The sequence below is a fragment of the Porites lutea genome, chromosome 5, assembly GCF_958299795.1.
Source record: "Porites lutea chromosome 5, jaPorLute2.1, whole genome shotgun sequence".
NCBI lineage: Eukaryota > Metazoa > Cnidaria > Anthozoa > Scleractinia > Poritidae > Porites > Porites lutea.
The window spans coordinates 38,135,335-38,405,512 of NC_133205.1; the positions used below are offsets into that span (position 1 = coordinate 38,135,335).

Here is a 270,178-nt window from a genome sequence, read left to right on the forward strand (position 1 = left end):
GCGCTGCTAGTTGGCTCATTAATATCAATTCACCAATAGTCGCCTTGTTACCTTTTAATTTTTTACATTTTTTCAATTATTTATGATTATATACGGCACTGACATAATTTAACAGTTTTAGTGTTTACAGTGGTCTAGTTATTCCAATATCCATTTCCCTTCTGTACTTCCTTTTCAGCACCAAGTGGAGGGGAACTTGAAATTCACGACTCTGCCCACAGTCTTAATAACTTATTAACAAGAAACATGACTAGTTTTGTAAGTGCTGACGTTTGAATTTTTGGTCTTTTTTCCCTATCACCCGATTTGCGCGTCACTTCAAATGTAGCTGATTACTAGCGTTCTTGACTTGACAAGTGTTTTTTTTCTTCTTCACAGAGACATAGAAAGATGTTCAGAAATAATCTAATTGACGACGATGAAGAATTCTTCACGGGAAGAAGATATCTTATGCCCATGTAAGTTACGATTGCTCTTTCGGAACATTTTTCTGTTCATTTTACAATTCAATTCGGGACAAACACTCAACATTTGTTGAGAACCAATATTGCCACAGTCAAAAGTTCTCTTTGAACTTTGAGTGATCACAAGGAAAAGGTTAAAAATAAATTTGGAACGTCATAAGTATTGCAAAATAGAAACAACCGTCAATATCGTGACTGTTCGGTAGGGGCTTATATGTAGAGGACAAAGGAGAATGCTTAAGGATATGTGGCAAAAAGTCATAGAAGAATTCAGCTCGTGCACGAAGTTAACAAGCTACTGATCCGCGTAGAACACGTACTAGAATTCAAAGCAAAGACGGACATCTGGTAAAACGGACACGTAAAGTTGGTCCCTGCATTTAGCTTTTCCTTTTATTTGACTCTCAATAAGACAGTCTCCTAGTGCAGGTCCCAGACATGTCCGTCTTTGAAGAAGTTGACTGGACCCCCAGTGGAGGCTCACAAGCGTTTGCCCCGGATGAACTTTCGTATTATCTTTCCATCAGAAACTTCTGTTAAGGGTGCATCTCTGATAAGGAGAAGGAAACAGTTGTTTTTTGTGTCCCAATATGCTAATCTCTCCGTCAAGGAGAATTAATCCACTCTTATGCATTTAATAGACGATGATTTCCTGCTTTTTGTAAAAGAAGTTAACAGGCCCTTTGCAGCTAGTAATGGAGAGCCAGGGGCAAACGGGGACGAGACAAACAAAGAGCTCACATCATTATTTTAAACTGGTAATTTCCTTTCTACGTCTCCTGCTCTCCAATATGGCGGTTTTGTACCACGTAGATGACTAGCTGTAAAGAGCCTATTTTAAACAATGCGGGCCTCATTTCTGTCACAGGACGTTTTCAGTAAATGGAAACTTCTTTGTCCCACGGTAATCTGGTTATCTAAATGGAGATTCGCTGTACTTGATATTCCGTATAATTTTACAGTTAGACTACGAGTAGTCCCTCATTTTCCCTCAGGGATAGCCGAGCGAGCGAAACGCGGGAACTGGAAAAAGAAACTGAAAGACAGAACTGTTTTTGACCGGTTCAGAAGAGGGTGGCCGGAGAAAGACAGTCTGCATGTGATAATCATGAAAGCCAAACAGCAGATTAAGCGGAGACAACGCGACGAAAGCGCGTGCAGTTAACCGACCAATGAGAAGACGGCAGATTGAGAACCGGAAGTTGGGTTCAGTCCTTTCCGCGCTTTTTTTTGTTCTCATTTGACTTATGCCTTGACTTTACTAGATCTGCCTTATAATGAATTAAAACGCTATATTTTCAGGCAACCGCGGCCGACAGCGTATCAAAATCAGATCATGGTGAATTCCAAGCCTGTCCACATTTACCCTCATAAACGCAAGCCAAGACGTCACAAGCACAAACACAAACACCGCAAACGGCGCGACGAACCAATGAAAAAAAAGTTGTCTGCAATATTTGAAGAAACGGATGCTGGAGAACAGGTAGGACCCTACATCATTTCCTCGCGAAGTCAAAAGTATCGTACGTGCCTCTCCTTCCTCGCCGGGAAATACGCTTGAACTTCCATTAAGCGGCCACCCTCGGGGTACTGGCAAGTGGCCTTTCAGTTGGAGGATCGTCATAAATCAGGATAATCTTAAGCAGAAACGTCGCTTTATTTTAAAAGTGCGGCAAAAAAACATTACTGGTCCACAATCGCTTGTCACTTTATCTCGGACTGTATTTTTCTTCATCATGTTCTTGAAATGGAGCCAAACCTAGTGAAGATCAGTATAGCCGCTTAATAGAGATAACAACAATGGTGTAACTCTCGTTAGGATGGCCTAAAGGTGGCCGTGGCGGTTTAATAGAGGTTTCATCCCCCCTTCTCTTCTACAATAGTTTCGGGACTTTGATTACTGGTCGCTTAACAAGGGGTGACCGCTTGATAGGGGGTCGCTCAATGGAGGTTCGACTGTAATAACCTAGTGAAGGCACGTATTCGTCCATTCTGTGCATTTAAACCTCGTTTATCTCCGTCTAATACGATGTAGTTTCCCGTGTAACTCCGACTTTTGTTGTTTGATAAGAGAACATGGGACCTACATCACAGCTACATCGCTAAATGACTTAAAGATTTACTCTGTCCTTCCATCTTTAAAAAAATGGCTAAAGAATAAATTTAAATGTTCGTTAAGAGAGAGTAGACTGTATTCGACACGGGATACGAATCGGGAACTGTTGTCGTCGTTGTTGTTATCTCACCAACAAAGGTCGTCTCCTTGAAATTCTCTAGAGTCCACTCTCTCTTAACGGACACCCCTATAGGACGGACAACTCAGTAAAACAGATACCTAGAGTTGATCCCTGCCTTTCTTTGTTCCCTTTATTTGACTCTATATAAGAAAGACACCACTCTTAGACGGACATTTAGAAGTACCAGTCCCAAAGATGTCCGTCTTAGAAGGAGTCCACTGTGTGTATTCAGTAATCATCCTTGGTCTTTGTTTCAGGATGGAAACAGGTCTCCTACACTGGAGCCTCAAGTTGGACCTATCCCCAGTAGCGAAGACGATGAACCTGGTATCACATTTGAGGCATCACGTAAACATGGAAAAATGGGTCGGTATCCATCCTTTGAAGAGAATGAAGCAAAACAGCAGGAGACGTAAGTGCGAAGCATGTATCACCTATAAGACAGGGGTTTTTTTGTAGTATAAAGGGAAGGGGGGTAAGGGATTGGCAGGAGGCAGCGGCGGGCCGAGCGTGTCCGTGGACTTAAGGGCTCCATTCGATTCTGCTAGGCCAGGTGTAAAAGATATTTTGCACTGAAAGTACATCCATACTTTGGAGCCGTTTACATGGAACATAAAAAAGTGTTTACTTAAGAAAATGTTATTATCATTCGATGCAAATTTTTCTTCCTTTTTATTGGCCGAGAGCCCACCACGTGACCTGCAAAGAACTGCCTACAAATGATGGTCTGCTAAGGCGCAATGTCGTCTTTCAACTGTGTTTGGCTGCAAATAATATTCTGCTCATGCGTAAACGAAACTACGCTTTTCTCCTTCTTGCGATCGCTCCTGCGTGAAAATGGCAGATGGCTTCCATTCTATGAGTTTATTCATTGAAAAGAAACTCGCATTCGAATGATAAAACAATGTTGAACTCGACTAACGCAAAATATTGTGATTTTTCATTGTCTCGCAGGTCAATTATTGCTGGAAACAATTGATGTGCTCGCCACTGACAAATCACGGGTATTTTGCCCAACTTCGTCCAAAAATTGTTGATTATCATGAGGTTGCGCAGGAAACTGGGTCAAAATTTGTGCGCCAAAAAAGTCCCATAGTGCAATTCGACACAATACCGATTAAGTCTCGCGACTCTCAAAGTGGTCAATTTACTCTCTAAAGCCTCGCGCAAAGGGACGCAACATTTTTGGCCAACAACTCCCAACATTAAACACTTAATGGCTGGTCCAGAGGGAACAGTTTTTGTTTCGAGGGGGAACGTTAAACATAAAACTCTATTGTATTGTTGATGTGTTCCTAATAAAGTTGTTGTTGTTTTTGTTGTCCCGAGGGACCAGTCTTGAAGTGGTTTGTTATATAGCTAGAAATTCATTATACCTCGCTGTAATGGCGGTCTTCGGTCAACATTTTCGGGTGACAGTGCACTGTTACCCTCTGTCGTCATAGATTTTGCAATGTTGCCCGCTCAGAGATTTTGGCGGGGAACAGTTTTATTGTTAGATGTCATGTGACCGCGAAGTAACCAATGAGAGCGCACGCTGTTGGGAAAAAAGTTTCCAGTTATATAACATTGTTGGATGTTACATGTTTTTGTGTGTTGTTGGGAGTTGTTGCTCAAAGTTTTAAACCGGTCAAACTTCTGACTCAACAACTTCCAGCATTTCTTTTGTTCAACGGATCGCCGAACGTAGCACAACAATGATGGATCCGTTAGCACAGCTCTTCCAACGTTAATGGGGCCACGCACGCGCATTGCACATGGTCTCCTTGGAGACAGCAACGCAATTACTTCGTCTGATAGACCAATAAGCCAACGTCGGGCCAACATTGTTGGGAGTTGGTGCATCCGTTTGCACATCACTGCCAAGACGGACGAAACAACTTCCAACATCGTTGGCTCAACAATGTTGGGAGTTGTTGGGTCCGTTTGCACTTAGCTTGATATCCAAGTAAAAGGGTTAAGAATAACAGTCTTTATTCCTTCAACAGAGCTGCATCTCCAAGCGAATCGTCTTCGAGTGACTCATCATCTGATGAAGATGACAGCAAACCAGCGGACGATTCAAAAAAGAAGAATAACATTCCTCTAGATTCTTTCGTCGTCAATATTGAAGATGAAAAGAAGGAAGGGAAAGATGCAGAAAGTGTTATGTAATAAACTTTTCTAAGATTGTTTAGTTAGGTTGTAAAGTAAATTGAAACGGCCAGTCAGAATAGGCCATTTTACAGTTATAGATGTAAACGAGGGTGGAGTTGACCTTGTTTTGATATAACCGTAGCTTCCAATTTTATTATGTAAATCATGATGTTCTTATGCTAACTAGTATTTTTCAAGCATAATTTCCATAAGGAAAGGAAAGAGTTATTTCCATCAAAACAACGTCAACCTCAGCCTCTCATTCACTCAAAACCTAAGGCCCCGTCCACACGAATCCCGATGTTTTTTCAATCTGAAACTTGTTCTTTCCGAATTCAAAAATTTCCACGACCACACGTATCAATATTCAAATCGAATTTGCCCGTCCAAACGAATCCGACACGTATCCGGGTATCCGGGTGCACTCTAGTACTCAGAACTCCTCTGGGAATATTGCCAACAGAGCATGCGTCGTCGAGCGCGGGAAATTTGCATCTTTCTCTGCCTTTCACGGTAAAGAACTGGGCTCGGTCTTGTTTCATCACCGGATAAAAAATATCTGGATTTAGCGTCCACACGATTCCGGATTCATAGCGTATTCAAAATTGTCACTGTGGAGAGCGGATTCAAAAAGTTGCGGATTCGTATGTTGGATTCACCGGATACGTGTTGACGGAAGCCGTGTCCAGAAAGAAAAATTTGCGGATTCCAAAATATCCGGATACGTGTGGACGGAACCTAAGGTAGTAAGCCCACACCTGTAAAATGGTCTATTCAGTTTTCGAAAAATCGTTGATGGCCCCATTGAAAAAATTATATCTTATTTAAGAACTCGATACAGAGCCTTCAACGAAGCAACATTGCAGCGATATTCCATGATTTTTTTTTTTTACTTTGAAATAATTATCCGAGGACGGTGTAAGAAAAAGTAATGCGAATAGGTAGGGTTTTATTAATTTTTTTGTTTAAAATTTCGACATTTTTCCGCATAGTGAACAGGTGTTTATGCTATCCGGTAAACTGTAGGCATAGCCTGATACATTATTTTGTTATGAATATTTAGTGGAATGTCATGTTCGCGTACTTTATGCTGTCAATTAATGAGATTGCTTTTTGTCCTAGCTGGACTAGAAAACAATTTTGCAATGGCATTGCGGCGAAGTTCCCGCCAAAGAAATGAATGTCTAGGAAGCTAATTGTGCATGTTGGACGCTGTTAAACGTCACTGAGTTGACTCCCAGGGTTTTTCCTCCTCCAAGAAAGAAATTTTTCCCTCCAGTACAAACGTTTCCTAGCGTCATTAGAAAAAAATTAATGTACCTTGATACAGTGTACTCTGAAGAAAATTGAAAATGTTTATTTGTAAATGTTTCGATTTACGTGAGTTTTTTTTATAAGTTGCCGAAGGTACATACGCGATAAAAAATACTGGCTACAAAGTAGCTTGTTAATTTGTACTATGGATACGTCATAAATGAGATGTAAATGTTGTCAGTAATGATAAGTTTATAAGCCACTTTTACAGGCAAAATTTAGATACCTTATTGTTTCTGGGAGTAATTAGGAGATGTAATTTTCTTGTCAAAGTGGCAGGTACTTTATTAACTTCCAGACATCTAATTATTTAATGCATATTTTTCATTTTGGCTATTAGACAGAAATGCTGAATGCTGCATTTTCCTGTAAAAATAAGTGCAGTAGTTTAGGAGATTCAATTAAATTAAGGACACGGTGAGCAAGCTGTGATGCAACCGCTGCTTCTAAAATCATTGGTACCCACTCCATTAACCTTCTCCTTTAAAAAAATTTCAAAGAAATTTGCCCACTGCTAGAATAGCCCACGTTCCCACGTTCAATATATTAAAATTCTAACAGGACTCCGAGGCGTTAGGGACAAAATTGCAAATTTTTCATGATTCTATTGTCTTGCAATTCCCAGAAGAGACTTGAGCACAGAGAAAACCAAACCTCGGAACCTTGGACTCAAATTAAGATTTTAATTTATCAAATGGAATGTTGCCCACTTCAGAAACTCTGGGGAGAATGGGTACAAGCTTCGGGTGCAGTGATTTCTGGGATTGTTTTGGAAGACAAGCGTTAGTTATGATTGGTCGAGGCAACCATTAACGAAACATAACTAACGCTTGTCTACCCAAACAATCCCAGAAATCGTTGCGCCAAAAGCTCCATTCCCTTAAAGCCCCGTGCAAACGGACGCAACATTGTTGGGTGGTTACATTCGTCCGTTTGCACACCCTGTCGGGTGTTGTTGCGCAAAGTTTGAAACCGGTCAAACGTTTAGCTACGTGCGAATGGACGCAACAACGATCAAAATTGTTGGCTCAACAATGTCTTATTTCTTCTTTTGACCGTGGACTGTAGACTGCGAGCAGTCTCTCTTTTTCTTCAGATTTAGTAAGAGGAGTGCACGCGCGCGCGATCTTTGAGTGGCAAAGCCGCGAGACGCGAGAAACGAGGGCGGCTCGTGCCTCTCCCGTCTCGCGCCTTTAGTCACCCGCGTGATCATTTGCGTGTCTCGAGCGTTTTGCTCGACGGACCAAGAAAAAAGAGAGACTGCTCGTAGTCTAGTGGACTGATACGAAGCATAAGAATTTGATTCCGGGAGATTTCGCACCTACTTGACAAAGAGAGCAAGTTAAGGACCGTTTTTTTGGCGTCCCCGTCGTGGTTGCTTAAGCTCTCTGATATACCTATCAGGTGATAATATACCTTACTAGTGTACGTCCACTCAAATCAGAGACATTTCATAGAGTGAACTAATACAACTTGTGGTGCTGTTTCTCTTCTCAAGTGAAACTTTTTCTTTGATTACTGTGACCAACGCCTTGCAGAAGCCCTGTGTAGCCACTAGACACTTGCTAGAAACGTCTGTCCGCTTTCGTGCTGAAAAAAGAGCAAAAAATTAAAAGAGCAAAGTAACCCTTTTCACGAAAAAAATCTGGCAGATGACTTAACTTATCCAATGGCCGTGCGCAATTATAGTTGAACTTATTAAAACTAAAAACTATTAAAGATTAAATTGGCATTATTATTGTTGTCTCTTAAGACAAATTGAAATTTCAAAAGTAAACTCAATTCCGTCGGTCTCCATCCATCATCGGAGACCCAGGGGCTGTCAGTTAGGTCGGCAAAAAGGCGGCGAAAGATTTTAAGGACAGGCGGGAGAGCCCACGGGATGCTACTCTTAGCGAACCAGTTCCACGACTCATTCGAATGCTTGTCTCTGATTGAGAACAAAAAATGTGTTTGTGCCCAATCGGAGGCCAGAATCTGTCGCGCTGGTTTCGTGATCTTCTTATAAAAAAGAGTTCTCATGCACATGCAAACTCGACTGCTTGCCGTACGGCTAGTGTTGAAAATGGGCCCCTCAAAAAACAAGAAATTACATACTTAGCAGCATGTAGCAAAACAAAAAAAAAAACGAAAAATGCACCAACCGATGAAATGGGACTGTGAACTGATCGACACCTGAGTACTTCTAGGCTTGTTTATGCAACTCTGCAAGTGTACTTTTCCAGTTTCGTTAGATACTGTTGTGTCACTGAGGAGAAATAACTAACAGCAAACTTGCATAAATAACTTTAAAGTCTCCTGCACGTGCCTGACAAGTAGGCCGAACAGGCGTAACGTAAACTGAACAGCCAGGCTCACGGTTTCGCATGAACATGCCTAGAAGTATTCTGGTGTTTATGAATTTACCTTCGATCAGTCCACAGTCTGATTTCTTCAATTGGTGCATTTTTCACTGAAAACTGAAAACTCCTCTCGAAAAAATCACTCCTACAGGAGCCAGACAGGTACGGCGAAAAGTCGAGTTTGCAGCTGAACTCCTTCGCGCAAAAAGATGATGACAGCAGCGCGAGAGATTCTGGCCTCCGATTAGGCACAAATAAATTTTTTGTGCCCAATAAAAGACAAGAATTCAAATGAGTCGTGGAACTGGTTCGTTAAGAGTACCATCCCAGGGGCTCTCTCGCCTGTTCTTGAAAACTTTCTCCGCCTTTAATTTTTTTCCCGACTTAACGTCCATACAACACCCGTGGAAACCAAGAAGGTGGATAAACCGCAAAACTCGTCAAAACATGTAGCCTGCGTAGCAGGCGCTTGGAAGTAATGGGCACAAGAAAAAACGGGCGCGGGAGAAGGAGACACGCGAGGGGACACCCCTCTGGTGTCTCCCTCGCGCGCGCCCGTTGTCTCTTTCGCCCACTACTTCCAAGCGCCTGCTACGCAGGCTACAAAACATGTTACCTTGTTAACATTAATAACGCTACTTCATTCTCGGAGGTTCTGTTTTACAACTACAAAAACCTAACTCACATAATACTGATTTTCAAGCAGAGACTTATTCTTTACCAATTATTTCTTGAAAAGGACAAGTAAAATTGACAACACAATTTCCCCCACGTCATAAGAAGATATCTAATCTTAGCTTTAGAGACCGAACCGTCCTCCTGTCAGAGTCGGCAGTGAATTCTGAAGTGGAAAATGATGCCTTGCGATCAGACGGGTAACTTGAACGAATTGTGAAATTTCGTCGTGTATTTATTACATCAGATAATCTGCTTACATGCATTTCTTGATTAGAATCTTTTCACTCCAACTGTTTTGTCAAATAACGTGGGCTGCAAAAATTCCCCCTCTTTGTCAACAAGGAAGAAAAAACTGTGGCCTTTCAACTTCAATGTCACTTGTGGCTTTGTACCTTCAAAGACAGGCAAAGATGAGCATGTTACACGAAGCCTGAGAGTTAACTCTTGTATCATTCACTCAAAATATTTTCCTGTTTCTGATTGGCTCAAATTCCCCGGCTAATTCTTCAAAACCACACCGGGTTGACCAGATTTGGAGGACGTTGGCGATCGTCAATGGTACAGGATAAACGCCAGAAAAAGGGACGGTAATTGAGACAGACTGGCAACCAGGGTGCGTTGTTTTGGTAGCGATGGAGAAAACGGCGAATAATTTGACATATTTGTCAAAAAAGAAATCGTCAAACTACTGGCTAAAAACAGCACTAGCAAAATTGACGGATGACAACTGCTGTTTGAAGAATTTCTGCTGGTTAAATCTTCCCTTTATCTGTTTATATCCTGGATTTACTGCGTAACAGTCAAACGAAGACAGGAACTTAACATCGATCAAGTTAAGCATATTATTTTGAATGAATAATAAAAAAAAATTCCTGGATACGGCTTTCTTAGGATCTGAAGAATTTTGCAAATCTAGGGGATTGTTATCCAATTTGCATAATTCTTTAGATCATATTTAGCCTCATCCAATAATTGTTAAGTATTGTGTGAAGTCCGTTTTCATTTATCACAGCAGCAAGTCAGACACTCAGACACCAACCCACGACCTGGCCAGTATCATTTGCATGTGTACAGCCATATCACCTGGCCCATGGCAACCATGGACAGCTGTTTCTCTCTAATTTGGCCATGTGCCACATAAGTTGTCTGTGTGAGTGTTCTTATTACTCACTGAATAAGCTATGGTCACAGAAATTTTGCCACATAAAACAAAGAGTGGTAATTTGTATGTCACGAACATGCATGGGACATGAGTCTCCAACAGAATTCAAACATATGACTCTTAAACACTGGGGGTTGCTCTATTAAGAGCTAAGAAGAGGACAAATAATGCCACATGAAGTCGAACCTGTAAAAAGTGCATGGTCACCATTAGGGATGGCTTACTGAAGGCTAAATACAGGCTGACTGTTTCATATAGGTTTGTTTATGCATTTTATGTATTTTCCCTCAAAGATATTAGCTCCTGTAAGCTACTCTAAAAATCGGGACTAATAGAGATGTAAGAGTTCATCTTCATCATCAAGAATAACTTGTAGGTTTCTCAAAGCTGTGCACTAACTTTACGTTTCATTGTAATTACCAATTCTGGAACCTGAGCAGGACACCTCTGAGATGGGAACCGTTAAAGATCGTGTTCCACCCAGAGGTGTATGAGTCACCACCCGTACATTGTTCCCCTGAAGCACCAGTCGGTTTACACTCCTGAAAAGAAGTTGAGAACATCAGACATGTTATTTTGAACTCATTCTTATCTCAGTCTTGCCTTGCACTTCAAATGCTGAATATTATGCCCTGGGCTGTACTCTAGCAGCGCCCAGTGGTTTATGGTGTCTTACTTTTGTCTTGTGCAACTAGAAAATCTACCTTTTTTCATACAAATCATATGCTGGGCACCCTGGATTTCACAAGGTCAGAGCACAGCCTTGATGCAGTTCAATCAGACATGCCTTACCCGTTTTTTTTTTTTTCTTAAAAGATTCTTTTTACATAAACAACCTCTATTCAGTAGCATTATTGTAAGTATCTTTATCTCTCACTATTCTCCGCTTTCACAAAGAAAAGTCACTGGAAAAAAGCACAGACAAAATCTGAGTGTTGCAAGGAAAGAAACAATACTTAATTGAAATGACATTTGCTCTGAGGCTAAGCACTTGAAACCTCAGCTTTTGAATCTCTTATTGATGGTCAATTTTCCTTTAATCATAACCTTAGGTTTGGAATTTCAAGCCAGGGATGATAAAAGGAATTAAGACAAAAATGTTCAGTTGAGGTTCGTGCAATTTGTATGCATATGTTATTTCAAGTCAAAAACAATTCAGTAATATGCAAATAGCATACGGCCTTGAAGTTATGTTGAACACTTGCAGGAAAAAACAATATAATGACTTTTACCAAGTGGAGTAGGAGGGAGTCAACAATTGGCAAAGGAGGAAACATAGCTTTTCCTCCCCCACCCCCTCCATGCACTGTTGTGTCGATGTTCGAGCTACCTACAGAAAACAACAAACACCCCAACTTTGAATGGAGGTGACAGGGGAGGGGTGTGGATTGTTTTGTTCTCTGAAGTTACCCTACTTAAGTACAATGTCTCAACAATTTTGTCTCCGATTGTAGAACTAAATAAAGTGGATCATTTTTTTGGTAACTTTTTCGCCAAACTGTTTTATTATTTACACCTTGACCTTAAAAGCAATAACAAAAATTGCCCTCCTTGATTTCCTTCACCCTTAAATGTTCCAGAGAGGCACAACAGAGAAAATACATGTAATGTTTCTGTTTAATACAATACAATTTGATCATGAAAGCAATCTTATATCCTAACCCTTAATCCTTCTTGTATGCTATTTGCTTTGATAATCTGGCCCTAATCACTGGGTACCTGAGACTGTAAATCCATCCTGAGGTAGTAAAAAACAACCCCACAGCAATAGCGACACTGGCCAGCAAAACAGGTCGCTCCTGTGGATAAATTATTATATTAAGTAACTATTAAGAAAATGTATCCATCCTGCTGCCATATAATGTTTTATTCTGTCTAAAAATTCCATCCGATTTCTGTGGTTTAACAAAAACAAGAAAACTACAGAGTAGTATGTGTGATAATGCTATTTCAATCCAAGGCTAAATTCAGTGAAACGTTTACCAGTGTAATTACAGGTGAAGCTATTGCTTTCAGACAGTAAAACAATAGTTCCCCCCATAAATAACACTAAAAAAGCTTTCTTGATTGACACCAGGTCTGGACATCTATTTGAGGCTTTGACAAAACCTGGATGGGACTGGACTGGATTAATTCCAGTGACTCATTGAAAGACAAAAGGTTAGAGAAAGGGTTACAAGGGTTAATTCCTCATGGTCTGTCCAGGTATTTTGTCAAAGGCCCATTTTGAGCCAGAATGGCTTCAGTCTGTAGCATGACTGGGGGGTGGGGGGTACAATATTATATGGCTTCATCTGCATCCTCCCCAACACTACAGTTGTTTGCATCATTCTCACATAGCCCATCCCCCCTGGTGGAATCCCCCTTTCCCCACACTAAAGGGATGACTGGTGGTAAGTAATTTATAACTTTGCATACTATTAGCAAAGATTTGGCTACTCACCTCTACAAATCTGACGACTTTCCACGAGACTCCTGGTTTTGATGAGACATCAAGAATCTTTTCCTGGCTCTTTTTGCTTTCAAGATTTAGTAGATCTGCAAACTGCACCCTACTCAACTGAAAATAAGCCATCCATGCCCAAAATACAAACTGACTGGCACAAGCAAGGCCCACCAGACGAAAGAATTTTTGGCGATTGTAATAGTACAGTGTTACTTCTTTTACAGGGGTGTCCTTTTTCCTGAGGTGCGATGAAAGCTTTGCTTTATGTAAGAGCTTAAAATACAGTGAAAATGAGTCAGCCTGCGGCAAAATCACTCCATTTATGTATATTATACCACCAACATGTACAAGAAGCCTCTCTAGCTAGTAGAAGCAGAATAAATACCTTATAAAACCTTAAACGGCTAAATAGCAGCACAAATGTTTTCCTCTGATGGCCACAAGTCGAGAAGACAAACATAATTGCAGCGAATTACAGAAATACTGGCTATCTCCGATCCAACATCATACTTCTCGGAGACCATCCGCCATCTTGACTGTACTCGTACCAGCCTCCACGCGGCTAACGAGAGGGTCAGGCGTTGGCTTTGTTTGTATCTTTTTACAGTTTTGGTGCACATCTGAAAGTCATGGAAAGCCCTTAAGTGATTTTTCAAAGCGTCTTTAGAATGCAGGAAACCATCGTGAAGAACACCAGCAGGGAAGGCTAATTTTGTTATTTCAGTGTAGCTCTGGTCCTGAGGAGGGCGACTTTTGTTAGCCTCAATACTGTATTGCCTCCAGTAAATCAGCTCTTTGCCTTAGTGCCAGCTCAAGCTCATCTACATTTGAAAGGTAGCAAGAGGGAACCAGTCAGTTTTATTTACGCGTTGTGTTGGCCCCTGTATTTAAAGGTTTTTACGAAGAGCTAGAGATAAACGTCTGACTCATGTACAAGTCTCGAAGCTTATCTAACCATACTAACAAATTCCCAACGATGGCTAAAGTTTAATTTTCCAGGTTAAGTTTTTTTTCGTAGAAAAACGAAACCTAAAATTTTCGGATTCGAAAATGCGACGGAGAGAGGAATAGAAAAACTTCTTACTTTCGTAATACTTTAAAATGCGTCAAAAATTTTTGGGAAAATAATACTGAAGCCCTTGTATAAATTTCGGAAAGACTCAAGTTCCCTTAGAATGACCGAACAGATACAATTTTTTTATGGCCGTTTAGAATGCATTTCTAAAGATTTAAAAGTGCTCTGGATAACCTAAGAAGTGTTTTCAATGCATTTAGGAGGAAAATGTCGTTGGGTTCCCCTGTTAGGCCAAGGCCAAAAGTCTAACTTTTGATGAAAAGAACCCAACTCTAATTTGGGACGACCTAAATTAACTCTTAAAACGCGTCGAACCAATAAACTCGGTGAGTCAGGCCAAAAAGCAATCTTGAAATATTTTCTCCGGAACGAGGATAAATATACATTATCATAAAAATTTTTAATTTATTAGTTTAGTTCGTCCCATGCGAAGATCGACGTTTGTCCTATAGACGATCTTCAGACGTTGTATCCGTCTAAAGCAGATGGATAGAATGTCTTGCATCGAAAGAAAGCGGTCTGACTCCATTTTGTCAGTAAGGCTCAAATTTGTAGCACAAGAAAAAATTACCATGATATATACATATAAGCGTTCAGAGAGGAAAAATAATCATGTTAACACGTACCTTGATAAAAAACAAATAGGATCGGAAACAAGATGTCCTGTCCTGTGGGCTTGCCTGGAAGTAAACTCTTACTAGTAGGGAAGCGCCTCAGTAAAATCTGGCACGAAAACACAAATCGAGGACCTGCTCGCAGAGTAGTGGTGTTGAGCTTGCTCGGCAATTAGTTTATTTTTTCTTTGTACTGAGTTGTACAAGGTAAAGGAGGTCGTAATGGCTGAGAAGGAAAAGCAAGCTTTACTGAGAAGAAAACAAACTCTTTAGGTTCAGTGCATTCTGGAACATCTGAGAAACTGCTTTTCGTACATTAAAATTCAATAACAACATCAGTGATTCAATTTATTTCATATTATTCCGACCTAGCAATCGACCTAACCCTTCTCTATTTATTCAGCGAAAAAAAAATTGATTCGATTCTGTTAATTTTAAATTTTGACTTTGTATCATTTGTAATTAACAAAACCTGAGGCTTGGGAAAATCAAGATTATTGTAGAGAACTGAGAAGACTGAGGAGACATCCCGTATCCTCTTTCAACATTAGGTATATATATATATGTAAGTTAAACCAAAGCTTTGTTCCCTTCATATCTTAAAATAAAAACCCTTGAAAATGATCAAAATTGAACTCTTTAAGACTACTTGAAGGTAGGTAATGACTGTTCAGTTTAAGAAAAGTTTTGGTTAGTCTTTTTCACAGGGACGAAAAAAATCATTGCCTTATAAATTAACTGAATTTTCTAGAATCAAAATGATTTATTTGTTGGTTTTTCCTGTTAAAAATTAAAAAGCTACTTCAATCGGAAGTCTTTTCCAAGGGGGAGAGACGGAGAGTTTTTTTAAAGAAAGTAAACGACAAATTGTCACTTAGAATAAATAGAATTTTCTTGTTCGAAACCGATGTAGTTGTTAGTTTATCGTGGAGTTTTCAATTTCTCATTTGTTATGGAGATTTGCGAGTCAAGTTGCCGTTAATCTCTTTTTTATGAAACCTTTATACATAGCGGACATTGAAAAAGAAATTTATTGATTTTTTGTAACCTGCATGTCATGTTTCAGTAAAACAAAAACCGTCTTTCTAGAACTCGCGTTTCTATTAACACAATTACTTTTTATGTTCACATTTGTCTCTAGGAATAGTTTCGTCTTTCTAATTTTTTTCATTCATAGTAACCCTGTCAGTACAGCATTCAGTTGACAGCTCTTAGATCGACTTTTAATAAAAAGAACTTGTAGAACTTACGATCGGAAAACTGTTACATTCAGTTTAGCTTTCATTTGACGTGGATTTATTAGCTTTCAAAAAGAGACCTTCATGAATTTTGCTAATACCATGTTTAAATATTAGGATCTGAAGTACATCTATCTTTTGATGGGAAATGACAGGTAATAAAAAATAACTTCTTTTGGTCGTCAAAATTCCTCACATGAAGCTACTAAGAATACTGCGAAGAATAATACCTAGCCAAACAAAGACCTCTCACCAAGATTTAGCTAATTGCCTTCAATTTTAGAAGTGCCAAAAAGCCTTAAACCCGGGTATCAGAGTAAAGTATGTTTGCAGTAACACTCGCCTTCTGTAACATTTTGAATGCGACAATTTCCTTCGGACCCCATATTTATTGCCTCCGGTCGTGGGTGGGAAAATTAGACTGATCACGAGTGTATAAATAAAACCCTTTATCATTCTTTTCTCTTTGGCGTTGATTCTCAAAACGTCTCAGCTCGAACACTCTCAGGACCACAGTATGATTTTGCCCTCCAGGAAAATTATTTGAAAGATTTGAAATCTCAAAGCTCCACGATTTAATCACAAATCACTTAGCTTTTCAAAGTTTTTTTTCCGGTCGGACTAAGAGCTTTTTTGTCATAAGTTAATTTGGTTTCGGTGAATCTTTCAGAAAAGCTAAGAGGTAAAACAATACGGTTTTGAGTTTTGAAGTTTTGTCGCAGAAGCGACAACAAGCTTGCAGGCTATTGAGCGCGGTAGAAATTAGTATTTTAAAGCCAATAACTACAGAGGTATTAATACTGGTGGTTTCAACCTCTTGGAAGGAAAGAAGAAGGTATTTATATAAGCGCAACAAGTTTTTATTCAACATGCAAATTGTGTCGCCATAAAGGCTGAAACGTGGGTCATGAATGGTAGCAACAGTAGTGTTGTAACCTACGAAACAAACTTTAACACCCACAGCTCAACAGCACCTTCGCGAACTTTTCTCCTGGTCACAGCATGTATACTAATTATTATCATCATAGCTGCAATTATTGGAAATTTATTGGTATGTGTCGCCATTCTTGCTAACAAGCAGCTTCGTTCTTCACCCACCATGTTGTTTATTTTCTCGTTGGCAATCAGCGATCTGTTGACAGCATCTCTCTCCATGCCTTTTGATGTGGATCAACAACTTGTCGGCCACAAATGGACTCATAGCGAGGGCCTCTGCGTGGCATGGACGACTACGTACCTTGTTACTGTACCGTCTTCTATTTGGAACCTTTTAGTAGTGAGCGTTGACCGGTATAAGAGCCTAAAGGATCCACTGAATCGATACCGACAATGCCCTTTTATGACGCGCACAAGAGCGTTTGCGGTGATAGTTTTCGTATGGGTGTATTCCGTACTCTTTGCGCTGATCCCGGTGATGGGGTGGAAATTTCGATCCTATAGCGTGGAAGAAAACATTTGCTATTTCAACATTACAGAGCAATACTCCATACTCAGCTCGGTCGTGAATTTTATCTTTCCACTCTTGGTCATGTGCTTTCTTTATTTCAAGATTTTCATGATTGCGCGAAATATTCAGCACTCAAAGTTTGAAGGTTGTACTTCTGAGCTGATGTCTGCGGATGGAAATTTGGAGAGCGCATTGAAGAGATCAAAGCGACAGAAAAGATATAAGAAAAGATTTAAACGTAACATGAAAGCAGCCAAGAACATTTTAACCATAGTGTGCGCTTTCTTCTTCTGCTGGATGCCTCACACTCTCCTTAGTTTGGCGGTTATTTTTCATGGAGAAGAACAGCCTCAAAAAATCCCACCTGAATTACCTTTTATGTTCTTACTACTGGGCTATCTTAACTCCGCTCTAAATCCTCCACTGTACACTTTTCACAACAAACGCTTTAGGGAAACTTACGTGAAATGTCTTGGGCTAAGACGGAAGGTATTGCAACCGAAACGAAGCTCGAACAACACGGCCATGACCCATTTGGAACAGGGTTCTACAATGAGACATACAAGGGACAACCGGGCGGTTAGGTAAAGCAGCTGGCCGAGAGATCAATGGAAGTAAACTGTCTTGTACTAAGTTACAACAAAAGCAACTGCTTTTTTCTCCAGTATATTATCAAATTAGTCCATGAAAATTGAAAGGCAAGTGGGTATGAAAACGCTAGATCACTTTAAGTGTGGCCAATAGTTACTTGCCAGTGTAGATTCAGTGTCTCACGCGTGAAAGCAGCTGGCTTAGATCAATCTGCTCGGCATGCACCTCTTTATGACTCTAGCCTGTAAAATTTGCCTTTTTTACATCCTTTAGAGTAAACCATCAAAACTGAGCTTAAAATCATTTAATAACTGGCTTTAGGGTAATTTTTGAAATTAATTAGTAATTTTTTTTACTGAGAAACGTTTTCACCTTGTCAAGTGACATTTTGAAATATAAAAGTTTTAGTTTACGTTTAAATATTACAATTTTTGTGGCTTAAAACCTAAACATAAAGTCATCTTGCGATTTTTCACAATGCATGGAAATTACTTAGTAATTATTTCTTTAATTTTCTTTCAGCTGAAATCAGCGACATTTCTTATGAAACTTAAACGAGATTCTAGATTCAGAATCAAGATTTTTAGCTGGCATTTTTGCTTTTTCTTACGTCATTCTGTCTTTTAAATATTATACCTTTGAGTACATACTCAGGAGACATCAAGGTTGCTTTTGAAGTTTGTGTAAATATATTAAAATGCAATACAGATGACATCGAATTGGGAGCAAGCAAGAGGAGAAAATCTGTACAAATGTTCATCGATCACTTTCATTCGTTCATTTAATTTCTTGTCAAAGTAATATTGTAAAACGGGTAAAGTATATTTGCGACCCCTCCGGCAGTTCATATAAGGGATTGAAAACGCATAAAGAAAAACAAATTTCATTCATGCTGCCGGTTTAGATAAGCACAATAAAGCAACTGAATTTTGACGACATTTTTGACTGACCAGTATGCAATGTATGACTGAGGTGAACTCCAGTTTTTATTAAAGCTTACAACTGAATCAGAGTGGGAATTACGACTAACTTCAAATACAGATTTCACGTACAGTCGACTCCCTATAATTCGAACCTTGAAGGGAAATAGGAAAAGTTTGAGTTATCGGGAGTTTGAGTTTTCGAGGGTAAGATTATTAAATGAAAATTGCTTCGAGTTAGCGGGGGGTTCGACTTATAGAGGGTTCGAGTCGACTGTATTTATCTATGTCATATTCTCTAGTTTATGTATATGTTGCAATTTCCTGAAGATGGCTCGGTGTTATTAAATATCTCCCTTCAACCAGTCAAACGTGATTCATGTGACGTGATTTCAAATTTTAAATCACCAGCTTCACCATTTTAGGGGCGATGCTGAGTTTGCAAATTATGGCAGTGATAGACAAGCGCTTAATTTTGACATTGTAAATGTAACTCTGCATGTTAAATCAACTGAAACATTTCTATTCAAAAACACACGCGCGAAAACAGTTCGAAAAACATGGGTCTCCCTAAAAATAAGACTGCTACAATGACACTGTTTACTGTCGGGGGAGAAACCTCTTATTTTGCAATCATCTTTAACCCTTTAAGCCCCAATATCCACATACAAATTCTCCAAACTGATCTCTATACATTTCCTTAAAGAATGAGTTGAGAGAATTTGATAAAAGATCAAAGCATTTTCTCTTTGGTGATCATTTAATTAATTCTCATAACCTCATCTCATGATAATGTATGGGTATTGTTAGGAGAAAATTGCTGTTTGTCACTATTGGGACTTAAAGGGTTAAGGGAAATTATTGAAAAAGAAAAATTATTTCTAACGCAATGATATCTTCAACAGTGTCTTTAAATGAAATAAAATAACAACGCTATATGTTATGCTATATGCTTGATACGAGAAGTTTTCTCCGGGTACTCCGATTTCCCCTTCACCTCAAAAAATAAAATTTCCAAATGCCAAGTCGAACTGTATGGAACTTACGCACACGTCTAAACGATTTCTTAAGAACTCCTTAATGGGCAAGCAAATTACGTACGATTTAATTTTTTTTATTAGTTTACGTGCGATTCAGATCCGAGCAAATTTATCGCTGTAAGGTTCACGATGAAACTACGATGGAATATCAATAGAAACGAACCTTTATAAAGCGAGATCCACGGTATAAAGAAAAATATTCTACGCCCTAGAAATAGTAATATAAATTATATGGAAAAGAGCCTATGAAAGTCGAATGTGCATGTTGAAATTTCTCTCCTTGAACCCGAGAAAAATTCTAGTAGTCATGGGAGGACAATTTTGGGAATGACGGGCAACAACTTACACATACTAATTAAATGATATTCTGTATAATGAAACATGAAATTAGTTTCCTTGTTTTATAACTTATCTTTTTTTAGGGGCATTTAGTAAATGGGAAATTTGCAATAAAATGTATTATTGGCTAACCGTGTGGATAACACCTCGTGCTAAATTTAACTTAAATCGCACGCTACTGGTAATTTTTACCTAATGAAAATATAACCGGCCAATTTGTAAGACTACCTCTAGCGCCGGATGTAGTTAACATTCTCCTTCCATAGCTTTCCAATTATAATGCGTAAACATTGTAGCTTTTTTTTTGTTGTTTGACTAGCAAATAGATGAGCACAGGAAACTAATGCAAGGTATTGCGCTCTAAAAAAAAGGCGTCCATTAAAAAACGGTGATTTTTTTTTTATCTGGCTGGATTTTTGAAAAACAGGCGACTGCGTTTTTTCTCTCCTTCCCTCCATTTCTTTACTCTAGTATGATTTCCGTGGTTTTCTCGCGAAAGCAAGAAACTTGCCTTTTTGGCCTTATATTTCAGTCAAATGGCTGCAACTAGTGATAGATAATAGACGTTTGACAGAGTAACAGACCGTATGATTGTAAGCTATTTCATTCGAATTTCAAAAAACTTTTGTGTGGTGTTTAGTTCGTTCGGGAATTGGTGAGACTAAAAGAGAAGACTGCGGTCTGGTCAAGTGAAGTTCTTCGTCAATTTTAGATCAGTGGGCGATGAAGAATCGAGCCGAGGAGGAGGGTATGTGGGGTGAGTATTGGAGAAAAAAAATTGAGCAAACCCTGGATGGTTAGTAGCCTGACGAACAACAACAAGTAAAATTGAACTAAGGCCCCGCCACATGTATCCGGATATTTCTGAATCCGAAAATTTTCCTTTGTGGATTCAAAAATTTCCACGTCCACATGTATGCGGATTCACTATCAGTTCGTCAGCTAATTTGTAAAGCGATCTCCGCCTCATGCGAACATTTTCTCTTCATGCTTCAAAAAATATGTTTTTCTGAGAATATTGTACACCAGCACTTTTTCGCTCGTTTAACTTGTTTACGGCGTCCAATTCGTCCGTACGACATAGAAAGAAGACTCAGAATGTCGAGCCGTCGTTTGGAATAGGGTCGCCTACCGGAGTCCAAGAGCCGAATAAGTGATATTGCGCTCGGCACCATCTTGAATATTCACGGTAAAGGACTGGACTCGATCTTGTTACGTCACTGGTTAAAACGATATCCGGAACCTTTACGGAGAAGAGAGACTCAGTCGTGCTGTGAACAATCTTCTGGTTGCATGTTTATACACAGGTGAGCAGTGTCTAAACCCTTGGCGGTGAAGTGGGGGCGGGGGGGCCTTTGAGCTCATCCCGATTTCATTGACGAGGACGATCAAAGGATCTTGGGGTTTGAAATTTTCCAATCTGGAATTTTTTTGGGTAGGAAAATTTCGAAAATATTTTTTGGCGTGCCTTCATTTGGGCAGGGATTTTTTGGGTATTCGAAACAATCTGAAGATTGCCGTTATAGTACCACGCGCGTTTGCTGTTCGCGTAGTTCCAGCTCGATAAAGTACAGCAAACTTGTTTTGCGGTGGTTTGAATATTTAATGCATTTCAGTTATGGAGTGTGGGCATGTCACTATTCGGCGAGGGTAAACGTTTCGTGTAGGGATTTTTGAAGGTCCCGTTGGAAGTCCTAGGGATCTTTTTCGCTGTAGATAACATAGAGTTCTCTCTATTAGAACACTGTCAGGTCAGATTATGTTATAGAGCTCAAATTAATCCCGCTGAGACTTCGTAGAAGACAACGACACCAAGTAACAATATTAATGCTTTGTTAATAATACATTTCTTTCGTGTTATTCTCGAAGCCAAAAATGAATTTAAATCATCTAAATTGCTCCTTTGTTCGCGTTTTCTCCAATGTCAAATGATAGAAATTGTCAGTTACTTTCCTGCCTTTCTTTCAGATAAAAGATGATTGCTTTTTCTCTTAAAGATCTTCTGTCTATCTACCTCTTTATATAAACCGTCATATATGTATCCGGCTTCCTATTGTTTTGTCTGAAATAGGCGTATTGTATATTCTTCCTTCTTTTGGCATGTATAGTTTTTACTCAGTAAAAACTACATTTTCTTTACGGAACGTTTCCAAGCGAATGTGAAAGGAAAAAAAGTAAACAAAGACAAAAAACTGAGATAACTTGGGAAAATTTTAACCAGAATACATTTTCCAAAGGCAGTTATTGAAGGGGAACCAGTGTCAATATCTTAATTGCTCCACAATATTGGTCTTATGCCATGAAAACCAAGAAACTGCAAACAACTATTTTGTTTTTATTCACTTCATTTGGAGAACTTCTTACGAAGAAAAAAAAAAACTCGACCTCAATCTGCTGTCATCACCACTGGAGTCTAAATAAAGTTACAAGTTCGCTTGCAATGTAAACCTAATTAGTAGAGAAGAGTGATTTACACAAAACGGATAGTAAATAGTAAAATTAAATGCTGTTAAGATTACAAGTACATTAGCGGAAAATATGTCATCATCTTACTTTCACGAAAATTTGCCTTGTTGGGTTCCTACCAAAGGAAAAAAATAAGAATGAGAATTAAATCCGTTGTATGAATTTTATCTCTGTTGTCGTGTTTCACATTCAAACATTAAGACATACTTCTTTTTTTTTTCAGTTTTATCATATGTTAATGAATTTGGCTGAATTTTAATTAACGATAGACGGTATTTTCTTTGATCATTTCCTTTGTCTGTACTAAATTTCATCACCTTGTAGCAATCTTAGGCAAACCGATCTGTGATCCTGAACGGGTGATAAATTTTTGGTCTTCGCTCCAGCCCGCTTTCTTCGCCAGGCGGATAAATTTCATCACCGCGCCATTTAGACGATATTCAATTGTGGCATCGAACTGTGTTTGAGCTCAAGCAGCCCCCCCCCGGTTTCCTGTTAAGGCGTTAACATCAGGTTAGATCGGTATAAAACTGATTCTATATGTACTTTACAAGTGAGGGGATATGGTATGTAGACTATCATAATAAGGAAAACTCGAATCAGATTCAAATTTGGATTCCAGTTAAACTTCATGCGCTTATGCGAAACGTCCAACCATCGGTTCAAATTCTTATTACTTATTAATTATTATTGCTAAGAGGCGAATATAAAGCTCGTTACAAAAGAAGAATTACTATTTTTAAGTGTAAATGCATAAGCACAAAGTACTAAGTTTAACCTGCCTACTGGAGATGGGACCGCACCAAAAGCCGATTGCTATATGTAGCTACGCAAGAGCTTAGTCGTTTTCAGGAATCACTTTTTCCTTTAATTTTCAACTAATTGTAATATGTTAACGTTGTTATAGGGAAATGACAAAAAAGCGAATTGAAAAAAGCAAAAAACGAATAAATTGACAGTTTTACCACCTTTGTACTCAAACATAATGATTTTAGAAGAAGAAATTAAGGATGCAAAAATGAGCAGTTTTTCATCTGATTTCCAAACACTCATTAAACATTTATTTCCTTTGTATTTTCTTTATGAATTATTAATAAGTTTGAGAAGTCAAATTGAAGTATTATATAACATACTGAGAAAGTGTTTTCAGGATTACCAAAATATCAAAACGTAAATTGCAGGGAAATAGTAAATAACCTGATTGAAGATCAACCTCGCGACCTCGCGCTCAAAAGAGCAGGACTCTCTTACCAGCTAAGCTAACCCTTCTCTGGTTGAAAGACTCCGATCAGTTTGCATTCAAGCGACTCTAAACGTGAGAAAAACTAGGGAAAGTTGTTTTTTCTAAGTAAATAAGGTAGACAAAAATTATTTTGTAGGAATTTTTTAAAAAACTTATTCCATTCGTTTTTCTCACGTACGGAAAGCAAAATTTTGAGTCCATAACTTATGGATGCAAATCTTACGTTGCTGTCAATGTGCTGTGAGATTCGTTTCTTACGCGGCAAAAATGGCGAAAATTTACGTCGCACTGGGTTTCAGTTCTACAGAAAACAAACGCCAAAAAGTTTATTGTAACACACACCGCAAAAGAAGAGAATAAAATTGTAGGCGTATAACGCATTTGTCCTTAGCGATATCGTGTTTTTTGTACGGCCGAGAGGAAACATAATTTACGTCTTAGCTATTAATTATTGACCCTTTTTTTTACTGTTTTTTTTTTTGCAAACAACAATTTTACACGTGCATTATCGCTTTTTGTACATTTCTTTGTCGTCACTGCAAGACTATGACGTCATTTCACATTTTGTAGAGGACGTGAACACAAAACAACGACGTTTTTTTTTCTTTTCATGAATTTCGATACAGTCTTTTAGAATACAACTCTAAAAGAATTGCCAACATTTGACGAATTGAACCAGGTGGAATAAGCGCGTTAGCAAAGTTTGAAGCAGCGCGAATTCACTTTCTAAGGATCTTCAAGAGACCTTTTGGTAGCCCGGCGCCGCCGTAGTTGTTGCTTGGCTAGTGTGCTAAACCATTACCTCAACCGTCAAAGATAATGCGAATGGTAGAAAGTACGGTCATTACGTATATCCCAATATTTTGAAAGCCTTTGAAAACAAGTGATATGACAGAATATGAAAGGCGTTGTAGAATCCACTAGGTAATGAATAAATGGAAAAAGCTTCGCTTGTGCTCTAATTTCTGAAACAATTTGTCTATTTAAATATGTTTTTATCCGTTTTAGCTTTTTAAACATTTTTTGTAACGAAAATAATCTTATTTTTACTTAGCTGTTAGGCTAAGAGCTAGCTGAGTAAAATTAAAAATCATCCAAAAATTTTCTAATTGAGTAAATAATAATAGCAGCCGCCATCTATCTTGGGACGTCAAGTCTTATGTCAAATTAGGATCCGGTCATCAGGACTTGACTGTCTGTTAACCGAAATGTTTCAAAATCAACTGGGACTTGGCGATCTCAGTTATCGTTTATAAAGGGATCCATGGCAAGTTGGTTTGGCGCAATAATATAAGCAATTAAAAAAAAAAAAAAAACTTATATAATCTTTCAGTTAACTTAAAATGTTGTGGCCTCACCAGTTAGGCAATTTTGTTCACCATTAAAAAAAAAACCGTTATTCGTGTATATTTATTGTTAATGGCTGTCAGAGCCATCTGAGCTAATTTTTGGGTTTGGCTGCAGTTGTTAAATAAAACACCGTTGAAGCTAGAATTTGTTCATTGTCGTGAATGTTCCCCTGGCAAGCGATGTTATAATCGCGCTTTGTACAAGGTTAGTAACCTGGTATCAGCAGTTTGTTATTTTAATTATCTTGCCCAAGCAAAAAAGTCATGCCATAGGATAAAGTACTTAAAGTATCTCAAACAGTACAGGATAAGAAAAGTAGAAATATTTCCTCCTTGTACCAATGCGATAACATAACAGTGAAATAATCTCCATTTAATAGAACATTCACACTTTTTATAAGAAGTTATTTTTTTATAGTTAGCTGAACTCGGTAACATGCTTCGTGAATTCTGCCCCTTTTTCATTGTCTGAGCCATGTTGTTTGAAATTTGACTGTTGATTCAAACATTTTATTGAGCCCAACTCAATAAGTAGATGAACACAAAGAAAATTTCAACGCACAGTTGAAAACGCCAAAGAACGTTGTTTAAAATAACTAGAGATCTCTTTAGCATATTTCGAATGCAACAGAATTCTTATTTGCGAATTAACCAAGAGCTAACAAAGATTCACGTTTTTTTTTTTTGCGTCATATTTTCCGGTTCTGTACCACGTTAAAAAATTGCTGAACCCATGTTATTCAAACGCATCGAAAACGAAACGGCTTTTTATCAACCGAACTGGTGACAAAAAATAATTGTTTTCATGTTTTTTTCGCTCGGTTTAACTTTCTGACTTGAGCTTCACTTGAATTTATAGTGTGTTAGCCTGCTTAACATTTTAGCGAATGGACATCTGATACTTATCGTATTGCATTAATCATATTGTAAATTTGCAACAATGAAGTCGTATTTTGGCTGTTGAATTCTGTATATTATGTCTTTCAAGTAATTGCTAGAACGGTTGAAGTCTTTTTGGTGAAAAATGTAATAAAGGTCGGGTCGGTTATTTTTTTCAATACAGTCGAACTTCTCACTATGGACCTGCCTTTATTACGGACAGTTCTCTTGGTTCCAAAAATGCTAAACTTCACATTTTAGCTTTATAGTACAGAAAGCTATATAATGTGGACACCTGGCCTAGTCGCATTTATTTAAATAAAGTTGAAGTTGAAGTTAAAGTGAGTACGTAGGAGCACCAAACCACACCAATTTCTCCCCAAAAAACTTCAGAAACCTTTTAAGGTCATCTAAAGTGCTTTTAAACGCATTCCAAGCGTTGCCACTAACCTTTTTGTCTGTTTGGTCGTTCCCTAGGCCATGCGAGCCACTTGGAATTTATCAGGGTCGAATTGCCCTTTTCTCGAAAATATTGGTTGACATATTCATACGTTTACGAAAACGGTAGATTTCCTGTTACCTCTTTCCATCACTCTTTTCGAAAAAGAAAAAATTGCTGGTCCTTTCTTTCACAAGTAATAGCCAAATCAGTGAAGTGAAACATAAAAAACTAGCTCTTTAAATCGAAGAAAAGAGAGAAAAATAGAAAACACGAAGATCTTAGATTAGTAGAACAACCGTTTGGAAATTTTCGGGGTTTTTACAAAGTACAAAACCTTTACTGTGGGACTAGCCCGATTTTGCAAACTATAAATGTTTTTTTTTTTTTTACGGGAAAGACCTTTCCAGAGCGTATAGAGACCTTCCTTTCAATAAAGATACAGAATTTAACCAAAATATATATGTTTGCCACTAAACTAGGTGCAACGTAACGATTAGGATCTCCACCTGCTACAGTGCACCCTTAAAACAAAGCTTGGACACGCGATCAACCTGAACATGTGTGCCGTTTGTAAGCACGAGGCGCTACCCCCACTTAGGGGACTGGAACTAGTCGATCAATAAATTTCTGCAGACACTTACAGCAGTTCAGAATGAAAAACACCTCAAGTTTGACATAACTTGTTGGCAACTTGCAAAACATTGTGAGAACGTTGAAGACCTTGAGGCAGATTTTCGATCAGCAGCTAACATGCAGCAGATTGTTACAATAACATTAATAAATATATTATTAATTGGGTTATTAGCTTTTTAGATCAGAGAAAGCAGAGAGTTGTTGTTGATGGTTACCGTACTAAACATGTTTCTATAAATAGCGGTGTTCCTTAAGGTACAGTCCCGGGCCCGATCTTTTTTTTCTATTTTTATTAACGATCTCAAAGCTGTTAATACTAATAAGAATCTTCTAGTCAAGATTGCAGACGGCATAACTGTCACCTTGCCAACTGAGGCAAACGTAGGCTTAGATGAGTCTCAAACGTAAGTTCTATCGTTTATTGAGTGGTCTGAGAACAACTGCATGAAAGTATATCCGAAAGTATATCCCAATATTTTGAAAACCTTTGAAAACAAGCGATATGACAAAATATGAAAAGGACCTTTTATTAGAGAGGTTAGTTATTATTTTCTGCGACCAATGAGGAAACACCATACGAGTAGCCCCTACATTACTGCAAAAAAGCAAAGGGTCTGATCAGCAAAACAAATTCCGTTTTGCGCGTGCTTCACGCTTTTTTGTAACGTTACTGCGCGAAAATATGTCCTAATTTTAATTTTCATGGAGGACGTTAAAAAAAAAGCTCCCTAATAATTTTCTTTTCAATCTTTTCCTAGCCCTGGGTACTGTACTGTAAATTCAGGAAAATTCACCAACATTTTTCAAAATTCAGTTTCGAGATGGTATAATAGCGATGAAGTTTGAAACAGCGCGAATTCACTTTTTTTAAGTGACGCTGTTGCCTTGGCGGCGACGGTACGGAAACGTGATAGGGAAGGACAATACGCTTAATGAGCAAAACTACAACTCTGCACTTACCGTGTGAATCACTCTTTTCGGTTAATTTTCTTCGTCCCTGCTTAACCACGACGTGAAATTATGTTTTTCCAGTTTCCTAAGAACGTAAACGCGGTTCCCGAGGGGGGCATTGGGGTATTATTAGAAACCGCAAAACCGAAGAAAAAAATCATCCAAAACCGCAAAACCGCAAAAAAATTTCGGTTAAAACCGAAAACCGCATACAAAACCGTCAAAAACCGATACAATGGTGACAAGTGGGGCATACAGAGCAAACTAAACTAACACTAATTTCACCAAAGTATTTGTGAATGTCATGGACTTTGTCTGAAGCCTTCGTATCTTTTTGTGTCTGCTTAAATCATAGGCTTTGTTTCTGTCGTTCTCTCGAGCCCAGACTTTGCAGCTTAATTTCCGAAAAGCCGCTAGTTATGGAGCCTAGTTAACTTAGGAGAATTTGCACACAAGTCCTCTTTAGAATTGCAATTTTGCAGTCGCAAAAAGCTATAGCTCTGGAAACTTCAATCGAAAATCTCTAATCGAACATTACCATTTGATAACTCCCCTCCTCGTAAAAAAACGCAACACAATCCACAATTGCTCCTTCCGTTGCTGGCGCGGGAGGCACATAGAGTACTAAAGTGTGACGTCATAAAAATGAAATTTCTGAAATTATGGGATTTATCAGGATATTCTGAAAGAACAATGCCCAAGAGGCCTATCTGCCAAAAATGAGCATTTCTGGGCAAATTGTCCCTGAGATCGTAGCCCAGTTATGTAGAAAACTCCATACAAACCCTTCTAAATTTTTTTTGGGTCGACCCAAAAAAAAATTAGAAGGGTTTGTATGGAGTTTTCTGAGTTTAACCGGCTAATATCTCAGAGACAATTTGCCCCGAAATGCTCATTTTTGGTAAGTAGGCCTCTTGGACATTGTTCTTTCAGAATATCCTGACAAATCCCATAATTTCAGAAATTTCGTTTTTATGACGTCATCACTTTAGTACTCTATTGGAAGCCATAGCTCGCAAACTAACCAAATGGTCGCCCTGGTCTGCGAGGTCAAAGGCTCGCCGGGCGTCAAGGGAGACGCTTGATCCCCTTCCATGACATTTATTTTGTCACGCATTCCTCTAAATAACTTTGGCGTTTCGCGGCTCTTCGAGATTAAGTGCTGCTCAAATCGAACAGAAACCGGAACCCAAAATAGGACAAAATAGGAAAGACCAAAAACCACATCGGGTACCAAAACCGAAAAACTGCTAGTATTTTTCACGAAAACCGAAAACCAAATCCAAAAAAACGAAAAATCCGCAAACCGCAATGACCACCAAAACCGAAAAACCGAAGTCTTTTGCAACAAAAACCGAAAAACCGATCTAAAAATAGCCAAAACCGCAAAACCGAAAATCCCAATGCCCCCCTCGTTCCCGTTTCTCAGCTCCAACTTAATTTCCGATCAACTTCTAAATTTCCGATAACTTACTGAACATGTTCGACACATAAAAGAATTCAGAGTCAGCTTCGTTGTCGGATCGTACGGTCGCTGATTTCAAGCGTTAAAAAACAAACAAAACAAAAACAAATCAAACCGTACTGTAAAGATAAAACAGACAAGAAATAAGCGATTGTTAACAAAAGCACAATCGCCACAGTCCATGAAATTGCGCTTATTTATACAGGTCTATACAGAGGCCCTGTAATCGGTGGACTTTATGTCAATGTTAGTGTAGGCTAAAAGCGGGAAATTAAGCAACGAAGGATGACTATGGCTTCGTGCGTTTTGGCGCAAAACCTCTCATTAACGGAACTTAATTAGAATTCAGGTCTACTCAAGATTTCAATCGTAAAACAATCTGTTATTCATCCGTTTTTCGCCCCCAACGCACGAACGAGATATTGTCTCACCAAAGAGCCGGCTTTTTGGACCAAGTTGGTTCATCGATATCAACGCTACTGAGGCTATAATTTCAATCCATCTTCACAAAGAACAAACTGGAGGCTTACTGTAAATAACCAAATGGTACTCGATTTCACATGGAAAAAAAGGCAAAAACCTCAAACCTTTTGGCAAAAGCGAATAGCGCTATGTTGAAGGTAAGAACCTTTTGTAAGATATCTCTGACTGCGCGCCAGTAGTTTTGTCGATTAGAACTGGCTCAAACTATACCATGGCTGTCTCAACCGTGAATGAGACTTTTTGGTTGAGGAAGAAGTGTCTGAGACCGTTATGTAAACCATGTAGGCACATCTAACTGTACATTTGGAAAAAGGAACCGTAAAAGCAGTGTTAACTTTATTTAATGGCCAAACAAAATCTTTCGATTGAAAGCAAAAACTGCTAAAACAATCCGTGCTCTATCCGCAAACACTAACTCTTTCTTACTTTTAAGTAGAGTCCCATTCTTGTTTACTTTACCATGGTTAATGTGTTTTTCTTAATAGTTTTAATGCATAAGGTCCAATTATGATTAACGCAGAGCGGCTTAAAAACGGAAAGCTTAAGTCGACATAAATCTTATGGTAGTCATTAAGTTTCCTAAGTTTGATTATCAAAGGGAATAAATGGATATTAGAAGGATAAAACATTTCATAGAGAACGAACTACCTACGTCAAGTAGAGGGATAGGATGTCGCGTCCTTAAGAACTGTCCGCTCACTTTACTCTTCAGGTCACGAAAGAAAATTTCATAACTCCTAAGTGTTCTGGATCTAATAAAGTTAGTGGAACACAATACGAAGAAATTCTAGTACAGAAATAGGTGTTTTACTCGTTCGGAACTTTTTAACTATAAATGCGTGCAGTTTCGATGGCACGTGATGTACAAACGCTCCTTTTTTCATTCTTTTAAGTATTTATCTTTTTAAGTTTAAATGCGTGCAGTTTCATATCCTGGCACGTGATGCACCCTACGCTCTTTTTTTAAAAGTCTTTTAAGTATTCATCTTTTTAAGTTTAAAGCTTAAGTTTCAGTTCTAGCTAAAAGCTTCCAACAATGTTCTCAAACTCACTTATAGTTCATAGAGAAAATATAAAGGAAATTAATGTTTAATGAGTGATCATGAGTGTTTGGAAATTAGATGAAAAACTGCCTCCCCTTCCAAGATCAATTTGTTTGAGAAGTTATGTCAGGCATTCGACGTAGGGACTGATCTTATTAAAACTTTACAAAGCGTATATTTTACTTTAATTTTATTAGTTGCTTCTCTGTCTGGCATTTTTGTGGAGCGCGCTACGCGGATAAGCTACCGCCAAGCGATAGATAACCCTTATATTGTTAGGTAAGAGTTTGTTTTTCACTCATTTTCCTGCTTCTATGTAAAATATGTTTTCACTCCGGTCCTCTTCCTATGATCTTGACCTCTTGGCAACTACATTCTATCAGTCGGTAGACCTAAAACAACTACCTATGGTCTTAACTCCTTTTCCTAGTTTTCAGCTAAACAGTGGAATGCACTGCCTGACCTTTTTTCGAACTAGTTGTTTTGCAGATTTTTAGAGTAAAATACAGTTTGTTTCCTTAAAGTCGATTCTTTTTCTTTTTATATACATATACTTAAAATTGTAAATATTAGTTTCTTTCATGTGTAGACTTTGTTCAATTAGCTTAAAAGAATACAATTAGTCTTTAAAATCACGAAAAGAACATAATTTATTATCACTGCACATCGATCTTGATCAGTTTATCAGCCCCTGTCAGGTCAATAGAATTGACGCGTGACTATGACTTCATTGCTAATCTACCTTGTAAAATGAATTTTGCTTTTTTTAAATTAACCAAAATAACCAATGCTTATATTCGAAATACAATGTCACATACCGTCATTAACTCACGTTGTTCAGATGAGCATCTCGTATAATTTTACGCTAGCCGGTTGAAGATTTTCCCTACAGCAAGGAACTTTTAGGGAAAAAAATATAGCGCTTTAGGTAAGGTAAACTATTAAACAGCAAGGTACTGACCCGGACGTTAGGACATTTTCAGGTAGAATAAATTTCTTTATTCACCTTTCGCAAATAACTATCTCTAGTAAAAAAACCATTACCTTCAAAGTTAACGAGGATGTGAGAAGTAGCAGACGTCTTTCATAGAAACATTTAGATTTGAGGACGAGGACGACTAGGCGAACAAGATCTAATTCATAGTTTTTTTTTCTCGTATTCTCAAAAAATGTAAACCACGGAAAACGTCATTGTACTTTTACAAAAATGTTTACACGGTTATCTTTATTGAAGGAATTTAAGGTGGCTCAACACAGTTTGGTAGGTTGTGGATCGTTACCTTTCGTTGGGGTGCTGTTTAAGACTCACTGCAGTTTTTAAGCTCAACTTTGGCACGGACAAAATATACGCATGAGAAATTACATTTAGTAGGTTAAAAATGAGCTTTAGATCGTTGCCATGGCAACATGGATCACTGATAACTGGTCCATAATTTTAAATTTATCACGCTTACGCAAAATCCACTGAATCATCAATCATGAATTTGCACACATCTTAGCATTAGAAATCGTCGTTTTTTAAAAACAATTTAATCAAATTGTAACAAACAGTTTTTGAAATTTTTAAGGAAATAGCTTCATGAGAAACAAACTCCTTTGTTCAATATTCATTTTGAGGCTTTTATTGGCTGAAGTACTATATGAACAGGACTTCTGCCAAATTTTGGACATTAAATTTAAGATATCTTCGTTTGTTTGCATTGCCTATGAAAGTCAACAGAACAACGGCTCTTGCGTTGCTCCCTACGTACGCATGCTCATAGCCTTCTCCGATTTTACTGAGGAGAGGGGTTCTGTACACAGGCTAGCATGCTCAGCACTTGTACACGCCGAAACCTCTATCCCCTGTTTGGTTCCACAGCTTTCGCTTCTTATGTCGGTAAGATGGAATCGATCAATTGTGCAATAGTATATTCGGAAATTCCAGAAACGTTTAGTACTGGCTAGAAAACGGAATGGACAAATAGAAGGCAAATTTTATATACGATTGGTGAGAAACGCGGCTGGGCAAATCGTTTTTCTTGAAGCTTTTCGGGAATGCTGGGGAGGTGGACAGATCTTGTGAGATTCCCAGATCTGCCCCAGGAGCAACTGCAGGACGGCTCTTTAAAAAGAGCAGATTTGTAACGATTTATTTAATTTCGCTGCTACAGACTAGTAATTTTCGAACAATATAAAGCTCTTTGCTTCGAGAACAATGATGCTGTGTTTGCACTATTTATAGTAGAAAGACTGTCAAAAGCTAAGGTAAATAGGATATCTTTCTTTTGCTGTGCTAAACATGTTTTATTATTTGTGAATCTATGAGCTTCCAGTTGCAATTATATTTTAGACAGTCAATTATTTCTGTCCACAGGGCAATTGCTGAAATTCGGTTGGATTTGAAGGATCTTTCTGGCATAAGAATAACACGTCATAACTCTCAAAAGAATATCTTTGTCATATTTTTTGTAAGATTAAGACTACTTTAACGTTACCGCAGTTTGCTAAAATATTTTGTTTGTCGGCAGGAAGTTTTAATGAAGATTACAGCGCTTGAATACAGCTTACATTAAATTAATCAGATATAATGTCAAATTCATAACGGGCTATTCAGGCTGAACTAGAGCTAGAGTAACTTTTAATTAACTGTCCTGCCACGGCCTTTTCCTGTAGGCTATTTTCACATTCATAAAATGTTACTGTTGAATAAGAATAAGGCCCTCGCTGCGATCACCAAGATTGTTTTACAACACATGGTCAGATATCTGTACTTTTCACACAGAGCTCAGCAGGCCTGGTATGTCATGTTGGAAAATAAATCTCAGCTCTTGAAGATGAATTCAACAAATTTTCCCTCAAAAAGTCCTTAACATCCAACCGTAGTTTGAAAATGAATGGAGAAAACGGAGTAATGGAAAAATTGAGCTTGAAATTTCTACTTAATTGCAACAGTTGTTACAAATCAAAATTCAACAAAATTCAACAAAATTCAGTTTCACAGGGCATTTTTTTTTTTAAAAAGTTCATTAACAATGATAAATTTTCTGTAAAAGGATAAACAAGATGAACTTGATTTAATGTTATCCTATTCTGCCTCCGTACAGAAGGCAACTGAATGGCAAAAAGTGCAAACAGTGCATGACGGAATTATTTTTGATTGCTGCTACGACGAGCGATTTTTAATTTTTCACAGCATGATTTAAAACCATGTAGTTAGTTCAATTGTTTTGCCAAATTATGCGGTCGGCAACTGTTCAAATTAAAATAGAGTTTTGTTCGCAAAGTGACTAAAATTAAAATTGCCTGAGGTTATTTTAGGACGGCGTTTTTAGTGCAAAGTATGTTTTTCGACATAACCTTATTTTAACTGATTGATTTCTTAATTACTCGCTAAGATAGCTCGAAAGCTGCTATGAATTCTTGTGTCTCTAACACTTAAATGGGGTTTTGAAACTACAATGTGACCAAAAGTCGAAACGACTGTGAATCATTCAGAACGTACAGGACTCGAATGAACAGAAGGTAAACTAAGGTGTAGCGTGAATTTTGCCTTCTTATCGCCTTGAGGTAACGCAAAGAGTGATTGTATCAACCAAAATGGCAAAAGTTGGGATTTTTATTGCTACTTTTAGTTTGATAATTTTCAATCGAAAAGCGTTAACTTGACTTTTTTTGCCATAGCACGGACAAATATCAGCTCACAGAATCAGATCACTTATATTTGATTCGTCGATTGTCAGTTTTGCCTCTAAAATATAATTAAACCTATGAACTAATCAATAACAGTAAATTGATTGTATCTTCGAATTCCTTCCTCTCACTAGATTATCTGTCGAGATGAACTCTTGGATTCTGGATGGACGTTTCGCTGAATAGGTATTGAAAATTCCAGCATCACTCGACAAGAAATAAGAAGGGACTTTTCAGATAGCGGTGAGAGGAATTAAAAATCATTCTAACGGGTGAAGTTTGGCTGAATAGAACGGCCAGAGGGCAATGCGTCTGGCGATCCTATCATTTTGTACAGTTGAGGAATTATTTTAGCTTAGCACCTGCATTTTCTGGACCATTCTAAGTATTTTTGCGGGAGCGCAAAAGCTCGTATGTGTTGGAGTTGACCAACAACGATTTCACCTCTTCGGGGATTTTAGGCCTCAGTGTTCATCGCATTTTTCCAAAATCTGCGATCTGGGCGGCACCGAAAAAAGAGTTTGGGTTCCTTGTAGACTATCATTGGAAAGACTTAAAGATAAAACTGCAGCTTCTTTCTTTCAAGCTTATTACAACGAACCTTTGTACAGAAACTTCGGTGGCGGTAAATTTCTGGAAGTTTACGCTTCGTCCGACCGTCTTGGTATGAATCTCTCTGAAACGACTGAGCCATCGTCAAGGCAAGGCTTCAAGTACTTCAGCGTGTCAATTTACGCTTTAATAATCGCTGCAGCGTTTATTGGAAATCTATTGGTCTGCGCCGCGTTCTTCTGGAACCCGATCCTTCGCCGCTCACCAACGAATCATTTCATATTTTCATTGGCCATCAGCGACCTACTCACTGCCTGTCTTACGGTGCCATTTGATTTGGAACAAGTTTTAACTAACCGGTTTTGGCCCCATGGAGAAGCTCTCTGTGTTTTATGGACCACATCGTACCTGATCAATGTACCTTCGTCAATTTGGAATCTACTGGCAGTGAGTGTGGACCGATACAAAGGGCTACAAGATCCACTCAACCGCTTTCGTCAAACGCCATTTATGACTAGAAAGCGAGCAGGGCTGGTTATATTGACGCTGTGGATCTATTCAGCGCTTTTTGCTCTTATTCCTGTAATGGGGTGGAAGCTAATTCCTCGTAGCGTCGAAAACAACGTTTGCCAGTTCAACATCACTCAAGCGTACTCCCTCTTGAGCTCGTTCATCAATTTTGTCTTGCCGACCCTCATTATGTGCGCGCTGTATTGGAGAATTTATAAAATCGCCAGCAGCGTGACCCGAAACAATGCTTTGAATCAGGCGGATAGCTTTCCTATGACCAGCGAATATGCAGAAAAGAGGCTGAAAAAGCGAATCAAAACAACGAAGAACATTGTAGTGGTGGTCTGCGCTTTCTTGCTGTGTTGGATGCCTCATACCGTTATCAGCATTGTATCCGCGTTTCTATTCAACTCATGCCCAGAGTGTTTATCAGCTATTCCCACTGAACTTTTCACGCTTCTGCTCATGCTTGGATACGCAAGTTCGGCTATGAATCCTTATTTGTACGCGCTCAGGAACAAGCAGTTCAAGAATACCTTAAGCTTTCTAGTGCCTGCACTCCGAAACAAGTTCGCTCAGCGGCCTCGCACTTCCTCGCATTTTGATAAAAGCTCCTGCGGAAATCCAGCACGCACTAGTTTGTCGCGAAGTCAAAGTGAAGGATGCACTGGTGTTTAAACTTGTTTATATTAGTCAAGTTGCCTGGGATATAACTTGGCATTTATGCTCACATTTAGTGCCTATTTGATTAAACTTCTACTGATCAGCTTTCATAACAAGTGCAGAACGCACAAATTTAGTTTCAAAATTTGCATTTTGGTACACGCCGCAAAGTATAGAGTGTTTTCACATGACGTCACTGCGGCCATATTGGTGTCCCAAAACAATGAAACGGCGGCCATGCTGGCGTCCCAAACTAGTCCTGTGGGCGTTGAACACTTTTTTTATGCAAACGCTTTCTTTTGTTCCAATAAATTTGTATAGATGCTGGTCACGTGAGAGAAAACACTCTGTTGAGTAAAGTAGATTTTACTTCTTCCAAAATGTACTTCTTCAACTCTGTCTGCAAGTAGCCCTCATTTCTTTCAACTACCGGCCATATTTGCAGTCACGTCTTCCAAATACGGATTCGTGCTATCTGCTTAGCCTACGACACTCTGCTACATGTGAAAGTTGGCTACCATTTACAGTTGCAAAAAAGAAGACGCTATACAATGAATCATAGAAGTGTGAATATATACAGTACATATATTAGATATATATACAAGAAAAGATTTCTCAAAGTAAAACAGAGGAAGGAGCTGATGATTTACATATTTGTTACATAATATTCAAAAGGATTAATTGAAGTTGCTCTTCAAGGTTCCGGCTTAGGAAGTATCCATTCATTTAGAACGCATGTACGAAGCGTTTGGCGACTTTTATAAACAGGTCTGCGAGAAATTGATGGACTACTTAAACCGAATTTTGATATTCTGTTTGTGCAAGAGAATAATTCTGGACGGTGATTTAAAGTTATTTAACTTCAATGAACAAAAAAACACATGAATAAAAAGCTCATGATTTAGGATGGTGTATTTGCATTCAATTCACTAATTCTTTGGTTGTTGCTGCTGTTTTGTTTCACAATATTATGTTTGTGCAACAACACTAGCCTGTGATTTAACTGAAAAAAAAAAAAAGGAAGATTACAATGGAACAATTAAAACATGAATAAAAACCAGTATTTAGAATGGTGTATATGCATTTCACTCTTTATTAGTTGGGGTTGCCAGTTCGTTCACATTGTGTTTATCCAAGGGTGAATTGAAACACTGCCATATCAAAGTGTAACCTCAACACAAAGGGCCAATGGACACGCAAAATCTATTCGCTATAACGGGGTCTATCGTTATATCGAGGTTGTTTTCCATATATCTTACTATTACTAGCGCGAAAACTATCGTTCATTACACCAAGTCCTTCCTTATCTAGAGGTTCGTTATATCGAAGTACCTCTGTATTCCTCTTTTTGCAGTTTTTAAAGGAATTAACGTAAAATCTGGATGAATGAATTTTTTCTTTAAAATGTCTCACTAATCTAACTTGTAGATGTTTCCGGGTTTTTGGATTAATAGCCCTTTCCGTAAAAATAAAGAAATATTGCTCTTACAGGGGGAATTGGTTACCCACAGGCTCACAAAACCTTACGTTTCGTCAAGGCAAATCAAGAAATCGCGTGGGTTTTGTTAATCAATCAAACAAATAATCGATAAATCAACCAGCCAATCATCAATCAGCAAATCAATTAAATAAAAAAGTAACTCATCCATCCATCCAACAAAAGACAAATCATTGAAAACGAAAAAAATTACCCTGGCTAAAATTATAAAGAAAACTGCACTGAACTTGCTTACTGATATGGAGAACTACTACAATCAAGGTATACTCAAAAACCTTTAAAAATGATTACCGATCTATGAATGAATGAGTGACTTGGCAGTTAATTCCCCACCGCCAAAGCAAGAACAACAACAACAATAAAAGTCAAACTAGGAACCTACGTGGATTGCCTTGATAAACTTATTTAATAAAATTCATGAAAATTCACCCTCCCCCGTCATGGTAACACCTCCACTACAGAAAGATTATGCACCAGCCGAAGCAAAGTATGGCGGTGGAGAGAAATATGTCAGTGCTTATTCAATCCTTTATACTGGTAAATTCATCTGTTAACTAAGCATGGCCAGATGAAAACTTAAAAATTGGAGTATTACGCGCACATCCCAACTAGACAACCAGAAACAGAAACAGATACAGTAGATTCAGTATTATTGTTAATTCAAAATATTTCGCCGTTTCTGATTGGTTCGGCTAGTTCTCCATAACTAGCTGGCGCTGACCAAATTTGGAAGATGCAAGCAACATGCTATCGATTCGATGAATTCTTGTTCCACTACCCACTTAAACTTCCTTCCTATGTAATCCTTTGATCCTTAAAGCTTCCCCAAACCCTTTTCCCATCAATATTGAAGTCCCAGCAAAGAGAAAATGGGGCAAGAAAAGTGAAAGGAGAGGGGAACCGGAGAGAAAGCGGAAAGTAAAACTCGAAAAAACGAAAGCAAATTTGCCGTATCTGCTCATGGGCCTAACTTCGGAATCTGAAATTTTGCATCTGGAACAGAAGCCCGCGAAGTGTTCGAACTATAGACGGCGTTTCGACCAGTTTGGTCTCTTTACATAGCCAATCAATGACCAAAAAAGTAGATCGACAATAAGCTTCAAAAGGTTTTTTGCAGTAAAATTCCCGGGAAAGAATGGGTTCTTAATATTCCTTTGATGCGACGACGTCCATAAATGCTGTCATTTGAATGAGAAAAAAAAAGAAGCCTGAAGGGTTCTCGTAGTAGAAAACAAATAGAAGAAATAAGGTTAAGGAAACTGAAGGTTCCTGCTTTCCAAGAGGATGGACAATTTGCAACTTCTCTGGAGGCGCACGCTTGATGGTGTAGGTTTTTCGTCAGTTGCTCTTTGTACCGTGTGACTAACCAGTTACAAAGGGGCCATCCATGGCGTTTTTTTCGGTAGGTAAATTGTTCTTCAGGTCAAAGAACAATCGCATTACCGTAGAAAACAGGTGGCGTAAGGTCAATAAATCTGAACAATTGTCGTAACTAAAAAAATATCGGCACGTTTGTCATGGCCACAAGAAACAAATAAAAGGCGATATCTACTTCTATTTAGCTGCTAACAATTTTTCAATACGTCCGTATTGACTTAAGTCGAGTGATGACGACACATCTCTCAGCTCAACGTCCGATCTCGAAGCTAATGCTTAAGATCTTATCGGCGTTGATTCTGTTCTCTAAGACATTTCACGTCAGGGGAGTATGATACTGCCTAAGTGTTTTTTGAGGGTGCGTTGGACTGAGGTTGTCCATCTTCCCCCAGATCTCAGTGAAGTCCGCTCACGTTTTTATAAGTTTTGGTTAAATATTATTATCGATTAAGTTCTTTTATTCCTTTTTGTCATTATCATAAGTTATTGTACCCTCAAAACAAAGTAAAACAATCGGGATAAAATTAAACCACATCTGGATATGGCCCAGAAAAACTGATGGTAACAGTGAAATTTTTTCTGGAAAAAGAAGATTATAGAATTTATTCCATAAAATATATACGTTTGTGTTCTCGATCCATCGAAGGGCTCAAAGGCTCAGGCTAAAAACTGAGCGATCTTTGTCCTATCGCCCTCGATTTACTATTCTTTATTACCTATTGTCCTAATTTCGCTTTAAATTATAATAATTTAACCTTAGATCATAAAATAGAACATTTCAACTTGCAAAATCTTCGCCCGCTATATTTGCTCTTAAAGAATTTGCTTTAAGTATTTTTGAATTATTGATGAAAATAGTAAATGCAATATTGGTAAAAGAATAATCTAAGAGCAATATTACTCTTTTAACATATATGTATTCAAGACTCACTGTGCTGAGTAAGCCGTCGGGGATAGATCCGGATCCTGACTTCATTTCAAAAACACTTTGTATGGTATTTTTAAGAAAAAATTTAAGAAAAGATGTTAGATCGACTCCAGTTTATTCTAAATCTGGAGCACTTAAATTCCATATTATGAACTTTTTTCCAAGACTGAAAGAAATATATTCTTTTAATTCGTGACTACAGCAGATATTGCTTTTGTATGAATTGCGGATTGAATAAGTGGTTTCGGAAATAGTAACAAAAAAATCCATCAAAACGCCGACTGAATTTTTAAAATTTATGTGGTAAAAATATACTTCAACGGGTTCCTCCATCCTGATTTTTATAAATGCTTACCTCTTTTAAAGCGGGTAGACAAAAAGGGAGTGATCGGAAATCATTAAGCTATTAACGGTGTTTAAGTGCATGCTAACGTAATAGGCCGAAATTGACGGTTAATAGGCATTGTAATGCTTTAACAAGAGCGGACGGTTGTTCACTTATAAGACTTGCACTTTAGAAGTGGTCGTTCTAAGTGCAGCAAGTTCTGGGTGCGTTTTGTTTGCTTGGTGAAGTTATTCAACATGATTAATCTTACAAAACCTTCGGATAGCGAAGGCAGCAACGACACGCAATCCTTTGAGGATAAGGGAATTCTGTTTTTCTCTCCAGCGTTTAATGTGTTTATAATAACCGCTCTTGTAGCCGTCATAGTGGTCGCGATACTAGGAAACATCTTGGTTTGCATTGCAATGTGTTGGAACCCAAATCTTCGCAAAGCAACTACAAGCCTGTTCCTCTTATCTTTGGCGGTTTCTGATCTTCTCACAGCAAGCCTGGTGATTCCATTCGACGTCAACATAATCCAGAAAAATGGGCTTTGGTTTCACGGCGAGGACGCCTGTAAAATTTGGACTACTGCCTACCTTCTTACCGTTCCTACCTCCAATTTAACATTGATGTTTTTGAGCATCGATCGGTATCTGACATTGCGTAGGCCCCATAGTCAATTTCGTGCGGACCAGACTATGACCAGAAAGACCATCTTCGTTTACATGGTACTTTTATGGATCTATCTACTGGTTTGGGCCCTATTACCGTTGACAGGTTGGGAGTTATGGCGTTTATTTCCTCTTAGCGTCAACAACGAAGTTTGCTTTTTCAACATCTCGACTCTCTACAGCATCTTAGTGTCTGCGCTGCATTTCATCCTTCCAGCCTTGGTCATGTGCTTTATTTACGTCATGATATACCGACTGATCTGGAAGCACACGCGCACCATTCACCCCATGGATGCCCCAGTTCCCACCCAAAGTCCTCAAGCAAGACTCACACTACAGAGAAACATCAGGGCAGCGAAGAGAATCGCGGTGATTGTGAGCGTGTTTCTACTCTGTTGGGTCCCATACAGTGTTCTGAGCATTACATCACAATTTTGTTTTGATTGCTTCCTTAAAATCCCTCAAGAAGTGTTGTATTTTACTCTTATGATGGGTTATTCAAATTCTGCGCTCAATCCAATACTCTACTCATTCAATAACAGGAATTTCATTGACTCGTACAAAAGACTCTACCAAGGAGTAAGAAAGACACTTACTAGGCGACTGGGAGGTATGAAGTAAGCTGAGTTATCTGGTCTTAAACTGTAAAGTTCAGGGATGTTTAAGTCACCAGGGCCACGAATCCATCATTTCTCTACGTAAGACTGTAAAGGATGAATGCAATACAAGTAAAACTTCCAATATAACAAACCACTCAAAAAACGGGCAAATCAGTGAACTTCTCTAAACTTGAGGAATTTGCCTCAAAAATAGCATTTTATGGCATAACACTAACTAAAGGTCGGAACTAACTTACTTAAACCCTTCTATCAACTAATGAAGCAAATTTCGTATTCTGTTTGGCTGACTTACTTTATTTTTACATCCTCTCGTGAATAGCGAGCAGAGAAAATCCGGGGTCGCTATAATTAAAAGGGAATGAAAAGAAAAAAAACGTGATGAAAGCCAGCTGAAAGTGTGTTTAAGAAAATAAAAGCAGATTCTTTCTTCTAAGATAAGAAAATGCCAGCAGATTCTCACTTCTCACTTTGATAGCTAGTCAATGCTAGGCCGTTGCCAAAGAGCATAATTAACGACCTGAACCGTAGCGACTCCTCTAACTGGTTGTGCTCATAAAGCAATAATGGAAATAATATTTGACATGAATTTGATGAGTGCTCATAAATTGAAAGACAATTTAGTTTCGGAAATTGTGGAAACTTTGAACTTGCGCATGGGGAAAAAGATACACAGACTAATATATAAAGATATATTGTATTCAGCATACTAGGTCATTTGTCAGTAAAATAAATGCTTATTATCATCCCGTCTTAGCCAGTATAATTACCTGTATGCTGTTAATATCACACCACTTGTTTTTCGGATCACTCTGACAGAGCACTATTAAATCGCCACAATGAAGATACAGGGATATATTGGACCCACATGCTAGCATATTCCCAATGGCTTTGAAAAACGCATTTTGAAGTCATGAAACGAAAAGACGTTCTTAAATTGTCCGCTTTACACAGATTGTTTCAAAGGGCCGGGTAGAATGTTCCCTGGTTCGACCGCCTTTTATCGAGATTTTTTTGTGATCCTTTAGGAAGAGCACAACTCAGCAAGTGAAATTGGGTCTCGTAGTTAAGGTCTGTAACTTGAAACAATTAAACGAGAAAGAAACGCTACACAAAGGGAGTTAAGATTTACACAGAAGGCTTCTCTTTGGTATCTTAAATGTCATAAATAGGCAAAGAGGTGAAGCCTCCTACTCAGTAATACTGCTAATCGTGGGAAAGTAAGCCCTGTAAGGTATTTATTAAAACACTAGTCAAGCATCGCGCTTTTAATTTGGGCATGTTCATATGGGCTCTTTTGAACGGGCCAGTCTGCCATGTATTTCTATGAGAGCCCTCAGCTAACAGTACGTGATAGCGTGTTCCACAGTACAAAATCTCAGTCATAAACTAAATTTTATTCGTAAGTGGTTGAAAAAGATTCATGCCCAGTACACGCGGTTGAATTGCTCATTTGGGAAAATTCCAGCCCGGATAACCGAGATTTCAGTAGTAACTGGGCTGATTTGTTTTCTTATGAACGCATCCACGTAGATTTGACAAATGAGGAAATGGGGTGCCTCGAGATTATGCGTCAAGCGCACACACATACGACTAGGTCCATCGTGTCTTAAAAAAACTTAGTTTATTAAAAGCCCTGTTAAAGTTTTTTTAGTCGCAAAAATCTCAAAATTAATCTTTCATTTGCATAATATATTTGGGATTTGTTTGCGGTGAATCTTGCTTCCTTGAACGCATCACCAGTAATTTATGGGCGGGAGACATAAATAGCGGACTATTTTTGTCGTTTTAGTTGCGGAAACGGTTTAATTACCCGGTTGAATCTTAGAATCAATTCCACCAAGAAACCACCTATTTTAGAAAAAGAAATGTCATGGCTAAAATAGGTGAAATCGAAAACAATGTCTTATTAAAGGAATCCGCTGCTTTTATATACAAGACGGAAAAACGTCAACGGAAATTTGTGGGTTTCCCTAGTCAAAAGGATAGGTAGAATATGTACGGAAAAAGGCTGCGCTCATTACCCTTGCAAATTGCCCTTGTTCCTCCTTGCATATCTCCTTGGTCTTCAGACCTCAGTCCCCATTAATCCGTTTTTCGTTTAGTTATTTTGATAAAGCCGTACACTTCGATGTTTGTCTTGGTTCACACTAATACCATAAGAAACGCTGAACGTTTCATCGAAGACAACATCAACGATCCTCGACTGCTTTGGAATATATTGCGTTCTATGGATGAGGAAACGTACGGCTTTCCGAAATATTGCCTTCACTCGTGAGAGGAGTTCGTTGCTACCCGTTCTTTTGAGTGAAAGTTTTAAAATAGTGTAGTGAATTATGTAGTTTTACTTTTCATTTAGATTTTTATTTTTTAAAAACAGTTTTTGACATAGCCTGCGATCAGGCTCTATTTTCCTCAGCTCTCGCTTGGTAAATAAACTTCCGCGATAACATAAGAAAAATTGTGGTAATAAGAGCTGGTTAGATTGAGCCTGATACCAGGGCTTTTTAACACACGTACGCCAGCTGGATTTTGCCAGCTTCTGCAGGTTGTGAAAGTGATTAGGTCGGTGTTGTGTTGAATTGTACCATGGGACGGTTTTGGGCACGCTGTCGCTTTTTCCATTCGCCACTTAAGAAACGATAGGGGAACTGGAGACTAAGTGTGTCCCGCAAACCACGGCGGTCAAACGTCTAAATCGCTATTTTTGTTTTTTATTGCTGGGATTTCATTTACCAGTTAGAGAAAAATGGGCAAAGATGTATAAATCAGTTAGTCAACATAACTATCTTTCCATTTTTCTAAAAATTTTGAGCTTTTTTCGCTGAAAACGCTTCGCGCTAAAAGAGAATCATGTTTGAAAATGGCGCCGATAATAACGTCAGCATCGGTTTTCAATCACTTAGAACTTTTTTAGTAAACTTTTAAAAAGTTTAGTAAACTAACAGGATGTTGGTAATACCCTAAACTTTCGATAGTGAAAGTAGCAACCTTAACTTTGAAGTATTTCGCTTAACTTTTGCAAATTTCACTCGTTTGACCGCTGTGAAGTCCCGCAATTGTTTCTGGAATCGTTACTGGGCATGCGCCGGTCAGCTATTGGCCAATTTTTTTCCCAGTCCCTAGTAACGGTCCCAGAAGTCTTTGAGAAAGTTAACTCGACCGAGTTTCCCTGCCGTTTCTAGAGTGGCGAATAGCCCGCGTTCGATATATTAAAATTCTAACATGCCCTCCCATAACTCCGATTCTTTCTGGTCATTTTTTTCTTTATTTAGTTTGGTTTTCTTTGTGCTCAAGTCTCTTCCGAGAATTGCAAGACAATAGAGTCGTGAAAAATTTGCACTTTTGTCCCTAAAATCTCGGAGCCGTTAGGATTTTAATATATCGTACGAAGGCTATTGGCCCAAATGGGTCAAAATTCGTCCTCCAAAACAATCCCACAATGCAGTTTCGACACAAGTCAGTCTCATGTGAAAAGTCAGAATGGAGCATAAAATTCTAGTGGTTTTTTCCTTGATTCCATGACTAATACTAACTGTGATATCAAGAGAAAGAAAACAAACAAACGAGATATAGCGTTGGTGAGCGACTGAATGCGGACGGAGGCGAGATCTCATTGCTGAAATGGATAAAATGTATACAGCTATTTCGAGAAAGGTTGTCGGAAAAAATGTGCATGCGACAATCCCGAAAGGTAATATGGGATATGATCAATACACTGTTCCTGACGACTGTAGCTGTCGAACCTACTTTTGTTGCTTTCTCTTAGCACTCGCAAGCACATTTCCATGGCCTTTCGTGCCAATTCTTTCAAATTTCTTTGAAAAAAAGAGAACTCAAAGCTGCCCACAATGCCTTTCAGGATTGTCGCGTGCACTTTTCCCGACAACCTTTCTCGAAATAGCCGTAGACGAGAAGAAATAAAACGTTTTCGACAAGATGAAAATGTAGGGTACGGAAATCATCAACGTAAACAACAACCCTTAACTGTAACAAACCTAAAACACCCATTATTCAAAACCGCAACAATCAAAGAAAGAAATCCTCTCAATTAAGAACAAAGAAGTCGGGGTACGACGCAAACTCGTTGTTTTAGTTTTAAAAACGAGTAAAACTACAAAGAAAGGAACGCTTTTACTCTCCAAGAGGCCTAGGGACTGCTAGTCAACTTGTTTGGGTGCTCGAATTGTCAAAGTTTCAAGACATAAAATTTCTCATGAGTTCAGCCAAAGGAATATGGTCTTATTACCTAGCGTGGTTACAGCGTGGTCGCATGGCGGATAAAATGTATAAAAGATGAAACTTTTTTTAAAATCTTGAATATGTATTTACATGTCATTAGCAGGAGCCCATCACCCTGGAGTCTCTATCTGCTTCTTATAAATATCTCAGCCAATTAGACTCAGTCTATTTTTGGTACTTTTTTCCACGACCATTTGCTCTGTTCATAACTACTGAAATCGCTTCCTTCGTTGAACTCTGCTGACCCTGACCTCAAAAATGAAGTTGGAAAACTATGCGATGCATTGGATTGACAACCTCACTATTCGCCACTGATCTCAGCTTCTTTTGCTGGAAATCATCCTCTGCTGTAATTCGCTGAGAGATTGTAGGCGTGAAAGGCGAATCTGCAAATAACCTGTCTAAAACGCTGTGACCAAGAAATTTCTCAGAGAAATGGCCAAAGTTCCGGGGTGAATGTGATCAACTCGATCGTGTCATTAGTTGAAGAATGTCTCAGACAGGGTCTCAAAGCTTACAATGTTGTGGAACATGATATTTGCAGAAGTGAAGATACAACAGCGCAAATGTAAAGCTGAGTTTTCCAGATATTGTATGACGGCCGTACAAGTTTGCCATACAGTCACCTATAATTACACAATCCGCGTGTCGAAAGTATAAGTCATCTTTTCCGTCGAGTCCTGTTGGTGCTCGTAACAGACTCTGGACCAGTGAAGGTGACAGGAAGTGAGAACAGATGGTCTCCAAAATATTTGGTCGCCAGATCGCGTTTAGGTAAATTTGTGTTGATGTTACTAGAATTGGTCCCACGCCTCTTCGAAGAATGGGACGGGCGAACCTGTTGCACTTCGGAGATCCTACAACAAGATCAGTCACAGACCAGATAATAAGAACCGTGACCATAAATGGAGCGGCGGTAATTTATATTAGGCGTATAGCAACAGGGCCCAGCTGTAATGACGACAACATAAAATAAAACACGAGGGGAGACTGTCATTCTAGGCTTAAGGTCAAGTCGCCCGAAAACCCGAGTTATGTCGCCCAAAACTTTACCCGCATGCACAACAGTCTTGGTTCGTCTCAACGTGGCTTGAATAAAGAAAGAGATATATTTCACACAATGCTTCATTCAAATTTATTTCTCTCTGTATAACACCTGATAAAATTTCGGGAGAACTAACTTCAGGCGAGATGACTTTCGGGCGACTTGACTGGTTACCTCAGTATGTGACGAGTAGTCCCTCATTTTTCTCAGGGATAGAAGAGCTAGTGAGGTATAAGAGCGCTCATGAAACTCTTGTCTTATCCTCTTCGTGCGTGGCGATCATCATGCTTACTCATGCATTCCACTAGTTCTTATACCCCAAGTAGTCTAGAGATGTCTTCCACTATGGCAAGCAGTATAAGACAGAGGGCCTAGATTAAGTTACTGTACCTGACGTTAGAGCCGTGTGATGTTTCAAATATCTCAGATTCCTGTTGAATAATTTTTCTTTCCACAGGCGTCGGTTGGTGTGCTAAGTCAAAATCAATTTTCCGCTGTTTGGAGATGCAGAATTTGCAGGGAACCTCACCATTTACTGAAAAGGGAGATGAGGACCGGTTCATACACCGAACTTTTGATGAGCCAAACTAAGTACATAAAAAGTTCGATGTCTGAATCAATATAGGAACGTCTCATTCAATTTGGAACGGCTCAGCCGTTTTTCCCGCCTAGCCCGGCCGGGAATTTCGACTTTGGAGCGACTTTGGAAGGGCTTTGATTTAGACGCCGTTTTTTTCATGTGCACATAACGCATTTTGAAAGCAGCTTGGCGGAAATGAGCATTTTTCATCTCTTGAATTTAGTGCAGCTGGAATTAAGATCGGCGTCTGAATCAGTTCTGCCGGTCAAAATAATTTGGGTCGGCCTTAATAATTCGAATTACAAGGTTCGGCTCATGAAAAGTTCGGGGTCTGAACCGGGTCTAATAAGAAGAAAAAAAAAACGACACAGAAATGCCTTCAGTTTACCCAAAAGGGTAATCCTCCAAGCTACCCTAAAGCCAGAACATCACAATGTTTCCATAAAATGATTCATTTTAGACATGTTTTTACATTACTTTTTGCAGTGACAACATTATGCTGGCCAGGTCACTGGCCAGCAAGTAATGCATTCTTACACTTGACACACTTGCAACAGTCCTTTTCAAGTTGTTTTTGTTTCAATGTTTCTGTTATCAGAGTTATGTTCAGCCCAAGTACACCAAGTAAGTTGACAGAAACATTAGAAATTACTCGATTACGGTAATGTTGTTACCTAAAAAGTATTGGTTTGCTTAAATTGTGACTGTGTTTGCTGATAATATTGTTATATCGGGAAAGATTGTATGTTCGGGCCGCTAAATTCTCATCGTTATATGGGGAATATCGTCACTTCGAAGATCGTTAAATCGGGGTTCTTTCCCCTTCTACTGTAACTTTTGCCGGGACAAACAAAGAATAATTATTCATCTTTATACCGGGAACATCGTAATACACGTATCGAGGATCGCTATATCGGGGTTCCTCTGTACTAATTTAGCTACTTTTCAAGTTTGTGGCATTAGGTTAAACTGCAAAAAAGAACGCGCCAGAGGAGAAGCGAAAGTCCTCAAGCGTGGGTGAAAATAGCGCGTGAAAGTGAAAAACGCGCCTTGAAAAACCGACTTTGACGAAAACCTGACCGAGCAGGAGCCTTTTCAAGTGTAAGCTGACATACTGAAATAATACTGGAACCTTTTGTTGAAGCGCAATCAGTTATAATAAAACACTCCTGCATTAATTGTTAATACAGGGTAAGTTGTACCTGCTTTCAGATATGAATTAGGATTGCCAGTACGCTTGGCAAAGTCTAGTGGTAAATCGCCACTGGCTGTCTGTGCATCTGTGTCAGCGCCATATTTGATAAGACAGCTTACACTCTGTAGGTGAGCTCCTGAGGCAGCTGAATGAAGAGGAGTTGCTCCTGAGCCTAATAGTAACGAAAAGAAACAACAACTATCGCTCTTAAATGCGTACAAGATCAATGTACTTGCTTTACAGTTTTAATAGTTTTTCTAAAATCTGGCTGGTTATACTATTTGTGATGTACTTTTTGTTGCACTTTTAATGCAGTTTCTCTAAGAAGTTTATACTACATGTACTTATACAATGTGATGTAGTGGCAGTACAAAATTAACGTGATTTCTGTGCAATCAAGTTACAATAACCGTCAAAACTCCCTAACAAAGCAGGCACCCTAGGGAAGCATAAAACACGTCTGCAACTAAAGCTGACCGCCTATCGGAATCGCTTTCAAAAGCAGATATTTCAAAGGATCGATGTTTTGTCGCGCCACAGACGAAACCAAAATCTGGATAAGTCTGTCTGCGAAACAGCACCGAAATCCTTGTAGTGGGCCCACACCTGTGTACCAGGATTTGAGTATGAGTCATGATTAGCCTGTTAAAAATGCCATTTTGGACTTGCTATTCAGGATGAAAGGAATTTCGAAACGCTCTTCAGGTGTAATTCGTTGAATCCGTTGGGGGCTCAGAACGAGTTTCTCGTCGCTGGCTCACAGATGTTACTAACCGAGGTTAAATTAAGTCTGCGATGTAGGCTAAGGCAGTCTTAACTAGTTTATAGAGCTGTCTACAGCTTGACAGAAGGCTGGGTCGCTACTCTCTCGGGTCCGGTCTGAGCGTGGGCTCATTTCCCATGGAGTGGCTGGTAATAGACAAATTACAAAGCATATTTTTTTCAGAACAGCCGTTCTACGGAAGTTATTCGACATTAGATTCTCATACAAACACTGTAATTTCTCACGCGTTTGCCTACTCGTCAAGATGGCGACGAAAACCGTGACAAGGTCTATTGAGCCTTGGATTGGAGTGTTCATTTGGAAAGCTCTGACTGTCAGTATTTCACTCGTCAATAATCAATATTCCTAACAACGCAGCAAGTTGTGCAACGACCTGTAAGTCTAAATGGGCATAAACTTTTTTAACAATTCAGTTCTCTGGCTGTTTACATTAGCAAGATATTAGTCCACATATAAAACTGAGAAGTTACTGTTTAGTAAGTAAAGATCTTTACCATCTCTGATGTTGGGACTAGCACCACATTCAAGCAGCCAGTGAACACATTCTGTGGCACCATGTTGTGCAGCCTAAAATGACAGTTATCAGTTGACAAGTTATTACAACTGAAGAAACCTCAATTGTACAAGGAATGTACAGTCAAAAAATGACACATCAGAGTATTTTGTAGTGCTATGGGTGCAGGGCTGTTTTTAATACTAACGGCCAGAGGTTTGGCCCAGTTATCCAGTATGACTAATCTGGCTACCTTCATTGGAATTATTGAACTTCCAAGATGTTTTAACATTTAAAAATTCCCCGTGAACTAATTTCATTTACGCAGCAACTTGACATTTTAGTGACAGCCCTAAGGAGTGAAGAGGAATGATGGTGTCCAACTGTCCATCCTAATTTCATTACTCCTGCTCCAAAAATGTAATCATTCCATTACGCCATTTAAAAAAAACAACAAAAACAAAACAAAAAAGAAAAAAACATTTATCTGTTCAAAATATCTACTTGTTCCAGAAAAAGGAAACAGTTGTTCCATTTCCTTCCGCGGAAAGGCATTTTTCTATTAATCCAAAGACACAATTTCTGCTATTCCTTTTCCAACATTTCTTGTCTAAAGAGGAATTTTATGAAAGGTGTTATGCACAAGGCAACAGTAATACACATAGAAGTGCATCCTAATTATTTTTTAAAGCAGTGAAAAATAAAATGAATAAATAAATTGGCAGTTCACTATCAACCTTACCATGTGCAGCAAGGATCGTCCAGTTCTGTCCCTCACATCCCGTTTAGCCAGACCAGAACCCAGCAGAAAACCTAAACAAGAGCAGTGATTATTTGCAGCGGCATAATGAGCTGGGACACATCCAGCAGTATCTCTGGAGTTTACATCAATATCATTGTGAGCGAGTGCCTTTATTGCTTCTAATCCACCTGCGGTGGCTGCATGATGGGCAGGTGTCTGTCCTTGGTCATCAACGTGACTCAGTTCCCCATCACTCTCATTCAAACACCTAATGACAGAAGAGCTCATGACCTCAGAAAAGGAAGTCAGGAATTTTGCCCCATAATGAGTTCACCCCCAGCTGCCGTAAGAATTCAATTGAGTACAATTCATAGTAGCTCATAGTGAATTAGCCTTGTAAAGAGTTAGCCCCATAAAATGTTCACAATAATATTATTAACACCATGATCCATCAAACATTTCGATTTTAACTACCGTACTCACCTTGTACCAAAGCTTGCTAAGCTTTGATATAAAGCGTGATCTGGCTGAAGCGTTCTGTACTTGACATACTTTGCCAACTTTTTGCATGTGCAGTGTGGTAGAGTTCAGCTTTTCCAAATGGATAAAATTGATCCAGTTTGACTTTACTTTAATTCACTCTTTGATTACAAAAGCAACTTAAGCAACTTGTAAGGAGATTCAAATGTACCGTTTTCAAGCAGTTTTCTGAAGGTCTGAGGTCTTAGATTTCGAGACACCATGCATTTGCCGCCAAATTAACCTACCAAAAACTTTCCCAACTTTGATTACAAAACATTTCCTACGATAAGCTCATGACCCAAGCCAATTCATCAGTATGTTTTAAATAAATGTCTTAATGAGTGATTTGACTATAATTTGGGGTTATACCAAGTCTGGGTGTTGATCTTAGAAAGTAGGGGGCAAACTTGTTGGGTCAAAGCTAATTCACTCAAGGGGGCAAACTCACTGACATTCTCAGAATAAACCGTTTAACATTTTTTCTTCAAATTTTGTTATGGACCAGTCAGGAAATGTCTTAAGAGTGCCTTAGAATTAGTAAACTTGCCAAGCTTGATACATTTGAAGCAAGTGAAGATAGGCTTTTGCAAAAATGGCAAAATTTGGGGGGCAAAAATTTACCCTCCATCATAATGTCTATTATATTTTACCGCTTTGCTTCGCTATATCTTTGTTATTTTTCAACAAATTACTATTAAAATTTTCAGCTTTACTAGTTTCAATGCCTTTTTTGCAGCAGTGGCATTGATGATTCTAGTAGAAAAGCAGCCTTTGTTTCAAATTTTTTTCTTTTATAAACATGAATACTAAATAGGCACACACTCCTAGCCAACCTGCGTGCTTCATAAGCTGACGGAGATAAGCATGTATAAAATTATCTTTAATGGAAAGAATATAAATATCCAATTCCAAGACTTCAAATTTCAAACTATTTAAACACTACATAAGGTAAAGTATCATGATGAAGCTTACATGGAATTTCTCAAGGGATAGGTTAGGTGTTTGAACAAAGAATCCAATATTGGGGAGATAAATGGATTTGATTCCTAGGACAACAATAATTTTATTATTTTTTCCTCAGCATTTTTATACAACCTACCCTTTTTGTAGGTCTATGAAGGGAGATTTTCTTTCAAGACCCCTCTTTCTTACATGTAATTCCTAGAAAGGCTTTTTTTTATAGGAATAATCACCAACATTATAACAACTTTGAGGCTGTATCACTGGCACACCTTAAAAAAAAAAAAAAACAGTCTAGGACTGTCATTCTCACCTTAACACAGAAGGATGATTTTTCATAGCTGCTAAGTGTGCTGGGGATCGTCCCAATTTGTCCTCAAGTGTAACATTACTCCCACTTGATATTAAAACCTTCAAGCATTGACTTTCCCCATGATAGGCAGCCAGATGAGCTGCTGTTTGGCCATTGGAATCTGCAATATCTATATCTGTCATATGTTGCAGTAATTTTTCTACTACTTGAGTATGACCCCCGGTGCATGCTTCATGTAGTGGTGTCCTGTGAACACTGCTGAACTTCATCGGATCTGCACCTGCCTGAAGTGAAACTTCGCATAAGTCTTTTTCCATAATCCTGACCCCTCATCTAGGAAGATCCTGGTACTAGGTAGCCTGCGAGCAATTTGGGGCGTTCTGGAGGCGGGGTGGGAAAAGGAAGGAGAGCTTGCAACTTCGTCTCTAGAATTTGATTACCTTATCTGCATCAAAGAATTGGAAGTCAGTGCAAAATGCTGATTGGTGAAGATGACATTAGTAATGATGTCATTACCCTTGGCACATGTTTTTTTTTTCAATGTTTGTTTATGTTCACGCTTGTTTCCACTTCAGGCTGATTGGTGGAAATGTGATATCTCAGTCGACGGGAAGCCACAGGGGAATTGGAGATGGAATTCAAATTCCTGAGATGTAGTTGCAAGCTCTCCTTCCTTTTCCTGCCCCGCCGCCGGAGTGCTCTGTAGGGCTTGCTCGCAGGCTTAGTACTAGGAAGGGATCCTAGTGCCAGGGACAAGTACAACCCTTTGCATGTAAACTGAAAACAGAAAACATATGGCGCTCGCCTTCTAGGATCTTCCTTCTTCCATGTAAACAGCCCCTAAAATCATTTATCAGTTTGACTATAAAAAAGGTGGGCTAGTTCACAAAGCTAAAGCTCACCTTAAGAAGTAATTTCACAACAGCAAGGTGTCCATAACCGGCTGCTCTGTGAAGCGCAGTTCTCATGGCTCGATGACCGCCAGCTTTCTTGTTTACATCAACGCTGTTGTCTAAAAGAAGCCTTGCAACGGCCTGTGGATCACCACGCTCAGCTGCTTCGTGCAACGGAGGCAACTGGAAAGCGACAAAACTCGACGAAAGTGCAGGGATATCGGTCTCGCTTGCATTGCTTTCTGGTAGATCATCTTCACCAAGTTCGAAATCTTTGCCTCTGCTTGCTGTTAGCGATGTATATAGACTCAGATTCTCGGTCCGAGCGCTATCTGCTTCCCTGAATGACATTATTATTTCTATCTTACAGGAAATGTCAACTTTACAGCTTGTCGGTTGTCTTTGAACGTCAACCTGCTCGCCATTTTTTTGTGTACACGGTTTCCTAGGACCTAGTCCCCGCTCAAGTCTCCACTCCTCCAGCCCAGCTTAGCCTTCCTTAGCGAGTAGGGGAGAGGACATAACCGAACGTTGACAAAGTTGGGTGTGGAGGAGAGAGAAGATGGCTCTTCTTTCATTCCACTTTCCTGCAATCTCTAATCATTGTACTTAAACACTCATAGTAATCGAGTTAACTAGTGGCTACCTTTTAGTGAAAAACTTGTCTATGATGGGTCGAGAAAAAATAGCGCTAACCGGCGGCAACAGGAGGTATTACCTCGCGGGGATCGGAAGGGTAGAAGAGGTTGGTCTAAAGGCGATGTTACACGAGACGATTCGCAACGAAGGTTGTTAGCGCAACACAGCCTTGCAACATTGTTGCGACATTGTTTGAAATAGTTACAACATTGTTCCAACATTGCAATGCTGTGTCGCGTTAGAAACCGTCGTTGCGAACATCACCTCAAGCGACGCGGCGCTTTTTTTAATAACATTTTTTCTTTTATACTTAAAAACTGCCATTGGTTGAAGCGTTCTGCAAACATGCTTGGCGAAAAATCAATAGGTAAAAGCGGCTTGTTGCCTTGGCCATTTAATTGCTGTATACTCCGATTTCGTGAAGAGATAAGCTGAGCGAGCCGTGTTCTGTTTCGTGACAGCTGGTTTGTGGTTTCGTGATACGGATTCAAATCAAATCTAGCTGTGCTGGCTTTATACTGGCTGAGCTCCATCTTCAACGGGTGTTTTACAGCCCTTCACATATTAACTTGTAGGGAAACATAGAATCACTTGCTCACAGCAATGTACATGTGGATTTTAGCTTTACTGCTTTTTGCGAAAAGTGTCCAATGTGCCACGAATTCGAATGAGAAATTGCAGTTCGTCCCTTCATTACCGGTGGGAAAACCTTACAGCTTGACGAACGAAGAAGATGCATGGAGCTTAAAGGGGCTTTCTGAAATCGCGAATGGTATAGCGCTGACATTGAGAAGTCATCCTCCATACGGTGAGATTTTTGTATTTTTACTGACGTTTAAGAAATGGAAATACAGTCGAACCGGCCTCTTTTAAGCGGCCTCCTATTAATGGTGCGGTGACGAACTCATGTACGGTCCGCGGTCCCGGTGAACAAAGTTTGTTGTTCGTAATATAAACAGAATCTTATCAAGCAGCCAATATTTATGAAGATGTCTCTTATTGTCCCTTAATAGATCTTCGACCGTATGTAATCGTTGCCGGTACCCCCGCTTTTGCATAGTGTCTTATCGAGCGTTTTATAATTTTGTGGTCGTGTTAGGTCTATTGTGTTCAAGTAGCAAATAATTGCTTAGTTGAAAATTTGCATGTTCGCTTTTTAAAACAATAGAACAAACGATCGCCTTTTTTTCATTAGAATATTTTGGGTGGATTCATTTTCAACATACGCGTATCGCTGTCGCATTTTTTTAATTGTTTTTAAGCCTAAAAAGCATCAAAACACTCCAACATGCAAATGCAAAATCTACATGCGTATGTTGCAAATCAATCCATCACATAGTTATTTTAAATAAAGGAAAACTGTTTTGCTCTTTCCAAGCTATCTTCAACCAGCTTTCGGCCTTCTATAAAGAGCTATATGTGCTATGAAATTGAAGAAAAAGGACTGATTACTTCATACCAAAAGAGAGAATGACAAGGTTTATTCTGTATTTCCGTTGCGGGTAATCTTGCATTTAAGGTTAACCCAATAAATAATGGGCCTTTTGCAAAAGTTTGTCATGTGATCAACTTTCTGTAAGCACAAAAACTATTCATAATTAAAAAAATCTATTTTAGTAGAAACTGAAAGGGACATATTAAAATAAGGTAACTTTTATATAACTTTCGTGTGTACATATCTTAAGTAGCAATTGCAATGAATGCTGCTCTTGCCACCCAGTCAGGGTTGTAAATTTTGAAATTTTCAATGTGTCATGGAATCTTTCCCTTATGCATTTAAGGGCTAAAATTTTCTGTTATGAATAAGAGAAAGTTTTAGCTGTGACGGTGGAAGTGGCAGCGATTAACAGGTGTTTTGCCCTTACAGCATGGCATATAACTGTCAGACACTGTATTCAAGGGCCCCCTTCCACCTTGGCGAGTTTAATGCAATCCTTTAAGCACCAGCTCCACACAACACATGTGGGAGCTGTTGGCTGGGAACACTCGGTAGTTCTACCACAGGATGCACTGGGAAGGGGTTGAATGAGCATTAATGCTGATCAGTATGTCAGTAAATTCAAATTTACAAGAAACCAACCCTAAAGCAAATGACACACAGTGACCAGCCCCAAGAAGCCCCAAACTTTTCCTCCCACAATGTTTGGTTAACATACCTTTGTTTTTCTACGGGACAGTACATACCTTGCATTAAGCAAGGGTCCTGTGGTTGATTTATACATTTAGTTTCCAGCTGCATTAAAAATTTTGACCATTAAATGTTAAAAGGTCCCCCCCCCCCCTGTCACTGCCAGCATGTGGTCATGGGTGAGATTTTTGTGAAAAACAATCTTCTTAACCTTTACAGTGCATTTACTTGAACTGGGGCACATAGAAGAAGATTGTCCAATCAAAATGATTTCTGTTAACAAATGATTCTCAAGTTTTTGGGCAAATGGACCAATAATGTTCATAAAATTTGAGGGCTATTTCTTGAGAGGACAGGAAGTTCAAATTCAAACGGTTGCATTGCTGACCCTTGAATTTAATTGGTCCATTGCCAAAACACTTGGGAATCCTTTGTTTTCAGAAATCGTTGTGATTGGACAATCTTCTTCCAAGTGCCCCGGTTCAAGTAGTTGCACTGCAACTTTTATGAAATTTGTTTGGCTGTTTCTATTTTTTTAACTTGTTAAACTTAACTGATATAACCTGTTTCTGCTTTTATTTGCCAGATATTATTGGAAACATTTTGGATAAATCATTTGGCAAAGGTGGTAAATCACCTAGCATCTCAGAGGTAAACCCCTTTACTCTCTGGATTGGATCAATTCCTGTAACTCACTCATGATTGATGGCAATATATCTTCATAACACCATGACAACAAAAAAATCAGAAGTAAAATCATCAGAAATCTAAAATTTTGACCTTGGGGGTGGGTCTTTAACTGTGTTAAAAAGGTGTTGTTAGTCATGTCATCTGTCATTTGCTCCAAAAGAATCTTGTATAGGGCACTTTATTAAGCGTGCACACTATAAGTCTATGGATATATGCTTCAGAGAAGTGCTCCTTCACTGTAGTGGTGTCTTAGTGTCTATCTACCATTAAAGATTTTCCTTATACCCTTAACAGAGATGTTTTAGTGGCAGGTCATCCATATCCGTACCTTTTGCAGATTTCAGAGGCTTCTTTGAGGTTTTTTCACCCGTCACCCTAAAAATTGTCTAAGAATGAGATGATTTGTCTGTGTATATGTACAAGACCTTTCTGAGGTTTTTGAGCTTTTCTTTGGAAAAATGCGCCCTGCAAGGTCATCTGCTGTACAAGGCCTGAGGGGTGTACTTGTATGTAGTCTGCGACTCAGCGACAGAAATTACATACTGATGATGTAAATCAATGTTTACACAATAAATCCTGAAGTCATACGGTTTCAGATGCAAATTTGTTCAATTTTATGTTTCTCCTGGTCGATTTTGGGAAAGTGTAGTGTCCATCTGCCGGCAAGGATCCAGCAAAACACAAAGGCTTCTTCTACCGAAGAATATGTTTTACAAATATTCACTGTTTTGTTTTAGATTCATTGGGTTTACATTTGACCTTTGTAGCCTTTTGTCTTTTTTCTGTCATTCGTAAACAAAGCTAAAACAATTTAACTACTCTGTCGTCCAATCAGTGTTTATGACCAGATTCCAGACAGATTTTACGTCATCAGTATGGACTTTCTGTTGCTGAGTTGCAGATGTTCCTCCTTGCGAAACGTCCCCAGTGGCGAGAAGCGAGGAGGTAAAGAAAATTTAAAATTTGAATTTTGGTGATGCGATTGAAAACCCTACTAAGGACACTCCGTAAGTTTTATTGTAAAATAATGTGAATTTTGCTCCTCCCCCAAGGTTGTCTATCTTATTTTGCAGAAAAACATTTGACAATGCAAGTCTCTGCTTAGAAATTCTAAGACACAAATTGGCCTGTCCGTAGATGTATGTGTTTATAATTAGATGTCGAGGCCCCACTGCATGTCTCACCTACAAGGCAAAATTTTGCCGTAAGTGGGGTGTACGTTGGTTTAAAAAAAATAAACAAGTGTGTTCAGAAAGAAGAATTTTGTAGTTAATTTGATGAGGTTTATTTTATCTTTGCAGGTTATTGACTATGAAGTTCCTCTGATAGTTATGGCCTCCCTTGCACTCTCTGCTGCTATTATCATTCCCATTGTTGGCCTTATATTCTGCTGTTGTCGTTGCGGAGGAAAGTGTGGTGGAAACGTAGATGATAGAAAACTTAAACTGCACCCCACTAAGGAAAGAATAGCATACTCTGTTGGCATTCTTCTTTGTGCGTTCTTTCTAATGTAAGTGTGACATTTCGTGTTGGATTAGACAAAATGGGCAGATTATTGGTTGGTTGTACATAATACAATTACATGACAATTGCTGGAACCTACATATTATTTGATTTGCCAATCTTAGTCTTGCAGGGAGTTTTATTCTAGCATCAAGTGTCAGAATGAATGATAGTATCCCTAGAGCCAGAACTGTTTGGAAAGATTCCTTTGGTGATATCCAGCTTTATTCTGACAACACACTTGAGGTAACAATTCGTTATGAAACGTCTCACCAGTTATTGATAAGTTTGGCAATTAGTGCCTGAAAGGTTGTTTGTGGACGTTGATGTCAGCAATTCAGACACAGCAGGGTTATGGTAGCTATGGGAGCTAGATAAGCTGGTGGGGCCTGGGCTTGGGTTAAGAATTAGATACTATATGAAAGACAGGAGTTCTTTGAAGATCTGCAGGACAACAGCACAAAGTAAATTGCAGTAAAATACCACAGGACATGTTTGCATGTCCTACAGGTCACGAAGGGACTGCTGTCTACATTGACGTGGAGTGATATTAACTGAGTTTGCCTTTTGCAATTAGCATATTGTAGGTTTATGCGATTACCTGCGGTACCGCTCTAACTATATATTGTAAGTCACGTGATATATGGTGCAATAACTGTGTGAGAGCTAAGTTGCCAAGATTTTGTATATTACAGCGGTGATTGAAATGTGTTTTGTTACCACCGTGTTTTACTGAAACTTAACATTCGGACATAACATTGGTGGCAGCATTAAAACAAACACGAACTTTCCGGATACCTGTGTTCAGTGGTAATATTTTAATAGTTAGCGCATTTGAATTCCAATGTTTTTCTTTGTTTTCTGTCAAAAGTCTCCTCATATGTTTGCTATCATGTTTTCGCTTGTCTGCAATGGTGGAAAACTCAACTGTGGAATCAGGATTCAAGGGAATGACTTGTTGGACGCCAGTAAATCCTTTTAAACTAGGGAAACTATTTACATCAGTCTGATTTGTCTGTTGACCCGTCACTAAAAATGGACCCTCCAAGTCGTAGATTTCAATGCCCAAACCCGTTTGCTTCGCTAGATCCATCGGTAAATATCGGCAGTGCAGGTCACCCATTTCAAGAAATCAGCATATGTCACCTGGAGCAGTTGACACGACTCTACTGAAGGCCTTGCAGAAACTTCTTGAAGAATGTACTGATTACTTGACTAACGTGAGGCTGAGAGCCCTTTCAGAAGGGGACTTAGGCACCACACATATGGTCCCGCACAGAATCGAAATGGACAATGTGTTTCCAATCAAACAACAGCCGCGACGAACCCCACCACTGAAATATGATGAGTTTGAACGACAAGTAACCAACCTCATACAGCAAGGAAAGGTGAAAGAATTTGTCAAGCCCCTGGTCTTTTTCAGTTGTGGTGGCAACCCCAAAAAACGTCAGTCCAAGGCTGTGTGTGGACTGTCGCCAGCTGAATACATTGAGGGTAAGGGATGCCCTCTGCTTACCGCGAGGTGATTATTCTCTTGCCACTTTAAGTGGCTCATGATGGTTTTCAACTTTGGATCTTGCTATGGGTTACTGGCAAGTGGCAATGGACGCGGACACCCAGGAGAAGGCAGCATTCGTACTTTCAAGTGGCTTTCACGGATGGAATGTGATGCCTTTCGGGCTTTGCAAAGCACCCAGAGCATTTACCAGATTGATGGATCTTGTTTTGAAGGACCTGCATTGGCAAATTTGTTTGATCTACCTTGATGAAGTAGTAGTTATGGGGCGTACGTTTGGAAAAGAATTAGAGCATTGGAAACAGGTGTTTGAGCGACTATCCAGGGCAGGACTGAAGCTTAAGCCGATGAAAACTTTTGTCTTCCAAAAACAGAAATGGGTTTTGTTTCTCAAACATGTGGTCACAGAGGGTAGTCACAGAGGAAGGCATCGCTGCAGATCCTGTAAAGGTAGAGCAGGTTTGCATGTGGCCCACTCTGAGAAACAGCGTGGAGGTCAAAAGCTTTCTTGGACTTGCCTCTTACCACCTCTGATTCGTCCTTGATTTCCTAACCGTAGCTGTACTAGCTAACAGTAGCCAACACCCATAAGTTTTCCACACCCTTAAGTGAGTGGCTCCTTACTAAGAGACTGTTTAAAATGCTTTTTTGGTTTTCAACTGCAGGAACTTTATCATATCGCAGTCAAAGAGGCCATTCCTACAATAGGCAAACTGTTGAATGATGTCATTGGTAAGTATTGGCGAGAAGAGTGCAAAGGGGAAGGAAAGTGAGTTAAATTTCTCTTTTCATTTGATATCTCTTAACCTTCAATTCCTATCTTCAATTCCAGTTCGTGCTACTTTTAAAACTTCAAGGAAATAAATTTTTTTCTGCTATCCACCCTTGCAGACCCAAGGGCCGCAAGGAAGTAGGGTAGATGGGATTTTCATGTTCAAGAAACTCCTGTCTAGCTTCTTGGGCCTTCTTTAGCTAAATTCCATTGTTGATGAATATCTATTTGAATGATTGTGAATTCGGATGTGTGTCAATTTACCTAATTGGTTCTTTGGTATGAGGTATGGGGTGAAGATTAACCATCTACACGGAGAATATACCGTTAATCCTCAAGCAGGCTACCTTAAAGAACAAGGAATTATACATGTCCAGTTTTTTGTGGGACAGTTGACAGCAGGTCGTTAAAATACAGTTTATTTTAGCAGGCAAAACTACTCTTTATTCAAAACAACAAGCACTTTATTGTAAATTAACAATAAAATGAATTTTTCAGTCGTTTTTTGTGTGGTTTTCCGTTTACGTAAGGTGCTGATCACGCAACAATAGGTTTGCTTTCTTTACCTGTTTCTTCGTCATTTAAACGTAAAAATGTAGTTTTCTACAAAACATTTGGAACTTATTAGAGGTACAAAACTTTGTGTCAACACTTTGTGACTAGTAACAATATTTCTATTTTTATCAGCACTTGTGCCGCCAAGCTTTGCTTTGTGTTGTCTGGAAAAGCAGTTAAATCACTATAGAGAAATAAATTTGTCTGTGGGACAACCTTACGAGTTTATAATGACGGCGTTGGCAGAAATTGTTCATGTAAAGGAATATGTTTTCTCTCAACTTTCTATTGTTATAAAGCTGTAATTATGTTGTCAGTAAAACGTTTCTGAGATACATGTTTTATACAGGCACAAAATTGACAGATGGTTTAGAGAGGGAACTTGTTATGAAACTTTTATTTCTAGGGAATAAACTTGTACGCAAGAGAGGTTATTAAAAATTCATTCATTCCCATTTGATTTTTTCAGCAATGGCTGAAGATATTGTTGTACCTGTGCTTAATCAAGGAGCACCTTTGTTTGAAAGTGTTTTCAACTCTGTTTTGGATTGTTCCCAGGGTAGGTATTTGGTCTGTGTAGTACAGTATTCATGTAACAATTTTATTTATTCAGAGATGCCAACCTCTTGAGATCTGAAATCTGAAAACAGGGTTCGCACAGCCTTGAAAAGTCCTTGAATTTTAGGGGAAGTCCTTGAATTCTATTTTTCCTTGAGAAGTCCTTAAATTTCTGTGCAAGTGCTTGAAAAGTCCTTATATTTTCTTCAACTTTTAATAAAGTGGCATGGAAAGTGTTTTTTGATGCTTTTTGGTTGTCCAAAACAGAGTATAAATCAAAGCTCAGGGAAGTTACATTTGTAAAGGTGATCTACATGAAGCCCTTTTTTGTTTTATGCAATTATTAACAATCAATTTTAGACAAGTGAACCGAAAAATGTAGCGAACTTGGTGGAGCAAACAGTTCAAGCCTTAAAGTCCTTTTCGAAAGGACTGGGAATGGAAATATTTGTACAATCAGTGAAATTAGTTTCCTGTTAGGTAGTCCTTGAAAATCGAATGTGGTCCTTGAAAAGTCCTTAAAAACCGGTGGAAATTTTTGTATGAACCCTGGAAGACTTTCACTTTTGCAGCCCCCTTCCCCCCACCACTCTTATTATGTAACCCACCACAAGCCCCATAAAACCCAACTTGTATCCATCCCCAAAATAATTTTTGTCAAGATCCACGATCTAAATCAACAGTCGCTTTCTTAGCTGTAATGTGATAAGCGGTAAACATAACTATGTGCTGCCTATGCTATGCAGAAACAGCGTGTCCAAAAACGGTTTGGGATTGTGGGAAAAATTTGGGCTAAACTCATGACTATAGTACAGAAACGTATCCTGCTCCTATAGTACAGAAACGTTAAAAAGACATTTTTATCTGGGAGATAAAGTGATCTGTACGGGAGAGAGGGAGATTTCCCAGGTATCTTGAAGACTTAATGGGAGAGTTGGCCTTACTGTACAAAAACTCTTTGTTTTATCACCCTCAGGTATAACTCAGTCTTTAGTTCTGTTGAGTGAGGTTGAAAGTGCTGTGCCATCCTTGGTGTCAGTGAGCAGCAACATCCAACGTGAGCTACAGATGGCGCAGAAAAACCTTTCTGATGCTGTCGCCCAGTGCAAAAAAGACTCAGGAGGAGGTGCATGTGACTCATTACCTGAAGGGAATGATCTTCAAACTGAAGCAAATTTCACCAAGGTATTGTAGTTTCCAGCGATTCTTCTAGCAAGTCTCCCCATGGGTTCTCTCAGATCAAAACTAACAAGATAGACGACTGCTCAAATACAATCCAGCATCTAAATGAGTCATTAAGAGTCATGCATAACATAATGTGTAACACAATCCTGCATGAAAGATGCGACACCATACTAAACAAGACCGTGTCATGCCAGGAGTGGAATGTACAGTTATAAATAAAAATAGCCTATATGAGTGTGTATTGCTGTGAAGGTTACAAAGTTCTCTTTAGTCTGGGTTAGATACAGAAATCAGAAGGGTTTGCTCCAGATTAAGGTATCATTATTTTATGGGAAATTGAATGTGATATTAGGAACAAAAAGGTTGAAATTTCTAGTTAGCGGTAAGTTTGGGAGTGTGGATTGTCTTGTTGCCTTGTTTAGAATAGGGTTTGTAAATTCAGCCTGACATTGTCTAGTGCAAATTCATCAGTTTCTGGAATGCGGCAGAGCCTTCTTCGCCCGTATTGGATTGATCAGCCACAGCCGGACACACTGCACTAAATCCCTCTCCTCATGATGTACTTGGTCATGGTCGAAAACGAATAATACAGCAAGACCAGCATTTCAAAATTATTTAGAGGCTCATTTCTCTTTTTGTGTTAGGTCCCTAATGTTACTGATACACACAAGAAGGTTGAGGATGTATCAAAGACAAATCTAACAGATGAAGTTGTTAAGGTGTGTGTTACATTTTCTCCTGATAAGGCTCCCTTATAGTCATATTTTGATTAAGGGTCGCTGTAGATCTATACGCCATAAAATCAAACAGTTTCCCTCAATCTAAAAAAAAACATTTTGGATGTTGATTACGACTCGGGGACCCGTGTGGTTCTGTTCATTCATCTTTGGGACTGTGATATCTACCCCCTGACTTTTGGAGTGTGACCCGTGTACAAAATCGTACAGAAGATACCGGAAAACTCCAACGTTAGAAGTTAACGTAGTAAAAATAGTACCATGAAAAAATACTGCTCAAGAAGCTTCATTTGAATGGATATTATCCCACTGACGCAAAAGTTGGGACTGCATACTAAGCAGCATGTACCTTGTTAATGAACTGTTGAAGAGTTTTCATTTGAATGATTTCGCAAAGGGGGTTCTTTCCGACAATCAAAATTAAGAACTGGATTATACCATTAGAGTTAATGTGGGTGTGAGTGAGCCTTAATTCGCAAAATGTAAGTTCATCGTATTCCTCAAATTCCAGTCACATTAAGCCACATTCCGTCCCCGGCCACTATCGATTGAAAATTTGATAAATTTATAGTGAAAAAGTTAGGGTTTTATTAGTTATTGATAGAGGTACCTGCTTTAAACAGGCTTTTTTTACATGGACACACAATTGGGGAAGAAACCTTTGGGACTCGCAGACGTTCGTGCCTGCTTAATGCAGCTTTCATTTTATACAGAGCAGAGATCATCAATGATAAAGCATCTTTGTAGTCAGAAGTTAATGGGACTCTTCTTTAGGTCATGCATTTCAATGAATGTTTCAGTTTTGTTTATCGACATAATTTAATTCGTTTTCAAGGTAGAGGGTCGGTCGCAACGTAGTGTGGTTTTATCCAGCTTTCATTCTTGACAATCGTTTAAGCAAGAGTTTATTGGGACCCAAAGTAACTCACACATGTACTTTCAGTGAATTGGTTTTAATTTTGTTAACACTATAGCGTGGTTTATATTTTCAGGGCAACGAGTCTGTACACAACATCCTTCACAAAGTTCAGAACTTAACAACAAATTTGACAAAAGGTATGATTTGCCAGTATACTCCTACTTATATGAACATATCAGTTGCTTTTATACGGTAACTCCGTGATCAAAAACCCTGAAACTCCTGAGTTTCCTAAATGATTTTCTTTGTTTTATGACTTCAGACTTTCAGAAATTTTCTGAAAAAATACAAAATGTTGACGCTGATGTATTGAAGCCTTTAAAAAATGACATTAATAAGGTAAGAATACCTTACAATTACCTAGGTATCAACAAATCAATATTTTTAACAACAAAGTGAAGTATATTCACTGTTGAAACCTCATCTTCTTTAGCATTAAAGCTTTTAACAAAGTAAGGAGATCGTCTAATGTGGAGCATGTCGAATTTCCTACATATACATCTTGCATACATTCAGGTCTGTTTTCATCTCCTCTTTTGTATTTTGAGCTTTTATAATTTTGTAGGTTCTGTTTGTTCTTATTAGATGTCGAAATTTAATTTTTTTAGGCGACTTTTTTTTCTCTTGAAACTAAGCTTACAATTTGGGTCCTATTCCTTACTTTACTTGGAAAGCGATTCATTCTCTGCCATCAGCGATGTTTGTAAGAAAACCTTTCAAACCGGTCTTTTGGAATAGGAATATCGACGTGAGATATTTGTACCTGTTTAGAGCGTAATATTATTTGTACTCTACTGAGTGTAGTTAAATAATATCTGAGCTGTGACTGATTTTGCGGGCCCTAATCTATTGTATGGCGCGCTAAATTAATTTTCCGCACGCCCGATTGAGAGATAATTATTACCATGCAAACATCGTTCTCTCTGTCTGTAATGTAAGTTTTGGATCCTGGTGTTTTCCACTGATTTATGGCCTGGGTGCGATACTCCATCCAAAACTCACAGAACACTCCCTTACAACTTAGCTCTTCTTTGTATATACGCAGTTTGATTATTCACAACTCATTCCATGGAGTTTCCTTATCTTTTGACAGTATTTACAAAATTCGCTATACCCATTAAGAGACAATGTGGATGACAAGTATCTTGGGCCTAATGGAATGCTCTCCAAATATGACAAGTACAGGTACGACTTTAATTTGCTGCAAGTTGTGTAGGAAGTTATACTAGTTATGTCACTGCTCATAGGGGGGTCAGAGTGAATTTAGCGTTATGCCTTTTGGATTATGCAATGCTCCTTCAACCTTTTAGAGGCTCATGGGACCTTTGCCAGGTGGAACACCATTGGAGGTGTGTGAAAACGCGTGCGTGAAACCAAAATATATTTTTTTGTATTTTGGAACGCGTGGACAGCGTTAAAGGTGAAGTCTCAATGAATCAGAGCGATCAATGCAGGCTTTGTACATTTGTCTTTTCCTTTTTATAAAAGGAAGGACCGCAAGGGTGAAGTTTTAGCTCAAAACTTCCAGAAAGTTGGATTTGAAATGGTAAAATGTGACAAGCATTCAAGAAAACAGAGAAGAGTATTTTCGATCCGCGACGCGTATTTGTACAAGGTCAAAGTTCAGCTAGACAGAGAGGTTAACCGTTCTCGCCACGGCACAGACAACTAGAGTTGCTCTTGTAAAAGCATTTAAGAACAAAGCTGACCCGGCAACTGATGAATTTCGCGTGGAGAACCGAAACCATGGTCTTGCATGATCAGAAAGTAGCAATAACAGAACAATCGAAATTCAAAAGTTATTACCAAGTAATCATTGCTTAATCAGCCATCTCGATTGAGTCAAAATGTAGTTCTCCATAGCTGTTGTGGCTTCTGTTTAAAGTGAAATCCATTCTTCGAAATTTGGATGTGTAAATCACTATCCGAGAGAATTTGTAAACATCCCATCAAACAAAAAGACAACACCAACGAGCTGGGCCCAGCATGACAAAACATTGAAGTAAACCATCGCATTCCCTGACCAAAGAAAATCGTTTTTTAGTTATTTTAAGGTTGTCAGATCCAGGAGGCACTTTGGAGAATAAATTAAACGACTTTAAACCCCTTTTTTTAGTCACAAGAAGAGCTTTGCATTTCAAAAGAAGTCAAAGAAAATGCTCTTGCATTGGAGGGCAAATCTTGCCGACCAGAATAAACAACAACTACAGAAAATTAATATGAGTGTCACGCACCATACAAACCTCTCAATATGAAACAAACCTTTAATCGTCACATGTCAATATTGTTCGACTAGCCGAGCCAATCAGGCGCTGCGTTCGCTGGCGAACGTAGTTTTTCAAAATCGAGGGGTTTGTCAAGCGTTTCCTTCCTTCTTCTCCCCCTCCCCCCTCTTTCATTTTTGGCTCTCGTTTCATTTCTCGCGCGGCCAAAACCGAAAAGTCCTTTCCTCGGTCTTTCCTTGCTCCGAAACCAAACGGAAACGCTTGCTACGCAGGCCAGACGATTCATTGAAACTCCGTTTCCCATGGAGACGATCTATCTGTGGGACCGATTGAGTTTCACACGTCTGGTCAATAGGTTCAGTTGAAGGGAATACAAGCACTGCGTTTGAAAGGCCAGGAACTTAAGTATTTTGGGTTTGTTTTGGTTGTATGGGTTATCTGTCCGAATGGCCTCGCACGTAAACTAAACAAAGTAAGAAGTGTTCGAAAAAGGGGAAATTTAAGACCCACAGGAAAAGAATGCCAGACTTCTCATGGTAATGAAAAGTATTGAAGTGCAACAGTGAAGAAAGCTGATGTAACCAAGATTGAGGTACCAGCCAAAGTTCTTGGCTTCCAGCCTCCCTCTCACGAAAATCCCCACCTAAAGAGCCACCATGCTGAGGAGATTATCGCAGAAGACGACATTCAGCTACGGAAATAGGTTGGAAACTTGTACTTCTCGAGAATGTCATGTTGTATTGTTGCCACCTGCACCAGAATGATTAGTCTTGTTGCATCATATGCAACATCTCTGTGTCTCAACAGTGAAGCCGTAAACCTTGTCAAGAGGGAATTGCTGTTGTGTAGGTGACGCCAAGTACTTTGGTTCTGCACACCGGAATAACATCAACCACTTCTAACACATTGGCAACTCAGCAGCCAAGCTAAAGGAAGATCGTGTTTTTTATAGGGCATCCTAAACTTGCTCTCTGACTCTTATTTAAAACATTGAATTCGATAATTAAAGGACCAAAGGTTAGGGGAAAATAACGTCTGGTAGAAATAAGGATTGAAGGGAAACACCCTGATACACAACTGGAATGATGAAAAGTATGAGTTAGAGTTAGAGGTCAATGAAGACGTCTTATAATGAGCAAGAATAGACGAAATGATCAGCCCCGAAATTGCAAAAAATGTAGCTACTCTAAGAGTAAAGATACTGCCTGCTATCAGGGTACTAAGTATACTTAGGTCAAATTACTACAACTTTCAATTTCTTTACTGCAGGCTTTGGCTGCCCACACCCTTCGTACCCCGAAAAGAAAAGAACAAGTAGATCCATTATGTGCAACATATCCCCAGATAACGGTTAAATCACATGTTCTTTTTAATTTATTTTTTCTTGAGGCATGTGGCCTTCATTGTGTTGGGTACATTGACTCTGCTGGATGCTTTGCTGTTGATTGTTGCTGTGATACTTGGCCAGATTGGCTCAACCACATATGACACGCCCAGCAGCAGGAGCAACTGTACAGACTGGGGCGGAAGGCTTATGATTGGGTAAGTGTCTCGTTTATTGCTGAAAGATTTGAACTCAGGAGTCAGTTCAGGTGGAATATGATCGCCCGGGTGTGCGTAGTCCTGAATAGCACTGTTGTTGAGAGTGCCTGACGTTTCGACAACCTGTGCAGTAGTCATCGTCAAGGTGATACAACTCACTTTGACTCTGAAGATGACTAAGGAACAGGTTGTCGAAACATCAGTCACTGTCAACGACAGTCCTATTCAGCACTTCGTTCACCCGGGCGATCACATTCCACTTATGTAGGTCTTGCTAGAACCTACACAGTTCTTAAGATACTGAAAGGAAGGTCAAACTACGTGTGAATGTACTATTGTCCTGGAATAAAGGTTCTGCAACTTGATTTGACCGAAGATTAATTTTTATTCTTTCAGAGCTGCTGGACTGTTTTTCTTCTCCGCGTTTCTCATAAATCTCCTGCTTGGAATTCTCTTTCTTTTGGGGTCAAATATTGCGATTGTCTGTGACGATTTACCTGATTATAAGTTCCTTCAAAAGGTCAGCCCATCCTCGATTGACTATGTTACTGTCTCATATATTACCCATAGCAAGAAAGTAGTTGTTGCTATAGAGATAAGTAAACGTTGCATTGGAAGCAAAGAAAGTATGTAATTGATAGAGGATATTACATGGCCGCTGCGCTCACTCGTGAGATATTTTTTCAACACGAGAAGAGAAATTTCGTATCTCCAAGCGGCCATGTAATGTTCTACTTATTACATAAACACCAATGAACTGCTAAACCATTTCACTTTAACAGTTTTTTGGTGTGAAAGGGGCGATCTATTATGTAGCCATAGCAACGGTGATATTTTCACATGTGAAGGTAACATGTTATTTTCACACGTGAAGATATCAAGTTTTCGCGCTAAAGCTCACCTGGTATTTCATTGGTGTTTATTTAATAAATAGTTATAATACCAGATTATCTAGCTAAATGACTTATGCTTTTCCGAAAGCCAGGACAACTTATGGAATCGTCAACATAGGATTTCAGTGTGCTTTAATCTGGAATGACATGACTGATGACATAGAGCTTCTTCCTCTCAAACATTTTCAGAAAAATCTAAAACTAATTCTTCTTAAAAACCACTGAAAATTGTAATATTTAACACCATGATTTTTCTGGCCTTCCGTCGTTTTGACATTGATATCCTTAGCTTTTTTTGTTTTCTTCATTTTGTGTCCCTCTACAGTATTAGTTGTTTGGACATTGTTGTCAAATTGACTTATAATGGGATGGTACGTGGATGTGAGTGTCAAATGAAAAACTAATATCAAGCTTTGTGCTTCCTGATCGTTTTAGCATTGATGGCAGCTTTGAAGCTTCTTTCTAGCCTTTGTCTTTCCTGGAACTTTGTGAAACCAGACTTGCCATGCTGGCTGCTGTTGCTGCTGCTGGTTCAATTAAAAGGAACCTCTTGTAGATTAAACCAGACTTGCATCCGGGCTTACCCGGGAGGTCACTTAATTAATTGCCTTTTTTTTCAGACCATAGATGACCCCAAAATAATGGGAGAGTATATATTGTCTAAAGCGCTATTCAAAGATGGAAATATTCCGTTGACTACGTCTGGAATCCTTAGGTACGTTTTCCTTTTTTTAAAACAGCTTTACAGTGATCTTCGTGTGACCGTGCTTAGGTGTAGTTGCATTCAATCAAACCTCTTCTAACGGAAACGTTTCCCATACTTCCCATACGACTGTCAATTAAAGGAAAAAAAGTAAAACTTCATAGTTATACAGGACTGAAAATACCTTTTCTTTCAAGAAAGGATGTGTGTCCGATATATCTGACCATTGTAGTGGGAAAGACCCGAAAAGACCCGCATCTGTTTGTCTGACGCATTAGGTTACGCTCCATCTTCATTTCATGTCGCACGCAAATTACGTCGTTTTTTCGACGCAACAGGTGACACTTCACCATCATGTCATGTAGCACTCCGATGACCACAACTACCACTTTTTGCAAAAATTTTTTTTTCAGTAGAAAAGAATAAATTGATAAAATGACAAACAGCGACTAGAGCGTAATAGATTCTCATTGTTTGCCAACTGAATCACACAGTGTTTTGTCTGGTTTTCAGAATTATCGCTTTTCTTACTGACGGACATTATGGACATACGACATGACTGCATAGTGTTACAGTTTCCTATAGTAACTGTAAACACAAGAAATTCGGAAAGCTGAAATAATGCAGGCAGTAAACTCTGTCCCTTTAATTGTTGCCGCAAATTTTGATTGTTAGTTCCCCTTGAGGCAGTTGAAAAAACGCTTTCAGTCATGCTGTAGCTGTGTTCTTTTTATCGTTCTAGTGATTGCTCTAAAAACGATGCTCCATGGGATGCTTTTAAGATGGATAATCTGTACAATCTTTCAGATGTGCTAAGTTACAAAGATGTAAGTCATTGTTTACAGCTCTTTCGAGAAAAGTTGTCAGAAAAAATGTGCACGCGACAATCCTGAAAGCTAATTTGGGATATGTTCAATACACTGTTCCCAACGACTGTAGCTGTCGAACCTACTTTTGCTACTTTCCTTTAGCACCCGCAAACATATGTCCGTGGCCTCCCATGCCATTCTTTCAAATGTCTCTAAGAAAAGTGCACTCAAAACCACCCATAATGCCTTTCGGGATTGTCGCGTGCACTTCTTCCGACCAGCTTTCTACGCCTAGCTTGTCAGTTCACGCGGGAGCAAGGGCAACATGTTGAGCGGTGTTTACATGAGAAAAACTGGCAACGGCTTATACCAGAGTAACGGGTTGTTTACACGAGAATTTCCCTCCGGTGCGAAATCTCGCAACGCCACTCGTGTAAACGAATACAGAGGCATGAGGGGATCGAAGTGAACACGCATCCAGTGATATGGCCGCCCTTGCATCAAGTAAATATCCTCGTTAAAAAAGAAAATGCTATGCTATGGCTTTGGTCATGTGGATTATTTTCAGTTCTTTTTATTTTCAGAAAATTCCAGGAATAGATAAAGTGTTTGCGGAACTAAACAGCACAATCACCGACACCAATGTTTTGTCTGGAGAAGCTAAGACAACAGTCAATGATTCTTTGAATGCTGGGGTCCATGAAATTAACTACACTCAGTTCGAAGAACAGGTCAGGTCATCTTGATCTTTTAAACTACGTGCAAACGGACGCAACAACTCCTAACATTGTTTGTTGGGCCAACATTGCTTGGAGTTGCGTCCGTATTGGCAGTGGTGTGCAAACAGATGTAGCAACTCCCAACACTGTTGGGACATGCGGTGCATCGTGGGAAGGATACAACCTATAAGACTTTGGAGACCATGTGTAATGCGCGTGCGTAGTCCCAACAATGCCGACAAAGTTTGAAGACCTGTGCAAACAGATCCAACATTGTTGCGCTGCTCTTCGGTAATTACGGAACAAAAGAAATGTTGGGAGTTGTTAGCCCAAAAATTTGACCGGTTTCAAACTTTGCGCAACAACTCCCAACAACACACAACAAAATGCACCAGGCTATGCAAACGGACGCAACTTGTAACATCCAACCGTGTTATATTCTTAGACTTACACTCAACTAAACAGGGACTGCTATTGGTTGATTCTTGGTCACATGGCCTTGAATAAAATAAAATGTATCCCGATCGTGATACATCTGAGCAATTGTACCCCGCTCGGGATACATTACGATGAACATTAAAGCATGGTAGAAAGTGGCGTGACAGAAGGAGGGAAAAACACTCCCAGTTTTCTTTTTCGTGAATGAACGCAACAACACAAACATGAAGCCTCAACCTATATATAAGAAAACTAACTGTTTCCCTCGGGACCTGACATTAAGTGTATAATGTTGCGTCCGTTTGTACAGGGCTTTAGCCCCAGCGGTAATGATCATCAATTTCCAATGACAAGTACAAGTACAAGTACAAGTAACTTAAAAAATGCTTAATACGGTCTTGAAGCCGTAAGTGATTAGAAACTGGGGCCTGCTTCTCGAAAATCCAGTTAACTTTTCTAAAGGATAACAGCGCGGGTTTTCGATTACAAACTGGTCCATTTGGTTTTGTTAAGGGATAGTTTTGTCCTACTATCTGCAAATTGAACTGTTGAAACCATGATCTTGAATGGTAACAGAACAGTTTTCCGTGTCTGTTAATTTCTCGAGAAATGGAGCCCTGGTTGCTCAAGAGATTTTCTCTTGATACTTTTAGACACTTACCTTTACTTTTTACTGTTAAAACATACTTTGATGACTTGGTTACCAGAGTCTTTTTGGTAATTGTACGGTGTATTGTGCGTTTTTAAAGTAAAATTTGAATTCCGCTATGCCCAAGGAAAAGCGAAAAGTATGTTTAACCTTCAAGCTCTTTCATTTTGCTATCCAAACTCCCTTCAATTTATTTTGACCCGTAAAGAACTCAGCACGTATGGCATTTGGCGAAGTATGACTGTTGAAGTCTCACGCTTTTTTTTTTAGTGTTCCAGCAATGTTCCGAAAAACACCCTTGCACATAGTGACAGATGCAATGACACATTTTTTCCACAGGTCAACAAACCCATTGTCAAAGTTTCGTTACAGGAATTTGTATCAAACCTTACTAAGGCAGCTAAAGAGATGAAAACTGTTAGTCAGGTAAAGTCCACTTGTGTTCAGTATGATATTCTGGTAAATTGCATACTCACCCCTCCCCTGACCCAACCGTAAAACTTACTTCTCACTTGGGGGAAAACGTTGGGTTTAGGGAGGGGTAGGTGGTACTGACTAGTAAGTTCATAAAGCTACTTTAATTTAAATCTTTTATTCAGACAACCAGATCAAGGATTTGTGTGTACGTTTTGTTGCAGCAAGCAAGTGATCTCTTGAGTAAAACTGCGAGCAGACTTCAGCATTTAGACACGACGGAGGTCAACCCAGCCAAACAGCAAGCCGTAAGTATTGCGCGTGAGGAGGAGGTTTTTAGTGCAACTGCGGATCAGTACACCTACATACGTTACCTACCCTTTCCTAACTCAAAAGTCTTCTGGAAATGAGAAGGTAGTGTTAAGTATTGTTATAGAGATTGTTGGGCATTGTAGTAGTAAAGTACTCTTTCTAATGCAAAGCGAAATCAACGTCACAGAAAACGGCGTTTTATCTAAGAATGAAAATGGTTTTTGTTTTCCAGACTAAAACATAGTGAGTCTCTATAATTTTTTTTCTTTTATGGGAGGGGGACAAGATATTTGCATGGATTCTGTTTTAATATGTTTTGCGAAAGGGAATATCCAACACATTCTTTTTGTGATCAAGATCTTTGTCCTAGAATCCGATTTTAATGATAAAAGTTTGTCCTTTGTTTCAGAAAAGTCTGGGTCAACTTACCAGGCAGCTCAAAGAACAGGGGAATGTTATAGTGGTAAGGCAATACGCTTTTTTTTCTTTTGCTAAACGGCTGTATTAAATCGCGTTGAAGAGATTTTAACGGAAAATATTGATTATTAGGTTTTTTTCATGGCACCGCCAGTCGGCAAATGTGAAATATTTTTAAGGGCGAATGTTACGAACAAATGTAACAGTGATTTTTGGCCATGTTTTAGTTTTGTTTAAGGTCAAGTGGGACTCTCTCACGGCAAGAGAAAAATGGCTGAAAGGAGAGAGACTTCTGCCGGACTCCAATGTTTTCTATCACGCACGCACCGTTGTTTCCTCAACAGCTGGTGACGTTTTAGTCACGTGCGACGCAACTTACAGAACAGGTTTGCGCGATAACAACTGTCCGAGGGCTCAGAAATTTCTAGCGTGCAGTCTCGACATGGCACGTGCATTCCACGTTGAACGAAACCGGGTTTGCAAAACAGTTAAGTAAGTTTCAGCCACAAATGTGGTTGGTGGCTACATAAAAGAACGCGCCAGAGACCGGCAGTGGTCTCTCTTTTTCTTCTTCTCCTGTCGGTAGAGATCTCTGCTAGCCTACATGTAGCAGCACCCTTCAAGGGGGGAAGCATATTCTGTTAGAGGTATTTATCCTTTACCATTCCAATGTTTGGCTCCTAGGATTCTGCACAACGAGTGGTGGAAGATGGAAATAAAGTGGCACATTTTTTTAAAAATGACGCATTAGCCATTGCTGCTAGAGTAAGTGTTTGTAATTATCGCTAATCAACAATTATTGGATGAGGTAAAAAGTGATATGGCGAATTATCAAAGTCGAGGTTGAAACCGAAGATAAAACCGTAGAACTTACCGAAACCTTGATAATTCGGTCCACAGAGCGTTTTCACTCACGTGGCCAGCTCATCTATGCAGTTTCATTGGAACAAAAGAAAGTGTTTACGTATGAAAAGAGTTCAACTCCAAGAAGACCGGCTTGGAACACCAATATGGCCGCCTTGACGTCGTGTAAAAAGGCTCTATTACGCGAAAATTGAATTTAATGATAATTGTTTTTTTAATGACACAAGCGCCGATGAAATACCAGGCAAGCTTTCGCGCAAAAACGTGATATTTTCACAAGTGAAGATTTCGCCGTTGCTTTAAATCTTAATAACCTGTGCCTTTCGCTGAAAAAAAAAAAGAATCTGAAATAGTTGCAATTTCAGTGGTGAAACACCAAACTCTGCGCTTACTCGTGAATATTATTCATTAATCGAAAAGAAATTTTGTATCTCCGCGCGGCTAGTGGTATCCTCGATGTAATCTGGTAATGCATTACATTAGCGAACAAGCGAACAAGAACTTGAAACAAACACTCAAGTACAAATCAACTTGCCTGCAACATTTAAAAGCCGTCAACCTTTTTCCCGCAGCTTCAAAGAAAGTCACTAAACACAGCCCGCAAAGTTGTCTCTCGTTTTTTGAAGATCGCCAAAAATCATTTAATATAAAGTCCTTATGTACACTCTTTGTTTTCTATAAGAGTATATTTTCTAAGAATATCTTGGCTGAAATTTGCAAAATTTTAAGAATATTTTAAGAATAAACCTGAGGCTGAGATTTCGAAAAGGGTGATTATTTTGAGTGATGAAAATCTAAAAAATATGTTTTTAACTTAACCGTATCAAATTATTACTTCCTCCCACGGCAAAACTACCCAGCAAAACGAAGAAACCAGCATTGATTATAGCCAAATGTTCAGTCCCATGAACGGTACATGAAATACATATCATTCTCTAGTATACTGCCAAAAAAAAAAGAAAAGAAAAATGAACAAACCGCAAAAAGGATATAATAAATTCTTTATTTTTCAATTATACTACTACACGAGAAATTTTTGCAGTTTGATTGGCTTAGATCAGTAGTATTTCAGCTTAATTTGAAATACCTACGTGTAAAAATTACAAACCTTTTGTGGGTAGTTGTAAACAAATATTAAATACCACTTGTAGTATTTCAAAATTGTCTCAAATTTCACTCGCCTAACGGCTCGTGAACTTTCGTATTAATAACAATTGTGAAATATCACTCGTGGTATTTAAGCCAAATATCATTACAAATCATGCTATTACCTATACTAGTTCAAGAATAATACAAGAATATTTTCAGGCTAAAATCGGCCTGGCCCGAAAAAACAATATTCTTATATATAATTAAGAGTGTATACTTTACCTGATTCTGCCAGTTTATTTTCTTTTTGACTCATGTTTAAACGTCGGAATAATTGATTGTAAATTAGCTAACTTATTATCCACTTGTTTTGATTTCTGCTTTCTTAGGGTGTTACGAAGCACTGGAACACTGTTTTTGGCGATGTGGATTATTTCTTAGCCTTTGCTATAAATCAGGTGAACACTTAATTCGGTGTCAACTTTACCTGGGGAGCGGAAAGTACTTTATATGAGTGTCAATGTATTGAGCATTAAAGTACTACTTGAAGACACCATTTTAACGCCTCCTTCCGGAGATGGGACCATTATTTTATCAATTGTTCATGTAGGGGTGTAACGATTCGTATTCCTTGCGGTTCGATTCGATTTCGATTTCGATTATTTCGATTGATTATGTAAATGTTTCATAATTCTTATAACACAACGCGTAATGTACACAAGATGCAACCCTAAACCCTCAATTTGAGAATAGTAGCAGGGAAAGGAGGATTCACAGTCGCTTGGTTCGTCGCCATGTTTGAGAACCTGACAAAGAGCGTGTCGTACATAGTTTGCCTTATTTGGAAATCCTCAAGGGGTGGTTGATAGACAGCATTTTTACCAGGCAACACAAAATGGCGCACGAAATGCTATCGTCTTAGCTCGTGAATCATAAAAGCGTAATTTAAAGCGTTCTGGATTCCGATTTTACAATCTAATAACTCACTAAGGGCGGCCTGGAAAAGGTGTGCAATAATCGAACCAAATTCGAAACATGGAAGCAAACAATCGTGAATCGAACCGAACGGTCATAATCGCGATTAATCGAGAATTCGATTAATCGTTACACCACTATGTACATGGTCATCCGAGCCACGTGAAGGTCTAACCGTTTGCAGGGAAAAGGAGGTACCCTCATTTCTCAGTTATTTTAAGACCCTGAGTATTGGTCCGGTCCCGGAAATCGAACCCTCGATCCCCTCCCGACACATTCAGTTTTCAAAATGCCGACCTCATTGATGATTTAAAAGCCGGATTCGATATCCAACCACGGTTGAGCCGGTTTTTATCTGATATAGACAAATTTTGGGTCGGTGACCGACTGTTATTTGCAGGTTTGGTTACTGATATTAACGAAGTTTCTTGTACAAGGTAAAACGCACTAGGCCTTACCTTTACTCGTTCACAAGCGCTCTGTATGTGATTGTAAAACTTGTCAATAGACCTCTTTAGACTTGTAGGTTTTCTGTTTCCAAGTTAGGTATTATTGAGTTCTCTTTCGACCTGTTTCTGCCCAACTTAAGTATATGCATACGGCAATGTGCCTATAAGGCCCTGTCCACGTCGTTGTCATCGAAAACGCATCGATTGATTCACGTCCACACTACCGTTTTTGTGTGTGTTTTCGACTGTCCACACTAATACGATATGTATGCGTTTTCGTTTTGATCCGTTTTCAAGAGCGTTTTAAAATCTGTGTGTTTTCAATGAAAACGCTCAGCGTATTAGTGTGGACGGAAGGCCGAAGCGTATCGAAATGCATGCGTTTTCAAAGGAAAAAGCATTAGGGTGGACGGAGCCTAAATTATGAAAAGAAAAAAGAAAAATCCTCTGTGGACATTGCAAGACCTGCATTGGGAACTAACAACCACACAAGTTAATAAAGAGGCCCCCATTCACGAGTAATCAGAAGCCAATGTCATCGTGAAAAAGGCCAGTTTTTTTGAAGATGTATTGATGCAGTCATTTACATGAAGGGTCCAGTAGAATAAATTTGAACAAAGTACTCACAATGCATCTCCTATACTTATTCTAATCCCCCCTATAGATAGTTTAATTTGGCAGTCTACTGTCCCTATAGTCACCCGTCCCTTGGCTAATACCAAGAAACAGCCAACCATAACTTCAACTACCATTTAGTTTCTGGGAAAATAAAAACCCTGTGTGGTTATGTCGTTGGGGGCGTGGGATTGGTGGGGTGAAATTCAAAGATTAGAAAAATGTTAAATTTCATGGGCCGTTTCATGTTTTTTTTATAGGTCAAGTTTGACGTCGGACGATGTAAACCTCTGTCCAGCATATATCATGGGCTCACTAACACAGTGTGCCATCACTATACGGCAGGATTGGTAAGAATCAGTGCACTGTGTTGGTAGAACATTCATGGAACCATTGACTGAAGACAGAATGTTAATGAATAAAAAGCAAGAATCGTTCCCTCTTAAAGGAAATGCAATCTTTGACCATGGTTTATTTGCAATTTATTCGGGGCTGGAAGGAGGAAGATGCGGAGTGAGGAGGGAAGGGGGGGGGGGGGGGTGGTAATTTTTAGGATCGCTTTTGTGTGAGGCACATGATTACATGTACATAATAACGTATGCGCACCATTTACTAGCTTATTTTGCACACCGAGATCCTAATGCTTGTTTCTGTTTCTTGGTATAAGGGCTTAGCACATGTAGTGATTATTTCCAGAATTTTCCGTATGAGAGGAAATCCCTATCTTCTGTTTTGCCAATTCGTATGGGTGAATAATTGTGTGAAGAAACTTTGGACATCCCATTCTAAATTATTCTAATGTTATCTTTTTGTCCTCCCTTGTAGAATGCTTCTTGGGTAGCATTTGGTCTGTGTGCTCTTGTTCTTCTGATCTCCATCATTCTTTGTGTAAGGGCCTCAAAGCATTTTCGCCGGACAAGAACGATCAGTGGAAACGAAGACGATCCAGGTGAGGCGTTAATCCTGTTTCAACTATGAATTGTCTTTTTCCGAGATCCAAAACCTTTCACTTCCAAAACGAGGCTTATTGCAAATCCTTTCTTATAAACGTGAGTTTTTATATTGCTATACATGAGAATAAAAACTGATTTTCATGTCAATAGCTTCGCACTTATCTTCACAGTTTGAAACTGAGGCTTAAGGCATAGCCTATGTACGCCATTTATAGATTAACAAATTTACACCGCAACCGCCCGTTAGTGCCCGTGTGGAACCACCTTGTTCCACTTTTGACGTCATCAATTTTAAAGGTCATAGACAACTTTAGGCCTCACTTGTGCAGAGGAATGAGATGTTTCAAACAGGACGGATAAAAAACGTTGAAAAAAAATGTAACTTTTACTAGCCAGTGAAAATTCTGTTCCAATATCAACCTGTACTTCTTTCAAAATAATAAACCATCTTAAAATGAGGGAAGAAAAGGAAAAGAAGCGGGAAAGCGAAGCTCCGCCTGGTTGACCGTAACTTGCAAACGTCCAATCAAATTTTGCCAAGAAACGGAAGACGAAAGCGTGTCATGCCCCTAGGTAACCCGCAGTTTCATTTCTTTGCCTTAAGAGTGATCTAGACTCTAACCGCACCGTTCAGTTAATGTCTAGTCGGTGTTTTACTGCGTCAAAACGTTTTAAAACATTTGGCTGAGTTGCTTTTTTCAGGAATTTCGATATCCCATCTCGCAAGATTTACTCTAGTCAGTTTATTTAACTCCTTTACCAGGTCTTGAACCGTCTGTCTTGACTGGGTGTCTTTTTTAGAAAATGTGTCCTCAAGGCGGGTGTTGACTGTAGATATTTTTATTTTACCTTTTTTGCTGCGTTGTTAGTGAAGCGACCTTCCAAGGGAGTGTCCAAATACATCGAATTCAACCCAGGTTAAATGCCATGGTTCGTTCAGCATTGTGATTTTCTGAGACTGACTTCAAGAACTAATCTGGATAATCACTTTGTTTTTTCAGCACCCGCTGGAGAAATAGAAATGCCCTGGATGGACAGTGCTGCTGACAAGCAAAACTTAATTCACACTTAAACTTTTTCGTGCCGATAATTCTGTAGGTTAAACCGTGGAAAAAATCTCAAATTTCATTCATCACAAGGAAGGAGAGTTTGGAAACACCTTGATTAAAATGGATCAGTTTTATGATTTCAAGAACAATACTACAGTGCTTACTGTTAATAGTGAATTCTAAGTTCTAATCAGCTTTTTTTGCCGTTCTTAAGGGTCAGACTCATGAACCAAATAGAAATTGATTCATGTGTGATTCGAGGAAAACGGATTTAAAGGTTTTGATAGATTCGACCTCTTCGCGATAAAAATTTATTGGAAATACTCTCGTGATATTGTAAAATTAATAACAACTAAACAAGAAAAAGGGAAAAAAACACCCGGCTTTCGGACACAATCTCTCTAACTCACACCCAGTTAACAAAAGACTGTTCACAATAAGAGCGATTTCACATGATGTCACGGCTATCATATCGGTATTCCGAAACAATGAAACATAGGCCCATTTGGTGTACCAATAAAATCTTCTGGAGTTGAACTCTTTTCTTATTTACACGCTTTCTGTTGTTCCAGAAAGTTAACATAGATGATGGCCACGCGAGTGAAAACGCTCTATACCCTATATTTTTATTGTGGAGATCGAGCGCTTTATTAGGGAGCTTAAGCAACTACGACGACGACCACAACGACAACTTCAAAAAAACAATAGGTTTAATGATCAAAACAACAGCTCTGCACGTGCATCACGCTTTTTAGTACATTTCTTTGACGTCCACTGAGCGACTAAGACGTGAAGCCTCCTAATTTGAAGTTTTATAGAGGACGTGGACATACGACGACGAATTTTCCTTTATCTTTTCGAACCTGAATAAAATCCTTAAGAATTCTACTCCAGGAAAAGTCGCCCGCATTTGACATATTGAGCGGGTCCAAATACACGAGATTAAGTTTGAAAGAACGCAAATTCATTTTTTTACCGACGTTTTCACTGCCGTCGTCGTCGTCCTTGCTTAAGGGTCCCTATTACTTAAATTGGTGGTCATCAGCACATGTACCGATCAAGGAGGCGTGCGTCGGGATTTGTAGTTTAAGGTTATGTTTGGTATATTTAAAGCCAAGATGGCGTCCGTGATATCGAGCGCTCGATCTTGACGATGTTACGGTAAATAAGTGGCCTGTTTATAAACAGTCTTAGTCAATATGGACACAAGTCTAGTATCGAGAAACAACGACTGAAAAAAGAATTTCTCAGAGAAATGTTTTTGGAGTCTCTATTGCGAATACATGGTTGTGGTCCTGAAGGTGTCTGTTATGGCACGAGTTGACTGCAAGTATTTAAAATATGTGTGGGAGAGAAAAATGTAATTTCTGTCGTTTGACTGAGCAACATGGAGCTGACACGGAAGATGGAGTTGGGTGTTAAAATTTCAAAGCCAATTTTTAAGCTGGCAAACAAATTCGTCTTCCTATGTTCATGTCCTCCATAAAACGTCACATGAGAAAGTTTCATGTGATAGTCGAATAAGAAAGGCAAAGAAATATACTGACAAGTGTGATGCACGAGCGGAATTGCAGTCCACGTTTGCGTAATCTCCCTATTGTACAATAGTGAGAAAATATTGGCAGAACAAGAACGTTATATAATACAATGACGTCAGTTTTTAATCAGTTATAGTAAATAATAGAAGAGGTAGATAGAAAAAAGATGTCAAGTTTCATTGCACGGTAGAAATAAAATGAAAAGTCTTTCTGGAGTTTTCAGTGAGTTAATTCTAACCTATAAGTGATGAGACACTATTTTAAAACAGTATTTGAGGCTTTGTTTAAGTTTGCTTTCGTTCCTCTTTTTTGGGTTACCATGGCTCATTATTGGTTTCTTGGGGACAAAAACACATAAGTTCACTATTCTCGGGGTTCCCATCACGATCAATCACGATATCCACGTTATTTCCCTGGAACAACTCGAATTTCGCGCGAAAAAGGGCTTTATGAGTACGGGAAGCCGATGTTCTAAGGTGCTGATCAATGTTCTTTCGTTCTTAGCATTGATGCACATTTATATTCTGTCAGAGCAGCCAAATCCCAGAGCGTGTTTGACTCAGTCAATCCTGGACTCTACCGTGAGCCGTGACGTCACCGAGAGAGGTCCGCCGTCCCTTTCCCAGACTTCACGCGGACAACGAGGCAAGAGAGAACGCCCAGGGATAAGGCTGTTCTCAGAGCATAGCAACAGGACTGTGTGAAAACAAAGTAAAGAGTATTATTGTGTTGTTCTATCACAGATATATTTTACGACGATCCTTTAGAACTTGGTTGGCTGGAAGATCTAGGATTGGAGAATAATCAAGTGAACTTGGTTGGTGCCAAATCACTCAGTAAAATGTAACGTCAAAGTCAACTGAACACACCCAGGGGCCCGTTTCTCAAAAGTCCCGGTAACGTTTCTGGCCCGAAAAGCTGTTTTATGTTTGCTCTGTTCGTAGTCAAGATCAAAGTTTTAACATTTTTGAAAATAATACAATAAAACTATCAGTTAACGAAACAAATTAACTGGTTTGTGAGGCAGGCCCTGTGCTACCATTAAACAGGTTTTGATTTTAAAATTTTTCTTCGGGCCCGAAAAGTTACCGGGCTTTTCGAGAAACGGGACACTGAACATGAAAAAACAAGTTGTTGAGTAAGATTTTAGGCTCCAAATTTCGTAGGGAAGAAACTTCTGACAAGTAAGGATCAGGACTCATCATTTCATGAGACAAACGGCTGACTTAATTGTGTTTGCTTGTACGAATTCTTTCTCTCTTCCGTTTGACGCTGTTAAAACCATTACTGTCGTGTGTCGCTTGAACGTCTTTAACTATTTAGAATCAATTTACGGTAGTAACGTACACTTGCAGAGAAAATATTTTTATGAAACTATAACAGAGAAACTATTTTATTTATTATCCAAAATGAGAAGAATTAGAAATTTTCCTCATAAGCAAAATTTCCACCTCACCGATACATGACTTTTATAGCTACTCAAAAAACCCTGAAACATAGTTTTGGCAAAGTTCGTACAGCTAAGAGAATTCGTTTCTTAATTAACATTTTTAAACGTCTTGAATAGTCCTTATGCATGACCACGTCGGACGAACAAATTTCACCAGACCAAGTCTTTTAAGAACTAAAAGGGTATTTCATAGGGAATACATTAATGTAAACTTTGCAAATTTACAATTTCAAAACGTTGCTTGGTGTTGAAATTTGCTCGTGAGACGTAAACATGCATAAGGGTTATTTGATTTAGAAGCTTTTATTAATTTCTCCGTGGTGTTATTCTGCTAAAAACTGGAGCAAGTCACCTCGAATACGTTAAATAATCGGTCTAAAGGTGCAACGTATGATATTATCATTGGTCACTTTAGAAACTTAAGGGACTAGAAGTGAGTTAAAATTGCCGTGGAAACCAATCCATAGGAAGGAAGATGGACAAATGAAAGGGAATATGAGAAGAATATTATTTCTAGTATAAACTCTTGAAAATGACGGGTCTCTCTTTGACGAAAACTGTGTCCCAAATAGGCAAATGAACATTGTAACGTTCCAGCTATTCAGCTTGAAAAAACAAATTGTTCAAATCCCACTCAGAAGCTCAGCTAGCGAACCTGATAAGGGTGATTAAAGGGGTGATAGACATTTAACACTTTAATTCGGCCGATTAATTGTCTCCACCTGTTGCTAAAGTGGTCGATGGTTCTGGTGCCTTTGTGATCAAAAAAGACCCGCGATCACTTTTTTTGAATTGTAAAAAAAAAGAAAATGAAAAATGACAGGGCCGTAAAAGGATTTGATGAAAAAAGGAAGCACAAGAATTTTTATCCTCTAAGCTGATTTTTTAAGATACATTTTTTGTATTTTTTCTATTACTATTGATCAATTTTGTGACAATTTAAAAGTTTGATGAAAGAAAAATTGAGTCGATTTAGGTATGTATAGCTATATAAAGTTGTTTTCTTTTCAATAAATATTATTTTCCAAATGAGCCTTTATATTATAATGCCCTAGCAGGAGCATAAAGAGAGGCTCCTCGCTCAATCTCGTGTTACACATGAGCTATTCAACTTCACCAAGTGAAGGCACAAACACCACCATGCCAGCAGGCCTTTCTTTCACTTGCTCGATTTTGGCGCACACTTGAGAAAAGACTGCATGATTGGAGTAACATCTTTGCTGGGCATGCGCTACATATAGCTAGGATACTGTTTCAGCCGTAGGCCTAATAGCCGTGCACTTGGTATAGCGTGTACAGTTTGACCAGAGAAAACAAGGTTGACTAGTCTAGAAGTTCGGGCTGCGGCGACTTCAAAGGCTTGACGCAATTCAGGCAGAGACAAAAAGAGGCTTTGCTCGCGGGGTGCGCAAAAACCTGAAATCGTAAAATCAGTGCTAGGGCCTTTAAGAGAGGATCCTTCCACTGGTCTCATACAGACGCCCTTCGTCTGCAATGCCCGTCAGGTTGAAGCTCCACTCGAACCGAGGTTTGCCCATCCCGTCGGGCAGTGAAGGAATGGAAATGAAGTCGAATGTGGTGACGGAGTGCAGATGTTCGAAGGCTCAGTTGTTGTGCTGTGGCCGCGAAAGGGGAAAAAGTATTACTGATACCAGTCCTTAGTCTTGAGTGGAAAGAACGCATTTCCTTCTTAAATTGCCTATGTCTGAATGGGTACAGGAAGGGATTCACCAGTGAATTCAAGCTGAAACACGTGACCGGAAGCCATCCGCCAACAATAAAAAAGGAGCGCATGCTTGAGAAGGATTTAATCATATCAAGTAACACATCAGAGAATGAGTAAACGTACACTAGAAGCAATACAGTCGGGAGAGTGAATAGTATGAAATTTGAGGACACCAACGTGGCGATTTTTCTGGCTAGTCTTGCCTCGCGTTTGATGCCAAACTGTACACTTGACTTCCTTGCGTAGCAGAAGATCAACACATACAGTCCAAGACTGATCAAGTAGAAAATTACAAACATGGCGGAAATGCTGAGTGTGACGTCTGTTGTCTGCGTGATTCCTTCACCGGTGTGAAATGGCATTGTGCACTGGAACCATTTATGGTATTTTAGCCTTTTTACTCCTAGCAGAGGCAGGCTTGCAAAGATAACAGCTCCAATCCATGCGAAAGTCACAACGACGAGCATTGTCCTCTTATTTATTTTCCCTCGACATCCCTGGAAGTGCACTATGACAAGATATCTCTCCAGAGTTAACAACAGGGAGTTGATAACAGCTGTAACTTGACCAGTTGTAAAGATCATTCCAATATAACTGCAAATCTTTGGGTCATTTTCCAAAATAACTCCTAGTATAACTTCATCTAAATTGCTGAATAAGTTGTACTTGGCGATCGCTATGCAGTATACGCCAATCAGTAAGTCACTCATTGACATACTGCCAACTAAGATAAAAGAAACATTTTTCCTGAGTATCCTTGAACGCAAAATCACGGCAAGAACGACAACATTCAGCAAGATTATCAACGCACCCAGTCCATACTGAGACAAAAACAATTTTCGCGGAAGATAATATAGTTGTCGTAGAAAGGTAATTATTACCTCGTTTTTATAACAATCCGAGTGAGGATTGCAGAGACACTGTGGTGAGAAGCCTTGTTTTACAAACTGTGACGACATCCCATATTTGACCTCATCAGGGTAAAAATAAAACTCTTTAATCGTCACGTGACAAGCATCGTCGTCGCCATCGCCTTCGCCGCTCACAATTTCTCCACTTCCCATGTCCTCCTCGTCGCCTATTTCCTGGTCACTGAAAAGGAGTGGTTCATTTACATGGGTCTTAATGAGATCACACTCGAAGCAGTGCTGACTCCATGTGACTCCAAGCACCTCTTTGAGCATGGGCAATTTTAAAGTCCGCTGACTTGGTATCCAATTCTTGTTTCCGTTTACTTTGAGAACTTGGAGTGAAGGTACATCACTGGAAGGATCACCCTTCCATTTCCTTAAATTGTTGAATTGAAGATCTCTTATTTAAGAAAGAAAAATATCTGTGTTAGTAAAATACTATTCAAAGCCAAAAAAAGCATTAAAACAAAGATCAAAATAGATGACAAGGAAGCAAGCCAAACCTACACTTGTTATTTCATTTCATAACAGCTGTTTTTCAAAGACGACGAAGTTTAAACTTTATAAACGGAACGAAAGGGCGCAATACTTTTTAATCAGAGGTAACTTTATATTCTAAGTTGGAGGAGGTAGGGATATTTGGTACATTCCATTCTTAAAAAGGCCTGCTGTTGGCGACGGCGATTTTAGTCACTGAAAACCTACTCTCTGTCGTGACGCTATCCTTTCCCTTAGTTCTACCATTTAAAGAGGCCATGTTACAGTATCTATTTGCTATCCTGTTAAAAAGCTAAAAAGTGTGTTCACATCAATTGAATTCGAAGAATAACAAGAAAAGAATATGTTCAGGCACTGAACGTGTTTCCAGTAACATGTTGGTACGGATGGCAAGGATGGACATGGATTGAAACTTGAAAAATATTGGGCCATTTTTTTTCGAGTTTTAATGCTCTGCCTGCAAAAATCACCAATCATTATTTAAGCAGTAGAAAACGTTTTCCGTGTTTGCATAGCCTGATATAAACACGAGAGGGGTTGGGAGAATTCGAGACAGTCATGCAAACCCTCGACTTCGTCTCGGGTTTGCATAACTGTCAAGAATTCTCCCAACGCCTCCAGTGTTTATATCAGGCTATGCAAACACAGGAAAAAAGTTTTCTATTGCTTTTATAAAATAAATTTGCCGAGAAAAAACGCAAAACTCTTTGTATGGCACTGATTAAAAAGGAAATTCTTACCAGTCGCAAGTCTTGTCCACGAAGTCTTGCACGCGTAATTGGTTCTTGTTTTGCAAAAAGATACTTTCCAAAATACGGACTTTTCTTGCTTAAAATGTCAGCTTAGGCGAAAAAAATTGACACACTTTCATGGTAACGATTTTCCAAGTTTCAGTCGACGAAGGAATGGGTAAATAAAGTAAACTTGTCGAGTTTTGAACTTGAAAACTTTTTCAAATTCGTGCTTGCGTGATTTGCGCGCGAAAAGCAAAACATCTTGACGCCACAACCATGTTTACATACTCTCATGCAAACACTCCTCTCAGCCAATCAGAGCGCGCGTACTATCTTAGTTATTTTATAATTAAGCAATAGAAAAAGTTTTCCGTGTTTGCATAGCCTGATATAAACACGAGAGGGGTTTGGGAGAATTCGAGACAGTTATGCAAACCCGAGACGAAGTCGAGGGTTTGTATAACTGTCGAGAATTCTCCCAAACCCCTCTCGTGTTTATATCAGGCTATGCAAACACAGGAAAAAAGTTTTCTATTGCTTTTATAAAATAAATTTCCCGAGAAACTCTTTGCATGGCACTGATTAAAAGAGAAATTCTTACCAGTCGTAAAGTCTTGTCCACGAAGTCTTGCACGCGTAATCAGTTCTTGTTTTGCAAAAAGATGCTTTCCAAAATACGGACTTTTCGCCCTTAAAATGTCAGCTTAAGCGAAAAAAAATTGACACGCTTTCTTTGAAACGATTTTCCAAGTTTCAGCCGACGAAGGAATGGCTAAATAAGGTAAACTTGTCGAGTTTTGAACTTGAAAACTTTTGATTGACTTTTGATTGCGTGATTAGCGCGCGAACCGTGAAGCAACAACCATGTTTACATACTCTCATGCAAACACTCCCCTCAGCCAATCAGAGCGCGCGTACTATCTTAGTTATTTTATAATAAATTATGGTTACTGTTCCCTGATGAAATCTGTTTGGTATCCTCTCAGTCTGTTTGGTATGCTTAGCTGTGTATGTGTTAAGGCTCTAATTTATGACTTAAGCGCAGAATTCACCTAAAATAGCAATATCCCCTTGACATAGCCCCTTTAAAGTCAAGCAGCAATTGAAGAGATGTACATACTTACAAAATACGAAGATGCTTCAAGCCGTGAAATGCACCTTCGTTAATTGTTTCAATGCTGTTATTTGATAAAGATCTGAAGGAAAACAACGCGTATGGTTATACTGAGAAAATCAGATTGAATGTTCTCTCGCTTTAACAGAATGATGTTACTATAAGCAATGATTTTACTTACAAGATCTCGAGATTTTCGAAATTACTGAAGACGCCACTTGGGATCTTTCTAATTCCGTTATTAGCAAGAGATCTGAAAAAAATGCAAAAAAAAAAAAAAAAATCAGGTGTCGTAGAAGAATACCTGTTTGGCTTAAGTGGACGTAATGCATCTTTAGAATCATGTAAAACTAAGCCAAAATATGTGGACCATACATTGCATCTACATGACTCCAGATTGACTCAATGATTCGAAAAATGGCATTAATTTCTTATTACGGTCCCATTTGCAGTTTATTTGGAGACGATTTTTTTGTCAAAGGTTTTGAAAATCTCAAAGAACATTTTAAATTTTTCCAAACTGATGGAATAAAGGGTCAAATGCTACAACGAAGTTTGAAAAATGATGCTGGTCAAAAAAGGTTTGTGTGCCTAGCCGTTGCAATCAAACTGTTTACCACTTAGCGGATTTTTTTCCACAACGTCGTCATGCCCCGGGCTGACTTGTGTTCGTCACTGTCGTTTTAATGTCTAGACCGTGCCGTGAATCTCAAGTTTTAAAATCTTTCTATAATTATCTTAGACTTTCTCAAGCCCGTTTCCGGTTCTTCATTCGATTTTGGAGAGTGACTGACCCCGGAAACGGTTTTGTTTTGAAGTCAAGTCATCTCCGTCTTGGAGTTGAGATTATCCAGTCATACGAGAACATTTAATTTTAGTTGGCTGTCAAACAGCTGTCAAACTTACGTCAAGAACCATTTTTTTTCGCGCCAACATTATGCAAATTAAATTCAATCTTATGCAGACGGAACAAGTGGACTTACGACTTAAGTCGCTCGCATTTGCTCTCTTCGGGAGCGTCCCTCAAGCCTTCGGCGCTTTCGCAATCGACTTGTGGCAAGACTACTATTATCTATGAAAGCTCATGGGTCCTAAACTTACAACGAGTAAAGGTTTCTAGACAAGTTAACGTCTATTGATTCATCCAAATGTGTTACAAAACATCGCCCATAAGTACGGCTGTAGTTGTCTGAGGTACACCAACAAATTGAGGAACAATGCACCCAGCTGGATAAATTTGTAATGTCCACCAGTTGATCACGTGAATGACATCTTCTGATAGTTAGGGCAGCGCAAACGAGTAAGATTGTTCTCATCCTGTGGTGGGGAAAAAGTAAACTCAAACAATAGTAAATATAGTATTTATTTAATAATTAACTTAATGGTTAGTGCAAACATGCGGGCGGGCGAACATGATGCTATACAGGTCTCTATACAGTTCTTAAAGTGCCGCTGACCACCCACACCATGACTACGTCAGCGGGCTCACATTTGTTCGCCCGCAAAAATATTGCTGTTATTTGAAAATAACAATTACGAATACTTACTAACGGCATTATCTGTTCACAGAGCTATGCATTTTTCTGGTACATTTTGGCGTTTTCTTTTTTTTTTTTTTCAGTGGCCGTATATCTACATTTAAAATACTTAGGAATTTTGATCCTATGATGTCTATTCGGTATTTGAAAGAACCAGCGAATAGATCTACTGACGAGCTTTAAAGTCAGGAAAAGTACTCGGTAACTAGCACAAAATATAATCACTGGAAGATGACTTCTTTTCGTGCTTCTAATCTGAGGAATTAATATTAGATGCTCCTCAATCCTTATCGGATGAATATGTTCAAACATCTCTTAATTCGCTGATTTTGCCCTGCTCAGTTCTCACTGCGCATAACAAGATGAAGAAGATGAACCAAAACTTCATAAGGAAGATAAGGCCCGTTTCAGACGCCGTGCTACTGCCGTGCCGAACTCAATTGATCGAATTAAAATTGACTTTTAATTTAGCACGGCAGTAGCGCGATGTTTCAAACCAAGTCGTACTACTGCCGTGTAGCACGGCAAGCCTTGCGGTGCTACACTGCAGCAGCTTGACTTGGTTTCAAACGTCGTGCTACCGCCGTGTCGAACTCAATTCATAAATTATAAATACATTTAATAGTTTGCTCTACTCTACCAAGTGGTGCTAGTGTCGCGTTGCAGTCGAGCTACAGTCGAGCCAGCTTAGTAGGGCAGTAGCACAACGTTTGAAACAGGCCTTAATAAACTGAGATTGATCGGAAGGGATAGTTACTAAAAATTTCGATCAGTAGTAATTTTTCTAGCTGTTTTGAGAATGTGCATAACATAAGCGGGAGGTGTGTAATTCTTGAGTTCCTCACAGACACGGAATGAAGCTTTCCATAGTTGATAACGATCCTGTTCTGAATCACTGAAATCGCCAGTTAAGCTCCATCTTTACTGTATTGTTTCCCCGATATTTACATGTAAATTTCAATTTCCACCTTGCATGCACATTAATGGAAATAAATTTGCAAGTGATGTGCACCTCTGCAATACTACTGCAGTAACGAGCTCGGTGAACCCACTGTTTTTCGAGATTGAATAAGAACAGTAACTCCTGTCGATAGGAAAAAAATTGACAGAATTCTATGGCCGGTTTTTTGGAAATTTGACTAAATTGTATGGATTGAGCTATGACGAGTTGACCAGCGCATGTCCAAATAAAGTCTACTTTAGAGCATAAACTCAAAAGAAAAGTATTCAAAGGCATTTCGAGGCATGGATAGATAATAGAATGAAGGAAAACCCTTTGAAAAATCGCATTATTTGTGCAGAATATCCTGGCTGTTTTCTAGTTTTACGTGGCACGAGGCTATTGCCAAAGGCGCCTAAATAACCATTTTTGTCGCTGAACATTGTACCGTGGAGACGAGCAAGGTGATTCATATTTTTATTGCCTTTTAATAACTTTTTGACTTACGTCAGCAGTGTAACAAGTTTCATCGATAATCTGTCAGACTCGTTTACTATTGAGGGAATCACCTTAAGGCAAATTGAAAGGAACAGTTTGACTGCCTACGAAACGGCTTAAGGTTTGTTTTATTGCGACCGAAACGGAGCGAGTCATAGATTAGGAAAAACTTATGTCATTAACTTGTCTTTGAAATATCAAATATATCACTTAATACAATACTTGGGTTATGAGTTAGAGACTGCGTGAAACAAGTTATTTTCTAACAGTTTTGGATAATTGTTAATCTAGCAGGTGATACTATCTCCATGACGACGTGTCCTCCTTTTTCTCAAACAAACGGTATTTACAAGACTAAACATAAAATATTACGTAAGCACAAAGACCGACTTTTGTTTTTAACTCTAATTTAAAGTATTGAAGATTTTGATCGTTCTCCATGGTATTATCAAACATACTGTATTCACTATCGTCAGATAAATTAACATCCAAAAAGGCCCAGTATTATATACTCATGAACTGATATCCAGAATTATATGTAAATTATAATGGAAAAGTCGTTACATAACATTTTAAAAATTAGGCAGTTACAAATATCCCTTTATCTTGAAGTCACCTGAATTTTTTTTCACAGGTTGTTTTGCTTGGTGGTCGAATTTAAAGGGTAGTTTGAAAAGTTTTTATTTGAATCGTTTGAAGAAGGGGTTTACAAATTAGTCGAGAAATTTTTTGAAGGTAATTGTTTGAACACTGATTGCTGAAAGATACCCTTTTTTTTAGTTTATTATAAATAGGTAACCTACCAAGTTATCATATAAAAAAAAGCAAAACATGAATTCAGAGTTATTAAATCTACATTTTCATCAGAGAATCGCCAAATAAATTCTTTACATCATGCTCCGACATTTAAAATAGTCTACGGGTGACCCCTCAAAGCGGAGTCTCACAAAGCATTATGATCTCAAAACGACAATGTTCCAACCTCTTTCCTTTGATATTCATGAGAAAACATATCTAAGAAAAAATTGCGTTGCAAAACTTGACGAAAAGGCAGCTGAATTTATTACTAATTACACACAACTTGAATTTTTTAGTTACCTTGTTTTCAAGAACGTCGATGACTCAGAGCTTCTAAGCGGCCAATTTTTTGGCTCTGAATGTTTTCTCGTTCCGGTTAGGAAAGTATCATGTTAGTAATGTAGAAATGTTAGTTTACCAAAGCGTCTGTTGCCCTTCCACGATGGCTTTTGTAAACATAAAGATCACTGCGGTGGGAAATTTTTATCTTACGGACACTTTTCAATAATTTTATTGCCGTTAATAATTCGCAGTACGTCATTTTTCCTTTTTGGGCAAGTTCATGATTAAAAATCCCACTGCCCACGGACAGAAACTAAGCTTAAAACTTTCACTTTTAGACATAACTATTCGCTGGTAAGTTATTTAAAAGCGTTCCTTTTCTGACATTCAAATAAATCCGCTAGGTCATTCCCCTCGCACAAAACGTAGGTGTTAGTGAATCCAGAGCTTTCAATTTTTTGCTTTTTCGGTATTTAAAATATCTGTTTGTGGTCCATATTGTAGGTTTGATGCCTGATTTTTACATATTTCTTAATAGCTTTTATTGATTTCTTTCTCTTATTGCTTGAAAGTGATCTTAACATTTGAATATGTCGATGACTTCATATAACTTTTCATGAAATGAAGAGCATTTTTCATACTCATAAAGTTTTCTAAAAGGACTTTCTTAAAAAGGAGCACTTCTTTCTTTATTACTTATTTTCAAATCAAACATAAAATCTGATTGTTTCCAGGGTGTAATTTTATAGATCATTAAACGTAAATATCAGGCACGACGAAAATACATTTTGAGTTATTCTGAGAATCTGACCAGTCGCATTTTAATAGAAATAAAGCAGATAAGTCTAATTGAAGGGAATTGTAATTTTTGTGAAGCAAAAATTGTTCGAGGGAGCAGGTGTTTTGGAAAACTGATTACTGGAGAATAGTGCCTGGGTGGGGGAGAGGGGGGGAGCAGAAAGATAGATTTTATCAAGATAACTATATTGTTTGTGATGGTGGTCTCACCTGGTTCATTGAAGGATACAGATCTTTCGAAGTCAGCCTCACAGACTAAAACGCATTAACCAAAGCGGAAAACAGTAAAACAGCCGAGTCGGAAAGATAAAAAGCAGAATTTGACACTTGTCATCGGGAGAGGAGACCCAAAAATAATGTTCTGTTTCCGAAAGAGAGAGATTCTGTTTGCATTTGCAAGAAACGTATAAGTTTCGTGCACAGGAAGACGGCAATCTGATATTTAATTAAATTAAACGCCGGGTATGTACCAAAAAAAAGACGGGAAAAAGGTGACAGATGAATTCCATTGCTAAAGGCCAATAGATGAGTTTCCCTTTGTGTTCAAAAGTTGTCGTACTATGCTAAAGGTAAGATGTATTCATTTAATGAAATAAAAAATAATAAAAAATATATATTTTTTACAATAAACAATCCTTTCCTTTCGAGCGATGTTCATCCCGATATCTGACAACATGGTTTTAACGTGAAATTAACGTGTTCTTTAATTAATTTATTTAGTTTTGTCATTTACGCTTGGAAATATATATGTGAGGTCGAAAGCCCCGAATCTTTTTTTCAGGAACGAATCACTATTTTTAAATGGTTGTGCACGTCCTCCTACAATTTGTTTCCATTAATTATAAGTGTATTGACTGACCGTCAACCAACCAACTAACTTAACAAACTCAACAAAGTTTGTTAACTTAACCAACTAAGTTAACAAACAACATCCAAAATGTCTCGAGCGATTAATTTGTTTTCTGTTTTGAGTGAAAGTGAGAACAATCCCGAACACTCCTTGACACGTCGAATGGATAAAACAAGCAGAAAGAACATTTAATGTTGGCCTTAGGGTTTAATTTTACTTTTTATATTTTACCTACTGCGCTGTTTTTTGGTTTGTTTCGGCGGTGCTTTGGAGTGTGCCAGGTTTTTGAACTAGCCAAGTACGTGTTCCTGTGATATGATCTTAACTTGCTTTGCTCATCAACATATGCATAATTATTTAGTCTGCGATCAGATTTTAGGGAGCAGTCGTTTTTATGCTTTTAAAACTGCAAAAGCGGCTTTTTAAAAGGATCTTACTTGGCTAATGTGTGAAATATTTACAGCTTCCGATGTCCAAACAAGCCGCTTTAAATTTTAAGTGTTGGAAAATAATTGAAAAACCATCTCATTACCCAATTTTTTTCTCCTAGTGTGACTACAAATCGGCTAAAAGCCGGAACAAATTTAGAGAATTGAAAAAATTGTTAAATAACGATAGGGTGGGAACAGCTTTAAAATACACTTTATTGTACTAAATGAATAAGATTGTAAAATTGTTGAGAATAGAGAGTATGAAGTAAAGCGTCTGTTTTATTTCCTAAGCATTTAGCTCTTAGGCCCTAGTAAAAAACACGCACTGGATTTGAAAATTCAAATGACTTTTTGGCACGTAGAGAGCGGTAAAACGGATGCACTGTTCATGGATTAATTTTTCAGATATATTATGTCTTAGAGGATTTCTTCCACTGATAAAAGGCAAATTGTATGTAATCTTAATATCATGACAAAATCCTCAAAAACCTTATAAGTAGAAAATACCGTCCAAGTCTAAGTTGCACTGAAGTTCTGTGCACTACACGTCATACGAATGTGAATTTTATATTAAACTCACCTTGACTCGTGAAAAAGTATTATGTCAGGTTTTCATTGGATCGCTTCCTTTCCTGCAAAGGTTAAATATTGCAGTCTATTGTTATTTTGTTTTGTTTTAAATGCTCTTATCACCACAATATTTGAATGTCCTTTTACTGTGTATTCTATAACGGTTTCGTCGCTTTCAGTCGTTTTTTATTAAAATTCTCTATTTTCTGTATTTAGGTGTTAGGGGTTAATGAGACTAATCAATTCCAGTTCAAAGTTTAACAATGCTCGGCTCCTGGGTGGGCAATTTATCACACTGCGGTATTAACATCATACTACTCTGCCATTGGAAGATATCTCTTATGGCCGATGTCTTACAGTAGGTAGTTATAAATAAGCGGTTGTGACAGGGTTGATTTTGTCCCCTGTGGGCGGTTATACTCTTCCGGAGAGGCAAAGATAAATAAGTCACTTGCATTGTTTTGTGAGATAAAAAGACGTTATATTGATCATTTCTGCATGCTAACCTTAGAAAGGAGTGAGTGTTCCATCGGCCAATGGGGATTAAAACTAAGTACTACTGATGAAAACAAATCATCAAAATATTTAAGCGGAAAAATTTGTTAGCAAGTAATATTTTCAAGTTTTCGATCATGATGTGTCACTTTATGAAAATTCCTAGAATTAAAGGGTAGAAAAATCTGATTTCTTTTAAAGGAATGATTTTCCAAATCCTGATCATCGCCTAGCTATACTTGCATAAACCAGGCGAGGAACAAATGACACAACAGCAAAAATGCAAAATGAAAATTGTCTCAAAGTTTGAATGTTGTAAACAAATCATTTAGCCCTAGAAAATATATGAGCATATGAATACATCACTTGGACTTCCAGCTAAGTCGGTCAACAACAGAAACAAAATAGAGTGCAAAAATACTATAAAACAGTGTACCAAATCGACGCACAGATATTAAAGAATCTTTGCTTCCTGTTTGCTGTCGTCTTATTAGAGTATCAAGTTTGTTTGACGCGCAAGAATCATATTTTATTTTATTTTTTGCATTATTTTAAAATTATGTGCATCAAATGTGTTGGTGGTGGGTAATGAGGGAAAAAAATCCAGTTGATCGCAATCATGCTTAAGGGAGTTTTGCGAGATATCAATCGTCATGGTTAATTTTAGCTACCTTCTTGCCGATTGGATTTAAACGTTATAAGTGTTATTTGTCCATTTCTACTAATTTTAGGAGATAAAATATTTAGCCAAATACATAGTACGTTGTATTGTTAGTACAATAATTTCACTGATAAAGAAGCATGTCAAAGACTGCCACAACGACAAGCATAGTGCAAATTCTTTTTGGAAAGGTCGATTAGAAGTCTAAAGAAAATTCAAAATTTAAATATCTTTTAGATAAATTTCAGTTTGGTAAATTATTTTTAATGCAGAACAAGTCAAAACAAATTTCATTGTTTTGAAAATAGCTGCGAAGCTAGCCTTATAAGGTATTTTTTAAACCTGTGGTTCCAGTTGGATGGAACAGCATGGGTAAGAAATCTTGGTTCCTACAAAATCGTCCGTACGTACATACTTCTACCCCTTTATGTAAGACTGAGTAAAATTTGGCATTTCAGCACCTTCACGTTTTGGCGGTAAATCGCATAGTCACTCACCCAGACTTTTAGAGAGAAAAAAGCAACAACAACGCCGAGACGTTTTTTCCACTAAATTTTACTGTCTAAAATGACGTGGATAACAGAGAAAGAGCTAGAGCGAGAGATAAAAAAACAAAGAAGACGAATTTCGGTGGAACAGAAACATGAGAATTTTATAGCGCGATGAGAAAATGATCGGCAGTGGAAAAAAAAAAGCAAACAGAAACACAAGCGACATTTCCTCCATAACACGTGTAGTTAGCAAGTTTCACTTTGTAGTCCTGCACAACAAAGGAATGTAGCCGTGCAGATTTGTCCAAGAGCGGCATCGTTACCGATACTGTAGGTTGATGCTGCATAATTTCAAGCGAGGTGTTTATTTGCAGTTAAAATGAAGACAACAGATGTCCGTCGAGTAATATTTGTGAAATTTAAAAATGTTGTCCTGTTTATTAAAATTTCTGTACTTAATACTAGCTGTCACTGGCCTAAATTGTTCATATCACAAAAGCAATGAAAAAGTTGGCCCGCGGATTTGTTTTGCAAAGAAATGTGTCAATATTTAGGACAAGTTGCACCTCTAAGAGATAGTCTTAAAGCACTAAGATTTTCCCCAAAATAGCATAATATAAGAATCAGAATCATTTTGAAATCAACGTTTTTGCCATCTTTTCCTCTTAATTTAGTGTTATTGCTTTAGTGAAGCGCAATTATTGAAAAAACTAAACAAAATAATTTTTACAATAAGAAAACATGAGCGTAATAAATTTTGTAAAGAAGGTTTCGAAAGAATCATGGTCACACGACTGCACAAGTTTGTAACGCTCAAAGCGATGTTTGAGTTGATATCGCATGCTAGTGGGAAGAAAAACAAGGGCCTATGGAAATTAATAAATGCGCCCGAGAGGTGTTAAACGTGTGTGCAGCAAAGATAACCTGATAAATTTTTTGATAAAAAATTTATTTTCAATGCAATTTCTAAAGAAAGAAATTATATTTCAATACTGACAGTCCGACTTCTTTTTTTTCATTAAAGGTAAACCATGTTTGACAAATATTCTAAATCTTTGAGAAAAAAAATGGTTTCAATATTTTTTATTACTATTTCATAGTATCCTACCTTCCTTTTGTTGACCTTAACTTGAAATTAAAAGCATCATGGAAATCCAGCAGGGTACCTTTTAGACCCATGACGTCACATCAAAAGCCACGTGATCTATATGATATGCTACTGTAAGCTATATATTATATCTATAAAACCTCTGTTTATTTTGGTTCAATACGGTTTTTCAATACGCAAAATCTACCCCTAGCCAATTCCCACAGAAGGAAAAAATAAAAGAAAAAACGTTGTTTGATTAAGCTGTATAATAATGGAAATTTTTCTACGCAAAAATTGGGAAAGGCCTAGAACTGTAGAAAGTTCAATTGAGGATGCCCTGAAAATACTGCAGTTATGGAAACGGAAACCCCTTAATTACATTTATTAAGTGAATCCCACAACGCCAACTAAATCATTTTTCTTCTTTTTGTGTTCCGCTTACGTACTGATCAGTAATGTCTTTACGTCATGTTGAACGTCAAAGCTGTATCATTTGAAAATTTAGATATTAAGAGCGTTGTGATTTTAGGTTCCTCCTACCTTTTTTCCTTTTTAAGAATTACTCTTTTACATGTAACGAAATCCTATTTTTATTGGGTAATAACGAAAACTTGAGGAAATTGAGTCGCTCATCGACCAGGCGGTAAAAACTTTTGCTTTCCTGACCTTAAAAGGGACGTTTTTGGGGGTTCCACTGACCTTAGAATTATTTTGTTTTGTTTTGCAAATATAAAGCAATTTTTCCGAGCGTCACTTAAACTAATAAAATCACTAGGCAGATTTTATATATGTGCTGCCTTTCGGTCTATTCTGTTCTAATACCCTAGAAACAACATTTGCGTTCTTCTCCCTTTTACCGACCTGAAATGTGATACTACAAGAAGGTTCTAAATATAATCGTGATGATGCTTTTTAATTTTTGTCATGTTCTTAGACGCTGCAATACGGTCTGTTATCTAGCTAAAATTCTGTGAGTGTAATCAAGCTCTATACTCAGCAGTGTAATCCGGCGCTTTATCCTAAAGCCTTCTGTTTAATCAACTTACATGTTAAAACTGAGCAAAACAGCAATAATACAAATTCGGTAAATTTGCTTCTTCCAGATCACCGATCGATAATTTTATCAAGTGACCTCGTTAACATTTTTTATTCTAAGAAGATTTCAGTCTAAATTAAAGTGATTTTAAAGCTCATTCCTGAATGACTCTATAACCTTGTATTGGTTGTTTTCACTGTCAAGTTCTGTCACGACGCATCAAAAATAACAATCGAAACCATTTTGCACGTGGAGTAAAAATTCAAAGAGTTGAAAAAAGATTAAAAAGAAACCATTTTCTGCAAGTTTTTTTTTTTGTTTGGCGGGTTTTTCGGAGAAATGCTTTATCCATTGCAAATTTGAAGAACTCTTTACCCACTTTAATGTTTGCCAAACGAGTAAAAACGCGTGTTTTTTTGTTGGCAATACTGTTTGTAAAAAGGTTTTATTTTGTCTCTCTAGCACAGCATTAAGAAATATTTTCAGTGGCGAAATGCGAATGTTATTGGTGAACAGGGTACTATGCAAAACAGTATGTTTGATTTTTGGCATCGATATTTTAAATAATGAGTCCGCAATTTTAAAAACCGCCTGCCCGAGAGGCCATGAAATATGCGTGTGTGTTGTATCAGCCCCCTTACGACGCATGTTTCCCTGTCCAAGACGTCATCGCCGATCGATTTCTCAATTTTTTTCTCAAGGCAAAGAACAATCCAGAAAAAAAACTATGTTGTGTTTATATCACAAGATAAAACCAACAACAAGGAAACATCCGGCAGGCTAAAAACTGGATTATTAACGGTAACCGACGAGAAATTTGGTTTTGTTGCACAAAGTGCTTATGTTTTTGCGAAAAATAAAAGCCGCTAGAAGACATACCAAGGGTTTGAAAAAGCAATGATCAAGAAACGAGGACGAGCGACATGAATTTATAGCCCCCTTAGTTCCTCATTTGCGTGGGTTCAGATTCATTGCAACAGTTATTAGAAATTAACGAAACAAAAAAAATAAACAGCAGATAAGACTTCCTCAAATGTAGTAAGATAAAGAGTCAAATAGGACGAAACATCGTTTGGGAAAGGATTTTTCCTTTTTTGCTAATTTATAGTGCTTTGGTAAGATGAAAGCCCCTTTAAGTTAGTGCACAGAACTAGCCTATAAGCGTTTGAGCACCCGATTTGAATCAGAGAGTGAAGTGTTCGATAAACCGTATTTTTGAGAATCGATTTTAATTCAAAATAATAATAAAAAAATGTTTTAGAAGTTTTTTTTACAGCTGCAATTCCAATTGGCCCCTTTTATGATCGAATATGAAAGAGGAAATCAGTCAGTGGATTGTAAATTCCGTCGAATTATCCATTTCTAAACAGGATTTTCAGAAGTTCTCTAAAATCACACGAGCGTTTAATTGGCTGGTAGTATGAATAGCCATTCTATGAAAACGTACCTAAAAAACCAGTTATCAGAATTTCTATCCTACCATATACTTCTATAACACAGGTTAATCTTCTTTCACTAAACAGGGGGCCAAATTAAAGTTAAAATTTGACGCAATTTCCAAATCTCATTTTTTAAAATGCTGGAAAACAAAAAAATAAAATGAAAATGCCACTGGACAGGTTTCATATGGATCGTCGCCACGCAGATTTTCATCTGCAGACTCAAAAGTTAAAACCACCTTAACCGGTTTTCATCATGATTATGGGAGTTTGCGGACAAGTCGGTATGAAACCAAGGCACAAGCGTCCAACACAATACTTACTTAGTAAAATTTCTTACCTTCAATTTGATCCGGTTCTCGTAGAACGCACTAGCTGTACTAAATCAAGGGTGAGATGAATAATTATATGATTCAGCAAGAATTAGGTAAACAGACCGTAAATCAAGCGATACGTACATAGTATCCGCACACCAATACAGTCAAAGCCGCCTGAACGATTTCCTGTTTCCCTTTCAGCCTTTTATTTATAATGGTTGCTTTCAAATGAAAAGCCTTATTAGAAACATATAAAAAAGTTTCTTTGTTCAAGAAATGAAATAGAACAAAAAAATTGAGCGAAAATATCAAGGTAAAAGGCAGTTAAAACGGCAATTTATTCTTTTGCCTCGAGAAAGTTACCTCAGGGTGCCAAGACGTTGTCCGGATTACTCCTGTGTGCCTTACGATCTTGCCACAGTATTGTTTTACTATTTAATATTGATCAAGAAACAAAAGCGGCGACATTTGAGCGTAATTTTATTGAAAATGTATTATTTTCTTGTCGAGAAAATTGAAAACTTTACAATACAACTCTTGTTATGTATTCAAGAGATTAAATTGTTTTCATATTTAATGAAATGAAACTTTTAATGCGATCTTTGCAGCCATTTGATTCACGACGAAATATCGAGATTCGACTTTAAATCTAAAAAGCCGCATGTATCATCCCCGACATAATGTGTAAAACTTGTTTAAAACTGGTGCAGAATTACAGCGATTTTATAACATTATATCAAATTGCATTTCTTTAGCCGCCGAAAATAGTGACAAATATAAAACATTAAACATCTGATACCGGAAGTTTGATCTCCATAGCAAAGCACCCAGATGAGGTAAAACCGTTCGCTTTTTCACTCTCGTCCTTAGAGAGTACACCAGTCATCGGCTACGTAAAAGAGAATTTGAGGTACAAATGTTTCCCCCCTATATTCCAGCTAAAAGAGATATAGTTAATAATTTCTGAAAAAAACTGCAAACATTTATTTGCCGTTTAAGATGTTTTTGTTAACATCTCCTTCAGGAGTATGTATGAACATTGACTGATAAGGTAAAGTGAAATTTTGTTATTGTTTTATCCCATTATTTGAAAGGGCTGTTGACTGGCCATTAAAAAAAATAAAGAAGCTAGTTAGAACGAAAAAAAAGTTTTACAATCTCTTTTGCCAAAGATGCAAGGAAAGTTACTTATTCTTAAAATGCATTTGAAAACGGCTTATTCCGTATAGAGGCCCGATGGTTTTATGCCATGCTGATGAGCTCCAATAAGGGGTGATACGGTTGTGCGCATGCGTAACGTACTAGCCATACCGAGGAGTTGGTACGTGTGCTGCAATGCTTAAATTGGTATTAAATAGCTTGGGTGAACCTTTTAAATAAGAATTATGTTCGTTTCATGAAAATCTCGGCGTCTGAACCGGGCCATAGCCGGACTTGCACATAGCTTGCACTTACTGACCGGCTGGATTATGGCCGGACCAGTCCTTTTGACAATAAAAAGGCTTTTTCGAAGAGTTTTTGGTGAAAACCATCTCCTTCGTGCATACTATTTAAGATTTGATTGATCTGGCTAGGTAGTTTTGATTAAAAGTGAGATTCCCATCGCGACGGAAATGGTCTGGCCAGTTAGTTCTGACAAACGGAAAGCGCCCTTAGTCTCATTCGCAACCGCTCGGGCCGGAGTCGTGCAAGCTGCCCGTCGTATTCCTTCCCACCCAGAATACAGCCAATCAAAGTGCGGCTTTTATTTTTTTGCAAATGCACAGGCCAGAAGTGCCCGCCAATCACTTTGCTCTTTTTATTTGACCAGATGGCGGTGTCTCTGGTAGATTTCAACTCTTGTGGCCTGGAAGTTCGATATACAGGCTTTTTATTAGGCAAGTCTCCTTCGCCGCCGCTCGGGTCTGAGTAACGTCTTTACGTCGCTAATATAGTGACTCAGAATGCGACCTCACAGCGTTTTTTAAACCACTACATAAAATAATAGTAAACCTCAATTGTCCAATAAAAATCATACCACGGTCGTGAATTGTAGTCTTAATTTTACTTTGCGTTATTTTTTCTCACTTATATGTGTTGTCCTTGACTGTGCTCCACTATGGGTGGCTCCTCTTAAAATGTTCTGCAACTGATATAGGATTTAATGGATCCGAAACCAGTTGTGGAATTGCACACATTTAAGGCATCCTAACGATGAACAGTCACGACACGTAGATATATTTTTTAGCAACTACCATAATTTGCATTCTGTCCACATTGAATAGGACTTGGGACAAGACGGACGACCAAGTCTTTTCTATTATCAAAACTACTAAAAACTACATAAAAGTTTAACTGTTACGTAACTTTTACATCTCACACTGACTGAGGAGCGTTTTAAAAAATGTTCACTCTTTTTCTGCATCAGAAAGATGTTGCTTCCACGTCAATTTTCACTGCAACCTTTACCTCACGGCACAAGTTGTTCTTGTCTGGCTCCTTGGTCGGTCCTGTAGAATGCAAGAAGAGAAGGAATAAGAAGATAATTTAGAAGAAGGCGACGAATCGTCGAATGTTTTTACCAATCGTATCTATTGCGTTTATGCGACTCATATTGAGCTGGTCTGCGTTTGGAGGCTAAAACCACGGTTATCTGAGTTTCTCAAACTGTCTACCTTCTTTTGTTAATCGTTATTCAATCGTCTTTGTTTGAGAATAGTTCCCATTTAGTCAGAAAAAATCTTTTGTTCAATAGTCCGTACAACATTTTTCTCGTCATACATTGAGTTACTCATTTGCTCAAAGAACAAGAACGAAATGGGTAGTTGTGAGTATGGTTTCTGAAAAGAAAGGAATATTTAGCGGGCGCTCTAAGATTCGAAAAAAAAAAAGTCAAAACATGAGTCTATGAGCTCCGGCGTTTCTGTAAGACTAGCAATAATGAAGTTGTGTTCTGGCAGCCTCACCTCAAACACACACAATCAAAGAGTGGTTTATATTTGTTTTCATATATTAATTTATCTATTAATCCTTATTATATTTTTAACTACGTTAATACTCTTAATTCCAAGATTTATGATTTGTGATTATGTTCACTCGCAGACTGCACCAGTTTACTTAAGACGTGCCCTTACCTACTAACAATTTTCTCCTACTATACAAGCGTACTTGATCCATATGGTCTGATCGTTCCTGATCATCAGTGCACTGAACTGCTTCTGTCAGTGTCTCTGCATTAGAATCAGAAACATCTAAGATTAGCCTCAGTTTTGTGAGATTGACTGCTACCGTTTTGCGTTTTGTGCTCCGCGCACCACAAGCGGTTTATGTGGATACTCGAAAAATGTTGATGGTGATTATAGGTGAAAGTTCAGAACGTGCAGCTGTAGCTAGCGATTTGTATGTTAGAACTGCAAAATGCAGGAAGGACACCAAAGGCCACCTCCAAAATTTCGGCGTTTCGATCAGATGCTACACTGAGTTTGGAGGCAAGCAAGGCTACTGGTGTGTGTAGGTAAAGCAAATTCTCATTCGATACAAATTTGTCCTTCTTTTCATTGGCCGAAAGCCCGCCACGTGACCTGCAAATAACAGCCTACAAATAATAATCTGCTTATGCGCAATTTCGTCCAACTGTGTTTGGTTGTAAATAATATTCTGCTCATTCCTGAACGAAACCACGCTTTCCTCCTTCTTGCGTGAAAAATGGCAGATCGCTTCGCTTCCCGAAGATATTCATTAATAAAAAAATTGGCGATCGAATGTTAAACAGATATTGAACTCGGTTATCGCAAAATATCGTGATTTGTCAGTGTCTCGCAGATAATTATCGATCTGCTCGCCACTGACAAATCATGATATTTTGCTCAACGTCGTCCAATAATTATTGTTTTTGAGTTGCATTGGAGTTTTAGTACCTATAGCACGATTTAAAAAGCATTAAATTTATTGAACTAAAAAAAAGGAAATGTTGCACGGTGGTGCTTTTCAAGTTTGGCAGAATGTTACTAAAACGGGAAATGAAAAGTGGGATCAAAAACTCCATTTCCAATTCTCAGCTCAATAAATTCCTTTTTTTTCATTTTCCCTGCGTTCGCTGTGTTCGTTCTCCGCTCCCCCTTCCCGGCCAATTTGGCACAACCACTAACAATACATCTTTTGGCAGCTAAACATGTCCACATTCTTTTGCTTTCTTAGACTGATACGAAAAAATCGCATGTTGCGTATACTTTCTGGGCCCAAAAGATTTCTTTCGTGGAGCTGTACTAAGCTTTCCTTCATCTGCAAAGCATAGATTGTAAAAGCTGTACTACCGTTGCACTGTTTTAGAGAAGTTGTCATCACAAACACTGACTTGTGTAATCCAGATTTCGAAGCCGAGGGTCGGTTGTTTTAATGAATTCTAACTTAGGCCGCAGTTTAGTCAATCTGTAGCCTGCGCGCGCAGACGAAACTAAACTCTGGTTAGTACCGTCTGCAAAGCAGCGTAGACATCCTTGTTCTGGACCCCCAATGGACTCAACGAATTACCGGAAGTGCGTTTCGAATTTCCCTTCACATATTTCAAAGTTCTCATTTAAAACATGCAACTCACGGTTAAAGGGACTGTGTAACGAAATTCAGCCAGATTAGGAAATTACAAAATGCTCGTTAAATTAAGAGAAACATAAAAATAACCACTAAAACTTTAAAGGAAGGTTAAAATAACATAACAGAAAAACAGATGCCACTGATGGGCAAAACTGAAGAAGATTGAAACGGCCTAACAGCTTTTCAAAGTTGATCCCTGCTGCTTGCACTTCAAAAATAATGCTCGGGAGATATATTTGTTTGTCTCGGATCTCTGATTTTGTCATTTACATGTAATTTCTTTGCTTACTTTAAGTTCCATAGCGATTGAGGGCGAGTAATTGGCAAAATTAAAAAAAAATGAACTGGACTGCCGTGACACAGCCCCTTTAAAACATGCAACTCGCGCATCTCGGTCAAGTTGTATAATACCTGCAGTGAAGCATCCTATGAAGGGATATTAACTATGCTTTATGCGTCACAAATAAAAATCAAATGTCAGAAATTTTCATTTATTAGTACCGTCTAATGTTGGGAAAAAAAAATCTACAGAATTTTATCACGTCCATTGTGTTTTATTAAACCATCGCAGCCTTCGTCGCCAAATGTGCAGACAGAGTGCAAGCGTAGTTTGTATTTTCGCTAACGTATTAATCTAACAGTTAAATAAGCTTCGTGTGTGAAGCAGGCTACATGTAAATTTCATCGTACTAGCAACTCTAAGGAGATACAAGGTGTGAAAAATTCAGGGACACGGTCCTTGATTTGTACTCATTGTTCTGCTTTAGAAAGAGAAATTTACCTACCACTGCGTTATACTATGAGCCTCGTCGATTGCCACTCCAATCAACTTTTTAGAAACGTTTTCACTTTTGAAGATGCCCCTCTATAGAGCGGTAGACAACAAACACTCGGGCAAACCGAATACTACGACAAAAATTCCCGTTTAAAACTTGGTTAATAACTCCAGGATCTTCTACATAGGTGATGGCAATAGCTGGAATGCTAACTGTGCTTTGACTGCCTCAAGGGCTTCCTTCCACTTCTCTTCGCTCGCCCCGCGGCCATTCTCTTCCATGTTCACTTTTCTGCTTCTTCTATTCGCTTCCGGTGCAAACTCCATAGGAGATTCTTTCAGCCAATCGAAGGCGATTACGACAAACAAAACAAAGGCTTTTCTTAACTGGCCAATCGTGGCGCGTACTCAAAGTACGAACAACAATTTCGGCGCTTTTTCGCAGACAGTTAACCAGAGTTTAGTTTCGTCTGTGCGCAAGCCAGTCAATCTTTGGACCTCCAGATCTCTTCCTTAGTGGGTTATTTTAAGAAGACAAATGCTTTTCTAGTCTTCGCCATATGCTTTCATGAAAATATTCACGATAAAACGTGTTTACATAAAAGCGTTTGGCAAACTGAAAATGGCTTAGAACGCGCTATACACTGGCTAAACCCCCTTTTTTTAATTGATACTAACTGTTTATCATAAACATCTAATCTTAACCGATTTTGTATGCTTGACTAAACTAACCTATTGCTCACTGTTGACATTAGCTATTCGTATCAAGTGGTTCCCACGCGCTCACGAAAGTTAAAACAATAAAAACGGCATGCGTATGCTCCTCCTCTTTGAAACGAAGGTTTTTTAATACCTCTTAGCAAAACCTTTTTATCGCCTTCTTTTTCAGATAGGTAAACAGCAATCCGTTTTTTGCTTGTTTTTTGTTTCTATTTAGTCGTGTTCATAACACTGAGAGCAAGGCGTCTTTCACTGCCGATATAGGGAAGGCCCACTGTGTGCATGTTTGACTTCAGACGTTTGTGTATACAGACAAATGATTGAGTGGCTATTGGATAGTTTATGTGCCCATTGTGTCTAAAAGTAAACACGAGTGACCACAGTTGTGGTATATTTTCCCACGCTCTAATTAGAGAGTACAAAGACAGTGCTAGAGGCACGTGTTGGCCGTTGTAAACGCAGCGACCACGGAATATCAAGCATTCTAATTTTACCGTCTAATTTTATGATGAAACATTGAATAGTGGTCCTTTACCACCGTCGGTTCACAGTTCGGGGAAAGGGTAAGCAACATTCAGGACTGGTAAATTTTGTCTCGGAATCGCTTTTCCCACTGATACAAATACATTTACCGAAAAATGGCCGCGAGGGCTTGAAGCAGGTATCACACATGAACTAGAAGAAATGGAACGCGAATTTCCGTTTGGAACATTCCATCCGAAAACACAAGGGGCGCTTTCCATTCAACAAAACTTCCGGATCGAATTTTCGAAATTCTACGTGGAAGTAATGTCATATTATTCACTCTTCACTGACCTTTCATCCTAACTTCAACAGTGTAGTTATGGTACTGTGCATCTTAAACAGAACTGACATTTGTTTTTGCATCGATAAAGTTAAGTGGATAAGTTAAAAAAAAAAAAAAAAAAAAACGAAACAAAACAGTGAAGTTCTTTTCCCACGCGCTTTTAACCTGGCATTTTAAGGCATGCGTAACGTGTACATGGCGGCCCTTGCTGAAAAACGCAGCGAATACCGAGCCGCGGGGTGTATAATCTCGTCGAAGCGAAGCGCGCGTGTTTCACACGAGCATCGCACGGCTAGCGTGGTTTCTTTCTTTTTTTTCTTGGCTATAAATCTATCAAGAAAATAGATACTGAATTGTAATCTCAAATCTGTGGGACATTTGTCTTGCCCATTACACTGCTGACCATCATTTGAATTCTTAATCGGCCAGTTGAATGTGTATTCGCAATAACCTTCGGCGTCTGGAAAGGTGAACGCACATAGTTGACATGTATATAGCTCGCTTTGTTTGCAAGCCACAAGCCGGGTAACTTTCGACGACGCAAAATAACATTTTTTAAAGGCATCTCAACCACTTAGCTGCGAGAAATTTATAACATCCTTGATAGGATAAACTTTTCGTGCGAAAATAATACGAATTCTAGCACAATTGTGGCTAAAATCGGCAAAAAGGCGTGCATCACGGAGATCCGTCTAGCTCGACCGTTTCGTTGTGATAAATTTGCCCCATGATCCTTTGCAAACTGCTGTCCAACCTCCTCTGTACCACTGCCATCCACTCACTACTACCGACACTTCACAAATAATTATTACACTTAAGGGTGAGCTTTCGTTAAGCAAATGCAACTGCATATTAGCCGGCAGTTATCCACTATCACCCCCATTTCATCTTACCTTATATAGCCATGGCAACGGGTATATTTCAGTTATTGGATTTCATGATATCGGTATCTTGTTTTATGGCATTTGTATTTCATTTCGTTGTATTTCGTTACATTTTATGAATTTCGTTACGTTCTGTTTTATGTCACCGAAAAGGGATTTTGCTACAGATGGCGCGCCATATTCGTGCGACCTATTTTTTTCGTAAGAACCACCGTTTCCGTCTCTGACAGCAAAATAGGAACTACAAAAAAAGAAGGAAACCATTTCAGTTCTTTTACAAACTTTAAATGCATATACTAACAGGACGCGCTGGATGACAGTGTTTCTCTCACAGATTCAGAAAAAGGCATACCTGTAGTATCATTACCTTCACAGTCTTGGTAAACGCCTTCACTTTTGTCGAGGCGCAGAACGCGGTTGAAAGCTCGGAAAATTGACATTGTTATCAATCGGAACAAATATCCCAGTCCATGACAGTAATATGAAAACATCTTCATTTTGTTTTCCTCAAAACAACTTCCCCCGCTTCCACTTGTAGTGAATGCCAACAGGCTTGTGATAGCAAGCGAACGCGCCTGGTGCTTTGAACTAATCATTTCCGAGCCGATGGCTTTAATCTTATGGTAGACAAAAGAGGTTCATGTCAAAGTAAGTATGTCAAGTGTCAGCAATTGTCAGCAATAACGGCCTCTTGGCAACCAAGCATATCCACATTCCTTTGCTCACCAAGAGCGAAACGAAAAAATCGCATGTTTGTGAGCGCGTGAAAGCCCCGGGAGTACTCAAACAAATTTAATCGGGGAGACTCCGCCACGACTTCTAATCCCTTACCCTTTATATACCATTTTTGATAGAAAAGGAATCCTTTTCGTATACCTTCTATTGATAAATTGTACCCCTTTCACAAACCTAGTTTGGAACTTTTTATTCCTTTTAACTGCTGTAAATGTGTTGCCTTTAAAATATGAACAAATCACAAAAAAAAAGAACTCTATAGAAGAAATTCATTAGGCTAGAAATTTGAATAGATACACAAAACAAGAACGTTTTCTCGACATTTTCACAGCCATATAATGCATCTATTAGCCCCTTACGAGCCATTTTAGATGCGGAAATGACAGATTCCCCGTCCCTTTAATATACTTCAACTAGTGAAATCCGAACCTTTTCAAATACCTAAAGCCTGAAAAAGATGCCCATTTCAGCGAAACCTCCCCATATAGGCCATTTTAAGAAGTACCCACCTCACTGGGCGCAAGAGCCACTTGTTTCCCACGCGCCGATGTGTTTCTGACTTCAGACAATTGTGTATACAGTTTGGTCTTTTATTGTTTCAAGTAAGGACACGACCTCCCTGTAACTGTAGTAAAAGAGACGCAGCTCTCTGCACGAATACGACTTGAAAAGACAGAAGCGATAAACAACGTTTTGTTCAACGTTTAGAAGGCTTTAGAGCGTGAGGAAATGTATTGAAAAATATCACATCAAATCAACTATTTACAATAATAATAGTCTTTTGTCTAACGGCCGCTCAAGCATTAATTTCATTTCCAATAGCCCACAATATCTGACTTCAGTGAAGCGTTTTCCAAAGATCACGCATTTTTCATTGTTTTAACTTATTGTAAGCGCGTGGGAACCAAGACAATCTTAATGTCCGAGTAATGTCCATGTTTGTCAATGCCTAATATGTTGATATTGTAGCTGTAGATTAGAACCGGCCTACATGAGGCGCTTTATGGGCCCGAAGCACGAGACGAGTTTGCGCGAACTGACTCGTTCGCCTCGTTTAGCTAATGCAGGATAAGCTATTTAAAGTCCTGTGTGCGAGCTGAGCTCTTCATGATGAACATATATATATATTCATGCTTCGCAGGTCGAGGATTATTAACTTCATAGATTGCTCTCGTCAGGCTTTAGAGCGTGAGGAAATGTATTTAAAAATATCACATCAAATCAACGATTTACAATAATAATAGTCTTTTGTCTAACGGCCGCTCAAGCATTAATTTCATTTCTAATAGCCTACAATATCTGACCTGATAACGTCAAATATCAAAAGACAGGATACTTTGGGCTTGTTTACATGGAGGTGGGGGACCCCAGGTAAGTGAGGTAACATGTGGCGGGTCACCTCGCCTAACATGTAAACGTGATCAAATTAAAATGAGAGATTGTTTGGACAGGTGGGTTACCCCACCTAAGCGGGTTACCTCACCTACCTGGGGTCCCCCACCCCCATGTAAACAGGCGCTAAAAAACAAACAAACAGAAACGTCTAAAAAGGTTGTAATATTCCCACGCACTTATGACTTGGAGTACAAAGGCATGCATGAGGCACATAACGCCACGCTTTACCGATTTCTTTACTGATTTAGAGAAAAACACCGACTGTTTTGCAGTCTATAGCTAGTGTCGAATACCGATGTTCTGATTTACGTTGATGTTATCTCCAACAAACAGTCCATTTTTACCAGTCAGATCAGCACGCCGTCATTCCCAATAAATTGGCCTTCCCTAGTCTCCACTGCTCGATCTCTAATTATACTGTGAAGACTCTGATCTCATAAACCTTCGCACAAACTTGATTCAAATAAATATCAGTCCAAAGCATTTGTAATCTGCGGGGTGGGTAGAAAACGAAGAACTAAGATCTGAGACCCAAAAACGAAGACCCCCCTCAAAATCTCTTATAAATATCTAAAAACGGGTATCTTGACCTTAGATGTGTAAGAAACAACAATATCTTCAATTATACAAAATTTCGACCAGGGTCTTCGTTTTCTACATAAGCCCCCCGGTGTGTAGAAAACGAAGACCCCCCTTAAAATCATTTGGAAACGGCTGGAAACTGCTTTTAACGATCTCCCGAGTGACGTGGTTATTTAATGTCAGAAGAAATCCGAAATCCATGTCTTAAAATGTATGAAATATTTTCCTAATTAAATACATTTTGACGAGTTTTCTATAGAAAATGTTTCTGTTTCATTTTAGTTTTACTTTGTAGAATTCATCATTAATTATAATACTCATTAAACTCGTGGTACAGTCAAACCCCGTTAATACGGACACTTAGGAGACCATAGAAAGTGTCCTTAGTAAGCGGGCTTAATATGGAGAAGATGTAAGACCTTTCTTTTCCCTGGGACGACGCTCCCTTGTGCATGCGGCACTCGTTGCAGTTTCTCACATCCCTCCTGAGTGATGTTTAGAGTAGAACTCAAGAGCTGTGAAGAGTCTAGAATTTTATTGGGGAAGCGTTTCTCTTCTGTAAGGGGCTTTTTCGAAGGACACTGAGATAAATGGCTGGAGTGTGTGTGATTTTCATTAAGAGTTTGCAAGACAACAGGTACTTACACGGATTATCGGGTTTTTTTTGGTACAAAGTTATTTCAATACAAGGTTAATTAATTAATTAATTAATTTATTTATAGATTCGTACAATGTACAGGGGAGAGAACAATAGGACACGTAGTGCCCTACTTGGTTCACCCTTATTGAGTGAAGTTGTAATATAATTTCACGTACAAAATACTTGGCTCAAAGAACAAAGAATATTCACACAAAATGTGTTTTCTGGTTCATGCGCAAACTGGCTGTAATGAAATCTCGGAAACGTTTCTGTCGTCAGTAATAAAGACGTGACTGCGAGCAAAGACTTAAGACTCGTATTTTTCGGATAAAAATGTTGACCCTGATAGAAACAAGACTGGACATTAACCGCCCGACAACTTTAAGATCTCCGAGTGACATGGTTATTTAATGTCATGGAATGGGGCATTTTGATCGCCATCACGGAAGACATGACTTCGAACACTTTACAGCAAAGGATGATTCCGAAGAAAACTCAGACGATGACCCGGTCAAAATTTTGTATAATTGAAAATCGTCAGCAGCCGTGTTGTTTCTTACACTCCTTAAGTGTCTACAAGTCGTTAAAAGCAGTTTCTAGCCGTTTCCAAGTGATTTTGAGGGGGTCTTCGTTTTCTACACCCCGGGGGGTATTATGTAGAAAACGAAGACCGTGGTCGAAATTTTGTGTAATTGAAGATATTGTCGTTTCTTACACATCTAAGGTTGAGATACCCGTTTCTAGATATTTATAAGTGATTTTGAGGGGGGTTTTCGTTTTCTACCCACGTAATCTGCGACCACAAATCAGATGAAGTCAGATCTGTAGCGCACGTAAACAAAGCATACTTGGTTTGATTGATGTTTCGAGTGCTGAGTAATCAACAATACCAGTACCTCACCAATCAGAAGCTGCGTTTGTGGGCGAACGCAGTTTTTTTCAAAATCTTGGGGTTTGCCCCTAACCTGCTGTTCGCAGGTTAGGGGTTTGCGGGCAAGCGTTTCTTTTTTTCCCCTCCCCTGTCATTCCTTTTTTGTTGCTCTCGTCCCAATTTTTCTCGACGAACTCGCGCGGAAACACTTGCTACGCAGGCTAGGCACATGGAGGCCAGTAGGGAACGCAGCGACCACGGACTATGGAGCTTTTCACAAGCGGATGACTCAAAAAAAGGTAACGGGAAATGGAAACATGGAGCTATTAGCATGTAGCATGTAGCATTATAAGTAGACCTTGAAAGAAGGTGAAGATATTATTGATTAAATCCAATGCAAGTTGTTTCCGTCAACAAGGCAACATTACAAAGATAAATTAGGAGTGGACAGCGTGATTGAAAAATTAAGCATTTCTTAATTTTTTATTTTCTTTTATTTGCCACACACTGTTATAGAAATTACAAATAACATAGGAAAAGTAGAAAAAAGTAGTGGTGAGGAGACTTACCAGAAACTATAGGAGTTTATGAGAGGTTAGGCATCCTCGAACGGACTAGAGCTATTTACATCAATTAAAGAAAAAATGTAAACTGCTCTAGCCCGTTGGAGGAGGCCTAAGCTCTTTCGTGACAGTATTTGAAGTACAAACGCCGAATAACGTTCTCTTTACGGCAAAGTGGAAGAAGAAATCATACCACAAAATGTGTTTCTTTTGTACCAAATTCTGGACTTTTATTTTAACCACTCTTGGTGAGTACAACCCAAGTTATATAAATGTCTATTCTTGGTTACATTAGAAACTGACCATATTGTCATCGAGGCTACAATCCTATAACCAAATTCATTTAACTGTCAATGTATTTAGAGCGAAGTAATAATCAAGGACACTGAGATTTTTCACCCTGTTCAATCATAGATCCAACAGGTAATAGGCAATACCCTTTTTTCTCAGTATTTCACTGTAAGAACCTGACTATTAGCCCTGGTCCGGGCACTGAGAAATGAAACCCTTCCCCTTTATAGACTAACACGCTATTATATATGCGCTAGCACTGCCACTGTAAGATTAGTTTAGCCATTGATAAGCTCATGATGGGCATCTCATTTTGGCGTTGCAACTGTAAGAGTTTAAAAAGCAATTGAAGGAGCTGCAGACTAATATAGCCATGTATAAATAGCATTACAACAACAGATGGCTTGATGGAAAATGGCTTCCACCGCGGTTATGATAACAATGAAAAAACTTGTCTAAAGTAATCACTAGAACATGCATATGCTAAAATTATAAGGACCATGAAATAATGTATCGTCTCATGTAACATGGCTACATGAACAAATAAATCCAAGCTGTGAATTCCAGTCTCCGAGTCCTGCGGGATTCCCGGATTCCTTGTCAACTGAACCTGGATTTCAAACTTAATAGTTTGTGGGATTCCGAATTCCTTAAGCTGAATTCTGTATTTCAAAGCCCAAGATTTCGGATTTTTCAAGCAAAATATCCCGGATTCCGGAATATGGATTATCTTACCTGGCACGAAATGTTATCTAGAGAAGCATATTACATGGTTTTGTTAAAACAATGTTTTAATGTTTAAGCATGCGATTCCCTATCTACATAGATGGGAGAATTACGAGAATCCTTGAATTGAGGTTCTGCTAGTTTCAAATACTCATCCTTATCTTGTAAATGGTTGGTTCCTTGGTTGCGTAAGCTTGCACATGCTTCTTTCTCTTCACTTCCAGTCAGAACACAATATCGTTCTCCAGATTCATCGGTTCTGCTATCTCCGCTGTCGGGAATTCCAAACATTGGATTACTTCTGGCATTTACTTCAAGTGGTCGATAACTGGCATGTCTTCCCTCCCCTAGTTTCATTTCGTTTGGTAAGTCGGTGAAGCCGAGTTCCCGCATCGCACCATCGTTCGCACTCCCCTCGGAAAGAGAGAGAGAATCGTTTACAGGATTTTCATTAAAGCCTGGATTGTCAAAAGAAACTTCCGAGTATATTGCTGCGTTGTATGTCCAGTCATTTTCCAACGGTATATTATCGCTGGCTGCTACTCTGTTGTCTGCTCTTCCATTCCTGCAAGATAACACGAAAAATCTCGTTGTCACAACTCTTGAATGTCTAAGAGAAACCCAAAAAGTGATATTATATATCCTCCCTCCAAAAAATGGAAAACGCACGAAGACTGGCCTCAGCTTCGGGCTAGTAACGAGAACGTCATAGGTTTGTTCCTGTTGGTGGAACTCGGGATTTTTTTCCGAGTTTCCTGTCTGTGTTGCTGACAGGGAAAAAATCTTTTATCACAATTCTATTGTAACTTACGTAAGTGAGGCAAAGAAAGTATAGTATTGTTCATGCCAATTGGGCTTTAATTTATTAAATTTCGTCCTGCTATGAAGAAATATAAAGGTTAAGCTAATCCCCTATGTGTTATGGGCAAAATAAGGTCGGAAGGGGCGGCGATCATGCATCCTTTCATATCTAAGATGTTTTGAATTAGTCTGACTCAAAAGACTATCAGTAGGGAAGATATAAAACCAAGCAAAATGTAAAAGCATTTTAAAGAACTTAAACTTATGCTTGCGCTCACCCTATTCAGACCGTGCTCTTTTTTTCTGTTTCCTGCGACCGGGGGAGCTTCGGAGGCCCCCCTACAACTTTAAAACTGCCCATGATACGGTCACCAAAATTACTCAGAATAATGTACCGGTACTTATTATTTTCAACACCTAGGTATAACCTGATGACACAATGACGTTATTTGACGTCATCATGACGTCATATTATTGAATTTATTAGAACCCGAATTTTATCAATTTTTCCCCATATAAAGTAGCCATAAAGCGATAAATAGGAAGGTGTACATAAAGTTTGCTAACACATTTATAATTTTTTTTGGCATTATCGCGCCATTTATTATTGGGGAAGGAACTGGAACAATCTGCCATCTTAGATTTGCCATTTTGAATTAATTAGATGTATTCTATTTTACTTCAAAACTGTGTAGATTGAGGTAATCGTGATAGAAATTTGGTCTCAACTTAAGGCGGGCGGGGGGGGGGGGGGAAGTCAAAAGCTCCCCCTGTCTGACTGTGGTTAACAGAAGGATAACTTTGAAAGTTTATGTACTAATGGTCTGTATAATATAAAAAAGTATACCCATATAGTCACCACGTGTTGTCTTTTTCTCAGTCATATTATTTTTCCATCTTAATTACCAGAACACGTTCTATGAGATATTGCAAATAGCACAAATAGTGTTCTCGTCTTTCCTGTTTCACTTAAGTTCAGTATGAGTTAAACTTGTAACAAATTGCGATTATTTTTCGGTTTCGTGGCATTTTAGTTCAAAAAGTCGTCTCATTTCTTTCCTCGCCATGTATGACATGTATGGTATTAATTTATGTTAATTCATAGGCAATCGCGGAGAGGACTATCTAAGCTCCGGTCTCTAGTCCAGGCTTCCCCACCACCAAGCGGCCCCCACCAAGCATAATTTCATTTACATGTATATCAGCAGCGGCGGATCCAGACCTTCAGATAAAGGGGGAGCCCGGTCATCCAGACCCTGAGATAAGGGATGGGGGGGAGGGGGTCTTAATTTTTTTTTTTCAGCCCTTCAGGCCTCAGTTTGGTCCAAAATTAAGGGGGGAGCCCGGCCCCCTCCCCTGGATCCGCCACTGTATCGCGTCATTTCTTTTGCACGTTATATCTGTATCTGTGATGGAAAACGGCAATGAAGTCTCTTCTTCCTTTTCTTCGGTAGTTCCTCTTACATAGATGGTACTTATCGTCTCATTCACTGAATTCAGAAAAAAGCACTTGAATTGAAATGAATTAAGGTGGCTCGACTGGATTTTCTTAGGGGGATACCTGAAAACAATGCCAGTGAATAGTGAGGACGCCGGCTTGTAAACACAAAATCTGGGGGGGAAGTTGGCTATATTAGAGGCCCTATTTAAAAGCCTTCCCCGTTTTCAATGTTCTTAAAACTTGCAGGAAACATTTCTTGACGATTGATCTCGAGATTGCCGAATTTATGAAAAAAATTATCGAGCGGTTTTTGGAAAAATGCGAAATTTTTAGGCATGGACCAAATTACCTCCAAAAACTGTATCAAAAGTAGCTGAATGCAAGTTAATAAAATCCTTCTTACTCGCGATCACCCAGAGCAATTCCCCTCTTTTTTTGTATGCAGTTTTCAATGGAATCAAACCACTATGAGATGAAGCTGCGTTCCCAAAGCTTATCATTTTCTTCAAATATTAGCGAATTGTGCGGCTAGCATGCTATTTCACTGCTTTGATGATTCTTAAAACTGCTTTTCAAAATATTTCGAAAACGCTCTCATAGAATTTCTTCAAACTTTGCCATAATGGAGGCAATTATGGCAGCTACATACTCCCTTAAGCGATTTCTTCAAAAAACTCCTGGTACAGAGAAACACAAAGATAAATGAAAAACGTAATGGCGTCATTACGTTGCGATGGCATCTCCGATTGCAATAAAACCCAGATCATAAGAAATTTTCATCTTTATATAATACAGTTGTGGTAACCTTTTATTCCATATCTTTACTCATGCCGACGTAGTTAATGCTCAAACTTGGGAGGTATCAACCCCAAAAAATCCAGTCGAGTCACCTTAAAGATTTAAGGGAAAGGCATCGTCTATGGAATTTGTATAACTAACATTTATTCCTCGAGCTCGAACGGACTCTGCGTCAATAGCCCATGAGCCCGAAGGCCGAATGGGCTATTGACTCAGAGGCCATGAGGGCGAGAATAGGAATAATTGTTTTAGTAAAATCCAACTAGTTACTCAAAAATATTGAGACAAAACAACTTAAGCTACCAAAACGTGATTCAGCCGCCATTGTTTTGGTTTTCAAAGTCGGCGCTTTTCGCTACTGGTGGGCTATAAGATATAGCCTAGTAGTAGCTCAACCAATCAGAACGAAGCATTGATAAAAGACCACTAGTTGGATTTTACTAAGAATCGATATCTTAGATTAAAAAATAGCCATTTCAATTCCTATTTTCTATTTAGGGTGTACCTCTTCATTCGATAGATAACAAATGCCAGCAATATCACAACCACAACTACAGCGACACCAACTCCAGCGCCAATGGGAACTATAGACGACGATTCTCCGACTGATTTTTGTTTCTTCGGAATAATTGGTTCTAGATAAAATAACATTTTATTTTCAACAACAGCACAAATAATAATGGAGATTGAATCCTGAAGGTTTAAATGCATGAAATGAGTTTAAGTCCATTTATTTCAATATGCCTCATCAATTTCCCTTTTTATTAAATCAGTCAATTATTCAGTCAATCAAGAAATTAGTCAGTCAGTCAGTCGCTTATTCAGTTAATTAGTCAGTCAATCAGTTAGTCAGTCTGTCAGTTAGTCCTTCAGTCAGTCTCTTATTGAGTTAGTCAGTAGTCAGTCAGTTCGTCAGTCAGTCCTGTCTATTCAATTTCCGATTCAGTCTGGTAGTCTATCCGATTCGTCGGTTTGTCCTTCCTTGGCGTTCCTTAGAGTTGCAGTTTTAGTTATGGTAAAATTTCTGGAAGGAAATGGTAAATGTAATTATACCTGGATTTTTGAAAACCGGGTTAGCAAAAATACCAACTTAACTCATTCTACTACTTGGCAATTTAAAACAATAAAATTCATTCAAAGGCCAATTAAAAGCCCTTATCTGACGCCGGGCAGTACGTTAATGGTCCCAAGAAGCATTCCAACGAGTCCAAATTTAAAATGAGGCAAATTTTAGAACATTTATTCAGTAATCTGACTTCGTGAAGTTTCAAACCGGTGTCATTTTAGTCTAGAAATTGTTAAGTTGAGTGAACTGCAGCGAAAAAGTGCCTTGTTAGAGGGGCTGTGTCACGGCAGTCTAGTTCATTTTGTTTAATTTTGCCAATTACTCGCCCTCAATCGCTATGGAACTTAAAGTAAGCAAAGAAATTACATGTAAATGACAAAATCAGAGATCCGAGACAAACAAATATGTCTCCTGAGCATTATTTTTGAAGTTGCAAGCAGCAGGGATAAACTGTGAAAAACTGTTAGGCTGAACAGTTTTCAAAAACCCTAATTTCTATCCGTTTCAATCTTCTTCAGTTTTGCCCATCGGTGGCATCTGTTGTTTCTGTTATGTTATTTTAACCTTCCTATACAGTTTTAACCGGTTATTTTTATGTTTCTCTTAATTTAACGGGCATTTTTTAATTTCCTAATTTGGCTGAATTTCGTGACACCACTCCTTTAAGGCTTAAGAAGGCTGAAATAGGTGACAAAACATTACTTTTTTCGCGGTCCGATAAACGACTAGTCTGCTACACAGCCGTTTTTAGTGTCGTCACCCAACACTCCTCCCTACGTGGGGAGGAGCATTGCGGGACGACTCTAAAAACGGCTGTGTAGCAGACTAATAAACGACAGGATTTCGCATGGAATAGACAACAAACTAGATGAAACATAGTACACAAATTATCACCTTCTGATCTGCAAAAACCGGCCTACGGTTCAATGCCTTTAGAGCCCGCTGAAACTAGACCTAGATCCAAATTTCCTGAGTCGAGAGTTGCTTTTCCAAGGTACAATCAGGTAAGCTAAACATTGACGAAACGTTTTTGTGGCTGGCACAGAATACTTTGGCGAAACCGCAGTTCAACCACGCGATCACATACCTGTCAACACCATTTGGAAATCAAACAATCACACACTTTCGCGGCACTGATAAGACTATCCCCAACCACGCATAATCCTCTCACGTTTAACACAAGCGAAATATCATCGAATACCTCGGAAAAACTCGGCCTATTGGCAGATAAACACCACTGGACTTTTCTCGTACACTCGTCTTATTCAAGTTCCCGGATGTAGGGCCACATGGACGGCAGACCAACATAGAGCCCGTTTTCATACAAAAATTGGCCCAGGTCAAAGTTCACCTGCAATTTTGCTCTCACCTAATTTATTTCACTCCTAAGAGCCTGTTCCTAAGGCTAGAGACTTAGTGATCACTTTGGAAAAGGGCGCAATGTCGTACCTTTCTGTCTCAGCCTGGGTCAGGGTGATTGATCCGTTTAGCCAAATAAAACGAGAATATAATACGATATTGTACGATGCAGATTCTGCGAATGCTAATAACTTTGTCGCATCTAAGAGCTTTACATGATGCTCTCCGGGAAACTTTTCTCAAGAAACAGAAACAAGTGATTAACAAGGTCGGATACGGTTGTAACATTTTTGCCTCTGAAACTAATCGCACCACCGTACCGTATTCCCGATCGTTTTTCTTGGGGTTTACTCGCGGTTGTTGTCATTAGGAGACAACATTGGCAACCATCTTTGCCCCTAATTTATAAATTAGTTCTCAGTTTGCACATTTTTGCCATATATTTGCAATGAGCAAATTTGTGCAAATCTATTTCGTTTGTCCAGTGCCAAATTTGGTTTTAATCACAGCTAGCATGATATTTTCAGATCTCGGTTAATGGTCCGCCAGGGTTAGGAATTTGCGACCTTCCGCTCAGCAGACGGGCGCTCTTCCATCTGAGCTTGCCGGCAAGTTTCTTTCGCTTTCGCGTCTTTCACGTGTACGGCAGTGTAATGTCCTTTAATGGATCATTCTTTAGGCACTAAATGTTTTACGTAAATACACTGAAAATCACTTTCCGCATTTTGCAATAATTACCCTGCCTTCCTTTCATGAAGAGACGGGTTATAAAATGGCCTGGGTTTTGGCGTGTACCAAGGTGCAAGGAAGAAGCAGTTTTGTAAAACGTATGAACTGTTTTTAAACATTATGCAGTCATTGTCAAGTACACCCCTTTGGAACGTTCGAGACTTTCCAGTCTGATTTGCTAGCCGGTAGTATGTTCCATTTATTCATCATCAATTCATCATCAAAGTCATATGGGTTGTAGTGCATTATTACATAGTGCACATTTTCCCCCGGCGCTCTATCATTTTATGAACTAAAAGAAGGTCGGGTTCACGCACTCGTGCGTCTTGTTATACACAGTAAGGAGGGGTGGTGTGTTTGTGGGGTCGGAGAGCTTAAAAGGGGGCGCCGGATTGAAGGGGGGACGTTTATTTGAGGTCGGCTAATAATACGAGCATTTACGGTATAAAATAACTATTACTGAAAATTTTTCTTGATTTTATTACCGTCGGTTGGTTTTTCAGTTGCCAACTGTGCTTCCGGCACCACTGTAACCCTCTGGATGGTAGCGCCGAGAGCTTTACCAATACTCTCTTTTGATTCACTGACCATTTCAACAAGTTTACCAGGTTCCGCAATCTCAGGGGTTTGTCCGTCCACGGAGGGAAAAAGCACAGCAAATTCAATTTTCCAACTGTTTTGTGCCCCGGGAGAGAATCCCAGTATGTGAATGTCATTGGGCGTAAAGTACTTTGGTGATTCGGAACGCTTTACTCTCCTGAAAGAAAGATAAAAAGGAACTGTTTTAAAATATTCATGTTGATTATTTCTTTCTTTAGATAGACATAGAAGTCCTTAAAAATGTCTTCCATTATAACACACGCTACAGAAACGAAAAAGGCGAGTCAAGTATATTACATCTACGAACTTCATATTGAAAAGAGAACATTCAAGAATTAAGGTACATTAATGAGATTTCAGCTCGGAAAAATTGGCTGTCTCTTGTATATGCTGAAAGTGCTTATCATCTTCATCATCATCATCACCATCAGCAGCATTTCAATTTCTCGCAATTTAGTTACACACGAAGAATTTTGCTTTCGTTTCAATATGTCTGTGAGTTCCTGATCGAATTGGAATTTGGAAGTGGGGAGGGAAAACCCAGATTACCCGGAGAGAAAGCTACTGCTCTTAGAACAAGAGAGAGAACAAACGACAAACTCAACCCACATGTGGCGTCGATGCCAGAGCTTGAATCCGGGCCACATTGCTGGGAGTGATCTGACCACTGTACCACCCTTGCTCCCCTTGCGCAGAGTGCGTTTTAATTATACCCTGTATATTTACGAGATGGGTGTAAAATGTGTTAAAAGAGATCCCTTTCTCTTTAAAAGTTGCCTATTGATACGACCTTTCAGTTATTGATCCACTATCTTAAAGTTATTGGTTGAACATACCGTAAAAGCCAACGAGTAATAAGCTAGATTTTAATGTCCCTCGTTACTAAAACATTTTAAGCCTAACTTTGAAATGGCTCCTTTTTTGCTAAATTATTTCCTTTTTACAAAATAATTATGTACGCCACACTTGTGATCTGTTATTTTTCTTATTTTAGACATTTTGCATTGAAACGTCTTTTGTATGCAGATTTTTTAAAAGGAATATAAGGCTGCATGCTACAAAATTCTATTAGCTGCAAATGATGTATTTTAGGGTCTATATAGCCTCACTGAATCTCTGCTAATCACCATTACACAAGAATCTGGTCAGGTTAACTTGGGAAAGTCCTAGATTCTTAGTGCGGGTTTTCACTGTATTTCCACTCAACCAAAAACTATAATTAGGACCGCACTAATCCAAATAAACAGTCGTATCCAAGCTACTTATGAAATGATCTCCGGGTTGAAATGATTTATAACATTCCTAGAATAAATGAAGTAAGAAACATAAGTGTCCTCAACTGTTCTGACAAATAATGATAACCTTATTATAAGCACCCTTAAAGCTCAATGTATTACCTTTTACATTCGCCGTTTTTACAGAAGTAAGAATCTACATGATCAGATTCTTATGTAATGGTGATTAGCAGAAATTACAGCTATTTAGACCCTTAAATACATCATTTGTAGCCAATTGAATGTAGTGCCATTCAGTCTATTCATTTTACAAAATATGCATACAAAAGAAGCTTTAAAGCAAAATGACTAAAATAAGAAAATTAGAAGTACTGATCCCAAATGTGGCGCACATATTAATGTAAAAAGGAACTGATAATTTAGCCAAAAAGGAGATTTTTCAAATTTTAGACTAAAAAGGTTTTAGTAACGAGGAGTCTTAAAATCTAGGTTATTACTTGCTGTTTTTCTCGGTATTTTCTAGCCAATAACCTTAAGATACAAATGAATAACTGGAAGGTCGGATCAATAGGCAACTGTTTAAAGATTAAAGGATCCCTTTTGACACATTTTACACCCATCTCGTACATATAAAAGCGCCCTCTGCGCAAGGGAAACAATTAGGGGTGGTGCAGTGGTCAGAACACTCGGTCTCCCACACCAATGTGCCCTGGTTTCAAACACCCGTATCGACGCCACATTTGGCTTAAGTTTGTCGTTGGTTCTCTCCCCTGCTCCGAGAGGTTTTTCTCCGGGTACTCCAGTTTTCCCCTCTCCTCAAAAACCAACACTTCCAAATTCAAATTCGAATCTGGAACGCATGGTCATATTTAAAAGAGTTCTTACAGGATACACGCGAGACAGCCGATTTTTCCGAGCCGAAATTTCATTACTTTACCTTAATTCTTGACTGTTCTCTTTTCAATGCAAAGTTAGTAGCTATAGATGTAATATGCCGTAAAATTCCGAAAATAAGCCCCGGGGCTTATATTTTTCAAAGGCCCTTTTTGAGGGGCGTATTTTGGGGGGGCCTATATTCGGAGGGGCTTATGTACGGAGGGAAATTTGCGTTTCAAAGTCGATTGGGCTAGCTTGTAGTAGCAAGGAAATTTACGGTTTTTGCTTTGTTTTACTTTGTATTCGAGGGCAAATTCCAAATATAAGCCCCCCGGGGGGCTTATATTCGGAGGAGCGACTTAACGGAGGGTTTTTGCGTTACGATTTTAGGAGACTTATATTTGGAGGGGCTTATACATGGAGGGGTTTAATATCGGAATTTTACGGTAATTGCCTCGCTGTATTCGTTTCTGAGGCATGTGTTTTAATGAAAGACTCTTTCAAGCAAATTCCAAGTACAACCCCTCCGGGGGGGGCTTATATTCGCAGGGGCGATTTAACGGAGGGTTTTTGCGTTACGATATTGGGGGCTTATATTTGGAGGGGCTTATACATGGAGGGGCTTATTTTCGGAATTTTACGGTAATTGCCTCGCTGTATTCGTTTCTGTGGCATGTGTTTCAGTGAAAGACTCTTTCAAGGACTTCTAATTCCATCAAAAGAAACGAGTAATCAACATAAATATTTCAAATAATAGACAATAGACCGGCTCTCCTTTAGTAAATTGAGAGGTAAAGATTATTACAACTTTTTTCAGGAATGTAAAACAACAGAGCCTACTGCTGTTAAACGCTGGTCTAGCCTCTATCCTGGGAACAGACAATCAGTACTGTTTATAAATCGACGAAAGACAGCAATCAACAAATAACTCAAGAAATTCAAAATCAGAGATGATGACCTTTGTGCTTAGGGTAAGAATCCTGATTCACTGGAATTTACCTTCTTACTATATGTCCTACAAATGTTAAGTTTTATCATAAAATCTTATCATGGTTTAATGTGTCCCATAATACTTCCATAAATCTTTCCCCAGAGCAAATTCTGTTGCAGAAAAGTATCCCTGGTCCTGTCAATGATAATCTCAGACGCCGACTAGATCTACTCCTCCTGTTCATTAAAAAGTATGTATATAGTTTGAAAATTAATAAGATGCTCATTACCTGTACGCAATTTACAAATAATTTAAAAATACAACGGAAAATAGAAAGTTTAACTCTTATAGCCTTATCACGTGTAATTAGGCTAATGATGTATTTATATAAATTGTAATCATTTTTTTGTAAAAATTAGTATAAGTGTTGTGATGTAAATATTTTCCATTTATTTGTTACTTTTCTTCTTTATCTTTTAGTGTGTTGTTCTATATTCTGGTACTTTGATGTCATTATTGTACATAAAAAAACAAATAAATGAATAAATAAAATATTCATGATCACATTAATCCAGACGATCATATCCAAGGTACTTAAGAAATGATGCCTGGGTTCAAATAATTTATAACAATTCTAAATCAATAAAGCAAGAAACTTTGTCGACTGTTCTGACAAATAACGATAACCTCATTTAACCTCATTTAAGCAACTTTAAATTTCGATGTATTACCTTTTACATTGGCCGTTTTCACAGAAGTATTTAGTGCAGGCTTCTGCAAGGGCTATTTTTAATAATGAATCAATCGGGCCACTCTGTAAGCAAAGAATATAGATACGCTTGTGTTAATGTACTTAATAATGATTTTGCTCTTGAGCGGAATAAAGCCATTACAATTACACGCCAGTTTACACTCAGTATTCATAATGTTCAATTTAAAGATTGAACGACAAAAAATGGTCTTGAGCTCAATAGTACGCTTTAGGAGATTCACCAGCATGGGGTAATGCACAACGGATTTTTCAACACTTAAATTTTCTGTTTAAAAATATTTTAAAAAATTCAAACTGACGTCGTGAAAAAAGTGCCACGAGTTGTGCTACTAAAGCACTTATTATAATAAAAAATGAATAAACAAAAATGAAAGAAATGTAGGGAACGAGGGAAAAGATAAGACGTTGAACAGACTATTTTGCGAGACAAATGATCGCCTTACACTGCCCTTTCAAACCCAAGGCCTCAAACGCAATAAAAAGATATTTCAGTTTGGATCGCTGTTAATTTTTTTTATTTTAACGATTCTAACGGATATTTTGTTTAGCCCAACGGTACCTCTATCTGAAAAGATAACTCTATTTCCACAGCTTTTGCCCCTAAATTGCAAAAGAAACAAACAAAAAAACAAACGTTATTAAAAAGCGGTAAAGATAGAAAACGGTTTAGTATTATTGCAACTCAAATTAACTATACTGTCTCTGGACAGGTTAAAAAAAAGGTTAAAGGCATGTTTATAGTGGAAGGTGCACTTAGCTAGTCAGCTAATTTACAGGCACTCCACTCAAATATGTAGAAACAAATAATTCAAATACAACATAACAGGATTAAAAACCTTAACTGGCAGAAGGCAACCAGTTGGCTATTTACAAGCATGGCCGAGAATTTATACTCGGGACGACCGAGCACAAATCCAGCAAGTGGCCAGAGCGGGACTCGAACCCGGGACCGCCGGATTGCGAGTCCGACGCGCTGACCACTCGGCCACGCTGCCTCCCATGGACAATAAATATTTATGCGTTGGATTGTTTGAAAAGTTAAAGAGACCTTACTATTTATAGAAGTAACAATAACATCTTAATGTGATTCATGCTCTGTATGATAGAAATCACGAAGTGTCTCCTAATCCTTATCCTTACTTAAAGGCAAGCAATAGGTCTCCGAGTTACCCTAACGATCTGTTTCAATGGGAGGCTAAGTGCGAAGCTACTGAAATGAAAATGATTTTTAATTCTCATGCAAATAAACTCACTTTTACCAGAAAGGTTTAACGCTTAGCCTCGTTGTGAAAGGAGGGAGAGTTTTTGAAACTCGGAACTGAATCGCCTATTCTGTGTACAAGAAATGTCTGTGTCTAATATGATGCTCCCACATTCCGAGGTTTCTTGAATTTCTGGACGTAAGTTTCATAGAAAAAGACTAAAGTGGGACAACTTAACAACGAATTTTTCTGTAAGTAGAACTAAAATTGTTATTATTCGTCATTGCAAGAGTAAATAATGGGACAGAGAGGGAATCTTAGGGCGTTAGCCGGGATATGGGAATTTTAGTAAAGTTATTTTTAGAGGTTGTAATTAAACGAGTGTGTAATTCCGGAGACGTATGCACATTTTTATCGATTGTTTGAAACGCCATTAAGTCAAAGCACGTCTGCCTCATCAAACAATGCAAAATATTGAAATGTCAACCGTTGAATTTTTTTTCAACACTGAATAAAACGAACTTGCGTTTAATTTCTAGCGTCTAACGGGTCTAAAAATAACTTTTGCGAAATTCACATATCCCAAGGGCTAGACAAGGCGTTTCCCTGTCTGTCTGTTTATTCTCTCTTGGTCGTTGCTAACACACTTACCAACGTAGACGGAACAGCGGTGCCACACATAATACTTAAGACATCTGCAGTAATAGCCTGGCACAATGCAAGTTCCATTATTCTCACAGTCTCCAGGGCGACACTCAGAAGGAGCGAGGGTGGGTGGAGGTTGACTAGTGCTCTCAACCGTGGTCTGCCGCTGACTTGGAAATGCTGATGTTAATCCGTGTGATGAAATCATTGGAAGCAGACTTGTGCTCGAAGCAGTCAGTGATGACGTCCTCAGTCTGGACTGTGACATGATTGTAGACGAACTGGTGATACGGGATGTCGATGTAACAGATGTAGTGGGCCACTGGGACGAGACTGAGGAACTGCTTGGTTTTACAGAGGAAAATGAAATGACAGTGCTACGAACTTTTACGCTCGACTTTTGGTATTGGGAGTATGTTGCTGTACCCATGTGAGTTGATTTAAACGGTAGCGGAATAGCTAATAAACAAAAACAGTTGTATTAGTATTGCAAGTATATCTAACAAAATATATAGAGCGACGTGACTGTAATTTGGGAAAATAATTATAGTACGAAGGTTGTGAAAATGTTTTAAAAAATTAGAATAACCAGTGTTAAGAGCAAATTAGAATAATACTGTTTTATAACAACGATGTGTTTCAGGAAAACGAATGCCCCGTGTTGAAATCTTTTCATCACACGGGAGATTAAAAAATGCTAACTTTAAGCTTCATTAAATTACATCCTAGCCAATGAAACCACCAACCAAAGAACCAGAGATTTTTCTAAACCCGTGAACAATACGTCATAATTAGTGCCAAATAGTTACAAATAAACAAAATAAAACAATAAAAGAATGTAATACTGTGTATAAGTCTGCTATCTATTTCACGGGTTGAGTAAAATCACTCTAATTCTCCAAACTGATACGAAGAACTTTTCTACAATTGATTCTGAACAATCTTGGGTTGCAACCACGTGACATGACGACCATGGTGGTCAATGAAATAAACCTTATTTCAAGGAATTTACATGAAAATGGAGTTTAGTTGCCAGGGTATAGAAATGTTTCGTTCTTAACCACTAACATGGCTGTCACCACGTCACATGCAAACCAGCAATTGTTGTTAACAATAGTTATATCGAATTCTGCGAGATTTTGTGCCGTACCACCCAAGAAGTCATAAGACGAAACTAATTTTGTAAAAACGCTTAGATAAAATAGTGTGTTGAAAGTGGATCTCCACAGTGATATTTTCCCGGCTTTTCTATGTTGACTTGTAGTTATATTGAGCGTAGAATAACCGAATACTGAACATCACAATAGAAAGACTGATTCACTGATTATATGACTCCAAAAAAACTATATGTTTGCTTTCTGTTGTCTTTGAGTTAAAAATATTTCTTACAGCCATTGATGCAAACATCGCCAGGTGCAAGTTGATCTGGACACGAGCAAAGATAACCGTTGGGTCTCAACAGACACAAATGAGAACAACCACCAAAAGACGACGAACAGGGATTTTCTAAGGATAAGACAGTAATAATCATTACTGAAGCGAACGTAATTTTTCTTTTAATCATAATAATTACAATTTGCTACAATTTTATTGGTGCATTAACTGCTTTATTTTTCACCAAATATTGTGTAGGGTTGTAATGGAACAGTGTAATTAGACAGTTGGCTGTAATCGGACACTTCCATCAGCCAATCATGTTAAGTGCACTCAGCTAAATCCACCAATCACGGTATTTATCACAATAATCATAGCAACAACCACTACTAAACTACTACTACCAAACGGGAGATTTTCCAAAATGGAGGAATTTGTAACATTAGAAAATGTCTCTGCCAGTGCTATTTCCCCTTATTTTGGATAGTTGGTATTATTAGCTCTTTCCGAGTAAAGAATCCATTTGTTTTCGCGGAAATTGTGATGGTTATGATTAATTGGTAACAGCACTTCTTGTCGTCCAATTCGGTCTGTAATCATCCTTGTGATTAAACAAATCCCTTTCTCTCCTGGTGTCGCGTGGCATAGAGAGAGGGGCCAGAACTGGACTTGAACATACGGTTAACTACGGTTACAATTTTCGCTTCCGTCAGTCACAGTAACGACGAAACGAGACAAACAAAATTGATCGAAATCAATTAATCATGGTGGAGCGGATACTAAGTCACGTGAATTTCAATATAAATTGTTACACAGATATCTGGCTACCAATGATTTTTTAAAGAAAATTGGTATTTCTTCATCACCACGATGTTCTCGGTAGGTTGGGGCGGATGAATCCTTTGAACACCCGTTTTTGTCTCTTGCCTGATTACTCAGAGTTTTTGGGCAGAAGTTATTAAATGGTGTAGCAATCGGGGGGTGGTTATTAACCATCTCTCTGCTAAAGATATATTATTTGAGATAAAGGCACATAAAGACAATTTATTTATTAATCATATTTTGCTAGTTGGTAAGCAGTATATATATAATTGCAGATGCTCGAAAACAAACCCTTGTTTACGGGTTTTCTTGGCGAGACTCATAACGTTTATCAATTAGAAACTACCATTGCCCAATCGAAGAATAAAATGTCTTTTCATCTATCGAAATGGCAAGCACTCTTGACAGGTGGTACAAAATTGCCGACAAATACTTGTTAAGGTTTAGTAGTATTGATACTGTCGTTGTGTGTCGTGTGTGCTAGGCGTGCGTGTGTGAGTTCTTTGTGTATTATTTTTTAAAAATTGTAATGTCGGTAATGTATGTAAAAATTAATGTTATTATTGTAAGGCAAGAAATTGAAATAAACAGTGATTAAATTACAAAAAAAATGGTGGAGCGGTGGGGTGACGAGAAACATAAACGTTAGACATTATGTTTGATTTGTGACTTTAAGAGTTTGCATGTAAAAAACGCAGTAAGTGAATCTGGCAAAGCAATTTGTATTGCCATTGGCTACGACAAAAATAAAAAAACCCACAAACTGCAGATTATAGCCCAAGCAAGGCTGCCCCAAGTGACAACCTCAGCAAGGAAATTGCCAGTAGGCGAGCAATTAAATCTTGCTTGACAAAACAACGGCTTTTGCTGGAGCATAGGAGTCAAGCTTTTCTTCAACCCTTAGCACAGTTCACAATTCTTTTTAGCCGTGACATTCACAGAAAGTCATGTACACAAGACGAAGGAAAATAAACTGGCACTAGAAAAAAAATTTAGTCCATTTATCAATAATTCAGTCCTCCAAGTAGTTTAAAACAAAAATATATGCATATATATATATATATATCATCTGACTTCTCCTTTACACATGATTCTCTGGTCAATATTTATTGTTTTTCAAATCTTCCAAGGCATGACTCATGGCAATAAAATTGTAGTCTTCGCCGTTGACATTTTGGCGCTAAAACGCTAACGAACCACCAACGGTAATCGGTAATTCACAAAAAATTCAGTTGGATGTATTCCTCTAATTGCATGATCCTTATTCCCCCTTACATCCGTCTCCTCTCGGGCTAATTGTTCTGGGAGGGTAAGCAAAACTTTTAAGCGCAATGGAGAGGTTTAATTTCAATTCGAAATTTCAAAGATAAAGAACACCAACAATGGGCTTTACCGCTCTTTCACAGATTTTGGACCAAAAGAGAGACTGTCATACGGTTAACTACGGTTACAATTTTAGCTTCCGTCAGTCACAGTAACGACGAAACGAGACAAACAAAATTGATCGAAATCAATTAATCATGGTGGAGCGGTAGGGTGACGAGAAAAATAAACGTTAGACATTATGTTTAATTTGTGACTTAAGAGTTTGCATGTAAAAACGCAGTAAGTGAATATGGCAAAGCAATTTGAATTGCCATTGGCTACGACAAAAATAAAATAACCGACGACGAAAACATAATATTGTGATTACAATTACATTTTACGACATTTCACCATTGTAGACATTTTCAGAGCAAAAATCAAGGTTTGTCAAAAAATAAAGGAATAAAAGAGCTTGTAAATTCAATTGGTTCAAAAATTTGCATCTTCAACATAAACATAATTTTTTTAAATTTATTCAGAGAAATTCCTTGATTTATGATTGTTTTTGCCCAGTATTTTTACCATTTGACTTTCATTGGTAACAAAAGGTCCGCACTTTGTACTGCATTGCGACCTAAACTTTAGATTTCTTTTTCCTATACTTGACAAATTTCATCCCCTTCAGTTCTGTAATAAACAGTAGCTAATAAGCCCGTCCACAAAATTCGAGATTTCTCGAGTTCAAGGTTATAATATCTTTCGTCGCAACAAAAACCAACATCAATAACAAAAAATATTAAGAAGTGCCTTCTTATTACAAAAATTGCTCTCTCACCTGGTGTTGTTTTTTCACTGAGGTTATATCCATGTATGTCCATAGGCTGCCCAATACCTGTGACAAATACAGTGACATCAGCAGCACTGTCTTTGTTGGCTCGATAAACAGTGTAGTCAATCCAGTCAGTCCAGTACAAGAAGTTTCCAAGAAGTGTTAACCCGAAAGGATGAGGCAGGGTGGCGTAAGAATGAATTAAAGTCACCCTGATATTCGTACTCAGATGCAAGTATTCGAGTTTGCTGTAGCTGGCATCCACCCAATACAAGCGGTTTCTTTCTTGGTCAAGCGTCAGACCATTTGGCCAAGACAGACTTGAGTTTACGATAACAACTCGCTGTTGTCCTGACATGTCAGCCCTTTCAATCCTTGCGTGATATCCCCAATCTGTCCAATACATTATTCTATGACGAAAAAATAAAAAAAATAAAAATGAAAAATGAAAATGTAAGGTTTCTTTGGATTTGGATTTAGATATTTCAACCAAACCTTTCTTGTTTGCGAACATATTTTTTCCTTTAGCAATCGAATTCAACCTAAAGACACCTCAAATAGTTTACATATGTTCTCCAACGTTTTCGTTTTTGAAGAGAAAAGTAATAATAACTATTTTACAAGCAAGGAAAGCCAAGCAAGCTCCCCTTGCCCTTGATTTCTTTCGCCCTTACACTGCAGCGCCTACAGATCGCTTTCAGTCACGTGCTCAGCACCTTTACAAATTGCTTGGAAAAAAAGAAAGTTTTAACATGTAAAAAGAGTTCAACTCCCAAAGGATTTTTTTTGTACGCAAACATGGCCGCCGATTCATTGTTTTCTACACAAGTATGGCCGCCGTGACGTCATATGAAAAAGATCTATAAGCTACAAATTCAAACTAACTGCTAGAATGCATGAACTGAGCGAGCCAAAAAATTTTTAGGATATTTCTCTCTATTTATTAAAGCAGATTTAAGGCCTGGTATTAAGCCCGTACCCTTAAAAGCGTGTTTGCAAATTTGAAAAATTTAGGCTTTGTTGACAGATATTTAAGAGCGACAATGCTCTCTATGACCGTGATCAAATACTTCTGCTGCCAGAGTTGAGGTCGAATATTCCCTGATAAAAGAAGCCTTATTTTCCCTAACTTGTATTGTTATCAGTAAAATGTCTCCAAATGTAACGAAGGGTTTTCTTTCTTTACACATCGATTTAAAGTACTGACCCTTTACTAATATCCAATATGATATCCCTCGGTTCGTCTAGGCCACTTGTTATGAGAGCTTTCCGATAGGAACCGTCCAGTTTGGAAACTTCCAGTTTGTCGGTTCCCGTATCAGTCCAGTAGAGGTTCCTTCCGACAATATCCACGGCCAATCCATCTGGTGACTGCACGTTTTGGTAAAACAAGACCTCAAACATAGAACCATTCAAGAATGAACGAGAAATGGTGTTCCTTGTCACATCTGTCCAGTACACTCTGTCCTCTAAAACGTCGTAGCCAAAGGCAACCGGTCGACTGATAATGCTTGACAAGGGTAAAGAGATGAGTGATCCAGGGGCATGAGGAGAAACTTTCATAATCTTTCCGTATGAAGCATCGGCAAACAGAAGAAACTCGTGCTCAGGAGGAGCTGCAAAAACGATAGAATTAAGGTGCCGGCAATAATAAGAATATTTATAAATGTAATACATGATAGCAGAAGGAAAACAGGCACTGGTCTTTATACGCGTGGACGAGTCTCTGTTTGTCGTCCACTTCGAGTGACGTTTAATAGTTAACACCCGCATTCAGAAGACTGAATGCGAGTTTGGGCGTATGAAACTCTCCAGTCATTGATGAATGGCTCTGTTTCCTAAAAAAAAAGGGTTCGGAGGCGGTACTTAATTTTCTTCTAGTAAAAAAGCTTTAGAGGAGAAAATTTACCCCGCCTTTGGTGGTAATAAGCCATACCTGTACAGTTTCTTCCGTCGTCATCTAGAATGAGGCCTCCCGAACAAGCACAAACTCTTCCAGATTGTGTAAGCAAGCAAAGTTGACTACATCCGCCATTGTTGTTATTGCATTGGTCAGTGACTGTAATTGAATATAGCAAGGCATATAATCCATTACTTAGAGGAGACCGTAAAAAGACTACCGCATGTAATCAGCAAAAATTAGAGGGGAACATATTGCAGATGAGACGTTTTTGTCTTCGAGCTGTATGGTTGACTTTTTATTTAAAGCATTTATAACTAGAATATACCAGAAAACAGCACACTTGTTATGTGATTGCTGACGATTTGATTTTGCGATGAGTTTAAAATGCTCTATATTGCAGGGTCGCTTTTAAAAAAGGCGACATGGTTATTTTTCGTCAAGATATTACGCTTTTAGTGGAAATTAAAGTCTTGAAAGGGGTGACACTTCTAAAAGATCATCGATCTGCAACTGATTTTTCATTTCTTCAAAACTATCGGTTTATGCTTCCTAAACAGTGCTTGTGGAAGGTGTGAGCCATCATCGCTGCATATTAATTTTCCAGACAAATATGCTTAAAGGATATTTGATATAATAATAATTTTTTTCTTGTAGCGAACTCCTTGTACTTACTTGGTATTGTTGTTTCACTGAGGTTGTAACCATGTATGTCCATGGGCTGCCCAATACCTGTGACAAAAACCGTGACATCAGCAGCACTTTCTTTGTTGGCTCTTTTAACAGTGTAGTCATTCCAGTCAGTCCAGTATAAATAGTCTCCAAGAAGTGTTAACCCGAAAGGATGAGGCAGGGTGGCTGAAGAATCTATTAAGGTCACCCTGGTGTTCGTGCTCAGGTGCAAGTATTCGAGCTTGTCGTAGCTGGCATCCACCCAATACAAGCGGTTTCTTTCCTGGTCAAGCGTCAGACCATTTGGCCACGACAGGCTTGTGTTTACGAGAACAACCCGCTGCTGTCCTGACATGTCAGCCCTTTCAATCTTTGCGTGATAACCCCAATCTGTCCAATACATGATTCTATCAAATACAAAACAAGTAAGAGGGTAAGGGTCTTCTCATTTTTTCTTCACAGTCCACTTCTTAATTGTTGAGGGGGGGTTTTGAAAAACATCGACGTCCGTTTTCATCTCAGCAAGGTTGAGTTGAGTTTCACTTTAAAGCTGGTGGAGTTGTTACATCCCGTGAGTGTACACATACGCCAAATTTTGTTCGGAGGAAAAGATCAAGATGAAATAATGAATATGTAGGGATCAAAAAACACTTGAATTTCTGCTTGTCTTTTTAGCAAGCAGCTTAAACATTTTGCTTGCCTGGGGCCACTTCAGGCGGCTAATCTTAAACGATGATTTTATTGGGGGATGACTTGCTGGACCCTTGCCCATTAGACCAGTGAGCATTAAAAGTCACTTGCCCAACAAGAAAATTTACTATAGTCTGGGACTATCGAACGGGCCTTTGGTCATGCGCTGATATATAAATTTAAATGCATTGGAAGCGGGCAATGAAGAAATAAATGCAAAGAAGATTATTGCAGTTAAGAGGCAAAATGATAGTGACCAACGCTGATGACTGCTGGTGGTATTTGGTTGTCCGTAATAAACAATCCAGACACTGAATAACTGTATTTGCCACGACAGTAACAATTTTTGCCCTTTGCTAGAGCTACCACCGACCGTTTGCAGAAGAGAAAATTAGGTACACTGCCAATCTCTCTTTGCCTCTTTTCAGTAAACGGCTATACATCTGACAATTAAATAAGGGGTTTTGTTGCCTTCCGTATCCATTTCAACTACTGACCCTTTACTAATATCCAATATGATATCTCTCGGTTCGTCTAGGCCACTTGTTATGAGAGCTTTCCGATAGGAACCGTCCAGTTTGGAAACTTCCAGCTTGTCGGTTCCCGTATCAGTCCAGTAGAGGTTCCTTCCGACAATGTCCACGGCCAATCCATCTGGTGACTGCACGTTTTGGTAAAACAAGACCTCAAACATAGAACCATTCAAGAATGAACGAGAAATGGTGTTCCTTGTCACATCTGTCCAGTACACTCTGTCCTCTAAAACGTCGTAGCCAATGGCAACCGGTCGACTGATAATGCTTGACAAGGGTAAAGAGATGAGTGATCCAGGGGCATGAGGAGAAACTTTCATAATCTTTCCGTATGAAGCATCGGCAAACAGAAGAAACTCGTGCTCAGGAGGAGCTGCAAAAACGATAGAATTAAGGTGCCGGCAATAATAAGAATATTTATAAAAGTAATGTATGATAGCAGAAGGAAAACAGGCACTGGTCTTTATACGCGTGGACGAGTCTCTGTTTGTCGTCCACTTTGAGTGACGTTTAATAGTTAACACCCGCATTCAGAAGACTGAATGCGAGTTTGGGCGTATGAAACTCTCCAGTCATTGATGACTGGCTCTGTTTCCTAAAAAAAAAGGGTACGGAGGCGTTACTTAATTTTCTTCTAGTAAAAAAGCTTTAGAGGAGAAAATTTAGCCCCCTTTTGGTGGTAATAAGCCATACCTGTACAGTTTCTTCCGTCGTCATCTAGAATGAGGCCTCCCGAACAAGCACAAACTCTTCCAGATTGTGTAAGCAAGCAAAGTTGACTACATCCGCCATTGTTGTTATTGCATTGGTCAGTGACTGCAATTGGATATAGCAAGGCACATAATCATTACTTAGAGGAGACCGTAAAAAGACTACCGCATGTAATCAGCAAAAATTAGAGGGAAACATATTGCAGATGAGACGTTTTTGTCTTCGAGCTGTATGGCTGACTTTTTATTAAAACATTTATAACTAGAATATACCAGGAAACAGCACACTTGTTACGTGATTGCCGACGATTTGATTTTGCGATGAGTTTAAAATGCTCTATATTGCAGGGTCGCTTTTAAAAAAGGCGACATGGTTATTTTTCGTCAAGATATTACGCTTTTAGTGGAAATTAAAGTCTTGAAAGGGGTGACACTTCTAAAAGATCATCGATCTGCAACTGATTTTTCATTTCTTCAAAACTATCGGTTTATGCTTCCTAAACAGTGCTTGTGGAAGGTGTGAGCCATCATCGCTGCATATTAATTTTCCTGACAAATATGCTTAAAGGATATTTGATATAATAATAATTTTTTTCTCGTAGCGAACTCCTTGTACTTACTTGGTATTGTTGTTTCACTGAGGTTGTAACCATGTATGTCCATGGGCTGCCCAATACCTGTGACAAAAACCGTGACATCAGCAGCACTTTCTTTGTTGGCTCTTTTAACAGTGTAGTCATTCCAGTCAGTCCAGTATAAATAGTCTCCAAGAAGTGTTAACCCGAAAGGATGAGGCAGGGTGGCTGAAGAATCTATTAAGGTCACCCTGGTGTTCGTGCTCAGGTGCAAGTATTCGAGCTTGTCGTAGCTGGCATCCACCCAATACAAGCGGTTTCTTTCCTGGTCAAGCGTCAGACCATTTGGCCACGACAGGCTTGTGTTTACGAGAACAACCCGCTGCTGTCCTGACATGTCAGCCCTTTCAATCTTTGCGTGATAACCCCAATCTGTCCAATACATGATTCTATCAAATACAAAACAAGTAAGAGGGTAAGGGTCTTCTCATTTTTTCTTCACAGTCCACTTCTTAATTGTTGAGGGGGGGTTTTGAAAAACGTCGACGTCCGTTTTCATCTCAGCAAGGTTGAGTTGAGTTTCACTTTAAAGCTGGTGGAGTTGTTACATCCCGTGAGTGTACACATACGCCAAATTTTGTTCGGAGGAAAAGATCAAGATGAAATAATGAATATGTAGGGATCAAAAAACACTTGAATTTCTGCTTGTCTTTTTAGCAAGTAGCTTAAACATTTTGCTTGCCTGGGGCCACTTCAGGCGGCTAATCTTAAACGATGATTGTATTGGGGGATGACTTGCTGGACCCTTGCCCATTAGACCAGTGAGCATTAAAAGTCACTTGCCCAACAAGAAAATTTACTATAGTCTGGGACTATCGAACGGGCCTTTGGTCATGCGCTGATATATAAATTTAAATGCATTGGAAGCGGGCAATGAAGAAATAAATGCAAAGAAGATTATTGCAGTTAAGAGGCAAAATGATAGTGACCAACGCTGATGACTGCTGGTGGTATTTGGTTGTCCGTAATAAACAATCCAGACACTGAATAACTGTATTTGCCACGACAGTAACAATTTTTGCCCTTTGCTAGAGCTACCACCGACCGTTTGCAGAAGAGAAAATTAGGTAAACTGCCAATCTCTCTTTGCCTCTTTTCAGTAAACGGCTATACATCTGACAATTAAATAAGGGGTTTTGTTGCCTTCCGTATCCATTTCAACTACTGACCCTTTACTAATATCCAATATGATATCTCTCGGTTCGTCTAGGCCACTTGTTATGAGAGCTTTCCGATAGGAACCGTCCAGTTTGGAAACTTCCAGCTTGTCGGTTCCCGTATCAGTCCAGTAGAGGTTCCTTCCGACAATGTCCACGGCCAATCCATCTGGTGACTGCACGTTTTGGTAAAACAAGACCTCAAACATAGAACCATTCAAGAATGAACGAGAAATGGTGTTCCTTGTCACATCTGTCCAGTACACTCTGTCCTCTAAAACGTCGTAGCCAATGGCAACCGGTCGACTGATAATGCTTGACAAGGGTAAAGAGATGAGTGATCCAGGGGCATGAGGAGAAACTTTCATAATCTTTCCGTATGAAGCATCGGCAAACAGAAGAAACTCGTGCTCAGGAGGAGCTGCAAAAACGATAGAATTAAGGTGCCGGCAATAATAAGAATATTTATAAAAGTAATGCATGATGGCAGAAGGAAAACAGGCACTGGTCTTTATACGCGTGGACGAGTCTCTGTTTGTCGTCCACTTTGAGTGACGTTTAATAGTTAACACCCGCATTCAGAAGACTGAATGCGAGTTTGGGCGTATGAAACTCTCCAGTCATTGATGAATGGCTCTGTTTCCTAAAAAAAAAGGGTTCGGAGGCGGTACTTAATTTTCTTCTAGTAAAAAAGCTTTAGAGGAGAAAATTTAGCCCCCTTTTGGTGGTAATAAGCCATACCTGTACAGTTTCTTCCGTCGTCATCTAGAATGAGGCCTCCCGAACAAGCACAAACTCTTCCAGATTGTGTAAGCAAGCAAAGTTGACTACATCCGCCATTGTTGTTATTGCATTGGTCAGTGACTGTAATTGGATATAGCAAGGCACGTAATCATTACTTAGAGGAGACCGTAAAAAGACTACCGCATGTAATCAGCAAAAATTAGAGGGGAACATATTGCAGATGAGACGTTTTTGTCTTCGAGCTGTATGGTTGACTTTTTATCAAAGCATTTATAACTAGAATATACCAGGAAACAGCACACTTGTTATGTGATTGCTGACGATTTGATTTTGCGATGAGTTTAAAATGCTCTATATTGCAGGGTCGCTTTTAAAAAAAGGCGACATGGTTATTTTTCGTCAAGATATTACGCTTTTAGTGGAAATTAAAGTCTTGAAAGGGGTGACACTTCTAAAAGATCATCGATCTGCAACTGATTTTTCATTTCTTCAAAACTATCGGTTTATGCTTCCTAAACAGTGCTTGTGGAAGGTGTGAGCCATCATCGCTGCATATTAATTTTCCTGACAAATATGCTTAAAGGATATTTGATATAATAATAATTTTTTTCTCGTAGCGAACTCCTTGTACTTACTTGGTATTGTTGTTTCACTGAGGTTGTAACCATGTATGTCCATGGGCTGCCCAATACCTGTGACAAAAACCGTGACATCAGCAGCACTTTCTTTGTTGGCTCTTTTAACAGTGTAGTCATTCCAGTCAGTCCAGTATAAATAGTCTCCAAGAAGTGTTAACCCGAAAGGATGAGGCAGGGTGGCTGAAGAATCTATTAAGGTCACCCTGGTGTTCGTGCTCAGGTGCAAGTATTCGAGCTTGTCGTAGCTGGCATCCACCCAATACAAGCGGTTTCTTTCCTGGTCAAGCGTCAGACCATTTGGCCACGACAGGCTTGTGTTTACGAGAACAACCCGCTGCTGTCCTGACATGTCAGCCCTTTCAATCTTTGCGTGATAACCCCAATCTGTCCAATACATGATTCTATCAAATACAAAACAAGTAAGAGGGTAAGGGTCTTCTCATTTTTTCTTCACAGTCCACTTCTTAATTGTTGAGGGGGGGTTTTGAAAAACATCGACGTCCGTTTTCATCTCAGCAAGGTTGAGTTGAGTTTCACTTTAAAGCTGGTGGAGTTGTTACATCCCGTGAGTGTACACATACGCCAAATTTTGTTCGGAGGAAAAGATCAAGATGAAATAATGAATATGTAGGGATCAAAAAACACTTGAATTTCTGCTTGTCTTTTTAGCAAGTAGCTTAAACATTTTGCTTGCCTGGGGCCACTTCAGGCGGCTAATCTTAAACGATGATTTTATTGGGGGATGACTTGCTGGACCCTTGCCCGTTATACCAGTGAGCATTAAAAGTCACTTGCCCAACAAGAAAATTTACTATAGTCTGGGACTATCGAACGGGCCTTTGGTCATGCGCTGATATATAAATTTAAATGCATTGGAAGCGGGCAATGAAGAAATAAATGCAAAGAAGATTATTGCAGTTAAGAGGCAAAATGATAGTGACCAACGCTGATGACTGCTGGTGGTATTTGGTTGTCCGTAATAAACAATCCAGACACTGAATAACTGTATTTGCCACGACAGTAACAATTTTTGCCCTTTGCTAGAGCTACCACCGACCGTTTGCAGAAGAGAAAATTAGGTAAACTGCCAATCTCTCTTTGCCTCTTTTCAGTAAACGGCTATACATCTGACAATTAAATAAGGGGTTTTGTTGCCTTCCGTATCCATTTCAACTACTGACCCTTTACTAATATCCAATATGATATCTCTCGGTTCGTCTAGGCCACTTGTTATGAGAGCTTTCCGATAGGAACCGTCCAGTTTGGAAACTTCCAGCTTGTCGGTTCCCGTATCAGTCCAGTAGAGGTTCCTTCCGACAATGTCCACGGCCAATCCATCTGGTGACTGCACGTTTTGGTAAAACAAGACCTCAAACATAGAACCATTCAAGAATGAACGAGAAATGGTGTTCCTTGTCACATCTGTCCAGTACACTCTGTCCTCTAAAACGTCGTAGCCAATGGCAACCGGTCGACTGATAATGCTTGACAAGGGTAAAGAGATGAGTGATCCAGGGGCATGAGGAGAAACTTTCATAATCTTTCCGTATGAAGCATCGGCAAACAGAAGAAACTCGTGCTCAGGAGGAGCTGCAAAAACGATAGAATTAAGGTGCCGGCAATAATAAGAATATTTATAAAAGTAATGCATGATGGCAGAAGGAAAACAGGCACTGGTCTTTATACGCGTGGACGAGTCTCTGTTTGTCGTCCACTTTGAGTGACGTTTAATAGTTAACACCCGCATTCAGAAGACTGAATGCGAGTTTGGGCGTATGAAACTCTCCAGTCATTGATGAATGGCTCTGTTTCCTAAAAAAAAAGGGTTCGGAGGCGGTACTTAATTTTCTTCTAGTAAAAAAGCTTTAGAGGAGAAAATTTAGCCCCCTTTTGGTGGTAATAAGCCATACCTGTACAGTTTCTTCCGTCGTCATCTAGAATGAGGCCTCCCGAACAAGCACAAACTCTTCCAGATTGTGTAAGCAAGCAAAGTTGACTACATCCGCCATTGTTGTTATTGCATTGGTCAGTGACTGTAATTGGATATAGCAAGGCACGTAATCATTACTTAGAGGAGACCGTAAAAAGACTACCGCATGTAATCAGCAAAAATTAGAGGGGAACATATTGCAGATGAGACGTTTTTGTCTTCGAGCTGTATGGTTGACTTTTTATCAAAGCATTTATAACTAGAATATACCAGGAAACAGCACACTTGTTATGTGATTGCTGACGATTTGATTTTGCGATGAGTTTAAAATGCTCTATATTGCAGGGTCGCTTTTAAAAAAGGCGACATGGTTATTTTTCGTCAAGATATTACGCTTTTAGTGGAAATTAAAGTCTTGAAAGGGGTGACACTTCTAAAAGATCATCGATCTGCAACTGATTTTTCATTTCTTCAAAACTATCGGTTTATGCTTCCTAAACAGTGCTTGTGGAAGGTGTGAGCCATCATCGCTGCATATTAATTTTCCTGACAAATATGCTTAAAGGATATTTGATATAATAATAATTTTTTTCTCGTAGCGAACTCCTTGTACTTACTTGGTATTGTTGTTTCACTGAGGTTGTAACCATGTATGTCCATGGGCTGCCCAATACCTGTGACAAAAACCGTGACATCAGCAGCACTTTCTTTGTTGGCTCTTTTAACAGTGTAGTCATTCCAGTCAGTCCAGTATAAATAGTCTCCAAGAAGTGTTAACCCGAAAGGATGAGGCAGGGTGGCTGAAGAATCTATTAAGGTCACCCTGGTGTTCGTGCTCAGGTGCAAGTATTCGAGCTTGTCGTAGCTGGCATCCACCCAATACAAGCGGTTTCTTTCCTGGTCAAGCGTCAGACCATTTGGCCACGACAGGCTTGTGTTTACGAGAACAACCCGCTGCTGTCCTGACATGTCAGCCCTTTCAATCTTTGCGTGATAACCCCAATCTGTCCAATACATGATTCTATCAAATACAAAACAAGTAAGAGGGTAAGGGTCTTCTCATTTTTTCTTCACAGTCCACTTCTTAATTGTTGAGGGGGGGTTTTGAAAAACATCGACGTCCGTTTTCATCTCAGCAAGGTTGAGTTGAGTTTCACTTTAAAGCTGGTGGAGTTGTTACATCCCGTGAGTGTACACATACGCCAAATTTTGTTCGGAGGAAAAGATCAAGATGAAATAATGAATATGTAGGGATCAAAAAACACTTGAATTTCTGCTTGTCTTTTTAGCAAGCAGCTTAAACATTTTGCTTGCCTGGGGCCACTTCAGGCGGCTAATCTTAAACGATGATTTTATTGGGGGATGACTTGCTGGACCCTTGCCCGTTAGACCAGTGAGCATTAAAAGTCACTTGCCCAACAAGAAAATTTACTATAGTCTGGGACTATCGAACGGGCCTTTGGTCATGCGCTGATATATAAATTTAAATGCATTGGAAGCGGGCAATGAAGAAATAAATGCAAAGAAGATTATTGCAGTTAAGAGGCAAAATGATAGTGACCAACGCTGATGACTGCTGGTGGTATTTGGTTGTCCGTAATAAACAATCCAGACACTGAATAACTGTATTTGCCACGACAGTAACAATTTTTGCCCTTTGCTAGAGCTACCACCGACCGTTTGCAGAAGAGAAAATTAGGTAAACTGCCAATCTCTCTTTGCCTCTTTTCAGTAAACGGCTATACATCTGACAATTAAATAAGGGGTTTTGTTGCCTTCCGTATCCATTTCAACTACTGACCCTTTACTAATATCCAATATGATATCTCTCGGTTCGTCTAGGCCACTTGTTATGAGAGCTTTCCGATAGGAACCGTCCAGTTTGGAAACTTCCAGCTTGTCGGTTCCCGTATCAGTCCAGTAGAGGTTCCTTCCGACAATGTCCACGGCCAATCCATCTGGTGACTGCACGTTTTGGTAAAACAAGACCTCAAACATAGAACCATTCAAGAATGAACGAGAAATGGTGTTCCTTGTCACATCTGTCCAGTACACTCTGTCCTCTAAAACGTCGTAGCCAATGGCAACCGGTCGACTGATAATGCTTGACAAGGGTAAAGAGATGAGTGATCCAGGGGCATGAGGAGAAACTTTCATAATCTTTCCGTATGAAGCATCGGCAAACAGAAGAAACTCGTGCTCAGGAGGAGCTGCAAAAACGATAGAATTAAGGTGCCGGCAATAATAAGAATATTTATAAAAGTAATGCATGATGGCAGAAGGAAAACAGGCACTGGTCTTTATACGCGTGGACGAGTCTCTGTTTGTCGTCCACTTTGAGTGACGTTTAATAGTTAACACCCGCATTCAGAAGACTGAATGCGAGTTTGGGCGTATGAAACTCTCCAGTCATTGATGAATGGCTCTGTTTCCTAAAAAAAAAGGGTTCGGAGGCGGTACTTAATTTTCTTCTAGTAAAAAAGCTTTAGAGGAGAAAATTTAGCCCCCTTTTGGTGGTAATAAGCCATACCTGTACAGTTTCTTCCGTCGTCATCTAGAATGAGGCCTCCCGAACAAGCACAAACTCTTCCAGATTGTGTAAGCAAGCAAAGTTGACTACATCCGCCATTGTTGTTATTGCATTGGTCAGTGACTGTAATTGGATATAGCAAGGCACGTAATCATTACTTAGAGGAGACCGTAAAAAGACTACCGCATGTAATCAGCAAAAATTAGAGGGGAACATATTGCAGATGAGACGTTTTTGTCTTCGAGCTGTATGGTTGACTTTTTATCAAAGCATTTATAACTAGAATATACCAGGAAACAGCACACTTGTTATGTGATTGCTGACGATTTGATTTTGCGATGAGTTTAAAATGCTCTATATTGCAGGGTCGCTTTTAAAAAAGGCGACATGGTTATTTTTCGTCAAGATATTACGCTTTTAGTGGAAATTAAAGTCTTGAAAGGGGTGACACTTCTAAAAGATCATCGATCTGCAACTGATTTTTCATTTCTTCAAAACTATCGGTTTATGCTTCCTAAACAGTGCTTGTGGAAGGTGTGAGCCATCATCGCTGCATATTAATTTTCCTGACAAATATGCTTAAAGGATATTTGATATAATAATAATTTTTTTCTCGTAGCGAACTCCTTGTACTTACTTGGTATTGTTGTTTCACTGAGGTTGTAACCATGTATGTCCATGGGCTGCCCAATACCTGTGACAAAAACCGTGACATCAGCAGCACTTTCTTTGTTGGCTCTTTTAACAGTGTAGTCATTCCAGTCAGTCCAGTATAAATAGTCTCCAAGAAGTGTTAACCCGAAAGGATGAGGCAGGGTGGCTGAAGAATCTATTAAGGTCACCCTGGTGTTCGTGCTCAGGTGCAAGTATTCGAGCTTGTCGTAGCTGGCATCCACCCAATACAAGCGGTTTCTTTCCTGGTCAAGCGTCAGACCATTTGGCCACGACAGGCTTGTGTTTACGAGAACAACCCGCTGCTGTCCTGACATGTCAGCCCTTTCAATCTTTGCGTGATAACCCCAATCTGTCCAATACATGATTCTATCAAATACAAAACAAGTAAGAGGGTAAGGGTCTTCTCATTTTTTCTTCACAGTCCACTTCTTAATTGTTGAGGGGGGGTTTTGAAAAACATCGACGTCCGTTTTCATCTCAGCAAGGTTGAGTTGAGTTTCACTTTAAAGCTGGTGGAGTTGTTACATCCCGTGAGTGTACACATACGCCAAATTTTGTTCGGAGGAAAAGATCAAGATGAAATAATGAATATGTAGGGATCAAAAAACACTTGAATTTCTGCTTGTCTTTTTAGCAAGCAGCTTAAACATTTTGCTTGCCTGGGGCCACTTCAGGCGGCTAATCTTAAACGATGATTTTATTGGGGGATGACTTGCTGGACCCTTGCCCGTTAGACCAGTAAGCATTAAAAGTCACTTGCCCAACAAGAAAATTTACTATAGTCTGGGACTATCGAACGGGCCTTTGGTCATGCGCTGATATATAAATTTAAATGCATTGGAAGCGGGCAATGAAGAAATAAATGCAAAGAAGATTATTGCAGTTAAGAGGCAAAATGATAGTGACCAACGCTGATGACTGCTGGTGGTATTTGGTTGTCCGTAATAAACAATCCAGACACTGAATAACTGTATTTGCCACGACAGTAACAATTTTTGCCCTTTGCTAGAGCTACCACCGACCGTTTGCAGAAGAGAAAATTAGGTACACTGCCAATCTCTCTTTGCCTCTTTTCAGTAAACGGCTATACATCTGACAATTAAATAAGGGGTTTTGTTGCCTTCCGTATCCATTTCAACTACTGACCCTTTACTAATATCCAATATGATATCTCTCGGTTCGTCTAGGCCACTTGTTATGAGAGCTTTCCGATAGGAACCGTCCAGTTTGGAAACTTCCAGCTTGTCGGTTCCCGTATCAGTCCAGTAGAGGTTCCTTCCGACAATGTCCACGGCCAATCCATCTGGTGACTGCACGTTTTGGTAAAACAAGACCTCAAACATAGAACCATTCAAGAATGAACGAGAAATGGTGTTCCTTGTCACATCTGTCCAGTACACTCTGTCCTCTAAAACGTCGTAGCCAATGGCAACCGGTCGACTGATAATGCTTGACAAGGGTAAAGAGATGAGTGATCCAGGGGCATGAGGAGAAACTTTCATAATCTTTCCGTATGAAGCATCGGCAAACAGAAGAAACTCGTGCTCAGGAGGAGCTGCAAAAACGATAGAATTAAGGTGCCGGCAATAATAAGAATATTTATAAAAGTAATGCATGATGGCAGAAGGAAAACAGGCACTGGTCTTTATACGCGTGGACGAGTCTCTGTTTGTCGTCCACTTTGAGTGACGTTTAATAGTTAACACCCGCATTCAGAAGACTGAATGCGAGTTTGGGCGTATGAAACTCTCCAGTCATTGATGAATGGCTCTGTTTCCTAAAAAAAAAGGGTTCGGAGGCGGTACTTAATTTTCTTCTAGTAAAAAAGCTTTAGAGGAGAAAATTTAGCCCCCTTTTGGTGGTAATAAGCCATACCTGTACAGTTTCTTCCGTCGTCATCTAGAATGAGGCCTCCCGAACAAGCACAAACTCTTCCAGATTGTGTAAGCAAGCAAAGTTGACTACATCCGCCATTGTTGTTATTGCATTGGTCAGTGACTGTAATTGGATATAGCAAGGCACGTAATCATTACTTAGAGGAGACCGTAAAAAGACTACCGCATGTAATCAGCAAAAATTAGAGGGGAACATATTGCAGATGAGACGTTTTTGTCTTCGAGCTGTATGGTTGACTTTTTATCAAAGCATTTATAACTAGAATATACCAGGAAACAGCACACTTGTTATGTGATTGCTGACGATTTGATTTTGCGATGAGTTTAAAATGCTCTATATTGCAGGGTCGCTTTTAAAAAAGGCGACATGGTTATTTTTCGTCAAGATATTACGCTTTTAGTGGAAATTAAAGTCTTGAAAGGGGTGACACTTCTAAAAGATCATCGATCTGCAACTGATTTTTCATTTCTTCAAAACTATCGGTTTATGCTTCCTAAACAGTGCTTGTGGAAGGTGTGAGCCATCATCGCTGCATATTAATTTTCCTGACAAATATGCTTAAAGGATATTTGATATAATAATAATTTTTTTCTCGTAGCGAACTCCTTGTACTTACTTGGTATTGTTGTTTCACTGAGGTTGTAACCATGTATGTCCATGGGCTGCCCAATACCTGTGACAAAAACCGTGACATCAGCAGCACTTTCTTTGTTGGCTCTTTTAACAGTGTAGTCATTCCAGTCAGTCCAGTATAAATAGTCTCCAAGAAGTGTTAACCCGAAAGGATGAGGCAGGGTGGCTGAAGAATCTATTAAGGTCACCCTGGTGTTCGTGCTCAGGTGCAAGTATTCCAGCTTGTCGTAGCTGGCATCCACCCAATACAAGCGGTTTCTTTCCTGGTCAAGCGTCAGACCATTTGGCCACGACAGGCTTGTGTTTACGAGAACAACCCGCTGCTGTCCTGACATGTCAGCCCTTTCAATCTTTGCGTGATAACCCCAATCTGTCCAATACATGATTCTATCAAATACAAAACAAGTAAGAGGGTAAGGGTCTTCTCATTTTTTCTTCACAGTCCACTTCTTAATTGTTGAGGGGGGGGGTTGAAAAACATCGACGTCCGTTTTCATCTCAGCAAGGTTGAGTTGAGTTTCACTTTAAAGCTGGTGGAGTTGTTACATCCCGTGAGTGTACACATACGCCAAATTTTGTTCGGAGGAAAAGATCAAGATGAAATAATGAATATGTAGGGATCAAAAAACACTTGAATTTCTGCTTGTCTTTTTAGCAAGTAGCTTAAACATTTTGCTTGCCTGGGGCCACTTCAGGCGGCTAATCTTAAACGATGATTTTATTGGGGGATGACTTGCTGGACCCTTGCCCATTAGACCAGTGAGCATTAAAAGTCACTTGCCCAACAAGAAAATTTACTATAGTCTGGGACTATCGAACGGGCCTTTGGTCATGCGCTGATATATAAATTTAAATGCATTGGAAGCGGGCAATGAAGAAATAAATGCAAAGAAGATTATTGCAGTTAAGAGGCAAAATGATAGTGACCAACGCTGATGACTGCTGGTGGTATTTGGTTGTCCGTAATAAACAATCCAGACACTGAATAACTGTATTTGCCACGACAGTAACAATTTTTGCCCTTTGCTAGAGCTACCACCGACCGTTTGCAGAAGAGAAAATTAGGTACACTGCCAATCTCTCTTTGCCTCTTTTCAGTAAACGGCTATACATCTGACAATTAAATAAGGGGTTTTGTTGCCTTCCGTATCCATTTCAACTACTGACCCTTTACTAATATCCAATATGATATCTCTCGGTTCGTCTAGGCCACTTGTTATGAGAGCTTTCCGATAGGAACCGTCCAGTTTGGAAACTTCCAGCTTGTCGGTTCCCGTATCAGTCCAGTAGAGGTTCCTTCCGACAATGTCCACGGCCAATCCATCTGGTGACTGCACGTTTTGGTAAAACAAGACCTCAAACATAGAACCATTCAAGAATGAACGAGAAATGGTGTTCCTTGTCACATCTGTCCAGTACACTCTGTCCTCTAAAACGTCGTAGCCAATGGCAACCGGTCGACTGATAATGCTTGACAAGGGTAAAGAGATGAGTGATCCAGGGGTATGAGGAGAAACTTTCATAATCTTTCCGTACGAAGCATCGGCAAACAGAAGAAACTCGTGCTCAGGAGGAGCTGCAAAAACGATAGAATTAAGGTGCCGGCAATAATAAGAATATTTATAAAAGTAATGCATGATGGCAGAAGGAAAACAGGCACTGGTCTTTATACGCGTGGACGAGTCTCTGTTTGTCGTCCACTTTGAGTGACGTTTAATAGTTAACACCCGCATTCAGAAGACTGAATGCGAGTTTGGGCGTATGAAACTCTCCAGTCATTGATGAATGGCTCTGTTTCCTAAAAAAAAAGGGTTCGGAGGCGGTACTTAATTTTCTTCTAGTAAAAAAGCTTTAGAGGAGAAAATTTAGCCCCCTTTTGGTGGTAATAAGCCATACCTGTACAGTTTCTTCCGTCGTCATCTAGAATGAGGCCTCCCGAACAAGCACAAACTCTTCCAGATTGTGTAAGCAAGCAAAGTTGACTACATCCGCCATTGTTGTTATTGCATTGGTCAGTGACTGTAATTGGATATAGCAAGGCACGTAATCATTACTTAGAGGAGACCGTAAAAAGACTACCGCATGTAATCAGCAAAAATTAGAGGGGAACATATTGCAGATGAGACGTTTTTGTCTTCGAGCTGTATGGTTGACTTTTTATCAAAGCATTTATAACTAGAATATACCAGGAAACAGCACACTTGTTATGTGATTGCTGACGATTTGATTTTGCGATGAGTTTAAAATGCTCTATATTGCAGGGTCGCTTTTAAAAAAGGCGACATGGTTATTTTTCGTCAAGATATTACGCTTTTAGTGGAAATTAAAGTCTTGAAAGGGGTGACACTTCTAAAAGATCATCGATCTGCAACTGATTTTTCATTTCTTCAAAACTATCGGTTTATGCTTCCTAAACAGTGCTTGTGGAAGGTGTGAGCCATCATCGCTGCATATTAATTTTCCTGACAAATATGCTTAAAGGATATTTGATATAATAATAATTTTTTTCTCGTAGCGAACTCCTTGTACTTACTTGGTATTGTTGTTTCACTGAGGTTGTAACCATGTATGTCCATGGGCTGCCCAATACCTGTGACAAAAACCGTGACATCAGCAGCACTTTCTTTGTTGGCTCTTTTAACAGTGTAGTCATTCCAGTCAGTCCAGTATAAATAGTCTCCAAGAAGTGTTAACCCGAAAGGATGAGGCAGGGTGGCTGAAGAATCTATTAAGGTCACCCTGGTGTTCGTGCTCAGGTGCAAGTATTCGAGCTTGTCGTAGCTGGCATCCACCCAATACAAGCGGTTTCTTTCCTGGTCAAGCGTCAGACCATTTGGCCACGACAGGCTTGTGTTTACGAGAACAACCCGCTGCTGTCCTGACATGTCAGCCCTTTCAATCTTTGCGTGATAACCCCAATCTGTCCAATACATGATTCTATCAAATACAAAACAAGTAAGAGGGTAAGGGTCTTCTCATTTTTTCTTCACAGTCCACTTCTTAATTGTTGAGGGGGGGTTTTGAAAAACATCGACGTCCGTTTTCATCTCAGCAAGGTTGAGTTGAGTTTCACTTTAAAGCTGGTGGAGTTGTTACATCCCGTGAGTGTACACATACGCCAAATTTTGTTCGGAGGAAAAGATCAAGATGAAATAATGAATATGTAGGGATCAAAAAACACTTGAATTTCTGCTTGTCTTTTTAGCAAGTAGCTTAAACATTTTGCTTGCCTGGGGCCACTTCAGGCGGCTAATCTTAAACGATGATTTTATTGGGGGATGACTTGCTGGACCCTTGCCCGTTAGACCAGTGAGCATTAAAAGTCACTTGCCCAACAAGAAAATTTACTATAGTCTGGGACTATCGAACGGGCCTTTGGTCATGCGCTGATATATAAATTTAAATGCATTGGAAGCGGGCAATGAAGAAATAAATGCAAAGAAGATTATTGCAGTTAAGAGGCAAAATGATAGTGACCAACGCTGATGACTGCTGGTGGTATTTGGTTGTCCGTAATAAACAATCCAGACACTGAATAACTGTATTTGCCACGACAGTAACAATTTTTGCCCTTTACTAGAGCTACCACCGACCGTTTGCAGAAGAGAAAATTAGGTACACTGCCAATCTCTCTTTGCCTCTTTTCAGTAAACGGCTATACATCTGACAATTAAATAAGGGGTTTTGTTGCCTTCCGTATCCATTTCAACTACTGACCCTTTACTAATATCCAATATGATATCTCTCGGTTCGTCTAGGCCACTTGTTATGAGAGCTTTCCGATAGGAACCGTCCAGTTTGGAAACTTCCAGCTTGTCGGTTCCCGTATCAGTCCAGTAGAGGTTCCTTCCGACAATGTCCACGGCCAATCCATCTGGTGACTGCACGTTTTGGTAAAACAAGACCTCAAACATAGAACCATTCAAGAATGAACGAGAAATGGTGTTCCTTGTCACATCTGTCCAGTACACTCTGTCCTCTAAAACGTCGTAGCCAATGGCAACCGGTCGACTGATAATGCTTGACAAGGGTAAAGAGATGAGTGATCCAGGGGCATGAGGAGAAACTTTCATAATCTTTCCGTATGAAGCATCGGCAAACAGAAGAAACTCGTGCTCAGGAGGAGCTGCAAAAACGATAGAATTAAGGTGCCGGCAATAATAAGAATATTTATAAAAGTAATGCATGATGGCAGAAGGAAAACAGGCACTGGTCTTTATACGCGTGGACGAGTCTCTGTTTGTCGTCCACTTTGAGTGACGTTTAATAGTTAACACCCGCATTCAGAAGACTGAATGCGAGTTTGGGCGTATGAAACTCTCCAGTCATTGATGAATGGCTCTGTTTCCTAAAAAAAAAGGGTTCGGAGGCGGTACTTAATTTTCTTCTAGTAAAAAAGCTTTAGAGGAGAAAATTTAGCCCCCTTTTGGTGGTAATAAGCCATACCTGTACAGTTTCTTCCGTCGTCATCTAGAATGAGGCCTCCCGAACAAGCACAAACTCTTCCAGATTGTGTAAGCAAGCAAAGTTGACTACATCCGCCATTGTTGTTATTGCATTGGTCAGTGACTGTAATTGGATATAGCAAGGCACGTAATCATTACTTAGAGGAGACCGTAAAAAGACTACCGCATGTAATCAGCAAAAATTAGAGGGGAACATATTGCAGATGAGACGTTTTTGTCTTCGAGCTGTATGGTTGACTTTTTATCAAAGCATTTATAACTAGAATATACCAGGAAACAGCACACTTGTTATGTGATTGCTGACGATTTGATTTTGCGATGAGTTTAAAATGCTCTATATTGCAGGGTCGCTTTTAAAAAAGGCGACATGGTTATTTTTCGTCAAGATATTACGCTTTTAGTGGAAATTAAAGTCTTGAAAGGGGTGACACTTCTAAAAGATCATCGATCTGCAACTGATTTTTCATTTCTTCAAAACTATCGGTTTATGCTTCCTAAACAGTGCTTGTGGAAGGTGTGAGCCATCATCGCTGCATATTAATTTTCCTGACAAATATGCTTAAAGGATATTTGATATAATAATAATTTTTTTCTCGTAGCGAACTCCTTGTACTTACTTGGTATTGTTGTTTCACTGAGGTTGTAACCATGTATGTCCATGGGCTGCCCAATACCTGTGACAAAAACCGTGACATCAGCAGCACTTTCTTTGTTGGCTCTTTTAACAGTGTAGTCATTCCAGTCAGTCCAGTATAAATAGTCTCCAAGAAGTGTTAACCCGAAAGGATGAGGCAGGGTGGCTGAAGAATCTATTAAGGTCACCCTGGTGTTCGTGCTCAGGTGCAAGTATTCCAGCTTGTCGTAGCTGGCATCCACCCAATACAAGCGGTTTCTTTCCTGGTCAAGCGTCAGACCATTTGGCCACGACAGGCTTGTGTTTACGAGAACAACCCGCTGCTGTCCTGACATGTCAGCCCTTTCAATCTTTGCGTGATAACCCCAATCTGTCCAATACATGATTCTATCAAATACAAAACAAGTAAGAGGGTAAGGGTCTTCTCATTTTTTCTTCACAGTCCACTTCTTAATTGTTGAGGGGGGGTTTTGAAAAACATCGACGTCCGTTTTCATCTCAGCAAGGTTGAGTTGAGTTTCACTTTAAAGCTGGTGGAGTTGTTACATCCCGTGAGTGTACACATACGCCAAATTTTGTTCGGAGGAAAAGATCAAGATGAAATAATGAATATGTAGGGATCAAAAAACACTTGAATTTCTGCTTGTCTTTTTAGCAAGCAGCTTAAACATTTTGCTTGCCTGGGGCCACTTCAGGCGGCTAATCTTAAACGATGATTTTATTGGGGGATGACTTGCTGGACCCTTGCCCGTTAGACCAGTGAGCATTAAAAGTCACTTGCCCAACAAGAAAATTTACTATAGTCTGGGACTATCGAACGGGCCTTTGGTCATGCGCTGATATATAAATTTAAATGCATTGGAAGCGGGCAATGAAGAAATAAATGTAAAGAAGATTATTGCAGTTAAGAGGCAAAATGATAGTGACCAACGCTGATGACTGCTGGTGGTATTTGGTTGTCCGTAATAAACAATCCAGACACTGAATAACTGTATTTGCCACGACAGTAACAATTTTTGCCCTTTGCTAGAGCTACCACCGACCGTTTGCAGAAGAGAAAATTAGGTACACTGCCAATCTCTCTTTGCCTCTTTTCAGTAAACGGCTATACATCTGACAATTAAATAAGGGGTTTTGTTGCCTTCCGTATCCATTTCAACTACTGACCCTTTACTAATATCCAATATGATATCTCTCGGTTCGTCTAGGCCACTTGTTATGAGAGCTTTCCGATAGGAACCGTCCAGTTTGGAAACTTCCAGCTTGTCGGTTCCCGTATCAGTCCAGTAGAGGTTCCTTCCGACAATGTCCACGGCCAATCCATCTGGTGACTGCACGTTTTGGTAAAACAAGACCTCAAACATAGAACCATTCAAGAATGAACGAGAAATGGTGTTCCTTGTCACATCTGTCCAGTACACTCTGTCCTCTAAAACGTCGTAGCCAATGGCAACCGGTCGACTGATAATGCTTGACAAGGGTAAAGAGATGAGTGATCCAGGGGTATGAGGAGAAACTTTCATAATCTTTCCGTACGAAGCATCGGCAAACAGAAGAAACTCGTGCTCAGGAGGAGCTGCAAAAACGATAGAATTAAGGTGCCGGCAATAATAAGAATATTTATAAAAGTAATGCATGATGGCAGAAGGAAAACAGGCACTGGTCTTTATACGCGTGGACGAGTCTCTGTTTGTCGTCCACTTTGAGTGACGTTTAATAGTTAACACCCGCATTCAGAAGACTGAATGCGAGTTTGGGCGTATGAAACTCTCCAGTCATTGATGAATGGCTCTGTTTCCTAAAAAAAAAGGGTTCGGAGGCGGTACTTAATTTTCTTCTAGTAAAAAAGCTTTAGAGGAGAAAATTTAGCCCCCTTTTGGTGGTAATAAGCCATACCTGTACAGTTTCTTCCGTCGTCATCTAGAATGAGGCCTCCCGAACAAGCACAAACTCTTCCAGATTGTGTAAGCAAGCAAAGTTGACTACATCCGCCATTGTTGTTATTGCATTGGTCAGTGACTGTAATTGGATATAGCAAGGCACGTAATCATTACTTAGAGGAGACCGTAAAAAGACTACCGCATGTAATCAGCAAAAATTAGAGGGGAACATATTGCAGATGAGACGTTTTTGTCTTCGAGCTGTATGGTTGACTTTTTATCAAAGCATTTATAACTAGAATATACCAGGAAACAGCACACTTGTTATGTGATTGCTGACGATTTGATTTTGCGATGAGTTTAAAATGCTCTATATTGCAGGGTCGCTTTTAAAAAAGGCGACATGGTTATTTTTCGTCAAGATATTACGCTTTTAGTGGAAATTAAAGTCTTGAAAGGGGTGACACTTCTAAAAGATCATCGATCTGCAACTGATTTTTCATTTCTTCAAAACTATCGGTTTATGCTTCCTAAACAGTGCTTGTGGAAGGTGTGAGCCATCATCGCTGCATATTAATTTTCCTGACAAATATGCTTAAAGGATATTTGATATAATAATAATTTTTTTCTCGTAGCGAACTCCTTGTACTTACTTGGTATTGTTGTTTCACTGAGGTTGTAACCATGTATGTCCATGGGCTGCCCAATACCTGTGACAAAAACCGTGACATCAGCAGCACTTTCTTTGTTGGCTCTTTTAACAGTGTAGTCATTCCAGTCAGTCCAGTATAAATAGTCTCCAAGAAGTGTTAACCCGAAAGGATGAGGCAGGGTGGCTGAAGAATCTATTAAGGTCACCCTGGTGTTCGTGCTCAGGTGCAAGTATTCCAGCTTGTCGTAGCTGGCATCCACCCAATACAAGCGGTTTCTTTCCTGGTCAAGCGTCAGACCATTTGGCCACGACAGGCTTGTGTTTACGAGAACAACCCGCTGCTGTCCTGACATGTCAGCCCTTTCAATCTTTGCGTGATAACCCCAATCTGTCCAATACATGATTCTATCAAATACAAAACAAGTAAGAGGGTAAGGGTCTTCTCATTTTTTCTTCACAGTCCACTTCTTAATTGTTGAGGGGGGGTTTTGAAAAACATCGACGTCCGTTTTCATCTCAGCAAGGTTGAGTTGAGTTTCACTTTAAAGCTGGTGGAGTTGTTACATCCCGTGAGTGTACACATACGCCAAATTTTGTTCGGAGGAAAAGATCAAGATGAAATAATGAATATGTAGGGATCAAAAAACACTTGAATTTCTGCTTGTCTTTTTAGCAAGTAGCTTAAACATTTTGCTTGCCTGGGGCCACTTCAGGCGGCTAATCTTAAACGATGATTTTATTGGGGGATGACTTGCTGGACCCTTGCCCGTTAGACCAGTGAGCATTAAAAGTCACTTGCCCAACAAGAAAATTTACTATAGTCTGGGACTATCGAACGGGCCTTTGGTCATGCGCTGATATATAAATTTAAATGCATTGGAAGCGGGCAATGAAGAAATAAATGTAAAGAAGATTATTGCAGTTAAGAGGCAAAATGATAGTGACCAACGCTGATGACTGCTGGTGGTATTTGGTTGTCCGTAATAAACAATCCAGACACTGAATAACTGTATTTGCCACGACAGTAACAATTTTTGCCCTTTGCTAGAGCTACCACCGACCGTTTGCAGAAGAGAAAATTAGGTACACTGCCAATCTCTCTTTGCCTCTTTTCAGTAAACGGCTATACATCTGACAATTAAATAAGGGGTTTTGTTGCCTTCCGTATCCATTTCAACTACTGACCCTTTACTAATATCCAATATGATATCTCTCGGTTCGTCTAGGCCACTTGTTATGAGAGCTTTCCGATAGGAACCGTCCAGTTTGGAAACTTCCAGCTTGTCGGTTCCCGTATCAGTCCAGTAGAGGTTCCTTCCGACAATGTCCACGGCCAATCCATCTGGTGACTGCACGTTTTGGTAAAACAAGACCTCAAACATAGAACCATTCAAGAATGAACGAGAAATGGTGTTCCTTGTCACATCTGTCCAGTACACTCTGTCCTCTAAAACGTCGTAGCCAATGGCAACCGGTCGACTGATAATGCTTGACAAGGGTAAAGAGATGAGTGATCCAGGGGCATGAGGAGAAACTTTCATAATCTTTCCGTATGAAGCATCGGCAAACAGAAGAAACTCGTGCTCAGGAGGAGCTGCAAAAACGATAGAATTAAGGTGCCGGCAATAATAAGAATATTTATAAAAGTAATGCATGATGGCAGAAGGAAAACAGGCACTGGTCTTTATACGCGTGGACGAGTCTCTGTTTGTCGTCCACTTTGAGTGACGTTTAATAGTTAACACCCGCATTCAGAAGACTGAATGCGAGTTTGGGCGTATGAAACTCTCCAGTCATTGATGAATGGCTCTGTTTCCTAAAAAAAAAGGGTTCGGAGGCGGTACTTAATTTTCTTCTAGTAAAAAAGCTTTAGAGGAGAAAATTTAGCCCCCTTTTGGTGGTAATAAGCCATACCTGTACAGTTTCTTCCGTCGTCATCTAGAATGAGGCCTCCCGAACAAGCACAAACTCTTCCAGATTGTGTAAGCAAGCAAAGTTGACTACATCCGCCATTGTTGTTATTGCATTGGTCAGTGACTGTAATTGGATATAGCAAGGCACGTAATCATTACTTAGAGGAGACCGTAAAAAGACTACCGCATGTAATCAGCAAAAATTAGAGGGGAACATATTGCAGATGAGACGTTTTTGTCTTCGAGCTGTATGGTTGACTTTTTATCAAAGCATTTATAACTAGAATATACCAGGAAACAGCACACTTGTTATGTGATTGCTGACGATTTGATTTTGCGATGAGTTTAAAATGCTCTATATTGCAGGGTCGCTTTTAAAAAAGGCGACATGGTTATTTTTCGTCAAGATATTACGCTTTTAGTGGAAATTAAAGTCTTGAAAGGGGTGACACTTCTAAAAGATCATCGATCTGCAACTGATTTTTCATTTCTTCAAAACTATCGGTTTATGCTTCCTAAACAGTGCTTGTGGAAGGTGTGAGCCATCATCGCTGCATATTAATTTTCCTGACAAATATGCTTAAAGGATATTTGATATAATAATAATTTTTTTCTCGTAGCGAACTCCTTGTACTTACTTGGTATTGTTGTTTCACTGAGGTTGTAACCATGTATGTCCATGGGCTGCCCAATACCTGTGACAAAAACCGTGACATCAGCAGCACTTTCTTTGTTGGCTCTTTTAACAGTGTAGTCATTCCAGTCAGTCCAGTATAAATAGTCTCCAAGAAGTGTTAACCCGAAAGGATGAGGCAGGGTGGCTGAAGAATCTATTAAGGTCACCCTGGTGTTCGTGCTCAGGTGCAAGTATTCCAGCTTGTCGTAGCTGGCATCCACCCAATACAAGCGGTTTCTTTCCTGGTCAAGCGTCAGACCATTTGGCCACGACAGGCTTGTGTTTACGAGAACAACCCGCTGCTGTCCTGACATGTCAGCCCTTTCAATCTTTGCGTGATAACCCCAATCTGTCCAATACATGATTCTATCAAATACAAAACAAGTAAGAGGGTAAGGGTCTTCTCATTTTTTCTTCACAGTCCACTTCTTAATTGTTGAGGGGGGGTTTTGAAAAACATCGACGTCCGTTTTCATCTCAGCAAGGTTGAGTTGAGTTTCACTTTAAAGCTGGTGGAGTTGTTACATCCCGTGAGTGTACACATACGCCAAATTTTGTTCGGAGGAAAAGATCAAGATGAAATAATGAATATGTAGGGATCAAAAAACACTTGAATTTCTGCTTGTCTTTTTAGCAAGTAGCTTAAACATTTTGCTTGCCTGGGGCCACTTCAGGCGGCTAATCTTAAACGATGATTTTATTGGGGGATGACTTGCTGGACCCTTGCCCGTTAGACCAGTGAGCATTAAAAGTCACTTGCCCAACAAGAAAATTTACTATAGTCTGGGACTATCGAACGGGCCTTTGGTCATGCGCTGATATATAAATTTAAATGCATTGGAAGCGGGCAATGAAGAAATAAATGCAAAGAAGATTATTGCAGTTAAGAGGCAAAATGATAGTGACCAACGCTGATGACTGCTGGTGGTATTTGGTTGTCCGTAATAAACAATCCAGACACTGAATAACTGTATTTGCCACGACAGTAACAATTTTTGCCCTTTGCTAGAGCTACCACCGACCGTTTGCAGAAGAGAAAATTAGGTACACTGCCAATCTCTCTTTGCCTCTTTTCAGTAAACGGCTATACATCTGACAATTAAATAAGGGGTTTTGTTGCCTTCCGTATCCATTTCAACTACTGACCCTTTACTAATATCCAATATGATATCTCTCGGTTCGTCTAGGCCACTTGTTATGAGAGCTTTCCGATAGGAACCGTCCAGTTTGGAAACTTCCAGCTTGTCGGTTCCCGTATCAGTCCAGTAGAGGTTCCTTCCGACAATGTCCACGGCCAATCCATCTGGTGACTGCACGTTTTGGTAAAACAAGACCTCAAACATAGAACCATTCAAGAATGAACGAGAAATGGTGTTCCTTGTCACATCTGTCCAGTACACTCTGTCCTCTAAAACGTCGTAGCCAATGGCAACCGGTCGACTGATAATGCTTGACAAGGGTAAAGAGATGAGTGATCCAGGGGCATGAGGAGAAACTTTCATAATCTTTCCGTATGAAGCATCGGCAAACAGAAGAAACTCGTGCTCAGGAGGAGCTGCAAAAACGATAGAATTAAGGTGCCGGCAATAATAAGAATATTTATAAAAGTAATGCATGATGGCAGAAGGAAAACAGGCACTGGTCTTTATACGCGTGGACGAGTCTCTGTTTGTCGTCCACTTTGAGTGACGTTTAATAGTTAACACCCGCATTCAGAAGACTGAATGCGAGTTTGGGCGTATGAAACTCTCCAGTCATTGATGAATGGCTCTGTTTCCTAAAAAAAAAGGGTTCGGAGGCGGTACTTAATTTTCTTCTAGTAAAAAAGCTTTAGAGGAGAAAATTTAGCCCCCTTTTGGTGGTAATAAGCCATACCTGTACAGTTTCTTCCGTCGTCATCTAGAATGAGGCCTCCCGAACAAGCACAAACTCTTCCAGATTGTGTAAGCAAGCAAAGTTGACTACATCCGCCATTGTTGTTATTGCATTGGTCAGTGACTGTAATTGGATATAGCAAGGCACGTAATCATTACTTAGAGGAGACCGTAAAAAGACTACCGCATGTAATCAGCAAAAATTAGAGGGGAACATATTGCAGATGAGACGTTTTTGTCTTCGAGCTGTATGGTTGACTTTTTATCAAAGCATTTATAACTAGAATATACCAGGAAACAGCACACTTGTTATGTGATTGCTGACGATTTGATTTTGCGATGAGTTTAAAATGCTCTATATTGCAGGGTCGCTTTTAAAAAAGGCGACATGGTTATTTTTCGTCAAGATATTACGCTTTTAGTGGAAATTAAAGTCTTGAAAGGGGTGACACTTCTAAAAGATCATCGATCTGCAACTGATTTTTCATTTCTTCAAAACTATCGGTTTATGCTTCCTAAACAGTGCTTGTGGAAGGTGTGAGCCATCATCGCTGCATATTAATTTTCCTGACAAATATGCTTAAAGGATATTTGATATAATAATAATTTTTTTCTCGTAGCGAACTCCTTGTACTTACTTGGTATTGTTGTTTCACTGAGGTTGTAACCATGTATGTCCATGGGCTGCCCAATACCTGTGACAAAAACCGTGACATCAGCAGCACTTTCTTTGTTGGCTCTTTTAACAGTGTAGTCATTCCAGTCAGTCCAGTATAAATAGTCTCCAAGAAGTGTTAACCCGAAAGGATGAGGCAGGGTGGCTGAAGAATCTATTAAGGTCACCCTGGTGTTCGTGCTCAGGTGCAAGTATTCCAGCTTGTCGTAGCTGGCATCCACCCAATACAAGCGGTTTCTTTCCTGGTCAAGCGTCAGACCATTTGGCCACGACAGGCTTGTGTTTACGAGAACAACCCGCTGCTGTCCTGACATGTCAGCCCTTTCAATCTTTGCGTGATAACCCCAATCTGTCCAATACATGATTCTATCAAATACAAAACAAGTAAGAGGGTAAGGGTCTTCTCATTTTTTCTTCACAGTCCACTTCTTAATTGTTGAGGGGGGGTTTTGAAAAACATCGACGTCCGTTTTCATCTCAGCAAGGTTGAGTTGAGTTTCACTTTAAAGCTGGTGGAGTTGTTACATCCCGTGAGTGTACACATACGCCAAATTTTGTTCGGAGGAAAAGATCAAGATGAAATAATGAATATGTAGGGATCAAAAAACACTTGAATTTCTGCTTGTCTTTTTAGCAAGTAGCTTAAACATTTTGCTTGCCTGGGGCCACTTCAGGCGGCTAATCTTAAACGATGATTTTATTGGGGGATGACTTGCTGGACCCTTGCCCATTAGACCAGTGAGCATTAAAAGTCACTTGCCCAACAAGAAAATTTACTATAGTCTGGGACTATCGAACGGGCCTTTGGTCATGCGCTGATATATAAATTTAAATGCATTGGAAGCGGGCAATGAAGAAATAAATGCAAAGAAGATTATTGCAGTTAAGAGGCAAAATGATAGTGACCAACGCTGATGACTGCTGGTGGTATTTGGTTGTCCGTAATAAACAATCCAGACACTGAATAACTGTATTTGCCACGACAGTAACAATTTTTGCCCTTTGCTAGAGCTACCACCGACCGTTTGCAGAAGAGAAAATTAGGTACACTGCCAATCTCTCTTTGCCTCTTTTCAGTAAACGGCTATACATCTGACAATTAAATAAGGGGTTTTGTTGCCTTCCGTATCCATTTCAACTACTGACCCTTTAATAATATCCAATATGATATCTCTCGGTTCGTCTAGGCCACTTGTTATGAGAGCTTTCCGATAGGAACCGTCCAGTTTGGAAACTTCCAGCTTGTCGGTTCCCGTATCAGTCCAGTAGAGGTTCCTTCCGACAATGTCCACGGCCAATCCATCTGGTGACTGCACGTTTTGGTAAAACAAGACCTCAAACATAGAACCATTCAAGAATGAACGAGAAATGGTGTTCCTTGTCACATCTGTCCAGTACACTCTGTCCTCTAAAACGTCGTAGCCAATGGCAACCGGTCGACTGATAATGCTTGACAAGGGTAAAGAGATGAGTGATCCAGGGGCATGAGGAGAAACTTTCATAATCTTTCCGTATGAAGCATCGGCAAACAGAAGAAACTCGTGCTCAGGAGGAGCTGCAAAAACGATAGAATTAAGGTGCCGGCAATAATAAGAATATTTATAAAAGTAATGCATGATGGCAGAAGGAAAACAGGCACTGGTCTTTATACGCGTGGACGAGTCTCTGTTTGTCGTCCACTTTGAGTGACGTTTAATAGTTAACACCCGCATTCAGAAGACTGAATGCGAGTTTGGGCGTATGAAACTCTCCAGTCATTGATGAATGGCTCTGTTTCCTAAAAAAAAAGGGTTCGGAGGCGGTACTTAATTTTCTTCTAGTAAAAAAGCTTTAGAGGAGAAAATTTAGCCCCCTTTTGGTGGTAATAAGCCATACCTGTACAGTTTCTTCCGTCGTCATCTAGAATGAGGCCTCCCGAACAAGCACAAACTCTTCCAGATTGTGTAAGCAAGCAAAGTTGACTACATCCGCCATTGTTGTTATTGCATTGGTCAGTGACTGTAATTGGATATAGCAAGGCACGTAATCATTACTTAGAGGAGACCGTAAAAAGACTACCGCATGTAATCAGCAAAAATTAGAGGGGAACATATTGCAGATGAGACGTTTTTGTCTTCGAGCTGTATGGTTGACTTTTTATCAAAGCATTTATAACTAGAATATACCAGGAAACAGCACACTTGTTATGTGATTGCTGACGATTTGATTTTGCGATGAGTTTAAAATGCTCTATATTGCAGGGTCGCTTTTAAAAAAGGCGACATGGTTATTTTTCGTCAAGATATTACGCTTTTAGTGGAAATTAAAGTCTTGAAAGGGGTGACACTTCTAAAAGATCATCGATCTGCAACTGATTTTTCATTTCTTCAAAACTATCGGTTTATGCTTCCTAAACAGTGCTTGTGGAAGGTGTGAGCCATCATCGCTGCATATTAATTTTCCTGACAAATATGCTTAAAGGATATTTGATATAATAATAATTTTTTTCTCGTAGCGAACTCCTTGTACTTACTTGGTATTGTTGTTTCACTGAGGTTGTAACCATGTATGTCCATGGGCTGCCCAATACCTGTGACAAAAACCGTGACATCAGCAGCACTTTCTTTGTTGGCTCTTTTAACAGTGTAGTCATTCCAGTCAGTCCAGTATAAATAGTCTCCAAGAAGTGTTAACCCGAAAGGATGAGGCAGGGTGGCTGAAGAATCTATTAAGGTCACCCTGGTGTTCGTGCTCAGGTGCAAGTATTCCAGCTTGTCGTAGCTGGCATCCACCCAATACAAGCGGTTTCTTTCCTGGTCAAGCGTCAGACCATTTGGCCACGACAGGCTTGTGTTTACGAGAACAACCCGCTGCTGTCCTGACATGTCAGCCCTTTCAATCTTTGCGTGATAACCCCAATCTGTCCAATACATGATTCTATCAAATACAAAACAAGTAAGAGGGTAAGGGTCTTCTCATTTTTTCTTCACAGTCCACTTCTTAATTGTTGAGGGGGGGTTTTGAAAAACATCGACGTCCGTTTTCATCTCAGCAAGGTTGAGTTGAGTTTCACTTTAAAGCTGGTGGAGTTGTTACATCCCGTGAGTGTACACATACGCCAAATTTTGTTCGGAGGAAAAGATCAAGATGAAATAATGAATATGTAGGGATCAAAAAACACTTGAATTTCTGCTTGTCTTTTTAGCAAGTAGCTTAAACATTTTGCTTGCCTGGGGCCACTTCAGGCGGCTAATCTTAAACGATGATTTTATTGGGGGATGACTTGCTGGACCCTTGCCCATTAGACCAGTGAGCATTAAAAGTCACTTGCCCAACAAGAAAATTTACTATAGTCTGGGACTATCGAACGGGCCTTTGGTCATGCGCTGATATATAAATTTAAATGCATTGGAAGCGGGCAATGAAGAAATAAATGCAAAGAAGATTATTGCAGTTAAGAGGCAAAATGATAGTGACCAACGCTGATGACTGCTGGTGGTATTTGGTTGTCCGTAATAAACAATCCAGACACTGAATAACTGTATTTGCCACGACAGTAACAATTTTTGCCCTTTGCTAGAGCTACCACCGACCGTTTGCAGAAGAGAAAATTAGGTACACTGCCAATCTCTCTTTGCCTCTTTTCAGTAAACGGCTATACATCTGACAATTAAATAAGGGGTTTTGTTGCCTTCCGTATCCATTTCAACTACTGACCCTTTAATAATATCCAATATGATATCTCTCGGTTCGTCTAGGCCACTTGTTATGAGAGCTTTCCGATAGGAACCGTCCAGTTTGGAAACTTCCAGCTTGTCGGTTCCCGTATCAGTCCAGTAGAGGTTCCTTCCGACAATGTCCACGGCCAATCCATCTGGTGACTGCACGTTTTGGTAAAACAAGACCTCAAACATAGAACCATTCAAGAATGAACGAGAAATGGTGTTCCTTGTCACATCTGTCCAGTACACTCTGTCCTCTAAAACGTCGTAGCCAATGGCAACCGGTCGACTGATAATGCTTGACAAGGGTAAAGAGATGAGTGATCCAGGGGCATGAGGAGAAACTTTCATAATCTTTCCGTATGAAGCATCGGCAAACAGAAGAAACTCGTGCTCAGGAGGAGCTGCAAAAACGATAGAATTAAGGTGCCGGCAATAATAAGAATATTTATAAAAGTAATGCATGATGGCAGAAGGAAAACAGGCACTGGTCTTTATACGCGTGGACGAGTCTCTGTTTGTCGTCCACTTTGAGTGACGTTTAATAGTTAACACCCGCATTCAGAAGACTGAATGCGAGTTTGGGCGTATGAAACTCTCCAGTCATTGATGAATGGCTCTGTTTCCTAAAAAAAAAGGGTTCGGAGGCGGTACTTAATTTTCTTCTAGTAAAAAAGCTTTAGAGGAGAAAATTTAGCCCCCTTTTGGTGGTAATAAGCCATACCTGTACAGTTTCTTCCGTCGTCATCTAGAATGAGGCCTCCCGAACAAGCACAAACTCTTCCAGATTGTGTAAGCAAGCAAAGTTGACTACATCCGCCATTGTTGTTATTGCATTGGTCAGTGACTGTAATTGGATATAGCAAGGCACGTAATCATTACTTAGAGGAGACCGTAAAAAGACTACCGCATGTAATCAGCAAAAATTAGAGGGGAACATATTGCAGATGAGACGTTTTTGTCTTCGAGCTGTATGGTTGACTTTTTATCAAAGCATTTATAACTAGAATATACCAGGAAACAGCACACTTGTTATGTGATTGCTGACGATTTGATTTTGCGATGAGTTTAAAATGCTCTATATTGCAGGGTCGCTTTTAAAAAAGGCGACATGGTTATTTTTCGTCAAGATATTACGCTTTTAGTGGAAATTAAAGTCTTGAAAGGGGTGACACTTCTAAAAGATCATCGATCTGCAACTGATTTTTCATTTCTTCAAAACTATCGGTTTATGCTTCCTAAACAGTGCTTGTGGAAGGTGTGAGCCATCATCGCTGCATATTAATTTTCCTGACAAATATGCTTAAAGGATATTTGATATAATAATAATTTTTTTCTCGTAGCGAACTCCTTGTACTTACTTGGTATTGTTGTTTCACTGAGGTTGTAACCATGTATGTCCATGGGCTGCCCAATACCTGTGACAAAAACCGTGACATCAGCAGCACTTTCTTTGTTGGCTCTTTTAACAGTGTAGTCATTCCAGTCAGTCCAGTATAAATAGTCTCCAAGAAGTGTTAACCCGAAAGGATGAGGCAGGGTGGCTGAAGAATCTATTAAGGTCACCCTGGTGTTCGTGCTCAGGTGCAAGTATTCCAGCTTGTCGTAGCTGGCATCCACCCAATACAAGCGGTTTCTTTCCTGGTCAAGCGTCAGACCATTTGGCCACGACAGGCTTGTGTTTACGAGAACAACCCGCTGCTGTCCTGACATGTCAGCCCTTTCAATCTTTGCGTGATAACCCCAATCTGTCCAATACATGATTCTATCAAATACAAAACAAGTAAGAGGGTAAGGGTCTTCTCATTTTTTCTTCACAGTCCACTTCTTAATTGTTGAGGGGGGGTTTTGAAAAACATCGACGTCCGTTTTCATCTCAGCAAGGTTGAGTTGAGTTTCACTTTAAAGCTGGTGGAGTTGTTACATCCCGTGAGTGTACACATACGCCAAATTTTGTTCGGAGGAAAAGATCAAGATGAAATAATGAATATGTAGGGATCAAAAAACACTTGAATTTCTGCTTGTCTTTTTAGCAAGTAGCTTAAACATTTTGCTTGCCTGGGGCCACTTCAGGCGGCTAATCTTAAACGATGATTTTATTGGGGGATGACTTGCTGGACCCTTGCCCATTAGACCAGTGAGCATTAAAAGTCACTTGCCCAACAAGAAAATTTACTATAGTCTGGGACTATCGAACGGGCCTTTGGTCATGCGCTGATATATAAATTTAAATGCATTGGAAGCGGGCAATGAAGAAATAAATGCAAAGAAGATTATTGCAGTTAAGAGGCAAAATGATAGTGACCAACGCTGATGACTGCTGGTGGTATTTGGTTGTCCGTAATAAACAATCCAGACACTGAATAACTGTATTTGCCACGACAGTAACAATTTTTGCCCTTTGCTAGAGCTACCACCGACCGTTTGCAGAAGAGAAAATTAGGTACACTGCCAATCTCTCTTTGCCTCTTTTCAGTAAACGGCTATACATCTGACAATTAAATAAGGGGTTTTGTTGCCTTCCGTATCCATTTCAACTACTGACCCTTTAATAATATCCAATATGATATCTCTCGGTTCGTCTAGGCCACTTGTTATGAGAGCTTTCCGATAGGAACCGTCCAGTTTGGAAACTTCCAGCTTGTCGGTTCCCGTATCAGTCCAGTAGAGGTTCCTTCCGACAATGTCCACGGCCAATCCATCTGGTGACTGCACGTTTTGGTAAAACAAGACCTCAAACATAGAACCATTCAAGAATGAACGAGAAATGGTGTTCCTTGTCACATCTGTCCAGTACACTCTGTCCTCTAAAACGTCGTAGCCAATGGCAACCGGTCGACTGATAATGCTTGACAAGGGTAAAGAGATGAGTGATCCAGGGGTATGAGGAGAAACTTTCATAATCTTTCCGTATGAAGCATCGGCAAACAGAAGAAACTCGTGCTCAGGAGGAGCTGCAAAAACGATAGAATTAAGGTGCCGGCAATAATAAGAATATTTATAAAAGTAATGCATGATGGCAGAAGGAAAACAGGCACTGGTCTTTATACGCGTGGACGAGTCTCTGTTTGTCGTCCACTTTGAGTGACGTTTAATAGTTAACACCCGCATTCAGAAGACTGAATGCGAGTTTGGGGGTATGAAACTCTCCAGTCATTGATGAATGGCTCTGTTTCCTAAAAAAAAAGGGTTCGGAGGCGGTACTTAATTTTCTTCTAGTAAAAAAGCTTTAGAGGAGAAAATTTAGCCCCCTTTTGGTGGTAATAAGCCATACCTGTACAGTTTCTTCCGTCGTCATCTAGAATGAGGCCTCCCGAACAAGCACAAACTCTTCCAGATTGTGTAAGCAAGCAAAGTTGACTACATCCGCCATTGTTGTTATTGCATTGGTCAGTGACTGTAATTGGATATAGCAAGGCACGTAATCATTACTTAGAGGAGACCGTAAAAAGACTACCGCATGTAATCAGCAAAAATTAGAGGGGAACATATTGCAGATGAGACGTTTTTGTCTTCGAGCTGTATGGTTGACTTTTTATCAAAGCATTTATAACTAGAATATACCAGGAAACAGCACACTTGTTATGTGATTGCTGACGATTTGATTTTGCGATGAGTTTAAAATGCTCTATATTGCAGGGTCGCTTTTAAAAAAGGCGACATGGTTATTTTTCGTCAAGATATTACGCTTTTAGTGGAAATTAAAGTCTTGAAAGGGGTGACACTTCTAAAAGATCATCGATCTGCAACTGATTTTTCATTTCTTCAAAACTATCGGTTTATGCTTCCTAAACAGTGCTTGTGGAAGGTGTGAGCCATCATCGCTGCATATTAATTTTCCTGACAAATATGCTTAAAGGATATTTGATATAATAATAATTTTTTTCTCGTAGCGAACTCCTTGTACTTACTTGGTATTGTTGTTTCACTGAGGTTGTAACCATGTATGTCCATGGGCTGCCCAATACCTGTGACAAAAACCGTGACATCAGCAGCACTTTCTTTGTTGGCTCTTTTAACAGTGTAGTCATTCCAGTCAGTCCAGTATAAATAGTCTCCAAGAAGTGTTAACCCGAAAGGATGAGGCAGGGTGGCTGAAGAATCTATTAAGGTCACCCTGGTGTTCGTGCTCAGGTGCAAGTATTCCAGCTTGTCGTAGCTGGCATCCACCCAATACAAGCGGTTTCTTTCCTGGTCAAGCGTCAGACCATTTGGCCACGACAGGCTTGTGTTTACGAGAACAACCCGCTGCTGTCCTGACATGTCAGCCCTTTCAATCTTTGCGTGATAACCCCAATCTGTCCAATACATGATTCTATCAAATACAAAACAAGTAAGAGGGTAAGGGTCTTCTCATTTTTTCTTCACAGTCCACTTCTTAATTGTTGAGGGGGGGTTTTGAAAAACATCGACGTCCGTTTTCATCTCAGCAAGGTTGAGTTGAGTTTCACTTTAAAGCTGGTGGAGTTGTTACATCCCGTGAGTGTACACATACGCCAAATTTTGTTCGGAGGAAAAGATCAAGATGAAATAATGAATATGTAGGGATCAAAAAACACTTGAATTTCTGCTTGTCTTTTTAGCAAGTAGCTTAAACATTTTGCTTGCCTGGGGCCACTTCAGGCGGCTAATCTTAAACGATGATTTTATTGGGGGATGACTTGCTGGACCCTTGCCCGTTAGACCAGTGAGCATTAAAAGTCACTTGCCCAACAAGAAAATTTACTATAGTCTGGGACTATCGAACGGGCCTTTGGTCATGCGCTGATATATAAATTTAAATGCATTGGAAGCGGGCAATGAAGAAATAAATGCAAAGAAGATTATTGCAGTTAAGAGGCAAAATGATAGTGACCAACGCTGATGACTGCTGGTGGTATTTGGTTGTCCGTAATAAACAATCCAGACACTGAATAACTGTATTTGCCACGACAGTAACAATTTTTGCCCTTTGCTAGAGCTACCACCGACCGTTTGCAGAAGAGAAAATTAGGTACACTGCCAATCTCTCTTTGCCTCTTTTCAGTAAACGGCTATACATCTGACAATTAAATAAGGGGTTTTGTTGCCTTCCGTATCCATTTCAACTACTGACCCTTTACTAATATCCAATATGATATCTCTCGGTTCGTCTAGGCCACTTGTTATGAGAGCTTTCCGATAGGAACCGTCCAGTTTGGAAACTTCCAGCTTGTCGGTTCCCGTATCAGTCCAGTAGAGGTTCCTTCCGACAATGTCCACGGCCAATCCATCTGGTGACTGCACGTTTTGGTAAAACAAGACCTCAAACATAGAACCATTCAAGAATGAACGAGAAATGGTGTTCCTTGTCACATCTGTCCAGTACACTCTGTCCTCTAAAACGTCGTAGCCAATGGCAACCGGTCGACTGATAATGCTTGACAAGGGTAAAGAGATGAGTGATCCAGGGGCATGAGGAGAAACTTTCATAATCTTTCCGTATGAAGCATCGGCAAACAGAAGAAACTCGTGCTCAGGAGGAGCTGCAAAAACGATAGAATTAAGGTGCCGGCAATAATAAGAATATTTATAAAAGTAATGCATGATGGCAGAAGGAAAACAGGCACTGGTCTTTATACGCGTGGACGAGTCTCTGTTTGTCGTCCACTTTGAGTGACGTTTAATAGTTAACACCCGCATTCAGAAGACTGAATGCGAGTTTGGGCGTATGAAACTCTCCAGTCATTGATGAATGGCTCTGTTTCCTAAAAAAAAAGGGTTCGGAGGCGGTACTTAATTTTCTTCTAGTAAAAAAGCTTTAGAGGAGAAAATTTAGCCCCCTTTTGGTGGTAATAAGCCATACCTGTACAGTTTCTTCCGTCGTCATCTAGAATGAGGCCTCCCGAACAAGCACAAACTCTTCCAGATTGTGTAAGCAAGCAAAGTTGACTACATCCGCCATTGTTGTTATTGCATTGGTCAGTGACTGTAATTGGATATAGCAAGGCACGTAATCATTACTTAGAGGAGACCGTAAAAAGACTACCGCATGTAATCAGCAAAAATTAGAGGGGAACATATTGCAGATGAGACGTTTTTGTCTTCGAGCTGTATGGTTGACTTTTTATCAAAGCATTTATAACTAGAATATACCAGGAAACAGCACACTTGTTATGTGATTGCTGACGATTTGATTTTGCGATGAGTTTAAAATGCTCTATATTGCAGGGTCGCTTTTAAAAAAGGCGACATGGTTATTTTTCGTCAAGATATTACGCTTTTAGTGGAAATTAAAGTCTTGAAAGGGGTGACACTTCTAAAAGATCATCGATCTGCAACTGATTTTTCATTTCTTCAAAACTATCGGTTTATGCTTCCTAAACAGTGCTTGTGGAAGGTGTGAGCCATCATCGCTGCATATTAATTTTCCTGACAAATATGCTTAAAGGATATTTGATATAATAATAATTTTTTTCTCGTAGCGAACTCCTTGTACTTACTTGGTATTGTTGTTTCACTGAGGTTGTAACCATGTATGTCCATGGGCTGCCCAATACCTGTGACAAAAACCGTGACATCAGCAGCACTTTCTTTGTTGGCTCTTTTAACAGTGTAGTCATTCCAGTCAGTCCAGTATAAATAGTCTCCAAGAAGTGTTAACCCGAAAGGATGAGGCAGGGTGGCTGAAGAATCTATTAAGGTCACCCTGGTGTTCGTGCTCAGGTGCAAGTATTCCAGCTTGTCGTAGCTGGCATCCACCCAATACAAGCGGTTTCTTTCCTGGTCAAGCGTCAGACCATTTGGCCACGACAGGCTTGTGTTTACGAGAACAACCCGCTGCTGTCCTGACATGTCAGCCCTTTCAATCTTTGCGTGATAACCCCAATCTGTCCAATACATGATTCTATCAAATACAAAACAAGTAAGAGGGTAAGGGTCTTCTCATTTTTTCTTCACAGTCCACTTCTTAATTGTTGAGGGGGGGTTTTGAAAAACATCGACGTCCGTTTTCATCTCAGCAAGGTTGAGTTGAGTTTCACTTTAAAGCTGGTGGAGTTGTTACATCCCGTGAGTGTACACATACGCCAAATTTTGTTCGGAGGAAAAGATCAAGATGAAATAATGAATATGTAGGGATCAAAAAACACTTGAATTTCTGCTTGTCTTTTTAGCAAGCAGCTTAAACATTTTGCTTGCCTGGGGCCACTTCAGGCGGCTAATCTTAAACGATGATTTTATTGGGGGATGACTTGCTGGACCCTTGCCCGTTAGACCAGTGAGCATTAAAAGTCACTTGCCCAACAAGAAAATTTACTATAGTCTGGGACTATCGAACGGGCCTTTGGTCATGCGCTGATATATAAATTTAAATGCATTGGAAGCGGGCAATGAAGAAATAAATGCAAAGAAGATTATTGCAGTTAAGAGGCAAAATGATAGTGACCAACGCTTATGACTGCTGGTGGTATTTGGTTGTCCGTAATAAACAATCCAGACACTGAATAACTGTATTTGCCACGACAGTAACAATTTTTGCCCTTTGCTAGAGCTACCACCGACCGTTTGCAGAAGAGAAAATTAGGTAAACTGCCAATCTCTCTTTGCCTCTTTTCAGTAAACGGCTATACATCTGACAATTAAATAAGGGGTTTTGTTGCCTTCCGTATCCATTTCAACTACTGACCCTTTACTAATATCCAATATGATATCTCTCGGTTCGTCTAGGCCACTTGTTATGAGAGCTTTCCGATAGGAACCGTCCAGTTTGGAAACTTCCAGCTTGTCGGTTCCCGTATCAGTCCAGTAGAGGTTCCTTCCGACAATGTCCACGGCCAATCCATCTGGTGACTGCACGTTTTGGTAAAACAAGACCTCAAACATAGAACCATTCAAGAATGAACGAGAAATGGTGTTCCTTGTCACATCTGTCCAGTACACTCTGTCCTCTAAAACGTCGTAGCCAATGGCAACCGGTCGACTGATAATGCTTGACAAGGGTAAAGAGATGAGTGATCCAGGGGCATGAGGAGAAACTTTCATAATCTTTCCGTATGAAGCATCGGCAAACAGAAGAAACTCGTGCTCAGGAGGAGCTGCAAAAACGATAGAATTAAGGTGCCGGCAATAATAAGAATATTTATAAAAGTAATGCATGATGGCAGAAGGAAAACAGGCACTGGTCTTTATACGCGTGGACGAGTCTCTGTTTGTCGTCCACTTTGAGTGACGTTTAATAGTTAACACCCGCATTCAGAAGACTGAATGCGAGTTTGGGCGTATGAAACTCTCCAGTCATTGATGAATGGCTCTGTTTCCTAAAAAAAAAGGGTTCGGAGGCGGTACTTAATTTTCTTCTAGTAAAAAAGCTTTAGAGGAGAAAATTTAGCCCCCTTTTGGTGGTAATAAGCCATACCTGTACAGTTTCTTCCGTCGTCATCTAGAATGAGGCCTCCCGAACAAGCACAAACTCTTCCAGATTGTGTAAGCAAGCAAAGTTGACTACATCCGCCATTGTTGTTATTGCATTGGTCAGTGACTGTAATTGGATATAGCAAGGCACGTAATCATTACTTAGAGGAGACCGTAAAAAGACTACCGCATGTAATCAGCAAAAATTAGAGGGGAACATATTGCAGATGAGACGTTTTTGTCTTCGAGCTGTATGGTTGACTTTTTATCAAAGCATTTATAACTAGAATATACCAGGAAACAGCACACTTGTTATGTGATTGCTGACGATTTGATTTTGCGATGAGTTTAAAATGCTCTATATTGCAGGGTCGCTTTTAAAAAAGGCGACATGGTTATTTTTCGTCAAGATATTACGCTTTTAGTGGAAATTAAAGTCTTGAAAGGGGTGACACTTCTAAAAGATCATCGATCTGCAACTGATTTTTCATTTCTTCAAAACTATCGGTTTATGCTTCCTAAACAGTGCTTGTGGAAGGTGTGAGCCATCATCGCTGCATATTAATTTTCCTGACAAATATGCTTAAAGGATATTTGATATAATAATAATTTTTTTCTCGTAGCGAACTCCTTGTACTTACTTGGTATTGTTGTTTCACTGAGGTTGTAACCATGTATGTCCATGGGCTGCCCAATACCTGTGACAAAAACCGTGACATCAGCAGCACTTTCTTTGTTGGCTCTTTTAACAGTGTAGTCATTCCAGTCAGTCCAGTATAAATAGTCTCCAAGAAGTGTTAACCCGAAAGGATGAGGCAGGGTGGCTGAAGAATCTATTAAGGTCACCCTGGTGTTCGTGCTCAGGTGCAAGTATTCCAGCTTGTCGTAGCTGGCATCCACCCAATACAAGCGGTTTCTTTCCTGGTCAAGCGTCAGACCATTTGGCCACGACAGGCTTGTGTTTACGAGAACAACCCGCTGCTGTCCTGACATGTCAGCCCTTTCAATCTTTGCGTGATAACCCCAATCTGTCCAATACATGATTCTATCAAATACAAAACAAGTAAGAGGGTAAGGGTCTTCTCATTTTTTCTTCACAGTCCACTTCTTAATTGTTGAGGGGGGGTTTTGAAAAACATCGACGTCCGTTTTCATCTCAGCAAGGTTGAGTTGAGTTTCACTTTAAAGCTGGTGGAGTTGTTACATCCCGTGAGTGTACACATACGCCAAATTTTGTTCGGAGGAAAAGATCAAGATGAAATAATGAATATGTAGGGATCAAAAAACACTTGAATTTCTGCTTGTCTTTTTAGCAAGTAGCTTAAACATTTTGCTTGCCTGGGGCCACTTCAGGCGGCTAATCTTAAACGATGATTTTATTGGGGGATGACTTGCTGGACCCTTGCCCGTTAGACCAGTGAGCATTAAAAGTCACTTGCCCAACAAGAAAATTTACTATAGTCTGGGACTATCGAACGGGCCTTTGGTCATGCGCTGATATATAAATTTAAATGCATTGGAAGCGGGCAATGAAGAAATAAATGCAAAGAAGATTATTGCAGTTAAGAGGCAAAATGATAGTGACCAACGCTGACGACTGCTGGTGGTATTTGGTTGTCCGTAATAAACAATCCAGACACTGAATAACTGTATTTGCCACGACAGTAACAATTTTTGCCCTTTGCTAGAGCTACCACCGACCGTTTGCAGAAGAGAAAATTAGGTACACTGCCAATCTCTCTTTGCCTCTTTTCAGTAAACGGCTATACATCTGACAATTAAATAAGGGGTTTTGTTGCCTTCCGTATCCATTTCAACTACTGACCCTTTACTAATATCCAATATGATATCTCTCGGTTCGTCTAGGCCACTTGTTATGAGAGCTTTCCGATAGGAACCGTCCAGTTTGGAAACTTCCAGCTTGTCGGTTCCCGTATCAGTCCAGTAGAGGTTCCTTCCGACAATGTCCACGGCCAATCCATCTGGTGACTGCACGTTTTGGTAAAACAAGACCTCAAACATAGAACCATTCAAGAATGAACGAGAAATGGTGTTCCTTGTCACATCTGTCCAGTACACTCTGTCCTCTAAAACGTCGTAGCCAATGGCAACCGGTCGACTGATAATGCTTGACAAGGGTAAAGAGATGAGTGATCCAGGGGCATGAGGAGAAACTTTCATAATCTTTCCGTATGAAGCATCGGCAAATAGCAGAAACTCATGCTGAGGAGGATCTTTACGGTTATGAAGTTGAACAAAATTAAAGGGATTAGTAAATTTTGAGGGAGAGATGTCCATCTCTTTTACAGGTAAACTAATTAGTAGGCTAGTGTAAGAAAACGCCTGTTATTTCTCGACGCCATGACTGGTTTCCCTGCGAAATGACGTTTGAGAAACGAGTGCAAAGATTCCATACTGATATGAGTTGTTACTAGCCACAACATGGAGGTGCTTTTGATTGGTCGTGCTGTTTGGGTAATTCGTTTCAACCAATCAGAAGCAGTACCTGGATGTTGTTAGTGATGCGTCATAAGTATGGAATTCGTTCGCTCGTTTCTTAGACGTTATTTTGCGGGGAAACTAGGCTAACTATAATTAGGAGTATATTTATCTACCTTGACACGTTTCTCCATCGTCATTGAGAGCTGATCCACCTGAGCATGCGCACTCTCTTCCAGATGGTGTAAGCAGACAAAGTTGATCACATCCACCATTGTTATTATTACAGTCTTCAGTAACTGAAAAATTTCACTGATAATTATTATGGCGTTGTGGTTTGCAATGGTGATATTAAGAATATCTAAATATAAAGAGATTTTAGCCTTGAAATTTTGAGTGTTTGGTTACTGGAGAATATAAGTTTCGTTTAAAAATACATTCATGCGCCCAAAAATATTATTACAAAATGTGATTTATCTGTCTAATCACTGATGTAGGTTATTGTGTCTAGAGTAAAAAAAGAAAAAGAAAAAAAAAACAGTGACAGGTTTTCTTATAATAAAGTTGTGCTCATTACCTGGTACTATGGGTGCACTAACGTTATATCCATGTATGTCCATGGGCTGTCCTATGCCAGTGATAAAAGCTGAGATAAGACCAACGCTTTCTTTACTCGCTCGATAAACAGCGTTTGTGCTCCAATCAGTCCAATAAACATGATCTCCCAGCAGTGTAAGACCAAAGGGGTGTGGCAACACACTTGATGAAATCAGCAAGGTTACCCTGTTGTTATTATCGAGATCCAAGTATTCAAGTTTGTGATAACTTCCGTCCACCCAGTACAATCTATTGGTGTCTTTATCAAGTGTTAGGCCGTTGGGCCAATGCAATACGGAATCTACCAATACACTGCGCTCTTTACCAGCCATATTAGCTTTCTCTATTTTTGGATTGGAACCCCAGTCTGTCCAGTACATGATTCTATGAAAACACCAACAAAAACATTTTCGTATAGATAAATGCAAAAAATAATTATCGCAGTTAAAGACGTAACTATGCAGCTTCAAAAAACATCGGGCTTGCCGTCAGTCGAAACCTGACCTCAGCGATACCTCGCATCGCTCTAACCAGTGGAGTTAGCAAGTCAACTGGGAGGTGGTCTTTAAATCTAGCTCATCATATGCCCCAGAAAATAAAGATGAAATGATGAATATATTTATGTCATATAGTGGACTGGCCAAAGAAGACCATCTCAATTAAATACATACGCACATGACTGCGATGATCCTATTTGCATTTAATTAATTAATTTCATTATTTGCGTTTTTATTTTATAAAATTCATGTAATATTCATCATTTCAACAATCGTATACTTGTCACGGCGGAATACTTAAAGTTCTCAATGGCATCCCTTATACCAACTCCAAGCTATACCGAATAGTCTACGGAACAAGCAAACTCTGTTCCTTCTCTGCTCTAGTAGTGAACTCTTGACTGCTAGCGGAGGCCTCTTTCCCTGGAATTCGACGGGCAGCCGAATACTAGGGAAAAGAGGCCTCCACTAGCAGGGAATAGTGAATCAGAGTCGCTGTATCATCTTTTCTATTTTGGTCCGTTTTCGAAGCGTTTATGGTCTGAGTCAGGAGGCTCTTGTCTGAGTTTGAATATTTTTGGCACCAACTTTCAAAGGAAAAAAATTCAACTATCATTTCATGACTTTATCGTAGTAGTAGGGACCACAGAAGGCCCTTCGAATCATCATTTACTTTTACACAGCTATTTCAAAAAACGTTGTCGGGAGAAAAGCAAAAAGTCTTCACGCCAAGACCAAAGAAGGTAATGGGGGTTGTTTCAAATCCTTCTTTTGCTGGCAAACAATCACTCCAATAAACTGGTCGCTGATTTTATTCGTCATTTATACTGAATTATACTGAACCATACTTATCATTTTAGTTTTTAAAAAAGCATAAGGTAAAATTACGTTTCAGTCGAAGTGCACTCTTGCTTATTCCCATCTTTGAAAGCAATTTTGTTCAGCTAATTAGCAAGGAAAAATGACATTAAATTTTACATTTTATCAATTTGTATAACGTAGTAGCGAAGTGGGCGAAAAAATGTTATAAACAAACCTTTTTCCGAATAATGGTTGCTACTCAAGCATTAATTAAAGCTCGCCAAAGTCTACTGCAGGTAATATTTTGCACTACACCAGCACGCGAGAATGCATGGACAAGAAAATTGTGGTCTGCTGTTCACTTCCCCTATAAAACATGACACATTTCAAGCCGTAGGGCAACAACGGCCACGGACAAAAAAGGGTGATGCACGGGCAAATTAAGTTATTTTTTTGCTAATTTAAACCTTTTGTTGTTCACGGTCTCCTTTGTCGTCATTGTATTTTCTTAAGCTCCCTACTGTTTGAAGGCCCTCCAACAACCTCTGTTTTAAGAGTTGTCCAACGTTTAGAAATACTCTCCCTTACAGAAAGACGTTCCATACTGTTCTCAGGGATATGCATGAGTGGCCGCAAACCCCTATAGATGGTTTTCACTATGACATCATCAAATTGTAAAGTCAAAATAGCGAGGTTTTACGAATTCTCATTTACACTAGGTTGAAGATAAACAAAAAGTGAATCTTTGTACAAGTTTCTTTTCCCGTAGCATGTTTCATTTCGGAAATACAGCAATTTGAACTTCCGAGTTTTCACAGTGGGTGACACCAAGATAGGAACGCTGCCTCGTTGAAAAAAAGTCTCTCCTCTTGATTTGTAGCAGTATAACCACTTCAAGTATTAGAGGATATATTTATGCGTACGTATACTAGTTCTCGAGTGAAAAGAAAGACCTTTTATAGAAAAAGTGAACTCCAGAGGTTTTTGTTGATTTCCGGCGGTCATATTGGTGCACTAAAACGGTGAACCAATATGGCGTCTCCATTCAAAGCTATACAAAGGTGCGCGAAACATTTCGGCAAATAACTCAGAAACTGTGGGCCACGAAGATCTGAGACTTGGACAAATTGTTTATATATTAGTCTTTTATAACATTTCATTTTCTTGGCTTCTTCCACAGGACGGTTTCCAATTTAATTTTTTGTTGCGTGACAGTAAAAACTATCTATAGGACCTTTAGCAGTTCATGCTAAAAATCCCATATTACCTTTCGGTCTTGGCTTAAACTTTTTTTCTTTCCTTCCGACAACGTTTTCTGGAATAGCTGTATGCTAATCACTGGTAAAGTTTATCTGGGGAAACAATACATGCATGCACCTGCATACATGGATTTTTGAAGAAAGATTGTGGCGAAATATGAAAATGAATGACTTACTAGCTTTTACTTTGAAAAGAATGACTTTTTTTTTTCATTGAAAATACTAACTGAAAATGGTTTATAAATCCTAAAAATGTTTTTTTTTTTTAAATCAGATCATTTTTTTTTCCGTTGCTTGCATAAATTGTAACTTGTGTTAATTACTTAGTTTAAGTTAGAGTTAGATGTACATTTAATATATTGTGTTGTTATTGTTTACCTAGTGTTTTGTTGTAACTGTGTTTTGTTGTAACTGTTGTAATAACTCTGTTTTCGTATCTTGGTGGACATTAGTCATTGTCACAAGTTCGTTTTTGTTAGTTATCAAGTTATTTAGTAATGGTTAGAAGTATAACCAAGGGAAATGATTTTTAGTTCATAAAAACTCCTTTTACTGAGAAAAAAACTGGATTGGAAGGTGAATTTAGGGTACCAAGATACATTTCTCTTTCGAAGAAATACGTCAGTCTGGATTACTTTATGTTTATGTTCACCTTACCACGTAATTGGGCATAGAAGGAGTATAAATGCGAGGGTTATCCTTAAGGAAGGATTGAAGGATTTGAAAATGAATTCTTCCCTCACGCCTGCAGGCAAAGCTCAGAGCTAAGTCGTATCTATGCAATGAGGCAGACGTTAAAACTGTCATTATCTTTGTATTGCATTTAAGAGAGCTTTAGCATCGACGACAACGACGGCAAAAGTCACTTTAAAAATGACTTCGCGTTTTCCTTCAAACTTTGTCGAGTTTATTCCAATTTGCTGAAAATATCAAATGTAGGCGAATTCCAATGGAGTTGATTTCTTGGGCACCCCACTCAAGTTTAGAAAGAGAAAAAAAAATTGTCTTAGCTTTTTTACTCCATAAAACGTCAAATTAGGCATTTTCCCGTCGTAGCAGCGACGGCAAAGAAATGTACAAAAAAAGTGTGTCGCACGTGTTTGTTTGACGTTCTTGTTGCAGTCGCCGTCGCTGTTGCTAAAGCTCTCTATTATACATGCGTACGGACGTCATTTAATTCTTACCCTTTACTAATATCCAATATGATGTCTCTAGGTTCATCTAACCCGGTTGTTATGAGGGCTTTACGGTAGGACCCATCCAGTTTAGAAACTTCCAGCTTATTGGTGCCCGTATCAGTCCAGTACAGGTTCCTTCCGACAATGTCTACTGCCAGTCCATCTGGTGTTTGCACGTTTTGGTCAAAAAGGACTTCCTGCATAGACCCATTCAGAAATGAACGAGAGATCGTATTCCTTGTGACATCTGTCCAGTACACTCTGTCCTGTACGAGATCGTAACCAAGGGCAACGGGTCGGGTAATTATGCTTGCTGATAAAGGTAGTTGTACACGCTGTTGGGGATCATGAGGAAGTACTTTCACTATTCTACCATATGTAGCATCAGCAAACAACAGAAACTGCTGAGGTGCTAAAAGTAATAACGAAGGTTGTAATCAATAAATGAAACGACTATTGGCAACTACATCTTTTAATATAGTTCTCTTTGTAAGCAAACTTAACATGCAATGTCGGCTTATTTATCAAACGCGAGGATACAAAGGCTGGATAGTTTTTGTTTTTCAAGTTTTTTTTTTTGCGTTTTTATAGACCGAAAAGAAGTGCACGTCCATATAAGGGCGCAAAAAAAATACGAGGTCACTATACAGCTACCTCGACCGAACAAACTTCAGCAATAATGGATCTTTACATTTGCCAAAACAAACTCTCTTTTTGCGGGACATAGCGGAAGCTAGCGGATAATCTTGTCTGCTCGGGTAGATAATCAGAACTCAGGATTCTCCTTATTGTAAATGAATCACTCCAATTTAAACGTTTCGATTGATTTTCCACCTTGATTTAATTTTTATATCTATTCATGAGGAGTTTAAGGCAAAGGGAAAAATTGGCCAACGAACAAAATAGATGGACACCGTTGTGCTTTTCCATACAAATTTTTTGTGTAAGATTTTCCATGATCTCTTCTTATAATGTCTTATTATGGTATGCAATAAACGTGTCATTTCTGCAATACAGCATTAAGTACCTTCACAAGTCTTCCCGTCGACGGCGAGATTAAGCCCATCTGAACATGAACACTTTGCCCCAAATGGTGTTAGCAAGCAAAGCTGGCTACATCCTCCATTGTTGTTTCTACATTCATCAGTAACTGAAAAGAAAAAAAAGCTTCTTTGTTTCTCATAGTTTGTGACTTGATATAGAAGATATGCTACAGCCCGCCATTCGTAGGGATAACAAGAGATAAAAAATGACCTGTCCGTCAGATGCAAATCAAGAACATCTTGTGTCTTTACAACTAAGAGTTTAAGATGATATGCCAAGATTTACAACCCAGCACATGCTTGAATCTTCCCAAGGCCGTCCGTGGCAACACAGATTAATTGAACGTTTAAAATCATATTGAAGACGAGATTTCCCATGGATGCAGGCACTGGAAGAACTTCTCTCGTCGAATTGCAGACAGGTGTATTTGAATTCTTTTTTAGGTTAAGTGATAATCAGTGACGTTTTGTGTAACTCCAACAAAGAGTTTCTCTTTTTCAATGCAATGCAACTGTGACTGAGATTTTTCGTTTAAATACCTGGTAAAAACGTATTATTGACATCATAGGCATGAATAAGCAGCGGTTGAGATTCGGTGGACAGTATTTTAACGACGTTTTCCCCATTTTGTAGATCTGCGCGGTATATTCCATTATAATACTGGCTTGTCCAGTAGAGATGATTCTGATGTAGTGCCAGTCCAAACGGGTAACGCAGGTAGACATGACTTGAGATAACTTGTCTTCGAGTGTTAGTTGGAAACTCGTAAACCTCGAGCCTCTCATAACTTGCATCTATCCAGTAAAGCCAGTTTCTATCAATGTCAAGAGCAAGCCCATTGGGATAGTACAGTCCTGAGTCGATAACAGTGACTCTGTTTTGACCGTCCATATCTGCTTTCTCTATTCTTTTGTCAATTCCCCAGTCAGTCCAATATATGAATCTGCCGAGCAAAAAGAGAAGCTCACTAAGAATTTTGTAAAAATGAAAATGGAACGAAGTAGGTATCGAGTGTGAAAAAATGGTAGTAAACTGCCGAATGAAAGATGAAGCCGCTGTGTGGTTAGCTTGTGGTTATTTTGATGAATGTGCAAGAACAGAATTTGTTAGAGAATTTCATTATTTAAAACGTATAACGGTAGCACTGTAATTTGCACTATGTACGTTTAGTGATGGCTATCTTACATAAATACCAAGAGCTGATTGACTCTTCACTTTTTCCGGTAGATGTTGTAACGAATAAGGCGTGAATTTTCAATCGTGATTGTATTACTAGTAATCACGAGTCGAATGTAGAGAAACCAAAAAACAGAGAAAAAATCATTGGTTGCTTGAACTTATTTAGAAACAAAATCTTGATGAGGGGAGAGCTTGGAGCGAAGGGAGGAAAAGGGACGAACGCGTAGATTTTATCGTATTTTGCATTATCGCTGAAACAGAAAGTCCTGATTGGGCTGATTTACTCGAGGAAATTAACGATTAAGTATAAAGGCCAGGAGATTCAGGCTACCCCATAGTTGATTAAAGCTAAATTATGAGTTTATGCGCAACTAAAAGGTTAAATTATACTAGGAAAGCAATCGGAGAAGAAACTTGGCGAACATACGCCTATATCAATCATACCCTCTAGTGACATCCAAGGCAATATCCGTTGGACTTTGCAAATCCTTGTTAATGATTATGCGTCTGTACAAGCCGTTCAACGTTGCAGCCTCAATAGTAACTTCTGCACTGTCTGTCCAATATATATTCTGACCAAACGGGTCAACAGCAAGTCCATAAGGGTTCTCAATGCGAGAGGACACAACAATTTCCTGAGCGGATCCGTTCAAAAACGATCTGGATATTGTGTTGAGTGACACATCAGTCCAGTAGACTTTTTTGTCCTGAAAATTATAGTCTAGAGCTACAGGTGTTAAAGGAGGTGTTTTCAGTGGAATTCTATATGTTGTACTGGAATTAAAATGCAGTTGCATTTGTCTGATGTTATGTCCCTCAACAAAAAGAAGAAAACTTGAGAATTCTGAAAAGAAGAAAACACCAACATACTTTTTGTTACAAGGTAGAACAAAACAATTATGGAAAAAGCTAAGACACAAAGGACATTTATTATTCCATTTGGGTTAGTTATTGATCTGTTTATTACCTGTCAAACACTTCTTCTCATCTGGTTGCAGAGGCAAGCCGTCAGGACAAGCACACTGATATCCGTCAGGCGTCAAAAGGCATAGATGACTGCAGCCACCGTTGTTCACTTTGCATAACAGGTTACCTGACATATATGATAGAAAAGTTTCAGATAAAATACATATTTGACCCTCGCGGTCATGATCATGATCAATATTCATAACAACACTAATATTCAAAGTCTGCAAAACCAAGGATTCGTGTTTATGAAGATATAAAGTTCGTGGTGTCAATAGAAATCAAATTGAAAAAAAGCAAACAAACAAGCGAACACGAAGCTATTTAAAATATGTTCGTGTTTTCTTTTGTTCACAAACAAACGGGATTGTGACGTACTTTTTGCCAATATCCCAAATCAAGGGTAGAAAAGCTAATGCCATATGAACAGTCGATACCATGATTCAGATGTAGTGAGTGGCGAAAAGTTCGCAATAAATAACGAAGGGACATGTTTAAGATAAACTATAAACAAAGACATAAAGAGTAAATTCGGTAATGATATCAGTAATAAATTAAAGCCACTCTTGAAACAATTAATTGATATGTTGTGATTTTTATAGTTGCAACATAATTGTTTTGGGCATAAACGTAGTTGATACTATAACCACTTTTAAATAAGAGTTCATTATTAAGATGCTTCTACGATATATATATATCTAACCGATTTTTTGAACACCAACCTAACAAAATTTGCAGTTATCTGAGTGAAAAGGCGCCAAAAAATTTCTTAAGCCCGAGAAGCTCCAAAATCACAGTAACGAAGGAAAAGGAAAGGAGAAAAAGAAAGAATGACGAGAAGGAAAGGAGTAGAAGAGAAAAGAGCAATAGTTGCACTCTTAGTTTTTATAATAGCTACTTTTTCTTGCCGAAAAAAAACTGTTGTTATGCATGTATAAAATATAGATTTAGCCAGGGCTAAAAGCGAAGCTTCCATTAATAAATTTATAATGTAAATCAAACGATAAACTTGTAATCCACACATCAATTAACTTAACGGCACATTCATGTGACTTTTGAGCGAAAGGCTAAGTGATCTTAGAGTGAAACAGCTTACAGCGAGTTGATAGTCTTATATGTACACTCAAAAAATCTTAATCATCTGCGATCACATTCAAGAGCCATAATGGCTCTTGATCACAGTAGATTAGGCCTGGAAAAAAACTTCTTGGAAAACAAATCAGGTCGAATTTTTTTGCGTTCCACAAGTTCACTTTACAAAATCTTGCCAAAAAACCTGAGGGTGTGTAAACCAACCTTTTATACTTTTTATACATCATATTTGAGGTGAAACAGTACTATTTATCATACAGACCTCGAATAGAATGCAGTATTTGACAAATTGCACTTAGTCAATATTGAGGACGATTAATCGTGGGCTTTAAGGGAAACCGTTCAAAAAATTTCCAAACTCACCTATAGAAAAAAAAAAAAAAAAAAGGCCCAGTCGGTCCTCACTTTTGATTGCTGTGTTTGAATGAACATTACTGGAGTTACACTTCAACATACTAAAAAAATTATATTCTTTACTTTTTTATTTAATAGTTTTATAATAATGTGTAATCTTAAAAAGCGTTTGATACGCGCGGTATTTTGAGTGCTCCTGCAAGCGCTGTTTATGAACGACTGAAAACAAACGGCACAGCGATTAAAATTGCACGAGAGACCACTAACAAGCAATTAAAGAAATATAATTCGGTAAAAAATTTACAGAGACAACAATTTTCATTCACGAACACAAGTATTAAGGTATCTCTAATTAAGCTTAAAGCTTAAGTTTATGTTTTAAGCCGGGCCTCCCGGGGTTTGCTTTTTTTCAAAGAGGAACTCGAGGTAAGAAAATCGCTCAAAGTTTTCTTTCTATAGCCAAATCTATAACTAAATATTCTTCGGAATGTTTTCTTTCTATTTGCGGTGAGAAAATATATCTTAAGGCTTTTTAAAGTTCCGTAACCTTATATCAAATCTGATATTAGGTCAGATCATTGTCTCAAATCTTACAAACGTGCATAAACTTGCCACATAAACTAAACTGTGCTCGGCTTCATAAAATTATATATATATATACACAAAAAAACAAACATCAAATACAATAATAACTCAGGCCTACAATTCGAGACGCAGCTCCTGAAAGCTATCAAGTGAGGCCAAAATCGCTTGAGACTTTAAAACTCTCTCGGATTTCCGACTTTGACAAGCGACGCATTTCACAACCAAAACCCAATAACAAACCAGTCATGAATAACAAAAGACTCTTGATAGCAGCTGTATTTCATTTTGTACATCCATTGGAAAAAGACAGTTTAAAACATCACAAGTTGACATAAAACTCTGTCAGCTTCAGCTGTCAAAGTAAACAAGGTTCAAGATGTTGCATAAATTTTCCACATGAACTCACCTGTCTAATTTTGAGCAAACAGAGAATAAAAATTGGACGTAGAGCGTGACCATCGTAAGAAAGGTCTTCCCCGCCTGTATTTTTAAATAACTGGCTGAATTTTCGCGTCCGAGGTCAGTTTGAAATCAAAATCTTAATAGTGCGGGGCCATAGTGACATATTTCAAACACAACATATTTCATATGAATTTGTAAAAAAATGAACTTGAGCCTTCGATCATTTGAAAACAAGTAACTTGTCAGCGGATAACTTCAAAAAATACTCGACCTCAATGGGTCGATACCTGAGCCCGCGATGCGGGAGATGATACTGGTCAGCGGATACCCTGTTTTTACAGCTGTCAATTGATCACAACATGGATGTGAAATGATGTGCAGTGATGTGCAACATCAGGTTGCACCAGAGCTCCCAAACTCGCTAAAAAGTGCAAGATAAAATATTGGTTTCCCTGTGATGAGGACGGACGGTCGGTGTACGGTCACATGATTACCAAATTTTCTGGGATGGGTAGATTTACTTAGCTATGGGGACCCGCCCACGCGCGCACGTGGAGCTCTGTTATAAAAACAACAAGGCTGTCCGTCACAACGTGGAAGAGGTGACTTTACAAGACAACAAAATGGTAGCGATAAAACTCCCACAGAGGTTGCTGCAACCATGGGTAAACGTTTCGTTATTATTAGGATTTATCCGTCCGGCATATAGCAAGGTGAATATGAGAATAAGATTCAGTCTCTCACACAATCTTTTATATGGCCTAAAATTAAATTGGATACACACCCACCGAAACACCTTAACGCCTCGTGAAGTCAGTAGGATGGCCATGGTAGTAACCAAACTTGGGGACAAACGTGGACAACTCCACGTCAAAATAATTACTTTCATGACACGTGATAAGATGCAATCGCTGAGCGTCTGTTCAACAATTTTTATGTAATTTTATGGTACTCGTGGCATTTTTCCTTCCCTTAGTGAAAAGTTCTAACGAGAATAAAAAGGCTACCCACGGCTTCAACTTAACGCTGTTGCAGAGATATTTTTCTACGGTATAATTGACCTTGGTGGTTGTTTCGTAGATTTGGTATACTTTCGGCTCATTAGCAATCTTTTAAGCGATCATTTCACTTGACTCCCACGCAGACGCTCTTAGGGGTTCGTCAAGCGTTCCTGCTCCACGAACGTCCGCTGACTTGAGCGGAAAAAAGCGTAGACCAAGCGCAGCAGACTTCCAGATCTAGGAAGTGTACTTTGGACCTTGAAAAATTTCGCGCTTGACTTTATGGCTCCAGAAAAGACCAGAAAGGTCTCATGAAAGGTGAAGACCTTACCGTTTTAGAACAAACTACTCAGTTAACTCACAAGCGTTCGTACTAGTGGCTACCCTCAGAATCTCGTTGAAAAAAATTACTTTGAAGGTTAAATTTGCTGAACGGAAGTCGGCTTTACTACAAAACAATAACTTGTGAAAAAAATTCTGCCTTTTGTTCAGTCTTACAAGGTAACCCCGCCGTTGCATCATCCAAAGAACAACTCTATGAGCAAAGGACATCTAATCCAGCCTTTACAGAGAGAAATATACAAAGAGCCAACGCTTATCTCCTATGTTCTCGTCAGGAGTAAAAATCTGTGGTCACTTATCATGCTCTACAGAGCTTGTGCGTATGTGTTTGGCTTGTCAACACTTTGACTTCAACAGCGCCGATTGGATCTCCGATAATCTGCATGTGACCTCCAGCCGACATTTGGGAACAATGGGAAAGGAATTTATCTTTCAGTTCAGCAGACGTTCGTGGGGCAGGAACTCTTGACGAGCCTCTAAGAACGTCTGCGTGGGAGGCTATCATTACGTTGGTCAGGAGATACTTTGTTGTACTGCCGTAACGCAAGTCAACTTGGGAATGAAAAAGTTATAGTTACCTGCCGAGTCTGGTTGTCGCGAGGAGTGTAATAATGCTAACCCAAAAACTCGGTCTGATGTTAAAATACCAAACCCTCCAAGATAAGCCGCAGTTGTCCAGTTAAGTCTCTCAATAGAGTCAGTATTCCAGTCGCTCCAATACAAGACATCATCATAGACAGTGAAGTCGAAGGGATGCATATCTCTGGAGGGATGTACCGGACTTGATATCGATCGTCTGTTGTTGCCATCCAAATCAGCAGAATCAATGGCATCAACCCATGCGTCAATCCAGTAGATACGGTCTTCCAAATAATCCAAAATTATGGCATTTGGCCAGTTTTGAACGGAGCTTGTTAAGTTAATAAGGAGTGTTCGATTCGTGCCGGCAAGAGTTGCTCTCTCAATTTTGGGTGTAGACCCCCAGTCTGTCCAAAACATCAACCTGAAAGCGAGTAACTTGACCGTTGTATCCCATTTTTTCAATTTCTTTTTCTATTCATAGGGTAGAAAAATCAGCTACAGGAAACTAATCTGAAGGTTACGCCCCAGGCTTCATTAGATCTCTAGATTATACATACTCCAACACAGTATGGCGAAGTTTGTCTGTTAAATAGATATTTCCATACGAAAAACCCTCAGTGATATAGACAAAAATGTTGCTTTTTCCTTTTTGAACACCCAGAAAGAGACCATGTCTACCCCCAAGCGAGACAACGGGCATCCCCGTTCATTTTGTAAGGTCGTTATCCCCATGGGCTGCTTTCTTAGTGAAGTTTACATTTATATTACTTACTCACAAAATGCACCCGTTAAAAAGGTTGTAAGTGTACGATTCTCATCATTTCGTCCATACTCAGGCTTCGTTTGCTCTCTAATTGTTCCAGTGTTACGTTAATGTCTAAGCAAGGCATATCATTATCTAATACCTTACTCAAAACAATACCTGATGACTATTTGGACAAAGAAGGATTAAAATGTCGTAAAGTTTTCGGCTTGTTCATAAATAATGGGGTTAAAATATTTACTACATTTTGCAACGCCATCTGGTTTCCCTGCAAAATGACCTTTGAGGAGCGAGCGGAGAAATTAAACACTGATGATCGTCAGTACTCAGATCAGGGTAAAGCTTCTGATTCGTCGAGCCGCTAGGAAAATTCGCTTCAACCAAGCACAAGCACTACCTAGATCTGGGTAGTGACACGTCATCAGTATAGAATTTCTGCAGTCGTTCCTCTGACGTCATTTTGAGGAGTAACTGTTGTTGGCGTCGCGAAATGTGGTCTGTTTTCGATGGGCTCAAGCAGGTAAACCGTGAAGAGGTACTAAACATCGGTCCACATTGCAACTAGATTTGTGTGTCACATCACTAAGTTAAATTGCTTACCCTTTCTTTGGATACAACGATATTCCTCGTGGATACTCTACTTCCTCTGTAAACAGCACCTTTCTTCGAGAACCATCCAATGAGGCTACTTCCACTCTGTGTTTACTGTAGTCTGTCCAGAATATCAAATTGCTTTCCCATTCTACGGCAAGACCGTCAACTACACCGAGGTCGTCTGTAATGATATTGTCAGTTTCTCCAGTTTCAAGGTCCATCCGTTGGATGACATGTCGGTTAATGTCGCTCCAGTAGATGGTTTTCTGCTTAACGTGTACATCGAGAGCGACTGCTCGGCTGAGGTTTGACACTAGATGAACTATTCTGGAAGTACTCAGCTCGAGGGCGTTAATTTCAGAAGTCGCACTGTAAATTAAGCAAGGATCTGAGCAATTTGGTACTCCTGGGTAGAAAAGGAAAATAAAATGTTACTGGAAAGGGTTACAGAACTTAAGGCAATGTAATAAGCAACCTTTTTATAGTCATAGTCATCGTTCCCCGCTAACAGGCAGCTATTACAGCTCCTGAAGGGAAATCAAGAGGTAAGCCCAATTCCTAAGATCTCTTACACAATTTTATGCGCCAAAAACCAAGGAAGAACTGTCTTTGTGTGAAACGTTATAAGTATTTATATGTTGATTCGTTACCGTTCTTTCGGACTTACTCCGGCCTAACCATAATGAGTGTCTTCTTCTGTGTCACTTATAATGTATTTCCTATTTAGATTGTCCGGTTCCTTCTCCAAGATTGTGTATGCAAGGGAACATTGATTTCTACTTTCCTAACAAATGATGAAAGAACCACTTTCGATGTAAAATTGAGCAGGACCATTTTAAAGTCTACCCGAGAAAAATTGTGTTTCTGACCGTTCACGAGCTATTGTTTGTTTAAAAACAAACTATTTTATTGACGACAAAATAACAACATTAATATACAGCACATAGTAAAAAACAAATAAATAAATAACAAAACTAATTACAGCCTTTACACAAAAAATAAAATAAACAAATAAACAATAACAATTATAATGAAAAATATTGGAGGATAAAAGCCTGTTAGTTGCCACACCAGTATCTGATATTGTTTGCCACAATTTTCAATGCGATATTGTTCTAAAAGCTTAGTACGTAACAATTCATCTAGATTACGTTTCTTTGTGATGCTTTTGCAAGTATACAAGTATTTATTTTGCAAAGTAGAGTTGAATTTGGCGTTTGCAATGGAACTGGAGTCTTCGAACGTGTTAAATAAAATTTGTTTGTTTGAAGGTTGTACGTTCTCTTTATGGTATTCTTTAAACCACCCTAAAGTTTTGGAAAAGAATTCCTTTGACTTTTGACAATATATAGAGGTGTGTTTAACTGAATCTGGATTGAGGCAGAAAGGACACTTGTCATCAGAGGCTAATTTGTATTTCATTTGTTCTTTCTTGGTCGTAATTATTCTGTGCACCGTAACCTTAAAAGAGAATTGTACGAGCTTATTATCTTTCGAAGACACATATATCCGCGAAACAATCACTCCAATCAGGAAGTGCTGAAAATCTTTTCTTCCAAGCCTTTATTTCGGAGGGTTCAGGAGCAAGTTTCTCGATGAACAGATTGCAATAATTTTTACAGCGCAATTTAGTGAAGACTATTGTTCGATCTTCCATCTGACAGTACTATAATGTGGCACTAATCAGATTAGGAAGCGGGGAATCACTCCCTCCTCCGAAGAGGCCTCTTTGTGTCATAGGGAGGCTGGTGAGAAAGAAAAAGAAAGCGCGCGGGACACGATGGGCCTAAACCCTCTTCCCATCGTCCCCCGCGCGCTTTCTATTTTTCGATTACGGAGCTTCTGCAGAGGAGAGAGGGGGAATCAAATGCCTTCCGCTTCAAATACGGAGGAATGGCAGCAATAAAATTGAAAATAATGCAAATTTAAAATTTATTTTGAAATTCTTCTAAGGTCAGAAATTTGCCATTTGAGTGCATTAAATCACTTATAAAAGTAGTAGTATAGGACATGGCAGTTTTCTCTGTTATGGACCGATCCACAGAATTTGCCATTGACTATCTTCTTCCTATCCTCTGCCCTCTCACTTTCCACTGTTGATGGTATTTTCTTTACTGTCTCAATACTACTAGCCTGAGCTAATGGCGCGTCGAATACTTTCGATTGTTCCTTGGATTGCTCCGTGATTCGACAAAACTTGATCGACTTCTCAAGTCATAAGTCCGATTCACGGAGTAGTCGCTCGCGCAGTTTAGGATCGTTAATGCCTACCACTATGTGATTCGATGACTAGGGAATCTTTTAACTCTCCAAATTCGCAATATTCAGCTCTTCGTCTGAGATCCGTAACAAATACATCGACTGTGAGATCTTCCTGTGACGTCGTTCGGAAAACGTACCGTTCGTAGATTTTGCTTCTACGCCGGACGCAGTACGTCTCAAGAGCTGACAAAAAACCTGCCACAGTTCTCTCCTTGAAATCAACTGGAACATTCGGTAATGTTTTCAGGACTCGCCCAGCCTTCTTTCTCAGTATACTCTGAATGGTCGTTATTTGCCCTGAGTTTTTTATGGAGTCCGCTCGATATTCGATAGAACTCCCATGCTTCTGACCATTCTTGCTACTCGTCTGCGAGGTTGGGACTCTCAATATCCGATTCTGGAGGAGGTTTGATTCTTTCAATTTCTGCTTTTATTTTGACTTTATCTTCGGAGTAAAGGATCGAACCTATTGGTGAAGGACTACTAGTACCATGTAATGAGCAAGAGATCGAGAACACCCACCTACTTCGCACGAGTGCCGGTTTTATTCTGATACAACACAACATGTGTTGATCCACATCAAGTGATCTAATTACAGGGTATAACCAATCATATAACAATCAAATCATATTTTGGAGTCTTTTGGCGGCTGGCGGCAGTCCTGCGTCCTGTAAAATGCCCCCTGCCGTTGAAAATAAGTTTTTATATGCGTTAAAGGTTAAGCGAAAAGTTTCCAACGAAGAGAGCTTTAATTACTTGTGGTTACTTGTGGTGAAAGACCTCTCTCACTCAGGGCTGGATCATAAAAAGGCCAAACGTTATGACAAGGTTATTTTGAAAAATTTTACGAACGCTTCTTAGATTAAACCGTTTGTATCATTTTTTAACATTTGGAACTCCTTATACTGAAATGTCAATGATCTGAATCACACTGCATAGAGAGCAATGACTATGCAATAATTTTATGAAATCTCAAATATATACCAAGCAGCATATATTAGCCAATATCACGCCGAAAATTCGTTTCATCCAAAAGTGTTACTACACCCAAACCTAAAGAAAACGTGGCATACCACGCTCTAAATAATGTGTGTTTCGGTGAAATATGTCGTACTTATACCTAATTTAAAAATTTCCTGTATTTTTTTATACGCCCCCAACCCCGACTGTGCAAGATGAACTGTAACTGCATATTTTAGCCTGCGTTCTCTCTACTACCGAGGCACCAACGATTCTGTGTATTTATATAATTAGATGAAGAGTTTCGGAACCCACGTAAGGGAACAATTAAGAAATACTGTTCATAAAATACAAACTCTGTAACATTGTCCCTGACGGTCTGATTTACAGACTGCGGTACTGAATGAATACAATGTAACAGTCCAGGCGATTAAAAGCCTGAAGAAACTGGGCTGTAAAATGGCTACTGGATAGAAGAGCCATGGCTTGCTCATCGTGGACATGTAGTGAACAGCCAACGGATTTTAGCTTAGTCATTTAAAAACATGTCTGTGCACGTTTGGAATCATAGCAGGTCAATTAAGGCTATCCAATATTGCAGTCAAGGCAGGTCAAGCGTACCCCTCAAGATTCAATTAATGAATTGATTATTTAAAAAATGAATCCGGCGTTAGTCGTTCCCGTTATTAGTGTCAAATTCAAATCGGCACTTCGCAGAACTTCTCGGTATTTGGTCTACTTAAAAGACGTTTACATCAAATTCAGGGGAACTGAGCTGGTAGAAATTTCGTAACTGCCACGCGTGTGAATTCACGGCTCAGTACGCAGGCAAGAATGCAGAGATGATTCTGAAATCTACAACTACCAACGGATTCAACTTTCTAATAATAAATCGGCCAGTGTAAAACGGGGACTGCGGACTGTGGACTGCAGACTACGGACCTGGGGTAAAATGCATGCAGGGGGTAAAATACAATAAGGACCATATTAGGGGGGAAATAAGAGAAATGTCAAGCAGAAAACAATGTAAAAATCGGTTTTATTCCCGGAATCCACAGACTTCGTTAACCACGTTACGTTGTCCAGCGGAACGGGGAACGAGATTGACGAGACCTGACAAGAAACACATGTGAGAGGCATGTTGTGTGTAAACCATTTATTCTACCAACTCGGCTGATTTTGGGCATTCGGCGTGGAAGATACAAACATGGAGGACGACGAGTTGCAGGTATATTTGAAGTGAACCTTGCATTCTATTGATATATTGTACACAGCTACACAGTGTACGGTCACTTTTGTTGTTCAGTGAGATGCACATTCGCCGGACGTTTCAATAAACATTCAAACAGCTAAGTCTGCGTACCTTGATTTGCAATACTTTCGATAGAAAGTCATCCAAATTTCCTGCAGAACATCTTTCTTTGTTGTTGGAATGGTTTACTCCCTTTTTAACGCTATTATTTCTTCTGTACAGTATTTTGGTCAGCAGCTTTTATTTGAGCGTAAATATCGTCGTGTTGTACCCTGATTCATGGACACGTGTAATGAAATTTGAAGCGTGAGGTCTCTCGGTCGGGTAAAGAGTTCAAGATGGATGACGTTCCAGAGAAGATAGCCTGTTTCAGGCCTTCTACTATCTGAACGCCAGGAACAGGCTACAGAGAAGAAAGGAACGGATTTGTGAAAGCAGATGTCAAGTAAGTGATCGTTTACATTTTTTTGCGGAATATTTTGACTTAAACCCGTACCCTTCCGCGACTACAGTTTATGCTCAACCTGCATTTTGCACCAGGCCTGCGTTTTACTCTCATTCTGCATTTTACACTCAGTCTGCATTTTACCCCTGGTCCGCAGTCTGCGTTTTACACAGACCGAATAATCAATTCATTAATGGACACTAAGAGGTACGCCTGACCTGGCTTGATTGTAAACGCTGAGCTCACTGATCCGTGATTACCGGTTCGAAACAAGTTAAATAAGTTCTTGATAAATCAGTATTGCAAGCAAGCTAATAAGGTTACAAATTATATATCGTCGCAATCGCTGAGCGGTTTCCACTGCTGTGATGGCTGAAAAAAGTCACTTTCAATTCAAAAGAAATTACGAACATATTGAAGTAAGATCGGATCCAATAAATGGGACAATCGAACAAAAAAGAGAAGCTTTATGGAATTGTATTTACCAAAGATCACTGAATAAAGTTCAGCGATCTCTAAAGTGAAAAAGTTAAATCTCATGACAAATTTCTCTTTTAAGATTAAGAATTAACGCTGTTAAATAACATTGCTGAAATAGGGTGATTTTACTTGACCCGTGAAACAGTTGATAACGACTTGTGCACTGAAATAGCTACATGCAAACAAAGAAGACATAGGAATAACTGCATAATAGTGCGTAATATTCTACTACCTATTTTACGGGCAAAGTAAAATCAATCTAGTACTTTTACATTCAGCTCGTCAATATTTATGGCGACCTTCAGTTAAGGGTAAGAAATTGGTATAACATGCGTATCATTATGAATAGTCTTAATTAGGTTGAGGTTTTTGATCCTTTATTAAACATACCTTCCGCGCACACGAACAAGAGACATAACAAAATGGTCTCACATACACTATGTTTTATCATCTCCACAGTCCTGGTCACTGCCCCAGGGCAGATGAGATATGTAAATCAGTTCTGGTGCAGAGCAGAAGCCGAGCGAAAGATATCTAAAAAGAAAAGAGAAAAAGAGAGAAAAAAGAGTAGTTAAATTCCTGTGCATCACTCTATTAGTTTATTGGCAAGCAATAACGGCGATAAAGTTAATTTGTAACAGCTTTAAGCAGTGATGCCGTGACAAATTTTGCCATGTAATGCTGTGGTTAATTACTTCAAAAAGAGACCTGTTATTTGCTATCTGTAGGAGACTGTTGTATGAACAATACAGATATTATTGAGAACCACTTTTTTCAGCCTTAACGATCTTTCATTTTTGCTGCTAGGTAAAATATGACTGTTCAATGAAAAACGTGCGTCATGTTCGATGAGCACGGGATACCCAGCAATCAGGGTGCAAGTTAAAATAAATGTGCATAACGGTCAGGTTAATTTCTGTGCTTTTTTCTCAGTGCGAAATACAGCGGAACAAAACGGAGCATCGAGAAGAGGACTTTGAGTCGCTTGAAAAATAGCTCTACTCTCCAAAGAAGATTTTAGTCTTCTTGTTGTTTGTTTTCGAAACAACATCCAAAATGAAAATCCCTGAGCTCACCGCTCGCGGAATGACCCTCGTAAACGGTTTGGCACGCATAGGTTGATAAAGGGTGTATCGTAGCAACGCAGGGCCATTTGAACGCTGTACAAACTTGACTTAATTTGCTACCGAAAGGGGTCAAGCAAAGTAGACGATGGACATTTGCATTTAAGAAAAACAATGTAATTATCTTTTAAGTAAGCTCTGAGCATTTCTGTGAGCGAATAGAGAACCCTAATTGATTCATTTTCAAAGTTTTTTCGCAAAACTGCATCGGCCTTTTTGAATACTGCCAGCACGTAAAGAGATATTGATTTCCTTGTTCTCAATTTGACTAAGGCTTTTAATACAAATAAAAGAATCACTGGAACAGATAATATCTCTTTGATATTGCATTATTAATGTGAACCGCAAGAAAAATGAAGTGTTGCAAATACTATGTTCCATCGGCGTCTTTCATAGGTGCGAACAGCTGAAGAAAACTGACTCAGAATAGTTATAATTATCATTTCGAGTAAAAATTTGAAACTAATTAAACAATTACATTTCGTGTGGTGTAGCAATATTTGAACTGCCAAGACTAAAACATTGCATATAGTCTATTTTGGATTTTCTTAATTAGCACAGATCAGGAAGAGATGCATTTAAGAAAAAAGGAACCCCTTAAGCCCACACAACAGGTTCCTTGGCTTAAGAGATTGGTCAGTACTATTGTGATATATTAGGTTTAGAGAAGAAGCCGTGCAATATAGTTAAGGATGTTTAAGGAAGATCAGGATAATTAGTGTACTGCAGAAGCTTACAGAGGTCAGTGCAAGTTTTTAGTATGACGCAATGGTGGACCTACTGTCTTACTTCATTAATACAAAAGCAGAAAAATCCAACCTGTATTCCCCGTTTGGAGATTAAATAGCCAACCAGCAATGGCAGGTAAAGCAGATACGGTGTGGTTTGTTTCTCCTGACTTGATCTGACAGTCCTACGAGGAATAAAAGTGCGTAAGACCTTTTCTTTAAGGAAAAGGTTTTGATTGATGTTTCAAATAGCCAATGAAATTTATAGTTTGACAGTGAAAGGAGGAACCAACACTGAAGCAATTTGTCACTCAGAATATATAACTCTTAGGTCGCGTTTGATAGCCTCTAAGTTAAGCAAATATATCAACAGCCTGTATAAGGTTTTAATGTCGGTGATATCGGAGCGATTCGATAGCTGGCACCAAGACGTTTATGTGAAGTGTAAGCGTAAAACGTTGAAACCACCGTAAACCGGAAGTTTCAAAAGTCATTCAGCTTGAACACCAGCAGGGGTAACGTGGAGCCAAAAGGGAATATTGGGACAATTATTTTCTCTTGGTCTCTCTCGTGGAGACTAGTGTCAGGAGACGGACTTTAAATCAAAACAGGAACTGAATAACTGGCATGACAGCGCATGTGATGGTAATTTATCAACTAAGGTTGTCACTGCGTTCACTAGACCTATTAAACTGCAGCGGCCAGCTTCTCAACAATTCCAAATCAATTTGCTGTCAGTACGTAGACTAGTGCACGGTATCGTCAAGTCATTCGACTCTGTGTGCGCTTATCTTTGTCAGACGTTTTTAGCAAACGAGCGTAACAAGTAAATCTTGAGGGACGAAGTAAGTAACTCCCTGAACGAAGACAGGACATCTCCTGCAGAATGGAGTTACTACCGCTGCGCACGTATTTTACGCCTGCAATGAACGACGTGTTTTTTAAATTTGACTTCTGGGCCCGGTTCCTGAAAGGCCGCTTAGCGTTAATCCAGGATTAAATTTTTACATTCCTTTGCATTCTTAGGGTAGCATTTTGAGTTATCATTACTCTATCTCGTAGTAAAAGCTCATCAGTATTTTGTTACCTCGAGTTTCATGTTCTTAGACGAGAAAACCGTGCTTGAAATTTGGCTTAATCCTGGGTTAAACTTAACCATCTTTCTACGAACCGGAACCTGGTAATTTCGTCATTTTGGAAGTGTGCTCTCGTGGAACTCAAAACGGTCGCTAAGTTATTTCGGCTTTTTCCTTACGAGCCTTTGAACATTGAACTGATTGTAAGCTTGTATTTTGATTCTAGAAAGCCTAACTGGTCGTGCGTAGGATATTCGAACTTATTTGGACCTACTTCATGGTGAATTTTAACCTGAGATCAGGCCCAGATTTAGCAGGGGCACCCAACGGGAAATTTGAGAAAAAGACCTAAAAACAACAACAAAGCGTGAATTATGTTTTCTGAGACTATTTTAAGCATTTTGAGAGATTGCTGGAAAAAAATTATCTGTTCCTCACTCCCAGCAAGACTGATGGAAGAGTTCCCAGCCAGCAACCTTACAACCTGCAACCTGACTTACTGGGAAGTTTCATAGGGCACAATTCAGATCTTGAGTGGTAAGTAACCCATACATGTAACCCGTAGCAGCTATTCTAGACTTCAAATCCCCTCTGACACCCTGAATTATCTTTTTCCCAGCAAGACTTTCCTTCCAAGGACTATTATTTCTTCCACATCTCCCAGCCAGCAAATATGTGCCTGAAGAACAGATATTTTGAGGAACAGATCCATTGGGTGCCCCTGTTTTAGCGGTTCTCATACATTCTCTCTAACGGCTACCGCTAAAAGTTGATAAACTCTCACAAGTTTGTGCTCACTGCGGCCAGATTTTGGCCGCAACAATGATTGGCTGTTAGAACAATGCCACAAGATGTGATTGGCTGATGGAACCAAAAGAAGTTGAAAGCGCTTACTCCTCGCGAGATCTTATGGAGGCCCGTTCTGGTCAAAATTAATATGATAAAAGAGCATCACAAGTGACTTTTTTGGCCAGTGCAGCATTTATTATCGACCCGATGTGTATTTTTGTCATCACTACACAGGATTTTTTTAGTGTGTTGTTAATTTCTTTTAGCTGCATGAATTATTTTTTATGAAGGCTGTTTAATTTTTTTTGTTCTTGTATGAATAAATTTTTCATGCGTACCAAAAATTTTTTTTAGTGGTACTGCGAATTATTTTTAATACAAGTATTGAGAATTATTTTTTCATCGTGCTGATAATTATTTTTCACGGTATCGTGAATTTATTTTTGGGCCTACAATTCTTTGCGGGCCTTGCAATTGAAGTGGACCGATTCGAGTCTTTGACTTCCTTGGGCGACCATTTTGAAAACTTTGCAGTGGAGGAGTGCTTTCAAAGAGAATGCCAAGGCGAAACATTCTCAGGGAAAGAAACGAAAGAGGTTTTCATCTTTCTTACAAAATCTGTCAGGAGCCAGTTGTCTGTGCGTTAGTGATGACGTTTTCTGGACCGAAGATTTAATAGGATCTCCCGATTCTAATCCTGAAAGGCGGGCACAAGAACTAGCAGAGCCAAATGGATTCAAGGTAGAAGACCTTCGCAGAGTGCTTAAAGTGAGAGTAGGGAACTTGCTCGAGTGCCTTTATGATGGCGGTATAGGGATTCCTGATTTTTAACATTAATATTCGGAGATGAATGAATCTGTCCAACGTCAGATACCTGAGATATATAGCCGATAATGCCATAACATAAATATTAGATAAATCAATCAAATTTCCCAGTTAGTAAGGTCTACTCTAACTAGCACTCAGCGAAGGTCTTCTACCTTGAGTCCATCTGGCTCTGCTTCTAGTGCTCGCCCGTCTGGATTAGAATCGGGAGCTTCTTCCTGAACTTCAGAGTAGGGGACACTCATTCTCTGCGTCTTTGTTCCGAAAGCCAGCATGCGTAGTACGAGACGAGGACTCGAGGTACAAGATTGGGTAGAGAACAGTTCAATTGGGCAGACATGTCAGGTTGAATAAGGGTTAGAATTGTGTACGAGTCGTGAAGTCCCTTCGTAGTCTCCTCTATTAAATCGTCGGTCCAGAAAACCTCATCGCTAACGACAGACTACTAGCTCTTGACAGATTTTGTAAGAAAGCTGAAAACCTCTTTCGTTTCTTTCCCTGACAATGTTTCGCCTTGACATTCTCTTTGAAAGCACTCCTTTCAAAATGGTCGCCCAAGGAAGTCAAAGACTCGAACCAGTCTACTTCAAATAAAAGGCCCGCAATGCATTGTAGACCAAAAAATAAATTCGTGATACCGCGAAAAATAATTCACGGCCCAATTAAAAAATAATTCCTGATACACATTGGAAAAATAATTCGAAGTACCACTGAAAAATAATTCATGGCATGAATGAAAAAAGTATTTTGTATAATTAAAACAAAAATAACTCTGGTTGCTAAAAATAATTACTAACACGTTGAAAAAAGTATTGTTTAGTGATGACAAAAATACACAACATGTCCATAATATTTGCTGCAGTTGTATTAAAATTGACTTGTGGTGCAATTTTATTGTTATGATTTTGACCAGAACGGGCCTCCATAAGATCTCCTTTAATCTCTCTTTAAGTTAAATGTGTTTGTGCTAAAAAGTAAAAGCTATTTTTTTTAAGTCAGCGAGTCTTCAGTTTTCCCATGTAAGAAAAATTTGCATACTAAAAAAACAAGCAAAGGAATTAATTTTGGTTGGCTGATTCAGCAAATGTCAATAACTCAAAAAAGTGGGAGGCAGACGTTTCGTAGAGGGTTTGTATCAGTCTCTCTTTTCGCTTTGCTTTGTCCGCCGGAATGTTGTGCTCCTTCCATTTAGTCAAAATTGCCGGAATTTCAGGTTCGGCGGTAAATGAAACACGTTTTGTCGGTTCGTCCCACTGGAAAATTCCCAGAAAAAGTGGAAAATCTAAAAAGGTGGGCCCATTTTCCAGGTTGGAATTTCTGAACGGAATTTCGTGTTCCATTTACACGTTTCTTGTAGTTTGTACCACGTTCCAGGTCCACGGCAAGAAAATCTGTCACGGCCAGTTAGCAACTCAAAATGGCTTCGCTCGAGCTCATGTAGGGTTTTGGCCCCACAATGGAGCCACTTTTTCACCACGGGTTCCTTGGCCTTGGATTAATTGGTAAGTATCTAGTAATGACTAATAGCAATGTTTATTCAGAGGTTCATATTCACTGAATAGAATCCCTGCAATTCTTCTTCTGACACGCTTTTTCCGCTATTTGCTCTCTTCATACGCCTCTTCTTTAGATTCCAGTCGGTCGCCTTCACCCTATTCTGAAACTATGACATCTAACAAACTAACTGGGAAGATCGTGATGTCAGGAACTTAATCTCATTCACCTTTTGGGCCGATCATAAGGAAATGTTTGGGGGGGGGGGGGGGGGGGAGGGACGGCTGTGATTCAGACGCCGAACGTTTCATGTACCGAGCCTAATGCATAAATTATTCTTAAACGTCTTTTGTAAGCAAATTGACCGAAATGTGCATTTTCTCCTTTAGAAATTAATTTAGCCGCAATTAAGATCGGCGTCTGAATCAATTCAGCAGGTCTAAATAATTTACGTCGGCCTTAATAAGAATTATGTTCGGCTCGCGAAATGTTCGGTGTTTGAGCCGGGGTATAGCCATATCCTTGTAATTTGCTCTTACCATTTTTTCAGTCATGGTTTTACTCAATCTCCTTCGCAGCTGCTCTGCCAGAGTCACGCAAGCTGCCCCTCCCCACGCGGCTGCTTCAAAACGTTGTACATTCCTTTCCACGAAATGCCCTCCATTCTCTTTTCTCCTTTTATTTGACTAGATGGAAGTGTCTTTGGCAGATCTTAACTTTTAAATTAGTCTCCTTCGCAGCCGCTCTGGCCGGAGTCAATCAACTGCTCTAGCCCGTTCGAGGAGGCCTAACCTCTTCCGTGACAGTATTTGAAGTACAAACGCCTAATAAAGTTCTCTTTACGGCAAAGTGGAAGAAGAAATCATACTACAAAATGTGTTTCTTTTGTACCAAATTTTGAACTTTTATTTTAACCACTTTTGGTGAGTACAACATAAGTTATATAAGTGTCTATTCATGGTTACATTAGAAACTGACCATATTGTCAGCGAGGCTACAATCCTATAACCAAATTTATTTAACTGTCAATGTATTTAGAGCGAGGTAATAATCAAGGACATTGCTATTCTTTACCCTGTTCGATCATAGATCCAACAGGTAATAGGCAGTACCCTTTTTTCTCAGTATTTCATTGTAAGAACCTGAATATTAGTCCTGGTCCGGGCACTGACAAATGAAACCCTTCCCCTTTACAGACTAAAACTCTATTATACATGCGCTAGCACTGTCATTTTCGCGTTGCAACTGTATCATGGCGTTTAAATAGCAATTGAAGGAGCTGCAGACTAATAAAGCCATGTATAAATAGCATTACGACAACAGATGGCTTGATGGAAAATGGCTTCCACTGCGGTTATAATAACAAGGAAAAAACTTGTCTAAAGTAATCACTAGAACATGCATATGCTATAATTATAAGGACCATGAAATAATTTATCGTCTCATGTATAACATGGCTACATGTATAAAAAGACATTCTTGGATTCTGGATTCCAAGCTGTGAATTCCAGACTCCAGATCCTGCGGGATCCCGGATTCCTTGTCAATTGAACTTGGATTTCAGACTTAATAGTTTGTGGGATTCCGGATTCGTTAAGCTGAATTCTGGATTTCAAAGCCCAGGATTTCGGATTTTTCAAGCAAAATATCCCGGATTCCGGAATATGGATTATCTTACCTGGCGCGAAATGTTATCTAGAGAAGCATATTACATGGTTTTGTGAAAACATATGTTTTCATGTTTAAGCATGCGATTCCCTATCTACATAGATGGGAGAATTACGCGAATCCTTGAATTGAGGCTCTGAAGGTTTCAAATACTCATCGCTATCTTCTGAATGGTTGGCTCCTTCGTCGCGTAAGCTTGCATATGCTTCTTCCCCTTCACCTCCAGTCAGGACGCAATATCGTTCTCCAGATTCACTGGCTCCAATATCCCCGCTGAAAGGAAGTCCATACGTTGGATTACTGCGGCCATTTACATTCAGTGATTGATATCTGGCTTGGCTTTCCTGCCCTGGTTTCATTTCGTTTTGCAAGTCGGTGAAGCCGAGTTCTTGCATCGCACCATCGTTCCCTTGTTTAATGTTCTCCTGCATGGCTTTTCCTTTGGCAGGAGAGATAGAATCATATATAGGGTTTTCATTAAAGCCTGGGTTGTCAAAGGAAACGTCTGAGTATGTTGGTGCATTGTATGTCCAGTCATTTTCCAATTGTATATTGTCCCCAGCTGCTGTTCTATCGTCTGGCCTTCTATTCCTGCAAAATAACACGAAAAATCTCAACTTCTGTAAATGTTCCTACGCTAAAATTTCCAAGGGAACGGCCAAAAAGTTATTTAGCTAATAAACCTCTTCCGGCGCCTGGTGTATCGGATGTTGACGTCGGCAGCTCAAAGATTGTTCGAAAAAAAAAACATTTGCTTGAGAAGCGAAGCTTCCAGGGCAAATTTGAAAATTTGGGGGACAATCATTCAGAAAAGGGTTTTATTTTCCGATATAACAGCAAGCCAGAAGAGGTTTATCTATATTTTAACCCTCCGATGAATTATTACGTCTCTTATGAGTCTTACGAAAACTAAACATGTTGGAACAAAAGCAAAGAAAAAAAGTGATGGACTACAATTGCGAATGACGCAAACACTGAAGGATACTGATTGGTTGGATCTATTTTAATTTATTAAAAATATTATTCGACCAAACCTTGACAGGCTGTGATGTCAAACAAAAATGCTTCCTGTCAACACCCCTTAGATCAGAAACTCGTGAGCCCGGTGCTTCAAGTTTTTTGTCCCAAATGCACTGTTCGTAAAGTAGTCACAAACTTCCTTGCCATGTTTTGCATTAATTAATATTGAAAAGCCATTTGGACTATGATATCATTTTTCCTTCTACGATCAGAATCCTTCAGGGTTTTGAATTGTATTGCCATGTGCAAATAAGAGCTTTTGTTATTGTGGTCGCAGTCGTAAAATGACGCCATCGTGCAAATGGCCAATTCACGAGAAACCCGCAGAGGACCATATAAGCCCCGGTCTCTAATTCAGACTTTTGTTGTTCTTGTGAAACAAAAATATATATATATTACAAGAGAGTCTCTTCCTGTTCTGTAGTTCCAACAACAAAATTGGTACTTATTGTCACTCGAACTACTGAACTGGGAAAGGGAAAATAAAAGAAAAATGTGCATCATCGATGGTGTTTAGATAAGAATCTTAGATTAAGACGAGTTATTTGAATTTACTATGTAACTTTTACCTCCTCATTCGATAGATAACAAATGCCAGCAATATTGCAATCACAGCTACAGCAGCACCAACTCCAGCAGCAATGGGAACTATAGACGACGATCCTTGATCTCCTCCTGAGTTTCCTTGAGGCTTCGGCTCAGTCGGCTCTAGAGAAGATAACAGTATGGATAAAAATGGAGATTGAATCCAGAAGGTTTAAATACCTGAAATATGTTTACGTCCATATCTTTCAATGTGCTTCATCGATATCCCTTTTTTTTTGTATATAATCAGCCAGTTATTCAGTCAGTCAATAATCAGTCAATCAATTAGTCAGTTAGTCAATCAGTCAGTCAGTCGGTTGGCCGTCAGTCATTTATTTTGTTAGTGAGTCAGGCCCATGTTGTTTAAACTTTGGACAGCGCTATTTGCCGGATAAATCACTATCCAGTGGATAAGTATTAGGGGAACCAAAAATTATGTTATTCACTGGATTGAAATTTATCCAGTAGATAGCGTCAGTCAGTCAGTCAGTTGGTCAGTCTCCAAGCCATTGTGGAATCCACCCAATCCATTTCCTTAGATTTTAATTGCTAGTTGGAAGGAAATTGTAAATGCAATTATGCGAACAAAAACGGCAGGCTGAATCCAATAGAGACAATAGACACAGATTTCTAACAAGGTCCTCTAAAACTAATCGCACAGCCGTACCGTATTCCAGATGTTTGAGGGTAGTAAGTACTTGTATAACATTATTCTCGAAAGTAGAAACTTATTTCAGTAGAAGCCTAAATTTGGTTTAAACCACAAATGGTCTGCCTGGGATCAGAAGGACCTTCCGCTCTAGAGCAAACGGGAGCTCTTCCATCTGTGCTAACCAGTTGTCTAGTGTATTTCGCTGTCACGTCTTTTGCGTGCGACAGTACTCCTCTAATGGATCATTCTCAGGGGCACTAAGTGTTTTACGCAAATTCACTGAAAATTACATACTGTATTGTAGCGGAGCACCATGGGTAAGAAAATTTGGTTGTGACGCAATCGTCCTCCCCTTCATGTTAGCTGAGGTGAAATTTTGTATTTCAAGCACCCCGCTCGTTTCGGCTATAAATCACGTGGCCGAAAAAGAAAAAAGCCGAGTCTTTCTTTCGACTAAATTTTAATGGCTAAATTAACGTGGATAGCACGAAAAGAGCTACAGCGAGAAATAAAAAACAACGGAAACCAACGTCTTTGCCAGAAGAAAAATATAACAATTATATAGCGGTGGTGAGAAAATGAGAAATGTCAGCAGCTACCAAGGTGAAAATTAGCAGCAAAACAAAGTGAACAGGAACACAAACATTTCCTCCATAAAATTAGTAACTAGGAAGTTAAAAGAAGTTTGACGTTTTAAAGGTGACGTTATACGGAGCGATTCGCGACGACGATTTTTAGCGCAATACAGCATTACAACATTGTTGCGGCACTGTTTTGAATGGTCACAACAATGTTCCAAAATTGCTATGCTGTGTTGCGCTAAAAATCGTCGTTGCGAATCGTCCCGTATAATCTCACCTTTAGTCATGCAAAACAAGCATGGAAATGTGCAAAAATGTGTGCTGCCCGTACAAAGTTGTTTCTTTCCTTACTAGAACAAAAAGTGTGCTGCACGTGCAAAGTTTTTTTTTTTCCAAATTAGATCTATTGTTGTTGTTTTTTTTATCGTTCTCGTTGTCTTCACTGGCCGAATTTATACTGGAAGACGAATTATCCGTCTCAGACGGACAATTCGTCTCTAGTATAAATCCGGTGCTAAGACGAATTATAGAGCGAAATTGTTCCGTCTTAGATGGATTATCCGTCTCTAAATTTATATCTAGACGGAACGTAGACGGTTTCTTGACGAAGTTTCCACAGGAGAGGGACTGTTTTCTATATTTTCGCAACTTGGCTCCTCAACACCAAAACACCCCCGTCGTGTAACCCGCGGCGTAAAATAATTATCTAGAGGAATTATGGAGCAAAATTCGTCTTCGGATTTATACTTGGACGAATTATCCTTCTGACCGACAACTCGTCTAAGTTATTATTACTCGGTTTTATATTTTCTTTGAGGGAACTATAAATATCAAAGAAAGCTTCGCTGTAAGCCCTGGCAATAATTACATGCGGTAAGGAGGGGTGGTGTGTGGATGGGCCACTTAGTTTATATTTTTAGTTTAAAGGAGTCGCCAACTTGGAGGGAAGACGTTTATTTAAGGTTTGCAAATAATTTGACCATTTACGGTATAGAAACTATTACTAAAAAATTCTTTTGATGTTTTTACCGTCGGTTGGTTTTTCAGTTGCCGGCTGTACCACTGTAATCCTCTGGATGGTAGCACCAACAGCATTACCGATACTCTCTTTTGATTCACTGACCATTTCAACGAGTTCATTAGGTTCCGTAATTTCAGGGGCTTGTCCGTCCACGGAGGGAAAAAGCACAGCAAATTCAATTTTCCAACTGTTTTGTGCCCCAGGAGAGAATCCCAGTATGTGAATGTCATTGGGCGTAAAGTACTTTGGTGATTCGGAACGCTTTACTCTCCTGAAAGAAAGATAAAAAGGAATTGTTTTAAAATATTCATTTTGATTATTTCTTTCTTTAGATAGACATAGAAGTCGTTAAAAATGTCTTCCATTATAACACACGCTACAGAAACGAAAAAGGCCAGTAAAGTATATTACATCTACGAACTTCACATTGAAAAGAGAACAGTCAAGAATTAAGGTACGTTAATGAGATTTCAGCTCGGAAAAATTGGCTGTCTCTTGTATATGCTGAAAGTGCTTATCATCTTCATCATCATCATCACCATCAGCAGCATTGCAATTTCTCGCAATTTAGTTACACACGAAGAATTTTGCTTTCGTTTCAATATGTCTGTGAGTTCCTGATCGAATTGGAATTTGGAAGTGGGGAGGGAAAACCCAGATTAACCGGAGAGAAAACTACTGCTCTTAGAACAAGAGAGAGAACAAACGACAAACTCAACCCACATGTGGCGTCGATGCCAGAGCTTGAATCCGGGCCACATTGCTGGGAGTGATCTGACCACTGTACCACCCTTGCTCCCCTTGCGCAGAGTGCGTTTAAATTATACCCTGTATATTTACGAGATGGGTGTAAAATGTGTTAAAAGAGATCCCTTTCTCTTTAAAAGTTGCCTATTGATAAGACCTTTCAGTTATTGATCCACTATCTTAAAGTTATTGGTTGAACATACCGTAAAAGCCAACGAGTAATAAGCTAGATTTTAATGTCCCTCGTTATTAAAACATTTTAAGCCTAACTTTGAAATGGCTCCTTTTTTGCTAAATTATTTCCTTTTTACAAAATAATTATGTACGCCACACTTGTGATCTGTTATTTTTCTTATTTTAGACATTTTGCATTGAAACGTCTTTTGTATGCAGATTTTTTAAAAGGAATATAAGGCTGCATGCTACAAAATTCTATTAGCTGCAAATGATGTATTTAAGGGTCTATATAGCCTCACTGAATCTCTGCTAATCACCATTACACAAGAATTTGGTCAGGCTAACTTGGGAAAGTCTAGATTCTTAGTGCGGGTTTTCACTGTATTTCCACTCAACCAAAAACTATAATTAGGACCGCACTAATCCAAATAAACAATCGTATCCAAGCTACTTATGAAATGATCTCCGGGTTGAAATGATTTATAACATTCCTAGAATAAATGAAGTAAGAAACATAAGTGTCCTCAACTGTTCTGACAAATAACGATAACCTTATTTTAAGCACCTTTAAAGTTCAATGTATTACCTTTTACATTCGCCGTTTTTACAGAAGTATTTAGTACAAGCCTCTGCAAGGGCTATTTTTAATAATGAATCAATCGGGCCACTCTGTAAGCAAAGAATATAGATATGCTTGTGTTAATGTACTTAATAATGTTTTTGCTCTTGAGGGTAATAAGGCCATTACTATTAAACGCCAGTTACACACTGTATTTATAATGTTCAATTTGAAAATTGAACGACAAAAATTGACTTGAGCCCAGTATAGTAGATTTTAGGAGATTAGCCACGGGCAACTCTAAAACGGGCTTTAAGGCGTTTTTAAGGGCTTAAATTTAAAAAGTTTCTGTTTGAAAATATTTCAAAAAATTTAAACAGATGTCGTGAAAAAGTGCCGTTAGTAAAGCTACTAAAGCACCTAATAAGAAATGTAAGGAAAGAGGAAAAAGAAAAGGTGAAGAACATTTATTTTGTGATTGTTGAAAATTTCCGCGAACTGGATGGTATTTCGAGACGAATCGGTTTAAAATGTCGCCTCAAACCCCATGCCTCAAAAGCAATAGAAAGAGATTTCAGTTTGGATCGCCAATAACTCTTCTATTGTAATGATTTTAACGAATGCAGCCTATTTTGGTTTAGCCCAACGATACCTCTATCTCAATAGATAACTCTATTTCCACAGCTTTTTCCCCTAAATTAAAAATAAACAAACAAACAAACATTATTTTTACAGCAGTAAGAAAGTGAGACGGTTTAGTGGTATTGCAACTCAAATTAACTACTCGTAAACCCACTCTTTTCATGCTGAAACTGACACAGCGGATTACAAACCATCCCTAGGATAGCTTTTGAAGCTTTCCTTGGACAACACTGTATGTGTATACCATGAATTGTTTGAAATGTTAAAGAGATCTGAATTTTTATAGACGCAACAATAATTTTGAGTAATAAACCTTGCCAGTGAATGAGATCCATGCTCCTTATGATAGAAATCACGAAGTGTCTCCTAACCCTTAACCTCACCTAAAGGCAAGGAAGAGGCTATTTCCGAGTTGCCCCAAACATCTGCCTTAATGCGCGGCTAAGTGCAGAGCTATTGATAAGAAAATAATTTTTAATTCTAACTCAAATAAAACTCATTTTCGCAAGAAAGGTTTGCATTGAGCCTCGTTTTGAAAGTGACAATTTTTGGAACTTGGAAGGAACTGGTCTATTCTTTCTACAAGAAATATTTGTGTCTAATATGATGCATCCAAGTTCCGAGGTTTCTTGCATTCCTGGACATGTGTCATAGAAAACGAATAAAGTGAGACAATTTAACAACGAATTGTTTTAGAACTGACGTTCTTGTTATTCGTCGTTGCAAGTGTGAATAATAAGACAGAGAGGCATTCGTAGGGAGTTAGCAAAGTTATTTTTTAGAGGTTGTAATTAAACGAGAGTGTAATTCCTGAGAAGTATGCACATTTTTATTTTTCGTTTGAAACGCCATTAAGTCCACGTGCGATTGCCCCAATGCAAACAAGGCAAAATATTGTAATGGCGACTGTTGAAGTTTTTGACAACACTAAATAACCGCCCCGGAAACGAACTTTCTAGCGTCTAATTGGTCCAAAAATAACTTTTGTAAAATTCACATATCCCAAGGGCAAGACTGAGCGTTTCCCTCTGTCTCCGGCGTTATTCTCTCTTGGTCGTTGCTAACACACTTACCAACGTAGACGGAACAGCGGTGCCACACATAATACTTAAGACATCTGCAGAAATAGCCTGGCACAACGCAAGTTCCACCATTCTCACAGTCTCCAAGGCGACACTCAGAAGGAGCGAGAGTGGGTGGAGGTTGACTAGTGATTGGAACCGTGGTCTGCCGCTCACTTGGAGATACTGATGTTAATCCGTGTGATGAAATCGTTGGAAGCAGGCTTGTGCTCGGAGCAGTCAGTGATGGTGTCCTCAGTCTGGACTGTGTCGTGATTGTAGACGAACTCGTGATGGAAGTGCTTTTAATTTTTGCACTGGAGTATGTGGCTGAAGCCATCTGAGTTGATTTAAACGGCAGTGGAATAGCTATTAAACAAAATAGTTGTATTAGTATTGCAAGTATATCTAACAAAATATATAGAGCGACGTGGCTGGAAATTTGGTAAAATGATAATAGTACAAAGGCTGTAAATATGTTTTAAGACATTTTAAAAAAAAACTAGAATAACCAGTATTAAGAGCAAATTAAAATGATGCTGTTCTATAACAACGATGTGTTTCAGAAAAACGAAGGCCCATTGTTGGGTCTTTTAATCGCACGGGAGATTTATTAAAAAATGCTGACTTAAAGCTTCATTAAATTATATCCTCGCCAATGAAACCACCAACCAAGCAATTAGAGAGATTTTATCACACCCGTGAAACAATGCGTTACAACTATTGCCAAACAGTTACAAATAAACAAAATAAAACAATAAAAGACTGTAACAGTGCGTATAAGTCTACAATCTATTTCACGGGTTAAGTAAAAATAGTCTAATTCTCCAAACTGTTACGAAGATTTATTCTACACTTGATTCTGATCAATCTTGGGTTGCAACCACGTGACATGACGGCCATGATAGTGGTCAATGCAATAAAAGTTATTTAAAATAATTTACATGAAAATGAAGTTTACTTCCCAGAGGATAGAAATGTTCTAAATCTTGACCACCAACATGGGTGTCATGACGTCAAGTGCAAACCAACAATTGTTGTTAACAACAGTTGCATTGAATTCTGCGAGATTTTGTGGCGTACAACCGAAGAGGTCAAAAGAAGAAACTACTTTTGTGAAATCGCTTAGATAAAATAGTGCGTTGAAAGTGGATCTCTATTAGATTTTTCCGGCTTTTCTATCTTGACATATAGTTATATTGAGCGTAGATTATATGAGTCCAAAAAACTACATATTGGCCGTTTTTATGCTAGAGACGTTAAAGTCGTCTAGTGTAAAAACGGGACGTACAAAAGTAGACGACCTTATTTAAAAAAGTAGATTTTTCTGAAAAAAGGACTAGGCTCTACTTTCGGAAGACACTGGACACGAGTTAAAGCGGCGCCAAAAATGAACTTCAAGCCCGCGAAATGCGAACAAATTGTTTAAACTCTAACATGGCGGCGTTACAACTTTTAAAGTCTATTTCTCGCCGTCGCCAAGAAAGGCATGACTTAGAAATGCAGATGTTGGTAACAGAAAAGTGAATCGAGAAAGAGAAAACTTCAGATGATGGAAGATGATGAAATAGACACAGCCAAAGCAATAGATTTGTGTGCCGTCCGAGCCAAACGACCCAGAAAAGAAAGAAAGTTAATGCAAAGTCAGTTCGGCCGTCTGCGAGAACAGATGCAAACTCCTTAAGTTCATCCTCACTCCACTTTCTACCACGAGACTCCTTCATGCTCTTCTTGGTCGCCATGTTGTTTTGCACTCGTCCCAGTCGTCTCTGGACGAGTCGAGCATAAATGCGTCCTAGTTTACGACGTGCCGTCTTTATACCAGACGACGTTAACGTCTGAGACGTTAAAGTCGTCTGCCTTATTTACCGTTTTTATACTAGACGTTAAAGTCGTCTTAAGATGACTTGAACGTCTCTAACATAAAAACGGCCATTCGCTTTCTGTTGTCTTTGAGCTAAAAATATTACTTACAGCCATTGATGCAAACATCGCCTGGTGCAAGTTGATCTGGACACGAGCAAAGATAACCGTTGGGTCTTAACAGACACAAATGAGAACAACCAGAAGACGAGGAACAAGGATTTTCTGAGGATAAGACAGTAATAATCAATAATGAAGGGAACGTCGTTTTTCTTTTAATCATAACAATTACAATTTCCTAAAATTTTCTGAGGATAAGACAGTAATAATCAATAATGAAGGGAACGTCATTTTTCTTTTAATCATAACAATTACAATTTCCTAAAATTTTATTGGTGCCTTAACTGCTTTATTTTCACCAATTATTGTGTAAGATTGTAAGGGGACAAGGTAATTGGACAGTTGGCTATAATCGGACACTTTCATCAGCCAATCATGTTAAGTGCATTCAGCTAAATCCACCAATCACGGCATTTATCACAACAATCACAGCAACAACCACTTACTCTACCGAAGTGGGGATTTTCCACAATAGACGAATTTGTAACATTAGAAAGTGTCTCTGCCAGTGTTATTTTCCCTGATTTTGGATAGTTGGTATTTTTAGCTCTTTCCCAATAAAGAATCCAGTTGTTTCCTCGGAAATTGTAATGTTTATGATTAATTTGGTAACAGGACTTCTTGTCGTCCAATTCGGTCTGTAATCATACATGTGATTAAACTAGTCCCTCTCTCTCCTGGTTTTGCGTGGCATAGAGAGAGGGGCCAGAACTGGAATGGAACATACGGTTAACTACGGTTACAATTTTCGCTTCCGTCAATCACAATAACGACGAAAGGAGACAAACAAAATTGATCGAAATCAATTAATCATGGTGGAGCGGTAGGGTGACGAGAAACATAAACGTTAGATATTAAGTTTAATTTGTGACGTAGAGTTTGCAAGTAAAAAAACATAGTAAATGAATTTGGCAAAGCAATTTGAATTTAATACTTTACAACTTTCGTAGTAAGGGTATCATTTCGATGTCGACTGATTGTCTTAATTATAGTGAAGAATGCTACATAAAACAAACTCAAACGTTTTATTTTATGATGCGCATGCTAGGAATAAAAAACTACGGCTATGAGGCTGTGGGGCTTTTCTAGCGGGTAAAACAACATATTCAATGCTGAAAAAACCAGATACATAAAAATAAAATAAGCGATCACGAATACATAATATTGTGATTACAATACATTTTACGACCTTTCACCATTGTAGACACTTTCAAGGCAAAAATCAAGGTTTGTCAAAAAATGAGAGAATAAAAGGGCTGGTAAATTCAATTGGTTCAAACATTTGCATCTTCAACATATACATAAATTTGTTTTAAATTTATTCAGAGGGCATCCTTGATTTATGATTGTTTTTGCCCAGAATATTTACCATTTGACTTTAATTGGTAACAAAAGGTCCGCACTTTGTACTGCATAGCGACCCAAACTTTGGATTTTTTTTCCCATACTTGACAAATATCACCTCCTTCAGTTCTGTACTAAACAGCAGCTAACACGCCCGTTCACAAAACTCGACATTTCTCGAGTTCAAGGTTATAATTTTTTTTCGTCGCAACAACATCAACATTTTAATTTTTCTCACCTGGTATTGTTTTTTCACTAAGGTTATATCCATGTATGTCCATTGGCTGCCCAATACCTGTGACAAATACCGTGACATCAGCAGCACTTTCTTTGTTAGCTCTTTTAACAGTGTAGTCATTCCAGTCAGTCCAGTATAAATAGTCTCCAAGAAGTGTTAACCCAAAAGGATGAGGCAGGGTGGCTGAAGAATCTATTAAGGTCACCCTGGTGTTGGTACTAAGGTGCAAGTATTCGAGCTTATCGTATCTGGCATCCACCCAATATAAGCGGTTTCTTTCTTGGTCAAGCGTCAGACCATTTGGCCAAGAAAGACTTGAGTTTACGAGAACAACCCGCTCCTGTCCTGACATTTCAGCCCTTTCAATCTTTGCTTGATAACCCCAATCTGTCCAATACATGATCCTGTTAAAAATTAATGTATTTTTTAGATTGATTTAGATCTTTCAACCAACCCTCCTCTGATATTCACTCTTTTTGATATCCTTTAAGTTTTGTTTTTTGATGCAACTTTGTTGCAACCCTTTCCATTGGACAAATACACACATATTTTTCTTTAGCCAGCGAATTCAACCTAAAGACCCCTCAATTTTTTAAATGTCCTTTAACTTTTTTGTCTTCAAAGAGAAAATAATACAACAGTTTTGCAACCGAGAGAAGCCAAGCAAGTTCCTCTTGCCCTTGCTTTCTTTCGCCTTTGACTGCAGCGTGCCGTAGACCACAATTCCCACTAACTGTTAGAATAATTGCAATAACCCAGCCAACCAATTTTAGGATATTTCTCCCCGTTTATTTAAGCAGTTTTGAAGCCTGCCATTAAGCGTATACCCTTAAAGAGTTGCTTGGCAGTTATATTTTTCAGCTTTATATTCTTGAGCTACATACCTTTTCTTTTCTTTTTTTTTCACTTTCTCTTTCTTTTCTTTTTTTTACTTTTAAAAATAATTCATCATTTCATTTATTTTAGTACCCTTCATTCACATGGTTTACCCTTTAGTTCTAGGAAGCCTATAGTGTGTAAGCCCCTGGCTTCTATATAGGCATCCTTGTCATCCTTGTCACCACTTTCAACATTTCATTTTGTAAGTAATTTAGCCAGAATAGTGTATATTATCTTTAAAGTATTATAAATTTATTGTATATTGTTGTTGTATTCATATGTGGTAACGGCAAAATAAATGAATGAATGAATGAATGAATTTATTGAAAGATAGTCAAGATCGTTAATGGCTTCTACAACGGTGGTCAAATATGCCTCCGCTGCTGGAGTTGGCGTCGAATATTCACAAAAGAAAAATGGCTTATCTTTCCTAACTTGTATTGTTATCAGTAAAATGTCTCCAAATGTAACGAAGGGTTTTGTTTCTTTACATATGGATTCAAAGTGTACTGACCCTTTACTGACATCCAGTATAATATCCCTCGGTTCGTCTAAGCCACTTGTTATGAGAGCTTTCCGATAGGAACCGTCCAGTTTAGAGACTTCCAGTTTGTTTGTTCCCGTATCAGTCCAATAGAGGTTCCTTCCGACAATGTCCACCGCCAATCCATCTGGCGACTGCACGTTTTGGTAAAACAGGACCTCAAACATAGTGCCATTCAAGAATGAACGAGAAATGGTGTTCCTTGTCACATCTGTCCAGTACACTCTGTCTTCTAGAACGTCGTAGCCAATGGCAACCGGTCGACTGATAATGCTTGACAAGGGTAAAGACCTGAGTGATCCAGGAGCATGAGGAGAAACTTTCATAATCTTTCCGTACGAAGAATCGGCAAACAGCAGAAACTCGTGCTCAGGAGGAGCTGCAAAAGGGATAGAATCATGTCCTGGGCATCTTTTTTATATATTGTTAATGCTACGGTGAGAAAAGGAAATCGCGTTTTGGTAGTTTTACACGTAGAACATGTCGCATCTTAAAGGAGCTGTGTCAAGAAATTCAGCCAAATTAGGAAATTACAAAATGCTCGTTAAATTAAGAGAACCATAAAAATAACCGCCTAAAACTTTAAAGGAAGGTTAAAATAACATAACAAAAACAACAGATGTCACGGATGGGCAAAACTGAAGAAGATTGAAACGGACTGAAAATAGGATTTTTGAAAACTGTTCAGCCTAACAGTTCTTCAAAGTTGATCCGTGCTACTTGCAACTTCAAAAATAATGCTCAGAAGACATATTTGTTTGTCTCGGGTCTCTGGTTTTGTCATTTACATGTAATTTCTTTGCTTACTTTAAGTTCCATAGCGATTGAGGGCGAGTAATTGGCAAAATTAAACAAAATGAACTGGACTGCCGTGACACAGCCCCTTTAATGTTAGGTTGTTCCTTTATCTAGATTTGTTTTGAGTGGCGTTATATTAGGAGTTCCAATTTAAAAGTAAGTGTTGGCGACAGAGCTGGAAGAAATACTGAGAATATAGTTTGAAAATAAATAAAGTGAAGAAAATGAAAGTGACCTCTGGGAATTAGGGTGGGTAAACCTTTTTAAATGAAAAATATGTTATTTTTGTGTATTTGTGATGTATATAACTGGAAGCCCTTGGAGTAAATTTTCAGAGGGCAAGCAGATGATAAACGATTTCTGCGTTTTTAGCAATTGCTTGTTTTTATTTTCCATAGATTCCTTTATTTGCCTACTTAAAGTATTCATGAAGATCACGAACGGTTAAGTAATGAATTCCGAGGAAGAGAAGAGAGTTTAATGTGTTTGGTTGTTATGTCATATGTCAACAATTTTTACCGATTAGCTAATGGCGGTACCGTTATCCATGTTTCGATGTCTTCCCATCATTCGCATTGATGAAACCTTGTTGGCTCTATGTTGTATTTAGATGTCACAATCAAGCATTTGTTCGTCAAAACTCACAAAGCGCCTTTCTGCAGTACTAATACATTTCTCAGGAATATTCAAGGTCAATGGGCGAGCGAGAGTTAAATGTGGTGCTTGAGATTTTTTCTTTTGACTTAAAGGTTTGAAAACAATTGGGCCTGGCGTAGCCTGCGTGGCATACGCTTGCCAACGCAACAGTTTTACAGTGGAATGTTTTAGCCTGGTGTTAGCTCCAAAGAGCGATTATTACACAATTTGAATGCATGGTCAAAATATCAGCTGAATTTTTTACCTTAACGGGCAGATACTTTGACATAACTATCAAATTTAACGCCTCAACTGGCAAGGTGTTTTTTAATTTTCATATGGGGGTATCGAATTCGCTTTAGACGCAAAGCTGGTTTTATTCGCACCTTCCTCTTTTTTCTCCCCAAACCAGCAACCCAGAGTCGGTTGCTAACTCCGAGGAGAATTAGTATTGCCTGACACTTCATTAGTACTGAATACACAGAGAAAAAAAACTATCTCTATGAAGAAGGATTTAACGGATATCTTCGCACCTCCATTTATTCGCGAATCGGCAATTAGAGCGGCCAAACACATATAAATCCAGTCTCTCGTCTTCCTCGAAATTCATTACTAAAACGCTCTGGATTGAGACCTTGATGAATAATTCCACGAGCAAATAAAGACATGTAGAAAATAAGAAAAAGCAATTCCTAAACACTCACCTCGTTTATAATCTGCTTGCTCCCTGGAATTTACACGAAATCTCTCGATCTCGTCCACGACTCCACGTGCGGTGCACATGATGTCATCGCACAGGAGTGAGTACCCCGGATGATAGGAAAACCAATCGACTGAACGTGCTTCTGATGTTATATCCGACAATTTTGTCTTTTTACCGCTATTACAAAGAATAGTGTGCTGGCTCGCAAAGGTTCGCCAGCAATTATCAAGGATGAAAGAGATTGTGGGTCGTGGTTTTGGGCCTTTAATTCATTGTGATTGCAACTCTCCAGTCATCGGTGACTGGCTCCGGTTTCTGGAAAAAGGTTAAGTAGGCTCTACTTAAAAAGGTTCAAGTAGCAGAAATTCCACACAAAAACGGTCATCCCTTCCTTGTCGTAATACCCATACCTTTACAATTTCTTCCGTCATTATCTAGAATGAGGCCTCCAGAACAAGCGCACACCCTTCCAGATTGTGTAAGCAAGCAAAGTTGACTGCATCCGCCATTGTTGTTATTGCATTGGTCAGTGACTGTAATTGGATATAGCAAGGACCATAATTAAAGACAATTAGAATTAAAGGAACAGTATCCCGTTACTGCGCATGTACCAAACTTTGATTTTCTGACAGGATTTCGCGAATTCAAATAATGCGAGGAGGGTAAGAGAACCTGGAAAAATTCCGTTTGCATCGCGCTTGGCCGAGTTCGATACTACATTATAACTTATCAGAATTACAGATCAATGATATATTGTTCCCTTTAAGTTTCGATTTGGGCGAAATGGAGATTTTATGGCGTTACTTTCAATATAGCCGTTGGCCGGAGGACCAAAAGAAGGAAAACGCTTTAATGACAGTTGAAAACTTATTTCTCCCTCCAGCTGACCACATAAGCTCAGATAATCGTGTAAGGAATACCCAGAAATGGAATAGCAACAGTAAAGACTATGTAAGAAAGACACCATTGAGAAATGGATGTGACTGAGGAGATCTTGTGGTATTAAGCTTCGTGAACCACAATGATTCGTAACGACGTGTTAGTAACTTTTAAATAAACGTCCCTACGGGCGGCAAAATCAAACAAACAGGCACTACATGTTTAAGGAAAGCATAATATAATGTTTGACTAACCTTTGCGATGCTAATTCATCGCGTTGAGATTGAATTTTTGAAGCTAAAACGCGATTAAATATTACTGGACTTGACTTGCCACAAATTGACCTCTCACACGAGTTTCAGAGCAGAAAAGCTGATTTAAAAGCGAGCAAGCTTTTCGGGTCGAAAGGCGGCCGAGCTGCGACAAAATCGCGATAAGTCTTCGTGCCGCGAGCCAAATTTTAAATAGGACGAAAGACTGTGAAATGGCGTTTAAAACATATTGAAAGGTCGCTTTTACATAAGGCAATATAGCTGTCTAACGTTTCGTAAAGTTGTGTCTATGTCCCACCAGTGAAAAAGAAAATGTATTATCTTTATTTCAAGAAACGTTCCAAAATAAGTCTTTTAAAAGGGGTCGCAATTCTAAAAGATTATAAATCTCCTTGCAATAAAACATTTCTCACAGCTTTGCGTTTATGTTACCTAAAAAGTGCTCATTCACATTTGTCAAATTTTGACTGTGTAAGAGCTGTTATCACCTTGAACAAAGTGCTTGGAAGAAGCATGACCAACAACAGATTTTCTCACAGAAAAACTCCGCCTACTCACCTGGTATAATATTTTCACTGAGGTTATATCCATGTATGTCCATAGGCTGCCCAATACCTGTGACAAATACCATGACATCAGCAGCACTTTCTTTGTTGGCTCTTTTAACAGTGTAGTCACTCCAGTCAGTCCAGTATAAGTACTCTCCAAGAAGTGTTAACCCGAAAGGATGAGGCAGGGTAGCTGAAGAATCTATTAAGGTCACCCTGGTGTTGGTACTAAGGTGCAAGTATTCGAGCTTGTCGTATCTGGCATCCACCCAATACAAGCGGTTTCTTTCCTGGTCAAGCGTCAGACCATTTGGCCACGACAGACTTGCGTTTACGAGAACAACCCGCTGCTGTCCTGACATGTCGGCCCTTTCAATCTTTGCGTGATAACCCCAATCTGTCCAATACATTATTCTATCAAATATAAAACAAGTAAGAGAGTAAGGGTTTTCTCATTTTTTCTTTAGTGTCCCCTTCCCATTTGTTGTCCGTGTGTTTTTAACAACATCGGCGTTCGTTTTCATCTCAGCCAGGTTGAGTTGAAAGGAACCATCATACTTAAAAACTGCTATGGAGCCGATGAATTTTTATGGTGTTCAAAACATATAAGGTCGCTTAAAAAGGGCAATTTGTTATATTTTTTTTGTCAGGTTAATCTACACATGTTACAGTTAAATAAAGGGTTTTGTTCCCTTCCATATCCATAACAACTACTTACCCTTTACTAATATCCAATATGATATCTCTCGGTTCGTCTAGGCCACTTGTGATGAGTGCTTTCCGATAGGAACCGTCTAGTTTGGAGACTTCCAATTTGTCGGTTCCCGTATCAGTCCAATAGAGGTTCCTTCCGACAATGTCCACAGCCAGTCCATCTGGCGACTGCACGTTTTGGTAAAACAAGACCTCAAACATAGAACCATTCAAGAATGAACGAGAAATGGTGTTCCTTGTCACATCTGTCCAATACACTCTGTCCTCTAGAACGTCGTAGCCAATGGCAACCGGTCTACTGATAATGCTTGACAAGGGTAAAGAGATGAGTGATCCAGGAGCATGAGGAGAAACTTTCATGATCTTTCCGTATGAAGCATCGGCAAAGAGCAGAAACTCATGCTCAGGAGGAGCTGCAAAAGAGATAAAATCATGTTCTGGGCATCTTTTTGATATTATTAATGCTATGGTAGGAGAAGGAAATTGTGTTTTGGTACTTTTACCGGCGTTGAGCATGTATCGTTCTAGTCAGTCATTTTATCTGGATTTATTTTGAGTGGTAATATAACGAGAATGACAAAGAGATCGTGGTCTTGGTTTTGGGCCTTTGATTCAATGTTTTGTGAACTTTCGAGTCATCAACGAACTGGTTGTAATTTTTAGTAAAAAGGTAAGGAAACGCTACTCAAAAAAGGATTTAGTTGCAGATATTGCTCACAGCTAATCTAGTAAGTCACCCTTCCTGGAACCATACCTCTACAATTTCTTCCGTCATGATCTAGAATGAGGCCTCCAGAACAAGCGCAAACTCTTCCCGATTGTGTAAGCAAGCAAAGTTGACTGCATCCGCCATTATTGTTCTTGCATTGATCTGTTACTGTAATTGGATATAGCAAGGCACATAATTAAAAGCAATTACAATGGAATCCTTACCTAGAGAATACCGTGAAATGAGAACTGCATGATAAAAGCTAGAAATTGGTAGGTAAAACATAGAGAAGTAGATATCTTTGTTTTCGGGCTGTGCTGTTGACGTTTGATTTTTATATGCAATATTCTGGCATAGCTAGAGTATGCCAGCAAGGAACAATCATACTTGAAAACTGCTATGGAGCCGAGGAATTTTCATGGTGTTCAAAACATATAAGGTCGCTTAAAAAGGGCAATTTGTTATATATTTTTTGTCAGGTTAATCTATGTCCAACTAGTAAGAAAGTAACATAAGTCAGTTCTTTCACGAGTGTTATACGTTTGAAAATATGGTCTTTAATACTGGTTGCGTTTCCAAAGGATCATCCATCCCGTTCTAATCAATTGCTTTTCACAGCTGTCAGTTTACGCTGCACAAAGAGTGCTCGTGCATGTTTATCAAGATTTGCCGGCATGAGAGTTACGATCGATGCCATATTATTTTTCTGACAAATGTGCTTGGAAGAAATATGTTTAACAAAAACTTTTTTTCCCTTAAAACCCTCCTACTCACCTGGTATAATATTTTCACTGTGGTTATATCCATGTATGTCCATAGGCTGCCCAATACCTGTGACAAATACCGTTACATCAGCAGCACTTTCTTTGTTGGCTCTTTTAACAGTGTAGTCATTCCAGTCAGTCCAGTATAAATAGTCTCCAAGAAGTGTTAACCCAAAAGGATGAGGCAGAGTGGCTGAAGAATCTATTAAGGTCACCCTGGTGTTGGTACTAAGGTGCAAGTATTCGAGCTTGTCGTAGCTGGCATCCACCCAATACAAGCGGTTTCTTTCCTGGTCAAGCGTCAGACCATTTGGCCACGACAGACTTGCGTTTACGAGAACAACCCGCTGCTGTCCTGACATGTCGGCCCTTTCAATCTTTGCGTGATAACCCCAATCTGTCCAATACATTATTCTATCAAATATAAAAAAAACAAGTAATAGGGTAAGGGTTTTATCAATTTTTCTTTATTGTCCCCTTCCCATTTGTTATCGGTGTGTTTTAACAACATCGACGTTCGTTTTCATATCAGTCAACCCCAAAACAAAAGAAAAACAAAAATTACCTAGGTTGAGTTAAGTTTCAATTTAAAGCCGGTGGAGTTGTTAAATCCCGCGAGTGTACACATACGCCAAAGTTTTTTGGTAGGAAAATTTCAAGATGAAAAAACGAATATATAGGGGTCCAAAAACACTTGAAATCCTGCTTGTCCTATGGGCAAGCAGCTTACACATTTTGCTTGCCTGGGCCTCTTCTGGCGGCTTCTCTCAAACAATGATTTTATTGGGGGATAACTTGCAAGACCCTTGCCTATTGGACAAGTGAGCATTAAAAGTTCCTTGCCCAAAAGAAAATCTACTAGTCTGGGACTACCGAACGGGCCTTTGTTCATGCGCTGACATATAAATTTCATGTATTGCAACTGGACAATGAAGAAATAAATGCAGAGAAGATCATAGCAGTTAAGAAGCAAAATAACAGCGACCAACGCTTATGACTGCTGGTGGCATTTGGTTGTGCGTAATAAACAGTCAAGAGACTGTAAAACTGCATTTGCTAAGACAGTAACAATTTTTGCCCATTTCTAGAGCTACCACCAACCGTTTGCAGAAAGGAAAATTAGGTGCACTGCAAATCTTTCTTTGCCTTTTTTCAGTAAACAGCTACACATCTTACAGTTAAATAAAAGGTTTTGTTGCCTTCCATATCCATTACAACTACTTACCCTTTACTAATATCCAATATGATATCTCTCGGTTCGTCTAGGCCACTTGTGATGAGTGCTTTCCGATAGGAGCCGTCCAGTTTAGAGACTTCCAGTTTGTCGGTTCCCGTATCAGTCCAATAGAGGTTCCTTCCGACAATGTCCACAGCCAGTCCATCTGGCGACTGCACGTTTTGGCTAAACAAGACCTCAAACATAGAACCATTCAAGAATGAACGAGAAATGGTGTTCCTTGTCACATCTGTCCAATACACTCTGTCCTCTAGAACGTCGTAGCCAATAGCAACCGGTCTACTGATAATGCTTGACAAGGGTAAAGAGATGAGTGATCCAGGAGCATGAGGAGAAACTTTCATGATCTTTCCGAATGAAGCATCGGCAAAGAGCAGAAACTCATGCCCAGGAGGAGCTGCAAAAGAGATAAAATCATGTTCTGGGCATCTTTTTGATATCATTAATGCTATGGTAGGAGAAGGAAATTGTGTTTTGGTACTTTTACCGGCGTTGAGCATGTATCGTTCTAGTCAGTCATTTTATCTGGATTTATTTTGAGTGGTAATATAACGAGAATGACAAAGAGATCGTGGTCTTGGTTTCTGGCCTTTGATTCAATGTTTTGTGAACTTTCGAGTCATCAACGAACTGGTTGTAATTTTTAGTAAAAAGGTAAGGAAACGCTACTCAAAAAAGGATTTAGTTGCAGATATTGCTCACAGCTAATCTAGTAAGTCACCCTTCCTGGAACCATACCTCTACAATTTCTTCCGTCATGATCTAGAATGAGGCCTCCAGAACAAGCGCAAACTCTTCCCGATTGTGTAAGCAAGCAAAGTTGACTGCATCCGCCATTATTGTTCTTGCATTGATCTGTTACTGTAATTGGATATAGCAAGGCACATAATTAAAAGCAATTACAATGGAATCCTTACCTAGAGAATACCGTGAAATGAGAACTGCATGATAAAAGCTAGAAATTGGTAGGTAAAACATAGAGAAGTAGATGCCTTTGTTTTCGGGCTGTGCGGTTGACTTTTAATTTTTATATCCAGTATTCCGGCATAGCTAGAGTATTCCAGGAAGGAAAAAACACGCTTAAAAACTGCTATGGAGCCGAGGAATTTTCATGGTGTTCAAAACATAGAAGGTCGCTTAAAAAGGGCAATTTGTTATACTTTTTTTTTGTCAGGTTAATCTATGTCCAACTAGTAAGAAAGTAACATAAGTCAGTTCTTTCACGAGTGTTATACGTTTGAAAATATGGTCTTTAATACTGGTTGCGTTTCCAAAGGATCATCAATCCCCTTCTAATCAATTGTTTTTCACAGCTGTCAGTTTACGCTGCACAAAGAGTGCTCGTGCATGTTTATCAAGATTTGCCGGCATGAGAGTTACGATCGATGCTATATTATTTTTTCTGACAAATGCGCTTCGAAGAAACATGTTCAACAAAATTTCTTTGTCCCATAAAACCCTCCTACTCACCTGGTATAATTTTGTCACTGAGGTTATATCCATGTATGTCCATAGGCTGCCCAATACCTGTGACAAATACCGTGACATCAGCAGCACTTTCTTTGTTGGCTCTTTTAACAGTGTAGTCACTCCAGTCAGTCCAATACAAGTAATCTCCAAGAACTGTTAACCCGAAAGGATGAGGCAGAGTGGCTGAAGAATCTATTAAGGTCACCCTGGTGTTGGTACTAAGGTGCAAGTATTCGAGCTTGTCGTATCTGGCATCCACCCAATACAAGCGGTTTCTTTCCTGGTCAAGCGTCAGACCATTTGGCCACGACAGACTTGCGTTTACGAGAACAACCCGCTGCTGTCCTGACATGTCGGCCCTTTCAATCTTTGCGTGATAACCCCAATCTGTCCAATACATTATTCTGTCAGATATAAAACAAGTAAGAGGGTAAGGGTTTTCTCATTTTTTCTAATAATAATAATAATAATAATAATAATAATATTCTACGAGAGTTCCTGTCCATCAAGTGACAATAATGACAAAGAAACCCAAGTTCAAAGTTTGGACTCGGCCCTTAGAGAAGAAATACGGTCTTATTCACTGAACACTTATAATAATAATAGTAATAGTAATAATAATAATAATAAACAAATAAATATGTAAGGTTTTTTTAGATTAGATTAGATATTTCAATTAACCCTTCTTTGGTATTCACTGACGTTGGTATCTGTTTTGGTTTAATTTTATCCTTAGATTAAATTTTATTTTTCTTTGTATCAAACTCGTTATCAAGCATTACCATGTCCAAAACACAGAAGAAAATAAAATTTAAACCAAGGATAAAACTGAACCAAAACATATCTTTTATCTTTCGTTTTCTTAATGCAGTTGTGTCGCGAGGTTATCCATTTGACTACATTGCGCACATATTTTTCTTTAGCATTCGATTCAACCTAAAGACAACTCAGATAATTTTACTTCTGCTCTGAAACGTTTTTGCCTTTAAAGAGAAAAAAGTAATGACAATTTTGCAACCAAAAGAAGCAAAGGAAGGTCACCTTGCTAAAACTGACGCTCTCTTTTTCCCTTACTCTGCAGCGCCTATGCTCAACAAATTCGACCAACGAAGGATAAATGCAAAGAGCGAACCAAACAGTTTTAAGATCATTCTGTCCTTATATTTAAACAGATTTGAAGCCTGTTATTAAGCTAATGTACTCTTAAAAGGGTGTTTGTCAAGGACGTTAATGGCGTCTATGACGGTAATTAAACACTTCCGCTGCCATTGTTGGCATCGAATGTTCCAGAAAGAAAAAACAGAGGGTGCTTGTCTTTCCTAACCTGTGCTGTTATCAGTAAAATGTCTCCAAATGTAACGACGGATTTTATTGCATTCAATATCGATTTAAAGTACTGACCCTTTACTAATATCCAATATGATATCTCTCGGTTCGTCTAGGCCACTTGTTATGAGTGCTTTCCGATAGGAACCGTCCAGTTTGGAGACTTCCAATTTGTCGGTTCCCGTATCAGTCCAGTAAAGGTTCCTTCCGACAATGTCCACAGCCAATCCATCTGGCGACTGCACGTTTTGGTAAAACAAGACCTCAAACATAGAACCATTCAAGAATGAACGAGAAATGGTGTTCCTTGTCACATCTGTCCAATACACTCTGTCCTCTAGAACGTCGTAGCCAATAGCAACCGGTCGACTGATAATGCTTGACAAGGGTAAAGAGATGAGTGATCCAGGAGCATGAGGAGAAACTTTCATAATCTTTCCGTATGAAGCATCGGCAAACAGCAGAAACTCATGTTCAGGAGGAGCTGCAAGAGAGATAGAATTAAGGTCAAGGCAATTTTATGATAATCAGGTAATGTATGATAGCAGAAGGAACTGAAACATGCATTGGTAGTTTCAGGCGTGGACGATATTTTTAGAAGTCACTTTATATCATCTAGTTTGAGTGACGTTATATTATCCTGCATTCAAATGAATAAATGCGAGTTTGAGCGTTTAATTCAATGCGATTTTACCTCCTAAGTCAGTAATGATTGGACCTGCTTCTTTAAAAGATTGGCACGGAGAAGTTGCAAAAAAAAAAACATTGTTATGAAAAAGTTTTAGACGAGAAAATTCATGCCTTTTCGATGGTAATAAACTGTACCTTTACAATTTCTTCCGTCATCATCTAGAATAAAGCCTCCTGAACAAGCACAAACTCTTCCAGATTGTGTAAGTAAGCAAAGTTGACTGCATCCGCCATTGCTATTACTGCACTGGTCTGTGACTAGAATTCGATAGAGCAAGGCACAAAAATAAAAGCAATTAGAATTGAATCATTACTTAGAGGGGACCGTAAAAAGACTACTGTATGTAAAGAGCAGTAAAGTGCATGGAAAGATATAGCATGTTAAACGACTTCGTTTTTGAGCTGTATGGTCGATTTTTTATTTACAGCATTTATTGCTAGAGTATGCTAGGTAACAGCACACTTGTAATTTGCATTGGTGCCGATTCGACTTTGAAATGTGTTTAAAATAGTCTATATTGTAAAGCTGCTTTTAAAAAGTCGACATGGTTATTTTTCGTCAGCTTATTAAGCTTTTAGGATCACGAGCCAAACCCCCAAGAACGTCTGAGTAGGAGACAAGTTATATCCATGGCAAACTAGTGGAAGAAAAATCTGTCAAAGGATATTTGGAAATTAAAGGTCTTGAAAGGGGTCGGTCGCACTTCTAAAAGATCATGGTCGATTTGCATCTGATTTAATTTTCATTTTTTCAAGGCGATCAGTTTATGCTACCTAAACAGTCCTTATGGAAGGTGTGAGCCATAATTGCTACATATTAATTTCTCTGACAAATATGCTTTAGGGATATGTGATAATAACAATAGCTTTTTCCTCATAGAAAACTCCTTGTACTTGCCTGGTATTGTTTTTTCGCTGAGGTTGTAACCATGTATGTCCATAGGCTGCCCAATACCTGTGACAAATACCGTGACATCAGCAGCGTTTTCTTTGTTGGCTCTTTTGACAGTGTAGTCACTCCAGTCAGTCCAGTATAAGTAGTCTCCAAGAAGTGTTAACCCAAAAGGATGAGGCAGGGTGACGTAAGAATCTATTAAGGTCACCCTGACGTTGGTACTCAGATGCAAGTATTCGAGCTTGTCGTAGCTGGCATCCACCCAATATAAGCGGTTTCTTTCCTGGTCAAGCGTCAGACCATTAGGCCACGACAGACTTGAGTTCACAAGAACAACACGCTGCTGTCCTGACATGTCAGCCCTTTCAATCTTTGCGTGATAACCCCAGTCTGTCCAATACATGATTCTATAGACAATAATAAGCAAGACTAAATCACTTTTCTTTTTCATTTAGATCTCACAACCGATTCCTGTTATGTCTTTGAAAACATTGACGTCGTTATCTCTTTTTTAATCCATACACTTTGTAGCCGCTTCAAAATTGCGGAAAGTTAAGGCCACTCACCCTTTACTAACATCCAATATAATATCCCTTGGTTCGTCTAGGCCACTTGTTATGAGAGCTTTCCGATAGGAGCCGTCCAGTTTAGAGACTTCCAGTTTGTCGGTTCCCGTATCAGTCCAATAGAGGTTCCTTCCGACAATGTCCACAGCCAGTCCATCTGGCGACTGCACGTTTTGGCTAAACAAGACCTCAAACATAGAACCATTCAAGAATGAACGAGAAATGGTGTTCCTTGTCACATCTGTCCAATACACTCTGTCCTCTAGAACGTCGTAGCCAATGGCAACCGGTCTACTGATAATGCTTGACAAGGGTAAAGAGATGAGTGATCCAGGAGCATGAGGAGAAACTTTCATGATCTTTCCGTATGAAGCATCGGCAAACAGCAGAAACTCGTGCTCAGGAGGAGCTGCAAGGGAAAGATTTAAGGTGTCAGCAATTATAAAATTATTTATGTAATGCATGATAGCAAAAGGAAAACACGCACTGGTCTTTATACATGTCGACGATCATTTTCGAAGTCTCTTTTTCTTGTCCACTTTGAGTGACGTTATAGTTAACACCCGCATTCAAAACAAGGAATGCGGATTTGGGCGATCGAAACTCCCCAGTCACGATGACTGGCTCTGTTTCTTAAAAAAGAAGGTGCGGAGGCGATACTTAAATGTTCGTTTCGTGAAAAAGCGTTAGGTGAGAAAATCCTCCCCCCTTTGATGGTAATAAGCCATACCTTTGCAATTTCTCCCGTCGTCATCTAGAATGAGGCCTCCTGAACAAGCACACACGCTTCCAGATTGTGTAAGCAAACAAAGTTGACTGCATCCGCCATTGTTGTTATTGCATTGGTCAGTGACTGTAATCGGATATAGCAAGGCATATAATCATTACTTATAGGAGACCGTAAAAAGACTACCACACGTGAAAAGCAGAAATTAGGGGGTAACACATCGCACATAACACGTGTTCGTTTTCGAGCTGTATGGTCGACTTTTTATTTAAGCATTCAAAACTAGAATGTGCCCGGAAACAGCACAGTTATAATTAAGCAAAGTAAGAAAGCATAGACGACTGTATCCGCCATTATTGTTATTGTGCTGGTCTTTTACTGTAATTGTATATAGCAAGGCACATAATCAAAAGCAATTAGAATTGAATCATCGCTTAGAGGGGACAGTAAAAAGACTACCGCATGTAAAAAGCAGAAATTGGGTGGTACGATATCGTTCATTAGATGAGTCTGTTTTCGAACTCTTAATTTGCCGACTGTGTATTTACAACATTCACAACTAGAGTATGCCAGCCGATGAAACAGCACACTTCTAATCAACAGTGGTGCCGATTTAACTTTGGAATGTGTTTAAAATAAACCACACCGCAGCGTTGCTTTCTAACAACACGACATGGCTATTTTTTCGTCAGGGTGTTACGCTTAATAAGGAACGTGTAACGAACCCCTAAGAACTTCTAAGTAGAAGGCTAGTTATGCGGCCATGTCACACTGAGAGAAGAAAAATTACAAAAAACGGATGATTTCGCAGGCTATATGCTTTAAGGACATTTAAAAATACAAGAAATTTTTCTCGTAGAAAACTCCTTGTATTTGTACTTGCCTGGTATTATCTTTTCACTGAGGTTATATCCATGTATGTCCATAGGTTGTCCAATACCTGTGATAAAAATCGTGACATCAGCAGCGCTTTCTTTGTGGGCTCTTTTAACAGTGTAGTCACTCCAGTCAGTCCAGTATAAGTAGTCTCCAAGAAGTGTTAACCCGAAAGGATGGGGTAGAGTGACGTAAGAATCTATTAAGGTCACCCTGATGTTGGTACTCAGGTGCAAGTATTCAAGCTTGTCGTAGCTGGCATCCACCCAATATAAGCGGTTTCTTTCTTGGTCAAGCGTCAGACCGTTCGGCCACGACAGACTTGTGTTCACGAGAACAACCCGCTGCTGTCCTGACATGTCAGCCCTTTCAATCTTTGCGTGATAACCCCAGTCTGTCCAATACATGATTCTATAGACAACAAATAAGAAAGACTAAATCACTTTTCTTTTTCATTTAGATCTCACAACCGCTTGTTGTTACGTCTTTGAAAACATTGATGTGTGTCGTTACCTTTTTTTCAATCCACACACTTTGTAGCGACTTTAAAATTGCAGAAATTCAAAGCAACCCACCCTTTACTAACATCCAGTATAATATCCCTTGGTTCGTCTAGGCCGCTTGTTATGAGAGCTTTCCGATAGGAGCCGTCCAGTTTAGAGACTTCCAGTTTGTTTGTTCCCGTATCAGTCCAATAGAGGTTCCTTCCGACAATGTCCACAGCCAATCCATCTGGCGACTGCACGTTTTGGTAAAACAAGACCTCAAACATAGAACCATTCAAGAATGAACGAGAAATGGTGTTCCTTGTCACATCTGTCCAGTACACTCTGTCTTCTAGGACGTCGTAGCCAATGGCAACTGGTCTACTGATAATGCTTGACAAGGGTAAAGAGATGAGTGATCCAGGAGCATGAGGAGAAACTTTCATAATCTTTCCGTATGAAGCATCGGCAAACAGCAGAAACTCGTGCTCAGGAGGAGCTGCAAGAGAAAGATTTAAGGTGCCGGTAATTATAAAATTATTTATGTAATGCATGATAGCAAAAGGAAAACAAGCACTGGTCTTTATACGTGTCGACGATCATTTTCGAAGTCTCTTTTTCTTGTCCACTTTGAGTGACGTTATAGTCAACACCCGCATTCAAAACAAGGAATGCGGATTTGGGCGATCGAAACTCCCCAGTCATGATGACTGGCTCTGTTTCCTAAAAAAAGGTGCGGAGACGATACTTAAATGTTCTTTTCGTGAAAAAGCGTTAGGTGAGAAAATCCTTCCCCCTTTGATGGTTATAAGCCATACCTTTGCAATTTCTTCCGTCGTCATCTAGAATGAAGCCTCCTGAACAAGCACACACGCTTCCAGATTGTGTAAGCAAGCAAAGTTGACTGCATCCGCCATTGTTGTTATTGCATTGGTCAGTGACTGTAATCGGATATAGCAAGGCATATAATCATAACTTATAGGACACCATAAAAAGACTACCGTATGTAAAAAGCAGAAATTGGGAGGTACGATATCGTACGTTAGACGACTCTGTTTTCGAACTCTTAATTTTTCGACTTTGTATTTACAACATTCATAACTAGAGTATGCCAGCCGATGAAACAGCACACTTCCAATCAACAGTGGTGCCGATTTAACTTTGGGATGTGTTTAAAATAAACCGTACTGCAGGGTTGCTTTCTAAAAACGCGACATAGCTATTTTTTCGTCAGGGTGTTACGCTTAATAAGGAACGAGTGACGAAACCCTAAGAACATCTAAGTAGCAGGCTAGTTATGTGGCCATGTCAAACTGAGAGAAGAAAATGTACAAATCTTTTGAGGAATTCTTGGCAATTGAAGGCTTTGATAAGCTTCGCACTTCTAAAACTTCATTGATCTGCATTTAATTTAGTTTTTATTTTTTGATAGCTATCAGTTTATACTACCTAAACAGTGCTTATGGAAGGTGTGAGCCATTAGCGCTGCATATTTTAAAATTTGCCTGAAAATATGCTTTATAGCCTGCGAAAACATCCGTTTCTCCTCGCTCTTCGCTGCTGGGGACATTTCGCGCGGAGGAACGTCTGCGACTCAGGACAGAAATTCCATACTGATGACGCAAATCAATGTTTACATAATAAATCCGGTAGTCATGAGGGTCCAAATATAAATTTGACCAACTTTACGTGTCTTCTGTTCGATTTTGGTAAAGTGTTGTGTTCATCTGCCAACGTGCTCCATGCAGCAAAACTCAAATGCTTCTTCAAGAGAAGACTATATTCCACAAATATTGGTTGTTTTGTTCGAGATTCTTCGCGTTTATATTTGACCTTTGTGGCCTTTTGTCTGTCATTCGTAAACTATAGCTAAAACAATGCAACTACTCCGTCGACCAATCAGCGCTTCTGACCAGATTCCGGACAGATTTTACGTCATCAGTATGGAATTTCTGTCTCTGAGTCGCAGATATTCCTCCACGGCCAAGAGCAAGAAGAAACGGATCTTTTCGCAGGCTATATGCTTTAAGGACATTTAAAAATAACAAAAAATTTTCTCGTAGAAAACCCCTTGTATTTGTACTTGCCTGGTATTGTCTTTTCACTGAGGTTATATCCATGTATGTCCATAGGCTGCCCAATACCTGTGATAAAAACCGTGACATCATCAGCGCTTTCTTTGTTGGCCCTTTTGACAGTGTAGTCACCCCAGTCAGTCCAGTATAAGTAGTCTCCAAGAAGTGTTAACCCGAAAGGATGAGGTAGAGTGACGTAAGAATCTATTAAGGTCACCCTGACGTTGGTACTCAGGTGCAAGTATTCAAGCTTGTCGTAGCTGGCATCCACCCAATATAAGCGGTTTCTTTCTTGGTCAAGCGTCAGACCGTTCGGCCACGACAGACTTGTGTTCACGAGAACAACCCGCTGCTGTCCTGACATGTCAGCCCTTTCAATCTTTGCGTGATAACCCCAGTCTGTCCAATACATGATTCTATAGACAATAATGTGGAAGACTAAATCACTTTTCTCTTTCATTTAGATCTCACAACCGTTTGTTGTTATGTCTTTTAAAACATTGACATCGTTATCTCTTTTTTAATCCATACACTTTGTAACCGCTTCAAAATTGCAGAAAGATAAGGCCACTCACCCTTTACTAACATCCAATATAATATCCCTTGGTTCGTCTAGGCCACTTGTTATGAGAGCTTTCCGATAGGAGCCGTCCAGTTTAGAGACTTCCAGTTTGTCGGTTCCCGTATCAGTCCAATAGAGATTCCTTCCGACAATGTCCACAGCCAATCCATCTGGCGACTGCACGTTTTGGCTAAACAAGACCTCAAACATCGAACCATTCAAGAATGAACGAGAAATGGTGTTCCTTGTCACATCTGTCCAGTACACTCTGTCTTCTAGAACGTCGTAGCCTATGGCAACCGGTCTACTGATAATGCTTGACAAGGGTAAAGAGATGAGTGATCCAGGAGCATGAGGAGAAACTTTCATAATCTTTCCGTATGAAGCATCGGCAAACAGCAGAAACTCATGCTCGGAAGGATCTTCAATGAAATGAAATTGAACAAAATTAGAAGATTAGTAAATTTTGAAGGAGTTGCACATATATATATACTTTTTTTTTAAAATTTGATTTTTAATAGGAATTTGATTCTTGTATTTAGCTGTGTAAATGACAGTTTGATTTTTATAATTAAATTAATATTTTAAATAAGGCATTGCTCCATGTATCGAATGTAATTTTTTCTTAAGCAGAGCGCCTTGCGATCTCTCCATGATTTCTTCCACTGTTTACAATTTTTAACCTAACTAAAGGGTTTTGGGTACTATTGCTACATTACTACTATTGTGTGATCCTTTTCGCATATTTTTAATATACTTGCTCCCTTACATTTGTTTGACGACTCTGACTGAGGTGAATAATATTCTTTTTCAGTTTATCATTTTGTTAATTTGGAGAGTCCTCCAAGCAGAAGTTTCTCTCTTTTACAGGTCAACTAATTAGTAGCCTAGTGTGAGAAAACGCCCTTTATTTCGAGACGTCACCAATGGTTTCCCCGCCAACTCACGTCTGAGAAATGAGTACAGAGATTCCATACTGATATGACGCCTTACTACCCACATCAGGCTAGTGCACCTGATTGATCGTGCCGCGTGGGAAATTTGTTTCAACCAATCAGAGGCACCACCTGGATCTGGTTAGTGACACGTCATCAGAGTGAAATCCGAGGTGGTATCGCGAAATGTGAGCTGCTTTCTCAGGCTAGCTATAATTAGGAATATATCTTTATTATATAGAAACTGATGAAATACCAGGATTTTTCCTTTTACTAAAAAATCACATCTTCGAAGATACTATTTTTATCTTTCACGTGTGAGGATATTAGTGTCGCCATGGTTACTAACATGATTTGATTTTGATTTTTGATTTTGGAACAGAAAATATAAGAATTGTCTTTATTTCTCCTTTATAACTTTATATCCCAGTTTCATAAGATTTTTGTGACATTTATTTTGCGATAGGTCACCACTTTAATTGCACTATTTGGCTGTTTCGAAAATGAATTTTAAAAAGTTGTGTTTTATATTTACATCAGTATCTATCTATCAGGTTCTCTTGCTGAAAGTATCTCTCACTGGTTCGCTTCGCGCACTCGTGAGAGATACTTTCAGCACTCGAAGATAAAATTCGTATCCCCACGCGGCCATGCAATATCCTCTATATCTACCTTGACAGGATTTCCCATCGTCATTGAGAGCTGATCCGCCTGAGCATGCGCACTCTCCTCCAGATGGTGTAAGCAGACAAAGTTGATCACATCCACCATTGTTATTATTACACTCTTCAGTAACTAAAAAATTTCACTCACAATCATTATGGCGTTGTTATTTGCAATGGTAATATTAACAATATCTAAATATAAAGAGATTTTAGCCTTAACATTTTGAGTGTTTGGTTCAAAAATACATTGACGCGCCTAAAGTTATTATTACAAGATGTGATTTATCTGCCTAATCTTAGATGTATAGCTTATTGTGTCTAGAGTAAAAGAAAAGAAAAACACTACGAGGTTTTCTCATAACAAAGTTCTCCTCATTACCTGGTAGTATTGGTGCACTAACGTTATATCCATGTATGTCCATGGGCTGTCCTATGCCAGTGATAAAAGCTGAGATAAGACCAACGCTTTCTTTATTCGCTCGATAAACAGCGTTTGTGCTCCAATCGGTCCAATAAACATGATCTCCCAGCAGAGTAAGACCAAAGGGGTGTGGCAACACACTTGATGAAATCAGCAAGGTTACCCTGTTGTTATTGTCGAGATCCAAGTATTCAAGTTTGTGATAACTTCCGTCCACCCAGTACAATCTATTGGTGTCTTTATCAAGTGTCAGGCCGTTGGGCCAACGCAATACGGAATTTACCAATACACTGCGCTCTTTACCGGCCATATTAGCTTTCTCTATTTTCGGATTGGAACCCCAGTCTGTCCAGTACATGATTCTATGAAAATACCAACAAAAAAATTTTCGTATAGATAAATGCAAAAAATACCAACGCAGTTACAGACGCAGGTATAAGGGTTAAGAAGTTTATACTGAAAAGCTCTTAATACGTATTCCGCCTTGACAAGTATACGATTATTCATGGAAATGATGAACATATTAATTTTATATAATGAAAACGCGAAATAAAACTGATAAATAAATGCAAAGAAGATCATCGCAGTCGGTTGCGTATGTATTTAACTGAGATGGTCTTCTTTGGCTAGTCCAATATATGAAATTAATATATTCATCATTTTATTTTCATTTTTCAGGGGCATATTATGAGCTAGATTTAAAGACCAGCTCCTAGTTGGCTTGCTATAAGCATTTGCAAAAGTACTTGAGACACTGTACCGTATTTTGGCATAAAAGGCCTGTCCATGATCTTGTGCTTGTGATCCCCCCCTCCTCGCCTTATCAAAGTTGCTAACAATACAAGACCATGCTCAAAACTTGGAGGAACAACTTTGAATTGGAGGGAGGAGGGAGGTGAGCATTACATCCCACAGACCTGTGAACTAGAGCGATTTGATGCAAGAAAGGTTGTTTTTTCGTGGGAGGGTCACAGCATTTTTGCAACTGGTTGAAGCTCAACTGGTCAGAGCTCTGCGAGGTATCGCTGAGGTCAGGATTCGACTGATGGCAAGCCTGATGTTTTTTGAAGCTAAATAGTTACAAGCAAACTCTGTTTCTTCTCGGGTGCAAGTGAACTCTTCTCAGCTAGCGAAGGCCTCTTTTCCCTGGTATTCGGCGGGCGGGAATACCAGGGAATAGTCAATCATAGTCGCTGTATCATGTTTTTTTCAAAGAGTTTTTGGTCTAAGTTTAAATATTTTTGGCACCAACTTTCGAAGGAAAAATACAACTATCATTGCATGACTTTATAGTAGGAGTAGAGACCACAGGTGGCGCTTCGTATGATCATTTACTTTTATATGCTAGTTACTGGTAAAGTTTATATGGGCAAACAATACACTTCTGAGTATACATGGATTTTTTAAAAAAGGTTGTGGCGACATATGAAACTGAATGACTTACTAGCTTTTACTTGAAAAGGATGCTTTTTTTACATTGAAAAGACTTACTGTAAATGGTTTATAAATCCTAATAATTTTTTTTTAATAGATTATTATTTTTCCGTTGCTTGCATAAATTGTAACTTGTCTTAATCACTTAGTTTAAGTTAGAGTTGGATGTACATGTAATATATTTTATTGTTATTGTTTACTTAGTGTTTTGTATGAACTGTTGTAATAACTCTGTTTTCGTATCTTATTGGACATTAGTCATCGTCACAAACTTTTTTTGTCAGTTAGCCAGTTAGTTAGTAATGGTTAGAAGTATAACCAAGGGAAATGAATTTTAATTCTTAAAAACTCCTTTTACGGAGGAAAAAGCTGTAATGGAAGGTGAATTTAGGGTACCAAGATACATTCCTTTTTCGAAGAAATACGTACCGTGTCTGGATAACTATATTTTTATTAACTACACCTTATCAGGCAATTGAGCATGGAAGGAGTAAAAGTGCGAGGGTTATCCTTAAGGCAGGATTGACGGATTTGAAGACGAATTCTCCCGTCATGCCTGCGGGCAAAGCTCACAGCTAAGTCGCATCTATGCAAGGAAGCAGGCGTTAAAACTGTCATTTTCTTTGTGTCGCATTAGAGAGCTTTAGCATCGACGATGGCGCGTTTTTTTTTTTTAAAACTTTGTCGAGTTTATTCCAATTTGCTAACAATATCAAAATTAGGCAAATTCCCTGGAGTTGATTTCTTGGGGACTGCACTTAAGTTTAGAAAGAGAGAAAAAAATGTCAAATCTTGTTTACTCCATAACAAGTGAAATTAGGGATTTTATCGTCGTAGTCGTGTAGGGACGACAAAGAAATGTACAAAAAAAGTGTTGCACCTGCTTGTTTTGACGTTCTTGTTCCAGTCTCCGTCGCCGTCGCCGATGCTAAAGCTCTCTATTATACATGCATACGGACGTTATTTAATTCTTACCCTTTACTAACATCCAATATGATGTCTCTAGGTTCATCTAACCCGGTTGTTATGAGGGCTTTACGGTAGGATCCGTCCAGTTTAGAAACTTCCAGCTTATTGGTGCCCGTATCAGTCCAGTACAAGTTCCTTCCGACGATGTCTACCGCCAGTCCATCTGGTGTTTGCACGTTTTGGTCAAAAAGGACTTCCTGCATAGAACCATTCAAAAATGAACGAGAGATCGTATCCCTTGTAACATCTGTCCAGTACACTCGGTCCTCTACCAGATCGTAGCCAAGGGCAACGGGTCGGGTAATTATGCTTGCAGATAAAGGCAGTTGTACACGCTGTTGGGGATCATGAGGAAGTACTTTCACTATTCTTCCATATGTGGCATCGGCAAACAACAGAAACTGCTGAGGTGCTAAAAGTAATAAGGAAGGTTCTAATCAAAAAAGGAAATGACTATTGGCAACTATATCTTTTCATAATAATAATTCTCTTTGTAAGTAAACTTAACGTGTAATGTCTGGAAATAAGCACTATTTACCAAACGCGAGGATACAAAGGCTGGATACATGTTCAAGTACTCTTCTGCGTTTTTATGCACCGAAAGGAATTCCACGTCCATGTAAAAGCGCAAAAAAATACGAGGTCAATATCCAGCTACCTCGACCGAACAAACTTCAGCAATAAAGGATCTTTACATTTACATTTACGGAAGCTAGCGGATAATCTTGTCTGCTGGGGTAGATAATCAGAACTCACGATTCTCCTTGTTGTTAGTGAATCACTCCAATTCAAACGTTTCGGTTGATTTTCCCCTTTGGTTTAATTTTTATATCTGGTGATAGTGAGTCTAAAGCAAAGGGAAAAATTGGCCAACGAACAAAATAGATGGACACCGTTGTGCTTTTCGCATGCATCATTTTTTGTGTAAGATTTCTTGTGGATCTCTTTTTTTAATGTCTTATGATGGTAGGCAATAAACGTGTCATTTCTGCAGTACAGCATTAAGTACCTTCACAAGTCTTCCCGTCGACAGCCAGATTAAGCCCATCGGAACATGAACACTTTGCCCCAAATGGTGTTAGCAAGCAAAGCTGGCTACATCCTCCATTGTTGTTACTACATTCATCAGTAGCTGAAAAGAAGAAAAAGCTTCTTTGTTTCCCATAGTTTGTGACTTGATATAGAAGATATGCTACAGCCCCGCCATCCTCAGGGATGACAAGAGATAAAAAGTGACCGATCCTTCGGATGCGAATTAAGAACATCCTGTGTCTTTACAACTAAGAGTTTTTATGATATGCCAAGATTTACAACCCAGCTCATGTTTGAATCGTCTCAAGGCCGTTCGTGGCTACAGAGATAAATTGAACGTTTAAAATCATATGGAAGACAAGATTTCCTAGTGCAGCCACTGACCTACTAATACCGATCGTTCAATGCAACTGTGACTACGATTTTTGGTTTAAATACCTGGTAAAAACGTGTTATTCACATCGTAGGCATGAATAAGCTGCGGTTGAGATTCGGTGGACAGTATTTTAACGACATTTCCCCCATTTTGTCGATCTGCCCGGTATATTCCATAATAATACTGGCTTGTCCAGTAGAGATGATTCTGATTAAGTGCCAGTCCAAACGGGTAACTCAGGTAGACATGACTTGAGATAACTTGTCTTCGAGTGTTAGTTGGAAACTCGTACACCTCGAGCCTCTCATAAAGTCCATCTATCCAGTAAAGCCAGTTTTTGTCAAAATCAAGAGCGAGCCCATTGGGATAGAACAGTCCTGAGTCAATAACAGTGACTCTGTTTTGACCGTCCATATCTGCTTTCTCTATTTTTTCGTCAATTCCCCAGTCAGTCCAGTACACGAATCTGCCGAGCAAAAAGAGAAGCTCCCTAAGGATTTTGTAAAAATGAAAATGGAACGAAACAAAGGTAGGTATAGAGTGCGGAAAAATGGTAGTAAACTCCCGAATGAAAGATGAAGCTGCTGTGTGGTTATTTTGTTTAATGTGCAAGAACGGAATTTGTTAGAGAATTTCATTATTTAACAAGGATCACGGTAGCAGTACAATTTGCGCTATGTATATTTAGTGAAGGCTATCTTACACTAATACCAAGAGCTGATTGATTCTTCACTTTTCTTGGTAGATGTTGTAACGAATAAGCCGTGGTTTTTCAATCGTGATTGTATTTCTAGATATAAGACATGATTAAACCAAAAATAGTTTAAAATAGATTAAATAATCTAAGTATTGAAGGGTCGAGAAACATCACTGATTGCTAGAACTAATTTGGAAAAAAACTTGGTGAGGGGAAGGATTGGGGCAATGGGAGGAAAAGGGACGACCGCGGAGATTTTATCGTATTTTGAATGGGCCATTTGCACGATGACATCATTTACTACTACGACCAGAATCCTTCAGGGTTTTCCTTTCTTGTGCAAATTATGACTTTTCTCATTTAAATCTCCCTGGATTACCAAATTTAAATATGAAAAGAAAACGAAAAGGATTCTGGTCGTAGTAGTAAAATGACGCCATCGTGCAAATGGCCTATTATCTTTTTTGACTGAAACAGAAAGTCCTGATTGGCCTGGGTCCAGTTGTTCGAAGGGCGATTAGCGCTAACCCGAAGTCAAATTTTTACTCCGTGTTTTTTTCTCTCTTTGTTCAAAAGCATTTTAATTGTTGGATAGTTTTTTGTCTGTTATTTTAAGAGCGTCCAATCATCAAATTGTAGACAAAAAGAATTAAACTGATATTGCGTTTTAAGCTTTCACATGATAATTGAATTCAAATTTCGGACTAACCCTGAGTTATCTTAACTTTGCTTTGAACAACCCGGCTCTGTTGTACTCGAGGAAATTAACGATTAAGTATATAGCCCAGGAGATTCATGCTACTCCATAGGTGATTACAGCTAAATCATGAGTTTAAGCCCAACTAAAAGGTTAAATTGTACTAGGAAAACAATAGGAGAAGAAACTTCGCGAACATACGCCTATATCTATCATACCCTCTAGTGACATCCAAGGCAATATCCGTTGGACTTTGCAAATCCTTATTAATGAGTATGCGTCTGTACAAGCCGTTCAACGTTGCAACCTCAATAGTATCTTCTGCTTTGTCTGTCCAATATATATTCTGACCAAACGGGTCAACAGCAAGTCCATAAGGGCTCTCTATGCGAGAGGACACAATAATTTCCTGAGAGGATCCGTTCAAAAACGATCTGGAGATTGTGTTGAGTGACACATCAGTCCAGTAGACTTTTTCGTCCTGAAAATTATAGTCTAGAGCTACAGGTGTTAAAGGAGGTGTTTTCAGTGGAATTCTATATGTTGTATTAGAATTAAAATGTAGTTGCATTTGTCTGATGTTCTGTCCCTCAACAAAAAGAAGAAAACTTGAGAATTCTGAAAAAAAGAAAACAAGCAACAAACTGTTTGTCACAAGGTAGAACAAAACAATTGTAGAAAAAGACACAAAGAAGATTTATTATTCCATTTGGGTCAGTTATTGGTCTTTTTCATACCTGTCAAACACTTTTTCCCATCTGGCTGCAGAGGCAAGCCATCAGGACAAGCACACTGATATCCGTCAGGTGTCAAAAGGCATAGGTGACTGCAGCCACCGTTGTTCACTTTGCATAACTGGTTACCTGACATATGATAGGAAAGCTAGTTTCAGCTAAAATACATATTTGAACCTTGCCGTCATGATCATGATCAATATTCATAACACCACTAATATTCAAAGTCTATAAGACCAATGATTCGTGTTTATGAAGGTGTTAAGTTCGTGATGTCAATTGAAATTAAATTGCAAAAACAGCAAACAAACAAGCGAAAACGAAGCTATTTAAAAAATTTTAGTGTTTTTCTTTTGTTCACAAACACAAACGGGATTGTGACGTACTTTTGCCAATATCCCGATTTGAAATCAAAGGTAGAAAAGCTAATGCCATATAAACAGTGGACGCCATGATTCAGATGCAGTGAGTGATTAAAAGTTCGCAATAGCTAACGAAGCGACGAGTCTAAAACAAACCATAAACAAAGATACAAGGAGTAAATTCGGTAATGATATCAGTAAAAATTAAAGCCACTCTTGAAGCAATTAACTGATATCCCGGGGGGGGGGGGGTGGGTATTTGGGTTGTTTTGTCTGGATATGTGTCTCGGACCTCTCAGAGCCCCTACCCCATTATAGTCTATTCTGTGGCCAATTATAGACCCCATCTTAGTCACGTTTGGGCAAATATGTAATTTTTTAGGTAAATATGAGAATACGATCCAATCTCTCTCACAAATCTTTGAAACAGCGTCCGTCATGTCGCGCATTTCGATCGATGGCCATGGCAGTAACCAAAATTGGAGGCAAACGTGGACAAATCCACATCAAAATATACGGCATACTGGCTAAAACATGAGTCTTGATTTTTATCATGACACGTGATAAGGGGCAATCGCTGAGCGCATGTAGTTTTACGGGATTCGTGCCATTTTCCTTGCAGTACTGACGAGTTTTAACGAGAATAAAAAGGCTACCCACGGTTTCACCCTAGCGCTCTTGCACAGATATTTTTCTACGCTTATAATTGACCTTGCCTTTTTTTCGTAGATTTGGTATATTTTTGAATCATTAGGCATCTTGTAAGCGATCATTTCGTTGGAGATCCTGTGTTGTACTGTTGTAACCCCGGGGTTGTAACGCAAGTTCTTAAGAATGGAAAGAGTTATTGGTAGTTACCTGCCGAGTCTGGTTGTCGCGAGGAGTGTAATAATGCCAATCCAAAAACTCGATCAGATGTTAAAATACCAAACCCTCCAAGATAAACCGCAGTTGTCCAGTTAAGTCTCTCAATAGAGTCAGTATTCCAGTCGCTCCAATACAAGACATCGTCATAGACAGTGAAGTCGAAGGGATGCATATTTCGAGAGGGATGTACCGGACTTGATATCGCTCGTCTGTTGTTGCCATCCAGATCAGCAGAATCAATGGCATCAATCCATGCGTCAATCCAGTAGATACGGTCTTCCAAATAATCCAAAATTATGGCATTTGGCCAGTTTTGAACGGAGCTGGTTAAGTCAATAAGGAGTGTTCGATTCGTGCCGGCAAGAGTCGCTCTCTCAATTTTGGGTGTCGATCCCCAGTCTGTCCAAAACATCAACCTGAAAGCGAGTAACTTGACCGTTTTATTCCCCTTCTTCAAAGCTATTTCATGTCAACTGTACTCCAGTGTGAGAGACATGGGAATGCTTTTCATAGTATAGGGTAAAAAAAGTCGAAGATTAGAATTAAACGCCTACAGGAAACTAAACGGGAGTTAACGCCTCAGGCTTTATTAGACCTCTAGATCTCTCTTTTAAATATACATTTTTGATACGAATAAGTCCCAGTAATATAGACAAAACTATTACTTTTTCCTTTTCGAGAGATCATGTCTACCCCCAAGCGAGACGACGGGCATCCATTTTATATGGAAGTTGCCCCAAGAGGCTGCTTTCTTAGTGAAATTTTATATTGCTTACTCGCAAAGTGCAATCGCTGAAAAGGTTGTAAGTGCACGATTCTCATCATTTCGTCCATACTCAGGCTTTGTTTGCTCGCCAATTGTTCCTCTGTTACGTAATGTCTAAGCAACGCCTATAATTATCTAAAATATCGTAGATGTTTCGGCTTGTTCATAAACGATGGAGTTAAAATATTCACTACACTATGCAACGCCATGCGGTTTCCCTGCGAAATGACCTTTGGGGAGCGGGCGGAGAAATTCCATACTGATGATAGTCACTACCCAGATCAGGGTAAAGCTTCTGATTCGTCGTGCCGCTAGGAACATTAGTTTTAACCAATCAGAAAAACTACTTAGATCTAGGTAGGGACACGTCATCATTATCGAATTTCTGTAGTCGTTCCTCTGACGTCATTTTGCGGGGTAACTGTCGTTGACGTCGCGAAATGTGGTCTACTTTCGATGGGCTCAAGGTGAGCAGTGAATAGGTATTAAATATCGATCCACGTTGCAACTAGATTTGTGTGTCACATGATAAAATTAAATTGCTTACCCTTTCTTTGGATACAACGCTATTCCTCGTGGATACTCTACTTCCTCTGTAAACAGCAACTTCCTTCGAGAACCATCCAACGAGGCTACTTCCACTCTGTGTTTACTGTAGTCTGCCCAGTAGATCAAATTGCTTTCCCATTCCACAGCAAGGCCATCAACGACACCGAGGTCGTCTGTGATGATATTTTCTGTTTTTCCAGTTTCAAGGTCCATCCGTGTGATGATTTGTCGGTTAATATCGCTCCAGTAGATGGTTTTCTCTTTAACGTGTACATCGAGAGCGACTGCTCGACTGAGGTTTGACACTAGATGAACTATTCTGGAGGTACTCAGCTCGAGGGCGTTAATTTCAGACGTCGCACTGTAAATGATGCAAGGATCCGAGCAATTTGGTACTCCTGAGTAGAAAAGGAAATATAAAATGTCATTAGAAAGAGTTTCTTAACTTTAGCCGGCGTAAGAAGCGACCTGTTTACATCAACCTGTATATTCTCCGCTTACAGGCAGCCATTACAGCTCCTAAAGGGCAATCGAGGTTATCCCTATTCTTAACATCTCTTATCTTACGCATTTAAAACCAAGGAAACCGCCTTTGTGTGAAACGTTGTGGGCAATAATGTGTTGATTCTTTGCGGTTCTTTCCGAGTTACTCCTAACTGTAATTAGCATGCGCGGGAAACGTTCATTTCTATTCTCCTAACCAATGATGAAGGAACAACTATCGGATACTAAAATGAGCAGGACCATTTTAATGTCCACCGAGAACATTCTGTTTCCGACCGTTCAAGAGCTATCGTAAATATTATTTACGTACGCGTGGATTGGTCGACGAAATCGAGAACAAGGTCGAGCTTGTGTTTTGATAAAGCATCTTTTAAATACCAAAACATACATTTTGTCATGTTTTAGTTTTTTGGGTAAACAGTATTTGCAAACGGACAGATTATCAAACTGAAATTTTCTGGCACAGCGTGCATTTGCGAGTTCAGTTCGCCCAGTGAAATTGAAATTTCCGAATTATTTTGCTTCAAAGACACAAAAAAGTTCGCGGCGTTATCTTTTTTCTTAGCGGCAGCCATACGCGTATGATGCAAATAAATCCACCCGACGATTGGTTGAAGACAGGATGGATACGGGATTCACAAGCACGCACACGGCTCGCGGATCCTATGTTCTGTATCACGCGTTCCCTCCAAAACCATGCATTCTTTGTTCTTTTGGTTACCTTCGTGCTCAACTAGCATGCGTCAAGACTTTCGACCATCTCTAGCGCACAATTTTCACTTACGACATCCCTGATGTGTCGTACGATTGTTGTGGGTCTAATTTACACGACACGATCTACCGTGAAGTCATGACGCATGCTAGTCGCGCACGATAGTCGTAAACAAAAATCGTACCGTCTAAATCGGCCTTTACATTACTATATGTTACGTCGATTCGAGAATTTTTCTGCCTTTGGAACAATCGCGCACGGCTCTTTTAGGCTGCCGCCTCGCAGCCTCGAGTCTTCGCGAGGCTGCTTGTTGGCAATAGAGACCTTAAGATCGAGGTTTCTGAGCATTTCCCGCGAACCGCAAACGTCAAGAAGTCCCGTGACTAGTACCTTGCCGTCAGGTTTGCGGTTTGAGGTTTACGTTTGTACGGCTAGATCACGCTCCAGAGTTAAGTGATTTACCGCAAGGATTTTTGCTCTCTAAAACATCACAATCCACGTTTGAGAAAAAATACTCCTTTTTGGAACTGTTTCGCTGATTAATTATTGAACTATTTTTCATAGAAACGTCTATTTGAAGACTATTTCTCGGCTAAAATAGAAGTGAACGAATGAATAAAAACAAATATGACAGCCGAGAAGGTACCACCCGCGAATCTTAATTCCTAAATATGGGCAGACGGTTTGCCGTTTGCGGTAAGATGGCCAAACCTCGATCTTAAGGTCTCTAATAATTCTGATGCACAGTTTAGTAACCTACTTAAAGGAACAAAGAAACACTGTACACAAAATACAAACACGATAACATGGTCCCATGAAGGCCTGATTTACAGAGTGCGGTACTGAATGAATGATTGTAGCAGTCCAGACGGTCAAAAGCCTGAAGAAAAATAATCTTCTGTTTCGAAGCAACTCAGTCGTAAAATGGCTGACGGATAGAAGCGCCATGACTTGCTCAAATAAGAATTTGAAGATGTGACAAAAACAATGGATTGTTATAATTTAAGCTCTTGATAAATCAATATTGCAAGCAAGCTAATGAGGCTCCAAATTATAAATCGGCGCAATCACTGAGCGGTTTCCACTGCTGTGATGGCTAAAAAAGTCTCTTTCAATTTGATGGAAATTAAGAGCATATTGAAGTAAGATCGGATCCGACAAATGGGAAAGTCAAACAGAAAAGAGAGGCTTTATGGAATTGTATTTGCCAAAGATTACTGAATAAATTTCAGCGATCTCTAAAGTGGAAAATGTTAAAGCTCATGACAAATTTGTCTCTTTAAAGAAGAATTAAGAATTTACGCTGCTAATTCACATTAGATAGAAGCGCCATGGCTTGCTCATAGTGGACATGCATGTAGTGAATAGTCTATAGATTTATGCTCAGTCATTTAAAAACATGTCTCTGCACGTCTAAAAGGAGTCATAGCAGGCCAATTCAGTTGAGTCTATCCAATATAAAGCACTGAGCTTACTGATCCGAGATGACCGGCTGGAAACCGAGGTTGAATAAGTTCTTGATAAATCAATACTCCAAGCAAGCTGATAAGGTTCCAAATTATAAATCGGCGCGATCGCTGAGCGGTTTCTACTGTTGTGATAGCTAAAAAAGTCACTTTCAATTCGATGGAAATTAAAAGCATATTGTAGAAGGATCGGATCCGACAAATGGGACAATCAAACAGAAAAGAGAGGCTTTATGGAACTGTATTTGCCAAAGATTACTGAAAAAAGTTCAGCGATCTCTAAAGTGAAAAAAGATAAAGCTCCTGACAAATTTGTCTCTTTAAAGAAGAATTAAGAATTAACGCTGCTAATTCACATTAGATAGAAGCGCCATGGCTTGCTCATAGTGGACATGTAGTGAATAGTCAGTAGATTTATGCTCAGTCATTCAAAAACATGTCTCTGCAGGTTTAATTGGAATCATAGCAGGCCAATTCAGTTGAGCCTATCCAATATCAAACACTGAGCTTACTGATCCGAGAAGACCGGCTAGAAACCGAGGTTGAATAAGTTCTTGATAAATCAATACTGCAAGCAAGCTAATGAGGTTCCAAATTATAAATCGGCGCAATCACTGAGCGGTTTCCACTGCTGTGATGGCTAAAAAAGTTTCTTTCAATTCGATGGAAATTAAAAGCATATTGAAGTAAGATCGGATCCGACAAATGGGACAGTCAAGCAGAAAAGAGAGGCTTTATGGAATTGTATTTGCCAAAGATTACTGAAAAAAGTTCAGCGATCTCTAAAGTGGAAAATGTTAAAGCTCATGACAAATTTGTCTCTTTAAAGAAGAATTAAGAATTTACGCTGCTAATTCACATTAGATAGAAGCGCCATGGCTTGCTCATAGTGGACACGTAGTGAAGAGTCCGTAGATTTATGCTCAGTCACTTAAAAACATGTCTCTGCACGTTTAATTGGAATCATAACAGGCCAATTAAGTTGAACCTATCCAATATTAAACATTGAGCTTACTGATCCGAGATGACTGGCTAGAAACCGAGGTTGAATAAGTTCTTGGTAAATCAATACAACTGCAAGCAAGCTGATAAGGTTCCAAATTATAAATCGGCGCAATCACACTGAGCGGTTTCCATTGTTGTGATGGCTAAAAAAGTTTCTTTCAATTCGATGGAAATTAAGAGCATATTGAAGTAAGATCGGATCCGACAAATGGGACAATCAAACAGAAAAGAGAGGCTTTATGGAATTGTATTCGCCAAAGATTACTGAATAAAGTTCAGCGATCACTAAAGTGAAAAAAGTTAAGGCTCACGGCAAATTTGTCTCTTTTAAGATTAAGAATTTTAATAACGCTGCTAATAAACATTGCTGAAGCAAACACTTGAGTTTTCGAAAAGAGTTTTTTCACATTCTATTCTATCATGTCGTGCTTTTTTAAAATTATTTATTTATTTTGCCATATCTTGAAATTTCATCAAAAATAAAACACCAACAGGGGTGATAAACATGTTCAGCTTTCGCATTTTTATAAACTTGACGTTTCGTATGCTATTCAACAAGTACTTGAGTACTTTTACATCCAGCTTGTGAATATTTATGACGACCGTCAGTTAAGGGTATGAAATTGGTAAAATACTGCGTATCATTATGAATAGTCTTATTTAAGTTGAGGTTTTTGATCCTTTATTAAACATACCTTCCGCGCACACGAACAAGAGACATAACAAAATGGTCTCACATAAACTATGTTTTTTCATGTCCATAGTCTTGGTCACTGCCCCAGGGCAGATGAAATGTACAAATTAGTTCTGGTGCAGAGCAGATATCTAAAGAGAAAAGAGATAGAGAGAAAGAAAGAATGGTTAAATTCCATTGCTGTACTCTATTAGCTTATTGGTAAGCAATAACGGTGATAACTTCATAGCAGCTCTAATCAGTTAATGTTGTGGCTAATTAGCTCCAAAAATGTTACCTACTATTTGCTATTTGTATGAGAATGTTGTATGAACAATACAAATAGCCTCATCGACGACCACTTCTTTACAGCTTTAACGATGTTTCGTTTTTATTACGAGGCAAAATATGCCTGTTCAATGAAAAAAGTGCGTCGTGTTCGATGAGCACGGGATACCCAGCAATCAGGGTGCAAGTGAAAATAAATGTACATAATCGTCCGTGAGGGTAATTTATGTGCTTTTTCCTCAGTGCGATACGGTAAATATAGAGCGGAACGTACAAAAAGGAGCACTGCGAAGAGAACTTTGAGTGGCTTAAAAAATAGCTTTATTCTCCCAAGAAAATTTTAGTCTTACTGTCCTTTGTTTACGAAACAACATCCAAATTGAAAAGCCCCGCTTACCGCTCGAATGACTCTTTTAAACGGCTTTGCACGCATAGGTTGATACACGAAAAATTCTTATTGCACTGATTTCCGTCTCGTATCCTTGTAAGAACTTAGAGAACGAAAATTCTGTCTGAGTCAAATATAGGGTGTATTTTAGCAACGCGGGGCCATTTGAACGCCTTACAAACTTGCCTTAATTTGCTACCGAAAGGGGTCTAGCAGAGTGGACACTGCACATTTGCATTTAAGAAAAACAATTAAATTGTCTTCTAAGTAACCTACGAGCATTTCTGTGAGCAAAGAGAGAAACCTAATTGATTCAATTTTACAGTTTTTGCAAAATTTCATTGGCCTTTCAATAATGCTAGCATCTCAAAGAGAAATTGTGTTCCGTGTTTTCAGTTTGACTGAGAATTTGAGTACATTCAAATAAAACAATCAGGACAGATATATACTATGTCTTTGATATTGCATTGTTTAAAAAAGATGCATTGTTGCAAACACTAAATTCCATCGGCGTCTTTAATAGGTGTATTAAGCAACCGGAGAAAACTGACTCCCAACAGTTATAATTACTCATAGTTTCGAGTTAAATATTGAAAAATAATTAACAATCACAGTTCCTGTGGTGTAACACTATTGGAACTACCAAAACTAATGCATTGCGTATAGTTTATTTTGGAATTTCTTAATTACCAGCCTAGAAAGAACGAAGTGATGCCGTTTAGAAAAAATAATCCCTTACGTCCAAGCAAGTGCTTAAGCCTGAGGCTGGTCAGTATTGTGATGTATCAACTTAAAAGAACCAGCAAGTACAATACAGTTAAGGATGTTAAAGGAACATCGAAATAATTAGTCGGTGCGTATACAGCAGAAGCTTGCAGAAGTCATGTCAAGTTTGTATTATTATGCAAAATTGAACGTGCCGTCTTCATTAATAGAGAAGCAGAAAAATCCCACCTGTACTCCGCGTTTGTAGGTTAAAGAACCAACCAGTAAAGGCAGGTAAAGCAGATACTGCACAGTTTGTATTTGTTTCTCCAGACTTGATCAGACACTCCTACAAGGGATAAAAGTGCGTAAGACCTTTTCTTCAAGCAAAAGTTTTTGATTGGCGTTTCAAATAGCCAATGAAATTCATCGTTTGCCAGAGAAAGAGGGACTCACGCAATTTGTCACTTAAAATATTCTTCAGGTAGCGTTAGGACCGTGAGAGAGCCACTAAGTTTAGCAAATATATAAAAAGCCTATATATGGTTTTGATTTCGGTTATATTGGAGCGATTCGCTAGCTGGCACCGGGACGTTTATGAACTGTAAGTGTAAAACATTGAAACCACCGTCAAAAGGAAATTTCAAGATTCATTCAACTTGAACACCAGCAGGGGTAACGTGGAGCCAAGACAGAATTATACGACAATTATTCTTTCTTGGTCTCTCTTGTGGAGACTAGTGTTAGCAAAGGACTTAAATCAAAACAAGAACTGAATAACTGACATGAAATCCTATGTAAAGGTAATTTATCAACTGAGGTTGTCACCACTTTCGCTCTAGACCTAACTGCAGCGGCCAGCTTCTCAATAATTCCAAAGCAATTGGCTATCAGTAAGTAGACTGGTGTACAGTATCGCACCATACCAATGGCGCGCCGTTTGTTTCAAAATTTTTTTCGTCAGTTGTACCATTTCATTGTCTTTTTCGTTAAATTTTCCTTCTTTTATTTGGTATCATTTGCTGTTTCTTTTTAATAAGTCTCCTCTTGATTTTCGGCATTCATAGAGATACTGTGGTATAAACATTTTCTCTGTCAGTTGTACCCATCACTTGGTCGGTTGTAAGCTGTAGGGGCTACAAATAGTCCGTTATAAACCTTCATTCTGTCGGTTAAAATATTTACACTATCGGCTGTACGCACTACTCTATCGGTTGTAGAATTTACTCTGTCAGTTGTGCACTACTCTGTCGGTGGCAAACATTTACTCTGTCGGTTGTACGCACTAATCTGTCGGTTGTAACATAATACTCTGTCAGTTTTACCTTACAGTTGTAAACATTTACAATGTCGGTTGTACGTATAGCCTGCGTGCAGACGATAACTAAACTCTGATTCGGAGTTAACCAGAGTTTAATTTCGTCTACGCGCAGGCTATTGTACGTACTACTCTGACGATTGTAACATTAACTCTGTCAGTTGTACTTACTACCTTGTCGGTTGTACGCACTACTCTGTCGGTTGTAAATATTTACTCTGTCGGTTGTACGCACTACTCTGTCGGTTGTGTACATTGTTCTGTCGGTTATGTACCATTACTTTGTCGGTTGTGCGCACTACTCTGTCTGTTGTGTACATTACTCTGTCAGTTGTACGCACTACTCTGTCGGTTGTACGCACCACTCTGTCGGTTGTAAATATTTACTCTGTCGGTTGTGTACAATGTTCTGTCGGTTATGTACATTACTTTGTCGGTTGTACGCACTACTCTGTTGGTTGTCAATATTTACTCTGTCGGTTGTACGCACTACTCTGTCTGTTGTACGTACTATTCTGTCTGTTGTTAAACATTAACGTTAACTCTGTCAGTTGTATGTACTACTGAAAGAGCACCCAGTGTTTATCTAGACTACAAGCAGTTAGGACAGTTAGATGATCATGCTCCGATCACACTCCGATAAGCTATTGCTTTTAGCGAGTAAATTTCCTCTAGCCTGGAAATTTACACAGACAACAAACGGCAGTCTATGAGAACCCTACCCACCTACCACATTGAGTGTTTTCCTTTTGTTTGTTTTATTTTACTTTATTTTTTATTCAATAAAAAACCCGCAAGAAATAAAATGGGTATTTAGGACCTTCTGAAAAATAACTTTACTATGGAGGGATGTTAGGGTATATAAAATCCCATACTTGAAAAAAAAATGCTTCTGTTTGTATCACCCTTATCCTATCAACTGGTTTTCCGTGGAATAAATAGCTATCCCAAATTATGAAAGAACACCCAGTGTTGAAGTAGACATCAAGGAGTTAGATGATCACACTCCGATCACACTCCGATAAACTATGGCTAATCCAGCCAGTAAATTTCCTCTAGCCTGGAAATTTACACATAACAATATACACAACCAACAGAGTAGTGCGTACAACCGACAGAGAAAATATTTACAACCGACAGAGTAGTGCGTACAAATGACAGAGTAAATGTTGCAACCGACAGGGTAGTACGTCAACCGACAGAGTAAATGTTAACAACCGATAGAGTAGTGCGTACAACCAACAGAGTAGTGCGTACAACCGACAAAGTAATGTACATAACCGACAGAGTAATGTACACAACCGACAGAGTAGTCCGTACAACCGACAGAGTGAATATCTACAACCGACAGAGTAGATGTTCACAACCGAAAGAGTACTACGTACAACCGACAAAGTAAATGTTTACAACCGACAGAGTAAATATTTATAACTGACAGTGTAGTGCGTACAACCGACTGAGTAAATATTTGCAACGGACAGAGTAGTGCGTACAACCGACAGAGTTTTGTGCACAACTGACAGAGTAAATTTTACAAATGATAGAGTAGTGCGTACAACCGACAGTGTAAATATTTACAACTGACAGCGACAGAGGAATGCGTACAGCCGACAGAATGAAGGTTCATAACGGACAATTTGTAGCCCCTACAGCTTACAACCGACAGAGTGAGCGTACAACTGACAGAGAATACGTTTATACCACAGTATCTCTATGAATGCCGAAAACCAAGAGGAGACTTATTAAAAAGAAACTGTACAGCAAATGATACCAAATAAAAGAAAGAAAATTTTACGAAAAAGGCCATGAAATGGTACAACTGACAAAAAAAATTTTGAAACAAACGGCGCACCATAACGCCAAGCCATTCGACTCTGTGTGCGTTTATCTTTGTCAGAAAAATTTAGGAAACGAACATGACATGTAAAAATCTTAAGGAACGAAGTAACTCCCTGAACAAAGACGGGATATCTTCTGCAGAAGGGACGTACAATTTCACCGGGTTTCTTTTGAAGGTCAGCCTCATGTCTTTCAGTTCTTTAGAGTTCACTATGGAACCTCCCAACTTTCGCTAAGCCTTCCTTGATTGATCTAGCTTTATCCTCTCTAACGGACCGCACAATCGATTCCAGTAGTTCTGAGCGAAACACGTTTAACATTTCGATCGGCCCCCCAAAAAAGTAAGAAAATTATCCCTAGTGAACGCTTCTAGGATATATAACACGATTAGCGTTGAGATACCCCTAAAAACACTAAAGTAGTTGTTTTATGTCCTCTCTGGTTCTTCAGGCAGAATTCCTGGTATTTTCAATATTATGCCTTAGCGCTTCCAGGATATAACATGTTTAGCATTTCGATACCCACAGAAAAACGTTGATCCTCCAAGTGCGATCATCTATCGTAAGCAACCAATTCCCATGAGGGATCGCCTACCCAAAACAACAGAATATTCTCAGTCAAATCACTACAGTTAGCACCTCTCGTAAAGGACCAACTCTCGTAAGCGACTAAGAGCGCTTTTTAGGATGACTTTTTTCAGAGTTTTCCACTGTTTTTATCCTCATGTAAGCGACAGGTTTGATCCGTATGTGATTGCTGTTATCTATTATAAGTGTATGCAAAGAGCAAACACAGAAACACCACAGTGCTATTGGCCATGAGGGATGACATCCTTCTGGATTTGCAACGAGGAGAAGTTACTATAGCTTTGTGAGCTGACTATTCTAAGTCATTCGAGACTGTCGCCTACGAAACTGTGCTGAGAAAGAAACCCACTCATTTAAAAGACGGCGAAAAGCGGCTACAGCAGGCTCTCGACGAGTCGGCCACCTGGTTGGCTGATTATGATCTATGCCTAAACATTACGAAGACCAAGGTTATGCTGTTTTCACCTAAGCAACTCTCTAGTTTCCATGGACGTTCGGCTTGAGACTTGCTCAGTTGAGTTCTCGGCTGATGGTTAGAAACCGGAAAGATTAAAAACCTCTAAACTACTTGGCACGATTTTCCAAGAATATCTGCAACGGAACAGTGAAATTAACTCAAAAGTGTCGGAAAATTACTCCATTTAATGTTAGGGAACAACTAGCCGAAAGTCTTGTACTTTCTAAACTATATTACAACGACACATTGTTTATCACCACCTTCCTGATTACCTGATTCGCCGCCTACAGCGTGTCCAGATTGCAGCCGCCAGCTTTGCTCTTAATCGTTATGCGACCATTTCTGAGATGTCCTTGACTTGAGCGGACTACCCGTAGCCTGTTACATAAAGCTCAACTAGTGCAAAACGGTATTCAAAGCGACTGCCACCATAACTCCGGCTCGAGGTTCGAGTAAATGGCATTTAATCTTATTGTTCCAAAACACTCAGCACCTTCCAAGACGGTGCCGTGCGATGTTTCAACAACCTCGACCAAAAGACCATCAAAACTTGCACGGAGAGAGCCACCTTTGTATGCAAATGCAAAGAACATGACGTTGCCCTTAGCAAGTCTAGCGTGTGACCCCCTTTCTTATGTAAGTAGATATATGTTTTCTTTTAGAGTTGTACCTATTTTTTAGTGTCAGTAGTTAGTACTGTAGCATATAAGAGCCATTTTTTTGTGGAATGCTAATAAACCGTTATCATTGTTATTATTATTGTCTCTTCTGTCAAAGTCTTTGCTGGTGTTCTTTTTGTGTATCAGTCATCGACCATGGAACTGGAGCATCAGTCACTCAAGTCAATCATTCTGTTCATACACTAAGAACCTTCCTGAGGATTCTTGCAGATCCCAGCATGCAGATCGTTTAAGTCTCTGTCACGATGGCTTTCTCTGATACTTTCTTGATGTTAGCTGCCATCCCATTCTTTACTGTAACATGCGCACCAATAACCACAGAGAACACTCTTATTACTATTATTGATTATTATTATTATTATTATTAATCTTACGTTTAGTGACATCAAGAAAATACAAAAAATCGTAAGGAATTCTTCGCTATAAATACTCTTCCAGAATGTAGATGTGTCCCTACCTCTTCTAGGCAGTGGACCTTGTGGTCCGGTTCTCGTAAGCGATCACCCCCTTTAGGCGACCGCTAAATCTTGGCATCGGGAGGTTGGACAAGAAGTTCTCGATTTTAGGTCGCCTTGGCGCTTAGATAGGACGTTTTGATTTTGTGTAGCCGTGTCAACGCCTAGTGCGCCTACCGTAAACGATCGCCCGAAACTAGCGACCCTCTGAAAGTAGCGATAAAATTTCACAGATGGCTTGGTTAGAAAACACCAAAAGTAGCGACCCCCTGAAAATAGCGACTTCAAGAGTAATTTCTCTTTTTGGTACAAATAACAGAAATTATAGATACAAAACTGATCCGAGGTCTGGTCTATATTTAACGGTTACTATAGTGATTTTTGACATTCCTTAGCTTTGCGTAACTATAAAGGTATGTTACAGTAAAAAAAAGCCTGCCTTTCGTCCGTAAATGACCATACCGTAATCAAAAAATCATTTTGAATTTTTATTTAAAAAGCAATAACATGAAATAAGTTTCTCCAAATAAAAAGTGTCGGTGATGCTTTCACATAATATCATTGCCGTAACTTCCTACGGCCCATGTACGGTACACGTTTTAACGAAATAACGGGAAAGTGGAACAAGAGAGATTTTAAAATTCCATTTAGGGGAGTGGGTTCAAGGCGAAAACCTGCTTACTGACATTCAAAAGTCGCCGAGTACATTTCCATAGCTGCTTCCGTCTTGTACCAATATGTTAAATAACTCTTACTATGAACTGCTCCCGGTTTTGCTTTAAGGTTTTTAGAAATTTGTTGACCAACAGAATCACAATGGTGTGAGTGCTACGCGCGCTGTGATTGTTCGTTGCCATGATTAGAGTACAGATACATGGATGACATCAAGGGAACGTGGCTCGCGGTTTTGAAATTGTAGATTATTTCGGATTAAGACATTGAAAGCCTTGTAAAAAGTTAAGCAGGAGCTATCTCAAAAGAAGAAAAATGGAGAAACTTAAACAAAAAGAGTTTTTTGACAACTTGAGAATGCCTAAAATGCAAGAAATCTTCAGAACAATTGCCATAGTGTGTCATCGCTACGAGAGATTCGCTGTTTAGCAAAATGTTCTGCTTTAAGCAAGAAAACTAGAGACGTTGGAAAAATATTTTGAAGAAACTGTGTTCACGTACGATAAAGGAAAAAAGAAGTAGAGACGAAAAGTAGCGTTTGGGACTTTAAAATGCCTTATCTAGCACAAATCGTCGAGCAGTCAAGCGGTAAGGAGCAGTTATGTGTATCGATCTTTTTTCTTTTCTGATCATTGTATAAAACAAATAAAAAATGGAGTAAAAACATCAGTGACACTCGCCTGCGGCTCGTGTGCCACTTCTTTGTTTTTACCACATGTTGACGTCATCTGTGATCTATTACTGAACAGACGCGGGGCAACATGGAATCTATTTCTTAAATATACACTACACTCACTATCTGTCTTCTTACTGGATGCGAGGCTACAGTTAATTATCTAACCGCTAGTTATCTTTTAGCAGATAACTAAATATCCTTTAGTTTGCGCGCACAATGTATGATTTTCAAAAGAAATTCCAAACTGTTTTCCGCCGGTGTGTTTGTCGTTACTTTTCTTAAAACAATGGATAATGAATAATTCAATTTTTGTGATACACGGAATAATCAACATCTCGTTTAGTGTTATTCCAAAAACAACATCATTGTTTATAAATTTAGAGGTATTGCATATTTTGCACTATATAGTACCCAACGGACTACTTTTGATCAAATTGATCCACTAAATTATGATGTATTGAAATTCCCACATACAGTTTAATGGTCTTTAATAGAGTCGCTTCCGTGCAGCGACAATAAGGTAACCTGCGTGTAGACGTCTCCTATTTTCTTTGTTTATTATAATATTCAGGAATTAAGCTTCTAATTTCCTTGTTGTTAGCCTGCGTGCTGAAGTCTTCATTATCTACATACCATCTGCTATCACCGATATCCGTCGAAAGAACGTGCTGAATTAAGATAGTAAGTGGACGAAGTTTCCTTTTCATGGCAGGATTCTACCTCAAAAAGATGTATGTAAAAATAGCGTTATAAAGAAGGAAGTCTTGAATAGAAAGATTTTCAGTGACTTTGATTAACAGTTATGAAATTCAGAATCGGTTATACCTCCAGCAATTCCTACAGGTCACAGTTTTTAAAGCATTTTTTAAAGCACACTGCGGCATTCATAGAGGGCCTACGTTCTAATGACACCCATGTTGTCGAGGCTTTATGGTAATGATTATCGTCCTTTAGATCTAATAACATTCGTCATTGTTAAAAGGACTGTGTCACGATAGTGTGCGTGTGAGCCTTGACGGTAGCTGATTGTTTTAAAACCAATCGGAAGCGAGCAAGATGCACGCAAGCAAATTTACATATTTCAAAATTCGTTGTTCGCGAAGCTGGAGACTTCCGGACGTTTTTTTTGCATTTTATTTATCACCACAATTCATATTTAACGTACCCACACTAGCAAACCAGTCTCCAATCCGCAAACAAAACTAATGTGTAAACAAACCTTGCAAATCACTTTGTTTGCCCCATATAAACTTAGAAATACCTGCAAATTGCGCCTACGACTTGAAAGTGCCTAATTGCAAATTTTATGGAGGACGTAAAGAAGCGACGACGTATCTCTTTTTCTATCTCTAAACTTGAGTTCGGTCCTCAAGAAATCAACTCCAGGGAAATTCACTTATACTTGCAATTTTCAGCGAATTGGAATAAACGCCACGAAGATTGAAAAAACGGGAATTCATTTGAAAACTGACGTTTTCGCTGCAGTTGCCGTCGTCGATGCTAAAGCTTCCTATAGAGCTCAACTAGTGCAAAACGATATTCAAAGCGACTGGCCGCCGTAACTCCGGCTCGAGGTACGAGTAAATGGCATTTAAGATCCTCGGATGAACTTAATCTTATTGTTCCAAAACACTCAGCACCTTCCAAGACGGTGCCGCGCGATGTTTCAACAACCTCCAAAAGACCATCAAAACTTGCACGGAGAGAGCCACCTTTGTACGCAAATGCAAAGAACATTACGTAGCCCTTAGCAAGTCTGGCGTGTGACCCCTTTCTTATGTAAATAGATATATATTTTCTTTTAGAGTTCTACCTTTTTTTAGTGTCAATAGTTAGCACTGTAGCATATAAGAACCATTTTTTATGGAATGCTAATAAACCAAGAGCCATAATGGCTCTTGTAATAAACCGTTACTACTACTACTACTACTATTATTATTATTATTATTATTATTATTATTATTAGTATGTAAAATTTAGCACAGGGATTTTCTCTGGGGAGAAATATCCAGTCAAGTCTCATCCCGAGACCTCAGACTTCCAGCACCTTTCTGAGGATATGTGCCGATCCGAGGAGTGCCGACTTTTGCATCGTTCTTGTTCGGTTTTTAATTCCTAGTTGCTCCAAGTGGCCTGCCAGCTTATTATTATTATTATTATTATTATTATTATTATTATTATTGTCTCTTCCGTCAAATTCTTTGCCGGGGTTCGTTTTGTGTATCAGCTATCCACCATGGACCTGGAGCATCAGTCACTCAAGTCAATCATTCTGTTCATACACTAAGCACCTTCCTGAGGATTCGTGCAGATCGCTGCAGCATGCAGATCTTTTGGGTCTCTGTCACAATGGCTCTCTCTGATACTTTCTTGATGTTAACTACCATCCTATTCTTTACTGTACCATGCGCACCAACAACCACAGGGAGCACTTTTATTATGGCAGTACAAACGTATGGATGCCCAGAGTAAAAACTAAAAGCTTTGGCTTGGCGGCAAACCGTAACCAGCCGCAGCATCGACTAAAATTTGTAGTAACAATTACACAATAATTTGTGCAAAAAAAAAAAAACCGAGGTAAAAATGATTTGATAACAGTGTCATAAAAAATAAATAAATAGATAAATCCTACAAGCTTTATGGACGTCTCAATTATAAAATAAAAATGTTCATAAGTTGAAAACCATCGTTCATATAGCTGTCCACTTAATTCTGGGAACGTCTTAGGTATATAAATAAAATTTCGATAATGTACAAGATTAAGTATCCGTTGAAATAGGTGTCCAAAATTCCTATAGACATCTAAGCGCTCAGCTTAAACATTCTAGCAATGTGTAATGAACTAGACAGGATTGCCTTTTGCAATTGGCGCATAACTGATTCACACTTGTCTCCTACAAGCTCTTTTATATTTTGCTCAACCTCTTTCGAACAGCCCCCAAGGGCCCCCAAGGGCCCCCACGGACATCCATGATGATGTTAAACTGATTGACCAGATTGACCTTGTATTCAGGCAGGATATCGGTTCGTCAGCTCTAGTCTCAGTTCACTGTACTTCTTTGTCTTCTCGAAATCTTTATCTGGGACGTCCCTGAAAGTGGTCGCATGCTCATTCTCATACACTCAGCGGCTTGGGTGTAACTTGTGAGAACCACGGTTCAACTTTAGTAATGAGATCTAAAGATCTGAGGACTTCAAAGAATAAGATCTTGAAAGCATTGTTATGTCTCTGTAGGTACATAGTCTGTCCCAGTGCACTACAGCCAGTATGCCTTGGGGCATTCTTCCATGAAGAAAGCCACGCAAAGCACTCCTCCATTTTAACTTTCTCGTCGTCCCATCTGTTCTCGATAAGCTTTCCTTGCCATCTCTCCTCAGATACCGTTGGTTGTGCTTTACCTTTTTAGCTTCGACTTCTTCACCATCGGCGACGGCAAATGTACGTAGGAAAGTTTAACCATAACTGTAGATCCAGCTCCTGTGCGTACTTCTAAGCATCTTTAATGATGGAGTGGCGTCCATTCTGTACGGCTAGCTCTTCAAACAATCTTACGGCTGCCGTCGTAGGGTCAGCGCATCCTCGGAGACCCAGGGGCAGTCAGTCGGGTCGGGAGAAAAGGCGCGACGAAAGGTTTCAAGTACGGGCGAAAGAGCCCCTGGGTACCGACTCTCACCGAACTATTTCCAAGAATTAAAGCGGATACTGGCTCCTTATTGGGCACAAAATAGTGCTTTGCAGAAACGAAGGAACTACCGATGAGTCGAAAAAACGTTTGGGATGCTATTAGTAGGAGCAATTGAATTTGCCCCGAGAATAATCTGTTTTTGACGGATCACAATGTATGGTAAATAATAGGAACTTAAGATGCGGCGGCGAGGAGAAAGTCAAGTAAGCAATAGCTTGACAAGGTAAAAGAACTGACAACTTTGCACGTGCATCAGGCTTTTTTGTACATTTCTTTGCCGTTAACTGCACGACTACCCGTGAAAATGCCTAATTTCACGTTTTGTGAAGGACGTAAACAAACAATGACAAAATTCATTCACTTCATGAGCTTGGATATGGTTGCTAGAAATTCAGCTCCAGAAGAGTTCGCTTGCATTTAGCAAAGTAAGCGAGTTGGAATAATCACGATAGAGACTGAAAAAATATGAATTCACATTTCCATTGATTTCCATGCGACGTTTCCGTCGTTGGTATCTTTTAATGGTAATGGTAATCGTGGTATCTTTTAATGGTTTAATGGTATCTTATATTTACGCAAGACGTGGCCGATGCAAGCGTGAATACCTGTTGTAAGCTGAAGCTTGTATTTTTGGAAAAGCGTCTTTAGTTTCCGGGCAGACAGTATTTTGAAATCAGATGGGGATCTTATATAAAATTGAAAGTTTCCTGACTGCGTGCATTTCTTTGGTAGATACAATATGGTCCACTGTCTCTTCATGTTGCGAACACATTCTGCATTTGCTCTCCACTTGCTGGCCACATATTACTTTCTGGTAGTTTCTGGTGTTTATTGCCTGGTCTTGAGCTGCTACAAGTAGTCCCTCTGTTTCTCCTTTCAAATTACTTGACAACCATTTGTTGGTGGTGACTGTGTCTACATGAGGCTTCTCTAGGATCTTTGGATACTGGCCATGCAATACTTTGTTTTTCCACTTTTCCTCTTTCATTGACTTCATCTTGGACTTAAACACGTGTTTTAGGGCTTTAGCATTTTCAAAGGCAGATTTATCTTCTCTGTTCTCAATCTCTGGCATTGTTACTTCCCTTTTGAATTTAGTAGCATTCTTGGATATTGAATTTTTGGCTTTAGATCTTTCATGTTCAAGCACCTTTCATGTTCAAGCACCTATTATTATTATTATTATTATTATTATTATTAATCTTACTTTTAGTGACAACATGAGAATTCAAAAAATCGTAAATTAGGAATTCTGCGCTATAAATACTCTCTCAGAATGTAGATGTGTCCCTACCTCTTATAGGCAGTGGACCTTGTGGTCTGGTTCTCGTAAGCGATCACCTCCTTTTGGCGACCGCTAAATCTTCGTATCGGAGGTTGGACAAGAAGTTCTGGATTTTAGTATGCCTTGGCGCTTAGATAGCACGTTTTGATTTTGTGGAGCCGTGTCCTAGTGCGCCTACCGTAAAGTTCCGAAAGAAACGACCGCCCGAAAGTAGCAACCCTATCAAAGTAGCGATAAAATTTCGCAGATGTTTAGATAATGCCAAAAGTAGCGACCCCCGAAAGTAGCGACTTCAAGAGTAATTTCTCTTTTTGGTACAAATAACGGAAATTATAGACACAACAAGCTTTTTTTTAGAAAACTGATTCGAGGTCTGGTCTATCTTAAACAGTTATAGTGATGCTTTGAGTAACTCTAAAGGTATGGTACATTTAAAAAAGCCTGCCTTTTGTCTGTAAATAACCATACCGTAATCAAAAAATCATTTTGAATTCTGATTTAAAAAGCAATAACATGAGATAAGTTTCTCCAAATAAAGAGTTTCGGTGCTTCCACATTTGTTGCAATGCCGTAACTTCCTACGGCCCATGTACGCGGTACACGTTTCAGCTACCCGACGGTAGCGACCCTCCAAAAAAAGCGATAGGAAACGGCTGCTAAATCCGAAAGTAACGACACTTTCGAGGGTCGTTACTTAGGAAACTTTACGGTATTTTTTGATACTGTGTATCTTGGTCTCAGCCCGATAAACGTAAAGATTTTTAAAACGAATAAGATGTTGGATATTATGGGGAATGGAAAGAGCTGATCTCTTTTGGACTCCATAGAATAGAAATGTTATATTTTACGGATATATTTACATGTATTTAGCCGTGATCATGTGCCGCCTATGCTGGCCTACGTGTCTGTGGCATAATCAAATACAGCACCGAACGTCAGCCGTCAAAGATTCTAAATACAAAAAGAGGAGCACTTATGATAGGAAATCATTGTAATGTATCTCTGGTTTCGGATTCGAGAACAAAAATCACCGAAAATTGATGCTTAGAAAGCAATATACTCACGCCGCTAAATGTCGTGAAGTAAGCGTCGCGGCCGGTTAACGCAAATGCCATCGACTAAATACACGCAGACATTGAAATGCTTCTTTCACGCGACTGTATAACTTTTACTTTAAGCGAGCGCTTTGTCTCGTCACTTTTTTGAGCGCCGGCCATACACACTTTTTTTCATATCGTTTACCTTTTTAAAGATTACCTTTCACGCCATAGGATGATGACATGATCGAACGACAGTCCAGGGAAAGTTGACGCCACTCAGTCAGATTTAATAGATGCAAAATACGAAAATACGATTCAAGATTTTTTATGGAATCTGATCAATTCTGCAGGCTACTGGGTATCCAGCTGAGAATGGAGAGTTCAATTCCGGGTTCTCAGCTGGATGCCAGGGTCTTTTTTGGTTACTAAGAGCTTGACGCTCCTTTTTGACACGCACTTATCGCCTCCAGGTTTCCTCATTTTCTACGTTTTCTGGCTCACATTTAACAAATCGACCAAAATTTTCCATGGTCTACACTCTTATAGACCATAGAAATGACATCTCAAAATCTTCAAAATACAAGTGGATCCACGAGCCGTAGGCGCCATTTCTATAAGAGTGTAGACCATGGAAAATTGTGATTGATTTGTTTTTTACAATAACATTAATTTTTTTACGGAAAACCATAAACAAACAACTGGCACTGCGTGACATGTTACGCCATTTCTATGGGCTATACTCTCACAGACTATACCTCTAGACCAATCAGCCCGAGAGGATTCCCTCAGTTATTGTAAAAATAAAACTGGATTTTGTGCGCTGCTGTTTTCTTATTTGGCTTTTATTTCATTTATTTAGGTGCCTCAATTTTTAATTCATTGCCTTTAAGTTTAAGAAACATTAATTCTAGAGTTTTATTAGGAAAGCCTGAGACTATTGTTGCTTGTAATTTCTATTGTAGTTTTAAACGGTCTTTAACTTACATGTACATACATATGTATGTAACAGGTAGCCATTACGACACCTGAGGGAAGATCATGAGGTTATCCCCATGTTAAGATCACTCCTTAAAGATAACCTGCCCAGCCCAGGAAATGCTGGCCACAACACCGGGGTCTACGTTCCCTACTCTTTTCAAAAGGTGGTGTGGGTTCTTTTACGTCAGTCCCACAAGACCCAGCTATGAGACGCGGTGTACGGTTTTTCGACCTTATGCGAGAAGACTAAAAAGTCTAATCGTTTGCAGATGTCATTACAAAGGCAGCAATTTTTTCTCAGTTATTTTAAAACCCTGAGTGCTGGTCCGGCCCGGAGTTGAACCCGAACTATAAAATAAGTGCATTTTTGCTTTTTTTTTTTTAAATATATTTATTTTGTGCTCTTAGTAATTCTTATTTATTATTTCTTAATTCTAAGTCAGGAGGACCCCGTTGGATAAATATTCAATTATTTCTGACTGAATTTATGTAGACATGGCTTCAGTGAGTGTCTACAGGTCCGATGCTAAGTGTGTCCTTGGTACCAAGACTTTGACCCTCCCCACCCAGGTATATGGGTTACTGTCTGCGCCTCCCACTGAGCTCTGCAATTATTATGATAATCATTTTCAGGAGAGGCCCTGATACTTGCCGGTCAAAGCCTCTAGTGAACACTGCTGCTTACTGAAGAGGTTGTGTCGAAACAGCCCCCTCCCTACCCCAGTAGTTTTGCACCCCAGGCCTGATCCACCCACCCACTGTTAGGGCAGTCCCTGGGCTATTCAGCTGTATCCACCAAGACGGCAAGCGCCCTGCCTTTTTGGACACGGGACTGGCCTGGAGCCAGGCGAAAACGTAGTGGCCACGTTTTAACGAAATCAGACAGATTTTTATTGCTATTATTATTATTATTATTTTTTTTTTTTTTTTATTAAAAGCCAAGTCGCCGATATTTCACTGACAATATTTTTCTTTTTCATTAAGCGCTTCTTGAATCACTCATTTTTGCTCATTTTTCTGACCCATGTCCGCGAACAAGCATTAGCACGTGGATTACGCATCCTTCTGTATTATTCACCAGACTTTCCAAGAAAATAATTTTAACCACTATTTACACGACAAAGGTGAGATTATCACGGACACTTGCAAAAGATCATCTTGCTGGTATAGATAAGGTTTTTAAATGTGTATTATTTTTAGGCCATCCCCATAAAATGTATCGTTTCCCATCGCCCGACCGACCCATTTTGTTGGAAAAGTAAAAAAAAAAAATTCAAGAATCACTTGTAAAGAAGCAAGTACTTTAATTTATAAGCACACGATCTTGTCTTATTAACACCAATTGTCTTAAATTATCATCGATACTTCGTCTTTGTAGCCTTTTTAGACATTTGATAGTCCTGTTAATATAAATCTTTTACCATCTGATTATATCTTGCAGACTAAACGTGAGATTTAATATGCAATCATGTGTTTATTCTTTTTTTTTTTTTTTTGGCGCGACCGACCGACCCACTTTCACGAGGAGGAGGGCGATGGGAAACGAAACATTCTATGGGGATGGCCTTATGTCCCCAGAATAGACCCTTTCACTTTTTTTTTCGAGTTTGATAAACATTAATCGACAATGCTGGTAAAAACACTTCAAAATTAGGAAGCTCACCAATCTCAAAGGTGATACTTCCAAAGCGAGCGAACTTATTCATCTACACAGTTGCGAACTAAAGTATTACACGGTGCTCCAAAAGTATTTTCAGGATTATTCCGTGGCTAATTAATTTTTATACGGCTTTTTTGTTGCTTCTTTTGAATGGCAACGTTCTTACAATTACTAGGGGTGTTTTTTTTTGGTCACGCAGTTGTAAGAGTCGAGGAAGCTTGTGAGCATTAACGTCGACTTACGAACACATTTTCAACGTTAAAAGTTCAGTTATTTTCGAAGACCCGGCAAAACCTAAACTCTTACCTTGATGGAATACCAGCACGTTGTTTCTTGTTCTTACGTACTTCGCTGGCGAAAAATTTCTACGCAAAATGCCCGCGAAATGTTGTCAATATGAAAGAAGAAATGGTAGCTTTTTTTGTCAGTGGTTAAGTGTTGTGGTTTTGTTACCACAGTGAGAGATCGAAAATCATTTTCTCATTTTGGTCGACATTTTTCGTCATATGTGTTGTGTAGTTGATAATGCATCCTGCAACTGTCAGACAATCACACTGGCTCGATCCATTTAACAGAGATTGGCGGTTGCGATCGCTGGATGCGAGGAGAGGACATGCAAAAAAGGTGGGTAATTTTCTCCTTTTACGTTAAGTGCAAGTCTCGTGCAGCTCGGTACAACGAAAAATTATATAGCAGTGGAAGAAAAATTCTTGGGCTTTGTTTTGGTATATGAATTAGCGTGTACCGAGTTACACGGAAGCAGCTGTTTTGTAAAACGTATAGACCCTTTTTGTGCTATAAATCGACACGATTGTGTTCTTCAGCTTGGCTGCCATTCGGTCTGCCTACACTGTAAACATTTAGACACCTTTTAATTTTAATGCGTGGTTTAAGTTAAACGCAACATAACACTACACAACAGAAAATTAAAAAGCAGAGGGATAAATTTGATTTCGCTTGCGCCTAGTTGCAGGAAACAGGTAGCTTACCGTTTCGGGCGCCTTTTCATTGATCAAAACAAATATTCTGACTGCTAAATCTGAGCTCGCATACACTGCTCATCGCAGAGGTTTGCGCTTGTTTTAAATCTCCTGCCTGTCGGTACAACGGAAAATTATAATGTAGGGAAAGCAATATTCTTCGATTTTTTTCTGGCACATAAATTAACTTGTATCGAGTGGCACGGAAGCGGCAGTTTATTATTAAAAGGGTACTGTCCCACTTTTGATACAAATTAAAATTCGACACGATTTTGATCGATCCGAACATTTCATTTTTAAGTTGAACCTGAGGTTATAGCGCTGTATATTTGGACAGTTTAGGCTTACTGTCGAATTTTCAGAACGTACGAGTCTTGTAAAACGCTAAAATAGACTCTTTCGGGTATGAAAAGTTTTTTTGGAATCAACTAATGTCAAGATTATTTATGCTATAAATTTTCTGTTGACACTATGTACAGATTTCAAGCTTGGATGAAAGTATTCTGTTAAAATTTTGATTTGGAATCATCCACAACAATTACAGAGGTTTGGGTTTCTTTGTTTACCTCTCTTCTTGCTAATAGCATCTTAGAAAGAGGGTGGATAATGTGTCTTTCGTTCAAATGGCTTCTCTGGCAGGCATCTCTGTTTCTACATTTTCTGTCTATAAACGTTTCGGCGGTAAAATGTTAAGTGAAAGATAACCAGCTGCAAAGGAATCCTCATTTCAAGGAATAGGATATGGCAAATTTTCTGAAGGTAGTCACTCCCTCAAAAAAATGAACTTACAGAAATTAATAGTTTGGGTTAACATTCTTTGCTTTATGGTGTTTATAGACAAAATTTTTAAAACCTTTAGTTGGATCATCTTGATGAATAGTACTTTGGAGCATGACATGAAGCCGTTTCCTACTTAGTGTGAGCTTTCAAAAGAAGCCATCATAATTATGAAACAAATGTAACAGACATGCTTTAATATTTAAACTTTGTAAACTCACTGTAATTGCCTATACAGTAAAACCTGTGACTAAAAACCTGGTTTTTAAGAACCTGTTAGGCTAAAATTTGCCAACTAGGCCCCTCTACACAAGAACCTGTTGAGCCTAGAATTTGAAACCGGTTTTTATTTTCTAAAATCTATAAAAACATTCTGTACACTTGGAAAAATAAGTCAACATTCAGGATCCTCTTTGGAGACATAGGAGCCTCATCACTCCAATTACAATGTAATGGTGTGAGGATTTTATATAAGGAATAACCTGAACACCACTAAAATTAATACTCTTAGCTACAAATTGTGTATTTTTTCCAGGAACCTATTTATGGACTAGGTAGCCAAAAATTTGTGCTAATTACCATTAAGGGGGGAAAATGTAAGTTTTTAGTCAGGGGTTTTTGTTGTATTTATTATTTTAACCCCAAATTTATTACCAAGTCCTAATAAATGCATCAGGGTTTACTACAGTATATATTTCAAGAGGTTGTTTTTGAGTGAAGAAGTTCATACAATGTATATGAAGCATATTAGTTTCTTTTTACTTTTGGATCAATTAAAAAGGTAATAAAATATTGAATATACTTATTCATTTATTTTCTCTGTCAGAGAAGATGAACTTGATCCTGAATCAAACAAATTTCAGCTAACTTAGCAAAGTTTTCTTATGATACATATGTACTCAAACAGGATAGTATGAATTTCAAGTACCTGCGTCAGAGTGAAATAAAATCAATAAAAAAATCTGAAAAATCGTATTCATGGAAATATTTGGGCTTTTCTCCTTTATGCGGTTTAGCATGTGCACTTATTACTTGAACAACCAAAACAAAGTCATAAATATTCCAACTAACATTTTCTCTGCTTCTACATATAGCGTGTTATTTCAGGAATTTTTTTGCCCTCAAAATATTCGTTTACTACTAAGATTATTGCTGTGCATACTGTTATTCGGATCAAGCACATGCTAAGTTTTAAAGAATAAAAAGGAAAGAAACTAACTAAAAAACTATGGACCGGTCGGATTATAAAGCAATAAGCCAGTGCAATACTTTGAAGCGTTCAATAGTATTATGCATTTATGATGAAGTGCGCCCCTTGGAAACGTTCGAATCTTACCAGTCTGTTTTGCTAGGATAGCATTTTCTTCCTTTATTCCGCAATATAATTGCCTATACGTGAAATGACCTCAGGGCACCTAGTGTTTTCTGCAGAATTAAGCCGTTAACAACGGCCAGTTTGCTTTGACTTTTTTTTTTTCAGAAACATAGCCCGTAAGTGAGATGAAAGTCGCATCCGGTAAACTAAAACGCAAACATTGCGGTTAACGGATCTCACAGGAACGGGAGGAAAGGGAGAATAGTAAAAAGTCCCGACCATTCAAACAAATGCCGCAAAGGAGGGCTCCAGTTTTTCTTCTTCACACGAGGGACGACTTTGCCGCCATGTTGAATGTATTCTATGTCACGTGGTCGCGTATCGACCAATCAGACATTTTTCGCCAGTGAATTACCAAGGTGGTTTGCCTGTTCGACGCATGCGCAAAGTAATATTTCAGGGCAATGTTCAGAATATGTTGGCCTTTTGCTTTACTGAGTCCAGTAAATATCATCTCAGACTTGTGATTCGTCTAAGAAAGGGTGTTCATCACTTGCTCTCTCTGTTGGGCTCTTCCGTCGAGGAATAGCATAATGCCAGTCCACGGGTCTCATATAATCCTCATCAACAGCATTTGCTCCGGATAAATCGCGTGTGCTCTGGTCTTGATAATTTCCAATGTTACATAGAGCATTCTCATAATTCCAATTTACAGTTTTTTGGTCATGTCGATCAGCATTAGTTAGGGGAATTGCATAATGCCCAACCACAGGTTTCATGTACCTTATTTCATCCGATGGTGTACCATCACGCGTTATCGTTCCTTGCACATTAGGCCTCAAAGCAAGCATCATGTAATTTTCTTCATTTCTTGCTTTGTTTTCGCGTTGCTTTAATCGTTGGTCAACTTGACCAGCAAGACTTGCATAATAGAGGTCTCGACCTCCCCGAGGAACAGCGTAATGTTTTCTTTCACTTTGATCATGTAGAACAATGTTTGTTAAGATATTTCCTCCTTTGCTATTGATATCAACAGCATGACGACAAGGACTGGTCTCTTGAGTCAATGTCTCCATTGCAGAGTTTTCTATATCTTCTGGAATGGTTTCATATATTGGGTCTTCGTGATATGCTGGGTTTTCAAACCTTGTATTAATTTTACTGTCTTTAGGCTTCCTCTGCTGTTTTCTGTGAGAGAAAGTAACATTTCATAAGTAGAAAAGGTTTAAATAATTTTGCTCTTTCATTCTTAGAAGATAATTGGAGTCTCTTCACTGCTCCACAGGATTAGACGGTAGGTCAACTGTCTTCAAAAATACCTCATCTAAAAACATCAATTGATAAGTTGGAGAAGACCCTCAGATCTTGGTTTCTAAGTGTACTAATATAAATGCCACCAGAATTTCTTATATTTTTGACACCAAATCGTCAGCGATAGCACTTTACTCCTTTCTCCTGCTATCATCAATATTTATGACCGTCTTCACCTTCCTCTCGTTTCAAGTCGTCATTATCAAAATGGTTTTCATCGTGCTGGCAAATTACTTGAAGATGATCTTTATTATGATTAGTTTAACCCTTATAATTTAATTCTTTTTATCATCTAAAGACCAATTAATGAAATACCAGCTAAGCCTTCGTGCGAAAAATTGATATGTAATATCGCAGTTGCTATAGCTACGTAGTAAATCGCGACTTTCGCAGGAAAAAGACATCTAAGTGGTTTGTTATTTCATTGGCGCTTAAGTAATAAATACCGTAAAATTCAGAAAATAAGCCCCTCCATGTAAAAGCTCCTCCAAATATAAGCGCCCCAAACCGGTAACGCAAAAAACCCTCCATTAAATCACCCCTCCAAATATAAGCCCCCCGGGGGCTTGTACTTGGAGAATTGCCGTCAAATACAAAGTAAAACAAAGCAAAAACGGTAAATTACTTCCAACTATAAGGCTAGCCCAATCGATTTTGAAACGCAAACCCCTCCGAATATAAACCCCTCCAAAAATAAGCCCCTCAAAAAGGGGTCTTTGAAAAATATAAGCCCCGCCCGAAGCTTATTTTCGGGATTTTACGGTATAATATTACATGGCCGCGGGGAGATTTCTCTTGGTGTGTTCAAAAATACGACACTAGAAGAAACGTTTTGTATCTCCGCGCAGCCATGTAATATCCTTATTGCCAACTGCTATATTAGTTTTTTTTTGGGGGGGGGGGGTGGGGATCAAAATCGTATACAACAGTTATACCTAAAGACTACGCTGCTACAGCTGGTATAAAACTGTAACAAAGGTACAACACAAAAAAGTTTTAGCGGCCCATATCTCTTTTAACTTTTATTAATGGCCAAGACATAGGTCATTTCCCTGACTAATTTATGGAACTGCATAAGCCCAGTTCTTGTTGTCTCCTAAACCGATTATGGCTCCACGGTCTGTGGAAAAAAAACTAGTATTTTTAAGCTTATTGCTCAGGCGTTTCCAGAATTTTAGGTCATGACATGTTTATCTTACCTCCTCATTCTGTAAACAATAAATCCCATCAACAGTCCCATGACAACAAAGGTGACGCCAACTCCAGCTGCTATGGGTCCTACAGATGGACCCTTCTCGTATGTGGATTCTGCTCCGTTAGGCTTATTTGGCTTTTCTACAACCGAAAAACCAGAGACAGAGAGTAAAATGAGACATAGGAATTGATTAAATTGCATAATACGAAAAAAAAGTTCAAACGAACAGAAGCCTTTATAAAACAAGGACACACTGCAATTGTTTTCTGTAAAATATGGATAACCGAACAAACAAATTTTGGAGAGACTATCAGAATGCATTGGTAGAGATTTCATAAAGTCTCTGTAGATCAGTAGTTTACAATGGTTTTTAAAGAACTTTGAAGAGAGTCCTCGCTAGGTTCCTTGCCAGAGCTAGCATTGATCAATTAATGGCTGGCTGAACTAGACGGATTTTAAGAGAAAAGACGGAATGCAAGTAGTCTAAAGGAGTAGGGAGAAAGCTAACAGGAGAGAACAGTTTTAATAGACCACTAGCTGTACCGACATTAGCTTTACAACTATAGTTTGATGATCATTGAAGAGTCTGCAGCACTCACTGCAGTGCAAACTTCAGCCGTCTTGGGTATTACGTGAAAGAGAATTCCCTTTCTCGTTGAGTTCAGAAGGCTTTTTGCAGTTTAATCAAAATGAAATAGAAAAGCCGAAGACTCTGCGTCATACTAATAAAGGAGACTGAAATAACATTTTTCCTAGCCTGCGAACAGCAGACGCATTTCCGGTCTGCTGTTCGCAGGCTACAGTTTTCCCGGACAGTAATGTGTAGTTTCTAAAGCAGCCTCTAGATAAACGCTAGTTATTTTTATATTTTCATACCTGTAGGTCTGTTTTTAGGGAGAATTGATTGGATTGCCCCGCCGAAATCTTCTTCAATGCTTTGTTTATTTTCTTCAACCATTTGAATAATGTCTTTGACTGATGCGACTTCAGGAGCCTTTCCATCATCAGATGGAAACAATACAGCAAATTCGACATCATAACGATTGACGTTGGCCAACGACGCTCCAATAACAATTACATCTGAGGACTCAAAGTACGCTTCTTTTTCCGACCGCCTAGTTCTTCCTGACGGGCTGCAAACGCAACGATACGAAAGTAAAGTTGAGAAATCACTGGTTAGTGTGGTTATACAGTTAAATTATCTATCTTGTATAGGTCATAACATTATATTTATCTGTAATGTTGCTTGGCACACGTGTCATGTTATATCATGTATGATATAACATGACACGGTTTGTGAGCTAGGAACTTTGCTACTGTTTAAAAGGTGTTTATTTCAAAATTTGCCTTCGGGCCCGGAAAGTTACCGGGCCTTTCGAGAAACGGGCCCCTGTACCGATGTTCAAATCGTTGCCTTGGTCTACCTGAGGTGAGTTTGGCGGTTCCTTATAGTTTAAAGCTCTTTCAAAGTATTCCTTCTTCCTATAAATCTCCTTGTCTTCTGTCCTGAGCAACACTTCAGCTTCATTTATCACTGGCTCAAAAGTGCTCTCGAATCTTCCACTCAACTTCCTTGTAGACTCGTACAAAGCCTCCACCTCACCATTCCTTTTGGCGTTATCAGCACACCCAACCTAGGAGCCCACGTACACCCTGTTCTCTTCTACAGTTTCTATTCACTCCCTCAGCCTGGATCTTTTCCTCCGTTCTTTGCACAATTGCCTCCCAAGTATCCTGTAATTCTCCATGAAAGTTGTCTTTCACCTCATGAGTTTGTCTCACTAACACTGTATAACTAGCTATAACTGTGACCTGCTACCAACTTGAGTTTAACCTGGCCCTGATGTCTTTCTCGGACTTTGGTTTCCATTTTAACAGACTGCTTTTAGCATCATTTGACAGGATTAACCAACCACTCTCTCAAAGCGGTCACCTTGATCCATTCCGGAGGGCTAATACCTGTGGTTATCCCAATTTCCACACGCGAGTTCCATCTCATCTTACTCACCCACCATACCTCTTCGTTTCATTAACCACCTGGGAACCACTTGTCATTCTCACTGCATAACGTTTCGCATACGCTTTTGACGATAGTAATTTCATCGGAGGTTTTGGCGCCATTCTTTGCCTGGCATAGTGGCAACACTAGTCTCGGTTTCGTAATGAGGGAGTGGATTTCAGCCACTGCCTAACCTCCAATCTTTAGGATTAGAGTCACTCTTTCTCTAGGCTCTACCATTCGATCTATTGGGCATGGGTCGCCTTATTATGAATATCAGATACTCCATGCAGGCGACATCGCTCTCAGGGTAATAGCGACAAGCAGACTATCCCACCACGATAAAGTGTTGATCCCATCGGAATTGTTGTTTTATAATCTTCTAAAAAACACATAGCACTGTAGCATACTCTTTTTGCTTATACTAAGAAAGCTGTACCTGAAATATATACATAGATACTGTTTATTCAAAATTTCTAAATTTAGGTAGTTCAAAAATAACTAACTAATGGTAACTCTGTTTTCTTTTATTAAAACACTTCAGAAATTAAAGGAAGCTAATGAAGGATAATTCGTTTACGCTACGGTGGTAGATTAAAGCCTCGTTAAAAAACTCCCATTTGTCCCATAATATTTGCATTGAAAAATTTTCAGCCTGAAAATATGCCTTGTTTATGTGCATTTACATCTTCAAAGCATTCATAGTCTCAGAATGCTTTTAATCCGAGTTTTAATAAAACCTAGAACACGGAACAGTCCGCATCACTCCGGATCGTACCGAATAGAAAAAAAAAACTAGCAGAGCACTGAATATTTTAAGTTTACATATTAACATTATGGCTTCTGTTTGTCTGTTTCCAGGTCCGGTGGTGTTTCGGGTCTTAGTCTTTACATAGAAGACATGTTTATAGCAGTTGTTGTTGTCATCCTTCAAATTTTTCTCCTGTTCTTTTTTTCTTTTTTTGAGGTATTTGATCGTCCATTTCGTCTTTGTACTACAGTATGTGAAATCTTCCGCTATTTTGTGCAGCTCCTACATTGCCATTAACAGCTGAGCTACTGCGCCGCTTGTCCCTTTTCTGTCGACATCAAGTATAATTGACGGCACTTTTCTGTTCATTCACTTTTTTATTTGTTTGTGTCCTCCAAGACTGCTCGCTATCACGATGAAAAAAAAGTCGTCGAAAGTATCCACTGAAAGACAGAGATCTTCACTAGACTTCTAAGTTTTTGAGAGCAGCAAATGAACCTTTATTTTTATGGCACATGAACAAGCAATCATGGTGATATATCACACCTTGTACATATTCCACTTGTGCAAAAGAACTTGGTGCAAGCGTTTGCAATTGCTGTCTGAAACAATGTTTCCCTCCATTTATTCTAAAGTAAAGAAAATAAAAATAAACTTTACATAATAAACTTTCCATTATGATATAACTATGAGGAAATGATCATCGTTGAAAAGCTTGGGGCATCAGTAGTATAAAACCTAGGGTCGGACGTAAAAACTAACATCTGAGATTCTGTCGAGCACGCTAGCAAACAGGGAATTGAACTGACGACTCTCCCGTAGACGGTGCAGTGCAGGAATGAAGGTCGCGCCTTTGGCTAAATGGCCGAGTTCAAAATGAACTCGGCCATTTTTTGATAAAGCTAGCGTAGCACCCGAATCACTGAATGTCATCATGATTTTATCTGCATTCATGTAAAAGCACCTTTAAGATGGGTGTACTTGTCAAACACCAAATCCGCCTCGAATTCCACTGAATGCACCCGAATCACTGAATGTCATCATGATTTTATCTGCATTCATGTAAAAGCACCTTTAAGATGGGTGTACTTGTCAAACACCAAATCCGCCTCGAATTCCAGAATTTTACACCCTCACTAAGATACACAAGCCGTCCCCGGTCGGCAGACCGATAGTATCAGGGTGTGATGGCCCAACAGAGAAATTATCATCATTTGTCGACAAACTCCTTCAGCCAATAGCACAACAACAAAAGTCGTATCTTAAAGATACTACCGACTTCGTCAATTTCATAGAAAATACGAAAGTCCCAGCGGACGTCATACTTGTTTCAATGGACGTTACGAGCTTGTATACAAATATACCACAAGAGGAGGGAATAGACACGGTATGCAGAGCATACGAAATATTCTATAGAAACGAACCTCCTATCCCTACACAACTACTGAAACGAGCGCTCAGGCTAATTCTACAAGAAAATTCTTTCCAGTTTAATGGAAAAAACTACCTTCAAACACATGGTACGGCCATGGGCACGAAAATGGCAGTCGCCTTTTCTAATATATTCATGAACAAGGTAGAGACAGAAATTCTTAGCCAAAGCCTTTTTAAACCGCTCGTTTGGAAACGTTACATAGACGACATCTTCTCGCTCTGGACTACAAACAGAGACAGAATAGAACACTTCATTGAACAAGCAAACAATCATCACCCTACGATCAAATTTACGGCTGAAATTTCCGATAAGGAAACAACATTCCTGGACACCTACATCTACAAAGGGGAAAGATTCGAAAGAGACGCAATCCTTGATGTGCGTACTCATTTCAAACCAACTGAGACATTTCAGTACACCCATTTTGCTTCCTGTCACCCGCAAGGAGTTAAAAAAGGCTT

The 270,178-nt window shown here is 39.1% G+C and overlaps 13 protein-coding genes and 1 pseudogene across 16 annotated transcripts in view; 5 read left to right on the forward strand and 9 right to left on the reverse strand.

The window, feature by feature from the left end:
- LOC140937224 (Na(+)/H(+) exchanger beta-like) overlaps positions 1–6,603 on the forward strand; it is a 28,124-nt gene extending 21,521 nt beyond the window's left edge. For all 4 annotated transcript variants that reach the window (XM_073386760.1, XM_073386761.1, XM_073386762.1 and 1 more), the window contains 5 exons: positions 179–258; positions 379–458; positions 1,767–1,947; positions 2,959–3,113; positions 4,690–6,603. In XM_073386760.1, coding sequence (XP_073242861.1) covers positions 179–258; positions 379–458; positions 1,767–1,947; positions 2,959–3,113; positions 4,690–4,855 — 662 coding nt within the window. In that variant the 3' untranslated portion in view covers positions 4,856–6,603. The remainder of the gene's footprint in view (positions 1–178; positions 259–378; positions 459–1,766; positions 1,948–2,958; positions 3,114–4,689) is intronic.
- On the reverse strand, positions 6,193–13,323 carry LOC140937227 (transmembrane protein 223-like). The gene is made up of 6 exons (XM_073386768.1): positions 13,165–13,323; positions 12,777–13,052; positions 12,053–12,132; positions 10,754–10,875; positions 9,429–9,563; positions 6,193–7,741 (listed from the first exon to the last, which is right to left on the reverse strand). Exons 1-5 carry the CDS (start codon positions 13,237–13,239, stop codon positions 9,442–9,444), a joined length of 675 nt encoding a protein of 224 aa, XP_073242869.1. The 5' UTR covers positions 13,240–13,323; the 3' UTR covers positions 6,193–7,741; positions 9,429–9,441.
- A 3,290-nt stretch (positions 13,324–16,613) lies between these two features.
- LOC140938343 (histamine H2 receptor-like) lies at positions 16,614–17,741 on the forward strand. Its single transcript, XM_073387831.1, has one exon. The coding sequence runs from the start codon at positions 16,614–16,616 to the stop codon at positions 17,739–17,741; it is 1,128 nt and encodes a 375-aa protein (XP_073243932.1).
- Positions 17,742–35,250: 17,509 nt separating this feature from the next.
- LOC140937447 (5-hydroxytryptamine receptor 4-like) lies at positions 35,251–37,449 on the forward strand. The gene has a single exon (XM_073387015.1). It carries the CDS (start codon positions 35,336–35,338, stop codon positions 36,407–36,409), a length of 1,074 nt encoding a protein of 357 aa, XP_073243116.1. The 5' UTR covers positions 35,251–35,335; the 3' UTR covers positions 36,410–37,449.
- A 2,932-nt stretch (positions 37,450–40,381) lies between these two features.
- Positions 40,382–41,942, forward strand: LOC140937448 (octopamine receptor beta-2R-like). Its single transcript, XM_073387016.1, has one exon. The coding sequence runs from the start codon at positions 40,780–40,782 to the stop codon at positions 41,815–41,817; it is 1,038 nt and encodes a 345-aa protein (XP_073243117.1). The 5' UTR covers positions 40,382–40,779; the 3' UTR covers positions 41,818–41,942.
- Positions 41,943–45,935: 3,993 nt separating this feature from the next.
- LOC140936962 (uncharacterized) lies at positions 45,936–54,011 on the reverse strand. The gene is made up of 7 exons (XM_073386474.1): positions 53,592–54,011; positions 52,690–52,973; positions 50,895–51,162; positions 50,154–50,226; positions 48,883–49,047; positions 47,491–47,635; positions 45,936–46,912 (listed from the first exon to the last, which is right to left on the reverse strand). The coding sequence occupies exons 1-7, from the start codon at positions 53,931–53,933 to the stop codon at positions 46,717–46,719; spliced, it is 1,473 nt and encodes a 490-aa protein (XP_073242575.1). The 5' UTR covers positions 53,934–54,011; the 3' UTR covers positions 45,936–46,716.
- Positions 54,012–54,559: 548 nt separating this feature from the next.
- Positions 54,560–82,370, forward strand: LOC140937645 (prominin-1-A-like). Its single transcript, XM_073387201.1, has 24 exons — positions 54,560–55,029; positions 56,936–57,000; positions 58,341–58,549; positions 58,668–58,788; positions 60,724–60,790; positions 61,855–61,944; positions 62,920–63,128; positions 63,773–63,847; positions 64,858–64,921; positions 65,047–65,123; positions 65,878–65,969; positions 68,399–68,551; positions 68,948–69,071; positions 70,065–70,159; positions 70,890–70,974; positions 71,541–71,687; positions 73,102–73,188; positions 73,401–73,484; positions 73,898–73,951; positions 74,590–74,670; positions 76,248–76,316; positions 78,158–78,247; positions 78,723–78,846; positions 82,181–82,370. The coding sequence occupies exons 1-24, from the start codon at positions 54,825–54,827 to the stop codon at positions 82,282–82,284; spliced, it is 2,571 nt and encodes an 856-aa protein (XP_073243302.1). The 5' UTR covers positions 54,560–54,824; the 3' UTR covers positions 82,285–82,370.
- A 1,727-nt stretch (positions 82,371–84,097) lies between these two features.
- LOC140937368 (follicle-stimulating hormone receptor-like) lies at positions 84,098–92,085 on the reverse strand. The gene is made up of 5 exons (XM_073386921.1): positions 91,945–92,085; positions 88,972–89,187; positions 88,052–88,123; positions 87,881–87,952; positions 84,098–85,924 (listed from the first exon to the last, which is right to left on the reverse strand). Exons 2-5 carry the CDS (start codon positions 89,184–89,186, stop codon positions 84,358–84,360), a joined length of 1,926 nt encoding a protein of 641 aa, XP_073243022.1. The 5' UTR covers position 89,187; positions 91,945–92,085; the 3' UTR covers positions 84,098–84,357.
- Positions 92,086–102,204: 10,119 nt separating this feature from the next.
- LOC140936683 (uncharacterized) lies at positions 102,205–108,393 on the reverse strand. The gene is made up of 3 exons (XM_073386173.1): positions 108,213–108,393; positions 103,218–103,313; positions 102,205–102,593 (listed from the first exon to the last, which is right to left on the reverse strand). The coding sequence occupies exons 1-3, from the start codon at positions 108,355–108,357 to the stop codon at positions 102,508–102,510; spliced, it is 327 nt and encodes a 108-aa protein (XP_073242274.1). The 5' UTR covers positions 108,358–108,393; the 3' UTR covers positions 102,205–102,507.
- A 4,457-nt stretch (positions 108,394–112,850) lies between these two features.
- Positions 112,851–217,400, reverse strand: LOC140938344 (low-density lipoprotein receptor-related protein 4-like). Its single transcript, XM_073387832.1, has 14 exons — positions 217,334–217,400; positions 216,749–216,871; positions 215,999–216,407; positions 215,291–215,694; positions 213,992–214,114; positions 211,415–211,823; positions 210,022–210,425; positions 127,508–127,624; positions 126,125–126,577; positions 124,831–124,871; positions 124,231–124,313; positions 120,343–120,614; positions 117,209–117,338; positions 112,851–114,228 (listed from the first exon to the last, which is right to left on the reverse strand). The coding sequence occupies exons 1-14, from the start codon at positions 217,398–217,400 to the stop codon at positions 113,736–113,738; spliced, it is 3,528 nt and encodes a 1,175-aa protein (XP_073243933.1). The 3' UTR covers positions 112,851–113,735.
- On the reverse strand, positions 198,641–208,527 carry LOC140938930 (uncharacterized). The gene is made up of 7 exons (XM_073388456.1): positions 208,431–208,527; positions 206,469–206,825; positions 205,406–205,446; positions 204,781–204,863; positions 203,279–203,541; positions 201,001–201,139; positions 198,641–200,002 (listed from the first exon to the last, which is right to left on the reverse strand). The coding sequence occupies exons 2-7, from the start codon at positions 206,794–206,796 to the stop codon at positions 199,486–199,488; spliced, it is 1,371 nt and encodes a 456-aa protein (XP_073244557.1). The 5' UTR covers positions 206,797–206,825; positions 208,431–208,527; the 3' UTR covers positions 198,641–199,485.
- Positions 217,344–219,204, reverse strand: LOC140938345 (uncharacterized). The gene is made up of 2 exons (XM_073387833.1): positions 218,693–219,204; positions 217,344–217,881 (listed from the first exon to the last, which is right to left on the reverse strand). Exons 1-2 carry the CDS (start codon positions 219,202–219,204, stop codon positions 217,470–217,472), a joined length of 924 nt encoding a protein of 307 aa, XP_073243934.1. The 3' UTR covers positions 217,344–217,469.
- Positions 219,205–219,413: 209 nt separating this feature from the next.
- Positions 219,414–243,394, reverse strand: LOC140938346 (low-density lipoprotein receptor-related protein 4-like). Its single transcript, XM_073387834.1, has 22 exons — positions 243,263–243,394; positions 238,879–239,278; positions 237,557–237,981; positions 236,340–236,465; positions 235,821–236,220; positions 234,271–234,674; positions 233,810–233,932; positions 232,807–233,212; positions 230,356–230,759; positions 229,984–230,106; positions 228,390–228,798; positions 227,827–228,230; positions 226,558–226,680; positions 225,830–226,238; positions 225,262–225,665; positions 224,382–224,504; positions 223,652–224,060; positions 223,089–223,492; positions 222,326–222,448; positions 221,576–221,984; positions 220,175–220,578; positions 219,414–219,565 (listed from the first exon to the last, which is right to left on the reverse strand). Exons 1-22 carry the CDS (start codon positions 243,327–243,329, stop codon positions 219,414–219,416), a joined length of 6,651 nt encoding a protein of 2,216 aa, XP_073243935.1. The 5' UTR covers positions 243,330–243,394.
- A 20,147-nt stretch (positions 243,395–263,541) lies between these two features.
- LOC140938347 (uncharacterized) overlaps positions 263,542–270,178 on the reverse strand; it is a 26,069-nt pseudogene continuing 19,432 nt past the window's right edge.

Bases quoted from the DNA above. Each gene is read 5' to 3' on its own strand.
- LOC140937227 (XM_073386768.1), bottom strand. From the start codon at position 13,239: ATGTTTGTCTTCTCGACTTGTGGCCATCAGAGGAAAACATTTGTGCTG. The intron at 13,053-13,164 runs GTATTTATTCTG...CTGTATTTTAAG, and splicing joins GCCGTTTAAGGTTTTATAAG to CTCTTACATAAAGCAAAGCT. The intron at 10,876-12,052 runs GTACCCAGTGAT...ACTTCTTTTCAG, and splicing joins GGATGGATTTACAGTCTCAG to GAGTGTAAACCGACTGGTGC.
- LOC140938343 (XM_073387831.1), top strand. From the start codon at position 16,614: ATGAATGGTAGCAACAGTAGTGTTGTAACCTACGAAACAAACTTTAAC.
- LOC140937447 (XM_073387015.1), top strand. From the start codon at position 35,336: ATGAATCTCTCTGAAACGACTGAGCCATCGTCAAGGCAAGGCTTCAAG.
- LOC140937448 (XM_073387016.1), top strand. From the start codon at position 40,780: ATGATTAATCTTACAAAACCTTCGGATAGCGAAGGCAGCAACGACACG.
- LOC140936962 (XM_073386474.1), bottom strand. From the start codon at position 53,933: ATGTCATTCAGGGAAGCAGATAGCGCTCGGACCGAGAATCTGAGTCTA. The intron at 50,227-50,894 runs GTAAGGTTGATA...CTGTCATTTTAG, and splicing joins GACGATCCTTGCTGCACATG to GCTGCACAACATGGTGCCAC. The intron at 47,636-48,882 runs GTACAACTTACC...CTCCCTTTTCAG, and splicing joins TAATTCATATCTGAAAGCAG to TAAATGGTGAGGTTCCCTGC.
- LOC140937645 (XM_073387201.1), top strand. From the start codon at position 54,825: ATGTACATGTGGATTTTAGCTTTACTGCTTTTTGCGAAAAGTGTCCAA. The intron at 61,945-62,919 runs GTAGGTATTTGG...TATCACCCTCAG, and splicing joins TGTTTTGGATTGTTCCCAGG to GTATAACTCAGTCTTTAGTT. The intron at 73,189-73,400 runs GTAAAGTCCACT...GTTTTGTTGCAG, and splicing joins AGATGAAAACTGTTAGTCAG to CAAGCAAGTGATCTCTTGAG.
- LOC140937368 (XM_073386921.1), bottom strand. From the start codon at position 89,186: ATGAGAACAATCTTACTCGTTTGCGCTGCCCTAACTATCAGAAGATGT. The intron at 87,953-88,051 runs GTAAGTAAAATC...GTTTTCCTTCAG, and splicing joins TTCGAAAATCTCGAGATCTT to ATCTTTATCAAATAACAGCA. The intron at 85,925-87,880 runs GTAAGTATGTAC...TTCTTAAATAAG, and splicing joins TTGAAGCATCTTCGTATTTT to AGATCTTCAATTCAACAATT.
- LOC140936683 (XM_073386173.1), bottom strand. From the start codon at position 108,357: ATGAAGATGTTTTCATATTACTGTCATGGACTGGGATATTTGTTCCGA. The intron at 103,314-108,212 runs GTATGCCTTTTT...ATTCTAATGCAG, and splicing joins TGAAGGTAATGATACTACAG to AGACACTGACAGAAGCAGTT. The intron at 102,594-103,217 runs GTAAGGGCACGT...TGCATTCTACAG, and splicing joins TAGGAGAAAATTGTTAGTAG to GACCGACCAAGGAGCCAGAC.
- LOC140938930 (XM_073388456.1), bottom strand. From the start codon at position 206,796: ATGGCTTCAGCCACATACTCCAGTGCAAAAATTAAAAGCACTTCCATC. The intron at 205,447-206,468 runs GTAAGTGTGTTA...TTTTTAATTTAG, and splicing joins CCGCTGTTCCGTCTACGTTG to GGGAAAAAGCTGTGGAAATA. The intron at 200,003-201,000 runs GTAAAAGTTACA...GTTATTTTGCAG, and splicing joins GTTATCTATCGAATGAGGAG to GAATAGAAGGCCAGACGATA.
- LOC140938344 (XM_073387832.1), bottom strand. From the start codon at position 217,400: ATGGCATCGATCGTAACTCTCATGCCGGCAAATCTTGATAAACATGCA. The intron at 216,872-217,333 runs GTAAACTGACAG...ATCCAATTACAG, and splicing joins ACGAGCACTCTTTGTGCAGC to TAACAGATCAATGCAAGAAC. The intron at 114,229-117,208 runs GTACACCCTAAA...GTTATCTTGCAG, and splicing joins GTTATCTATCGAATGAAGAG to GAATGGAAGAGCAGACAACA.
- LOC140938345 (XM_073387833.1), bottom strand. From the start codon at position 219,204: ATGCTCAACGCCGGTAAAAGTACCAAAACACAATTTCCTTCTCCTACC. The intron at 217,882-218,692 runs GTAAGTAGTTGT...TATATTTGATAG, and splicing joins ATATTGGATATTAGTAAAGG to AATAATGTATTGGACAGATT.
- LOC140938346 (XM_073387834.1), bottom strand. From the start codon at position 243,329: ATGGACATGAAAAAACATAGTTTATGTGAGACCATTTTGTTATGTCTC. The intron at 225,666-225,829 runs GTGGGTTGCTTT...TGTTGTCTATAG, and splicing joins ATACTGGATGTTAGTAAAGG to AATCATGTATTGGACAGACT. The intron at 222,449-223,088 runs GCAAGTACAAGG...ATCGAATTCTAG, and splicing joins CAGCGAAAAAACAATACCAG to TCACAGACCAGTGCAGTAAT.